This window comes from Bufo bufo, chromosome 10 (assembly GCF_905171765.1).
Source record: "Bufo bufo chromosome 10, aBufBuf1.1, whole genome shotgun sequence".
NCBI classification, from domain to species: domain Eukaryota; kingdom Metazoa; phylum Chordata; class Amphibia; order Anura; family Bufonidae; genus Bufo; species Bufo bufo.
Window position 1 is genome coordinate 149,974,295 of NC_053398.1, and position 288,358 is coordinate 150,262,652.

The 288,358-nt window shown below is 48.3% G+C and overlaps 4 protein-coding genes across 5 annotated transcripts; 3 read left to right on the top strand and 1 right to left on the bottom strand.

Moving 5' to 3' along the window:
- Positions 1–14,581: 14,581 nt before the first annotated feature.
- On the bottom strand, positions 14,582–121,420 carry LOC120980834 (thyrotropin-releasing hormone receptor-like). The gene is given in 7 exon segments (XM_040410156.1): positions 14,582–15,959; positions 15,961–16,082; positions 16,085–16,115; positions 24,244–24,390; positions 24,392–24,668; positions 27,725–28,242; positions 121,323–121,420. Coding segments are annotated over 6 exon segments (1,203 nt in total). The 5' UTR covers positions 28,102–28,242; positions 121,323–121,420; the 3' UTR covers positions 14,582–15,710.
- LOC120980103 (uncharacterized transmembrane protein DDB_G0289901-like) lies at positions 107,934–124,891 on the top strand. Its single transcript, XM_040408975.1, has 5 exons — positions 107,934–108,436; positions 122,966–123,699; positions 123,757–123,876; positions 123,949–124,035; positions 124,842–124,891. The coding sequence occupies exons 1-5, from the start codon at positions 107,934–107,936 to the stop codon at positions 124,889–124,891; spliced, it is 1,494 nt and encodes a 497-aa protein (XP_040264909.1).
- On the top strand, positions 124,873–210,074 carry ZC3H18 (zinc finger CCCH-type containing 18). 2 transcript variants are annotated; one of them, XM_040409044.1, is made up of 20 exons: positions 124,873–124,989; positions 141,708–142,500; positions 148,823–148,907; positions 168,638–168,780; positions 168,890–168,982; positions 169,950–170,107; positions 172,212–172,244; positions 176,150–176,264; positions 178,321–178,577; positions 194,436–194,681; positions 196,336–196,455; positions 197,650–197,751; positions 197,897–198,085; positions 198,172–198,309; positions 200,292–200,300; positions 201,045–201,205; positions 201,454–201,665; positions 208,352–208,448; positions 208,910–209,006; positions 209,365–210,074. In XM_040409044.1, exons 2-20 carry the CDS (start codon positions 141,721–141,723, stop codon positions 209,567–209,569), a joined length of 3,240 nt encoding a protein of 1,079 aa, XP_040264978.1. In that variant the 5' UTR covers positions 124,873–124,989; positions 141,708–141,720; the 3' UTR covers positions 209,570–210,074. The 2 variants fall into 2 exon arrangements, with proteins under 2 accessions (XP_040264978.1, XP_040264979.1); XM_040409045.1 differs by lacking the exon at positions 200,292–200,300.
- A 4,556-nt stretch (positions 210,075–214,630) lies between these two features.
- IL17C (interleukin 17C) lies at positions 214,631–217,058 on the top strand. The gene is made up of 3 exons (XM_040409062.1): positions 214,631–214,890; positions 215,342–215,667; positions 215,990–217,058. The coding sequence occupies exons 1-3, from the start codon at positions 214,879–214,881 to the stop codon at positions 216,222–216,224; spliced, it is 573 nt and encodes a 190-aa protein (XP_040264996.1). The 5' UTR covers positions 214,631–214,878; the 3' UTR covers positions 216,225–217,058.
- The last annotated feature ends 71,300 nt before the right edge of the window (positions 217,059–288,358 follow it).

The window sequence follows — 288,358 nt, forward strand, 5'->3', positions numbered from 1 at the left end:
ATGATACTGTCGGAGGTGTGTATCTAAGCCTATCATGTATGATACTGTCGGAGGTGTGTATCTAAGCCTGTCATGTATGATACTGTCGGAGGTGTGTATCTAAGCCTATCATGTATGATACTGTCGGAGGTGTGTATCTAAGCCTATCATGTGTGATACTGTCGGAGGTGTGTATCTAAGCCTATCATGTATGATACTGTCGGAGGTGTGTATCTAAGCCTATCATGTGTGATACTGTCGGAGGTGTGTATCTAAGCCTATCATGTATGATACTGTCGGAGGTGTGTATCTAAGCCTGTCATGTATGATACTGTCGGAGGTGTGTATCTAAGCCTATCATGTGTGATACTGTCGGAGGTGTGTATCTAAGCCTATCATGTATGATACTGTCGGAGGTGTGTATCTAAGCCTATCATGTGTGATACTGTCGGAGGTGTGTATCTAAGCCTATCATGTGTGATACTGTCGGAGGTGTGTATCTAAGCCTATCATGTGTGATACTGTCGGAGGTGTGTATCTAAGCCTATCATGTGTGATACTGTCGGAGGTGTGTATCTAAGCCTGTCATGTGTGATACTGTCGGAGGTGTGTATCTAAGCCTGTCATGTATGATACTGTCGGAGGTGTGTATCTAAGCCTGTCATGTATGATACTGTCAGAGGTGTGTATCTAAGCCTATCATGTATGATACTGTCGGAGGTGTGTATCTAAGCCTATCATGTATGATACTGTCGGAGGTGTGTATCTAAGCCTATCATGTATGATACTGTCGGAGGTGTGTATCTAAGCCTGTCATGTATGATACTGTCTGCTGAGCTCCAAACACTGTGAAGTTACTTGCTGGTGACCCCTTGACACCCGACATCAGGGTAACATGCCACCCCCTGTATCCCCTTGGTTGAGCTGCTGTATCTAAGCCTATCCAGCACCACAGCCTGGAGGGTCCTGGGCCTCAGTAGCCGTCCCCGCTCCCCCTGTATTCATACATGGTAATATTTCCTCTCCCCGACTCCCTTAATTTGTGTGACTAATGCGATTAAGGGAATTAATGAAGGACGTGTGCGGAGATTCGCCGGCGCCGCTCCGTGTCATCATCGCTCATGTTGTGCCTCTGAATTGTTTCATTAATTACATGTTGTTTTCTGCTCGCCTCTAACGTCACCGAGCAGCTTTCAAAGGGACTTTTTCATTGAGGTTTTTAACCCTGCAGCCACCAGAGGGCACTGTAGTCATCCTTCCAAGGGGTTCCCCGGGATTCTTCAACAGCGCCATCCTGGTCTATGGATCGTGTCTGGTATTGCAGCCAGGACCACTGAAGTCATCGTTACAGGGTCACTATGGTGGCCAATGTTATGGGGGTACTATGTCCACCATTGTTTTGGGGCATTGTGGTTGTTAATGTTTTTGAGCAATATGACTTTTACGGTTATGGGAGAGTTGCAATTTTTAACTTTTATGAGACACTGTGTCTGATACTGTTGTGGGGCTTCATGTCTTACACTACTATCAGGGCCCTGGAGGAATTCATACCCGGTCGAGTCCCATTATTCTGAGCAGCAGCGAATATCCAGAGTATCCGCCATGTGCAGCACCGACTGCAGCTAGACGGGCGAGGAGTGACTCAATAAGGTCCTGGTAGGTTGTCACAGATATCTGGAGTCATTATGACTGCAGTGCATCCCACAGCTGCGGGAGGGGGTCCATAGAGAGAACATGATCATCGAGGTGGTCCCACAGCTGCTGGAGGAGGATCCATAGAGAGAACATGACCATCAAGGTGGTCCCACAGCTGCTAGAGGTGGTGTGGGGGGGGATCCGTAGAGAGAACATGACCATCAACACCCTACCACACCTTATATACGTATCGAGGGATATGTGTGCAGACAGCCTATCACACACCTTATATACGTATCGAGGGATATGTGTGCAGACAGCCTATCACACCTTATATACCCACTGAGGGATATGTGTGCAGACAGCCTATCACACCTTATATACCCACCGAGGGATATGTGTGCAGACAGCCTATCACACACCTTATATACCCACCAAGGGATATGTGTGCAGACAGCCTATCACACCTTATATACCCACCGAGGGATATATGTGCAGACAGCCTATCACACCCCTGATATACTCACCGAGGGATATGTGTGCAGACAGCCTATCACACCTTATATACCCACCGAGGGATATGTGTACAGACAACCTATCACATCTTATATACCCACCGAGGGATATGTGTGCAGACAGCCTATTACACCTTATATACCCACCGAAGGATATGTGTACAGACAGCCTATCACACCTTATATACCCACCGAGGGATATGTGTGCAGACAGCCTATCACACCTTATATACCACCGAGGGATATGTGTGCAGACAGCCTATCACACCTTATATACCCACCGAGGGATATGTGTGCAGACAGCCTATCACACCTTATATACCCACGAGGGATATGTGTGCAGACAGCCTATCACACCTTATTTACCCACCGAGGGATATGTGTGCAGACAGCCTATCACACCTTATATACCCACCGAGGCATGTGTGCAGACAGCCTATCACACCCCTTATATACCCACCGAGAGATATGTGTACAGACAGCCTATCACACACCTTATATACCCACCGAAGGATATGTGTACAGACAGCCTATCACACCTTATATACCCACCGAGGGATATGTGTACAGACAGCCTATCACACACCTTATATACCCACCGAAGGATATGTTTGCAGACAGCCTATCACACCTTATATACACCGAGGGATATGTGTGCAGACAGCCTATCACACACCTTATATACCCACCGAGGGATATGTGTGCAGACAGCCTATCACACCTTATATACCCACTGAGGGATATGTGTGCAGACAGCCTATCACACACCTTATATACCCACCGAAGGATATGTTTGCAGACAGCCTATCACACCTTATATACCACCGAGGGATATGTGTGCAGACAGCCTATCACACACCTTATATACCCACTGAGGGATATGTGTGCAGACAGCCTATCACACCTTATATACCACCGAGGGATGTGTGTGCAGACAGCCTATCACACCTTATATACCCACCGAGGGATATGTGTGCAGACAGCCTATCACACCTTATATACCACCGAGGGATGTGTGTGCAGACAGCCTATCACACCTTATATACCTACCGAGGGATTTGTGTGCAGACAGCATATAAAACCTTATATACCCACCGAGGGATATTTGTGCAGACAGCATATATACCAGCTGAGGGATATACATATAGACATCCGATCGAACCCCGTATATATACCCACTGAGGCAAATGTGTGCAGACAGCCTATCACACACCTTATATACTCACCGAGGGATATGTGTGCAGACAGCCTATCACACCTTTATATACCCACCGAGGGATATGTGTGCAGACAGCCTATCACACCTTATATACCCACCGAGGGATATGTGTGCAGACAGCCTATTACACCTTATATACCCACTGAGGGATATGTGTGCAGACAGCCTATCACACCTTATATACCCACCGAGGGATATGTGTGCAGACAGCCTATCACACCTTATATACCCACCGAGGGATACGTGTGCAGACAGCCTATCACACCTTATATGCCCAACGAGGGATATGTGTGCAGACAGCCTATCACACCTTATATACCCACAGAAGGATGTGTGTGCAGACAACCTATCACACACCTTATATACCCACCGAGGGATATGTTTGCAGACAGCCTATCACACCCCTTATATACCACCGAGGGATATGTTTGCAGACAGCCTATCACACCCCTTATATACCGACCGAGGGATATGTGTGCAGACAGCCTATCACACCTTATATACCTACTGAGGGATATGTTTGCAGACAGCCTATCACACACCTTATATACCCACCTAGGGATATGTGTGCAGACAGCCTATCACACACCTTATATACCCACCGAGGGATATGTGTGCAGACAGCCTATCACATACCTCATATACCCATCGAGGAATATGTGTGCAGACAGCCTATCACACACCTTATATACCCACTGAGGGATATGTGTGCAGACAGCCTATCACACCTTATATACCCACCGAGGGATATGTGTGCAGACAGCCTATCACACCTTATATACCCACTGAGGGATATGGGTGCTCACCGCCTATCACACCTTATACCGGTATACCCACTGAGGGATATGTGTGCAGACAGCCTATCACACCCCTTATATACCACCGAAGGATATGTTTGCAGACAGCCTATCACACCCCTTATATACCCACTGAGGGATATGTGTGCAGACAGCCTATCACACCCCTTATATACCACCGAAGGATATGTTTTCAGACAGCCTATCACACCTTATATACCACTGAGGGATATGTTTTCAGACAGCCTATCACACCTTATATACCACTGAGGGATATGTGTGCAGACAGCCTATCACATCTTATATACCCATCGAGGGATATGTGTGCAGACAGCCTATCACACCTTATATACCCACTGAGGGATATGGGTGCTCACCGCCTATCACACCTTATACCGGTATACCCACTGAGGGATATGTGTGCAGACAGCCTATCACACCCCTTATATACCACCGAGGGATATGTGTGCAGACAGCCTATCACACCTTTATATACCCACCGAGGGATATGTGTGCAGACAGCCTATCACACCTTATATACCCACCGAGGGATATGTGTGCAGACAGCCTATTACACCTTATATACCCACTGAGGGATATGTGTGCAGACAGCCTATCACACCTTATATACCCACCGAGGGATATGTGTGCAGACAGCCTATCACACCTTATATACCCACCGAGGGATACGTGTGCAGACAGCCTATCACACCTTATATACCCACCGAGGGATACGTGTGCAGACAGCCTATCACACCTTATATGCCCAACGAGGGATATGTGTGCAGACAGCCTATCACACCTTATATACCCACAGAAGGATGTGTGTGCAGACAACCTATCACACACCTTATATACCCACCGAGGGATATGTTTGCAGACAGCCTATCACACCCCTTATATACCACCGAGGGATATGTTTGCAGACAGCCTATCACACCCCTTATATACCGACCGAGGGATATGTGTGCAGACAGCCTATCACACCTTATATAACTACTGAGGGATATGTTTGCAGACAGCCTATCACACACCTTATATACCCACCTAGGGATATGTGTGCAGACAGCCTATCACACACCTTATATACCCACCGAGGGATATGTGTGCAGACAGCCTATCACATACCTCATATACCCATCGAGGAATATGTGTGCAGACAGCCTATCACACACCTTATATACCCACTGAGGGATATGTGTGCAGACAGCCTATCACACCTTATATACCCACCGAGGGATATGTGTGCAGACAGCCTATCACACCTTATATACCCACTGAGGGATATGGGTGCTCACCGCCTATCACACCTTATACCGGTATACCCACTGAGGGATATGTGTGCAGACAGCCTATCACACCCCTTATATACCACCGAAGGATATGTTTGCAGACAGCCTATCACACCCCTTATATACCCACTGAGGGATATGTGTGCAGACAGCCTATCACACCCCTTATATACCACCGAAGGATATGTTTTCAGACAGCCTATCACACCTTATATACCACTGAGGGATATGTTTGCAGACAGCCTATCACACACCTTATATACCCACTGAGGGATATGTGTGCAGACAGCCTATCACACCCCTTATATACCCACTGAGGGATATGTGTGCAGACAGCCTATCACACCCCTTATATACCACCGAAGGATATGTTTTCAGACAGCCTATCACACCTTATATACCACTGAGGGATATGTTTGCAGACAGCCTATCACACCCCTTATATACCCACTGAGGGATATGTGTGCAGACAGCCTATCACACCCCTTATATACCACCGAAGGATATGTTTTCAGACAGCCTATCACACCTTATATACCACTGAGGGATATGTTTGCAGACAGCCTATCACACCTTATATACCCACCGAGGGATATGTGTGCAGACAGCCTATCACACCCCTTATATACCCACCGAGGATATGTGTGCAGACAGCCTATCACACCTTATATACCCACCGAGGGATATGTGTGCAGACAGCCTATCACACCTTATATACCACTGAGGGATATGTGTGCAGACAGCCTATCACATCTTATATACCCATCGAGGGATATGTGTGCAGACAGCCTATCACACCCCTTATATACCCACTGAGGGATATGGGTGCTCACCGCCTATCACACCTTATACCGGTATACCCACTGAGGGATATGTGTGCAGACAGCCTATCACACCCCTTATATACCACAAAAGGATATGTTTGCAGACAGCCTATCACACACCTTATATACCACTGAGGGATATGTGTGCAGACAGCCTATCACACACCTTATATACCACTGAGGGATATGTGTGCAGACAGCCTATCACACCCCTTATATACCCACCGAGGATATGTGTGCAGACAGCCTATCACACCTATATACCCACCGAGGGATATGTGTGCAGACAGCCTATCACACCTTATATACCACTGAGGGATATGTGTGCAGACAGCCTATCACATCTTATATACCCATCGAGGGATATGTGTGCAGACAGCCTATCACACCCCTTATATACCCACTGAGGGATATGGGTGCTCACCGCCTATTACACCTTATACCGGTATACCCACTGAGGGATATGTGTGCAGACAGCCTATCACACCCCTTATATACCACAAAAGGATATGTTTTGCAGACAGCCTATCACACACCTTATATACCACTGAGGGATATGTGTGCAGACAGCCTATCACACCTTATATACCCACCAAACCTTCTCATTACACGGGACTTCTTTATGAGCAGGTGCTGCTAGAGTCGAAAGTAGGAAGTGGTCAGAATAATGGGAGTCGACTGTGTACATTTCCACTATACAACTTTCACACTACTATCAGTGGTAACCTATGAGGGGTGCAATGGGGGTAACATGACATAATAAATGGAGGGACCTTTTAAATTAAATAAACACCCACAGAGAGTAACAGGGGAAGCTTTTTATTTTTAAAAACACAAATTCACATATGACAGGGATGCTTAACCTGCGGCCCTCCAGCTGTTGTAAAACTACAACTCCCACCATGCCCTGCTGTAGGTTTATATCTCTAGGCTGTCCGGCCATGCTGGGAGTTGTAGTTTCGCAACAGCTAGAGGGCCGCAAGTTGGACATCCCTGTCATATAATATACACAGAGTCACATGACGTCAGGTTATAATACATATAAAGAGGAGCAGCTACATACAGTCCTCCCTATCGTCCCCCCGGTCTGATCTTCTGTGTACAGGAAAAAAAATAAAGCTATAATTCAGCTCTGAGGACATCGCCTAAGGAGCTCCGCACCAGAAAACTCATTCTTTGGGCCAAGCCACAGCTGTGATGCAAGGCGCTATACTGCGGAGTACTGTGCGGCCATATTAACTGATTAGATCCACATTATTCTGTGTTCATTGTTATTGGCTGCGTCCCACCGCCCATAATCTGCAGGACACCATTATGTACTGTAAGATCCAATGGTGATGCATGAAAAGAGCTCGGGATCCATCAACAGCTGCTGTTTGTTTCCAAGCAGAAAAGATTTATTTTCCTGCTCAAAGTAAAAGAAAATAAAGGAACAATTAGAAGAAAAAGTAAGTGAACCCTGGATTTCTGTATTTATTACTAAACAATTGAGGTCTTACTGCTAAACCAGGCTGAAACCGCGATGCCCCATCCACCAGCCGCAAACTATGAGGCCGCTCCACCAGCCGCAAACTATGAGGCCGCTCCACCAGCCCCAAACTGTGAGGCCCCTCCACCAGCCCCAAACTGTGAGGCCCCTCCATCAGCCCCAAACTATGAGGCCCCTCCACCAGCTCCAAACTATGAGGCCCCTCCATCAGCCCCAAACTATGAGGCCCCTCCATCAGCCCCAAACTATGAGGCCCCTCCACCAGCCCCAAACTATGAGGCCCCTCCACCAGCCCCAAACTATGAGGCCCTCTACCAGCCGCAAACTATGAGGCCGCTCCACCAGCCCCAAACTATGAGGCCCCTCCACCAGCCCCAAACTATGAGGCCCCTCCACCAGCCCCAAACTGTGAGGCCCCTCCATCAGCCCCAAACTATGAGGCCCCTCCACCAGCTCCAAACTATGAGGCCCATCCATCAGCCCCAAACTATGAGGCCCCTCCACCAGCCCCAAACTATGAGGCCCCTCCACCAGCCGCAAACTATGAGGCCCCTCCACCAGCCCCAAACTATGAGGCCCCTCCACCAGCCCTAAACTGTGAGGGCCCATCCACCAGCCGCAAACTATGAGGCCCCTCCACCAGCCGCAAACTATGAGGTCCCTCCACCAGCCCCAAACTATGAGGCCCTTTCCACCAGCCCCAAACTATGATGCCCCTCCACCAGCCCCAAACTATGAGGCCCCTCCACCAGCCCCAAACTATGAGGCCCCTCCACCAGCCGCAAACTATGAGGCCCCTCCACCAGCCGCAAACTATGAGGCCCCATCCACCAGCCCCAAACTGTGATGCCCCTCCACCAGCCCCCAAACTATGAGGGCCCTCCACCAGCCCCAAACTATGAGGGCCCTCCACCAGCCCCAAACTATGAGGGCCCTCCACCAGCCCCAAACTGTGATGCCCCTCCACCAGCCCCAAACTATGAGGGCCCTCCACCAGCCCCCAACTATGAGGGCCCCTCCACCAGCCCCAAACTATGAGGGCCCTCCACCAGCCCCAAACTATGAGGCCCCTCCACCAGCCCCAAACTATGAGGCCCTCCACCAGCCCCAAACTATATGCCCCTCCACCATCCCCAAACTATGATTGCCCCTCCACCAGCCCCAAACTATGAGGCCCCTCCACCAGCCCCAAACTATGAGGCCCCTCCACCAGCCCCAAACTATGAGGCCCCTCCACCAGCCCCAAACTATGAGGCCCCTCCACCAGCCCCAAACTATGAGGCCCCTCCACCAGCCGCAAACTATGAGGCCCCCTCCACCAGCCGCAAACTATGAGGCCCCATCCACCAGCCCCAAACTGTGATGCCCCTCCACCAGCCCCAAACTATGAGGGCCCTCCACCAGCCCCAAACTATGAGGGCCCTCCACCAGCCCCAAACTATGAGGGCCCTCCACCAGCCCAAACTGTGATGCCCCTCCACCAGCCCCAAACTATGAGGGCCCTCCACCAGCCCCAAACTATGAGGGCCCTCCACCAGCCCCAAACTATGAGGCCCCTCCACCAGCCCCAAACTATGAGGCCCCTCCACCAGCCCCAAACTATGAGGCCCTCTACCAGCCCCAAACTATAATGCCCCTCCACCATCCCCAAACTATGATGCCCCTCCACCAGCCCCAAACTATGAGGCCCCTCCACCAGCCCCAAACTATGAGGCCCCTCCACCAGCCCCAAACTATGAGGCCCCTCCACCAGCCCCAAACTATGAGGCCCCTCCACCAGCCCCAAACTATGAGGGCCTCCACCAGCCCCAAACTGTGATGCCCTCACCAGCCCTAAACTATGAGGCCCTCCACCAGCCCCAAACTTTGAGGCCCCTCACCAGCCCCAAACTATGAGGGCCCTCCACCAGCCCCAAACTATGAGGCCCCTCCACCAGCCCCAAACTATGAGGCCCCTCCACCAGCCCCAAACTGTGATGCCCCATACACCAGCCGCAAAACTATGAGGCCCCTCCACCAGCCCCAAACTATGAGGCCCCTCCACCAGCCCCAAACTATGAGGCCCTCTACCAGCCCCAAACTATAATGCCCCTCCACCATCCCCAAACTATGATGCCCCTCCACCCAGCCCCAAACTATGAGGCCCCTCCACCAGCCCCAAACTATGAGGCCCCTCCACCAGCCCCAAACTATGAGGCCCCTCCACCAGCCCCAAACTATGAGGCCCCTCCACCAGCCCCAAACTATGAGGCCCCTCCACCAGCCCCAAACTATGATGCCCCTCCACCAGCCCTAAACTATGAGGCCCCTCCACCAGCCCTAAACTATGAGGCCCCTCCACAGCCCCAAACTATGAGGGCCCTCCACCAGCCCCAAACTATGAGGCCCCTCCACCAGCCCCAAACTATGAGGCCCCTCCACCAGCCCCAAACTGTGATGCCCCATACACCAGCCGCAAACTATGAGGCCCCTCACCAGCCCCAACTATGAGGCCCCTCACCAGCCCCAAACTATGAGGCCCTCTACCAGCCCCAAACTATAATTGCCCCTCCACCATCCCCAAACTATGATGCCCCTCCACCATCCCCAAACTATGATGCCCCTCCACCAGCCCTAAACTATGATGTACCCTCCACCAGCCCCAAACTATGATGCCCCTCCACTAGCCCCAAACTATGAGGCCCCTCCACCAGCCCCAAACTATGATGCCTCTCCACCAGCCCCAAACTATGAGGCCCCTCCACCAGCCCCAAACTATGAGGGCCCTCCACCAGCCCCAAACTATGAGGGCCCTCCACCAGCCCCAAACTATGATGCCCCTCCACCAGCCCCAAACTATGAGGGCCCTCCACCAGCCCAAACTATGAGGGCCCTCCACCAGCCCCAAACTATGAGGCCCCTCCACCAGCCCCAAACTATGATGCCCCTCCACCAGCCCCAAACTATGAGGCCCCTCCACCAGCCCCAAACTATGAGGCCCCTCCACCAGCCCCAAACTGTGAGGCCCCTTCACCAGCCCCAAACTATGAGGCCCCTCCACCAGCCCCAAACTATGATGCCCCTCCACCAGCCCCAAACTATGAGGCCCCTCCACCAGCCCCAAACTATGAGGCCCCTCCACCAGCCCCAAACTGTGAGGCCCCTCCACCAGCCCCAAACTATGAGGCCCCTCCACCAGCCGCAAACTATGAGGGCCCTCCACCAGCCCCAAACTATGAAGCCCCATACACCAGCCCCAAACTATGAGGCCCCTCCACCAGCCCCAAACTATGAGGCCCCTCCACCAGCCCCAAACTGTGAGGCCCCTCCACCAGCCCCAAACTATGATGCCCCACCACCAGCCCCAAACTATGAGGCCCCTCCACCAGCCCCAAACTGTGAGGCCCCTCCACCAGCCCCAAACTATGATGCCTCTCCACCAGCCCCAAACTATGATGCCCCTCCACCAGCCCCAAACTATGAGGCCCCTCCACCAGCCCCAAACTATGAGGCCCCTCCACCAGCCCCAAACTATGAGGCCCCTCCACCAGCCCCAAACTATGAGGCCCCTCCACCAGCCCCAAACTATGAGGCCCCTCCACCAGCCCCAAACTGTGATGCCCCCCCACCAGCCCCAAACTGTGAGGGCCCTCCACCAGCCCCCAACTATGAGGCCCCTCCACCAGCCCAAAACTATGAGGCCCCTCCACCAGCCCCAAACTGTGAGGCCCCTTCACCAGCCCCAAACTATGAGGCCCCTCCACCAGCCCCAAACTATGATGCCCCTCCACCAGCCCCAAACTATGAGGCCCCTCCACCAGCCCCAAACTATGAGGCCCCTCCACCAGCCCCAAACTATGAGGCCCCTCCACCAGCCCCAAACTGTGAGGCCCCTCCACCAGCCCCCAAACTATGATGCCCCATACACCAGCCCCAAACTATGAGGCCCCTCCACCAGCCCCAAACTATGAGGCCCCTCCACCAGCCCCAAACTGTGAGGCCCCTCCACCAGCCCCAAACTATGATGCCCCTCCACCAGCCCCAAACTATGAGGCCCCTCCACCAGCCCCAAACTGTGAGGCCCCTCCACCAGCCCCAAACTATGATGCCTCTCCACCAGCCCCAAACTATGATGCCCCCTCCACCAGCCCCAAACTATGAGGCCCCTCCACCAGCCCCAAACTGTGATGCCCCTCCACCAGCCCCAAACTGTGAGGCCCCTCCACCAGCCCCAAACTATGAGGGCCCTCCACCAGCCCCAAACTATGAGGCCCCTCCACCAGCCCCAAACTATGAGGCCCCTCCACCAGTCCCAAACTATGAGGCCCCTCCACCAGCCCCAAACTATGAGGCCCCTCCACCAGCCCCAAACTATGAGGCCCCTCCACCAGCCCCAAACTATGAGGCCCCTCCACCAGCCGCAAACTATGAGGGCCCTCCACCAGCCCCAAACTATGAGGCCCTCTACCAGCCCCAAACTATGAGGGCCCTCCACCAGCCCCAAACTATGAGGGCCCTCCACCAGCCCCAAACTATGAGGCCCCTCCACCAGCCCCAAACTATGAGGCCCCTCCACCAGCCCCAAACTGTGAGGCCCCTCCACCAGCCCCAAACTATGAGGCCCCTCCACCAGCCCCAAACTATGAGGGCCCTCCACCAGCCCCAAACTATGAGGGCCCTCCACCAGCCCCAAACTATGAGGCCCCTCCACCAGCCGCAAACTATGAGGGCCCTCCACCAGCCCCAAACTATGAGGGCCCTCCACCAGCCCCAAACTATGATGCCCCTATGACCATGTGTCAGAGAAGGAATATTTTGGGTTGGGGTGCAGGTCTCCATCCAGAGCGCTCTGCATTTGTACATATTTGACACAGGACACAAGGATTTCTTTCAGAGCTGCAGCTTCCTTAATGGTGTCCACCTGAGACGCTCTGTTTGATTCCATCACATTGTGTCTGTAATTGTGTCTTAGATACAATCAGTCCACATTAGTAAACAGTGCAGAACTCCAGGTCCTTCCAAAGGGTTCACTAACTTTTCTGTTCATGTCAAGTCCAGTATATGCACCTCTGTTAACTGTCAATGAATAGCTGTGCGACCTGCAATGACATCACATTGACATTTCCTTGCACTAAGGAGGCTTGTGTATAGTGTAACCTGTGTGACCCCGGAGATCTTCATGGGATCGGTCTAATGGGATGTTGCATGAAGGGACAGGGTGCGGTGCGCAGGATATGGACCTATGACTGTCTATGGAAGGGGATGGTGCCGCTTATCTAGGACCCATCCCCCCAAGAACAGAAGGAAGCTGTACAACCATCGCTCATGGACCCCCCGGATTATTGCTATTCACCATGATGAGCGATATCTACAATCTGACATCAATTAGGCTACATGCACACGAACGTTGTTTGTTTCCGTGTCCGTTCCGGTTTTTTTTTTTGGATAGGATGCGGACCTATTCATTTCAGTGGGTCCACAAAAAATGCAGACACCACACCGTGTGCTGTCCGCATCCGTATGTCCGTTCCGTAGCCCAAAAAAAAAATAGAACATGTCCTATTCTTGTCCGTTTGTTACAATGGATCTGCAAGAAAAAAAACGGATGGCATCCTTTTTTTTTTTTGCAGATCAGCAATTTGCGAGGCGCAGAACACATACGGTCGTGTGCATGTAGCCTTAATACGTAAGATTCAGTGTGAAAGGCTCTGAGTGAACCAGACGATGATCGGCTAAGGGGCGTCCGGCCCTCGGCAAATAAATCCTAATCATTGCATAATGGAGACGCCTGCAGTGAACAGGGACATTCCTCTTTACATCCAGGGGCTAGAACTGTGCCTATTAGAAGGCTTACCTGCACTGATACACTGTAACAAACTATCAGTAGACTGGACATCATAAAGTAGCCGAGCTTTTCATTATGCAGTCATTGATGCTTTGTGCTGACGGCAGTGGTGTAACTAGAAATGACTGGGCCCCCCAGAAAATATTTTAATGGGGACCCCACCCTAGCAAATTCTTCGCAACCCCCCACTTCTGTGGCGATTCAAGATCGCTCTCTCTGACGAGGCCCAGAAACCGCTCCGTCTCTGTATATAATGTCATTGCATTATACTGCTGAGGGGGCCTGACAATGAAATCTTTTAGTCCTCCTCCTGGATGGGCCCCTTCTGAGTTCGGGCCCCAAAGCAGTGGCTTCCCCTATAGCTACGCCCCTGGCTGAGGGTGTGGGGACCCCCAATTACTCAGCCTGAACCTGGTGCACGTTGTGCTCTCTGTGCACCCCCGCCCCTCCCTCTCCTGGGTGAGAGGACTATATAGGAACCTGTCAATCAGGAGTGAGAAGGAGGGGCTGGGGGAGGAGCGGGAGTGCACAGAAAGGTCCTGGACCTGCCCTCAGGTGCACTTAACTCTTCATGTGCATATGGATTAGGGCATCTCCATCATTACATTCAGCTGGGCTAGCCCTACAAGGCATGGGAGGCATTTGTCAAGACCAGCTGGCGGAAGCCTCACCGGGCAGTCCAGCGCCTCACCGGGCAGTCCAGCGCCTCACCGGGCAGTCCAGCGCCTCACCGGGCAGTCCAGCGCCTCATCGGGCAGTCCAGCGCCTCACCGGGCAGTCCAGCGCCTCCTCGGGCAGTCCAGCGCCTCACCGGGCAGTCCAGCGCCTCACCGGGCAGTCCAGCGCCTCATTGGGCAGTCCAGCGCCTCATTGGGCAGTCCAGCACCTCATTGGGCAGTCCAGCGCCTCACCGGGCAGTCCAGCGCCTCATTGGGCAGTCCAGCGCCTCCTCGGGCAGTCCAGCGCCTCACCGGGCAGTCCAGCGCCTCATTGGGCAGTCCAGCGCCTCCTCGGGCAGTCCAGCGCCTCACTGCTGGTGCGGATTTCCATCGTCATTTACATCAGAGAACTGAAGCAGCAGCCGCAGAGTCATCGAACCCTTTCAATTGTTCATTTCTCATTTCTTCTCCCACAAACCATAAGAAGAGCAGAGATCCATGTGCTGAGCAGGAAAAATCTATGGATAAAACATCAAGGCTTCTTCCAGGTCTCGGCATCAGCTCCGAGCTCTGATATATTAAGTGGAAATAGCAAAACAATATACCCAGGGGGGCAAAAACCAAGGCATGAAGATAACTCTGCCCACATGAAACTGCCAGACCCGTCGCCAGCATTGGGACTGCCAGTCCTTCATATCTAAAATGGAGGGTGCACCCACTGAAATCCCTCGCAAAGTGCCCCTCAGGGGCTGGAAAAATGACTTGTCCCACAAGCCCCTCCCTCTGTGCACCCTCTTCAGCCAATCAGAAAGGCTGGGAGGGATCACATGTGGCATATAACTACAACAGCTCTTCATAGATGGGGACATGGGCAGACCTCCCCTCTCTCGATCTATGGAGATTTGCACCATTATGTTCTTGAATATAAGGAATATAAGGACTCTCATAGACACTTACACAACCAAACATTTCATATAAAGATCAGACCATAGAAACCAGTCAGAGGATGCAAAATGTTGGTCACCAAGAACATACAGTGAAGAGGTCGGGCCCTATAATAAAATCAGTAAGGGCCCCATCTTCTGCAGGTGTTTGAGGGAGCGTCCGTGGTGGCTCACTCACTGTAATGTACCTACAGAAACACCACTGCCCCATCATGCCACAACTCTCAGAGGCCAAAGAGCTATAGATATGGTAACAGAGGCAGTAGAAGGGACCTGGGGCCACACAGGGCCCATTTTAAGACCTAAATCTACAGCTCTGAAGCAAGGTAATATTGAAGCCATGTTTGTGTCACTATGACAATGTTCTTTCACATGAAGATGGGCTGCACACAATGTCAGGACTCTCAGGGGGCTCTTCTTGTCTGCTCTGAGAGTCCCCGCCCCTGAGGTTCTATAGTCACCAGTGGCTTTTTTGTACCTACAGTAGATCTTCACCTTTGCTGGTAGTAAGGAGCTTAGAGCGAACGGTGAGTTTAGACAACGCTGTAATATAATTCCCCTTCCACCTTCGGCTTGTCGGATTGTTTGGGTACAATGGTTGGGTTCTCTTGTGGTGGCATTTCCTTCTTCTCAGGCCTGGCATTGCTGGGATCCCTAACCATGCTGTAGTTGGTGGTGGCCATGTACGTGTTTCTCCTCTGGGTCTCCACCTGGCCACACTTACACAACCTTTTGAAAGCTGTGCGGAACTTCTGAGACATGAGGTTGTAGATGACAGGGTTTGATGGCACTGTTGGCATAAACACAGATGCGACAGAACAGAAGGAACCAGGGGTCCAAGTATGGATTCTCCACAAAAGAGTTCACTAGAACTAAAGTCCGATAGGGCATCCAGAGAAGAGCAAGAGAACGACCACCACCGCCAACATCTTGGTAACCTACAAAGAAGGTAGAGAAAGACACATCAAAGAAGAAGTGTGGATATTTCATACAGGGCTTGAGAGGCTTATGGAGAAGTTACTAGAAATCCCCATCATCCCGTATAACATATCTGCCTAATGGACTTCTATGATGACATCAGAACCAGTGATGTCATTGTTATGTTTGTATAGTATTTACATGGGGCTATTCATATACAGTATCACCATTAGGTTTGTATTTAGATGGATAGCTAGATATTACAGAGATAAATAGATAGAAGAATGGACACATAGATAGGTAATTGGAGAGACAGACAGACGATAGACAGACAGATAGATAAAGACGGATTCCAATAGAAATGGGTCCTTCGATATTTGGATGAGCTTTGTAGATACAAAATGTTCAGAGGAAGAACAAAGGTTAGGAATTTGTTGAAAAATTAAGGGTCCCCAGGATAGGTCATCAATATCAGATCAGCTGTGTGAGGAGACGGCGCGCAGCGTGCTGGTGCCGTCTCTGTCTCTCTTCCTGCTGCTGCTATGTCTATGGCAAAGCAGCAGTGAACAGGAATCGAGACGGGAAAACGGTGGGGTGGGGTTTTCCCCCCAAACAGAGGAGTGTCAGAACTGCCTGCTGTCGTTTCCCTCTGCCTGTGCTGAAGTTGGTGGGTGCAGGAGTTATGCTGACCGGATGAGGATGCAGTAGAGAAGGATGAGGATGCGGTAGAGGAGGATGAGGATGCGGTAGAGGAGGATGAGGAAGCGGTAGAGGAGGAAGCGGCACCGAGAAACCTCCAGCAATCCTTGGGTGGCGGTAGGACATGCACCAAACCGCTGTCCGCCTCAGGCCCAGCCGCCACTGCATTTACCCAGTATGCAGTTAGGGAGTTATACACCCCTGCCTGTACTTACTGGTCACGTATTGGTGGTTATGTGGACCTTGCCACGACTGGAGTTGCGCAGCGCACACCGGATTTTTTCCGCCACTTGTTCATGTAGGGCCTGGAAAAGTAGTGGCAGCTGGTAACCCACGTACCGTGGGACAGCCACGGCAATAAGGTTTTTAAAACTGTCCGTCTCCACCAGACAAAATGGCAGCATTTCAAAGGCCAGGAATTTCCTTCAGGGCCAGGGATCGCGGGTGGGTAGGGGGGGTACTTCCTCTTTCCTCTCCAGTGTTTGGGGATGGAGAGCTTGAACGCTTCCGTGGTACAGTGGTGGAGATGCTCGGTTGCTGATTACGTACAGTTTTTGCACACAGTAAACCGTACTCGACACATTCCATGTGCACCTTGTGTATATTTTCTGTGCAGAAACAGGCCTGCCCTGTGGATTTAGAAATCTGCAGGATGCCATTGTTTTAGTGCAGATTTTTAGTGCAGATTTGACCCTTTGCAATGCAACAATATCTGCAAATAACACGTGTGGATTTGGTGCAGAAAGCGAGAGAAATCTGCACAGAAATCCACGTGGAAATTCTGCATCCGTGTAGGGTAGTGTAAAAGTCCCACTGGTCCCCGCAACCATCACTCCATCCCCATCATCGGTCATGTGATCTCTGCATCCAATCACTGGCCTCAGAGGTCACAAGTACAACGGATGGCACTTATACAACCCGAAAAGGGGCCAATGTTTATGTCTTCTTTATTAAGGCAGTTTTACATTGGTTTGTATGGAGCGGGGGGAGGTGGGGGGCACCATTTGCCTCTCTCTGCCTAGGGCACCAAAATATCTTGTGAAGGTCCTGCCAGTCCTCCGTAAGATGCTGGTCACATGACACAGCTGAGGATTCAGAAGGGAGGTTATAACTCAGTTCACTACAGAACACATCATGGAGGTCAGAATAGGACATGTTTCTATCATTTTACGGGATGGACATGCAGATGTGGACAGCGCAGGGTAACATCCATGTGATGTCCGTTTATCTGCGGACCTGTCTTTGTGTGGTTTGGAGGCAGATCCAAAATGCGGCAGTGTGCATGAGGCCTGGAGAATGAGAAAATGTGGCCCCAGCAGGAATAGGATCAATCACATGAGGAAGCAGGGAATGCTTGATGCTCTTGGGTCTCAGTGGTCCCCATGTTACAGCGCGTCTGCTGTGTGAACCTAGGACCCTCAGGGGACCACCCCTATAGCCATAGCAGTTATGCAGTGGTGTGAAGCCCATGTGTCGGCTATCCCTCGGGGTCTGCCCAGTTATGAGGCAATGATCAGACGTAAATATTTGTCTCAGGATTTTGGAAGTCGTCCACTGGATGCTTGCAGAATCGACTGTTCTCCTGGCACCCCTGACTGCGAGAGTCTATGGTGGGGGATGTGGGCAGCGGGTACGGTTGCCAGGCATAGAAGAATCGCAGGGCTCCTCTGATGATAGGAGCAGTTACTGACTTTAACTTCATAATCTGTTATCAGAGAATCCATCAGCTCGGGGGGCCCCATATTGTATCTCAGAATGGGGTCCCGACTGTGTGCTGGACCCTCTCCTCACCTACAGCCTGTCACAACTATTACCCCCATCATCACCCCGGGACGGTGGGCCACACACCCTGGCAGCAGTAAGGGGGGCCGCTCGCTCTCCCACACCCACAAGTGACTACATAGCAGACAGTGTTTTCAGAGAGTGGACTGTCCCTTTAAATCATTCTCTTACAAGCTGACATCTGGCTGTGACATTCAGTAACGTGAAATGAACCGCGCCGAGTCCTTGGCTATTACATTGTGTGCTCCTGGAGCCACATTCTTCTAATTCTTATCATAAATGACATGAAGAGTGTGGACACCGCGCAGAAGACACGGCGGGCGCGGCTGACTCACGACTGCCGCCTTTCATAATCCGCTTACCTCCTACCGTCAGAGGATAGGGGTTAAAAGCTCATCCTTTTATATAACAGAAGAGTCTTCATTGTGTAATGAAAAGGTCTGCAGATCTGTGTTCTAGTGCATTCACGATTTCCAAGAACTCTGCTTGCTGTCAATATGGGTGAACAGTTCACAGCTAAACTGCTCACAGCTAAAGGTTTGTGACAATTGTATCCAGACTGATACATTGTAACAAACTATCAGGGCAGGAGGAGCTTTGTGTTTCTATTGTGATCAGTTCACAGAGGACTGGATACAACTGTAGCAAATCTTCAGCTGTGAGAAGTATTGGATGCACATTATAATGGCCCCAAAGCAAGCAGAGGTTGCACTGATATTTTTGAATTACACCCAAGACTCCAGACACATCCAGAGCTGCATTTACAGCTCACCGGCTTTTCAGTTCCCAGAGAGCAGTGCATTGTGGAAGGTGAGTAATCTGGTGATATAACTGGCAGCTAAGGTGCAGCTATGCCGCTTTCTGTTTCCAAGGAAACCAGCAGAATTCCGAGAGCAGCTCTGGATGTGTTTGGAGTCTATGATAAGGACTAACTAAAATCACTTCAAAAACAAAGTATGGCTGCCCCCCCCCCCCCCCCGTTAGATAGAGGATGCCCAGGTACCAGTGTCCACCAGCTGACTGTGGCAGATTCCATATCCTGCAGCGGCCTCTACAGGGGAGGTGCAGTATTACATTCTGACCACTGGACTGATATGTGGGCTGGATGCACTCCATAGAGGGGGGTGCTGTGACCCCCTCCATCACGTCCATATACAATTCAACGCCATATGCTTTGACAACCCCTTTTATTATTACAGGTGGTCTGACGGGGGCAGGGTTGTATTCTCTGTTTCTGTTCAGTTCTTCTTGCCTAAAAATCTATGTTTCTTTCAGTGGAAGTAATGCGGACGACCTTGCTGAGCTAAAACACAAAATGAGAAGCAGAAATCAATGGCGGTTAACTACCCTGTAATGAACCTTGTTAATTAGAGATGAGAACGGGATCTGAACGCGGCCCCTACGAACCATATGCACAATCAGAGGCTTTGTGTCGCGGAGTATAAGCTGCTGCAGGCTTTGTGTCGCGGAGTATAAGCTGCTGCAGGCTGTTGTGTCGCAGAGTATAAGCTGCTGCAGGCTTTGTGTCGCAGAGTATAAGCTGCTGCAGGCTTTGTGTCGCGGAGTATAAGCTGCTGCAGGCTTTGTGTCGCGGAGTATAAGCTGCTGCAGGCTTTGTGTCACGGTGTATAAGCTGCTGCAGGCTTTGTGTCGCGGAGTATAAGCTGCTGCAGGGCTTTGTGTTCACGGTGTATAAGTCTGCTGCATGGCTTTGTTTCGCGGAGTATAAGCTGCTGCAGGCTTTGTGTCGCGGAGTATAAGCTGCTGCAGGCTTAGTGTCGCAGAGTATAGCTGCTGCAGGCTTTGTGTTCACGGTGTATAAGCTGCTGCAGGCTTTGTGTCGCAGAGTATAAGCTGCTGCAGGCTTTGTGTGGCGGAGTATAAGCTGCTGCAGGCTTTGTTTCGCGGAGTATAAGCTGCTGCAGGCTTTGTGTCACGAGTATAAGCTGCTGCAGGCTTTGTGTGGCTGAGTATAAGCTGCTGCAGGCTTAGTGTCGCGGAGTATAAGCTGCTGCAGGCTTTGTGTCACGAGTATAAGCTGCTGCAGGCTTTGTGTCGCGGAGTATAAGCTGCTGCAGGCTTTGTGTCGTGAAGTATAAGCTGCTGCAGGCTTTGTGTCATGGAGTATAAGCTGCTGCAGGCTTTGTGTCGCGGAGTATAAGCTGCTGCAGGCTTTGTGTCATGGAGTAAAAGCTGCTGCAGGCTTTGTGCCGTGGAGTATAAGCTGCTGCAGGCTTTGTGTCTCAGAGTATAAGCTGCTGCAGGCTTTGTGTCATGGAGTATAAGCTGCTGCAGGCTTTGTGTCTCAGAGTATAAGCTGCTGCAGGCTTTGTGTCATGGAGTATAAGCTGCTGCAGCTTTGTGTCACGGAGTATAAGCTGCTGCAGGCTTTGTGTCGCAGAGTATAAGCTGCTGCAGGCTTTGTATCGCGGAGTATAAGCTGCTGCAGGCTTTGTGTCACGGAGTATAAGCTGCTGCAGGCTTTGTGTCGCGGAGTATAAGCTGCTGCAGGCTTTGTGTCGCGGAGTATAAGCTGCTGCAGGCTTTGTGTCGCGGAGTATAAGCTGCTGCAGGCTTTGTGTCATGGGAGTATAAGCTTGCTGCAGGCTTTGTGTCATGGAGTATAAGCTGCTGCAGGCTTTGTGTCGCGGAGTATAAGCTGCTGCAGCTTTGTGTCGCAGAGTATAAGCAGCTGCAGGCTTTGTGTCTCGGAGTATAAGCTGCTGCAGGCTTTGTGTCGCGGAGTATAAGCTGCTGCAGGCTTTGTGTCGCGGAGTATAAGCTGCTACAGGCTTTGTGTCATGGAGTATAAGCTGCTGCAGGCTTTGTGTCGCGGAGTATAAGCTGCTGCAGGCTTTGTGTCATGGAGTATAAGCTGCTGCAGGCTTTGTGCCGTGGAGTAAAGCTGCTGCAGGCTTTGTGTCGCGGAGTATAAGCTGCTGCAGGCTTTGTGTCATGGAGTATAAGCTGCTGCAGGCTTTGTGACATGAGTATAAGCTGCTGCAGGCTTTGTGCCGTGGAGTATAAGCTGCTGCAGGCTTTGTGTCACGGAGTATAAGCTGCTGCAGGCTTTGTGTCGCGGAAGTATAAGCTGCTGCAGGCTTTGTGTCGCGGAGTATAAGCTGCTGCAGGCTTTGTGTCATGGAGTATAAGCTGCTGCAGGCTTTGTGTCGCGGAGTATAAGCTGCTGCAGGCTTTGTGTCATGGAGTATAAGCTGCTGCAGGCTTTGTGTCGCGGAGTATAAGCTGCTGCAGGCTTTGTGTCGCGGAGTATAAGCTGCTGCAGGCTTTGTGTCGCGGAGTATAAGCTGCTGCAGGCTTTGTGTCATGGAGTATAAGCTGCTGCAGGCTTTGTGTCATGGAGTATAAGCTGCTGCAGGCTGTGTGTCGCGGAGTATAAGCTGCTGCAGGCTTTGTGTCGCGGAGTATCAGCTTGTAAGATAAGCTGCTGCAGGCTTTGTGTCGCGGAGTATAAGCTGCTGCCAGGCTTTGTGTCGCGGAGTATAAGCTGCTGCAGGCTTTGTGTCATGGAGTATAAGCTGCTGCAGGCTGTGTGTCGCGGAGTATAAGCTGCTGCAGGCTTTTGTGTCATGGAGTATAAGCTGCTGCTAAGACTTATGTCCGGAGTAAAGGGGCTGAAGACTTATGTCCGGAGTAAAGGGGCTGAAGACTTATGTCCGGAGTAAAGGGGCCGAAGACTTATGTCCGGAGGTAAAGGGGCTGAAGACTTATGTCCGGAGTAAAGGGGATGAAGACTTATGTCCGGAGTAAAGGGGATGAAGACTTATGTCCTGAGTAAAGGGGCTGAAGACTTATGTCCTGAGTAAAGGGGCTGAAGACTTATGTCCTGAGTAAAGGGGATGAAGACTTATGTCCGCAGTAAAGGGGATGAAGACTTATGTCTGGAGTAAAGGGGCTGAAGACTTATGTCCGGAGTAAAGGGGCCGAAGACTTATGTCCGGAGTAAAGGAGCTGAAGACTTATGTCCCGAGTAAAGGGGCTGAAGACTTATGTCCGGAGTAAAGGGGCTGAAGACTTATGTCCGAGTAAAGGGGCCGAAGACTTATGTCCGGAGTAAAGGGGCCGAAGACTTATGTCCGAGTAAAGGGGCTGAAGACTTATGTCCGGAGTAAAGGGGCCGAAGACTTATGTCCCGAGTAAAGGGATGAAGACTTATGTCCGGAGTAAAGAGGCTGAAGACTTATGTCCTGAGTAAAGGGGCTGAAGACTTATGTCCGGAGTAAAGAGGCTGAAGACTTATGTCCGGAGTAAAGAGGCTGAAGACTTATGTCCCGAGTAAAGGGGCCCGAAGACTTCTGTCCGGAGTAAAGGGGCTGAAGACTTATGTCCTGAGTAAAGGGGATGAAGACTTATGTCCTGAGTAAAGGGGCCGAAGACTTATGTCCCGAGTAAAGGGGCTGAAGACTTATGTCCGGAGTAAAGGGGCTGAAGACTTATGTCCGGAGTAAAGGGGCTTGAAGACTTACGTCCTGAGTAAAGGGGCTGAAGACTTATGTCCTGAGTAAAGGGGCTGAAGACTTATGTCCGGAGTAAAGGGGCTGAAGACTTATGTCCGGAGTAAAGGGGCCGAAGACCTATGTCCGGAGTAAAGGGGCCGAAGACTTATGTCCTGAGTAAAGGGGCTGAAGACTTATGTCCGGAGTAAAGGGGCCGAAGACCTATGTCCGGAGTAAAGGGGCTGAAGACATATGTCCGGAGTAAAGGGGCCGAAGACTTATGTCCGGAGTAAAGGGGCTGAAGACTTATGTCCGGAGTAAAGGGGCTGAAGACTTATGTCCCGAGTAAAGGGGATGAAGACTTATGTCCGCAGTAAAGGGGATGAAGACTTATGTCCGCAGTAAAGGGGCCGAAGACTTATGTCCGGAGTAAAAGGGGCCGAAGACCTATGTCCTGAGTAAAGGGGCTGAAGACTTATGTCCGGAGTAAAGGGGGCCGAAGACTTATGTCCCGAGTAAAGGGGCTGAAGACTTATGTCCCGAGTAAAGGGGCTGAAGACTTATGTCCGGAGTAAAGGGGCAGAAGGACTTACGTCCCGAGTAAAGGGGCTGAAGACCTTACGTCCCGAGTAAAGGGGCTGAAGACTTATGTCCCGAGTAAAGGGGCTGAAGACTTATGCTAATGTGGGATTTTAGTGTTTCCTTCTCAGTAAGGATTTCTCACTTTCGATGGGGGCAGAGTTTCCGTGCTGATTGACGTTTATGACATTTTGCTGCTCCTGCACACGCGCTGGCGCCATGTGGACGTACCCGGAGAACGTGCCTCTACAGACGGCTCCGACCGCACCGCTACTGTCAGTTTGTGACTCCCAGCGGCTGAGTGCTCCAACTCCTGGCGGTTTGTGCCGCGATCACGTGCGGTTCTACCATGAATTGGCTTTGGTCTTTATGTGCTTCTCTTATACAAGCCACGTGTCCTGAAAACCGCGGAAGTTCACAGTGAAATCTCCAGTGGATCTCGCTCACGTGGCACAAGCTGCTACCTGTAGGGTCGCCCCTAATCAGCCTTGTCACAGGCTTCTGATTTGATAGTTATTTATAGGGGAACCCCACCCAGCTTTATCTTTTGACATGACACCGAGACCTCACAGCCCTGGACCCCTCATCCGTCACTCAGAACGTTCTGTAATACTCAGGGGTGCGGACCTACCTGTTTCCTGGAGGATAGCGCCCCCTTAGGTCGATTGCGGTTATTCATCCTGCTGCTGTCGGATTCGGCCCCGTTTTTTTCCTTGCTGCTCTTCTCCCTCCATCTCTCCGTGCCGCTCTCAGGGTGACTGGGGATTGGACCGAGGAAACAAGATCCGACCAATCAGCCCATACAAGATGGTGGCCACGAACAGCGGGATCACGTAAAAGATAGCAAAGTCGGTGAAGTAAATGGGCAGGTAGAGGTTGCGGGAGACTTTGTAGCCGCATTCCACATGCTGGTTCCTGTTCACTTGAATGTCCACGAGGAAGAACCACAGCATGCAATAAATGCAGGTAAAGAACCAGACCACGGCGATGATGCGCTTGGCGCGGGACACGGTGCACACTGTCTGCGCCTTCATAGGGTGGCAAATGGCAATGTACCTGGAGAGGAAGGACAGAAAACATGGCGACATCAACTCTGAGCTCCAACTGTAATGAGGTCAAACTCCAACCTCCAGACATTGCACCCAGTGGAGCAACCACCTGCCCGGAGCTAAGGGACCTCCAACCAACGTCTGGGCTGGCGCCATGTCTACAGCGGCTGAGGGAAGGAACCTGGGGGGGACAGACAGACTGTGCGCCCCTGGAGAGAGGGGGTCTCCATGCCTGTACTAGTAATAGTGCAGGACTCTCCAGGGGAACTAGACCAAAGGTCCTGGAGGGAATCAAACATGGCGCCCGTCTGTCCTGGGTCCCAGCGCCATAATATTGGCCCCACTGTCTTTGTTGTAAGCTGTGCCGATGATAACGGGCACCGCCCTCACGTAAGAGGGCAAAAGTGTGCCCAGTCCGCGTCCATATACACCCAATCCCCTTTGGGCTCCTCAGACACAAATAATACCCTTGTACTGCCCGTAGTATAGTGCCCCCTTAGTGCCCGCACACACTACTATGCTCCTTAGTGCTCACAAACACTATGATGTCCCCCTAGTGCCCACACCATGATGCCCCCTTAGTGCCCACACACACTATGATGCCCCCTTTGTGTCTGCACACACTATGGTGCCCACACAAACTATGATGCGCCCTTCATGCCCGCACAAACTATGATGCCCCCTAAGTGTCCACACAAACTATGATTCCCCCTTAGTGCCCGCGCACACCATGATTCCCCCTTAGTGCCCGCACACACCATGATTCCCCCTTCATGCCCGCACACACCATGATTCCCCCTTCATGCCCGCACACACCATGATTCCCCCTTCATGCCCGCACACACCATGATGCCCCCTTAGTGCCCGCACACACCATGATTCCCCCTTAGTGCCCGCACACACCATGATTCCCCCTTCATGCCCCGCACACCCCATGATGCCCCCTTAGTGCCCGCACACACTATGATGCCCCCTTAGTGCCTGCACACACCATGATTCCCCCTTCATGCCCGCACACACCATGATTCCCCCTTAGTGCCCGCACACACCATGATTCCCCCTTCATGCCCGCACACACCATGATTCCCCCTTCATGCCCGCACACACCATGATTCCCCCTTAGTGCCCGCACACACCATGATTCCCCCTTAGTGCCCGCACACACCATGATTCCCCCTTCATGCCCGCACACCCCATGATGCCCCCTTAGTGCCCGCACACACTATGATGCCCCCTTAGTGCCTGCACACACCATGATTCCCCCTTCATGCCCGCACACACCATGATGCCCCCTTAGTGCCCGCACACACCATGATTCCCCCTTCATGCCCGCACACCCCATGATGCCCCCTTAGTGCCCGCACACACCATGATTCCCCCTTCATGCCCGCACACACCATGATTCCCCCTTAGTGCCCGCACACACCATGATTCCCCCTTAGTGCCCGCACACACCATGATGCCCCCTTAGTGCCCCCACACACCATGATTCCCCCTTCATGCCCGCACACACCATGATTCCCCCTTAGTGCCCGCACACACCATGATGCCCCCTTCATGCCCCGCACACACTATGATTCCCCCTTCATGCCCGCACACACCATGATGCCCCCTTCATGCCCGCACACACCATGATTCCCCCTTCATGCCCGCACACACCATGATTCCCCCTTAGTGCCCGCACACACCATGATTCCCCCTTAGTGCCCGCACACACTATGATGCCCCCTTAGTGCCCGCACACACCATGATTCCCCCTTCATGCCCGCACACACCATGATTCCCCCTTCATGCCCGCACACACCATGATTCCCCCTTAGTGCCCGCACACACCATGATTCCCCCTTCATGCCCGCACACACCATGATTCCCCCTTAGTGCCCCGCACACACCATGATGCCCCCTTCATGCCCGCACACACTATGATTCCCCCTTCATGCCCGCACACACCATGATGCCCCCTTCATGCCCGCACACACCATGATTCCCCCTTCATGCCCGCACACCCCATGATGCCCCCTTAGTGCCCGCACACACTACGATTCCCCCTTAGTGCCTGCACACACCATGATTCCCCCTTCATGCCAGCACACCCCATGATGCCCCCTTAGTGCCCGCACACACTATGATGCCCCCTTAGTGCCCGCACACACCATGATTCCCCCTTCATGCCCGCACACACCATGATGCCCCCTTAGTGCCCGCACACACCATGATGCCCCCTTCATGCCCGCACACCCCATGATGCCCCCTTAGTGCCCGCACACACCATGATGCCCCCTTAGTGCCTGCACACACCATGATTCCCCCTTCATGCCAGCACACCCCATGATGCCCCCTTAGTGCCCGCACACACTATTAAGCCCCCTTAGTGCCCGCACACACCATGATGCCCCCTTAGTGCCTGCACACACCATGATGCCCCCTTAGTGCCCGCACACACCATGATTCCCCCTTAGTGCCCCGCACACACTATGATGCCCCCTTAGTGCCTGCACACACCATGATTCCCCCTTAGTGCCCGCACACACCATGATGCCCCCTTAAGTGCCACACCTGGTGATGCCCCCACACAGAGTAACGTATTCTTAGTACCCCATGTTGACATGACTAATGGAGGGGAGCAGGTCCGCTCGGGCTGTCTGTGGCTAGGCGCAGCGGGTGCGATGACATCACTGCCCGAGTCCCTGTTAGCAGGGCCATGATGGAGCTGACGGCTTCATCATTATATTCTTATCAGCGTCCTCTGGATGCAGAGACAGGTGAAGCCGGGACGCTGCAGCCATCCTGGGAGCCACTGGGTCAGGGAAGGATGGGGGGCATGACTTTATCCTGATACAGAGCTCCAGATCCCCTGCATAGCTATAGCAGAGCATTCCCGTGGCCATTGCACTGAATGATAACACAGTATGGAGTTAGCGCCTCCTAGTGGTGGCTGTGGAGTTACGAAGCTGTCTGCCACATTTTGGGGACAATGGTCTCCAACCAGTGTCTCCTAGCTGTCAGGGCATGCTGCGACTTGTAGTTCCGCCACAGTTTCTGTTATGTCAAATGCACACTTACCTTTCAACGGTGAAGGCCGTGATGGAGCAGGAGGAGGCGTTGATCCCTAAATACTGGAAGTAGGTTATCCCGAGACATCCCGCGTGCCCGTATATCCATGTTCCCGCCAGGCTGTCTGATACATTGGGCAGTCCAGCTGCCACCAGGACCATCAGGTCAGCCACCGCCAGGCTGACCAAATAACAGTTGGTGGGGGTTCTCATGTCCCGAGTTATGAAGACCACCAGGACCACCATAATGTTCCCGATTATACCAACGCCACAAATCAACAGGACAAGAAACACAGAGATGGCTTTGTACTCGATCATGGTGGAAACGACGTCCTTGTTGGCCAAGGAGATGTTAGTGGGACTGTCAAGTTTGGTGCCGTTCTCCATGTTGCATCCAGTCGGACCCTCGGGTCCTGCGTCTACAATAATATCTCCATCGCGTTCTCAGGTTCAGTGCTGAAGCAGGTCCTCCTCAGGGTGGGTCCCAAAAGCTGCATGGATGGACATGTTGATCCACCGAGTCAATATCTGGAAGGAAAAGAAGAGTTTAGATCATTTTTGTTTCCAAATTTTAAATACATTTCAGATAACTTGACCCAAAATGCAATAAAAATCCAGAAAATTCAAGAACTTGATGCAATTGAGCAAAGCACCAAATAATGGAGCGAGCATCTGTCCCCGTCTGTCCTGTGAGGGGGCGAAGAATGAACAGCGACTCTGAAAGCCCAAAGTGGGCGCCCAGTACAGTTTGAGGAGGACCAGCCCTGACATGTCTGCTTTGGCAAATACTCGGACTCCGCTGCGTCTGTTCTATAGCTCCGAGTCTTTCCTCTGTTATTCCTCTTGGAAATGTAAGAGGAGAAGTGCGTTACCATTCCCCTTGTCTCTGCACGGTCTGACTGTCCAATAAGTGCTGGTAATTTCAGGCTGTGTAGGGACACACCCCAAATCCACTGTGAGGGGTCCGTGGGGGCGGGTCACCACAGCGTTCGGCCCCCGCGCTGAGCATAACACAGTCTATGGGCTTTCCCTGGAAGGTTCCCTTTAGGATTTCAAAGTTTTGAAAGTAGCTTTGGATGTGACTGGTAGAGATGGCCTTGCGGTTCACCCGGCGGTCGTTTCGCAGTGAACTTTGCTTATTCGCGATCCGCCGAACATGCGAACATATGGCGATATTCGCACGCGCCATTTTTTTTGCATAGCACAGAACTTTGACCCATGACACATCCATCATGTGGTACAGGACAGCCAATGGAGACGTTTCAGCACATGGACACACCCCCTACCTTATAAATAGACGCGATCTGGCCGCCATTTTACATTTAGTGTTTTGCCAGTGTAGGGAGAGGTTGCTGTGTGGAGCAGGGACAGGCTGTTAGGGACACCAAACGCTGGGTAATAGGGCCACAAAAGTCCTTTAAGGACTGGTATAGGTGTGCTATCGATAGGTGTGATATATAGGGGTGTAATATACTTATAATATACTATCTACATAGTGCATGTGTATTGTGCAGCAGTCGTGTGCGGTTCTGCTGAGATGCCGCAGCTACACAGAGGGGAAACACTACTGGAATAACTAATTGCAACAGGTGTGATATACCAGTCCCCATATAAAATGCTTGAGGCAGGGCTGTGATACACCTGCTTCCACTAAATACTGATTAAGGGGTTCTATATACCTGCTTCCACCTAATATTCATTGAGGCCTGCGATATACCTGCTTCCACCAAATACTGCTTGAGGCCTGCGATATATCGGCTTCCACAAATACTGCTCTTCTCTAGGGACTTTTGTCACAGGGTCATTTAGAAAATGACAAGCAGAGGAAGAGGCCGGCTGTTCCGCAGGGGTGGTAGGGGCCGGGCAGGTGCACCAGGCTGGAGCCTAAGTGGGAAGTTGCAGAAGGTGCGTGCGATTACGTCAAAGGACGCACCAGAGTTGGTTGAGTGGCTCACTCAGCCTTCCGCTTCTGCACCCTCCTCATCCTCTGTATCTGCACCCTCCTCATCCTCTCTATCTGCACCCTCCTCACTCTGCTGTGTGCACCCCCAAAGACACCACCACCATCATAGCCCCTCCACTCGAGGCAGAGGAATTATTTTCCCATCCATTCCCAGACCTTACCGATGTGCAGCCATTCTTGGCATCGGATCAGGAAGAGGAGGTAGCACCGGCCGCCACCCAGCGGTCTGACGACAGTACCCAGGTCAGCCCAAGGAGGGAGGTCCCCGCTGTTGCTGCCTACTCCGAGATCTCTAATGTCAGTGGTGGAGAAGGTGACGATGATGACGTGTCAATGGACGTCACGTGGGTGCCCACAAGAGAGGAAGAGGAGGGGAGTTCAGAGGGAGAGACGGAGCAGCAGAGAGGGAGGAGAAGCAGGCAGAACTCGCAGGGCACAGGAGGCAAAAAGCAGACTGCTAATGTATCTGGAGCGAGCCGTCCACCATGCAGGGTTACATCTGGCGCTCCCAGGACGCCGGCACATGGCTCCGCAGTGTGGGCTTTATTTAACGTGTCCGCTGCTGACAATAGTGTTGCCATCTGCAGCCTGTGCTGTCAACGCATAAGTCGCGGTAAGCCCAACACTCACCTAGAGACGACCGCCTTAAGAAGGCACCTGGCCTCCCATCACCGAGCCCAGCGGGAGCAACGCCGTCAGAACCCACAAAGCCACCCTCCCGGCGCTCCACGTCCTGCCTCTTCTCCTTCTCCTCCCAGTTGTCCTCCACTCCATCTTCCACCGTGCCGTCGTCGCGTTCATCTGGCACAAGGCAGGCTTCCGTGGCCCAAATGTTCGAGCGTAAAAAGTTGATGACGCCGGATAACCCTCTTGCCCAACGGCTGACCGCTGGCTTGTTGGAACTGCTGGCCGCCAACTACTGCCATATAAACTGGTGGACTTGGAGGCCTTTAGAAAATTTGTGGCCATTGGCAAACCTCAATGGAAGGTCCCCGGAAGGAAATATTTCTCACAGAAGGGCATCCCGGAGCTATATGGCCACGTTCAGCGGCAAGTGAATGTATCTCTGGCACACAGTGTCGGTGCCAAGATACATCTGACCAGAGACACGTGGTCTAGCAAACACGGCAGGGAAGGTACATAACTTTTACTGCCCAGTGGGTGAACCTTCTCACGGCTGTCAAGCATGTAACCCGTGGCACCCGTGTGGATTTGGTGTTACCACCACGGATTGCATGCAGGCCTGCCTCTTCTCCTCCTCCTCCTAGGCTGACTCCTCTTCTTCCGCTGCGCCCCCCAAAACCTATTCGACGTGCCAGGTGAGACGTTACCATGCTGTGCTGCGTCTGTTGTCCCTGGAAGCCAAGAGCCACATCGGTCCTGCACTGCTTTCAGCTCTGCGGTCACAGGCCGATCAGTGGCTGTGGCTCAATTTGACAGTCGGTAAAGTGGTGTGCGACATCGGTGCCAATCTGCTGAGCGCGCTGAAACAGGGCAAAATGACACACGTGCCGTGCATGGCACATGTCCTGAACTCAGTCGTGCAGAGATTCGTTGCCAAACACCCCGGGGTCCAGGACGTCTTGCGGCAGGACAGGAAATCTCTGGCCATTTTAGAAGATCTTACACGGCCATGGCTCGCCTTGCGGACGTTAAGCGGTGACACCACCTGCCCGTCAGACGTCTGATTTGTGACTGCCCGACACGATGGAACTCCACCTTGTATATGCTTGATAGGCGGCTCCAGCAGAAACGTGCAGTTAACGACTACTTGTACGAACTCTGCGGCAGGACAGGTTCTGGGAGCTTGGCTTCTATTCACAGCGCCAGTGGGTGCTCATGCGCGACGCATGCAGACTTCTGCGGCCATTTGATGAGATCACCAAACTGGTCAGTCGCAGCCAGGACGCCATCAGTGACATCGTACCTTACGCCTTCTTTCTGGAGCATGCATTGCGTCGTGTCATTGATCAAGACGTCGAGGAGCAGGAAGATGAGGAAGTCGCAATGCTGGATGAATTCCCAGGGGGGCGACTCCATCTGAGACAAGTCAGCAGGAGTCTGAAGAGGAGTCAGAGGAGGATGGTGCCGGGGAGAGGAGGAGCAAGAAGAGCAGGCTTTAAACTTTTCGGGGATCCCTGGTGTTGTCCGTGGATGGGGGGGAGGAGACCGAGGACGACATTCTCCTGGAGCAGGAGCCAGGCCGCTCCACCGCTTCCAGTTTAGTGCAAATGGGGGCCTTCATGCTCCAGTGTTTGAAGAGGGACCCCCGTATAAAAAGCATAAAGGGCAAGGACCAGTACTGGGTGGCAATGTACTTAGACCCCCGGTACAAACACAAAATGGCGGACAGGTTACCAGCATCACAGAGGGCTGACAGAATGCAGCATTTCCAGGCCTTGCTGCGAGAGATGTTGCATTCTGCTGTTGCGGGCGCTGGCAGAGGAGTTTACACCCACAGAGAAACAGGTGCAGGTACCAATCCTACCGCGCCTGCAAGAAGAGGGCGGTGTGAAGATGTGTTGGTCACTTCGGATATGAGATCATTCTTGTAGCCAACCCATCGACAGCCGCCCTCCGGATCCAGCCTCAGGGAACGCCTAGACCGACAGGTGTCCGACTACATCGGGTTAACGGCCAATGTGGACGCTCTGAGAAGCGAGGAACCCCTGCACTACTGGGTGGGCAGACTGGACCTGTGGCCAGAGCTGGCACAATTTGCCATGGAGCTGATGGCTTGCCCCTCGTCCAGTGTCCTGTCCGAAAGGCGCAGCATGGGGGATGGTGACCGATAAGCGCACTCGCCTAGCTCACGACAGTGTGGACCTCCTCACATTTCTAAAAAGAATGAGGCATGGATCTCGGAGGAATTCAACACCTGTGATGACCACGTTTAATTGAATTTCCTCATGCCAGCCCACACATATCCGCCACCACCCAGAACAAAGAATGGTCCCTGTAAATACAGCTGCAAAAAAGGCCTTTTCTGTCCGGTGAAGGCCTATTGCCTTATTTTTGGGGCCTGTACTGGCCGACAGTTACATTTTTAATCTCTAGCCACATAATCACACCCCTGTCTCACTCCTCTGCCTCTCATTATGGTATGAACCGCATTCACCATAAGGACCTTCTAATGTCACAGGGTCATGTGACTGTGCCCCCCACCCCGTACTGTGCCCCCTTATACCCTGCATTGTGCCCCCTTATACCCTGCATTGTGCCCCCTTATACCCTGCATTGTGCCCTCTTTCCACACCCTGTGCAGTGCCCCTAGTCATTACCTGTACTGTGCCCTCTTATATCCTTTTATCCGGTCACTGTATGGCGGTGTTATCCGGTCATTGTACAGAGGTGTTATCCGGTCATTGTACAGAGGTGTTATCCGGTCACTGTACAGAGGTGTTATCCGGTCACTGTACAGAGGTGTTATCCGGTCACGGTATGGCGCTGTTATCCGGTCACTGTATGGCAGTGTTATCCGGTCACTGTATGGCGGTGTTATCCGGTCACTGCACAGAGGTGTTATCCGGTCATTGTACAGAGGTGTTATCCGGTCATTGTACAGAGGTGTTATCCGGTCATTGTACAGAGGTGTTATCCGGTCATTGTACAGAGGTGTTATCCGGTCATTGTACAGAGGTGTTATCCGGTCACTGTACAGAGGTGTTATCCGGTCACTGTACAGAGGTGTTATCCGGTCACTGTATGGCGGTGTTATCCGGTCATTGTACAGAGGTGTTATCCGGTCACTGTACAGAGGTGTTATCCGGTCACTGTACAGAGGTGTTATCCGGTCACTGTACAGAGGTGTTATCCGGTCACTGTACAGAGGTGTTATCCGGTCACTGCACAGAGGTGTTATCCGGTCATTGTACAGAGGTGTTATCCGGTCACTGTACAGAGGTGTTATCCGGTCACGGTATGGCGCTGTTATCCGGTCACTGTATGGCGGTGTTATCCGGTCACTGCACAGAGGTGTTATCCGGTCATTGTACAGAGGTGTTATCCGGTCATTGTACAGAGGTGTTATCCGGTCATTGTACAGAGGTGTTATCCGGTCATTGTGTTATCCGGTCACTGCACAGAGGTGTTATCCGGTCATTGTACAGAGGTGTTATCCGGTCACTGTACAGAGGTGTTATCCGGTCACGGTATGGCGCTGTTATCCGGTCACTGTATGGCGGTGTTATCCGGTCATTGTACAGAGGTGTTATCCGGTCACTGTACAGAGGTGTTATCCGGTCACTGTACAGAGGTGTTATCCGGTCACGGTATGGCGCTGTTATCCGGTCACTGTATGGCGGTGTTATCCGGTCATTGTACAGAGGTGTTATCCGGTCACTGTACAGAGGTGTTATCCGGTCACGGTATGGCGCTGTTATCCGGTCACTGTATGGCGGTGTTATCCGGTCATTGTACAGAGGTGTTATCCGGTCACTGTACAGAGGTGTTATCCGGTCACGGTATGGCGCTGTTATCCGGTCACTGTATGGCGGTGGTATCCAATAACTGTATGGCCATAACTGTAACCCTTTCCCTGCCCACGCCATCCTTTTTTAGACCTGGCATGAGCGAGAAAAATATGCAGATTGCTTTGCTAAGGACCTTGGCGCCACAATCTGTGTCAGAAATGCACCTAACAGACATATTTCTATATAATAAATGACCCCCTAATTGTAATATTATTCGGGGGTAGGGCTAATCTCGTTATATTATATAGACTCCAGTGTATTATACTGTGCCCTGTATTTCCCAGTAGATAATGATCCTTGGGAGCACAGTCCTCACCCCCGACCACCAGGACCAGGCAGCGCTCTGTCAGTACATGGCGGCCTCCCCTCTCCGCTGTGTACTGGGGCTTATTCTGACACTGGGTTCACATCCTATTTTTACCATCCATTTAATGCATACTGAAAATGTCTGCGTTACAGATGCCTCAGACTGATGCCGCACAGTGGCGTCCGTTCTCCATACAGTTCCATGGTAGAAAAAAAATGTACGTTAACGTCTGCATTTTTTTACTGGACTCTGCAGGATACAAAAACGTAGAGCGCTGCACATTTGTAGACATCAAACCGATAGGAAATAAAAAATGTCTAGGCTCCAGCAGGGCACATTTTGAGAGTTTCCCTTTAAGACGCATAAAAATGCACATTTTTTTGTGGGAATTTTTGCCATTGACCCCCCTCCGGTATGTCACTGTCCATATTGTGGGACGATTTGTGCACTCGTAGTTTGTATTTGCTGGCTGCAAATATGACCTGAAGGGTTTTCAGGTTCGCCTGCTATTAAAGTCAATGGGCGCGATGCGAACACGCGGTTCATTTGATCGCGAACGCGTGCTCACGAATGGTCCCGGCCGATGTTCGTCCATCACTAGTGACCGGAGTAGGAGCTAAGCTTTACAGCGTGCTTGTTCATATGTGTCTCAGTGGAGGTTTTGTCAGAAGCCGATAGAGCGCTGCCCACGTTCTGCGCAGGGGTCGGTAAGGACATGCATCCTCGGTCACGGCATTATCACTGACTCACTTCAGGACACTGAACCTCAGAGAGATCGTTTAGAAATATATTCTTGCATCTACCGATGTGGCCTCGTAACGGCCGTGGCATTTCAACCCTCCAACGTCAGCAGGGGCGGACTGGGAACTGGCCCTGGAAAAAATACTAAAAGTGGCCCCGTTTTGTAGTCTGGTCCAAATTGATGGAAGGCAGGGCCAGCAATACCATATTGTGGCACATTACACCACCCTAATAGAGCAAAATACCACAGTCCATCACAAAATACATCCCCAAAAACTTCCACTGGCCAGCCGTGAGGAGAGTCCAGGTGGCCCCTGGGCGTCAGCCGCACTGCGGTACAATGGCCTGGCATGTAAGTGATCCATCTCCCCACCATCTCGTTAAGGCAAGCATGAAGTGTATGACAGCCAGGCTGCACGGACAGTGTCTCATCCCCCCTAATGGGGGCCATTCACCATCTGGGGGTCTTCGTTCTCACTGATCACTTCCTGGCGGCAGCGTTCCCCCAGGCGTCCTCCCGTGATGCTATATGCCTGCTGTGTTATCCGCGTCCCCTGGTAAATATTAGGACAAGCTGAGGAATATATTGAGTATCTCCCATTGCATCCATTATAGTGCGCTCCTGCAAGACGTCTCAGATACAGCAGCTGCTTGCCGTCCTCATCCTCCTTCTAACACAGCACGAGGGTGGACGGGTTAGCAGCAGCGGACTTACCTGTAACCACCTACAGATATAGCCATTGTTACCTGTAGTACAAACTGCAGCTGTACAGTTAGTGCTCAGAGCCAGGCAGCTGTGGTAAAGGCCACAATGACGACACTTTGTCCCCTGCACAGTGCTTTCCAGAATGCTCACTATATTGTACATTAGTGTATACAGGGTGTCCTATGGGAGAACATGCACGTATCTCATAGGGCCCCATAGCACATCTTAGTCTGGGCCCCTGCCCCACCTAGCATGCACCGTCCACTCCCAGGCTCTGCAATAAAAAGTCTGAACAACGGCCAGACATACACTGCTAAATCCGCCGCCCTAGAGATCTAAATGACTGCCTCCCTCCACATAAAATATTATAAAACGGTCTGCCTGCAGCCGCCAGCAGGGGGAGCGCGGTGTGTAGGAATTTAGACACTTACCATTGTCTGTAATGGAGGCTGCATTGATGTCTTTGCACTGAGCTCCCCCTAGTGGCGGCCTGCCTCGATGGAGGGTACGCACCTCACGGCAGAGCGATGCAGCCCACGTCCGCTCGCCGTGCCACGTTAGGGAGTTGGCAGGGTTCTGTGGCACAGCGGTTGGTGGCAGGACCCCTGCGCAGAGCTTCCCTCCTCTTTATCTTTCAATCTCATTTTTCTTTTTCTTTGAATCCATATTTTATACAAGGAACTTCCTGCCTCATCCGGGGGTTCGAACCCTGGTCGCCCATATTCCAGTACGTCTCTGTGAGGAGGAGGTAGTGGGAGGACCTTTTAGCTATCCGCACGTCCGAGCTTATTTAACCCTTACTGAACTGTTTGTATGTTAAGCAGATTGCAAAGGGCTAAAGCAGAGACGAAATCTGTCAGAACAGCAGCCAATAATATAAGGACAATATCAATCGTGCCAAGGGCGGCGTCAATGGCATCTCCCCAAGTCAACCGGAACCCCACCGCGTAACAGCGGTCTACAAATGGGGGCCGTGCAAGGCTCTACAAGGAAATGCAGGGTAGCTCCTAAAGGTGGCAGTAGAGAGACATTCTTCTGGGGAGAGCTCACACCTTTTCCCAGTGAGATTCCCTACACCAACAAGGAGAAGCCGTCACCGCCAGTGGGAAGCCGACAACCACTGGACAGAAGTAGGGGCTGTCACCTCTCCTGACATGTCTCTTACCTTCCCCGTGTAATAACCATTCTGACGCATCTACTCTTATCACTCTATGTTGTGCGCTTCCTCTATTATTCCTACTATAAGCTCATTAATTAATTGTCAGCAGTCTGCAATAAAGGTCCGACTGGGTGCTATCAGTTGGGGGTCCCTGCACAGTCGGCACTGATTGGATAGTGGCACTAGTTGGACACCCAGATGGAACTTTACTGCAGACTGATGGCAATTCATTCATAAACCTTTGGCTGGAATAATAGAGGAACAGTACAACAGGTGCTCCAGAATTATTACATGGCGGATGTGTAATACCCCAGGATGGTATTACCATTTCTTCACCCTGCTACTGTTTTTGATTGCTACCAATAATGTTATCTATGTATTTGTTCCAGGTCCTCCTACATTGTGCATTCCGAATATTGTTATACATTGTATCTCATCTAATGTGCCTGGTTGTCCAGCAGATGGCAGCATGTATCTGGCAAAGATTGATCCTTAGATAGAATGGTACTTACCATTCCATTCTCCCCCTTCAGGCAGAAGTGAGCCAGTCCCTTTTCCTACCTCTAGTCTAGACAGTGGGGCTGAAAAGAGCAGCAGTGAGGGGACAGTTCCCCCTCCAGCACTAGGAGTCTCTCCAGAGGGAAGCATCTCATAGAGCACCCTGACTTCTTCTACATATTTACAGACAGAATATTGTGAGGGGGTCAACAGCCGAAGGCGCCCCAACTCCTAAGGTACCAGAACAGTCCCAAAGTCCAGCAGCCAGACTAAAGCTGAGTTTAGTACAGCAGAGAGATAAGTCAGAATACTAAAGTCTGCCTTCCAGTTTATGGCAAAACCTGCTGGAACCAAGAGTAACACCACTTCTTGAAAGGATGCAAGGTGATTCGAGTAAAGCTGTTGAACTTTATAAAGGTCTGGACTTGATTTATTCTCCACCTCCCCCATTACTCTCCCCATTTATTGCTTCAGGGCCTAACCTGGGGGATCGGCTGTATACAGGTAGGAGCACCGTGACACACACAGAGACTGTTGGGGCCGCACCACTCGACATTCCTATAGTCTGGGACACAATAGGTCCTGGGGGGTGGCTTGTTGGGTTGAATTTCCAATGTTATAGGTAATTCTGGGGACTGCTATACACCTAGTTCTTTTTGCAGCGTTATACATCTCTATCACACTTCTTCTGAGGCATCCATGGTTCACACTGACCAATCTTTGGTGAGAAGAACAGGTTTGTTAGTAACCAGGCTTTGTAATGGAAAAAACACCTGTGAAGCCCACAATTCCAAGGTCATGAAGTGTTTTCCAGATCTAAATGCAAACAAGAATGTTACCATTGACTGACAACAAGCAGAGATCTTGCAGAAGGCGAGGAATTAAAACACAAAGGTACATCAAGAAGTTGCAGAACCTTTCGTTATACAATGAAACTCAGAAAACCTCTTGACATTGAAGAGACACGAGGCCCAGCCGAGGTCGTGTTCTCATTGAATGCTTCCCACAAGAATGGAGGTCTTCTGTCGTTGGCAGATGCTGAACAGAAGCGGCAGCAGAAATACTGCAGGAGCAGCGATTCCCAGGCATCTATCCTGGCACTAATACCACCAGTGGTATTGATTTGGGCAGGCGAGGGCATCCATCCCGGCTCATTCTCCAGTCTCTCTGATGACATACGGCTTCATAAATACTTTAACAGGCTTTGACTGGCGGCCTCCTGACAATCCTCCACCTGCTCCGGTGACGGCACCACTTAGCTCCGGCTGATTAAACACCGCCATGCGGCTCATGCATGTCGGAGCAGCGCCTCGCGTGGCTCCTCTGCTGACAGCCCAAATTCGGAAGGCAGAGGAGACGCACTAAATGTCAGGACCATTTGCTTGGTAATTAGCCATCTTTCATCTCATGGTGTCTCAGAAAGTCTTCTCACCTGTGGGCTCCGGTCAGGTCATGTTCTGCCCACGTCCAGGTGGCAGGATCATTAATTAGCCCGTCCGCCTCAGGATATCTCACGCCTCATCAGATTTTCGCTGCAGATTTTCGGACATTTAGGCGCAGCTTATTGCTCACTGAATTAGTGCTGAAAGGTCGCCTTATTTCACCTGTTGTGCGGTTCACGACCACAATAAAAAGGAGAAAAGCTCTGCCACATGGTTTCCACAGACGCTCTCCCCAAATGCAGCCGCCATACTAACGACGTCACCGCCACAGGCCGGGCAGCTGAAGAGCATGAGCCGTTCTTCTCAGAGGCCGCCCTCCATGACACCCCATTAGAAAGCCCTGTGACCTTTATCCAAAAACCGTGCTCACTGCTGCCCCCTGCAAAAGTGGAAAGGCCCCCAAACTACAAAGCTTTCCCATACCCAAAATGGCAGCAGCGCTGGCATTGTGTTCATGAACCAGGTAGGTTCCCCCCAGATCAAGGCACCGGGCACATAGCGCGGGGTTAAACTCCTCCATTACTTGTGGTAAGCAGTCATTCTCAATGGGCTACACATAAAATGAAAGCGGATTGGGACATTGGGATCATAAGGATCTGGTGACCTCCGGGACCCGGGCGCCCTCTAGTAATCTGCCCAGCACACGTCCTGTAGTTTACCGCTATATGATTATATGTACCGTAAACCGCAATACTGGGAGTGAGGGGCCCTGGTCCCGCTCTTGGTGGTCCCTCCCCACTGAAATGAATGAGGGATACGAGCGCAGCGAGCGGACACGTCGGGCATGTACATTACCGGAAAGGCCCATTACCTCTAATGTCCGCCACGGAGCGCTGCCCACCAGATACCTCTCCTGGATACTGACCAGCAATGACTCCTGGTACGAGGTACAGGGGCCACATGGGCCCCACAGACTGCAGGGACCAAAACCCTGACTAGGCTGGATGTTATCCTGTCCGTCTGTTTCACCTGAGATAAGCGGCGTCCACTCATCCCCCTGACCTGACTGAAGTGTCCTTCTAAATGTGCGCGGTAACTGGGGCGATATCTGAGCACCAAATAAACGGTTAGATGACAATTTAAAGGGGAAAAAAAAGGAAAATAAAATAATATCTAAACAAAAAAACAACAGTTTTCTATGAATGTTAAAACCAGCCATTTCTGATGGAAGTAGATGTCCAGGACAATACAACCTTGTCTTCTTTCACCCAGAAACAGTGCCCCCTCTGTCCTCAGGCGGTGTGTGGTAGTGCAGCTCATCCACAGCAATAGATCTGCAATACCAGGTCCGGAGCGGTGCAGTTAGCTTAACCCTTACCGTCTCCATCGTTATCGGTCATATGATATTGTACCAACATGAACAAAACGTCAATCATCAGAGGGGATCAATGTGAGTGACATGAGAAGAGACCACCAGGCTCCCCAGAGCCTTATGCCCGCTCTATGCCAGGGGGCAGGAAGGGCATCAGGGGCTGCCCCCCAATCAGTGGAGACCAATCAACATTCTCATATTAAACCTGAGAACAGGAGGCTCCTTGGATGCCAGTGCGCCCACCCTGTGGTATGGCATGGAGGGACTTGTAGTTCGATGCCCACCCCCCGGGGGCAGACAGCTGGCGATCATCATTTCACCCACTCCTGAAGGGTCTGAGACATAGAAAGTTCACATTGAGGACTGGGGGTGTTAGTGGGAGAAGACCCCCCAGCCGGAGGATGCCCTCACAGTGCTGCCCCTCGGTAACGCCAGATTAACCCCCGGCACCCCCACAGAGCCGAGAACCAGTTCAGCCCAGTAAGCAGCAGCCTCTCCATCCCCTCCGGTGCAGTACGTGGCTGGGGGGGGCTCAAAGAAAGGGTTAAACTACTCAATGGAATTTTCCCCTTGAAAACAAAAGGAGATTTTGCAAAACTCCACAGAATCCAAGCATCAAAGGGAGCCGGATGATGGGGGTGATGAGTCCTGCCGGACGGAAGGAGCCGGATGATGGGGGTGATGAGTCCTGCCGGACGGAAGGAGCCGGATGATGGGGGTGATGAGTCCTGCCGGACGGAAGGAAACTTACCTGTAGGTGGCCGTGCTGGCTGGGGATAGCCCAGGGTCTGAGCTCTTCCCTCCCCGTGCTGGCAGTTATAGGGGCTTCTCTCCTCCTCAGCAGCCTATAGCAGCCCGGCCTCCTCCTCCCCCCGCCGCCAGGTCACCGTTCACACTGCAAGACGGAGAGAGCGCGGGATGTGCGGGGTAGGGGGGCTGCAAGGGGTGAGACCCTCACTCCGGTACTGACCAGCTGCTGGATCACAGGGTCCAGAGGATAGACCCAGTCATCTCCTACCTGAGAACCCCACCTGGTGCATAACCCCCATCATCCGCTGTAATGGATGGAGGATTGACAGATCTACTCCCCTAAGAGATCCAGTGATCTCCTACCTGAGAACCCCACCTGGTGCATAACCCCCATCATCCGCTGTAATGGATGGAGGATTGACAGATCTACTCCCCTAAGAGATCCAGTGATCTCCTACCTGAGAACCCCACCTGGTGCATAACCCCCATCATCCGCTGTAATGGATGGAGGATTGACAGATCTACTCCCCTAAGAGATCCAGTGATCTCCTACCTGAGAACCCCACCTGGTGTATAACCCCCATCATCCGCTGTAATGGATGGAGGATTGACAGATCTACTCCCCTAACAGATCCAGTGATCTCCTACCTGAGAACACCACCTGGTGTATAACCCCTATCATCTACTCCCCTAAGAGATCCAGAAGCAGCTGATAGATCCCAGTGATCTCCTTCCTCTACCTGAGAACACCACCTGGTGTATAACCCCCATCATCCGCTGTAATGGATGGAGGATTGACAGATCTACTCCCCTAAGAGATCCAGTGATCTCCTACCTGAGAACCCCACCTGGTGTATAACCCCGATCATCTACTCCCCTAATAGATCCAGAAGCAGCTGATAGATCCCAGTGATCTACCTGAGAACCCCACCTGGTGTATAACCCCCATCATCTGCTGTAATGGATGGAGGATTGACAGATCTACTCCCCTAACAGATCCAGTGATCTCCTACCTGAGAACCCCGTCTGGTGTATAACCCCCATCATCCGCTGTAATGGATGGAGGATTGACAGATCTACTCCCCTAACAGATCCAGTGATCTCCTACCTGAGAACCCCGTCTGGTGTATAACCCCTATCATCTGCTCCCCTAAGAGATCCAGAAGCAGCTGATAGATCCCAGTGATCTACCTGAGAACCCCACCTGGTGTATAACCCCCATCATCTGCTGTAATGGATGGAGGATTGACAGATCTACTCCCCTAACAGATCAAGTGATCTCCTACCTGAGAACCCCACCTGGTGTATAACCCCCATCATCCGCTGTAATGGATGGAGGATTGACAGATCTACTCCCCTAACAGATCCAGTGATCTCCTACCTGAGAACACCACCTGGTGTATAACCCCTATCATCTACTCCCCTAAGAGATCCAGAAGCAGCTGATAGATCCCAGTGATCTCCTTCCTCTACCTGAGAACACCACCTGGTGTATAACCCCCATCATCCGCTGTAATGGATGGAGGATTGACAGATCTACTCCCCTAACAGATCCAGTGATCTCCTACCTGAGAACCCCACCTGGTGTATAACCCCCATCATCCGCTGTAATGGATGGAGGATTGACAGATCTACTCCCCTAAGAGATCCAGTGATCTACCTGAGAACACCACCTGGTGTATAACCCCTATCATCTACTCCCCTAAGAGATCCAGAAGCAGCTGATAGATCCCAGTGATCTCCTTCCTCTACCTGAGAACACCACCTGGTGTATAACCCCCATCATCCGCTGTAATGGATGGAGGATTGACAGATCTACTCCCCTAACAGATCCAGTGATCTCCTACCTGAGAACCCCACCTGGTGTATAACCCCCATCATCCGCTGTAATGGATGGAGGATTGACAGATCTACTCCCCTAAGACACTGAGGAGCTGCTGATAGATCCAGTGATCTCCTACCTGAGAACCCCACCTGGTGTATAACCCCTATCCTCTGCTGTAGTAGATGGATGATGAATTGACAGATCTCGGGACCCCTTCCTATCTGAAGCCCCCCATATACCTTATCACAGGTCAATGCTGCGCTATCCATGGTGCTGAACCCCCCTCGGACCCCTGTGGGGATCTCTTTGCAGCACATCACATCATTTCTTGCATTTTTCTATATTTCTGATCAATATTCCTGTTTCTAGAGATCGCTGTCTTATACAAATGCAGCTGGTTAACCCCATCCTTACCGTGGATATTATAAAAGTCATCTTCGTGATGATTTCCTTCCCAGGAGCTGTGGACGGCAGACAGGGGGCGCCAGAGAGTGGCCGGCACAATGACCACAGGTCTACAACATGTACCTGGGGAAAGGACAACCAATCTGCCGGGCATTACTGCACCCCAGCGGGGGTCGCTCAGACGTCCCACACTCCTGAATGCCTCCTCGTTACAGGATGCCGATATCTGCCAGCCCATGTACAAGCAGTAATGGCGGCCAGAAGACCAGCTGCCCCCCGATATAGAAACCTAGACTGTGTCGGCAGATAAGAACCATGTGGCCCATCTAGTCTGCCCAATACACTGAGTACTATGGATAGCCCCCGGCCCTATCTTATATGAAGGATGGACTTATGCCTATCCCATGCATGCTTAACCCCTTCACTGTATTTGCAGCTACCACTTCTGCAGGAAGGCTATTCCATGCATCCACTACTCTCTCAGTAAAGTAATACTTCCTGATATTACTGTTAACCCTTTGCCCCTCTAATTTAACACTATGTCCTCTTGTAGCAGTTTTTCTTCTTGGAAATCTTCTCTCCTCTTTTCCCTTGTTGATTCCCTTTATGTATTTAGCAGTTTCTCTCATCTCCCCCTCGGTCTCGTCTTTCTTCCGAGCTCTACATGTTAAAGGGCTTCTGTCAGCCACTAAACCGTTTTTTTCTTTTCTTTACTAATAACCCCCACACTGCGATCTCTGCATAGATAAGTTAAATAATCATTTTTGTTCAGTAGAATTTGATAAAAAGCTATTTTTATAATATGTAAATTACCTGTCTACCAGCAAGTAGGGCGGTTACTTGCTGGTAGCAGCCGCATCCTCCGATCCTAATGACGCCCCCTCCACATTGTGATTGACAGGGCCAGGGAACGGAATCGTTCTCTGCTGGCCCTGCCTGTTAGCATTCAAAATCTGGCGCCTGCGCCGCAGCCGTACCTATCTTCAATCTGCGCAGGCGCACTGAGAGGCCGCTCCATCCTCAATGCGCCTGCACCGATGACGTCACATCTACACCCAGCGCAGGCGTATTGAGAAGCGAGGGGCCGCCTCTCAGTGCGCCTGCGCAGATTGAAGATAGGTACGACCGCGGCACAGGCGCCAGATTTTGAATGCTAACAGGCAGGGCCAGCAGAGAACGATTCCGTTCCCTGGCCCTGTTAATCACAATGCGGAGGGGGCGTCATTAGGATAGGAGGATGCGGCTGCTACCAGCAAGTAACCGCCCTACTTACTGGTAGCAGGGTAATTTACATATTATAAAAATAGCTTTTTATCAAATTCTACTGAACAAAAATGATTATTTAACTTATCTATGCAGAGATCGCAGTGTGGGGGTTATTAGTAAAGAAAAGAAAAAAAACGGTTTAGTGGCTGACAGAAGCCCTTTAAGGTCCTTTAATCTTTCCTGGTAAGTTTTATCCTGCAATCCATGGACCAGTTTAGTGTCTCTTCTCTGAACTCTCTCCAAAGTATCAGTATCCTTCTGGAGATATGGTCTCCAGTACTGAGCACAATACTCCAGATGAGGTCTCACTAGTGCTCTGTAGAGCGGCATGAGCGCCCCCCTCTGTCTACTGGTAATGCCTCTCCCTATACACCCCAGCATTCTGCTAGCATCTCCTGCTGCTCTATGACATGGTCTGCCTACCTTTAAGTCTTCTGAAATAATGACCCCTAAACCCCTTTCCTCAGATACTGAGGTTAGGACTGTATCACTGATTGTATATTCTGCTCTTGGGTTTTACGCCCCAGGTGCATTATCTTGCACTTATCAACATTACATTGTAGTTGCCAGATTTTTGACCGTTCCTCTAGTTTTCCTAAATCCTTTTCCATTCGGTGTATCCCTCCAGGAACATCAACCCTGTTACAAATCTTTGTGTCATCAGCAAAAAGACACACCTTACCATCGAGGCCTTCTGCAATGTCGCTGATAAAGATATTAAACAATATGGGTCCCGGAACAGATCCCTGAGGTGCCCCACTGGTAACAAGACCTTGGTCTGAATATACTCCATTGACTCCAACCCTCTGCTGTCTGTCCCTCAGCCACTGCCTAATCCATTCCACAATATGGGAGTCTAAGCCCAAAGACTGCACTTTATTGATAAGCCTTCTATGTGGGACAGTATCAAAAGCCTTACTAAAGTCCAGATAAGCGATGCCTACTGCACCTCCGCCATCTATTATTTTAGTCACCCAATCAAAAAAATCAATAAGATTAGTTTGACCTGATCTCCCTGAAGTAAACCCAGGCTGTTCTTCATCTTTTTTGTGTAGGTCCCCCTTGTACTGACAAAAAACAGCTCTGACCCATCCAGGCCTGGACTCCTCCAGACCTCGGAGGTGTCCTGTGGTGTGACATCCTGGAAGTTGCCGGCCCCGGCCTCCATGGATCGCACTTGTTTCTCCAGCAGATCCCACCGATGACGATCAGATTCAGATCTGGGAATTTGGAGACAAGTCACCACCTTGATCTCTTTGTCATGTTCCTCATTCTTGGACAGTTTTTTCATGTGTGGCCGGGGCATTATCCTGCGGAAAGAGGGCACTGCCATTAGGAGGTGCTGCTGCCATAAGGGGTACTTGTCTGTACAGTGGTTAGGTGGTACATGTCACATCCACGTGAAGCCAGGACCCAAGATGCCCAGCAGAACATTGCCAAGAGCATCACCTGCCTCCGCTGGCTTGTCTTCTTCCCATAGTGCCCCTTGTCCTCCTAAGTAACATGCAGGCATCCAGCCATCTACATGATGTAACATGATTCCTCAGACCAGGCCGCCTTCTTCCCATAGTGCACCTGGTGCCATCTCCTCTGCAGGTAAATGACGCACACCAGGCTGCCCACATGATGTAAGGTGATTCATCAGACCAGGCCGTCTTCTTTCCATAGTGCACCTGGTGCCATCTCCTCTGCAGGTAAATGATGCACACTCACCTGGCTGTCCACATGATGTAAGGTGATTCCTCAGACCAGGCCGTCTTCTTTCCATAGTGCACCTGGTGCCATCTCCTCTGCAGGTAAATGACGCACACTCACCTGGCTGTCCACATGATGTAAGGTGATTCCTCAGACCAGGCCGTCTTCTTCCCATAGTGCACCTGGTGCCATCTCCTCTGCAGGTAAATGATGCACACTCACCTGGCTGTCCACATGATGTAAGGTGATTCCTCAGACCAGGCCGTCTTCTTCCCATAGTGCACCTGGTGCCATCTCCTCTGCAGGTAAGTGATGCACACTCACCTGGCTGTCCACATGATGTAAGGTGATTCCTCAGACCAGGCCGTCTTCTTCCCATAGTGCACCTGGTGCCATCTCCTCTGCAGGTAAATGACGCTCACCAGGCTGCCCACATGATGTAAGGTGATTCCTCAGACCAGGCCGTCTTCTTTCCATAGTGCACCTGGTGCCATCTCCTCTGCAGGTAAATGACGCACACTCACCTGGCTGTCCACATGATGTAATGTGATTCCTCAGACCAGGCCGCCTTCTTTCCATAGTGCACCTGGTGCCATCTCCTCTGCAGGTAAATGATGCACACTCACCTGGCTGTCCACATGATGTAAGGTGATTCCTCAGACCAGGCCGTCTTCTTCCCATAGTGCACCTGGTGCCATCTCCTCTGCAGGTAAGTGACACTCACCTGGCCGTCCAGATGATGTAAGGTGATTCCTCAGACCAGGCCGTCTTCTTCCCATAGTGCACCTGGTGCCATCTCCTCTGCAGGTAAGTGACACTCACCAGGCTGTCCACATGATGTAAGGTGATTCATCAGACCAGGCCGTCTTCTTCCCATAGTGCACCTGGTGCCATCTCCTCTGCAGGTAAATGACGCACACCAGGCTGTCCACATGATGTAAGGTGATTCCTCAGACCAGGCTGTCTTCTTCCCATAGTGCACCTGGTGCCATCTCCTCTGCAGGTAAATGACGCACACTCACCTGGCTGTCCACATGATGTAAGGTGATTCCTCAGACCAGGCCGTCTTCTTTCCATAGTGCACCTGGTGCCATCTCCTCTGCAGGTAAATGATGCACACCAGGCTGTCCACATGATGTAAGGTGATTCCTCAGACCAGGCCGTCTTCTTTCCATAGTGCACCTCGTGCCATCTCCTCTGCAGGTAAGTGACACTCACCAGGCTGTCCACATGATGTAATGTGATTCCTCAGACCAGGTCGCCTTCTTCCCATAGTGCACCTGGTGCCATCTCCTCTGCAGGTAAGTGACACTCACCTGGCTGTCCACATGATGTAAGGTGATTCCTCAGACCAGGTCGCCTTCTTCCCATAGTGCACCTGGTGCCATCTCCTCTGCAGGTAAGTGACGCACACTCACCAGGCTGTCCACATGATGTAATGTGATTCCTCAGACCAGGTCGCCTTCTTCCCATAGTGCACCTGGTGCCATCTCCTCTGCAGGTAAGTGACACTCACCTGGCTGTCCACATGATGTAAGGTGATTCCTCAGACCAGGCCGTCTTCTTTCCATAGTGCACCTGGTGCCATCTCCTCTGCAGGTAAGTGACGCACACTCACCAGGCTGTCCACATGATGTAAGGTGATTCCTCAGACCAGGCCGTCTTCTTTCCATAGTGCACCTGGTGCCATCTCCTCTGCAGGTAAATGATGCACACTCACCTGGCTGTCCACATGATGTAAGGTGATTCCTCAGACCAGGCCGTCTTCTTTCCATAGTGCACCTGGTGCCATCTCCTCTGCAGGTAAATGACGCACACTCACCTGGCTGTCCACATGATGTAAGGTGATTCATCAGACCAGGCCGTCTTCTTCCCATAGTGCACCTGGTGCCATCTCCTCTGCAGGTAAATGATGCACACTCACCTGGCTGTCCACATGATGTAAGGTGATTCCTCAGACCAGGCCGTCTTCTTCCCATAGTGCACCTGGTGCCATCTCCTCTGCAGGTAAATGACGCACACCAGGCTGTCCACATGATGTAAGGGGATTCCTCAGACCAGGCCGTCTTCTTTCCATAGTGCACCTGGTGCCATCTCCTCTGCAGGTAAGTGATGCACACTCACCTGGCTGTCCACATGATGTAAGGTGATTCCTCAGACCAGGCCGCCTTCTTCCCATAGTGCACCTGGTGCCATCTCCTCTGCAGGTAAGTGATGCACACTCACCTGGCTGTCCACATGATGTAAGGTGATTCCTCAGACCAGGCCGTCTTCTTCCCATAGTGCACCTGGTGCCATCTCCTCTGCAGGTAAATGACGCACACCAGGCTGTCCACATGATGTAATGTGATTCCTCAGACCAGGCCGTCTTCCTTCCATAGTGCACCTGGTGCCATCTCCTCTGCAGGTAAATGACGCACACTCACCTGGCTGTCCACATGATGTAATGTGATTCCTCAGACCAGGCCGCCTTCTTTCCATAGTGCACCTGGTGCCATCTCCTCTGCAGGTAAATGATGCACACTCACCTGGCTGTCCACATGATGTAAGGTGATTCCTCAGACCAGGCCGTCTTCTTCCCATAGTGCACCTGGTGCCATCTCCTCTGCAGGTAAGTGACACTCACCTGGCCGTCCAGATGATGTAAGGTGATTCCTCAGACCAGGCCGTCTTCTTCCCATAGTGCACCTGGTGCCATCTCCTCTGCAGGTAAGTGACACTCACCAGGCTGTCCACATGATGTAAGGTGATTCATCAGACCAGGCCGTCTTCTTCCCATAGTGCACCTGGTGCCATCTCCTCTGCAGGTAAATGACGCACACCAGGCTGTCCACATGATGTAAGGTGATTCCTCAGACCAGGCTGTCTTCTTCCCATAGTGCACCTGGTGCCATCTCCTCTGCAGGTAAATGACGCACACCAGGCTGTCCACATGATGTAAGGTGATTCCTCAGACCAGGCCGTCTTCTTTCCATAGTGCACCTGGTGCCATCTCCTCTGCAGGTAAGTGACGCACACTCACCTGGCTGTCCACATGATGTAAGGTGATTCCTCAGACCAGGCTGTCTTCTTCCCATAGTGCACCTGGTGCCATCTCCTCTGCAGGTAAGTGACGCACACTCACCTGGCTGTCCACATGATGTAAGGTGATTCCTCAGACCAGGCCGTCTTCTTTCCATAGTGCACCTGGTGCCATCTCCTCTGCAGGTAAATGATGCACACCAGGCTGTCCACATGATGTAAGGTGATTCCTCAGACCAGGCCGTCTTCTTTCCATAGTGCACCTGGTGCCATCTCCTCTGCAGGTAAGTGACACTCACCAGGCTGTCCACATGATGTAATGTGATTCCTCAGACCAGGTCGCCTTCTTCCCATAGTGCACCTGGTGCCATCTCCTCTGCAGGTAAGTGACACTCACCTGGCTGTCCACATGATGTAAGGTGATTCCTCAGACCAGGTCGCCTTCTTCCCATAGTGCACCTGGTGCCATCTCCTCTGCAGGTAAGTGACGCACACTCACCAGGCTGTCCACATGATGTAATGTGATTCCTCAGACCAGGTCGCCTTCTTCCCATAGTGCACCTGGTGCCATCTCCTCTGCAGGTAAGTGACACTCACCTGGCTGTCCACATGATGTAAGGTGATTCCTCAGACCAGGCCGTCTTCTTTCCATAGTGCACCTGGTGCCATCTCCTCTGCAGGTAAGTGACGCACACTCACCAGGCTGTCCACATGATGTAAGGTGATTCCTCAGACCAGACACCTTCTTCCCATAGTGCACCTGGTGCCATCTCCTCTGCAGGTAAGTGACATTCACCTGGCTGTCCACATGATGTAAGGTGATTCCTCAGACCAGGCCGCCTTCTTCCCATAGTGCACCTGGTGCCATCTCCTCTGCAGGTAAATGATGCACACCAGGCTGTCCACATGATGTAAGGTGATTCCTCAGACCAGGCCGCCTTCTTCCCATAGTGCACCTGGTGCCATCTCCTCTGCAGGTAAATGATGCACACTCACCAGGCTGTCCACATGATGTAAGGTGATTCCTCAGACCAGGCCGTCTTCTTCCCATAGTGCACCTGGTGCCATCTCCTCTGCAGGTAAATGATGCACACCAGGCTGTCCACATGATGTAAGGTGATTCTGCAGCATACTCAAGTTGTGTGTAATAGAGTTTCTGGGTGTAGTAGTGCAATGACACTAACCTGAGACGGCTGACTCTCTGCATAGGCAGGTGATGGTAGGAAAATGTTCGTGACGCCAGTGCCAATTAAACGGTGGCACGCCGTTTGCTGATAGCAGGAATAAATGAGGAACACCGTGATGTTAAAACAGAACTCCAACTTTAGTAGTTTTCATAGAGACATTCACGGAAGCGCAGTTCCTTTGCATACAGTCGATTTTTCAATACGGTTGATGCAGGCAATACAGATTGAGCAAGGTGACTTCAGAGTGTGAAACACAGGACTTGCAGTACAGGAGCTTGCACTCTATCTCTGACTGATCCTGGAACATAGCAATTCTTCACCAAGGCCCAATACCTTAATTCTGGCGTATATCCTTGGTTCTCTCTTTATAAAGTACCTCCTCTGTTATATTGAGTACCTCTTGCTTTTCTGGATTTTGCCTCTGTCTCTCTCCCTCTTTCCTCAGACTCTAGAAGCTTCTGAACGGTGGTCTTCCTGCTTCTGCATATATATATATTCAGGAGGGGAACCTTCTCCTTGGATTCGGAACCCGGTTACAGGGACTGCAATACCCTCTCCTGGTCCTCAGGCTTCAGGCCTGGACTTGTCTCTGACATAGTCTAAGCTCCAGCTTCAGACTACAGGCTGCAGCTTTAGACAGACACTTAGACTAGACTCCCCTTCACTTCCCTGACTGGGCCTTATATAAACTAGGGCTCCCTAGCTCCCTCTAATGACTAGAAGCTGGAATGACACCCCTAGCAGGCCTGTACATGCAAGTGTCACAGTAACAGGGAAATACATAACATTACATTACATGACAATTTATAAAGATGACATATACCAACTTCCCCATAAATAAGGAGGGACGACAGCACACCAAGTGACACTTTTGTAGTGACGGGCATTACAGTCCCCGTACACTACAATTCCTCAGACTAGGCCGTCTTCTTCCCATAGTGCACCTGGTGCCATCTCCTCTGCAGGTAAGTGACGCACACTCACCAGGCTGTCCACATGATGTAAGGTGATTCCTCAGACCAGGTCGTCTACTTCCCATAGTGCACCTGGTGCCATCTCCTCTGCAGGTAAGTGACACTCACCTGGCTGTCCACATGATGTAAGGTGATTCCTCAGACCAGGCCGTCTTCTTCCCATAGTGCACCTGGTGCCATCTCCTCTGCAGGTAAGTGACACTCACCAGGCTGTCCACATGATGTAATGTGATTCCTCAGACCAGGCCGTCTTCTTCCCATAGTGCACCTGGTGCCATCTCCTCTGCAGGTAAATGATGCACACCAGGCTGTCCACATGATGTAATGTGATTCCTCAGACCAGGTCGTCTACTTCCCATAGTGCACCTGGTGCCATCTCCTCTGCAGGTAAGTGACACTTACCTGGCCGTCCACATGATGTAAGGTGATTCCTCAGACCAGGCCGTCTTCTTCCCATAGTGCACCTGGTGCCATCTCCTCTGCAGGTAAATGATGCACACCAGGCTGTCCACATGATGTAATGTGATTCCTCAGACCAGGTCGTCTACTTCCCATAGTGCACCTGGTGCCATCTCCTCTGCAGGTAAGTGACACTTACCTGGCCGTCCACATGATGTAAGGTGATTCCTCAGACCAGGCCGTCTTCTTCCCATAGTGCACCTGGTGCCATCTCCTCTGCAGGTAAGTGATGCACACTCACCTGGCTGTCCACATGATGTAAGGTGATTCCTCAGACCAGGCCGTCTTCTTCCCATAGTGCACCTGGTGCCATCTCCTCTGCAGGTAAATGATGCACACCAGGCTGTCCACATGATGTAATGTGATTCCTCAGACCAGGTCGTCTACTTCCCATAGTGCACCTGGTGCCATCTCCTCTGCAGGTAAGTGACACTTACCTGGCCGTCCACATGATGTAAGGTGATTCCTCAGACCAGGCCGTCTTCTTCCCATAGTGCACCTGGTGCCATCTCCTCTGCAGGTAAATGATGCACACCAGGCTGTCCACATGATGTAAGGTGATTCCTCAGACCAGGCCGTCTTCTTCCCATAGTGCACCTGGTGCCATCTCCTCTGCAGGTAAGTGACGCACACTCACCAGGCTGTCCACATGATGTAAGGTGATTCCTCAGACCAGGCCGTCTTCTTCCCATAGTGCACCTGGTGCCATCTCTTCTCCAGGTAAATGATGCACACTCACCTGGCTGTCCACATGATGTAAGGTGATTCCTCAGACCAGGCCGTCTTCTTCCCATAGTGCACCTGGTGCCATCTCCTCTGCAGGTAAATGATGCACACTCACCAGGCTGTCCACATGATGTAAGGTGATTCCTCAGACCAGGCCGTCTTCTTCCCATAGTGCACCTGGTGCCATCTCTTCTCCAGGTAAATGATGCACACTCACCTGGCTGTCCACATGATGTAAGGTGATTCCTCAGACCAGGCCGTCTTCTTTCCATAGTGCACCTGGTGCCATCTCCTCTGCAGGTAAATGATGCACACTCACCAGGCTGTCCACATGATGTAAGGTGATTCCTCAGACCAGGCCGTCTTCTTCCCATAGTGCACCTGGTGCCATCTCCTCTGCAGGTAAGTGACGCACACTCACCAGGCTGTCCACATGATGTAAGGTGATTCCTCAGACCAGGTCGCCTTATTCCATTGCTCCATGCTCCAGTTCTGGTGCTCATGTGCCCACTTTAGTCACTTCCTATGGAGAACAGGAGTCAGCACGGGCACTCTGATCGGTCTATGGCTACCCAACCCCATACACAGCAAGATGTGAAGTCCCGACAACATTCTGTCATCACTAGCAGGGATGATGTCAGCAGTTTGCTCTACAGTAGCTGCTCTGTGGCACGGGCTAGCCTTCATTTCCTACGTGGATCAATGAGCCTTCAGTGCCCATGACCCCGATGCCGGGTCACCACCTGTCCTTCTTGGAGCACTAACCACTACCTGCCAGGAACACCCTACAAGACCGGCCGTCCTGGGGACAAGGTGATCGTCGTCTGGACATCGCAGTTTATCTCTTCTCAGAGACACTGCTTCCAAAACATCAACCTCAGGACCTGGCGCTTCACTTGCTGCCGACCCCCCCCTTTCCCCTTCCCGTATACTTTATGGCGGATTGGAAGGATGTACGTTTTATCACAAGCAGATAAAGAAGCCGGCAAAGGCTTATGTGACCCAAAGCTAAATAGTTCACTGCACTGCCCCTAGTGGCCACATCTATGTAATACACTGGAGCACTGCCCCTAGTGGCCGCTCCTATGTAATATACTGGAACACTGCCCCTAGTGGCCACTCCTATGTAATACACTGGAACACTGCCCCTAGTGGCCACTCCTATGTAATACACTGAAGCACTGCCCCTAGTGGCCACATCTATGTAATACACTGGAGCACTGCCCCTAGTGGCCGCTCCTATGTAATATACTGGAACACTGCCCCTAGTGGCCACATCTATGTAATACACTGGAGCACTGCCCCTAGTGGCCGCTCCTATGTAATACACTGAAGCACTGCCCCTAGTGGCCACATCTATGTAATACACTGGAACACTGCCCCTAGTGGCCACATCTATGTAATACACTGGAGCACTGCCCCTAGTGGCCACTCCTATGTAATACACTGGAACACTGCCCCTAGTGGCCACTCCTATGTAATACACTGAAGCACTGCCCCTAGTGGCCACATCTATGTAATACACTGGAGCACTGCCCCTAGTGGCCACTCCTATGTAATACACTGAAGCACTGCCCCTAGTGGCCACATCTATGTAATACACTGGAGCACTGCCCCTAGTGGCCACATCTATGTAATACACTGGAGCACTGCCCCTAGTGGCCACTCCTATGTAATACACTGGAACACTGCCCCTAGTGGCCGCTCCTATGTAATACACTGAAGCACTGCCCCTAGTGGCTGCTCCTATGTAATACACTGGAGCACTGCCCCTAGTGGCCGCCCCTATGTAATACACTGGAGCACTGCCCCTAGTGGCCGCTCCTATGTAATACACTGGTACACTGCCCCTAGTGGCCGCTCCTATGTAATACACTGAAGCACTGCCCCTAGTGGCCACATCTATGTAATACACTGGAGCACTGCCCCTAGTGGCCGCTCCTATGTAATACACTGGAGCACTGCCCCTAGTGGCCACATCTATGTAATACACTGGAGCACTGCCCCTAGTGGCCACTCCTATGTAATACACTGAAGCACTGCCCCTAGTGGCTGCTCCTATGTAATACACTGGAGCACTGCCCCTAGTGGCCGCCCCTATGTAATACACTGGAGCACTGCCCCTAGAGGACGCTCCTATGTAATACACTGGAGCACTGCCCCTAGTGGCCACATCTATGTAATACACTGGAACACTGCCCCTAGTGGCCACTCCTATGTAATACACTGGTACACTGCCCCTAGTGGCCGCTCCTATGTAATACACTGAAGCACTGCCCCTAGTGGCTGCTCCTATGTAATACACTGGAGCACTGCCCCTAGTGGCCGCCCCTATGTAATACACTGGAGCACTGCCCCTAGTGGCCGCTCCTATGTAATACACTGGAGCACTGCCCCTAGTGGCCGCTCCTATGTAATACACTGGAGCACTGCCCCTAGTGGCCGCTCCTATGTAATACACTGGTACACTGCCCCTAGTGGCCGCCCCTATGTAATACACTGGAGCACTGCCCCTAGTGGCCGCCCCTATGTAATACACTGGAGCACTGCCCCTAGTGGCCACTCCTATGTAATACACTGGAGCACTGCCCCTAGTGGCCGCTCCTATGTAATACACTGGAACACTGCCCCTAGTGGCCACATCTATGTAATACACTGGAGCACTGCCCCTAGTGGCCACATCTATGTAATACACTGGAGCACTGCCCCTAGTGGCCGCTTATATGTAATACACTGAAGCACTGCCCCTAGTGGCCACATCTATGTAATACACTGGTACACTGCCCATAGTAGCTGCCCCTATGTAATACACTGGAGCACTGCCCCTAGTGGCCGCTCCTATGTAATACACTGGAGCACTGCCCCTAGTGGCCGCTCCTATGTAATACACTGGTACACTGCCCCTAGTGGCCGCCCCTATGTAATACACTGGAGCACTGCCCCTAGTGGCCGCCCCTATGTAATACACTGGAGCACTGCCCCTAGTGGCCACTCCTATGTAATACACTAGAGCACTGCCCCTAGTGGCCACATCTATGTAATACACTAGAACACTGCCCCTAGTGGCCACATCTATGTAATACACTGGAGCACTGCCCCTAGTGGCCACTCCTATGTAATACACTGGAGCACTGCCCCTAGTGGCCGCCCCTATGTAATACACTGGAACACTGCCCCTAGTGGCCGCTCCTATGTAATACACTGGAACACTGCCCCTAGAGGCCGCCCCTATGTAATACACTGGAGCACTGCCCCTAGTGGCCGCCCCTATGTAATACACTGGAGCACTGCCCCTAGTGGTTACACCTATGTAATACACTGGAACACTGCCCCTAGAGGACGCTCCTATGTAATACACTGGAGCACTGACCCTAGTGGTTACACCTATGTAATACACTGGAACACTGCCCCTAGTGGCCACTCCTATGTAATACACTGGAGCACTGCCCCTAGTGGTTACACCTATGTAATACACTGGAACACTGCCCCTAGAGGACGCTCCTATGTAATACACTGGAGCACTGACCCTAGTGGTTACACCTATGTAATACACTGGAACACTGCCCCTAGTGGCCACTCCTATGTAATACACTGGAGCACTGCCCCTAGTGGTTACACCTATGTAATACACTGGAACACTGCCCCTAGAGGACGCTCCTATGTAATACACTGGAGCACTGCCCTTAGAGGCAGCTCCTATGTAATACACTGGAGCACTGCCCCTAGTGGCCGCTCCTATGTAATACACTGGTACACTGCCCCTAGTGGCCGCCCCTATGTAATACACTGGAGCACTGCCCCTAGAGGACGCTCCTATGTAATACACTGGAGCACTGCCCTTAGAGGCCGCTCCTATGTAATACACTGGAGCACTGCCCCTAGTGGCCGCTCCTATGTAATACACTGGAACACTGCCCCTAGTGGCCACATCTATGTAATACACTGGAGCACTGCCCCTAGTGGCCGCTTATATGTAATACACTGAAGCACTGCCCCTAGTGGCCACATCTATGTAATACACTAGAACACTGCCCATAGTGGCCGCTCCTATGTAATACACTAGAACACTGCCCCTAGTGGCCACTCCTATGTAATACACTGGAGCACTGCCCCTAGTGGCCACATCTATGTAATACACTGGAGCACTGCCCCTAGTGGCCACATCTATGTAATACACTAGAACACTGCCCCTAGTGGCCACTCCTATGTAATACACTAGAACACTGCCCCTAGTGGCCGCTCCTATGTAATACACTGGAGCACTGCCCCTAGTGGCCACATCTATGTAATACACTAGAACACTGCCCCTAGTGGCCACTCCTATGTAATACACTGGAACACTGCCCCTAGTGGCCACATCTATGTAATACACTAGAACACTGCCCCTAGTGGCCACTCCTATGTAATACACTGGAACACTGCCCCTAGTGGCCACATCTATGTAATACACTAGAACACTGCCCCTAGTGGTTACACCTATGTAATATACTGGAGCACTGCCCCTAGTGGCCACATCTATGTAATACACTAGAACACATAGAAACATAGAAACCTAGAATGTGTCGGCAGATAAGAGCCATGTGGCCCATCTAGTCTGCCCAATATACTGAGTACTATGGATAGCCCCCGGCCCTATCTTATATGAAGGATGACCTTATACCTATCCCATGCATGCTTAAACCCCTTCACTGTATTTGCAGCTACCACTTCTGCAGGAAGGCTATTCCATGCATCCACTACTCTCTCAGTAAAGTAATACTTCCTGATATTACTGTTAACCCTTTGCCCCTCTAATTTAACACTATGTCCTCTTGTGGTAGTTTTTCTTCTTGTAAATCTTCTCTCCTCCTTTACCGAGTTGATTCCCTTTATGTATTTAAAAGTTTCTATCATATCCCCTCTGTCTCTTCTTTCTTCCAAGCTATACATATTAAGGTCCTTTTAACCTTTCCTGGTAAGTTTTATCCTGCAATCCATGTACTAGTTTAGTAGCTCTTCTCTGAACTCTCTCTAGAGTATCTATATCCTTCTGGAGATATGGCCTCCAGTACTGCGCACAATACTCCAAGTGAGGTCTCACCAGTGTTCTGTACAGCGGCATGAGCACTTCACTCTTTCTACTGCTTATACCTCTCCCTATACATCCAAGCATTCTGCTGGCATTTCGTGCTGCTCTATTACATTGTCTTCCCACTGCCCCTAGTGGCCACTCCTATGTAATACACTGGTACACTGCCCCTAGTGGCCGCTCCTATGTAATACACTGGAACACTGCCCCTAGTGGCCGTCCCTATGTAATACACCAGATTACTGCCCCTAGTGGCCGCTCCTATGTAATACACCAGAGCACTGCCCCTAGTGGTTACACCTATGTAATAAATTGGAGAACAGCGTGAAACTATGAGAAATCACCCCAGGAAACTGCTGATAAATAAAAGGCCCTGAGCTCCTAGAGGCCGAAAGGTTCACAGAGCAGCAAATTGAATATTTAAGCTTTACTGCTTCTTGTACCGGGCTGAGGAAAGGCAAAATGCAGTACAATATAAATAATGAAACTTTATGCGTCACGGCCCGAAGGGCAGGAGAGGATAGACATGCTAGATAATAAGAGGCTCTCTAGGGGGCGCTTCAGGGGGTTCCATTAAGGAATCTGCAGATGGGGGCCCCTGAGATGCATCAGTCGTCTTCATCACAAATATAATAAGAACCAACTGGAAGCTCCAGGTCAAGTCCTGGAAATGAGCAGAGCAGCAGAAGAGGAACGTGCTGATCTTGGGGGGACAGTGACCAATACAGGGGTGAATGTGGGAGGTCAGAGTCAGAGACTTAGCTCTGTTCACATCTGCATTGTGAGACTATAATGGAGCTTTACATAAAGGGTACCACCGGTGGCTGACGGAGGCTCTGTAGGAGATGACTGTGCCGACTGGCCATTTGCCTCTGCTGCACGGACTTCGCTCTAGTGCAGGGGTCTCCAAACTTTTCAACAGGAGGGCCACATTGAAGATTTTACAAGTATTCGGGGGCCGGAAAAAAAAATCAGTTATGTATTAAATTAAATGTATATATTTTACATGGATCGTTTTTGTAATCAGCATGATATGACTGAGAACAAAAGAGAAAAAACTTTAGCAAAACAACGCAAAGACACCCGTGTCCCTATCAGCGGTGTCCCCATCAGCACAAAAATGTCCCCATCAGCACAGCAATGTCCCCATCAGCACAGCAATGTCCCCATCAGCACAGCAATGTCCCCATCAGCACAGCAATGTCAGCATCAGCACAGCAATGTCAGCATCAGCACAGCAATGTCCCCATCAGCACAGCAATGTCCCCATCAGCACAGCAATGTCAGCATCAGCACAGCAATGTCAGCATCAGCACAGCAATGTCCCCATCAGCACAGCAATGTCCCCATCAGCACAGCAATGTCAGCATCAGCACAGCAATGTCAGCATCAGCACAACAATGTCCCCATCAGCACAGCAATGTCCCCATCAGCACAGCAATGTCAGCATCAGCACAACAATGTCCCCATCAGCACAGCAATGTCCCCATCAGCACAGCAATGTCAGCATCAGCACAGCAATGTCAGCATCAGCACAGCAATGTCAGCATCAGCACAGCAATGTCCCCATCAGCACAGCAATGTCCCCATCAGCACAGCAATGTCCCCATCAGCACAGCAATGTCCCCATCAGCACAGCAATGTCCCCATCAGCACAGCAATGTCCCCATCAGCACAGCAATGTCAGCATCAGCACAGCAATGTCAGCATCAGCACAACAATGTCCCCATCAGCACAGCAATGTCCCCATCAGCACAAAAATGTCCCCATCAGCACAGCAATGTCCCCATCAGCACAGCAATGTCCCCATCAGCACAGCAATGTCCCCATCAGCACAGCAATGTCAGCATCAGCACAGCAATGTCCCCATCAGCACAGCAATGTCCCCATCAGCACAGCAATGTCAGCATCAGCACAGCAATGTCAGCATCAGCACAGCAATGTCAGCATCAGCACAGCAATGTCCCCATCAGCACAGCAATGTCCCCATCAGCACAGCAATGTCCCCATCAGCACAGCAATGTCCCCATCAGCACAGCAATGTCCCCATCAGCACAGCAATGTCCCCATCAGCACAGCAATGTCAGCATCAGCACAGCAATGTCAGCATCAGCACAACAATGTCCCCATCAGCACAGCAATGTCCCCATCAGCACAGCAATGTCCCCATCAGCACAGCAATGTCCCCATCAGCACAGCAATGTCCCCATCAGCACAGCAATGTCCCCATCAGCACAGCAATGTCAGCATCAGCACAGCAATGTCCCCATCAGCACAGCAATGTCCCCATCAGCACAGCAATGTCCCCATCAGCACAGCAATGTCCCCATCAGCACAGCAATGTCCCCATCAGCACAGCAATGTCAGCATCAGCACAGCAATGTCAGCATCAGCACAGCAATGTCAGCATCAGCACAGCAATGTCCCCATCAGCACAGCAATGTCCCCATCAGCACAGCAATGTCAGCATCAGCACAACAATGTCCCCATCAGCACAGCAATGTCCCCATCAGCACAGCAATGTCCCCATCAGCACAGCAATGTCAGCATCAGCACAGCAATGTCCCCATCAGCACAGCAATGTCAGCATCAGCACAGCAATGTCAGCATCAGCACAGCAATGTCCCCATCAGCACAGCAATGTCCCCATCAGCACAGCAATGTCCCCATCAGCACAGCAATGTCCCCATCAGCACAGCAATGTCCCCATCAGCACAGCAATGTCCCCATCAGCACAGCAATGTCCCCATCAGCACATCAATGTCAGCATCAGCACAGCAATGTCAGCATCAGCACAGCAATGTCAGCATCAGCACAACAATGTCCCCATCAGCACAGCAATGTCCCCGTCAGCACAGCAATGTCCCCATCAGCACAGCAATGTCCCCATCAGCACAGCAATGTCCCCATCAGCACAGCAATGTCCCCATCAGCACAGCAATGTCCCCATCAGCACAGCAATGTCCCCATCAGCACAGCAATGTCCCCATCAGCACAGCAATGTCCCCATCAGCACAGCAATGTCCCCATCAGCACAGCAATGTCAGCATCAGCACAACAATGTCCCCATCAGCACAGCAATGTCCCCATCAGCACAGCAATGTCAGCATCAGCACAGCAATGTCCCCATCAGCACAGCAATGTCCCCATCAGCACAGCAATGTCCCCATCAGCACAGCAATGTCCCCATCAGCACAGCAATGTCAGCATCAGCACAACAATGTCCCCATCAGCACAGCAATGTCCCCATCAGCACAGCAATGTCCCCATCAGCACAGCAATGTCCCCATCAGCACAGCAATGTCAGCATCAGCACAGCAATGTCCCCATCAGCACAGCAATGTCCCCATCAGCACAGCAATGTCCCCATCAGCACAGCAATGTCCCCATCAGCACAGCAATGTCAGCATCAGCACAACAATGTCCCCATCAGCACAGCAATGTCCCCATCAGCACAGCAATGTCCCCATCAGCACAGCAATGTCCCCATCAGCACAGCAATGTCAGCATCAGCACAGCAATGTCAGCATCAGCACAGCAATGTCCCCATCAGCACAGCAATGTCCCCATCAGCACAGCAATGTCCCCATCAGCACAGCAATGTCAGCATCAGCACAACAATGTCCCCATCAGCACAGCAATGTCCCCATCAGCACAGCAATGTCCCCATCAGCACAGCAATGTCAGCATCAGCACAGCAATGTCCCCATCAGCACAGCAATGTCCCCATCAGCACAGCAATGTCCCCATCAGCACAGCAATGTCAGCATCAGCACAGCAATGTCCCCATCAGCACAGCAATGTCCCCATCAGCACAGCAATGTCCCCATCAGCACAGCAATGTCCCCATCAGCACAGCAATGTCAGCATCAGCACAACAATGTCCCCATCAGCACAGCAATGTCAGCATCAGCACAGCAATGTCAGCATCAGCACAGCAATGTCCCCATCAGCACAGCAATGTCCCCATCAGCACAGCAATGTCAGCATCAGCACAGCAATGTCAGCATCAGCACAGCAATGTCAGCATCAGCACAGCAATGTCCCCATCAGCACAGCAATGTCAGCATCAGCACAGCAATGTCCCCATCAGCACAGCAATGTCCCCATCAGCACAGCAATGTCCCCATCAGCACAGCAATGTCAGCATCAGCACAGCAATGTCAGCATCAGCACAGCAATGTCCCCATCAGCACAGCAATGTCCCCATCAGCACAGCAATGTCCCCATCAGCACAGCAATGTCAGCATCAGCACAACAATGTCCCCATCAGCACAGCAATGTCCCCATCAGCACAGCAATGTCCCCATCAGCACAGCAATGTCAGCATCAGCACAGCAATGTCCCCATCAGCACAGCAATGTCCCCATCAGCACAGCAATGTCCCCATCAGCACAGCAATGTCCCCATCAGCACAGCAATGTCCCCATCAGCACAGCAATGTCCCCATCAGCACAGCAATGTCCCCATCAGCACAGCAATGTCAGCATCAGCACAACAATGTCCCCATCAGCACAGCAATGTCCCCATCAGCACAGCAATGTCAGCATCAGCACAGCAATGTCAGCATCAACAATGTCCCCATCAGCACAGCAATGTCCCCATCAGCACAGCAATGTCCCCATCAGCACAGCAATGTCAGCATCAGCACAGCAATGTCAGCATCAACGATGTCCCCATCAGAACAGCAATGTCCCCATCAGCGGAGTCCCCATTAGCAGCTGATAGGGGCCACCACTGATGGGGACACTGCTGTTGGGGACGCGGCTGATGGGGACACCATTGATGGGGACACCCGTGTCCCTATCAGCGGTGTCCCCATCAGAACAGCAATGGCCAAATCAGAACAGCAATGTCCCCATCAGAAAAGCAATATTCCCATCAAAAAAAAAATATTCCCATCAAAAAAACAATATTCCCATCAGAAAAACAATATTCCCATCATGGGGACACCCACTGATGGGGACGCTGCTGTTGGGGACATTGCTGTGCTGATGGGGACACCACTGATGGGGACGCTGCTGTTGGGGACATTGCTGTGCTGATGGGGACACCACTGATGGGGACACCATTGATGGGGACACCCGTGTCCCTATCAGCGTTGTCCCCATCAGCACAGCAATGTCCCCATCAGCGGTGTCCCCATCAGCACAGCAATGTCCCCATCAGCGGTGTCCCCATCAGCACAGCAATGTCCCCATCAGAACAGCAATGTCCCCATTAATGATGTCCCCATCAGAACAGCAATGTCCCCATCAGAATGGGGACGCTGATGGGGACATTGCTGTACTGATGGGGACACCATTGATGGGGACACCTTTGTCCCCATCAGCAGTGTGCCAATCAGCGGTGTCCTCAGCAATGTCCCCATCAGCACAGCAATGTTCACATCAGCAGTTTCCACATTAGCAGCGTCCCCATCATTGCTGATGGGGACGCCGCTGTGCTGATGTGGAAACCGATGATGGGTCACCGCTGATGGGGATACCCATGTCCCCATCAGCGGTGTCCCCAGCAATGTCCCATCAGAACAGCAATGTCCCCATCAGCAGTGTCCACCGCAACATCCCCATCAGCACAGCAATGTCCCTGTCAGCGGTGTCCCCAGCAGCATGTGTCCCCATCACCGCTGATGGGGACACCTCTGATGGGGACATTGCTGTGCTGATGGGGACATCGATTATGGGGTTACCGCTGATGGGGACATTGCTATCCTGATGGGGACACCATTGATGTGGACACCCATGTCCCCATCAGCAGTGTGCCAAACAGCGGTGTCCCCAGCAATGTCCCCATCAGAACAGAATTGTCCCCATCAGCAGTGTGCCCATCATCGCTGATGGGGACACCTCTGATGGGGACATTGCTGTGCTGATGGGGACACCATTGATGGGGACACCCGTGTCCTCATCAACGGTGTCCCCATCAGAACATCAATGTCCCCATCAGCACAGCAAAGTCCCCATCAGCAGTGTCCCCAGCAGCACAGCAATATCCCCATCAGTATGTGTCCTCAGCAGCTTGTGTCCCCATCAGCGCAGCACAGCAATGTCAGCGTTCCCCATTGTGTCCCCATCAGCGTTGTGCAACACTTGCCTCCGCTGTAGCCGGCTTCTGCTCCTCTTCTTTTTTTTTTCTTCTTGGACTCCTGAGTCCCGACTCCCACCCGCTGCTACACACGTGGATTTGTTATTTCAAACAGCGGGCGGGAAGAGGGGAGGTGCCGCACCTGTGACGTCACTGGTTGCCGGGACATCGGCGGTCCCAGCAGCCAATCAAAAAGCACAGCGTGACAGCATGGGCAGTTGTGCGGATTTGGTTCCTGCAACCTGCCAGCTGCGGGCGGGCCGGATCGAACGCACAAGCGGGCCGGTTGTGGCCCGCGGGCCGGGGTTTGGAGACCCCTGCTCTAGTGAATACAGCAAGAAATACAAGATCCTAAAAGTGCATTCCCATTTAAAGGGGTTGTCCCACCCGGACATTTATAGCATATAGACAGGATAGAAATGTCTGAGCGGTCCCGGTCCCGTCGGTAGGATTCGCTCTGTCTCAAGAACAAGTCCCATAGCACTGAATGGAGTGTGTGAGGGGTGCGCTCTTCACTGTGGGGCCCGTTCTTGAGATAGGAGCTGGTCCTGGAGGTGCTATAAATTAGTGATGAGCGGCAGGGGCAATATTCGAATTCGCAATATTTTGCAAATATTTAGGTGAATATTCATCATAAATCAGCGAATTCGAGAATTTGTGATTATTTTCTTGATTGTGAAAATCGGCAATGTAATATGCGCGCACAATACCGGCGTGGGTCACTGTTGCTACATTTTTCAAGCTGCTAGAAGTTTCCTGAGACTGAAGACAATGGTCGGCGCGGCAGAACATTACAATAGCTTTATATGCTCCAATATATTCGCGATTGCGAAATTTGGCAATTAATGATGCGCATATTTTTGTGCAATACGTGCAACTTCACATTTTATCAGGTCTGACTTATATTACTGATTGGTGCACTAAGTATTGTTGTGACATCACAGCGCTGTGTCTGCGTGGACAGCAGAGAAACAGTAATCCCTATCACACTACCTAAGGCTACTTTCACACTGGCGTTTTGGTTTCCGTTTGTGAGACCCGTTCAGGGCTCAGCGGTCCAAAACGGATCAGTTTTGCCCTAATGCATTCTGAATGGAAAAGGATCCGCTCAGAATACATCAGTTCGCCTCCGATCCGTCTCCGTTCCGCTCTGGAGGCGGCCTGCAGCGTTTTGGTGTCCGTCTGACGAAACTGAGCCAAACGGATCCGTCCTGGCACACAATGTAAGTCAATGGGGACGGATCCGTTTTCTCTGACAGAATCTAGCACAATAGAAAACGGATCCGTCTCTCATTGACTTTCAATGGTGTTCATTATGAGGGGTCGTTGATCCAGGGAGTTATTCTGATGCCTGATTGGAGTCGGGAAGAAATTTTTTATTCCCCTAAAGTGAGGAAAATTGGCTTCTACTTCACAGTTTTTGCCTTCCTCTGGATCAACTTGCAGGATAACAGGCCGAACTGGATGGACGGAGGGCTTTTTTCAGCCTTATGTACTATGTTACTATGATGGATCCGTCTCCCATTGACTTTCAATGGAGTTCATGATGGATCCGTCTTGGCTATATTACAGATAATACAAATGGATCCGTTCTGAACAGATGTATGCGGTTGCATTATTGTAACGGATCCGTTTTCGCAGATCCATGACGGATCCGCCCAAAACGCAAGTGTGAAAGTAGCCTAACACCCTGCACTGCAACAGCTCCACTGTATCAGGATATAACCTACACTGACTATCTGTATTATATATATCAGGATATAACCTACACTGACTATCTGTATTATATATATCAGGATATAACCTACACTGACTATCTGTATTATATATATCAGGATATAACCTGCACTGACTATCTGTATTATATATCAGGATATAACCTACACTGACTATCTGTATTATATATATCAGGATCTAACCTACACTGACTATCTGTATTATATATATCAGGATATAACCTACACTGACTATCTGTATTATATATATCAGGATATAACCTACACTGACTATCTGTATTATATATATCAGGATATAACCTACACTGACTATCTGTATTATATATCAGGATATAACCTACACTGACTATCTGTATTATATATATCAGGATCTAACCTACACTGACTATCTGTATTATATATATCAGGATATAACCTACGCTGACTATCTGTATTATATATATCAGGATATAACCTACACTGACTATCTGTATTATATATATCAGGATATAACCTACACTGACTATCTGTATTATATATATCAGGATATAACCTGCACTGACTATCTGTATTATATATATCAGGATATAACCTACGCTGACTATCTGTATTATATATATCAGGATATAACCTACACTGACTATCTGTATTATATATATCAGGATATAACCTACACTGACTATCTGTATTATATATATCAGGATATAACCTACACTGACTATCTGTATTATATGTATCAGGATATAACCTACACTGACTATCTGTATTATATATATCAGGATATAACCTACACTGACTATCTGTATTATATATATCAGGATATAACCTACACTGACTATCTGTATTATATATATCAGGATATAACCTGCACTGACTATCTGTATTATATATATCAGGATATAACCTACACTGACTATCTGTATTATATATATCAGGATATAACCTACGCTGACTATCTGTAGTTCCGGCTACTGTGAGCCTTTGTCACAGTAGCCGAAACGCACGCGTCACTTATCATTTGTATGTGACCATTAAATCTATTTGAAATTATTACTGAAGCGAGTGCTGGTCCTTACTATACCATTATCTGTGGATCTTCCTCCCGGGACGCGCGCACCGCACCGCTGAAAGCAGAAGTGCCGCTTGTATCTTCTCTTGTATCTGTATTATATATCAGGATATAACCTACACTGACTATCTGTATTATATATATCAGGATATAACCTACACTGACTATCTGTATTATATGTATCAGGATATAACCTACACTGACTATCTGTATTATATATATCAGGATATAACCTACACTGACTATCTGTATTATATATATCAGGATATAACCTGCACTGACTATCTGTATTATATATATCAGGATATACCCTGCACTGACTATCTGTATTATATATATATCAGGATATAACCTACACTGACTATCTGTATTATATATATCAGGATATAACCTACACTGACTATCTGTATTATATATATCAGGATATAACCTGCACTGACTATCTGTATTATATGTATCAGGATATAACCTGCACTGACTATCTGTATTATATATATCAGGATATAACCTGCACTGACTATCTGTATTAAATATATCAGGATATAACCTGCACTGACTATCTGTATTATATATATCAGGATATACCCTGCACTGACTATCTGTATTATGTATATCAGGATATAACCTACACTGACTATCTGTATTATATATATCAGGATATAACCTGCACTGACTATCTGTATTATATATATCAGGATATAACCTACACTGACTATCTGTATTATATATCAGGATATAACCTACACTGACTATCTGTATTATATATATCAGGATATAACCTACACTGACTATCTGTATTATATATATATCAGGATATAACCTACGCTGACTATCTGTATTATATATATCAGGATATAACCTACACTGACTATCTGTATTATATATATATCAGGATATAACCTACACTGACTATCTGTATTATATGTATCAGGATATAACCTGCACTGACTATCTGTATTATATATCAGGATATAACCTACGCTAACTATCTGTATTATATATATCAGGATATAACCTACACTGACTATCTGTATTATATGTATCAGGATATAACCTACACTGACTATATGTATTATATGTATCAGGATATAACCTACACTGACTATCTGTATTATATATATCAGGATATAACCTACACTGACTATCTGTATTATATATATATCAGGATATAACCTACACGGACTATCTGTATTATATATATATCAGGATATAACCTACACTGACTATCTGTATTATATATATATCAGGATATAACCTACACTGACTATCTGTATTATATATATATCAGGATATAACCTACACTGACTATCTGTATTATATATATCAGGATATAACCTACACTGACTATCTGTATTATATATATATCAGGATATAACCTACACTGACTATCTGTATTATATATATCAGGATATAACCTACGCTGACTATCTGTATTATATGTATCAGGATATAACCTACACTGACTATCTGTATTATATATATCAGGATATAACCTACACTGACTATCTGTATTATATATATCAGGATATAACCTACACTGACTATCTGTATTATATATATCAGGATATAACCTGCACTGACTATCTGTATTATATATATCAGGATATAACCTACACTGACTATCTGTATTATATACATATCAGGATATAACCTACGCTGACTATCTCCCTATCTGTATTATATATATCAGGATATAACCTGCACTGACTATCTGTATTATATACATATCAGGATATAACCTACACTGACTATCTGTATTATATATATATATCAGGATATAACCTACACTGACTATCTGTATTATATATATATCAGGATATAACCTACACTGACTATCTGTATTATATATATCAGGATATAACCTACACTGACTATCTGTATTATATATATATCAGGATATAACCTACACTGACTATCTGTATTATATATATCAGGATATAACCTGCACTGACTATCTGTATTATATATATCAGGATATAACCTACACTGACTATCTGTATTATATATATCAGGATATAACCTACACTGACTATCTGTATTATATATATCAGGATATAACCTACACTGACTATCTGTATTATATATATCAGGATATAACCTGCACTGACTATCTGTATTATATATATCAGGATATAACCTACACTGACTATCTGTATTATATGTATATCAGGATATAACCTACACTGACTATCTGTATTATATATATCAGGATATAACCTACACTGACTATCTGTATTATATATCAGGATATAACCTACGCTAACTATCTGTATTATATATATCAGGATATAACCTACACTGACTATCTGTATTATATATATCAGGATATAACCTGCACTGACTATATGTATTATATGTATCAGGATATAACCTACACTGACTATCTGTATTATATATATCAGGATATAACCTACACTGACTATCTGTATTATATATATATCAGGATATAACCTACACGGACTATCTGTATTATATATATATCAGGATATAACCTACACTGACTATCTGTATTATATATATCAGGATATAACCTACACTGACTATCTGTATTATATATATATCAGGATATAACCTACACTGACTATCTGTATTATATATATCAGGATATAACCTGCACTGACTATCTGTATTATATATATCAGGATATAACCTACACTGACTATCTGTATTATATATATCAGGATATAACCTACACTGACTATCTGTATTATATATATCAGGATATAACCTACACTGACTATCTGTATTATATATATCAGGATATAACCTGCACTGACTATCTGTATTATATATATCAGGATATAACCTACACTGACTATCTGTATTATATATCAGGATATAACCTACGCTGACTATCTCCCTATCTGTATTATATATATCAGGATATAACCTGCACTGACTATCTGTATTATATACATATCAGGATATAACCTACACTGACTATCTGTATTATATATATATATCAGGATATAACCTACACTGACTATCTGTATTATATATATATCAGGATATAACCTACACTGACTATCTGTATTATATATATCAGGATATAACCTGCACTGACTATCTGTATTATATATATATCAGGATATAACCTACACTGACTATCTGTATTATATATATCAGGATATAACCTGCACTGACTATCTGTATTATATATATCAGGATATAACCTACACTGACTATCTGTATTATATATATCAGGATATAACCTACACTGACTATCTGTATTATATATATCAGGATATAACCTACACTGACTATCTGTATTATATATATCAGGATATAACCTGCACTGACTATCTGTATTATATATATCAGGATATAACCTACACTGACTATCTGTATTATATGTATATCAGGATATAACCTACACTGACTATCTGTATTATATATATCAGGATATAACCTACACTGACTATCTGTATTATATATCAGGATATAACCTACGCTAACTATCTGTATTATATATATCAGGATATAACCTACACTGACTATCTGTATTATATATATCAGGATATAACCTGCACTGACTATCTGTATTATATATATCAGGATATAACCTACACTGACTATCTGTATTATATATATCAGGATATAACCTACACTGACTATCTGTATTTTATATATCAGGATATAACCTGCACTGACTATCTGTATTATATATATCAGGATATAACCTACACTGACTATCTGTATTATATGTATCAGGATATAACCTGCACTGACTATCTGTATTATATATCAGGATATAACCTACACTGACTATCTGTATTATATATATCAGGATCTAACCTACACTGACTATCTGTATTATATATATCAGGATATAACCTACGCTGACTATCTGTATTATATATATCAGGATATAACCTACACTGACTATCTGTATTATATATATCAGGATATAACCTGCACTGACTATCTGTATTATATATATCAGGATATAACCTACACTGACTATCTGTATTATATATATCAGGATATAACCTGCACTGACTATCTGTATTATATATCAGGATATAACCTACACTGACTATCTGTATTATATATATCAGGATCTAACCTACACTGACTATCTGTATTATATATATCAGGATATAACCTACGCTGACTATCTGTATTATATATATCAGGATATAACCTACACTGACTATCTGTATTATATATATCAGGATATAACCTACACTGACTATCTGTATTATATATATCAGGATATAACCTGCACTGACTATCTGTATTATATATATCAGGATATAACCTACGCTGACTATCTGTATTATATATATCAGGATATAACCTACACTGACTATCTGTATTATATATATCAGGATATAACCTACACTGACTATCTGTATTATATATATCAGGATATAACCTGCACTGACTATCTGTATTATATATATCAGGATATAACCTACACTGACTATCTGTATTATATATATCAGGATATAACCTACGCTGACTATCTGTAGTTCCGGCTACTGTGAGCCTTTGTCACAGTAGCCGAAACGCACGCGTCACTTATCATTTGTATGTGACCATTAAATCTATTTGAAATTATTACTGAAGCGAGTGCTGGTCCTTACTATACCATTATCTGTGGATCTTCCTCCCGGGACGCGCGCACCGCACCGCTGAAAGCAGAAGTGCCGCTTGTATCTTCTCTTGTATCTGTATTATATATCAGGATATAACCTACACTGACTATCTGTATTATATATATCAGGATATAACCTGCACTGACTATCTGTATTATATGTATCAGGATATAACCTGCACTGACTATCTGTATTATATATATCAGGATATAACCTGCACTGACTATCTGTATTAAATATATCAGGATATAACCTGCACTGACTATCTGTATTATATATATCAGGATATACCCTGCACTGACTATCTGTATTATGTATATCAGGATATAACCTACACTGACTATCTGTATTATATATATCAGGATATAACCTGCACTGACTATCTGTATTATATATATCAGGATATAACCTACACTGACTATCTGTATTATATATCAGGATATAACCTACACTGACTATCTGTATTATATATATCAGGATATAACCTACACTGACTATCTGTATTATATATATATCAGGATATAACCTACGCTGACTATCTGTATTATATATATCAGGATATAACCTACACTGACTATCTGTATTATATATATATCAGTATATAACCTACACTGACTATCTGTATTATATGTATCAGGATATAACCTGCACTGACTATCTGTATTATATATCAGGATATAACCTACGCTAACTATCTGTATTATATATATCAGGATATAACCTACACTGACTATCTGTATTATATGTATCAGGATATAACCTACACTGACTATATGTATTATATGTATCAGGATATAACCTACACTGACTATCTGTATTATATATCAGGATATAACCTACACTGACTATCTGTATTATATATATATCAGGATATAACCTACACAGACTATCTGTATTATATATATATCAGGATATAACCTACACTGACTATCTGTATTATATATATCAGGATATAACCTACGCTGACTATCTGTATTATATGTATCAGGATATAACCTACACTGACTATCTGTATTATATATATCAGGATATAACCTACACTGACTATCTGTATTATATATATATCAGGATATAACCTACACTGACTATCTGTATTATATATATCAGGATATAACCTACACTGACTATCTGTATTATATATATATCAGGATATAACCTACACTGACTATCTGTATTATATATATCAGGATATAACCTACGCTGACTATCTGTATTATATGTATCAGGATATAACCTACACTGACTATCTGTATTATATATATCAGGATATAACCTACACTGACTATCTGTATTATATATATCAGGATATAACCTACACTGACTATCTGTATTATATATATCAGGATATAACCTGCACTGACTATCTGTATTATATATATCAGGATATAACCTACACTGACTATCTGTATTATATACATATCAGGATATAACCTACGCTGACTATCTCCCTATCTGTATTATATATATCAGGATATAACCTGCACTGACTATCTGTATTATATACATATCAGGATATAACCTACACTGACTATCTGTATTATATATATATATCAGGATATAACCTACACTGACTATCTGTATTATATATATATCAGGATATAACCTACACTGACTATCTGTATTATATATATCAGGATATAACCTACACGGACTATCTGTATTATATATATATCAGGATATAACCTACACTGACTATCTGTATTATATATATCAGGATATAACCTGCACTGACTATCTGTATTATGTATATCAGGATATAACCTACACTGACTATCTGTATTATATATATCAGGATATAACCTACACTGACTATCTGTATTATATATATCAGGATATAACCTACACTGACTATCTGTATTATATATATCAGGATATAACCTACACTGACTATCTGTATTATATATATCAGGATATAACCTACACTGACTATCTGTATTATATGTATATCAGGATATAACCTACACTGACTATCTGTATTATATATATCAGGATATAACCTACACTGACTATCTGTATTATATATCAGGATATAACCTACGCTAACTATCTGTATTATATATATCAGGATATAACCTACACTGACTATCTGTATTATATATATCAGGATATAACCTGCACTGACTATATGTATTATATGTATCAGGATATAACCTACACTGACTATCTGTATTATATATATCAGGATATAACCTACACTGACTATCTGTATTATATATATATCAGGATATAACCTACACAGACTATCTGTATTATATATATATCAGGATATAACCTACACTGACTATCTGTATTATATATATCAGGATATAACCTACACTGACTATCTGTATTATATATATATCAGGATATAACCTACACTGACTATCTGTATTATATATATCAGGATATAACCTACGCTGACTATCTGTATTATATGTATCAGGATATAACCTACACTGACTATCTGTATTATATATATCAGGATATAACCTACACTGACTATCTGTATTATATATATCAGGATATAACCTACACTGACTATCTGTATTATATATATCAGGATATAACCTGCACTGACTATCTGTATTATATATATCAGGATATAACCTACACTGACTATCTGTATTATATACATATCAGGATATAACCTACGCTGACTATCTCCCTATCTGTATTATATATATCAGGATATAACCTGCACTGACTATCTGTATTATATACATATCAGGATATAACCTACACTGACTATCTGTATTATATATATATATCAGGATATAACCTACACTGACTATCTGTATTATATATATATCAGGATATAACCTACACTGACTATCTGTATTATATATATCAGGATATAACCTACACGGACTATCTGTATTATATATATATCAGGATATAACCTACACTGACTATCTGTATTATATATATCAGGATATAACCTGCACTGACTATCTGTATTATGTATATCAGGATATAACCTACACTGACTATCTGTATTATATATATCAGGATATAACCTACACTGACTATCTGTATTATATATATCAGGATATAACCTACACTGACTATCTGTATTATATATATCAGGATATAACCTGCACTGACTATCTGTATTATATATATCAGGATATAACCTACACTGACTATCTGTATTATATGTATATCAGGATATAACCTACACTGACTATCTGTATTATATATATCAGGATATAACCTACACTGACTATCTGTATTATATATCAGGATATAACCTACGCTAACTATCTGTATTATATATATCAGGATATAACCTACACTGACTATCTGTATTATATATATCAGGATATAACCTGCACTGACTATATGTATTATATGTATCAGGATATAACCTACACTGACTATCTGTATTATATATATCAGGATATAACCTACACTGACTATCTGTATTATATATATATCAGGATATAACCTACACGGACTATCTGTATTATATATATATCAGGATATAACCTACACTGACTATCTGTATTATATATATCAGGATATAACCTACACTGACTATCTGTATTATATATATATCAGGATATAACCTACACTGACTATCTGTATTATATATATCAGGATATAACCTACGCTGACTATCTGTATTATATGTATCAGGATATAACCTACACTGACTATCTGTATTATATATATCAGGATATAACCTACACTGACTATCTGTATTATATATATCAGGATATAACCTACACTGACTATCTGTATTATATATATCAGGATATAACCTGCACTGACTATCTGTATTATATATATCAGGATATAACCTACACTGACTATCTGTATTATATACATATCAGGATATAACCTACGCTGACTATCTCCCTATCTGTATTATATATATCAGGATATAACCTGCACTGACTATCTGTATTATATACATATCAGGATATAACCTACACTGACTATCTGTATTATATATATATATCAGGATATAACCTACACTGACTATCTGTATTATATATATATCAGGATATAACCTACACTGACTATCTGTATTATATATATCAGGATATAACCTACACGGACTATCTGTATTATATATATATCAGGATATAACCTACACTGACTATCTGTATTATATATATCAGGATATAACCTGCACTGACTATCTGTATTATGTATATCAGGATATAACCTACACTGACTATCTGTATTATATATATCAGGATATAACCTACACTGACTATCTGTATTATATATATCAGGATATAACCTACACTGACTATCTGTATTATATATATCAGGATATAACCTGCACTGACTATCTGTATTATATATATCAGGATATAACCTACACTGACTATCTGTATTATATGTATATCAGGATATAACCTACACTGACTATCTGTATTATATATATCAGGATATAACCTACACTGACTATCTGTATTATATATCAGGATATAACCTACGCTAACTATCTGTATTATATATATCAGGATATAACCTACACTGACTATCTGTATTATATATATCAGGATATAACCTGCACTGACTATCTGTATTATATATATCAGGATATAACCTACACTGACTATCTGTATTATATATATCAGGATATAACCTACACTGACTATCTGTATTATATATATCAGGATATAACCTGCACTGACTATCTGTATTATATATATCAGGATATAACCTACACTGACTATCTGTATTATATGTATCAGGATATAACCTGCACTGACTATCTGTATTATATATCAGGATATAACCTACACTGACTATCTGTATTATATATATCAGGATCTAACCTACACTGACTATCTGTATTATATATATCAGGATATAACCTACGCTGACTATCTGTATTATATATATCAGGATATAACCTACACTGACTATCTGTATTATATATATCAGGATATAACCTGCACTGACTATCTGTATTATATATATCAGGATATAACCTACACTGACTATCTGTATTATATATATCAGGATATAACCTACACTGACTATCTGTATTATATATATATCAGGATATAACCTACACTGACTATCTGTATTATATATATATCAGGATATAACCTACACTGACTATCTGTATTATATATATCAGGATATAACCTACACTGACTATCTGTATTATATATATATCAGGATATAACCTACACTGACTATCTGTATTATATATATCAGGATATAACCTACGCTGACTATCTGTATTATATGTATCAGGATATAACCTGCACTGACTATCTGTATTATATGTATCAGGATATAACCTACACTGACTATCTGTATTATATATATCAGGATATAACCTACACTGACTATCTGTATTATATATATCAGGATATAACCTGCACTGACTATCTGTATTATATGTATCAGGATATAACCTGCACTGACTATCTGTATTATATATCAGGATATAACCTACACTGACTATCTGTATTATATATATCAGGATATAACCTACACTGACTATCTGTATTATATATATCAGGATATAACCTGCACTGACTATCTGTATTATATGTATCAGGATATAACCTACACTGACTATCTGTATTATATATATCAGGATATAACCTACACTGACTATCTGTATTATATATATCAGGATATAACCTACACTGACTATCTGTATTATATATATCAGGATATAACCTACACTGACTATCTGTATTATATGTATATCAGGATATAACCTACACTGACTATCTGTATTATATATATCAGGATATAACCTACACTGACTATCTGTATTATATATCAGGATATAACCTACGCTAACTATCTGTATTATATATATCAGGATATAACCTACACTGACTATCTGTATTATATATATCAGGATATAACCTGCACTGACTATCTGTATTATATATATCAGGATATAACCTACACTGACTATCTGTATTATATATATCAGGATATAACCTACACTGACTATCTGTATTATATATATCAGGATATAACCTGCACTGACTATCTGTATTATATATATCAGGATATAACCTACACTGACTATCTGTATTATATGTATCAGGATATAACCTGCACTGACTATCTGTATTATATATATCAGGATATAACCTACACTGACTATCTGTATTATATATATCAGGATATAACCTGCACTGACTATCTGTATTATATGTATCAGGATATAACCTACGCTGACTATCTGTATTATATATATCAGGATATAACCTACGCTGACTATCTCCCTATCTGTATTATATATATCAGGATATAACCTGCACTGACTATCTGTATTATATATATATCAGGATATAACCTACACTGACTATCTGTATTATATATATATCAGGATATAACCTACACTGACTATCTGTATTATATATATCAGGATATAACCTGCACTGACTATCTGTATTATATATATCAGGATCTAACCTACACTGACTATCTGTATTATATATATCAGGATATAACCTACGCTGACTATCTGTATTATATATATCAGGATATAACCTGCACTGACTATCTGTATTATATGTATCAGGATATAACCTACACTGACTATCTGTATTATATATATCAGGATATAACCTGCACTGACTATCTGTATTATATATATCAGGATATAACCTGCACTGACTATCTGTATTATATGTATCAGGATATAACCTGCACTGACTATCTGTATTATATATCAGGATATAACCTACACTGACTATCTGTATTATATATATCAGGATATAACCTACACTGACTATCTGTATTATATATATCAGGATATAACCTACACTGACTATCTGTATTATATATATCAGGATATAACCTGCACTGACTATCTGTATTATATGTATCAGGATATAACCTACACTGACTATCTGTATTATATATATCAGGATATAACCTACACTGACTATCTGTATTATATATATCAGGATATAACCTGCACTGACTATCTGTATTATATATATCAGGATATAACCTACACTGACTATCTGTATTATATGTATATCAGGATATAACCTACACTGACTATCTGTATTATATATATCAGGATATAACCTACACTGACTATCTGTATTATATATCAGGATATAACCTACGCTAACTATCTGTATTATATATATCAGGATATAACCTACACTGACTATCTGTATTATATATATCAGGATATAACCTGCACTGACTATCTGTATTATATATATCAGGATATAACCTACACTGACTATCTGTATTATATATATCAGGATATAACCTACACTGACTATCTGTATTATATATATCAGGATATAACCTGCACTGACTATCTGTATTATATATATCAGGATATAACCTACACTGACTATCTGTATTATATGTATCAGGATATAACCTGCACTGACTATCTGTATTATATATCAGGATATAACCTACACTGACTATCTCCCTATCTGTATTATATATATCAGGATATAACCTGCACTGACTATCTGTATTATATATATATCAGGATATAACCTACACTGACTATCTGTATTATATATATATCAGGATATAACCTACACTGACTATCTGTATTATATATATCAGGATATAACCTGCACTGACTATCTGTATTATATATATCAGGATCTAACCTACACTGACTATCTGTATTATATATATCAGGATATAACCTACGCTGACTATCTGTATTATATATATCAGGATATAACCTGCACTGACTATCTGTATTATATGTATCAGGATATAACCTACACTGACTATCTGTATTATATATATCAGGATATAACCTGCACTGACTATCTGTATTATATATATCAGGATATAACCTGCACTGACTATCTGTATTATATGTATCAGGATATAACCTGCACTGACTATCTGTATTATATATCAGGATATAACCTACACTGACTATCTGTATTATATATATCAGGATATAACCTACACTGACTATCTGTATTATATATATCAGGATATAACCTGCACTGACTATCTGTATTATATATATCAGGATATAACCTACACTGACTATCTGTATTATATGTATCAGGATATAACCTACACTGACTATCTGTATTATATATATCAGGATATAACCTACACTGACTATCTGTATTATATATATCAGGATATAACCTGCACTGACTATCTGTATTATATATATCAGGATATACCCTGCACTGACTATCTGTATTATATATATCAGGATATAACCTACACTGACTATCTGTATTATATATATCAGGATATAACCTGCACTGACTATCTGTATTATATGTATATAATTATAGTTAGGGGGCGGGGTAGCTTTCCTATTGGTTGCTAGGGATGTTGCTAAGCTCAGACAAAGACATTGCAGCCTTCTCATTGGCCCACAAGCAAGAAGCAGGGAGGGATCATGGGTTCAGATGAAACAAATCTAGAATATTCGCGAATACGAATATATAGCACAATATTCAAAATCTTCACGAATTCTCAAAGTGGCGATATTTGCGATTAAAATTTGCTATTTGAATATTCGCGCCCAACACTACTATAAATGTCCAGACGGGACAACCACTTTAAAGTTAATTTCATGATCAATATAAGAACTGGTGTTCGGACATGTCATCTCACAACTGAACCTAATAAAGTGTGAACGCCACTCCGCTGAGACCAGACTTATTTCTAGCCTCCATCGCTGCAGATAATGGACGGTGGATATAATACTTCACGTCGAGTCCATCGCTGCAGATGACAGCTTTATAACGTGTGGAAAGTCGCGGATCACCGGGTCAAGCGCACACTGGAACGCTGTAAATGATGGCTTCTATATGATTCATAAACGAGTCGATAGAAGGTCAATACAATGAGGGTCCCGCTATCAGGGGTGTAATTAACCTCCTGTCTGCAGAGATTCTCATATACACCGTGTCACTGACTCAAGAGCGGACCCCCCGGCTCTGCCGTTACTAGTAATTGGCAGCTTACAGAAGCACCTCTCTGATCCCTGAGGACCCTCTGTGGTCTGGAAGACTCGGTCCTCATACCCCTGCCATTTATCACACTATAAACCCATCTTTGAGATGACATCTCTGTCACCGGCAATATCCTGATAAGGGAATTGTAATTTAAGCAAAGTGTAGGGCCACTGCATGCAGGGGCGCAGCTATAGGGGTGGCCTCGGGCAGCACGAAGGCCTTGTGCTCCCTGCCCCCGGCCACAAAGCACTGAGGGAAGGGGGGCCCCAAGCTGAACTCTTGCACCAGGGCCCATGAGCCATTAGCTACGCCCCTGGCCACATACTTATTGTTGGTGCGGTTTTCTCTACCCATTTTCTTACCATACATCTCCTAACCTGAAATAACCATTTAGTTATTATTGAGAATTTCCTGGAGTCCCCTATGTCCTCCACCAAACCCAGAACACGTACCCTAAAGGTTGTATTATACATATTTGATATTCTCCTCCTACCATGAATCATTTTTGAAATGACCTTGACTGGTGAAGGGCGGGAGGTGGCTATTCTTCTCCCAGCAAGGCTTGTTTAAGAGCTGTTCAGAGTTGAAAATAATGGAACCAATCTTTATCTACGAGACTATTTTTCCATTTAAGATCTTCAAACCCCATTATTTCCCCATATCTGGCCAAGAGTACTGATTCCACGTGTCTGCCAGAACCTCTCATCAATACCTAATAGTTCTTTTAAGTGATCATTTCCCCAAAGCAGCGTATGGTCGTGATAGTCTGTCTTTTCCCATAGTTGGCTAATAGCTTGCCATGTTTCATACATTTCATGGTAGGGGATTTATTAAACTGGGGATGCAGATGTATACCAGCTTCTAATATCTGGGATATTCCAGTGGAAGTAGCATTTTTATATATGCAGCTCAAAACAGAATGATAAAGTTGGGCTTTACTCCAGTCCAAGCAGTTTTTAAACTGCCCTGCCACAGCATAGGCTTGGAGGTCAGGGATTGCCAGACCACCCTCTCCCGTCGCCAGTTGTAGCAGTTATAATCTCATTCTTGGCCTTCTACCTCTCCAAATTCGATCACTCAGGAGACTCTGTATTATCTTATAATATTTACTAGGGATTTTGATTGGGGAGTTCCATAAAATATGGTTTATCATTGGAAGTAGACACATCCGAATCAACGATATTCTACCAGACATAGACAGGGGTCGTTTTTTCCAAATGCGTATCTTATTTCTAATTTTCGCTATTGTTGGGACTAAATTAAATTTTATGTAGTCTGGAGGGGTCTAACGGTATACAGGCTGATTTATTCCAATTTATGGACAGACCGGCAACCTTCCCGTAACTCTCAAATGTCGCAATTGATCGAAGCAGGGAGTCATGGGACCCTACAAACAACATCAAGTCGTCCGCACACAAAGACATTTTTTCCTCATCTTATCCGAGCGGCGAGAGGTTCCACTACAATAGCAAAAAGAAGCGGGGATGAGCTTCCGGTTCCGGCGCTGGTATGTGAGGACGCGGTAACCGCAGCTCCTCACCGTCGGTTATAGCAGACCCGCTCCACCGGCTTCCCCGATCAGCGGAGGCATAAGTTTGCTGATCGCAGCCTCTACGAAGCGCATGGAGAGATATCTGCTCCGGAGCGGGCACAGAACAACTCTCCCCAACCGCATTGCTCCCGAGGCAGACAGGGAGCTTCTCAAGATGGCGCCGACCCCATCACCAGCGGTGCCGGACGCAGATCAGAAAGCGGTGGGTGAGGAAAACACCCAAGTGGATATGTTTGAAGGGGCAGGGGGATCTACAGACTTAAAACAGCTGGCGATAGAAGTAGCCAAACAGCTTGCCCCAGACCTCATAGCCTCGCTGTCCTCTACCATACAGTCAGCATTAAATAAGCTGCAAGAAGAAGTGGCACTGCATGACCACAGATTTCAAGAACTGGAACAGCGGGTGGAATGCATTGAGGAGGATGCTGCAGATACAGCAAGGCAGCACAAAGACATGGCACAATTAGTAGTCAAGTTACAGGAAAAAGTAGAGGACCTTGAGAACAGGTCCAGAAGAAGTAATTTACGACTAGTAGGGATCCCGGAATTAATACCGCCACAAGACCTACGTCGCTTATTTGAATCGGACCTGCCGCAAGCATTAGGCCTACAAGGGAGGCGAAAAGTAGAGAGGGCACATCGAGTGGGACCCCTAAGAGAGCCACCCTCATCTCCATCTGATAGACAAAGACCCCGCCAAGTCATCTGCAAATACCTGGATTACTCGGACAAGGAGGACATTCTGAAGGCCTACAGGGTGAGAAGGGAGCCTTTGATTATCCGTGGCCATAAAGCATTGCTATTTGCTGATTACTCAGTAGAAACTACGAAAAAGCGCAGGGCTTTCAGCGCAATATGCACGGAACTTTACAGAAAAGGAATCAAGTTCCAATTGTTGTACCCGGCAGTGCTGAAAATTAATAAGGGAGACGGCACATTCTGTCATTTCACTGAACCCCAAGAAGCAGAAAACTTCTTGAATCAAGATGAAGACGAAGAAGGTCCGGCGAAAAGACAGAGGCAAAAGACACCTGAGGATCCCAACATGAACAACAGCTGGAGTCGAATTCCGGCTTCTTCTAAATCCTCGAACCGTGGATCGCCGAAGGAACAGCGGTCCTACGCCAGACAGCACGTCACTCACCGGGTGGACTGACCTCTCCTCTCATGGACGGTAAAACAGAAAAGGGGACTTTAACAAGAATATTACACTGACGGTGAGATACAGTTGCGCACTAGTTAACCGTGTATACCAGAAAAAAGGAAGGTCTATACTACTGGAGTGGTGATCCAGATAGAGTATATATGTTGTTGCTATCTATGCCTGTTATATTTTTACAGTTTATGTTGTTTCTTCAAGTTACAGGGATACCTGTTACAGGTAAATTAGAAATGTGCAAAGAGATCATGTGGCGAGGGAGGGATTGCTCTGCTGGGAGGTGGTCTCTCCGTTGGAGATGGGCATTGCTCTTCTCCCTATATATTATACCGAATAACAAAAGTCACAATACAACTAGTAGGGGAATTACATGAAAGTCATTTCATGGAACGTAAAGGGGTTGAGGTCTCCAAATAAGCGTATGAAAGTTCTCAGGCAACTTAAAAGGCTGAAAGCCGATATAGCGTTACTGCAAGAAACACATCTTGCTGGAGACGATTTTTCCAGAATGAAAAAGCTCTGGGTGGGTACGGTTTATGGATCAGCGGCAGTAGGAAGGAAGGGAGGAGTACTGACGTTGATAGGACGCCATATTCCACATACACTGAATGCCACTGACTCGGACTCAGAAGGCAGATTATTGCACACTCATATCTCAGGTCCATTTGGAGATTATAGCATATATAATATATACGCACCTAACCGAGATCAAAAAAGCTTTCTAGAAAAAGTAAGCAGCAAATTAGCGAGAGATACTCATCCGCATAAGATAGTAGGTGGAGATTTTAATCTAGTGATGCATACCCTTGAAGACAGGAGAAATGACGGAAATAAAAAACAGGTGCACACACTACAGGACTTTGCAGCATTCACAGGTTTGAAGGACTGCTGGAGGCTGCGACACCCGCAGGGCAGAGAATATACACACTACTCACATGTCCATGATAGCTGGTCACGGATAGATTACCTGTTTTTGTCCCCGAGCATTTTAGGTAAGGTGAACAAAATTACCATAGGCGATCTGATTATATCAGATCACGCCCCGCTCTTACTCGAACTTACAGATCTTTTCCCCAGGGGACAAGATTATATCTGGAGATTTCCTAGCTTTCTCCTGCCAGATGATAACTTTCAACAGATGTTGCAGGGTTGGTGGATGGAGTATTTTGGGGACAATCAGGAACACGTCCATACGCCTGCACTGTTTTGGGAAACAGGGAAGGCTGTCCTACGGGGCCGTCTAATAGCCTATGTATCCTCCATTAAAAAGTTAGCGAGAGCACGATATCAAGCTGCTAGTGAAAAACTGAGGAACGCATACAATACTTATCTAGCAGATAAAACCTTGATACATAAAGAGCAATGGTCCACAGCCCAGAGAGAATTTGAGGACTGGGTAGAAAAAATAGAACATTGTAAAAAAACTAAACTAGATAGAGATTTACATAAATTTGGACATAAGTCTGGCAAACTTTTGGCGTCACTGGCGAAGGGGAGGAGACAGAAGACACATATTCACAGCATTCGTACGGGCGACAATACTAGGATACACAATCCCCAACAAATAACCAAGGTTATGGGGGAATACTTTGCCAGGTTTTATGAAGAGAAGGAAAATAATAGGGAGTTGGGAAGGCAGTTTTTGGAAACTCTGTCATTGCCTACACTTACAGAAGATCATTTGTTAGTACTAAATGCCCCAATCACAGCGGCGGAAATACAAGCTACCATAAAATCGTTCCCCACGGGGAAAGCTCCAGGCCCAGACGGCTATACATCTGATTTTTACAAAGCACTAACCCAGCAAATAACTCCTACCTTAACTACACTATACTCCTCTGTCCTGGAAGGACAGAGTATCCCTGATCAGATGAATACAGCGTTGATATCCCTTATTTATAAAAAAGGTAAAGATGCTGAAGATCCGGCATCTTATAGGCCAATCTCCCTTATCAACCAAGACATGAAAATACTCTCTAAAATTCTGGCAAATAGAATGGCAGAAATTCTCCCTTCCCTAGTGTCACCATTGCAGGTGGGATTTGTTAAGGGGAGATCTGCGGTAACGAATATACGAAAAGTGTTGCTGGCTCTTTCGGTGGCGAAATCCCCTAGATACAAAGACCTAACCCCAGCGGTGGTCACACTGGATACCGAAAAAGCCTGGTCGTGGCTCAACCAAATATTAGACGTGTTGGGTTTTCGAGGTAGTTTTCGTACCTATTTGACGGCGATTTATTCCAATCCCACAGCTAGGATTTCTATGACTGGGTTTCTGTCCCCGGAGTTTGCGTTAGGAAGAGGAACGCGGCAGGGGTGTCCCCTGTCCCCCCTCCTATTTGACTTAGCAATTGAACCATTGGCCAGATATCTTGACTCCCCAGAACTCTATAAAGGGCTAGAGATTGGTTCCCGTAGCATGAAGGTAGCCCTATTTGCGGATGACATAGTGCTATTTATGGAAGACCCGGTGAGACATCTTCCTAAGGTGCTTCAAACAATATCCAGCTTTGGATCATTTTCGGGACTGAAAATCAACAATGACAAAAGTGAAATACTATTTCTGAATGATAGGACGGAGGTGAACGGGATAATAGCAATAGAAGGAATACCTATAGCCCGAACCTTTATCACGTACCTTGGTATCAAAATAGGAAGAAATATGGAATCTATATATAGGTTGAACTTTACCCCCTTAATAGAAAAGATTCTCAGGGAATTAAAACAGTGGCACGACCTTCCCCTTTCACTGATGGGCAGAAATCACCTGTTAAAAATGATGTCAATGGCAAAACTTCTCTACCCTTTGCAGACAATCCCCCTACTATTGAAGCATAATGACATTAATAAAATCCGCTCTGCTTTTGTTAGATTCTTATGGCACGGCAAACGCCCCAGGATTAATATACAAAAGTTAATAGCTCCCAAGGAATTAGGTGGCATTGCCTTTCCTGATGTTAGGCGATATAACCTTGCCTGTATGGCTAGGCATATAGCGGACTGGGTTAATAACACTAGTTATTACTCTGCGTTATCACTAGAAAGGGCATATTGCGCTCCTTGGTCGTTGAGTGCCCTACTACATGCTAGGCTACCCAATTTACCAACCTATATTAAGTCTTCAATCCTATTTAAAGACACAATAGCAACATGGCGCATACTACGTAGGGCGTACTGGCTACCGTTTAGGATTTCAAAGCACCTTCCGCTATGGGGGAACCCAGAGTTTCTGTTGGGTCGTACTAATAGCTTGTTTAAGGAGTGGAGAGATAAGGGGATCTGGTTGGTCAAACACCTACTACACGCCTCAGAACCCCGTTGGTTGAGCCGTGAGGAATTAATAGAAACATACTCCTTAACCAGATTTCAAACGATCCAGTTTGCACAAATTAAAATGGCTATACATTCCAATTTGGTTATGGTACACAAAGAAATAGGACAGAATGCTATAGACAAACTACTAGGTTTGGGGGGTGGGAAAACGTCAGTCTCTCATCTTTATTATGGTCTAAGGCTGGAAGACTCACGATACAATAAAATGGGCGACTTTAGCCAGTGGGAGGAGCAATTAGACACTGAAAATGTATCTCAATGTATAATAAAAGGATGGCTGAAGGTGCGTAAGTTCATTATTAATGAGGTGTGGAGAGACACCCAGCTACGTATCATGCACAAAGCGATCTACGGTTTTAACATTCCACCTCATCCACTTAGGCCTGATCGCGTAACAAACTGCCCCAAGTGTGGACTGGGATATACAGACCTTTTCCATGGATTATGGTCCTGTACACAATGTACTCAGCTATGGTCTGCTGTTAGTGATGTGGCATTTGAGATATGGGGACTAAGATTTACACTGAATCCTTTATTGTACATATTCCACTACGATGCAGAGGAGGAAAGAGGAAAACACCCCCCCCAGTTGTTCCATTCACTTTGTATTATTACTAAACGAATGATACTACAAAGGTGGCTGCAACCAGAATTACCCACTATTGCAGAAATACTCCACCAGTTAAAAACTTTGTTCTATATGGAAAGATCAATGATTTTTCAAACAAAAGAAAAACATACGCAGAAATTGTTTCAGAAATGGAAAAGATACTTGGTAAAGTACATGTCCATTGCGGAATTGCACTCCATCATGGAACCGTTTACACTAACGGAATGGTACTTGACGGAGCAGCTGAGGGGGAGCTTAGGCAGGTTGCAGGTAACGATGACTTGAGGAGAATCAACCTAACTCTTGGTTTAGCTACTGACCTCAATTTAAATGTCATGATCTCTTCTATGCACATTATACTATCTGTACCACTTACCAAATCACATTTAATTGATAAGATGCTGATAATTTCCCTGTGATTGGATCCCGTTGTTGTTTTAAAATACTTGAACCTGGGGTCTGTGTACCCCGCTAACTGATTATGAACACGAATATATCTATTATGTTACATGTTTGTAATATGTGGGGCGTATTGCCCAATGTTATGTTGTCCTTTATACTAAGAAAAATGAATAAAGAAATTTATATAAAAAAAAAAAAAGAAGCGGGGATCATGGACACCCCTGTCGTACCCCCCTCTGGATGTTAATTGGGTTCGATATCTCTCCATTAATTGTAATTCTTGCTGTTATGTCTGTATACAGAAGCTAAACCCAAGCTACAAAGTTATTCCCAAAGCCCATTTTCCTCAGAGTGGCTACTATAAAGGGCCACTCTACTCTGTCAAAAGCCTTACTCGCATCCAGTGAGACACTAGTCGTTGACCGGTATTGGCACCTTTTATTTGCAGATTTATGTAGCATCTTCTGATATTCTCCGATATAGATTTATCTGGCATAAAGCCTGTTTGATCGCCATGAATTACCGTGGATATCACCTCTTTTAATCTACTAGCTAGACTCTTCGCCTAGAGTCTATTATCAGTATTTATTAGGGATATCGGACGATACGAGTCAAGTTTCTTTGGACCTTTCCCTGTTTTCAGGATCAGCGTTATCAGCGCCTCTCGTAAAGAATCAGGTGTGTCCCACACTCCCCCGAAACCTCCCACATTTCCAGGAGCCTGTGGGACAGCACCCCGCTGAAAGTTTTATAGACCTCGAAAGGGATTCCATCTAAGCCTCGAGACGTGTTCTTCGGTGTGGAACTAAGGGCCTTATTGATTTCCTCCAGAGAGATACCTGCTTCCAATAGTCCTCTCTGCGGCTCCGACGACTGTTTCAGTGATATATTCCCCAAGAACCTGTTTATATCCACTATATTTCCATTTCCTTTATTCGAGTATATATCCGCAAAATATTCTCCAAAGAGCTGCATTATATCCTCTTGTTCCGAGACTACCTGTTCCTTGTCATTCTCCAAATGGGAGATATAATTATTACTTCTCTGTGTTTTTATTAATGATGCAAGCAATTTCCCTGGTATATGTCCCTGAGTGTAGTATTTTTTAACATAGCTTAATTTTTGGTGTTCTAACAGATATAGTTCATTATTATACTTAGTCAAGTTTTCCTCCCACCTTTGTAAATTCATTTCGGTGGGATAGTCGGTAGAATACTTGATTACTAAAATAATCGGTAGCTTTAGCCCTATACGATGGCATGCAAAATTTGGGCCCCCCTGGTCAAAAGTACTGTTACTGAGAACAATTAAGCAAGTTGAAAATGAAATGTTCTCCAAAAGGCATAAAGTTAAAGAGGACCTTTCACCGATTCTTACCCTATGAACTAAGTATACAGACATGTGGAGCGGCGCCCGGGGATCTCACTGCACTTACTATTATCCCCGGGCGCCGCTCCGTTCTCCTGCTATGCCCTCCGGTATCTCCGTTCCCTAAGTTATGGTAGGCGGAGTCTGCCCTAGCGCTGGCCAATCGCATTGCAGAGCTCACAGCCTGGGAGAAAATAACCTCCCAGGCTGTGAGCTCTGCGCTGCGATTGGCAAGCGCTAGGGCAGACTCCGCCTACCATAACTTAGGGACTGGTATCTCCGCCTACTATAACTTAGTGAGCGGAGATACCGGAGGGCATAACGGCAGAACGGAGCGGCGCCCGGGGATAATAGTAAGTGCAGTGAGTTCCCCGGGCGCCGCTCTACATGTCTGTATAGTTAGTTCATAGGGTAAGAATCGGTGAAAGGTCCTCTTTAAAGATGAAACGCACTTTTCTACATGTTAAGCAATTTCAGCGGATTATTTTGATTTTGTACTATTATAGAGAGAAAAAAGGAAAGGAGCACCTTGCAAAAGTATGTGAACCCCAGGAGATGTCAGCGCTCAGATAACTGTGACCGAGGTCTCAGACCTTGAATATCCTGTTCGGGTTAACACTTGTTCACAATCATCATTAGAAGGGACCCAGTGATGCAAATTTCTAAACTTGTCCAAAAAAACAGCAGCCATAGGTTCTTCTAAGCAGCTGCCTGACACTCTGAAAATGAAATGGTTGAGGCCCACAAAGCAGGAGAAGACTAGAAGAAGATAGCAAAGCCTTTTCAGGTTGCTGTTTCCTCAGTTCAAAATGTAATTAAGAAATGTCAGTTACCAGGAACAGTGGAGGTAAAGAGAAGGTCTAGAAGACCAAGAAGAAAAGGGAGACAACTGCTCGTAGGATTGCTAGCAAGGCAAATCAGAAACCCTGCTTGACTGCAAAATACTTTCAGGAAGACTCTAAAGTTGTGGTACATTGTTCAGCAATGCCTGCACAAATATGGCCTTCAAGGAACAGTCATTGGAAGAAAACCTCTCCTGTGTCATAACCACAAATTTCAGTGGGAGAAGTTTGCAAAAAAGCATCTAAAGCCTGATGCATTTTGGAATCAAGTCCTGTGGACCGATGAGGTTAAAATAGAAGTCTTTGGCCACAATGAGCAAAGGTATGTTTGGGGCCCAGAAATTAATGGAAAGGACACCTCTCCAACCATTAGGCATGCTGGTGGGTCAATCAAGCTATGCAGTTGTGCTGCAGCCAATGACACTGAGAACATTTCGCGGGTAGGAAGAAGAAGAATGGATTCTATGAAATTCCAGCAAATTCTGGAAGCAAACATAACACCAACTGTAAAAAATCTAAAGCTGAAAAGAGGACGGCTTCTACAAACGGATAACGATAGTAAACACACCTCAAAATCCACAATCTACGACCTCAAAAGAAGCAAGACACGGCCCTCACAGTCCCCTGATCTGAACATCATTGAAAATCTGTAGCCCTCAAAAGAGCAGAGCATGCAAGACAGCCCAGGAATCTCACAGAACTAGAAGAAGTCTGCAAGGAAGAATGGAGGAAAATCTCTCAAACAAGAACTGAAAGACTCTTGGCTGCTAAAAAAAAACATGCTGTGATACTTGCTAAAGAGAGTGGTACTAGGTACTAGGTACTAACCATGCAGGGGGCCCAAAGTTTTGCTTCGACCCTTTTCCTTTTCTGTAAAAGATCAAAAATTGTTCTTGGTTAAAATACAAAGGGAATGTTTTATCTTGCTTAAAGGTGTTGTCTCACCTCAGACATATCGCTGGCAATGGGTGCTGCCTTTAGAACAGAGGCCACAAAGTGAAGGAGGGCGCAACTCGCATGCACGGCTGCCCACCATTCATTCCTATGGGAGCACCGAGAATAGCCATCAGTCCCATAGAAGTGAATGGAGCTGTGGCTACTCTTGAGCGGTACACTTCCCATTCATTTCAGTTAGACTGCTGAAAATAGGTGAGTGTGTTGCTCGGCTATTTTCGGTACTCCTATAGGAATGAATGGAGAGCGGCTGGGCACGTGCGGAGCGCCTTCTTTCACTTTGCGTGCTCCGTTCTAAAGATAGGAGTGGGTCACACAGGTGCCGATATGCCCCCAATGTCTGAGGTGAGACAACCCCTTTAACTGTTTACAGTAACAGTCATTTTAACCAGGGTTGCCCAAACTTTTGCATGCCACTGTATGTATGGCACTAAGTGGGTACTCTATGTAATATCCGTACACTGTGCAATAAATGGGTGCAGCATGGCACTCTGGTCACCCCTGAGGAGGCATATAGTGGTGCAGACAGCTTGTCTAGTTACATGGGTAAGTTACCATAGTTGATTCGCTGGATTTGTACTTCAGTAATTGGCACTTAATATTGTGTTTAATGGTCCGGTTGTTTCGTAATTTAAGGATTATACTTTTGACCTAGTGGTGACCTGAGACCAGTTGTGGCTAATACTATATGAACAGTTTGCCCTCATTCTTTGGGTATTTGTGAAACCTCTGGTTTAATGCCTCATGCCAATTATTGTTTTTATTGAAAGCGCTTTTGATAGTAGGTTAAACATATGGTTACTTGTGGGGAGACGGTGACGGTATTGTTGCAAATATATCGACCGGTTGATGTATGTATAATGCACAGCATTATCTGGACACTGCACTGAGCTATTTACCTGGACCCTGTGCAGCACTGTTTACCTGCGTACTGTGCAGAATTTACCTGGGCACGGCACATCACTATTTATCTGGGCACTGCATATCACTATTCATCTGGGCACTGAATAGCATTATTTATCTGGACACAGTAGAGCATTATTTATCTGGACACTATAGAGCATTATTTACCTGGACACTGTAGAGCATTATCTGGGCACTGTACAGTATTATTTATCTGGACACTAAATAGCATTATTTATCTGGACACTGTAGAGCATTATTGCACTGGGCACTGTACAGAATTATTTATCTGGGCACTGCACAGCATTATTTATCTGGGCACTGTACAGCATTATTTATCCGGGCACTGTACAGCATTATTTATCTGGGCACTGTACAGCATTATCTGGGCACTGTACAGCATTATTTATCTGGGCACTGTACAGCATTATTTATCTGGGCACTGTACAGCATTATTTATCTGGGCACTGTACAGCATTATTTATCTGGGCACTGTACAGCATTATTTATCTGGGCACTGTACAGCATTATTTATCTGGGCACTGTACAGCATTATTTATCTGGGCACTGTACAGCATTATTTATCTGGGCACTGTACAGCATTATTTATCTGGGCACTGTACAGCATTATTTATCTGGGCACTGTACAGTATTACCCGAGCACTGTACAGCATTATTTATCTGGGAACTGTACAGCATTATTTATCTGGGCACTGTACAGCATTATCTGGGCACTGTACAGCATTATTTATCTGGGCACTGTACAGCATTACCCGGGCACTGTACAGCATTATTTATCTGGGCACTGTACAGCATTATTTATCTGGGCACTGTACAGCATTATTTATCTGGGCACTGTACAGCATTATTTATCTGGGCACTGTACAGCATTATTTATCTAGGCACTGTACAGCATTATTTATCTGGGCACTGTACAGCATTACCCGGGCACTGTACAGCATTATCTGGGCACTGTACAGCATTATTTATCTGGGCACTGTACAGCATTATTTATCTGGGCACTGTACAGCATTATTTATCTGGGCACTGTACAGCATTACCCGGGCACTGTACAGCATTATCTGGGCACTGTACAGCATTATTTATCTGGGCACTGTACAGCATTATTTATCTGGGCACTGTACAGCATTACCCGGGCACTGTACAGCATTATTTATCTGGGCACTGTACAGCATTATTTATCTGGGCACTGTACAGCATTACCTGGGCACTGTACAGCATTATTTATCTGGGCACTGTACAGCATTATTTATCTGGGCACTGTACAGTATTACCCGGGCACTGTACAGCATTATTTATCTGGGCACTGTACAGCATTATTTATCTGGGCACTGTACAACATTATTTATCTGGGCACTGTACAACATTATTTATCTGGGCACTGTACAGCATTACCCGGGCACTGTACAGTATTACCCGAGCACTGTACAGCATTATTTATCTGGGCACTGTACAGCATTATTTATCTGGGCACTGTACAGCATTATCTGGGCACTGTACAGCATTATCTGGGCACTGTACAGCATTATTTATCTGGGCACTGTATAGCATTATTTATCTGGGCACTGTATAGCATTATTTATCTGGGCACTGTACAGCATTATTTATCTGGGCACTGTACAGCATTATCTGGGCACTGTACAGCATTATTTATCTGGGCACTGTACAGCATTATCTGGGCACTGTACAGCATTATTTATCTGGGCACTGTACAGCATTATTTATCTGGGCACTGTACAGCATTATTTATCTGGGCACTGTACAGCATTATTTATCTGGGCACTGTACAGCATTATTTATCTGGGCACTGTACAGCATTATCTGGGCACTGTACAGCATTATTTATCTGGGCACTGTACGGCATTATTTATCTGGGCACTGTACAGCATTATTTATCTGGGCACTGTACGGCATTATTTATCTGGGCACTGTACAGCATTATTTATCTGGGCACTGTACAGCATTATTTATCTGGGCACTGTACAGCATTATCTGGGCACTGTACAGCATTATCTGGGCACTGTACAGCATTATTTATCTGGGCACTGTATAGCATTATTTATCTGGGCACTGTACAGCATTATCTGGGCACTGTACAGCATTATTTATCTGGGCACTGTACAGCATTATCTGGGCACTGTACAGCATTATTTATCTGGGCACTGTACGGCATTATTTATCTGGGCACTGTACAGCATTATTTATCTGGGCACTGTACAGCATTATTTATCTGGGCACTGTACAGCATTATTTATCTGGGCACTGTACAGCATTATTTATCTGGGCACTGTACAGTATTACCCGAGCACTGTACAGCATTATTTATCTGGGAACTGTACAGCATTATTTATCTGGGCACTGTACAGCATTATCTGGGCACTGTACAGCATTATTTATCTGGGCACTGTACAGCATTACCCGGGCACTGTACAGCATTATTTATCTGGGCACTGTACAGCATTATTTATCTGGGCACTGTACAGCATTATTTATCTGGGCACTGTACAGCATTATTTATCTGGGCACTGTACAGCATTATCTGGGCACTGTACAGCATTATTTATCTGGGCACTGTACAGCATTATCTGGGCACTGTACAGCATTATTTATCTGGGCACTGTACGGCATTATTTATCTGGGCACTGTACAGCATTATTTATCTGGGCACTGTACAGCATTATTTATCTGGGCACTGTACAGCATTATTTATCTGGGCACTGTACAGCATTATTTATCTGGGCACTGTACAGTATTACCCGAGCACTGTACAGCATTATTTATCTGGGAACTGTACAGCATTATTTATCTGGGCACTGTACAGCATTATCTGGGCACTGTACAGCATTATTTATCTGGGCACTGTACAGCATTACCCGGGCACTGTATAGCATTATTTATCTGGGCACTGTACAGCATTATTTATCTGGGCACTGTACAGCATTATTTATCTGGGCACTGTACAGCATTATTTATCTGGGCACTGTACAGCATTATTTATCTAGGCACTGTACAGCATTATTTATCTGGGCACTGTACAGCATTACCTGGGCACTGTACAGCATTATCTGGGCACTGTACAGCATTATTTATCTGGGCACTGTACAGCATTATTTATCTGGGCACTGTACAGCATTACCCGGGCACTGTACAGCATTATCTGGGCACTGTACAGCATTATTTATCTGGGCACTGTACAGCATTATTTATCTGTGCACTGTACAGCATTACCCGGGCACTGTACAGCATTATTTATCTGGGCACTGTACAGCATTATTTATCTGGGCACTGTACAGCATTACCTGGGCACTGTACAGCATTATTTATCTGGGCACTGTACAGCATTATTTATCTGGGCACTGTACAGTATTACCCGGGCACTGTACAGCATTATTTATCTGGGCACTGTACAGCATTATTTATCTGGGCACTGTACAGCATTATTTATCTGGGCACTGTACAACATTATTTATCTGGGCACTGTACAGCATTACCCGGGCACTGTACAGTATTACCCGAGCACTGTACAGCATTATTTATCTGGGCACTGTACAGCATTATTTATCTGGGCACTGTACAGCATTATCTGGGCACTGTACAGCATTATCTGGGCACTGTACAGCATTATTTATCTGGGCACTGTATAGCATTATTTATCTGGGCACTGTACAGCATTATTTATCTGGGCACTGTACAGCATTATCTGGGCACTGTACAGCATTATTTATCTGGGCACTGTACAGCATTATCTGGGCACTGTACAGCATTATTTATCTGGGCACTGTACGGCATTATTTATCTGGGCACTGTACAGCATTATTTATCTGGGCACTGTACAGCATTATTTATCTGGGCACTGTACAGCATTATTTATCTGGGCACTGTACAGCATTATTTATCTGGGCACTGTACAGTATTACCCGAGCACTGTACAGCATTATTTATCTGGGAACTGTACAGCATTATTTATCTGGGCACTGTACAGCATTATCTGGGCACTGTACAGCATTATTTATCTGGGCACTGTACAGCATTACCCGGGCACTGTACAGCATTATTTATCTGGGCACTGTACAGCATTATTTATCTGGGCACTGTACAGCATTATTTATCTGGGCACTGTACAGCATTATTTATCTGGGCACTGTACAGCATTATTTATCTAGGCACTGTACAGCATTATTTATCTGGGCACTGTACAGCATTACCTGGGCACTGTACAGCATTATCTGGGCACTGTACAGCATTATTTATCTGGGCACTGTACAGCATTATTTATCTGGGCACTGTACAGCATTACCCGGGCACTGTACAGCATTATCTGGGCACTGTACAGCATTATTTATCTGGGCACTGTACAGCATTATTTATCTGTGCACTGTACAGCATTACCCGGGCACTGTACAGCATTATTTATCTGGGCACTGTACAGCATTATTTATCTGGGCACTGTACAGCATTATTTATCTGGGCACTGTACAGCATTACCTGGGCACTGTACAGCATTATTTATCTGGGCACTGTACAGCATTATTTATCTGGGCACTGTACAGTATTACCCGGGCACTGTACAGCATTATTTATCTGGGCACTGTACAGCATTATTTATCTGGGCACTGTACAGCATTATTTATCTGGGCACTGTACAACATTATTTATCTGGGCACTGTACAGCATTACCCGGGCACTGTACAGTATTACCCGAGCACTGTACAGCATTATTTATCTGGGCACTGTACAGCATTATTTATCTGGGCACTGTACAGCATTATCTGGGCACTGTACAGCATTATCTGGGCACTGTACAGCATTATTTATCTGGGCACTGTATAGCATTATTTATCTGGGCACTGTACAGCATTATTTATCTGGGCACTGTACAGCATTATCTGGGCACTGTACAGCATTATTTATCTGGGCACTGTACAGCATTATCTGGGCACTGTACAGCATTATTTATCTGGGCACTGTACAGCATTATTTATCTGGGCACTGTACAGCATTATTTATCTGGGCACTGTACAGCATTATTTATCTGGGCACTGTACAGCATTATTTATCTGGGCACTGTACGGCATTATTTATCTGGGCACTGTACGGCATTATTTATCTGGGCACTGTACGGCATTATTTATCTGGGCACTGTACGGCATTATTTATCTGGGCACTGTACAGCATTATTTATCTGGGCACTGTACAGCATTATTTATCTGGGCACTGTACAGCATTATCTGGGCACTGTACAGCATTATCTGGGCACTGTACAGCATTATTTATCTGGGCACTGTATAGCATTATTTATCTGGGCACTGTACAGCATTATTTATCTGGGCACTGTACAGCATTATCTGGGCACTGTACAGCATTATTTATCTGGGCACTGTACAGCATTATCTGGGCACTGTACAGCATTATTTATCTGGGCACTGTACGGCATTATTTATCTGGGCACTGTACAGCATTATTTATCTGGGCACTGTACAGCATTATTTATCTGGGCACTGTACAGCATTATTTATCTGGGCACTGTACAGTATTACCCGGGCACTGTACAGCATTATTTATCTGGGCACTGTACAACATTATTTATCTGGGCACTGTACAGCATTATTTATCTGGGCACTGTACAGCATTATCTGGGCACTGTATGGCATTATTTATCTGGGCACTGTACGGCATTATTTATCTGGGCACTGTACAGCATTATTTATCTGGGCACTGTACGGCATTATTTATCTGGGCACTGTACAGCATTATTTATCTGGGCACTGTACAGCATTATTTATCTGGGCACTGTACAGCATTATCTGGGCACTGTACAGCATTATTTATCTGGGCACTGTACAGCATTATTTATCTGGGCACTGTATAGCATTATTTATCTGGGCACTGTACAGCATTATTTATCTGGGCACTGTACAGCATTATCTGGGCACTGTACAGCATTATTTATCTGGGCACTGTACAGCATTATCTGGGCACTGTACAGCATTATTTATCTGGGCACTGTACGGCATTATTTATCTGGGCACTGTACAGCATTATTTATCTGGGCACTGTACAGCATTATTTATCTGGGCACTGTACAGCATTATTTATCTGGGCACTGTACGGCATTATTTATCTGGGCACTGTACAGCATTATTTATCTGGGCACTGTACAGCATTATTTATCTGGGCACTGTACAGCATTATTTATCTGGGCACTGTACAGCATTATTTATCTGGGCACTGTACAACATTATTTATCTGGGCACTGTACAGCATTATTTATCTGGGCACTGTACAACATTATTTATCTGGGCACTGTACAGCATTACCCGGGCACTGTACAGTATTACCCGAGCACTGTACAGCATTATTTATCTGGGCACTGTACAGCATTATTTATCTGGGCACTGTACAGCATTATCTGGGCACTGTACAGCATTATCTGGGCACTGTACAGCATTATTTATCTGGGCACTGTACGACATTATTTATCTGGGCACTGTACGACATTATTTATCTGGGCACTGTACAGCATTATTTATCTGGGCACTGTACAGCATTATCTGGGCACTGTACAGCATTATTTATCTGGGCACTGTACAGCATTATTTATCTGGGCACTGTACGACATTATTTATCTGGGCACTGTACAGCATTATCTGGGCACTGTACAGCATTATCTGGGCACTGTACAGCATTATTTATCTGGGCACTGTACGGCATTATTTATCTGGGCACTGTACGGCATTATTTATCTGGGCACTGTACGGCATTATTTATCTGGGCACTGTACGGCATTATTTATCTGGGCACTGTACGGCATTATTTATCTGGGCACTGTACGGCATTATTTATCTGGGCACTGTACAGCATTATCTGGGCACTGTACAGCATTATTTATCTGGGCACTGTACGGCATTATTTATCTGGGCACTGTACAGCATTATTTATCTGGGCACTGTACGGCATTATTTATCTGGGCACTGTACAGCATTATTTATCTGGGCACTGTACGGCATTATTTATCTGGGCACTGTACAGCATTATTTATCTGGGCACTGTACAGCATTATTTATCTGGGCACTGTACAGCATTATCTGGGCACTGTACAGCATTATTTATCTGGGCACTGTATGGCATTATTTATCTGGGCACTGTACAGCATTATTTATCTGGGCACTGTACGGCATTATTTATCTGGGCACTGTACGGCATTATTTATCTGGGCACTGTACGGCATTATTTATCTGGGCACTGTACGGCATTATTTATCTGGGCACTGTACAGCATTATTTATCTGGGCACTGTACAGCATTATTTATCTGGGCACTGTACAGCATTATCTGGGCACTGTACAGCATTATTTATCTGGGCACTGTACAGCATTATTTATCTGGGCACCATGCATTGTCTTTTTATGGCTTTCTTCAGATACTCTGGAGGTTTTATGTTCAGCTACAAAGTGGCAGATTTTGTTTAGTGTCATTGGAGCCACCAGGAGAATGCTGATCAGAATACATATGTTGTTGACTGTCGCCTTTGGATTGCTGATTACGCTCTGATTACTGAATGTTATAAACTCCACTCTCTGTGACTCATAATGAACCCAAATACTGAATAGTCGCGCCAGTCATCTGCCATATGTCACAGCACAAACACCCGGTAAATATAAGTTGATTCTGTCATTTTTTTAAATAATTTTATCTGTGTCCTGGAAAAGCTGGGTGTCAACCAATATAACTGTCATCATAGCTCCCATGGGGGTTGTCACCCAACTTTCCCAGGCTCCTGAGGAGTCAATATACTTGTCTGACAACCCACGTAGAAGCTGCATTGGCGGCCATGTTAGCTGTTACTAAGCTTCCCTGAGGTCCTGAATGGCGACTCTTCCCAGGTATGCACTGATGATCCCCTTCTTACCATATCATGGGGTGACACTCCTTCTGCCATCACCCAGCTTTCCCAGAATTACGGATGGCAGGTAATTGGGAGGTGGATAGCGGCAAATACACTGCTGCATTTCCGGCGCTAATCTTTTTTCTGACCAGTAATGAGCAATAATGAAGCCGCTTCTTCAGTCACAAAAATCTGTTCAACTGGTCAGAAAAATGGACCAGTGCGTTCGAAAAATTCTACTATTCAAGAGCCTCGGGATGCAAATTGTGCATGGAAATGTCTTTCAGGGGAGATGCTGTGAGGATTCGTCCACTGCGCGGGGAAACTAAGTAAATCCGCAGCAACGTGTAGAGAAAATCTGGATTTATTTTTTTAAATAAAATCTTTAAAGAAAAAAAAAAAAGAGGAATTGGACGAATCAGAAGATAAAAGGCGGCAGAAACGAGATCCGGTTCTTAGGAGCCAAGATTTTACTGTAATACGCAAGTGGGAAAAAAAAGCTGATGCGGATTACAGCTCTGAAGCTTGATCACTGTATAATCAAACAGCCAGCAATTTACTGCAATATGGTTTCAGTTCCTTACCAGTTATAAGATCTCTGCTTCCTGTCACAGAGTCGTCAATCTCCTGGGTTTTTTACAAATAAAACGTAATTATAGTTTGCAAACAAATAAATGTTATCAAACAATTCCTCACCATTGGCAGAATCTCTGCTTGCTGCAAGGGCTTGTAAATAGCGGACGTGTGCAGGCCCCGAACAGGACAGTCTATTCTTGTCCGTAATACAGACAATAATAGGACACGTTTTTTTGCTGGCCAAGCGGACACGGAATGCACACAGAGTAATTGACATTTTTTGCAGCCTCATTGAAGTGAAGGCTTCCGCATACAAGCAGCAAAAACAATGGAACGGACACAATGGACACAACTAAGGCTACTTTCACACTTGTGGCAGAGTGATCCGGCAAGCAGTTCCGTTGCCAGCAAAACGTATGCCAACTGATGGCATTAGTAAGACTGATCAGTCAGAAAAATGCATTGAAATGCCGGATCCGTCTTTCTGGTGTCATCCGGTAAAACGGATTCCGCATTTATTTTTTTTACCTTTTTTTTGGTCTGCGAAGGACGGATCCGGCACTAATACATTCCTATGGAAAAAAATGCCGGATCCGGCATTCAGGCAAGTCTTCAGTTTTTTTCGCCGGAGATAAAACCGTAGCATGCTGCGGTTTTATCTTTTGCCTGATCAGTCAAAACGACTGAACTGAAGACATCCTGAACGGATCGCTCTCCATTCAGAATGCATGGGGATAAAACTGATCAGTTCTTTTCCGGTATTGAGCCCCTAGGATGGAACTCTATGCCGGAAAAGAAAAACCGCTAGTGTGAACGTGCCCTAAGGGAGAACATTCGTGTGAATTCACATGTGGCAGATTTGTTGCAGGAGTTTCCAAGACACAGAAACAACTTTCTGCAGTGTGTGAGCAAAGTCTTAGGACTGTAAGGGGGGGGGGGGGGGGGGGGGGTATTTAAAGAGTTCCCATTCACAGGCAACACGCAGAACCCTTGAAGATGGTTATGAATTGAAACAAAAAGTGGGACATGTATTACCCGACTTACGCTGGTTTGATGCACAACTAACCATGTTTTGCTGATGTTGAACTGATTTCGCTGGCGCCCAGATTGCCAGAATTTCTGCCCCTCTTAAAGGGAGCCTGTCACCACTCTAGTTCTCGCACTCCCTTTCCCAAACATACGTGCTGTTCCTTCTTGTTTTTGACCCAGAAAAACAATTTTTAATCACTATGCAAAGTAGTATAAAAGAGTCCAAGGGGCTGTTCTTATGGGCAGCGGAGCCCAGCCGCTCCTCCCCTCTGCGCCTTTACTCCCTCCGTTCTTTATGTCATTGGATCACCACTGGAAATCCTGTGCAGGCGCGCATCAAGGCTCTGTCTGCGCTTCTTTGAACAGAGCTGTGCATCCTTCCTGCGCATGTGCAGTTCAGTTGCCGCCACCCAAAGGACACAGATGCAGAAAGAGTCGAGATGTGCGCCTGATGATGGGAGTGGAGGGAGGAGCCGGGATCGGTTTGAATGGGTGTGGCTTGGCTCTGCAGCCAATAGCATGCCTCTGTCACGGCTGAGGATGGGGAAAACCCTCAGCCGTGCGATGACTGAAGATGGTGGTCGATGCAAGGCCAGGACAGGAATCAGGTCACCTCCTATCAATCCCTAATTCTGACCCTGTCTCCTAGCCGTATGAGCCGACCCTGATGGTGGGAGGGCTCATACTCCGAAACCTAATTTTCCTACTCGCCCTCAGGGTGGCCCTGGACTAGGAGAAGGGTAAGACGACCTGTTCCTCCAGGATACGGACGAACAAGAGTCTCACTGGCCAAGCTATAAAGAAAGGGGAAACATAAACAGACATATGGCAATGGCAGGTAAGTGAAACAAGAACCACACCTACCTGACACACAGCCTGGAACCCATGTGCAAGTGCTGCTGTCCACAACAACACAAGGGACACAGGACACACACCACACGGGAACCCAGGAAACCATAAGCTGCAATAAATAAAGAGACCAAACACACACCTTCATAACACCATGAAACATAGGCTATGACCACAAGGGTGGCCCCCACTGGCAGATGGGATATAAACCAGGAGGATGACTCCAGCTAGCCATGGCTGAAGTACCCCTCAGACTACTGAGCTAAACTGAGGCTTTATAGCCCATGTAGCCACACCCACACACAGACACACCCACTGCACACATACTAGGAAGGAAGTTAACCCTTCCAACACAAGGGAAGACGGCCACTTAAAGGGGAAGTACACACATAAACACAGACTTCACCTGTTGCCGCGGGCAACGGCATGCGTGGCAACCATGTCCTGGGGATCAGCCGGAAGGCCGAGACACTGCCACCACATGCATACAACACCAAATGTAGTCACGGGCAACCAAGTGAAGGAAAATGTCACTAAGCACACCATAGGCCGTGACAGCCTCCCAAGTGTCCCTTTTTTGGAGGGACAGTCCCTCTTTTTGATCCAAGTCCCTCTTTGATCCTTTTATGTCGCTCTTTTTGACCTGGGGAATTAATGCTTAAATGTGGATTAGTAAATGACTAAGTTGCTCCTTCCTGAACTTTCTGGTTTCTTCCTGTAGATTCGACCAGAACTTCATTATTTGGTGCCATTCGGACCTGAGGGTATCCGGAATCCGGTGATTTATCTGCTAATGTTTAAATGGATATTGAAGATGCAAGGAACTTACACCCTCCTCAGTGATCCCCGGCGGCTGCAGTCCTGCCCAGTAATGATGCTTCTGGCGGAGTTAGAGGCGTGGCCTAGTATGGAAAAAAACTGCCGCGATGCGTTCCGGCATATAGTTGGGAGGTATGGGATTCGGAGTAGGAGAACTGCTAAAAACGCGCCGCAGTGGTGAAAGGCTCCCTTTAATCTTACCACACCGCGCGTCTGATTAAGGCGGGCGCAGGAAACACCAGTCTTAATAAACCCCTCAAAGTCTATTAGAAAGTCGCAAACCGTTTACAGACAACCGGACCCGCTCCACAAGTAGATTCTGCTTATCCGCGACCTCCTGGCGATTACCGACGACATAATCCCTTACTCTGCGTCTACGTTCCCTTTAATTCACAACTGAACTTGTAAAGGTCAATAGTTAACGCTGAAAATGAGCGCGGCGCCTGAGCAGAGTAATCAGATCTTAATTAGGCGGTTCTGAATGTCACATCTTCTTGCAGACCTCGCCTACCAGAGCGGGCGGCTACGGCTTGTTCTAATGAACTGTGTTTCCTTCATTATGAGTCATCGTTCCGGATGATAGCGCTCGCTTTGTAAACCCGCCACACATCAGGTTGTCACTTTTTTTCCTTTTGCGTCTATAGAGACGAGAACCCTTGGCTTCTATTGTAGGATTTTGGGCACTGTTACCATTCGAGATGACTGAATGATCCGCCTTCCTTTCCGAGTGACGACAGGCGAGGAGTCAAGAGGAGCCATTGAAAAGCTGTGCGCCTCGGTAACGCGGGGGCGCAGACCCCTTCAGAATAGATGTCTACATTCAACATTTCAGAATCTAGGAATAAGAGACAAAGTGAGGAAGGAATTCTTCCACTGTATTTGGAGAGGCTGGGCGACGTCCACTCCTACAGTACTGCCCAATATGGCTGCCACACACTGCCCACAGGAGAGGCTGGGCGACGTCCACTCCTACAGTACTGCCCAATATGGCTGCCACACACTGCCCACAGGAGAGGCTGGGCGACATCCACTCCTACAGTACTGCCCAATATGGCTGCCACACACTGCCCACAGGAGAGGCTGGGCGACGTCCACTCCTACAGTACTGCCCAATATGGCTGCCACACACTGCCCACAGGAGAGGCTGGGCGACGTCCACTCCTACAGTACTGCCCAATATGGCTGCCACACACTGCCCACAGGAGAGGCTGGGCGACGTTTACTCCTACAGTACTGCCCAATATGGCTGCCACACACTGCCCACAGGAGAGGCTGAGGGACGTCCACTCCTACAGTACTGCCCAATATGGCTGCCACACACTGCCCACAGGAGAGGCTGGGCGACATCCACTCCTACAGTACTGCCCAATATGGCTGCCACACACTGCCCACAGGAGAGGCTGGGCGACATCCACTCCTACAGTACTGCCCAATATGGCTGCCACACACTGCCCACAGGAGAGGCTGGGCGACATCCACTCCTACAGTACTGCCCAATATGGCTGCCACACACTGCCCACAGGAGAGGCTGGGCGACGTCCACTCCTACAGTACTGCCCAATATGGCTGCCACACACTGCCCACAGGAGAGGCTGGGCGACGTCCACTCCTACAGTACTGCCCAATATGGCTGCCACACACTGCCCACAGGAGAGGCTGGGCGACGTCCACTCCTACAGTACTGCCCAATATGGCTGCCACACACTGCCCACAGGAGAGGCTGGGCGACGTCCACTCCTACAGTACTGCCCAATATGGCTGCCACACACTGCCCACAGGAGAGGCTGGGCGACGTTTACTCCTACAGTACTGCCCAATATGGCTGCCACACACTGCCCACAGGAGAGGCTGAGGGACGTCCACTCCTACAGTACTGCCCAATATGGCTGCCACACACTGCCCACAGGAGAGGCTGGGCGACATCCACTCCTACAGTACTGCCCAATATGGCTGCCACACACTGCCCACAGGAGAGGCTGGGCGACATCCACTCCTACAGTACTGCCCAATATGGCTGCCACACACTGCCCACAGGAGAGGCTGGGCGACATCCACTCCTACAGTACTGCCCAATATGGCTGCCACACACTGCCCACAGGAGAGGCTGGGCGACATCCACTCCTACAGTACTGCCCAATATGGCTGCCACACACTGCCCACAGGAGAGGCTGGGCGACGTCCACTCCTACAGTACTGCCCAATATGGCTGCCACACACTGCCCACAGGAGAGGCTGGGCGACGTCCACTCCTACAGTACTGCCCAATATGGCTGCCACACACTGCCCACAGGAGAGGCTGAGGGACGTCCACTCCTACAGTACTGCTCAATATGGCTGCCACACACTGCCCACAGGAGGCTGGGCGACGTCCACTCCTACAGTACTGCCCAATATGGCTGCCACACACTGCCCACAGGAGGCTGGGCGACGTCCACTCCTACAGTACTGCCCAATATGGCTGCCACACACTGCCCACAGGAGGCTGGGCGACGTCCACTCCTACAGTACTGCCCAATATGGCTGCCACACACTGCCCACAGGAGGCTGGGCGACGTCCACTCCTACAGTACTGCCCAATATGGCTGCCACACACTGCCCACAGGAGGCTGGGCGACGTCCACTCCTACAGTACTGCCCAATATGGCTGCCACACACTGCCCACAGGAGAGGCTGGGCGACATCCACTCCTACAGTACTGCCCAATATGGCTGCCACACACTGCCCCAAGGAGAGGCTGGGCGACGTCCACTCCTACAGTACTGCCCAATATGGCTGCCACACACTGCCCACAGGAGAGGCTGAGGGACGTCCACTCCTACAGTACTGCCCAATATGGCTGCCACACACTGCCCACAGGAGAGGCTGGACGACATCCACTCCTACAGTACTGCCCAATATGGCTGCCACACACTGCCCACAGGAGAGGCTGGGCGACGTCCACTCCTACAGTACTGCCCAATATGGCTGCCACACACTGCCCACAGGAGAGGCTGGGCGACATCCACTCCTACAGTACTGCCCAATATGGCTGCCACACACTGCCCACAGGAGAGGCTGGGCGACGTCCACTCCTACAGTACTGCCCAATATGGCTGCCACACACTGCCCACAGGAGAGGCTGGGCGACGTCCACTCCTACAGTACTGCCCAATATGGCTGCCACACACTGCCCACAGGAGAGGCTGAGGGACGTCCACTCCTACAGTACTGCCCAATATGGCTGCCACACACTGCCCACAGGAGAGGCTGAGGGACGTCCACTCCTACAGTACTGCCCAATATGGCTGCCACACACTGCCCACAGGAGAGGCTGGGCGACGTCCACTCCTACAGTACTGCCCAATATGGCTGCCACACACTGCCCACAGGAGAGGCTGGGCGACGTCCACTCCTACAGTACTGCCCAATATGGCTGCCACACACTGCCCACAGGAGAGGCTGGGCGACATCCACTCCTACAGTACTGCTCAATATGGCTGCCACACACTGCCCACAGGAGAGGCTGAGGGACGTCCACTCCTACAGTACTGCCCAATATGGCTGCCACACACTGCCCACAGGAGAGGCTGAGGGACGTCCACTCCTACAGTACTGCCCAATATGGCTGCCACACACTGCCCACAGGAGAGGCTGGGCGACGTCCACTCCTACAGTACTGCCCAATATGGCTGCCACACACTGCCCACAGGAGAGGCTGGGCGACGTCCACTCCTACAGTACTGCCCAATATGGCTGCCACACACTGCCCACAGGAGAGGCTGAGGGACGTCCACTCCTACAGTACTGCCCAATATGGCTGCCACACACTGCCCACAGGAGAGGCTGGGCGACGTCCACTCCTACAGTACTGCCCAATATGGCTGCCACACACTGCCCACAGGAGAGGCTGGGCGACGTCCACTCCTACAGTACTGCTCAATATGGCTGCCACACACTGCCCACAGGAGAGGCTGGGCGACGTCCACTCCTACAGTACTGCCCAATATGGCTGCCACACACTGCCCACAGGAGGCTGGGCGACGTCCACTCCTACAGTACTGCCCAATATGGCTGCCACACACTGCCCACAGGAGAGGCTGGGCGACGTCCACTCCTACAGTACTGCCCAATATGGCTGCCACACACTGCCCACAGGAGAGGCTGAGGGACGTCCACTCCTACAGTACTGCCCAATATGGCTGCCACACACTGCCCACAGGAGAGGCTGGGCGACGTCCACTCCTACAGTACTGCCCAATATGGCTGCCACACACTGCCCACAGGAGGCTGGGCGACGTCCACTCCTACAGTACTGCCCAATATGGCTGCCACACACTGCCCACAGGAGAGGCTGGGCGACGTCCACTCCTACAGTACTGCCCAATATGGCTGCCACACACTGCCCACAGGAGGCTGGGCGACGTCCACTCCTACAGTACTGCCCAATATGGCTGCCACACACTGCCCACAGGAGAGGCTGGGCGACGTCCACTCCTACAGTACTGCTCAATATGGCTGCCACACACTGCCCACAGGAGAGGCTGGGCGACGTCCACTCCTACAGTACTGCCCAATATGGCTGCCACACACTGCCCACAGGAGAGGCTGGGCGACGTCCACTCCTACAGTACTGCCCAATATGGCTGCCACACACCGCCCACAGGAGGCTGGGCGACGTCCACTCCTACAGTACTGCCCAATATGGCTGCCACACACTGCCCACAGGAGAGGCTGGGCGACGTCCACTCCTACAGTACTGCCCAATATGGCTGCCACACACTGCCCACAGGAGGCTGGGCGACGTCCACTCCTACAGTACTGCTCAATATGGCTGCCACACACTGCCCACAGGAGAGGCTGAGGGACGTCCACTCCTACAGTACTGCCCAATATGGCTGCCAGACACTGCCCACAGGAGAGGCTGAGGGATGTCCACTCCTACAGTACTGCCCAATATGGCTGCCACACACTGCCCACAGGAGAGGCTGGGCGACGTCCACTCCTACAGTACTGCCCAATATGGCTGCCACACACTGCCCACAGGAGAGGCTGGGCGACGTCCACTCCTACAGTACTGCCCAATATGGCTGCCACACACTGCCCACAGGAGAGGCTGGGCGACGTCCACTCCTACAGTACTGCCCAATATGGCTGCCACACACTGCCCACAGGAGAGGCTGGGCGACGTCCACTCCTACAGTACTGCCCAATATGGCTGCCACACACTGCCCACAGGAGAGGCTGGGCGACATCCACTCCTACAGTACTGCCCAATATGGCTGCCACACACTGCCCACAGGAGAGGCTGAGGGACGTCCACTCCTACAGTACTGCCCAATATGGCTGCCACACACTGCCCACAGGAGAGGCTGAGGGACGTCCACTCCTACAGTACTGCCCAATATGGCTGCCACACACTGCCCACAGGAGAGGCTGAGGGACGTCCACTCCTACAGTACTGCCCAATATGGCTGCCACACACTGCCCACAGGAGAGGCTACTCCGTTTTCTCAGAGCTTTATGATCTAATCAAGAATTAGAAGAAATGATTAAAAATGCAGTTAAATATAACAAAAAACAACAAATGTGTGCTCATGACCACCACAGGAGGCGGGGGCGGCCACATCACGGGAGGCGGCCACACCACGGGAGGCAGGAAGCGGGGGCTGCCACACCACGGGAGGTGGGAAGTGGGGGCAGCCACACCACGGGAGGCGGCCACCACGAAAGGCGGGGGCGGCCACAACTTGGGAGGCGTGGGCAGCCATACCACGGAAGGCGGGTCGGCCACACCAGGGGAGGCGGGGGTGGCCACACCACGGAAGGCGTGGGCGGCCACACCACTGGCGGCGGGGGAGGCCACACCACGGGAGGCGGACACACCACGGGAGGCAGCCACCACGGAAGGCGGGGCGGCCACAACTCGGGAGGCGTGGGCGGCCACACCACGGAAGGTGGGGGCGGCCACAACACGGGAGGTGGAGGCGGCCACAGCACGGGAGGCGTGGGCGGCCACACCACGGAAGGCGGGGGAGGCCACACCACGGGAGGTGGGGGTGGCCACACCACAGGAGGCGGGGCGGCCACACCACGGAAGGCGGGGGAGGCCACACCACGGGAGGCGGGGGTGGCCACACCACAGGCGGTGGGGTCGGCCACACCACGGGAGGTGTGGGCGGCCACACGACGGAAGGTGGGGGCGGCCACAGCACAGGAGGTGGGAGGCGTGGGCGGCCACACCACCTTTTATTTGTTATGCAAATGAGGGCTTCAGTGCACCGAGGGGCGGGGCCTGGCCACACCTCTTGGTGCAATGAAGCCCTAATTTTCATGAAGAATACAATTTCTTGGGAACACTGCAGTCGATTTTCACAAAACGGGTATCATTTTAACCAGCAGGATCAACCCTTTCACTGTGTGCTGGGTTTATCCTGCTGACATTTACCTTTAAAATGTGCCACTAAGGGACCTCCATCGCATCGCTGCTGCTCCTCTAAGCCCCACTCTCAGCTTGGCAGTGCAGTCCGGGAACTCTTCTAGGGCTCTACATCTGGGAAGGGCCCTCCTTACTGGGCCCCTGTCTAGCTGAATTGGTTGCACAGGCGGTATGCCCACCCCTGGTTCAGTCAGTTTTTTGCCCTCTTGTGGCCAGCAGGGGCCCCCCTGATCTATGGGGCCCTAAGTTTTTGTTTGATTTGCATTGTGGTAAAGTCTGCACCTGCAAGAAAGTTCCCATTCACTGACAAAATGCAGAGATCTTTAAGATGTTGATCACATAATGGTGCACCTGTAAGATGTAACGAGCGCCATTCTGCACATATGGAATAATATTTCAGCTCTCTCTAGGATAGTTAAAGACGTCATTTTCCGTCCCCCGCCCCTCGGGGACGCACCATCGTCTGCGGCTCTGAGGAGACAAGTGATTTCAGATGGAAATGTTAATTGCCGGGCTCTGTAATTGTCACATTGAGGCGCCGCGCGATCTGATTAGCGGTGATATTCCCCGTTAGCAGCATGGCACAGCTGTAAAGGGCATCCTCACTCACTAGTAATCTTACCACCATGGGCGCAGGAATCGCCTCTCGGTCACATGGTAACGGCATTTTAGGGAATAGGGTTTGCTAAGCTGCGGTATTTCATTAGGAGGTTTCCTGCCATCCTGCCTCAGTAGTGCAGCCTTTCTCCTGTGCTCTTGGTCGCCCTCTGCTGGGCACTGCGCTAACAGACATATCAGATTTGTATAGAAATGCTTGCTGATAACAGAGAATAGCAGACTGCTCACCCAGAAGGAGGTGGTCTGCAGACTCACTGTCTCTTTAATATCTGGTACGTGGAGAATTCGCCGCGCCATTCATACACTTGTTACCGCTCTGTCTCTTAGCAACAGCAATGTGGCTTTTTAGGGTAAAGCGTGCAATCAAATCCCCGGCTGATGGAGATGGGTGGCGAGCACAAGTGGGAGGCTGAGAGCCTTTGAAGAAGCAAAGTAAAAAACGTCCCTTTAATGGAGCCTTTGTTGTGGCAGGAAATCATCTACATGACCATATGGTGCACGTCTGCAGCGGAGCGGCGCCCAAAGAGTTAAGGCTGACACACACACACACTGGGATTCTCCAAAAGCGGAAGTTCTGTGTGCGCAGCCTAAGGCCTCTTTCACACGACCGTTTGGCTTTTTCAGTGTTTTGCGGTCCATTTTTCACAGATCCTTTGTTCCGTTTTCTTGTTTCCGTTTCGGTTCCGTTTTTCCGTATGGCATATACAGTATACAGTAATAACATAGAAAAAATTGGGCTGGGCATAACATTTTCAATAGATGGTTCCTCAAAAACGGAACTGATACGGAAGACATACGGATGCATTTCCGTATGTGTTCCGTTTTTTTGCGGACCCATTGACTTGAATGGAGCCATGGAACGTGATTTGCGGGCAATAATAGGACATGTTCTATCTTTCAACAGAACGGAAAAAACGGAAATGGAATGCATACGGAGTACATTCCGTTTTTTTTTTTTGCAAAACCATTGAAATGAATGGTTCTGTATACGGAACGCAAAAAACGGCCTGTAAACCGGAAAAAATAAAATGGTCATGTGAAAGAAGCCTAAAGATAAAGGGTACTTAAAGGGCTGGCCTGGGACGTCTATTAGATCGGAGGGGGTCCGACACCCCGCTGAGGATAGCTCTGGCGCCAGAACAGCTCCTCTCACTGCGCAGAAGACGGAGCTGGTTCCCATGCGGCGCTGCAGTAACCTCCTCCGCCCACTGCAGAGCGGATGGAGCTGAATGGGGGGATGCGCAGGGGCCGATCCGGAAGAAGACTCCTTCAATCATTCCAATGACTTTCTTATAGACTATGGGGGGGGCTGTAATGATTTGCTTCAAATTTATGAAATGTCGCCCGCTGTTTGACAAATTTGGCGCATGTTTACACATAACGCTGTTGTCTAGAGATGCGACGCCCCTGAGCAGGAGGAAGATTTGGGCCTTTTTTCAGACTTGTAATAAAGTTGCAGCTGATAAAGCGCTCACCTAATTAACATAGACGACCACGCCCACACAGACGACCACGCCCACTTATCAGAAGTGCGCAGTCGGGTAAAATCACAGAACGGTAAAAATTGTGCAGAAACACAAGATGTGGGAAAATCTGCAAGAATTCTGGTGCCCATGGAAGGATAAATCCCCCCTGGTGTGATGATCTCTCACTGTTTCCAAGTTTTCTGCTTGTTGTCAGTGAATGGAAATATTCTTGCCAAGAGGCTGGAATTCCTGTAAAGACCTCATAGCTCTCACTGCTGAGGGTTTGTTACAACTGTATCTAGTCTAGACAATGCTCTGTGACCTAAACCCGTCAGCAGGAGAAATCTCTCCCTCCCGCTGATGGTTTGTTACAATGTGTCAGTCTGGAGCTCAGGCTCTTCAGCTCACAGAGGATTGTCTAGACTGGATGTCTTCTGTACCTGCAGCATGGATATTAGACAAATGCTTAAAAAACAATCGCCAAATCCAAGTGCTGGAGGAGAGCTCGTGTAACGGAGCGGGGCAGTGGCATCTCGCTGTCACCGGGATATTGCAGGGCTGAGTCCGCAGAATAGGATGATACCTTTCACTTGGCGATCAGTTGCTTCATCCATATGCAAATGAGCAGTTAAGTGCACTGAGGGCGTGGCCAAGGCACTCTGTGCACCCTTGCTCCTCTCTCCTTCCTGATTGACAGGGCCAGGTTCCTGCATAGTCTTTTTGCCTGGCCCTGTCAATCAGGAAGGGGAGAGGAGCAAGGGTGCACAGAGTGCCTTGGCCACGCCCTCAGTGCACTTAACTTCTGAACTGCATATGGATTAAAAGTACTTTTCCATCAGAATGGAGCAGCGGATACCTAAGTGAAAGGCGTCATTACATTCAGCTCAGCTAGTCCTACAAGGCAGCGTGCCCGGTGTAACAGATCCCTTTAAAAGGGTTATCCAAGACCTAGAATGCCCACAGAGACTGTGCTTACCTCGCTCCCCGGCACGGCCGCCACTACATCGTGTTTTCATCTGCGCGACCAGGAGATGCAGCGGCGGCAGTGCCACCATCAGAGGTGACGTGGGTGACGGGCAGCGAGGTAATGGGGGGCATTATAGGGGCTGGATAATCATAGTGTATATCAGGAATTGCACTGACACACAGAGATCTACACGTCTCAGACCTTGCAGAAGGGCAGCAGATGTCCGGCGTCCTCCATCAACACAAAATACTTGGCTAATCTGATTACCCGACTGCGTGACCTCCATAACATTGTTTATCCAGTGTCATCACCGCCGTAAGGTAAATCCCGCAGATAATCAGTAAAGATGTCAAAGAGGATCAAACCTCTTGCAAAGGTAAAATTACCATGAAAGCTCTGCCCCAACGGCCGCGGTAAGGACGCCTTCACACGCGGCAGAAAATCGGTTCCATGGACTCGCTGCCCTATTCAAATAAATGGAACTCATTTTCAGTCGCAGAATTTTCTGCCACAAAATTTGCAGCATATGAAGGCGCCCTAAGCAGCGAGCATACCCATGAATATGAAATCATCCGCTAACTGCAAAAGAAGGCACGAGCTTCTCTCACACCACACGTGTGCAAAGCCTGCCCTCTGCTGTGCAAACCATGGCCTGCACCTTCACCCAAAAATCTATATACAGGTAAGGGCGGGTTCACATCAGCGTTATGGACTCTGTTATGGCTTTCCGTTATAACATGGTCATAAGGGAATCCAGAAGATGGAAGTAAAAAAACAGGACGGATCCGTTATGCTGCCCATAGACTTGTATTATGACGGAAAGCAAAACGGAATGCTTTTTAAAGGTTTCCGTTTTGACTTCCATCATAATACAAGTAACAGGAGCCAGACAGCAACCAAGCTGAACTGAACATCTTAAATATATAATACTGCTCCTATGTACGAGAATATAACTACTATAATACTGCTCCTATGTACGAGAATATAACTACTATAATACTGCTCCTATGTACAAGAATCTAACTACTATAATACTGCTCCTATGTACAAGAATATAACTACTATAATACTGCTCCTATGTACAAGAATATAACTACTATAATACTGCCTCCTATGTACAAGAATATAACTACTATAATACTGCCTCCTATGTACAAGAATATAACTACTATAATACTGCTCCTATATACAAGAATATAACTACTATAATACTGCTCCTATGTACAGGAATATAACTACTATAATACTGCTCCTATGTACAAGAATATAACTACTATAATACTGCTCCTATGTACAAGAATATAACTACTATAATACTGCTCCTATGTACAAGAATATAGCTACTATAATACTACTCCTATGTACATATAACTACTATAATACTGCTCCTATGTACAAGAATATAACTACTATAATACTGCTCCTATGTACGAGAATATATCTACTATAATACTGCTCCTATGTACGAGAATATATCTACTATAATACTGCTCCTATGTACAAGAATATATCTACTATAATACTGCTCCTATGTACAATAATATAACTACTATAATACTGCTCCTATGTACAAGAATATAACTACTATAATACTGCTCCTATGTACAAGAATATAACTACTATAATACTGCCTCCTATGTACAAGAATATAACTACTATAATACTGCTCCTATGTACAGGAATATAACTACTATAATACTGCTCCTATGTACGAGAATATATCTACTATAATACTGCTCCTATGTACAAGAATATAACTACTATAATACTGCTCCTATGTACAAGAATATAACTACTATAATACTGCTCCTATGTACAGGAATATAACTACTATAATACTGCTCCTATGTACGAGAATATATCTACTATAATACTGCTCCTATGTACAATAATATAACTACTATAATACTGCTCCTATGTACAATAATATAACTACTATAATACTGCTCCTATGTACGAGAATATATCTACTATAATACTGCTCCTATGTACAAGAATATAACTACTATAATACTGCTCCTATGTACAAGAATATAACTACTATAATACTGCCTCCTATGTACAAGAATATAACTACTATAATACTGCTCCTATGTACAGGAATATAACTACTATAATACCGCTCCTATGTACAAGAATATAACTACTATAATACTGCCTCCTATGTACAAGAATATAACTGCTATAATACTGCTCCTATGTACAGGAATATAACTACTATAATACTGCTCCTATGTACAGGAATATAACTACTATAATACTGCTCCTATGTACAAGAATATAACTACTATAATACTGCTCCTATGTACAAGAATATAACTACTATAATACTGCTCCTATGTACAAGAATATAACTACTATAATACTGCTCCTATGTACAAGAATATTACTACTATAATACTGCTCCTATGTACAGGAATATAACTACTATAATACTGCTCCTATGTACAAGAATATAACTACTATAATACTGCTCCTATGTACAAGAATATAACTGCTATAATACTGCCTCGTATGTACAAGAATATAACTACTATAATACTGCCTCCTATGTACAAGAATATAACTACTATAATACTGCTCCTATGTACAAGAATATAACTACTATAATACTGCTCCTATGTACAAGAATATAACTACTATAATACTGCTCCTATGTACAAGAATATAACTACTATAATACTGCTCCTATGTACAAGAATATAACTACTATAATACTGCCTCCTATGTACAGGAATATAAATACTATAATACTGCCTCCTATGTACAAGAATATAACTACTATAATACTGCCTCCTATGTACAAGAATATAACTACTATAATACTGCTCCTATGTACAAGAATATAACTACTATAATACTACTCCTATGTATAAGAATATAACTACTATAATACTGCTCCTATGTACAAGAATATAACTACTATAATACTGCCTCCTATGTACAAGAATATAACTACTATAATACTGCCTCCTATATACAAGAATATAACTACTATAATACTGCTCCTATGTACAAGAATATAACTACTATAATACTGCTCCTATGTACAAGAATATAACTACTATAATACTGCTCCTATGTACAAGAATATAACTACTATAATACTGCTCCTATGTACAGGAATATAACTACTATAATACTGCCTCCTATGTACGAGAATATACCTACTATAATACTGCTCCTATGTACAAGAATATAACTACTATAATACTGCTCCTATGTACGAGAATATACCTACTATAATACTGCTCCTATGTACAAGAATATAACTACTATAATACTGCTCCTATGTACAAGAATATAACTACTATAATACTGCTCCTATGTACAGGAATATAACTACTATAATACTGCTCCTATGTACAAGAATATAACTACTATAATACTGCTCCTATGTACAAGAATATAACTACTATAATACTGCTCCTATGTACAGGAATATAACTACTATAATACTGCTCCTATGTACAAGAATATAACTACTATAATACTGCTCCTATGTACGAGAATATAACTACTATAATACTGCTCCTATGTACGAGAATATAACTACTATAATACTGCTCCTATGTACAAGAATATAACTACTATAATACTGCCTCCTATGTGCAAGAATATTACTACTATAATACTGCCTCCTATGTACAAGAATATAACTACTATAATACTGCTCCTATGTACAAGAATATAACTACTATAATACTGCTCCTATGTACAAGAATATAACTACTATAATACTGCTCCTATGTACAAGAATATAACTACTATAATACTGCTCCTATGTACAAGAATCTAACTACTATAATACTGCTCCTATGTACAAGAATATAACTACTATAATACTGCTCCTATGTACAGGAATATAACTACTATAATACTGCTCCTATGTACAAGAATATAACTGCTATAATACTGCTCCTATGTACAAGAATATGACTGCTATAATACTGCCTCCTATGTACAAGAATATAACTACTATAATACTGCCTCCTATGTACAAGAATATAACTACTATAATACTGCCTCGTATGTACAAGAATATAACTACTATAATACTGCCTCCTATGTACAAGAATATAACTACTATAATACTGCCTCCTATGTACAAGAATATAACTACTATAATACTGCTCCTATGTACAAGAATATAACTACTATAATACTGTTCCTATGTGCAAGAATATTACTACTATAATACTGCCTCCTATGTACAAGAATATAACTACTATAATACTGCTCCTATGTACAGGAATATAACTACTATAATACTGCCTCCTATGTACAAGAATATAACTACTATAATACTGCCTCCTATGTACAAGAATATAACTACTATAATACTGCTCCTATGTACAAGAATATAACTACTATAATACTGCTCCTATGTACAGGAATATAACTACTATAATACTGCTCCTATGTACAAGAATATAACTACTATAATACTGCCTCCTATGTACAAGAATATAACTACTATAATACTGCCTCCTATGTAAAAGAATATTACTACTATAATACTGCTCCTATGTACAAGAATATAACTACTATAATACTGCTCCTATGTACAAGAATATAACTACTATAATACTGCTCCTATGTACAAGAATATAACTACTATAATACTGCTCCTATGTACAAGAATATAACTACTATAATACTGCTCCTATGTACAAGAATATAACTACTATAATACTGCTCCTATGTACAAGAATATAACTACTATAATACTGCTCCTATGTACAAGAATATAACTACTATAATACTGCTCCAATGTACAAGACTATAACTACTATAAAACTGCTCCTATGTACAAGAATATAACTACTATAATACTGCCTCCTATGTATAAGAATATAACTACTATAATACTGCTCCTATGTACAAGAATATAACTACTATAATACTGCTCCTATGTACAAGAATATAACTACTATAATACTGCTCCTATGTACAAGAATATAACTACTATAATACTGCTCCAATGTACAAGACTATAACTACTATAATACTGCTCCTATGTACAAGAATATAACTACTATAATACTGCTCCTATGTACGAGAATATAACTACTATAATACTGCTCCTATGTACAAGAATATAACTACTATAATACTGCTCCTATGTACAAGAATATAACTACTATAATACTGCCTCCTATGTGCAAGAATATTACTACTATAATACTGCCTCCTATGTACAAGAATATAACTACTATAATACTGCTCCTATGTACAAGAATATAACTACTATAATACTGCCCCTATGTACAAGAATATAACTACTATAATACTGCTCCTATGTACAAGAATATAACTACTATAATACTGCTCCTATGTACAAGAATATAACTACTATAATACTGCTCCTATGTACAAGAATATAACTACTATAATACTGCTCCTATGTACAAGAATATAACTACTATAATACTGCTCCTATGTACAAGAATATAACTACTATAATACTGCTCCTATGTACAAGAATATAACTACTATAATACTGCTCCTATGTACAAGAATATAACTACTATAATACTGCTCCTATGTACAAGAATATAACTACTATAATACTGCCTCCTATGTACAGGAATATAAATACTATAATACTGCCTCCTATGTACAAGAATATAACTACTATAATACTGCCTCCTATGTACAAGAATATAACTACTATAATACTGCTCCTATGTACAAGAATATAACTACTATAATACTGCTCCTATGTACAAGAATATAACTACTATAATACTGCCTCCTATGTACAAGAATATAACTACTATAATACTGCTCCTATGTACAAGAATATAACTACTATAATACTGCTCCTATATACAGGAATATAACTACTATAATACTACTCCTATGTATAAGAATATAACTACTATAATACTGCTCCTATGTACAAGAATATAACTACTATAATACTGCCTCCTATGTACAAGAATATAACTACTATAATACTGCCTCCTATGTAAAAGAATATTACTACTATAATACTGCTCCTATGTACAAGAATATAACTACTATAATACTGCTCCTATGTACAAGAATATAACTACTATAATACTGCTCCTATGTACAATAATATAACTACTATAATACTGCTCCTATGTACAAGAATATAACTACTATAATACTGCTCCTATGTACAAGAATATAACTACTATAATACTGCTCCTATGTACAGGAATATAACTACTATAATACTGCTCCAATGTACAAGACTATAACTACTATAAAACTGCTCCTATGTACAAGAATATAACTACTATAATACTGCTCCTATGTACAAGAATATAACTACTATAATACTGCTCCTATGTACAAGAATATAACTACTATAATACTGCTCCTATGTACAGGAATATAACTACTATAATACTGCTCCTATGTACAAGACTATAACTACTATAATACTGCCTCCTATGTACAAGTATATAACTACTATAATACTGCTCCTATGTACAAGAATATAACTACTATAATACTGCTCCTATGTACAAGAATATAACTACTATAAAACTGCTCCTATGTACAAGAATATAACTACTATAATACTGCTCCTATGTACAAGAATATAACTACTATAATACTGCTCCTATGTACAAGAATATAACTACTATAATACTACTCCTATGTACAAGAATATAACTACTATAATACTGCTCCTATGTACAAGAATATAACTACTATAATACCGCCTCCTATGTACAAGAATTTAACTACTATAATACTGCCTTCTATGTACAAGAATATAACTACTATAATACTGCTCCTATGTACAGGAATATAACTACTATAATACTGCTCCTATGTACAAGAATATAACTACTATAATACTGCCTCCTATGTACAAGAATATAACTACTATAATACTGCTCCTATGTACAAGAATATAACTACTATAATACTGCCTCCTGTGTACAAGAATATAACTACTATAATACTGCTCCTATGTACAAGAATATAACTACTATAATACTGCTCCTATGTAGAAGAATATAACTACTATAATACTGCCTCCTATGTACAAGAATATAACTACTATAATACTGCTCCTATGCACAGGAATATAACTACTATAATACTGCTCCTATGTACAGGAATATAACTACTATAATACTGCCTCCTATGTACAGGAATATAACTACTATAATACTGCTCCTATGCACAGGAATATAACTACTATAATACTGCCTCCTATGTACAGGAATATAACTACTATAATACTGCTCCTATGTACAAGAAAATAACTACTATAATACTGCTCCTATGTACAAGGATATAACTACTATAATACTGCTCCTATGTACAAGAATATAACTACTATAATACTGCTCCTATGTACAGGAATATAACTACTATAATACTGCATCCTATGTACAAGAATATAACTACTATAATACTGCTCCTATGTACAAGAATATAACTACTATAATACTGCCTCCTATGTACAAGAATATAACTACTATAATACTGCCTCCTATGTACAAGAATATAACTACTATAATACTGCTCCTATGTACAAGAATATAACTACTATAATACTGCTCCTATGTACAAGAATATAACTACTATAATACTGCCTCCTATGTACAAGAATATAACTACTATAATACTGCTCCTATGTACAAGAATATAACTACTATAATACTGCCTCCTATGTAGAAGAATATACCCGCCATAGTACTGGGTATTAGGTAATGGGGGTCACAGGGTCTGGACATCGCCTGCTCAGCTCGGCGGTAGTTTCTGGTGAGTCGCGGTATGAGGCCATCAGTGTGGAGGTGACTTCTGGTCCCCTGCATTATTTCGGCTTCTGGAGGGATACGCGATGAAGAGCGGTGAGTCACACGTGGAGCGGGGATGTGTGGGTTGGCCGGGTGTGGAGGTGAGCGCTGCTGTGGAGACCACACACATTTCTCTCTTGGAGTGAATGCTTTGTGGAAAGGACAGAGATTAAATCATAAAAAAGACATCAAGAGGGTGAACGCACGAGGGGTTCTTCAGAGCAGGGGCCCGACTGCGGAGAAAACCATGATGACGGTACTTACCGCTCACCGCTAACTGCCTGGAACGAGCGGCTGCATTTACTTAAGGTTTTCCCCTGAAATTAAAAATGTGACTTTGTTGATTCTGCTGAGACATTTCTATAAATGCCGCCTGACGGCGCACTCACGAGGCCCCCGCGTCTCTTGCTGAAAGCCGCAGTTCACGCAGGGATGTATTAAGGCGTGTTCACATAATGCAGCCATGCTGAATTTTTCAGCAGAGACCGCAATACGCTGACGCTATCCGTATGACCGCGCTGTGTGAATAGAGGCAAAGGGCTGCAGCAAGGTGTGGCGGCAACGGCACGTGGATTCCTACTGGAAACAATTGGACACGGATTTGCTGCAGTTTTCACGTGGATTTCGGCACAGAATACGTACGGAAATCTGGATGAAATTTAGTCTGTAGGAACATAAAATACGGATGACGTCTGTGTTGCAGCCGTTTTTTTGGGTCTCACTGTAACAATGCCTATCGTTCCATCTTTCTTTCCCGAGTCGCGAAATGGACCTTCGGATGCGGAGAACACGTGGTGTGCCGTCTGCATTTTTTGCGGCCCTATTGAAATGAAAGTGTCCGCATCCGATCCGCATGGTCGTGTGGATGGAGTCTAAGGGTCAATTTGGAAATGGCGGATAAAATCCACGGATCTCACTACCGGGCAGGTTTAATAAATCTCATCCAGATTTTCCATACATGAAAACGGACACGCTGCGCCATTACCAATTCACATTCAGATTTGACCACTTTCAACGAGGCAGAGATCCGCGTCACAATCCGCCATCAGATTACTGGAGGCGTCCGTCGTGCAGCTCCCGATACTACCTAAATGGCGCTCAGTCAGGCGTCGCCGGTTTATTGGACGGACTCCATATTTGGCTTCTTGTAGGTCGTTGACGGATTGTACAGAAAGCGCAGCTGACCGGCCTGATCTGCGGAGGATCGCTGAGACGCCCCGGGGAGCGAGCAGCCCGGGCCTCATTGTCATCAAGGAGATGAATAATTGGCAGGAGGAAGCGGTAATTACACAGGAGGAAAGAGTAAGCGACCTGCCCTAATTAAAGCGATTCCCCGAGGAGAGACATGTTTACCGTCAGACCTGCACATGAACACGGGGGAGGAAGGGGGGGGCGCACAGCTCGCTGCAGGCACAGGAGGCGCCGCTCGTCTCCTGCCGTATCCTCCATAGAAGATCTCACAGGCGGCCTCATATATGAAATGAAGAGCTGGCCCATCGCGACCAATCAGAGCGCAGCTTTCATCTCTCCACCTGCTCTAGTAGGATGAAAGCCTTGCTGTGATTGGTTGCTAGGGATATTATCAGACCCAGTGCAAAGGGAAACACAAGGCCATAGCAACCAATCAGATTTCAGCTCTCATTTTTTAGAGGCATATAAAAAACTGAAAACAGCAACATGATTGGTCAACTAAAGGTGACTACCTCTCTCCATGGTGTTACTTATCGGAGCCGCAATGCCGGACGCCACTCGCTCTTCCTGGAGATTTATTTTACATGCTCCCACTTCCCGACTTTCTTTTCTGGGGAATACACAAGATTAGAAGATGTCTCCAGGTCGTACAGGATTATTCACACACAGCAGCAGAGGCGCCATTAAAACCGTATCTGAAACCCCGCTCCGTTACGGTTATTGGCTGCGCAGTTTTTACAGGTAAGTATAGCGCCTGGAAGAGGGGCAATTCCTGCTTATAATTTAAGATTAACCCTTTCAAGATCAAGCCATTTTCACCTTCGTGTCCACGTCTAATTTTGCAAATCTGACATGGGTCACTTTATGTGCTATTAAGGCCCCTGCACACGAACGTGGGCTTCCCAGTGCCGTATTGCGGACCGCATTTCACTTGAATGGGTCTGCAAATCCGGAGATGCGGAATGGTGCAGAACGGAACCCTACAGAAGGACTACGGAGTGCTTCCGTGGGGTTTCGTCCCGTACTTCCGTTCTGCAAAAAGATAGAACATGTCCTAACTTTTTGCGGAACGGCCAGGTCGCGGACCCATTCAAGTGAAAGGGTCCGCGATCCGCTGCCCCACGGACTGTGTTCGCAGCACGACCACGGGGGGGACTAGTAGTGCAGGGAGTGCTGGGACTAGTAGTGCAGGGAGTGCTGGGACTAGTAGTGCAGGGAGTGCTGGGGCTAGTATTATAGGGAGTGCTGGGACTAGTAGTGCAGGGAGTGCTGGGACTAGTAGTGCTGGGACTAGTATTATAGGGAGTGCTGGGACTAGTAGTGCAGGGAGTGCTGGGGCTAGTAGTGCAGGGAGTGCTGGGGCTAGTAGTTCTGGGACTAGTAGTGCAGGGAGTGCTGGGACTAGTAGTGCAGGCAGTGCTGGGACTAGTAGTGCAGGCAGTGCTGGGACTAGTAGTGCAGGCAGTGCTGGGACTAGTAGTGCAGGGAGTGCTGGGGCTAGTAGTGCAGGGAGTGCTGGGACTAGTAGTGCAGGGAGTGCTGGGACTAGTAGTGCAGGGAGTGCTGGGGCTAGTATTATAGGGAGTGCTGGGACTAGTAGTGCAGGGAGTGCTGGGACTAGTAGTGCTGGGACTAGTATTATAGGGAGTGCTGGGACTAGTAGTGCAGGGAGTGCTGGGGCTAGTAGTGCAGGGAGTGCTGGGTCTAGTAGTTCTGGGACTAGTAGTGCAGGGAGTGCTGGGACTAGTAGTGCAGGCAGTGCTGGGACTAGTAGTGCAGGCAGTGCTGGGACTAGTAGTGCAGGCAGTGCTGGGACTAGTAGTGCAGGGAGTGCTGGGGCTAGTAGTGCAGGCAGTGCTGGGACTAGTAGTGCAGGCAGTGCTGGGACTAGTAGTGCAGGGAGTGCTGGGACTAGTAGTGCAGGGAGTGCTGGGGCTAGTAGTGCAGGGAGTGCTGGGGCTAGTAGTGCAGGGAGTGCTGGGACTAGTAGTGCAGGGAGTGCTGGGGCTAGTAGTGCAGGGAGTGCTGGGGCTAGTAGTGCAGGCAGTGCTGGGGCCAGTAGTGCAGGGAGTGCTGGGGCTAGTAGTGCAGGGAGTGCTGGGGCTAGTAGTGCAGGCAGTGCTGGGACTAGTAGTGCAGGCAGTGCTGGGGCTAGTAGTGCAGGCAGTGCTGGGGCTAGTAGTGCAGGCAGTGCTGGGACTAGTAGTGCAGGGAGTGCTGGGGCTAGTAGTGCAGGGAGTGCTGGGGCTAGTAGTGCAGGGAGTGCTGGGACTAGTAGTGCAGGGAGTGCTGGGACTAGTAGTGCAGGGAGTGCTGGGACTAGTAGTGCAGGGAGTGCTGGGGCTAGTAGTGCAGGCAGTGCTGGGGCCAGTAGTGCAGGGAGTGCTGGGGCTAGTAGTGCAGGGAGTGCTGGGGCTAGTAGTGCAGGCAGTGCTGGGGCTAGTAGTGCAGGGAGTGCTGGGCCTAGTAGTGCAGGGAGTGCTGGGGCTAGTAGTGCAGGCAGTGCTGGGGCCAGTAGTGCAGGGAGTGCTGGGACTAGTAGTGCAGGGAGTGCTGGGGCTAGTAGTGCAGGGAGTGCTGGGGCTAGTAGTGCAGGGAGTGCTGGGCCTAGTAGTGCAGGGAGTGCTGGGACTAGTAGTGCAGGGAGTGCTGGGACTAGTAGTGCAGGGAGTGCTGGGACTAGTAGTACATGGAGTGCTGGGACTAGTAGTGCAGGGAGTGCTGGGGATAGTAGTACATGGAGTGCTGGGACTAGTAGTGCAGGGAGTGCTGGGGCTAGTAGTGCAGGGAGTGCTGGGCCTAGTAGTGCAGGGAGTGCTGGGGCTAGTAGTTGCGGGACTAGTAGTGCAGGGAGTGCTGGGACTAGTAGTGCAGGGAGTGCTGGGACTAGTAGTGCAGGCAGTGCTGGGGCTTGTAGCGCAGGGAGTGCTGGGGCTTGTAGTGCAGGCAGTGCTGGGCCTAGTAGTGCAGGGAGTGCTGGGGCTAGTAGTGCAGGGAGTGCTGGGACTAGTAGTGCAGGGAGTGCTGGGACTAGTAGTGCAGGGAGTGCTGGGACTAGTAGTCCAGGCAGTGCTGGGACTAGTAGTGCAGGGAGTGCTGGGACTAGTAGTGCAGGCAGTTCTGGGGCTTGTAGTGCAGGGAGTGCTGGGACTAGTAGTGCAGGGAGTGCTGGGACTAGTAGTGCAGGGAGTGCTGGAACTAGTAGTGCAGGCAGTGCTGGGGCTTGTAGTGCAGGCAGTGCTGGGGCTTGTAGTGCAGGCAGTGCTGGGGCTTGTAGTGCAGGCAGTGCTGGGGCTTGTAGTGCAGGCAGTGCTGGGGCTAGTAGTGCTGGGACTAGTAGTTCAGGGAGTGCTGGGACTAGTAGTGCAGGGAGTGCTGGGGCTAGTAGTTGCGGGACTAGTAGTGCAGGGAGTGCTGGGACTAGTAGTGCAGGCAGTGCTGGGGCTTGTAGTGCAGGGAGTGCTGGGGCTTGTAGTGCAGGCAGTGCTGGGCCTAGTAGTGCAGGGAGTGCTGGGGCTAGTAGTGCAGGGAGTGCTGGGACTAGTAGTGCAGGGAGTGCTGGGACTAGTAGTGCAGGCAGTGCTGGGGCTTGTAGTGCAGGCAGTGCTGGGGCTTGTAGTGCAGGCAGGACTAGTAGTGCAGGGAGTGCTGGGACTAGTAGTGCAGGGAGTGCTGGGACTAGTAGTGCAGGCAGTTCTGGGGCTTGTAGTGCAGGGAGTGCTGGGACTAGTAGTGCAGGGAGTGCTGGGACTAGTAGTGCAGGGAGTGCTGGGACTAGTAGTGCAGGCAGTGCTGGGGCTTGTAGTGCAGGCAGTGCTGGGGCTTGTAGTGCAGGCAGTGCTGGGGCTTGTAGTGCAGGCAGTGCTGGGGCTAGTAGTGCAGGGAGTGCTGGGACTAGTAGTGCAGGGAGTGCTGGGACTAGTAGTGCAGGGAGTGCTGGGACTAGTAGTGCAGGGAGCTCTGCTCCGGGGCGCCCTCCATGCTGGGGACACAGCGCGGTGATGTGATGTGACGCCTCGGCCTGAGTGCAGTGACTGGAAGTCGCCGGTTGGTGGCGTCGGTCGGCGGCGTCGCTCGGTGATGACGTTGTGGAGCCGCCTGCAGGAGCGGAATCCCGTCACTCGCTGTCGCCCGTGGATGAGAGAGGAGCCCGGTCTACTCCCGGCCCTCCTGCCTCAGGTGAGTGAGGGGCAGCGGCTCCCAGCTGGTCCCGGGACCCTGTCCGGTCGTTGTCACAGTCCCGCGGAGCTGAGGGCCCCTCTTAGTTGGGGCCCCTTCCTCTTGCAGGGTGGACATGATGGCGGCCACTTCTGTTCTCTGATGCTGATTGTCGGGGCCGCGGGTCAGTACGGAGCCGGTAACTTTACCGCAGATGTTGGGGGGCGGAGCGCGCTCCCTGGGGGTCATCATGGCCGCACTGTGTGTGGCCCCCAGTCCTGCCCGGTGTCCCCTCCATACCCCCAGGACAGCTGCCTCTGTTTTAGGGTCCCCTTAGGGTCATCATGGCCGCACTGTGTGGGGCCCCCAGTCCTGCCCGGTGTCCCCTCCATACCCCCAGGACAGCTGCCTCTGTTTTATGGTTCCCTGGGGTCATCATGGCTGCACTGTGTGGGGCCCCCAGTACTGCCCGGTGTCCCCTCCATACCCCCAGGACAGCTGCCTCTGTTTTAGGGCTCCCTGGGGGTCATCATGGCCGCACTGTGTGGGGCCCCCAGTCCTGCCCGGTGTCCCCTCCATACCCTCAGGACAGCTGCCTCTGTTTTAGGGTCCCCTTAGGGTCATCATGGCCGCACTGTGTGGGGCCCCCAGTCCTGCCCGGTGTCCCCTCCATACCCCCAGAACAGCTGCCTCTGTTTTAGGGTCCCCTTAGGGTCATCATGGCCGCACTGTGTGGGGCCCCCAGTCCTGCCCGGTGTCCCCTCCATACCCCCAGGACAGCTGCCTCTGTTTTAGGGTCCCCTTAGGGTCATCATGGCCGCACTGTGTGGGGCCCCCAGTCCTGCTGGTGTCCCCTCCATACCCCCAGGACAGCTGCCTCTGTTTTAGGGTCCCCTTAGGGTCATCATGGCCGCACTGTGTGGGGCCCCCAGTACTGCCCGGTGTCCCCTCCATTCCCCCAGGACAGCTGCCTCTGTTTTAGGGCTCCCTGGGGTCATCATGGCCGCACTGTGTGGGGCCCCCAGTCCTGCCCGGTGTCCCCTCCATACCCCCAGGACAGCTGCCTCTGTTTTAGGGTCCCCTTGGGGTCATCATGGCCGCACTGTGTGGGGCCCCCAGTACTGCCCGGTGTCCCCTCCATACCCTCAGGACAGCTGCCTCTGTTTTAGGGTCCCCTTAGGGTCATCATGGCCGCACTGTGTGGGGCCCCCAGTCCTGCCCGGTGTCCCCTCCATACCCCCAGGACAGCTGCCTCTGTTTTAGGGCTCCCCTGGGGGTCATCATGGCCGCACTGTGTGGGGCCCCCAGTCCTGCCCGGTGTCCCCTCCATACCCCCAGGACAGCTGCCTCTGTTTTAGGGCTCCCTGGGGTCATCATGGCCGCACTGTGTGGGGCCCCCAGTACTGCCCGGTGTCCCCTCCATACCCCCAGGACAGCTGCCTCTGTTTTAGGGTCCCCTTAGGGTCATCATGGCCGCACTGTGTGGGGCCCCCAGTACTGCCCGGTGTCCCCTCCATACCCCCAGGACAGCTGCCTCTGTTTTAGGGCTCCCCTGGGGTCATCATGGCTGCACTGTGTGGGGCCCCCAGTCCTGCCCGGTGTCCCCTCCATACCCCCAGGACAGCTGCCTCTGTTTTAGGGCTCCCTGGGGTCATCATGGCCGCACTATGTGGGGCCCCCAGTCCTGCCCGGTGTCCCCTCCATACCCCCAGGACAGCTGCCTCTGTTTTAGGGCTCCCTGGGGTCATCATGGCCGCACTATGTGGGGCCCCCAGTACTGCCCGGTGTCCCCTCCATACCCCCAGGACAGCTGCCTCTGTTTTAGGGTTCCCCTTGGGGTCATCATGGCCGCACTGTGTGGGGCCCCCAGTCCTGCCCGGTGTCCCCTCCATACCCTCAGGACAGCTGCCTCTGTTTTAGGGTCCCCTTGGGGTCATCATGGCCGCACTGTGTGGGGCCCCCAGTCCTGCCCGGTGTCCCCTCCATACCCTCAGGACAGCTGCCTCTGTTTTATGGTTCCCTGGGGTCATCATGGCCGCACTGTGTGGGGCCCCCAGTACTGCCCGGTGTCCCCTCCATACCCCCAGGACAGCTGCCTCTGTTTTAGGGCTCCCCTGGGGTCATCATGGCTGCACTGTGTGGGGCCCCCAGTCCTGCCCGGTGTCCCCTCCATACCCCCAGGACAGCTGCCTCTGTTTTAGGGCTCCCTGGGGTCATCATGGCCGCACTATGTGGGGCCCCCAGTCCTGCCCGGTGTCCCCTCCATACCCCCAGGACAGCTGCCTCTGTTTTAGGGCTCCCTGGGGTCATCATGGCCGCACTATGTGGGGCCCCCAGTACTGCCCGGTGTCCCCTCCATACCCCCAGGACAGCTGCCTCTGTTTTAGGGTTCCCCTTGGGGTCATCATGGCCGCACTGTGTGGGGCCCCCAGTACTGCCCGGTGTCCCCTCCATACCCCCAGGACAGCTGCCTCTGTTTTAGGGTTCCCTGGGGTCATCATGGCCGCACTGTGTGGGGCCCCCAGTTCTGCCCTGTGTCCCCTCCATACCCCCAGGACAGCTGCCTCTGTTTTAGGGCTACCTGGGGTCATCATGGCCGCACTGTGTGGGGCCCCCAGTACTGCCCGGTGTCCCCTCCATACCCCCAGGACAGCTGCCTCTGTTTTAGGGTTCCCTTTGGGGTCATCATGGCCGCACTGTGTGGGGCCCCCAGTACTGCCCGGTGTCCCCTCCATACCCCCAGGACAGCTGCCTCTGTTTTAGGGTCCCCTTGGGGTCATCATGGCCGCACTATGTGGGGCCCCCAGTACTGCCCGGTGTCCCCTCCATACCCCCAGGACAGCTGCCTCTGTTTTAGGGCACCCTTTGGGGTCATCATGGCCGCACTATGTGGGGCCCCCAGTACTGCGCGGTGTCCCCTCCATACCCCCAGGACAGCTGCCTCTGTTTTAGGGCTCCCCTGGGGTCATCATGGCCGCACTATGTGGGGCCCCCAGTACTGCCCGGTGTCCCCTCCATACCCCCAGGACAGCTGCCTCTGTTTTAGGGTTCCCTGGGGTCATCATGGCCGCACTATGTGGGGCCCCCAGTACTGCCCATGTGTCCCCTCCATACCCCCAGGACAGCTGCCTCTGTTTTAGGGTTCCCTGGGGTCATCATGGCCGCACTATGTGGGGCCCCCAGTCCTGCCCGGTGTCCCCTCCATACCCCCAGGACAGCTGCCTCTGTTTTAGGGTCCCCTTGGGGTCATCATGGCCGCACTGTGTGGGGCCCCCAGTACTGCCCGGTGTCCCCTCCATACCCCCAGGACAGCTGCCTCTGTTTTAGGGCTCCCCTGGGGTCATCATGGCCGCACTATGTGGGGCCCCCAGTACAGCCCGTGTGTCCCCTCCATACCCCCAGGACAGCTGCCTCTGTTTTAGGGTTCCCCTTGGGGTCATCATGGCCGCACTGTGTGGGGCCCCCAGTACTGCCCGGTGTCCCCTCCATACCCCCAGGACAGCTGCCTCTGTTTTAGGGTTCCCTGGGGTCATCATGGCCGCACTGTGTGGGGCCCCCAGTTCTGCCCTGTGTCCCCTCCATACCCCCAGGACAGCTGCCTCTGTTTTAGGGCTACCTGGGGTCATCATGGCCGCACTGTGTGGGGCCCCCAGTACTGCCCGGTGTCCCCTCCATACCCCCAGGACAGCTGCCTCTGTTTTAGGGTTCCCTTTGGGGTCATCATGGCCGCACTGTGTGGGGCCCCCAGTACTGCCCGGTGTCCCCTCCATACCCCCAGGACAGCTGCCTCTGTTTTAGGGTCCCCTTGGGGTCATCATGGCCGCACTGTGTGGGGCCCCCAGTACTGCCCGGTGTCCCCTCCATACCCCCAGGACAGCTGCCTCTGTTTTAGGGCACCCTTTGGGGTCATCATGGCCGCACTATGTGGGGCCCCCAGTACTGCGCGGTGTCCCCTCCATACCCCCAGGACAGCTGCCTCTGTTTTAGGGCTCCCCTGGGGTCATCATGGCCGCACTATGTGGGGCCCCCAGTACTGCCCGGTGTCCCCTCCATACCCCCAGGACAGCTGCCTCTGTTTTAGGGTTCCCTGGGGTCATCATGGCCGCACTATGTGGGGCCCCCAGTACTGCCCATGTGTCCCCTCCATACCCCCAGGACAGCTGCCTCTGTTTTAGGGTTCCCTGGGGTCATCATGGCCGCACTATGTGGGGCCCCCAGTCCTGCCCGGTGTCCCCTCCATACCCCCAGGACAGCTGCCTCTGTTTTAGGGTCCCCTTGGGGTCATCATGGCCGCACTGTGTGGGGCCCCCCAGTACTGCCCGGTGTCCCCTCCATACCCCCAGGACAGCTGCCTCTGTTTTAGGGCTCCCCTGGGGTCATCATGGCCGCACTATGTGGGGCCCCCAGTACAGCCCGTGTGTCCCCTCCATACCCCCAGGACAGCTGCCTCTGTTTTAGGGTTCCCTGGGGGTCATCATGGCCGCAATGTGTGGGGCCCCCAGTACTGCGCGGTGTCCCCTCCATACCCCCAGGACAGCTGCCTCTGTTTTAGGGCTCCCCTGGGGTCATCATGGCCGCACTGTGTGGGGCCCCCAGTACTGCGCAGTGTCCTCTCCATACCCCCAGGACAGCTGCCTCTGTTTTAGGGTTCCTTTTGTTGGAGCCTCCCTGTGAAGCTGACTTCATGTTGGGGCCCCCAGTATCCCCGGCTTTCACTGGGTCAGGGCCCCCACAGTGTCCCCCCTCATCGGGATCCTGTTTAGTCCCAGTTCAGGGGGGCTACCCCTTACGTCACCCCCGCACCTGCACCCTGTTAACATGCATCAGGCGCCGCTGATCCCAAAGCAATCCCAAGTTTGATCCGTGTCCCCCACCAGCGGATGTTGGGCGTTGTCTTCCAGACCCTGTAGACATTAGATTATGTACCAGGGGTTGTCAGAGAACGCCGGGATGATTGATGTAGGACCCCCCCCCCCCCAATACACCCCTGTACCCCAAAATATGAACGTCCATCAAGTCCCATCGCCGGCCATAAATGTAGATGCCGTCTTCAATCGATCATTAGGTTTACGGAAATAAAGCGAATGCTTTTCTAAATCTCAGGTCACTGTAATTCCGCTATTTACGCAGCAACCTGTGGATTGTCCGTGTGCTCCGTCACATGACCCTCGGTACGGGAAGGTTGCGCTAAACCTGTGTAGAAGAGAATCGCCTAAGTAACAATGACCTAATATCCGAAGATTGGAGCGGTTCCTTCAGCTCCCCCATAACCCCCGGCCGATCCTGCTCCCCACTTCCCCTGTGATCAGTCGCAGCCAGGATCTGCCCCTCCATGGCGTCCATGGACAAGGGTTGTCAGCTGAGGTCACCCCTTTAAGATCTGGGCTCTCCGGAGCCGTTGCTATATATGCGGTTTAGGGCGAGTTCACACCTCCGTTATTCCTCAGGGTCAGAATAACGGAAGAATCGCGGTGGTGTGAACGGTTCCTTACTGAAATGTAAATATCCACCAAAACCCTTTCATGTGAATGCGCCCCACCAGGCGAGCTGAGGCTCGGGCTCCTTAGGGGAGGTCACACTGGGTTTTTGGAGGAGGTTTTGAGGCCGTTTTTACTGCAGGTTTTTCTGCCAAAGCGAGGAATGGATTCGAGAGGAGCCGGAAATATAAAGGGAGGGCGAGTTCTCCTCCGTCCTGCCGGATCCACTGAAAACCTGCCCCAAGACGCCTCCAAAAACCTGTGTGAACCGACCCTTAGGGCTCATGCACACGGACGTATTTTTTGTCAGTTCAGTTTTTTTTTTTGTGGCCCATAATTAGAACCATTCATTACAATGGGGCCACAACAAAATGACTGTGCATTCCGTATCCGTGTCCGGAAGTCTGTTCCACAAAAACGCAAAACGTGTCCTATTGTCTGTTTTGCGGACAGGCACTGTTACAATGGATCCGCCCAAAAAATGGACGTCACACGGATGTCATCCATTTTTTTATATTTTTTTGCACACTGCCAAATACATATGGTCGTGTGCATGATCCCTTAAAGGGATTGTCCAGCATTTTTTAACCAGCCCATGTAATGAAAACAATCGCTCCCGCCGCTCCGTTCCCCGGACGATGGTCCCGCTGACAGGCCGCAGCAGTGACGCCGCCACCTCACGCAGCACATCTCTGCTGGGCATCCTTGTTCCTCTAGGCTCAGCATACCGCATGGGTCATCGCGCTACAACAACTTACCCTTTATCCACGGGATGGGACAACTGTCTGATCGCTGGGGCCCCTGCTGGTCCTGAGATCTGGGGCCCATGTTCCCCCTGGTAGATAGAGGACACACGTGCGTCATCACTCCAGTCAGGTCTATGGGGCTTGTACGCGGTTATTTCCAGCAGGCCCATAGGGCTGAATAGAGAGGCGGACATGCATTTAAACGGGGGACAGCTGTGGCCCCAGCCCCCTCAGATCAGACTTGTAGCCCCCTATCCTATGTATGGGGTATACGTTTCTGTAAGAGAACAACCCCTTTAAGATAAATGTGAGTCCTGCCGAGCTCGAGCCCCTTCTTCAGGAGAAGCCTCCATTAACAGATTCTCCCTCATGGATGCGTCCAGAGAAGGCCTTGGGCCTCCTGCACACGACAGTGGAAAAAAACGTCCGTTAAAAACGGACACACAGTCAGTTTTTCATGGCCATTTGGCATCAGTGTGTGCATCTATTTTCTGGCCGTGTGTCCGTTTTTAATGTCCGTTTTGCATCAGTTTTTCATGTCCGTTAAAAACGGACATGAAAAATGGATGAATTTGACCCACCCTTCTGAGAACGCCTCCAGCTAAAATAATGTCGCCCATACTGTAGGAATTATTTTTTGCTGCCCCCAGTTTTAATAATGCCCCCATGTAGGCCCCCAGCTAAATAAATGTCCCCCACAGTGTATATCATTTTTTTTAACCGCCCCTAGCTTTAATAATGCAGCCAATGTAGGGCCCCATCTTAAATGTCCCCCATAGTGTATCTTTTTTTTTTTTTTTTTTTAGGGCCCCCAGCTTTATAATGTCCCCCATGGGTTATATAATGCCCCCATAGTGTCCCGCAGCCGAAACCGCCCCAACAAGCCTTCCCCTTATCCACGTGCTCTCGCGGCAGCAGTCTCTTCTCTCTTCACAGAACAGGACCTGCCGAAGGAGCGCAATGACGTCACATCACCACGCAGACCGCAGGTCCTGCTCAATGAAGAGAGAAGAGACTGCCGCTCCACGAGCAAGTGGATGAGGTGAGTTTTTTTTAACCCCTAAATGGCCATATAGAGTCTTCCTGTTTTTAACGGCCGATAGACGGGTGCACTCCTGTCAATCAGCCGTTAAAAACTGTCGCATTGATTTTAATAGGGTCCGTCCAGCCGTGAAAACGGCCCAAAATAGGACATGTCCTATTTTTGGACGGACGCTATTCACTGGCGGTTGTGAATAGCCCCATAGTCGGTGCAGAATCCATGCATGTTTTTCCATTTCATCCACCATGACGGCTACGGATGAGATTGACCCCTTGACCTCTGTAGGGGCAGGAAATCCACGGAGTTTAAGAAGCCCCCAGCCACTCTGTCCCTATGGGGCACTGCACAGAGGGGACTCCTCAGGGAGTTGCAGAGTTACATTGCTTTCTCCATGCCATGTGTTCTACCAATCTCCTCCTCAGTTCTCCCGCAGCGTATGCCAAAGCTGGACTGGGCAGGTTGGCGTGAATCTCGTGCCTGACATCGGGGGCCCTGATTTTCACCACTGCTGTATGGTCTTCCTTCCCGGCGGTTGTGGAAGCAGACCACCGGGAGCGGGACGCCGCATGGGGGCCTTGCCCAGAATACCGCTGTCATCCCGGCTAGATCCGGAAGGGGGCGCGTCATCACGCTGGGAAAGCGGAGATGACGTCAGAGGCTGCAGCTCATAGACAGGGTCTCGCCTGTCTCCAGCAATGATGTCGGCTCCCGGGCCCCGTATGGACCGCGCAGACCCACCTTCGGCAACTCCATCCGTCACTCTCCCTGTGGGAAACCTCCATTTCTCCTCTAATGTTTGTTTACTTGAATTAGTACATGGCTGATTCTGAGTTGCTCTTCTTTTACCAGAGTGTTAAGGAAATGAAACCAAAATATAACAAATGTGTCAATTGTTTGAAAAAATTACCTGAGGGATAGAAGAAGGAACTTTGCAAAACTTGCATTAATGACCTTTTGAAAGAAGAGCGACGTCTATCCTGATGGAAGTTAGATCCACGATTCAGGATGAAACCAGATCCTCATTGGCCTCTTACTCCCCCTAAAAACGCACCCCTACTAAAAAGCAGAGGTTATCCGATGCTGAGGACATGGAGGAAGGGGCATCCGCTTTAAAACACGATTTTGAAGACGATCAATTGTTGAGGGGGGGAGATAGTAGAGGATGATGAAAAAAAGTACTTTTTGTTTCCTCTGAATAAATGGATGAACTTCTTAAGGCTGTAAGAGAGACTATGGGCATCGAAAACGTCCAAAAGACGAGATCCGTACAGGACGAAGTTACACACAAAAAAGCGACTGTTTTCCCCATTAATGAAAATACAAAAGAGATGATGATTGATGAATGGACGGATCCTGAAAGAAGACTGGGGGTCTCTAGAGAATTCGGGAGAGGCTTCTCTTTGACCCTGCCGAATCTGAAATATTTATCGATAGACGTTCAAGTGGCAAAAGTTGTAAAAAAGACTTCTCTGCCATTTGAGGACGTATCCCAGTTACGTGACCCAGTGGAACGGAAAGGAAATATTGGAAGGCGTCTATGTTCGGGGTGAAAACTAATATCGCAGCCACCTCGGTGGCCAGAGCCATGTATTTGTGGCTTAATGAGCTGGATAGTCATATAAAGAAGCAATCCTTCAGTCTATTCCCCTCTTAAAACCCGCCACGGCATTTCTAGCAGATGCGTCTGCGGAATCGGTTAGATTTCTCAAACTCTGCCAGGCGCGCACTTTGGATGAAATCCTGGGGGGAGGTGATGAAATCTCCAAATCCAAACTTTGCTCCATAGCATTCCCTGGGGAATACGTCTTTGGGCCGGTACTCGATAAGAGTTTAGAAAAGGCCGCGCACAAAAAGAAGGGTTTCCCTGAAGAACAAAAAAAGGACGTTTTTTCGCCCCTTCAGTCAGCAATTGAGACCATCTAGGGGTAAAGGAAAGACTGGTCGCTGGAGTTACCAGAAGGGGGGCAAAGGAAGAGGTCTCCCCCTCAACCCCCAAAACAAACCAAGTGAAAAGCAATGACGCCAGGGTAGGGGGGAGGTTAAGATTTCTTGACCCAGTGGGAAGCCACAACATCAGACCCTTGGGCTCTAGAAATGGATACAAGATATAGTTTACCTCTACCCCACCATAACGTCTCACGATCCCAATACCCTTTCAAAAATCTGGCAGGGTATACTAGAATTAAACACATCAGCAGTAATAAAGCAGGTCCCTGCGTCAGAGGAAAAACAGGGCTTCTACTCGAGACTCTTCTTAGTACAAAAACCGGATGGCTCCTCCAGAACCATCGTAAATCTATAGTGTACAAGAAACGTACACGACGTCCGTGGATCTCAAGGACGCATACTATCACGTTCCCATTCATCAAAATTCACAAAAATATCTTCAGTTTGCATTACAAAGCCCAGATCACATAATACATCATTTTCAGTTCTGCACCCTCCCCTTTGGCATTTCATCCGCACCAAGGACCTTAACGAAACTGGTAGTGGAGATGTCGTCCTCCCTCAGGAAAGAAGGACTAGTATGTTTTCCATACCTAGACGATTTCCTTCTACTGGGAAATTTGGAAGCAGAAACACAAACCTTCCTACAGCAAATTTCCAGCTGGAGTTGGCTGATAAATATAAAAAAATCTTCCCTAATTCCGTCATCCAACAGAAGATTCCTCGGGGTGATCACTACCTCAGGAAAAAATAAGACATCGTAGGGAAAATAGAAAAACTCCAAACTCAAGACAGCACCTGGATCAGGAACAGCATCTTGGGTCTCATGACCTCCTGGAGCCAAGACCACACCAGTACCATCCAATCCTGGGTATCAAACAATTGGGACAAAGATCAGTCCTCCTGGGACATGATAATAAAAATCACACTAAATCATATTGGAAACCAACCTAGCCGAAGGGGTAATCTGGCAAAAAGAACCAGGAGTACGAATTGTTACAGACGCCAGCACAACGGGATGGGGGGGAGCAGCGATGGCCTCCTCGAGCTGGCAAGGGAAGTGGCCGGAAGAAATGAAGAACGAGTCTTCAAATTACAAAGAATTAAGGGCGGTCTGGGAAACTCTAAAATCAAATCGGAGTTTATTAAAAAATACACCTAAAAATACTCTCGGACAATACAACAGCAGTCGCTTACCTGAAGCATCAAGGAGGCACAAGGTCCCAAAACTTAAGATCCCTAATGAAAAAAATCTTCTCCTGGGCAGAATTTTTTTTTCTATCTATCACAGCCATTCATCTGAAGGGATCAGAAAATACAGAGGCAGATTTTCTAAGCAGACAGACTCTAGACCCAGGGGAATGGTCCTTAAATCCAGACATATTTCGGAAATTAATGACCAGATGGGGCCAACCAGAAATAGACCTATTTGCCTCAAAATGAAATTCACAGATCAGCCGGTTTTGCTCCCTGAACCCCAGGGAAAATCCGTGGGCGGTGGACGCCTTCTCAGTAAAATGGAACCTAGCATATGCGTCGTCGTCCCCCCCCCCCCCCCCCATGGGCAATAATCCCCAGGGTTCTGCAGAAAGTCCTCACCCAGTGACAGTATTACTAATTACCCCCTATTGGCCCAAGAGAACCTGGTTCTGCATCCTGAAAACCTTCTCTCTGGAAGATCCATGGCAGATACCTTTTCAGAAGGATATTCTCTCACCGGGGCCAATCCTACATCAGAACCCGGGTCTCCTCAAACTATCGGCCTGGGTCCTGAAAGCGAGATCCTAAGGAGTAAGGGCCTCTCAAATATAGTAATCAGGACGCCATTTATCTGGAAAAAGTACTGCTCGTGGCCAGGAAAGTCTCTCCCAATATATCATCTCCTTCCATACAAAGAGGCCTAGACTTAGGCCTTAGACCTAGTACTTTGAAGGTGCAAATATCAGCCCTGGGGCTTTCTACGGTACTAACCTAGCGAACCGCAGATGGATTAGATGATTTATAGACTCGGACCTTCCTGAAAGCTTGACACTCCGCTATGGGACCTAAATCTAGTCCTTAACGGGTTGACAAATTCTCCTTTTGCCCAGTAACAGACATTTCCTTAACATCTCTCTTTTAAGACGACCTTTGTAATAGCAATCCCATCCGCTAGACGCCTAGGAGACATCCAGCCCTCGTCATGTGGGGAACCATATCTACCAGTTTTTCCTGATAGAATTGTATTGCGACTAGATCCGGGTTTCCTCCCGAAGGTCGTTTAAAATTTCCATAGGGACCAGGAAACTATTTTACCTTCCTTCTGCAGTGATCCAAAGGATCCCATGGAAATATGCATTGAAATACCGGATCCGTCTCTCTGGTGTCATCCAGAAAAAACGAATCCGGTATTAATTTTTTTCACAGATTTAACGGTCTGCACATGCGCGGACCGGAAGAACGGATCTGTCAATGCAGCAACTTTAATGCCACATCCGACACTAAGGCCTCTTTCACACGGACATTGCGGGAAAAGGTGCGGGTGCGTTGCGGGAACATGCGTGATTTTTCCGCGCGAGTGCAAAACATTGTAATGCGTTTTGCACTCGTGTGAGAAAAATCGCGCATGTTTGGTACAGAAGTTCGGGTTTGGGATCGGTGTTCTGTAGATTGTATTATTTTCCCTTATAAAATAATACATTCTGCATACAGAACGCATAGTAAAATAAGGCTGGAGGGGTTAAAAAAAATAATAATAATTTAACTCACCTTAGTCCACTTACTCGCGCAGCCGGCATCTCTTCTGTCTTCTTTTTTGCTGTGTACAGGAAAAGGACCTGTGGTGATGTCACTCCGGTCATCACATGGTCCGTCACATGGTCCTTCACCATGGTAAAAGATCATGTGATGACCGGAGTGACGTCACCACAGGTCCTTTTCCTGTACACAGCAAAAAAGAAGACAGAAGAGATGCCGGCTGCGCGAGTAAGTGGACTAAGGTGAGTTAAATTATTATTATTATTTTTTTAACCCCTCCAGCCCTATTGTACTATGCATTCTGTATTCAGAATGTTATTATTTTCCCTTATAACCATGTTATAAGGGGAAATAATAATGATCGGGTCCCCATCCCGATCGTCACCTAGCAACCGTGCGTGAAAATCGCACCGCATCCACACTTGCTTGCAGATGCTTGCGATTTTCACGCAACCCCATTCATTTCTATGGAGCCTGCGTTACGTGAAAAACGCACAAAGAGGAGCATGCTGCGATTTTCACGCAACGCACAAGTGATGCGTGAAAATCACTGCTCGTGTGCACAGCCCCATAGAAATGAATGGGTCCGGATTAAGTGCAGGTGCAATGCGTTCAACTCACGCATCGCATCCGCGCGGAATACTCGCCCGTGTGAAAGGGGCCTAATACACTTCAATGGAAATGAATGCCGGATCCAGCAAGTGATCAGGATTTTTGGCCGGAGAGAAAACTGCAGCATGCTGTGGTATTAGGGACTGAACTGATGCATCCTGGACGGATTGCTCTCCATTCAGAATGCAGTAAGGTAACACTGATCAGTTCTTTTCCGGTATTGAGCCCCTAGGACGGAACTCCATACTGGAAAACAAAAACGCTGGTGTGAAAGTGCCCTTAGTCGCCCATAGCAACCAATCAGACGCCTCCTTTCATTTTTCACAGCTCCTTTTGGAAACTGAAAGGTGGAATCTGATTGGTTGCTGTGGGTAAATGAGCCAGTTCTTTACACCAGTTTGATAAATCTCCTCCTTAGGCCTCATGCACACGACTGTATGTATTTTGCAGTCCGCAAAAAACGGACCAGCAAAAAATATGGATGACATCCGTGTGCATTCCATATTTTGCGGCATGAACAGCTGGCCCTTCATAGAACTGTATTATCCTTGTGCATAATGTGGACAGTAATAGGACATGTTCTATTTTTTTGCGGAACGGAAATACGGACATATGGAAACGGAATGCACACGGAGGAACATCCGTTTATTTTTTTTTGCAGACCCATTGAAGTGAATGCAAAAAAATGGAACGGAGATGGAAAGAAAATGTTTGTGTGCATGAGCCCTTAGGCTACTTTCACACTGGCGTTTTAGTTTCCGTTTGTGAGATGCGTTCAGGGCTCAGCGGTCCAAAACGGATCAGTTTTGCCCTAATGCATTCTGAATGGAAAAGGATCCGCTCAGAATACATCAGTTCGCCTCCGATCCGTCTCCGCTCTGGAGGCGAACACCAAAACGCTGCTTGCAGATGAAACTGAGCCAAACGGATGGCGTACGTCTCTTCAGCTGAGTGCACTCCTCGGGACATCTTTATTTTATTGGGGTGAAACGTGTAAACCCTGTATTTAGTGTGTGTCGGGGGTGTATGTAGTGTTTTCACACGTGAAGGGGCTTGTAATTAATTTGAAATTCAATTTAGAAGAAAAGTTATATAAAAAAAAAATAAAAAATCTGCAAAAAAACCCCAAAAAACTTGCATTGTGTGCCAGGACGGATCCGCCTCAGACGGAGCCATTACAGACGGATCCGTCCCCATTGACTTACGTTGTGTGTCAGGACGGATCCGTTTGGCTCAGTTTCGTCAGACGGACACCAAAACGCTGCAGGCGGCCTCCAGAGCAGAACGGAGACGGAACGGAGGCGAACTGATGTACTCTGAGCGGATCCTTTTCCATTCAGAATGCATTAGGGCAAAACTGATCCGTTTTGGACCGCTGAGCCCTGAACGGATCTCACAAACGGAAACTAAAACGCCAGTGTGAGAGTAGCCTGACTTACTACCACTAACTGCAGCTCTTTTTTCACACCAAAAACCCCCAAAAGACTCAAAAAAGTGCAGATGCTACGGAGCACACAGATCGTGCGTGCAGAAACTGTAGTATAAAATCTCACTACAACTCTGGCTAAAAATGTCACTTCTATCTAAATACAGAACAAAAGATTCTGCACAAATAATCGGCAGGTGCGCACTGAACAGCACTTGGCGGTCACAGCTCGCAGGGCTGGTAAATGGTAAAAAGAAAAAAAGTACACGGACTAAAATGGCATCCGTAAAAAAAGGACGTGGGGGGGGGGGGTGGTTTAGGGATCTGGAACAGCTGAAAATGAAGAAAAAAACCTGTGCAGCTATCCCAGATCTTTTTTCTTCTTTCTTCTTTTCAGCAGGAAAGGGGTTAAATCGCTGTGGTGTGCACCACAAGTCCCAGCAAACCAACAAGCAGCACAGAGAAGCGCAGAACCTCTCTGGCCGCAGTCACCCTCTAGAATGGCCTCAGGCAGGGAGGTTCTGCCTCTTCCTGCGCAGCTCTAGCGTTGTTCCAGCCAATCGCAGCGCTGGAAGGAGACCCCAAACACTGGTGACCGCTGCCGACTTGTTCAGCACCTGCCCCCTCCCCGATACCTCTGACGGCTTCCTGCGCAGTGATGTGCCGGTCCCATTGATCTGCAGGGGGGCGATGCAGAGCAGACATGGTGCCGCGACTCCCCCCGCGGTCCTTGCACCGTACATGTACAGCGCTGGGCGTTAGGGGTTAATATCATTTTCGCATCCCATTCCTTTCAATGGGAGATGCAACATGGATTCCGCCCCAAGAAGGGGCGCGCTGCTTCTCTTTACCACGTGGAGAAAACCAAGTGCTGCTCTCCATTGCGATGAATGGGCGGCTGTTTTGAGGCGTATTTTGGAGATGATTTTGAGTCTGAAATGCACCAAAACCGGTGGTAGTGATGGAGACCACATTAAAGGGAAGCCGTCCGGTCGCCGTGTCCCTTTTAGTTGTCGTGCCTGGAAGCGCGGTGTCCCCGACGCCTCTTCTGTGCGTTGGTTTCTGAATGATCTTTATATTGCGTTCTCGCCATTATGTAAACGATCTCTTTGAAGTCGAGGGGCTGCAGCTTCCGCCCTGTTCCAGCCTCCTGCACCGTGACTGATGCTGCCCCCCGTGCCCACGTCATCGCTGCCAAGCGCAGGCGCACCAGAGGAGCGGGACGAGGATGATGTGGGCGCAGGAGGCGGGAACACCGAAGGAAGATTATTCAGAAACCAACGCACAGAAGGAAAGCAGCATCGGGGACACCATGCTTCCAGGCGTGAGAACGACCGGACAGGTTCCCTTTGGGGAGATGTATAGGGGAAAGGAAAAATCCCTTATTCCCCGCGCTCTGGTCCTGCAGCCATGATGTCAGGCTCATGCGACGACTGAAGCCGGTGATTGGCAGCAGCGGGCGGCCACGGCACCTGGTTTTCTCAGTTGTTAAAAAGCTTGGAAAACACAGGCCTGTAAATAGATGCATTGTGGGTAGAGGAGCTGCTAGGAATTACTTGTGTCCCCCTAATATTTCCATGAACCCTTTATGCCATTCCTCTGTTATTCCTGCTAGAAGTTTATTAATGAATTGCCAACATTTTGCAATAAAGGTTCAACTGGGTGTTACCAGCTGGGGGGGTATCTCTTCACAGTCTGACATGGGCAGCACTGATCAGTCACACCCCAACTAGTAACACCCAGTTGGACCTTTATTATAGACTGCTGGCAAATTATTTATAATCTTCTAGCAGGAATAATGGAGGGATGGCACAACACAGAGTGATGAGAACAGCTACTCCAGAATGCAAGTAGTTAATAAAACGGACATGTCGGGAGAGGTGAGAGTGCTTCTTTAACTATTCTGCTGGTGACATGGAAACCGCAGGAATTATTAAGCATCATGGGGTGCCCTCTATCGGCAGGAGGCGACATTCACAGCCATTTCCAGGGGCCACTGACCTCTAGAAAAGGGGCCCGGAGCCGCCGATCCACAGAGTCTGACTGGAGTGGTCGTCACACTTTCTATGGAACTGATGGAGAGTACGGAGCTCAGCTGTCACCAGCAGTCTCTTAGAGTGCAGAGACGGTGTGCCTGTGTGACCGCCACTCCATTCAAATGGGGGGAACGTGGAGGCCCAGCCGTCCGACCCCCACAGATGGGGGACAAGTGATGGATTCCGTATCTTTGTATTACATTTGGTTTCATCGTTTTAAAGATCTCTGCTTGCTGTCGGTCAGTGGAAACGTTCACTGTGTGCCTGCTGTTCTGAGAATGTGCTGCGCCTCCAGGTGCAGAGCTCATATGACTATTACAGCGCTGAGCTGTGCGTATGTCGGGCGGTGACCCCCAATCCCGCCTCGTCCTCCATGAGATCTGTTCTCCAGCACGGAGCTCTGCAACGTCCTGATATGCTTCAATTTCCAGTTTCTTGCTGTCTTTAAAATTATCTACTTGCTTTCAGTGAATTGAAACATTCAGGACCTAACCTAATACTTATTATCTGTATCCAAGCTAGAAAATCCCCCAAATAAGTTTTGCCTGCATTGATACATTGTAACAAACTACTTTTCAGTTTCTGGATGTAAACAAGAATGTTTTTCATTCACTGGCAGCAAGCAAAGGTCTGGAGAAAGGATGTTTTAGCTCAGTTATGTGTCCGGCTGCTTTACGGCCTCCTGTGGTTTCTGACGTTTGGCTTGTTGTTTTCCAGGTACCCTTGACAGATGGCCTCAGCAGATAGTCCTGAACGGGACCCTCTGTCTCCTGAAGAAATCTTACCTGAGCTGACAGATGAAGAGGAAGATGACGACAGGGATCGGTCTTCAGATCATGAGCTGGATAGAGAGGAGGAGGAGGAGGGGGGCTTCAACGATCTGTTAGAAGATAAGAGTCCGCCCGGTGACTCGGCTGGACCCCTCCTGAGCTCAGGAGAACACTCCCCCCAAGTCTCAAACAATAAGCATTCCCCAAAATCTTTCCCGGAGGATCAAGCCGTGTCTGGGTCCAACTTTGTACCCCCCCTCCAAGATTCCCCTGATTCCCCTCCAGCGGAGAAAGGTAACTTGGACATTGTTGAAAGGAACCAAGATGATTGTGAAGAACACGAGGGACCTTCTGAAAGGTCGCCTCATCCCTCTGATGACGAGGATCACTTGAGTGAGATCCGATCTCCGGGCTCTGAGAGCGAACCCAACCAAGAGGTTCGGCGTTCTCCCAACGTGGATGACGATGACCACAAACGAGCCAACGACCTTCACGACGAAGCTTCTTCTGTGACACGAGAACTGGATGAGCATGAACTGGACTACGACGAGGAGGTCCCTGAAGAACCCATGGGACCCAACCAGGAAGATGACCAAGAGAAACTCATGGGTGATGATGAAGACGAGAAAGACAAGGAAGGCTCCCCACTCAATGAGAAGACCGAGAGTCCGAAGGATGAGGAGCCGAAGGACAAGAAGAAGGAGGACGATGATGGAGAGATCGACGAAGGGGAGATAGATGTGAGTGACTGGGGTTGTCTTTGATTTCACCCCTCGTCGCATTTCCTGGTAACTTTATACTATTACCAAAAAAATGTGCTGGCAATATTAACCCTTCCCAGTCAGAGGCGACGTTCTTGCAAGTAGGTAGTTAATACCTGAGTTCCAGCTCCTTTGGTCCACCACTGACGCTGCGATCCTGCGTATCAGCGTCTGGCTTGATGGGGTTCATATGTGCCGCCGCTGCTAGTGACTGGCCAGAGTGGTGATCCCCCCCCCCCCCCAATTGTCACGTGATGCATGGGGGACACGTCACCGCTGACACGCATGAATCCTGTCAAACCAGATGTCGACACGCAGGACCAGACCAAGGGAGCTGGAACCCAGTGGCAAATAGAGGGCAAGTGTGATTCTCTCCACAGGTCCAGTGATGGTGGTCAGGTCAAAAGGTCCCCAAACGGGGAGAACCCATTTAAAGGGGTTATCCGTGTAAAGGTTATGATGACCTATTCTGAGGATAGGTCATCATTATCACATTGGGGGGGGGGGGGGGCGACGACTTGACATCAGCAGTTTTGGGGAGCCACCGTGCAAGGGAGTGGCTGTCCTTGGTATTGCAGCTCAGCAATATTGACTTGAATGGGGCTGAGCTGCAGCTAGGCCATGTGACCAATGTACATCACATGACCTAGGAAAAAGCTGCGGCGCTCACGTAGCATTGGACCTCTGCTAACAGCTGATCAGGCCTATCTGATATTGATGACCTATCCAGAGGACACGTCATCAATATAAATTACTAGATAAACCCTTCAAGGTGAGAGAGCTCCATTAGAAGCACCGATCGCTAACAGGCTGTGACGGAGCATAACCCTGTCATATGTGTCCTGTACCCTAGCAAGGGGGGGAACTAACTCTCCTTAGGGAGAGAGCACCTTAATCAGTGTGAGGAGACTTATGGGCCAGGCAATGCTCCTCTGGAATTCTGGGAGGGCAGCGATGCAAATGAGCTCTTAACAAGCTCCGCCTCTAATGCCACCAGATGTAAGGCAGCTGTCCTATAAGTCAATGTTCAGCTCTTAAAATAAGCCTTGAGACATGACTTGGATATTAAATAAGCCAACACCTCATCTGCAGACAGCTGTTTCAGGGTGATTGCCCCTCATCAGTGCAGAGCAGAGAGGACCCTTTCTCTCAAGGGAACGAATGTCCTCGGTGAACAGTTCAAAGTATTTGCTAAGGAGCATTTAAACTAGGAAAGGGGGGCAAAAAATGATAGTCCAGCAGTCCGACTGCCCCCCGAAACAATGCCAGAAGATGCCAGTAGCACAAAGGTTAAGAAATGACAAGCTCAGATTCTTATCTACAAATGCTCGCAGTTTAGGGAATAAGATCAATGAACTTGAAGCTATAATGGCATCTGAGAATATAGATGTAGTGGCTGTTACTGAGACTTGGTTCAATGGGAGTAATGACTGGGATATATCAATACCAGGGTTCTCTCTATATAGGAAAGACAGAGAAGGCAAGAAAGGGGGAGGGGGGTGGCCCTGTATGTGAAAGATAGCATAAAATCTAATTTGATACAAGTTAGCGAGAACAATTTAGTCAGTTTGGGTTACCTTGCAGCTTGATAATCATAAGGTAACTCGTGTAGGTGTGATATATAGACCACCTAGCCAAGTCAAAGAATTAGTTTTAAATTAGAGGGGCATAGGTTTAAAAGTAATATCAGGAAGTATTACTTTACTGAGAGAGTAGTGGATGCATGGAATAGCCTTCCTGCAGAAGTGGTAGCTGCAAATACAGTGAAGGGGTTTAAGCATGCATGGGATAGGCATAAGGCCATCCTTCATATAAGATAGGGCCGGGGGCTATCCATAGTACTCAGTATATTGGGCAGACTAGATGGGCCAAATGGTTCTTATCTGCCGACACATTCTATGGTTCTATTAGTTGAGGAAATAGCTAAAATGACATTGAAGGGGGAAGTTATCATTATGGGAGACTTCAATCTTCCTGATGTAAACTGGAAAACCAAAATAGCTAGTTCTACCAGGAGTACAGATATTCTAAATTCCCTACTGGGATTAGCTCTACAGCAAGTAGTGGAGGAGCCAACCCGGAAGGAGGCCATTCTAGATTTAGTATTCACAAATGGGAATTTGGTATCTGATATTACTGTAGGGGAAAGCTTGGGATCTAGTGATCACCAGTCAGTGTGGTTTACTATAAGTACAGTGACTGAGTCACACCACACAAAAACAAAAGTTTTAGAAAAACTGACTTTTCTAAAATTAGATTAGTGGTATACGAGTCCCTATCAGATTGGAACAGTTTGATTGGAGTCCAGGAGAAATGGGACTACTTAAAAGAGGCACTATTGAAGGCAACAGAAAATTGCATTAGGCTTGTCAGTAAAAGGAAGAGACCACTGTGGTACTCAGCAGAAGTGGCCAAAATCATTAATCACAAAAAGATAGCATTTAGGAATTATAAAAAAAAAAAAGATAGCATTTAGTAATTATAAAAAAAGGAAAACCGAGGATGACAGGCAAATTTATAAGATTCGGCAGAGAGGCCAAGCAAGTTATAAGAGCTTCTAAAGCACAGGCAGAAGAGAAATGAGCTCAGTCAGGGAAAAAGGTGATAAGGCATTCTTCAGATACATAAATGAAAAAAGGAAACTAAAACAAGGAATTACCAAATTAAGAACAAAAGAAGGAAGGTATATGGAAGAAGATAAAGAACTAGCTGACTGCCTCCATGAATACTTCTGTTCAGTCTTTAGGCTACTTTCACACTAGCGTTCGGGGCTCCGCTTGTGAGTTCCGTTTGAAGGGTCTCACAAGCGGCCCCGAACGGATCCGTCCAGCCCTAATGCATTCTGAATGGATGCGGATCCGCTCAGAATGCATCAGTCTGGCAGCGTTCAGCCTCCGCTCAGCAGACGGACACCTGAACGCAGCTTGCAGCGTTCGGGTGTCCGCCTGGCCGTGCGGAGGCAAACTGATCCGTCCAGACTTACAATGTAAGTCAATGGGGACGGATCCGTTTGAAGTTGACACAGTATGGCTCAATTTTCAAACGGATCCGTCTCCCATTGACTTTCAATGTAAAGTCAAAACGGATCCGTTTGCATTATCATGAACAAAAAAAAAAAAATTTTTTTTTTTTTTTTTTTTTTGTTCATGGTAATGCAAACGGATCCGTTCTGAACGGATCTAAACGTTTGCATTATAGGTGCGGATCCGTCTGGGCACATACCAGACGGATCCGACCTAAACGCCGGTGTGAAAGTAGCCTTAGGAAAATGAAGGAAAGGACCTCAGTTAGGAAAGAAGACTAATGAATCTTTTGATGCATGTGTCTTTACAGAGGAAGAGGTTCTGAGTCAGCTGTCTAAAATTACTACAAATAAGTCACAGGGGCCTGATGGGATACACCCAAAGCTATTAAAAGAGCTCAGCGGTGAACTAGCAAAACCATTAACAGATTTATTTAACCAATCACTGGCAACAGGAGTCGTCCCAGGAGATTGGAAATTGGCAAATGTTGTGCCCATTCACAAGAAAGGTAGTAGGGAGGAATCGGGCAACTATAGGCCAGTAAGCCTGACATCAATAGTGGGGAAATTAATGGAAACCAGACTTAAGGAGAGGATTGTGGAACATCTAAAATCCCATGGATTGAAAGAGGAAAAACAGCCTGGGTTTACTTCAGGGAGATCAGGTCAAACTAATCTTATAGATTTTTTTGATTGGGTGACTAAAACAATAGATGGCGGAGGTGCAGTAGACATCGCTTATCTAGACTTCAGTAAGGCTTTTGATACTGTCCCACATAGAAGTCTTATCAATAAATTGCAGTCTTTGGGCTTGGCTATAGAAGACATAATACAACCGGATCCATTCATGAAGGATGCAGGCGGTTTTATTATGGTCTTTATTTGAGCTTGGACTCCCATATTGTGGAATGGATTAGGCAGTGGCTGAGGGACAGACAACAGAGGGTTGGAGTCCATGGAGTATATTCAGACCAAGGTCGTGTTACCAGTGGGGCACCTCAGGGGTCTGTTCTGGGACCCATATTGTTTAATATCTTCATAAGTGATATTGCAGAAGGCCTCGATGGTAAGGTTTGTCTTTTTGCTGATGACACAAAGATTTGTAACAGGGTTGATGTTCCTGGAGGGATACACCGAATGGAAAAGGATTTAGGAAAACTAGAGGAACGGTCAAAAATCTGGCAACTAAAATGTAATGTTGATAAGTGCAAGATAATGCACCTGGGGCGTAAAAACCCAAGAGCAGAATATACAATCAGTGATACAGTCCTAACCTCAGTATCTGAGGAAAGGGGTTTAGGGGTCATTATTTCAGAAGACTTAAAGGTAGGCAGACAATGTCATAGAGCAGCAGGAGATGCTAGCAGAATGCTGGGGTGTATAGGGAGAGGCATTACCAGTAGACAGAGGGGGCGCTCATGCCGCTCTACAGAGCACTAGTGAGACCTCATCTGGAGTATTGTGCGCAGTACTGGAGACCATATCTCCAGAAGGATACTGATACTTTGGAGAGAAGAGCTACTAAACTGGTCCATGGATTGCAGGATAAAACTTACCAGGAAAGATTAAAGGACCTTAACATGTAGAGCTTGGAAGAAAGACGAGACAGAGGGGAGATGAGAGAAACTGCTAAATACATAAAGGGAATCAACAAGGGAAAAGAGGAGAGAAGATTTACAGGAAGAAAAACTGCTACAAGAGGACATAGGGTTAAATTAGAGGGGCAAAGGGTTAAAAGTAATATCAGGAAGTATTACTTTACTGAGAGAGTAGTGGATGCATGGAATAGCCTTCCTGCAGAAGTGGTAGCTGCAAATACAGTGGAGGAGGTTAAGCATGCATGGGATAGGCATAAGGCCATCCTTCATATAAGATAGGGCCGGGGGCTATCCATAGTACTCAGTATATTGGGCAGACTAGATGGGTCTGTGCAGTATAACAGGAATCTGCTGGCCATGCGGCTGTGAGCACCAGTGCAGCGTCTGGCTCTTGTGGACTGTGCGGTTTTGCAATGTTTTCCTGTAAGAGGGAATCTAGAGTGAGCCTGCTACCCTAGGAGTCCAGACTGTAATATCTGCAGGACTCAGGACCGTTATACAGCCTTGTAGATATGAAGTTATCCAGCATGGGAAGCACCGCTCTGTGTGTTTTATAGAGTCACGGTACACGTTAAATACATACAAAATGCAGTACTCCATGTCAACACTAGGGGTCATGCAGCACCAGGTAATATCTGCAGATAAAGGCTTACGGCGTTAGTTCTTTATTTCTGCCACTAGGTGTCAGCGTTGCCGCTAAGGAAAGAGCAGCAGCGGCTTCTAGAGGTGGGAGGGATGCGGAAACATCGCTCTATTGCTGCATATTATCACATTGTTTCACATCTGGTCACTAGCTAGGCATATTGAAAGTACACAGCAGCACAGAGTATTTTAAAAGGTGAATGTGCTAATCTTGTAGGAATTCACAGACTGAGAGTTAGACAGCAGAAGGAGCAGGGTCCTCAGCAGCACAGAGTATTTCAGAAGAGGTGCATGCAGCTTTTATGGGACCTCATTAACATTGCCACATGCAGATAGTAAAAGGGGTTATCCCACGAAAAGCACCAGATGGGTGCCAAACATCGGGTTGGGTTGGGGTGGTCTCTTCTGGTGTACCCCTGTCCTGAGAAGGCGGGGGTCCTCAAGCCCCTTCTCTCAGTGGAGTGGTAGTGTCGTCCAGTGCTGCAGTCACTTCTATGGACTGACGCAGACTGTGCTTCATCAGTCACATAGAAGTCAATGGAGCCGTGGGTTGACATGCACGCTACCACTGCATTCAGCGGGGTACCCTCTCTTCTTGAGGTCGCTGGGGTCCCAGTGGTCATACGCCCCCCCATGATTTCATATCGCCTCTCCTGTCGATCAGGGATAAATCTTTTTCATAGGAGAACACCTTTCATTAATGGAAGGTGCAGAATACCAAGCAGCACAGAGTATTTCAGGAGAGACGTGTCATGGCCTTGTGGGAGGTTACAGACTTGGAGATGGACAGTGGAAGTTGTAGGATCCCCAGTGGCACAGAGTATTTTCAGGAGAGACATGTCATGGGAGGTCACAGGCTTGGAGATTCACAGTGTAAGGAGTAGGGTCCCCAGCAGCACAGAGTATTTCAGTACAGGACTATACTAATCCGTGGTGCTCGTGTTTTCTTACTTTCTGCTGTGTTTGCCTGGCTTGTACGTGTGCAGCTTGTGGCGCTGTCCTGTGTCTGGAGGGTTTCATCTCTGTTTTCTTACTGCAGGATGACGACCTCGAGGAGGGCGAAGTGAAGGATCCAAACGACAGGAAGACCCGACCCCGGCTAACCTGCCGCTTCTTCATGAAAGGTAAGGATCTGGTCAGCACCTTCCTCCTGAGTCACCCCTAAGGTACAATGGTGGGATCCTGCCGCCAGGATGGCGATCAATACCGCTCCGAATTTGTGCCACACCCCATCCCCAGCAATTACCAAACCTCCCCCGGACACCAGGGTCTGATTGTGAGACCCTCACTGATATCATCTTTATGGGACTGCCGCAAATAGGTGAGAGTGCAGGGGGGACACGTCTGTGGGGGTCTCTGCAGTCGGACCCTCACCTCATCCTTATGGGACTGCCGCAGATAGGTGAGGCCTGGACTGGGCTTCTGTTCACGTCTGTGGGGGTCTCTGCAGTCGGACCCTCACCTCATCCTTATGGGACTGCCGCAGATAGGTGAGCGCTGGACTGGGCTTCTGTTCACGTCTGTGGGGGTCTCTGCAGTCGGACCCTCACCTCATCCTTATGGGACTGCCGCAGATAGGTGAGCGCTGGACTGGGCTTCTGTTCAGCAGTCTCGTAGAGTGCAGGGGGGACACGTCTGTGGGGGTCTCTGCAGTCGGACCCTCACCTCATCTTTATGGGACTGCCGCAGATAGGTGAGCGCTGGACTGGGCTTCTGTTCAGCAGTCTCGTAGAGTGCAGGGGGGACACGTCTGTGGGGGTCTCTGCAGTCGGACCCTCACCTCATCCTTATGGGACTGCCGCAGATAGGTGAGCGCTGGACTGGGCTTCTGTTCACGTCTGTGGGGGTCTCTGCAGTCGGACCCTCACCTCATCCTTATGGGACTGCCGCAGATAGGTGAGCGCTGGACTGGGCTTCTGTTTACGTCTGTGGGGGTCTCTGCAGTCGGACCATCACCTCATCCTTATGGGACTGCCGCAGATAGGTGAGAGTGCAGGGGGGACACGTCTGTGGGGGTCTCTGCAGTCGGACCCTCACCTCGCCTTTATGGGACTGCCACAGATAGGTGAGCGCTGGACTGGGCTTCTGTTCACGTCTGTGGGGGTCTCTGCAGTCGGACCCTCACCTCATCCTTATGGGACTGCCGCAGATAGGTGAGCGCTGGACTGGGCTTCTGTTCACGTCTGTGGGGGTCTCTGCAGTCGGACCCTCACCTCATCCTTATGGGACTGCCGCAGATAGGTGAGCGCTGGACTGGGCTTCTGTTCACGTCTGTGGGGGTCTCTGCAGTCGGACCCTCACCTCATCCTTATGGGTCTGCCGCAGATAGGTGAGCGCTGGACTGGGCTTCTGTTCAGCAGTCTCGTAGAGTGCAGGGGGGACACGTCTGTGGGGGTCTCTGCAGTCGGACCATCACCTCATCCTTATGGGACTGCCGCAGATAGGTGAGAGTGCAGGGGGGACACGTCTGTGGGGGTCTCTGCAGTCGGACCCTCACCTCATCCTTATGGGACTGCCGCAGATAGGTGAGAGTGCAGGGGGGACACGTCTGTGGGGGTCTCTGCAGTCGGACCCTCACCTCATCCTTATGGGACTGCCGCAGATAGGTGAGCGCTGGACTGGGCTTCTGTTTACGTCTGTGGGGGTCTCTGCAGTCGGACCATCACCTCATCCTTATGGGACTGCCGCAGATAGGTGAGAGTGCAGGGGGGACACCTCTGTGGGGGTCTCTGCAGTCGGACCCTCACCTCATCCTTATGGGACTGCCGCAGATAGGTGAGAGTGCAGGGGGGACACCTCTGTGGGGGTCTCTGCAGTCGGACCCTCACCTCATCCTTATGGGACTGCCGCAGATAGGTGAGAGTGCAGGGGGGACACGTCTGTGGGGGTCTCTGCAGTCGGACCCTCACCGATCAGATACTTGTGGATAGGTGGTAAGGTCTCATGGTGGGACTACCCTATTAACCCCATAATGACCGGGAAATCTGAGCGGTGTCCCTTTGTGGTGGTAACTTTTGGACGCTTTCACTTGTTTTCTCGTCACATATTGTACTTCATGACGGTGGCGAATTTGAATCAATATCCACCACCTTTTATTTATGGAAAAAAACATCCTAAATTTACAGAAATCTTGGAAAAAATGTATAATTTTCTAAATTTAGATTTCTCTGCTTTGAAGACCGACAGTGACAGTTATTACTTCCCGTTCCCCGCACGTCTGCTTCATGTTTGGGTCATTTTGTAAATGACATTGTATTTTTAGGCATTTCCAAAACCCACTTTTTCCTGACGGCGCTGTCGGGCTGCAGCCCCCCCCCCCATATATTTATGTTGTGTTCGTGCCTCTTGGAAAGGCTCCTGAAAAGGGGAACGCTTCCCAGTAGTACCCCATATCTAAACGAGGGTGCAGAAGACCCCACTATTTACCTGCCACATTGAGGGGGGGCTTTCAGGAGGGCAGAACTCGTACACATACCTTTACAGGTGCAGCCAGATTCTCGCAGAGCTTGTACATTTTTAGCCCAAATTGTGCTGAAAGCCTGACTTTAAAAAGGACAAGTGACCCGTCCACGGCAATAGTTTTTTTCTGGGGTTGAGGCCTCTTTAAATTTTTTATTTAAAGGGAACCCGTCACCTCAAAATCTCATATAAAACCGCCAGCATTACCTTATAGTGGCCCCCAGTCTGTTACTAATGAGGTGTTTGATCCGGTAATCTGATGCTCCATACATGACAAAAACGATGTTTTAATCGCCATCAGCGCTATCTCGCCAGTCAGTCTGAAGTCAAGGTGGCAGCGGCCCCCTAACCGTCCCATCTTCTGTGTGATTGACATCCTGCACGGCGGCCTGGGATCGCGTTAGTCTCACGCATGCGCGGTGTCCAAACAATATGTATTATAATATCATCATTTTTGTCTATTTATTTATTTATTGTTTTTTGCATATTTTTTTTTAATTTTTTTTTCAAACCCCTTACCTACCACTACTCCGAACTATTTCTATCTAACGGCCGGTATCGGTGATTTATAGATTTATAAGTTCTCTGAGAAGAAAGAGAATGTGGGGTCAGAGGAGCAGAGTGTGTTGGGGGCCCCGTGGGGGTGTTTATACAGTTGGGGGCCCTTTGACAGGAGATCAGAGCTGCACTGGAGGATTCTTGGTCAGTCAAATCTGACTGGCCAATCACAGCAATTGAAAAGCAGGGAGGGCTGTGATTGGTCGCCTGCTGTCCATGACGCCCGTTTCGATGCCGCTGTTACTCGCGGTGACGCTTTCATCTCATGACGTACTGTGTAACTAACACCCCATCATGAAATACACAGTACGTCAATGGTCACTAAGGGCTTAAAGGGGTTATTCAATACCTGTAATGACCCCCAGAATTCTCAGGTCCCTCACACCGCATACGGCCGCCGCCGCGTCTCCCCGTCTTCCTGAAGTATCTCTGCACTCACAAATCCAGCACGTGAAAGAGCTGCCATTATAAAGCTGTGAAGATGGAGAGTTTCTGGGAGGCTGAATACTGCGCCTGGCATCTAGCTGGAAAGGACTTTCTGTAGGAGCAATGTCACCTGCTGTCATTTACAGCAGCAGGCGTCTGACCGGTCGCTTGCCCCAGCAGGCGTCTGACCGGTCGCTTGCCCCAGCAGGCGTCTGACCGGTCGCTTGCCCCAGCAGGCGTCTGACCGGTCGCTTGCCCCAGCAGGCGTCTGACCGGTCGCTCGCCCCAGCAGGCGTCTGACCGGTCGCTTGCCCCAGCAGGCGTCTGACCGGTCGCTTGCCCCAGCAGGCGTCTGACCGGTCGCTTGCCCCAGCAGGCGTCTGACCGGTCGCTTGCCCCAGCAGGCGTCTGACCGGTCGCTTGCCCCAGCAGGCGTCTGACCGGTCGCTTGCCCCAGCAGGCGTCTGACCGGTCGCTTGCCCCAGCAGGCGTCTGACCGGTCGCTTGCCCCAGCAGGCGTCTGACCGGTCTCTTCTACACACCAACTAGCGTCTGATTGGTCAGATAATCTGCTGGTGTAAATGCGCCCTTAGTTGCTGTGTAATAGGGGATAATGCATTGGTGACATCAGTGCCGACCACCATCACGGCTCTGCGGAGCGGTCACCCATCTTTCCCAGAGTTCCTTTGATGTCACATTATACCCTCCTGCAGACAATTGTATGGTGAGCACCTCCTCTTGTCACCTGTCCATCCCCTGCACATGGTGTCATTTTATGGGATCGCGCTCCCATAGTAGAAAGAGCACAGCAGCCGGCCTTGGGAAATGTTACAGATAGAATATTACATCAGAAAAGTAGCAGGGTCCTCCCAGCAGCACAAAGGATTTCAGGAGAGCAGTGTGCTGATCCTGTGGAGGTCACAGGATGAGAGTTACATAGTGGAAGGAGCAGGGTCCTCCCAGCAGCACAGAGGATTTCAGGAGAGCAGTGTGCTGATCTTGTGGGGGTCACAGGATGAGAGTTACATAGTGGAAGGAGCAGGGTCCTCCCAGCAGCACAGAGGATTTCAGGAGAGCAGTGTGCTGATCCTGTGGAGGTCACAGGATGAGAGTTACATAGTGGAAGGAGCAGGGTCCTCCCAGCAGCACAGAGGATTTCAGGAGAGCAGTGTGCTGATCCTGTGGAGGTCACAGGATGAGAGTTACATAGTGGAAGGAGCAGGGTCCTCCCAGCAGCACAGAGGATTTCAGGAGAGCAGTGTGCTGATCTTGTGGAGGTCACAGGATGAGAGTTACATAGTGGAAGGAGCAGGGTCCCAGCAGCACAAAGGATTTCAGGAGAGGAGTGTGCTGATCTTGTGGAGGTCACAGGATGAGAGTTACATAGTGGAAGGAGCAGGGTCCTCCCAGCAGCACAGAGGATTTCAGAGGAGAGGAGTGTGCTGATCCTGTGGAGGTCACAGGATGAGAGTTACATAGTGGAAGGAGCAGGGTCCCAGCAGCACAAAGGATTTCAGGAGAGCAGTGTGCTGATCTTATGGAGGACACAGGATGAGAGTTACATAGTGGAAGGAGCAGGGTCCCAGCAGCACAAAGGATTTCAGGAGAGCAGTGTGCTGATCTTGTGGAGGACACAGGATGAGAGTTATAGTGGAAGGAGCAGGGTCCTCCCAGCAGCACAAAGGATTTCAGGAGAGCAGTGTGCTGATCTTGTGGAGATCACGGAATGAGAGTTACATAGTGGTAAGAGCAGGGTCCCAGCAGCACAGAGGATTTCAGGAGAGGAGTATGCTGATCCTGTGGAGGTCACGGGATGAGAGGTACATAGTGGAAGGAGCAGGGCCCCCAGCAGCACAGAGGATTTCAGGAGAGGAGTATGCTGTTCCTGTGGAGATCACGGGATGAGAGTTACATAGTGGTAAGAGCCGGGTCCCAGCAGCACAGAGGATTTCAGGAGAGGAGTGTGCTGATCCTGTGGAGGGTCACTTATCTGTCATGATGAGGACAGAGCTGTGTGTTTTGCAGCAGAAAGCACTTGTTCCCACAGCAGCACAGAGTATTAGCAAGCATCCCCATAGATGAAGGCTGTTGTGAGATTGGTCCTCGTAGGTTTCCGTAGCTCTGAGCCGTGCGTTTCTGATGTTTACAATGAACTTTAATGAATAGAATGTGAAGAATGAAGCGAGCGATGACGTCACACCCGGGGATTTTAGTTGCCGCGTTATTTCATCACTGCGGGAAAAACCAGGTGCTGATGGCACACCGCCAGCCATTGCATGAAGGGCAGATGTAGCTGCAGCCAATCAGGAGCCTGTCCGAGTGTGAACTCTCAATCTGATTGGTCAGTCGGTTAAAGGAGATGGTTGGAGTGATTTGCCGCATGTTTATTAAAAGGGTCGCTTCTGCCCACGGCTGCAGCATGCGGATCCACGTGGATGGCCGCGCGTCAACTCTGCTCTCTGCTAGAAGTCCTGTTCTTGTACGTTTTGTCCGCATCCAATCCACAAAACCACGGTCATGTGCTTGACCCCTAAATCAAATCCATCGCTATTTGCAGCTGTAGATTCGCGCAGAGGTTACAGCGATGCTTTTGAAACATATTCTCCCCGCAACAGTCCCAAAAAGGGCGTGGCTAAAATGCGTCCGGTTTATGATCGGCCTGTCTTACATGTCGGTGTAAAGCCGGACGGCCGCGTGGGCATCAAATGTCTCACTTATCATTGCGTTTTTCGTGCACCCTATTGTTGTGGTGTATAGAGGTGGGGGTCAGTGCGGCACTTTACACTGTATCCACGCAGAGCTGAAGAATATCCCGTCTATTGCGACCTGCAGGCGGCCAGAGATGGGAAGCGTTGCCAGCGCCATGGTGTGTGCTGCAGACTGCACCTCCGTGTATTTTTAGATGTTTTCCGGCTGTGTCTTTCTGTGACCGCTCGTCTCTACCTGTTTGACACAACATCCTGCCCATCCCCCGGCCTAGGAGTCACTCTCCGGGCTGATGACGGGAGCCGCTTTATTCCCACTTTAGGAAACGTCCACTTTTGAACCTTTTATTTTATAGTTTAGTAGAAAATGGACATAAAAGGTTGTGGGTAAAGGCGGGGCCTATTTGGCTTGTTCTGGCGGTTTCTTTACACCCTATGCAGTCATCTGAGTCGCCCCGAGGCATCGGTCTCGCCGACTGTTTCCAATGACGAGCAGAACTGTGATTACCAAATTCAGGATTTCAGGCGCTGCCTTTTCCTCTGTCCGGATCAGGGATGTCCATGAAGAAGGTTCCTCAATGTAACCTAGACAGGACATTAGGACAGAGGTCGCACTACGTTTTTTCCGAAAGAGTAAAAATACTCCTCTTACAGTTTTTGCGGAGTATTTTCAGCCGAAGAGAAGTACGAAAGTTGAAGTAATCAATACATATAATAGATGGGTCTAATATTAGGGTTAGGAGGCTGCTATTCATGCAGGAAGCCCTTCCCAGTCTACTCTACAATTGTCTTTTATACATAAATAGCAAATTTAGACATTTTACAACTTTTTTGTGCAATTTAACCACTTAAGGACCACAGGTTTATACCCCCCTAAAGACCAGGCCCTTTTTTACAAATCGGCACTCCACAACTTTAGCGGTTTATTGCTCGGTCATGCAACTTACCACCCAAATGAATTTTACCTCCTTTTCTTCTCACTAATAGAGCTTTCATTTGGTGGTATTTCATTGCTGCTGACATTTTTACTTTTTTTGTTATTAATTGAAATTTAACGTTTTTTTTTGCAAAAAAATGACATTTTTCACTTTCAGTTGTAAAATTTTGCAAAAAAAACGACATCCATATATAAATTTTTCTCTAAATTTATTGTTCTACATGTCTTTGATAAAAAAAAAATGTTTGGGTAAAAGTTATAGCGTTTACAAACTATGGTACAAAAATGTGAATTTCCGCTTTTTGAAGCAGCTCTGACTTTCTGAGCACCTGTCATGTTTCCTGAGGTTCTACAATGCCAGACAGTACAAACACCCCACAAATGACCCCATTTCGGAAAGTACACACCCTAAGGTATTCGCTGATGGGCATAGTGAGTTCATAGAACTTTTTATTTTTTGTCACAAGTTAGTGGAAAATGATGATTTTTGTTTTAATTTTTTTTTTCCTTACAAAGTCTCATATTCCACTAACTTGTGACAAAAAATAAAAACTTCCATGAACTCACTATGCCCATCACGAAATACCTTAGGGTTCTTTCCAAAATGGGGTCACTTGTGGGGTAGTTATACTGCCCTGGCATTCTAGGGGCCCAAATGTGTGGTAAGGAGTTTGAAATCAAATTCTGTAAAAAATGACCGGTGAAATCCGAAAGGTGCTCTTTGGAATATGGGCCCCTTTGCCCACCTAGGCTGCAAAAAAGTGTCTCACATCTGGTATCTCCGTATTCAGGAGAAGTTGGGCAATGTGTTTTGGGGTGTCATTTTACATATACCCTTGCTGGGTGAGAGAAATATCTTGGCAAAAGACAACTTTGTATAAAAAAATTGGAAAAGTTGTCTTTTGCCAAGATATTTCTCTCACCCAGCATGGGTATATGTAAAATGACACCCCAAAACACATTCCCCAACTTCTCCTGAATACGGAGATACCAGATGTGTGACACTTTTTTGCAGCCTAGGTGGGCAAAGGGGCCCATATTCCAAAGAGCACCTTTCGGATTTCACCGGTCATTTTTTACACATTTTGATTTCAAACTCCTTACCACACATTTGGGCCCCTAGAATGCCAGGGCAGTATAACTACCCCACAAGTGACCCCATTTTGGAAAGAAGAGACCCCAAGGTATTCGCTGATGGGCATAGTGAGTTCATGGAAGTTTTTATTTTTTGTCACAAGTTAGTGGAATATAAGACTTTGTAAGGGGAAAAAAAATAAATAAAAAAATCATCATTTTCCGCTAACTTGTGACAAAAAATATAAAACTCTAGGAACTCGCCATGCCCCTCACGGAATACCTTGGGGTGTCTTCTTTCCAAAATGGGGTCACTTGTGGGGTAGTTATACTGCCCTGGCATTTTCCAGGGGCTCTAATGTGTGGTAAGTAGGTAAATGACCTGTGAAATCCTAAAGGTGCTCTTTGGAATGTGGGCCCCTTTGCCCACCTAGGCTGCCAAAAAGTGTCACACATCTGGTATCGCCGTATTCAGGAGAAGTTGGGCAATGTGTTTTGGGGTGTCTTTTTACATATACCCATGCTGGGTGAGAGAAATATCTCGGCAAAAGACAACTTTTCCCATTTTTTTATACAAAGTTGGCATTTGACCAAGATATTTATTTCACCCAGCATGGGTATATGTAAAATGACACCCCAAAACACATTGCCCAACTTCTCCTGAGTACGGCGATACCAGATGTGTGACACTTTTTTGCAGCCTAGATGCGCAAAGGGGCCCACATTCCTTTTGAGGGCATTTTTAGACATTTGGATCCAGACTTCTTCTCACGCTATAGGGCCCCTAAAATGCCAGGGCAGTATAAATACCCCACATGTGACCCCATTTTGGAAAGAAGACACCCCAAGGTATTCAATGAGGGGCATGGCGAGTTCATCGAATTTTTTTTTTTGGCACAAGTTAGCGGAAATTGATTTTATTTATTTTTTTCTCACAAAGTCTCCCTTTCCGCTAACTTGGGACAAAAATTTCAATCTTTCATGGACTCAATATGCCCCTCACGGAATACCTGGGGGTGTCTTCTTTCCGAAATGGGGTCACATGTGGGGTATTTATACTGCCCTGGCATTCTAGGGGCCCTAAAGCGTGAGAAGAAGTCTGGAATATAAATGTCTAAAAATTTTTACGCATTATGATTCCGTGAGGGGTATGGTGAGTTCATGTGAGATTTTATTTTTTGACACAAGTTAGTGGAATATGAGACTTTGTAAGAAAAAAATAATAATTTCCGCTAACTTGGGCTAAAAAAAATGTCTGAATGGAGCCTTACAGGGGGGTGATCAATGACAGGGGGGTGATCAATGACAGGGGGGTGATCAATGACAGGGGGGTTGATCAATGACAGGGGGGTGATCAATGACAGGGGGGTGATCAATGACAGGGGGGGTGATCAATGACAGGGGGGGTGATCAATGACAGGGGGGTTGATCAATGACAGGGGGGGTGATCAGGGAGTCTATATGGGGTGATCACCCCCCTGTAAGGCTCCATTCAGATGTCCGTATGTGTTTTGCGGATCCGATCCATGTATCCGTGGATCCGTAAAAATCATACGGACATCTGAATGCAGCCTGACAGGGGGGGGTGATCGATGACAGGGGGGGGTGATCGATGACAGGGGGGGTGATCAATGACAGGGGGGGGTGATCAATGACAGGGGGGGGTGATCAATGACAGGGGGGGGTGATCAATGACAGGGGGGGTGATCAGGGAATCTATATGGGGTGATCACCTTCCCTGGAAGGCTCCAGGGAGACGCCTGTATGCGTTTTGCGGATCCGATCCATCTATCACTGGATCCGTAAAAATCATGCGGACGTCTGAATGGAGCTTTACAGGGGGGTGATCAATGACAGGGGGGTGATCAGGGAGTCTATATGGGGTGATCAAGGGTGAATAAGGGGTTAATAAGTGATGGGGGGGGGGGGGGGTGTAGTGTAGTGTGGTGTTTGGTGCTACATATTGCTGAGGTACCTGTGTCCTCTGGTGGTCGATCCAAACAAAGGGGACCACCAGAGGACCAGGTAGCAGGTATATTAGACGCTGTTCTCAAAACAGCGTCTAATATACCTGTTAGGGGTTAAAAAAATCGCATCTCCAGCCTGCCAGCGAACGATCGCCGCTGGCAGGCTGGAGATCCACTCTCTTACCTTCCGTTCCTGTGAACGCGCGCGCCTGTGTGCGCGCGTTCACAGGAAATCTCGGCTCACGCGAGATGACGCCAATCGGCGTTAGCGTAGCCTGGGGGAGCCACCGCGATGACTCCTTTCGGCGTTACAGTTGCGGCAACTGGGTAAAAACTCGTGTTTTCTCCATCATATTTAAAATACAACGCAGCCAAAAAGGCAAATTCTCAGCGCTCTGCATCTCCAGTATCACATTGGCCCAGCACCATGATGGTGCCCACAATGTCCAGCTGTGTAGACCCAGTGCCCGAATACAGGATACACAGAGCACTGCATTAACAGGATATAGACTGATAGGAGGCAAATACACTCACTGATTACTGCACCAGCAGGCCCTGGCTGAGCAACTGAGCCAGAGCTTGCACTAGCAGGCCCTTGCACTCAGCCAGAACATGCTGGTGCAGTGATCAGTTGATCCACAGGCTCTTGCTGAGCACCTGAGCTGGAGCCTGCTGGTGCAGTGATCCGTGAGTCCTCTGACTCAGATGCTCAGTGCTCAGACTCACTGATTACTGCACCAGCAGGCTCTGACTGAGCACCTAACACAGGAGAGTTAAGCGTCGTACTCTACATTCCGGGTGTCAAGATTCCTAGAGGTATGATGACCTCTTGTCTTCAGTCACCTCCTCACCTCTGATGGAGGCCACGCCGCACTCTAAGTGATCCCATTACCCCGGTGCAGAGCAAAGATCAGAGCTCTGCTGTCCGTCCACCGCTCCTTCTCACGGGCTGCTCTTCAGTCTTCACGGATCTGTCCTCGGCCAGCCACTAGTTGGCCTGCGCAGTCAGGGACTCTGGAGAAGCAGCGCGCTGAAATTGGCCAATGAGCAGCCTCCCTTCCTAATAACAAGCTCCTTACTTGCTGCCGTCCCTACACCTGCCAGTAAGGAGCTCAGCTATTGGATGTTGTGGGTAACGGCAGTATTGTTGTGCTGCCCATGAGATTCACAGCCTGCAGTGTGAAAAGCCTTAATGCGTACAGGCGTTATTGCGACCTCTGCATTAGGACATGTGTTTTTTTTTTTTTGTTTTTTTTTTTAAGGGGTTCTCCAAGCGTAACCCCCCCCGGACTTGGAGAGATGATTTTGCATGCTGACATCAGCAGGTGTTGTGCATGGGTCCCATTAATTGGAATAAGCCCCCGCCATGATGCATACTGGATGCCAGAGTGAGAGGAGCTGTGGTTTGCAGGGTGCCATCTCTATGGGACCGCCGGGGGGACACAGGGGCTCCAGCTCCTCATTCTTGTCCCAGCGCTCATACCCCTCATCCTGTGGGACAACGTTCCAAAGAAAAGGGTTTTTCCACAAGCAGCGCCACTCTTCTCCGTGGCCCTGCCTGGTATTGCAGCTCAGTCCTATACCCTTGAATATTGGACTCCGTTCGTTCACATGAACACGTTCCCTGTGGTGTGTGCTCCCCCAGTACATCACCCGTGGACACAAGGCCTCCTTCCAGCAATGGACATGTTCCATTCTCTGGGTTAGAGAGGGTTAATAAGTGCGGTCCCACCCCCTGCATGCCTATTAGCGTGTGAGCACCTTCTTCAGGCTGCCGGCCTGGGCGCCTCGTTACTGGGCGTGCTGCTCAATTGCTCTATTCTGGTTTTCCCCCGATGTCCTGTTGTTTTTCTTCTTTTTTTGTCCTACCTTTGTACACAGACCCGGGTCATGTGACTGGAATTTTTATTTTTTTGCACACCGTTGGCAGTAAACTATTTTCACGTTCTAAACTAAAGTCCATACCAATCATGTGCGCGGCGTCCCGCGAGCATTGTGTGAAGGCTTCGCTCAGGCTCTGGGTTTTTTCCACATTCACTCACCTCTTGTGATGTTTCTCTGATGTCTGCGCTGCTGGAAATGAGATGCCCTCCGAGGGTCCCTCCAGGGGCGCAGCTGGGGCCCCCTTCACTCTGCGCTGGTGCACCTCCTCAGATCGGCGGGGTCCCCCAGCTGTTTGAAGAGAGGGCAGCGCTCATATGACCATCATTGAATGGAAGGTGTCGGTGGCCATTGCAGTACCTGTTAATGTGGCCTCCAGTAATTCAGGAAGTTTGAATCCGGACAGTCCTTTCTAGGCCGTATCTGTAGAATATTGATGAGCTGTCCTCCTCCTCCCTGCACCCACCATGATCAGCTCTTTGTGAGCACTGCATACCCAGCACAGCGCCGTCCATTGGCTGTGCTCGGATGAAGGTGACATCACGCGGCCTAGGAAGAGCCTGCACCCTCCAGCGCAGCGCTGTGATTCAGATATGGATGACCTGGACATTAATATTTCTCGTTCATTCCATTGGGGGACACAGACCATGGGTATAGCTTAGAGATATTACTAGGAGGGACACTATGCAAAAAAAGAAGCTCCTCCTCCTCGGGCTATACCCCCAGGCACCTCCAGGAGAACTTCAGTCTTTGCTTAGTGTCCGTTCAAGGAGGTTGACATTTATTCTTCTCCTGTTTGTTATTTTTTTCTGGTTTCAGATGGGGACGCAGGTCAGCATTGCGCTTTCCTGGCCCCTGTGGAGGGTCTGCCACGGTCTTCTGAAGGTTCCTGGCTACCTCCCATTCCCCCACAGAAGAAAAGTGGATCCAGGCTCGACATGTTAGCTCTGGCATCCCACCAGCTGCTGGGACACCTGCTGCCTACCCTCCACCAGAGCACTGCTCTCCTTGATTGGAGTCAGACGTCTGAAGAGGTGAATCCCTGCTGGTCTGGACATCGAGGGAGCATGCTGTGCAGATAAGTATTGCCTGCTTCAATCTCCCTCCTTTCCCCCCCCTCCCCCCACCCCTTCATGTCGTCTGTCTGGCGCTCTGTGACCTGAGGTGAGCTAGAGAAGGACCGGCTGGGGGCATTTTTTCCCGTTGGGAGGGGGCCCTTCTGGGGAGGGCTGGTGATTCCACTGATACCTGCCTGCAGCTCAGACTATGGCCGCACCGGCGGCAATCTTGGCACTGAAGGAGTGTATTTTATCTTATGGCCGCTGCGCTCTCTGCAGCTCCCGCCGGCCTGCTCCTCCCGATATTAACCCCCGCTGCGCCGTTTCTGGCGAAGGGGTGTATTTGAAGTGCGCGCGCGCGCGCGCTTATTTCGCGCGCTTATTTCGCGCCGCAATGACGCGTCCAAGGGGGCGGAGCCTCGGCGTCCAGCTCTGTCTCTCCCTACGCCGGAGACTCTGCTGGATTGCGGCCGTGCAGCTCCTCAGTTCTCGGTGACCGGAGACTTCTGCTGTTGCCTGGGTGGTAGGAATTGCAGCAACCTGGTAGGAAATCTTTTTTGGAATACCATCATGCCTAAACCTGGGGCCCCTAAGCCTTCCAAGGCTTCCTCTCAGGCTCCACTGGAGTCATGTAAAATATGCCTTAGGCCTTTTTCTGTCACTGGTTCCTGTGACTCATGCCCTGCTCCCGGACAGGATCAGCCTCCTTCTCTTGCTCAGCCCGGTCCTCCCTCTGCCCCTGCGGATCCAGCGGTACCCGCCTGGGCCTCCGCCATGTCTAATGCGGCAGCTGATCTGGCCTTAGTTGCCAAGGCAGCCATGTCCTTCATGGAGCGCATGGCGGCTACTACTCCAGTGGCATCCACCACTCCATCCCCTCTCAGCGACTCTCACAGAGGGCGTCTGACTTCTAAAAGGCAGCGTGAGCGGCAGCATTCCTCCTCGGATGACTCCGCTTCTCCCCCTCGCCTTGAGGCATGCCCGGTTGACTCTCCCCCTCGCAGGGAGCGCAAATCCGATGGGGAATTGTCCGGATCGGACGAAGTCACGGAGCGGGAACCCCTGCCTAAGCTTTCCACCATGGTAACCGAGTTGGTGGCAGCTGTCCGTGACACTTTTAATATACAAGGGGATTCTCCTCCCTCCACTAGTCGGGAGTTCTCCCTTTTTCCACCCAAGAAACAGGAGTCCGCCGTGTTCCCTATTCACGAGGAATTCACTGCGGTCCTATCAAAAGCTTGGGATCGACCTAATCAAAAATTTTCGGCCACCAAGCGTATGGATACGCTTTATCCTTTTCCAGCTGACACAGTGGAAAAGTGGACTTCTTCCCCTAAGGTAGATCCTCCGGTGGCCAGGTTAGCCAAGAACACGGCCCTTCCCGTCCTAGACGGTTCCTCTCTGCAGGATGCGGTGGACAGACGTTTGGATTCACTTTCCAAGTCCATCTTCTCGCTGGCGGGCGCTTCCCTGCGACCGGCCTTTGCGTCGGCTTGGGTCGCCAGAGCCCTTACAACGTGGTTGCAGCGCCACCACCAGGATCTGTCAGAGCAGGACGCCTCTGCAGATACTCTGGATTTTATCATCCAGATGTCTCAAGCGTCTAAATATCTCTGTGAGGCTTCAATGGACATCGGCTCCCTCTTTGCCCGTATTTCGGCCCTCTCTGTCATTCAGCGCAGGGAGGTCTGGCTGAAGGTGTGGGATGCTGATGCCTCATCCAAGCGATCCCTCGCTAACCTTCCCTTTGAAGGGTCCAGGCTCTTTGGGGCTCAACTAGATGAATTCCTCTGCCGCAACAGGGGGCAAGAGCACTCATCTACCCCAGCCCAGGACCAAGCGTCCCTTTCGGTCTCGGCCTTCAGGTTTCCGGGGCCAGTCCTTTCGTCGCTTCTCCACTGCCAGGACGCCGTCATCCTCATCGGCAGGGGGGTCCCAGGACTCCCGCAAGAAGCCTTTCTTCAAGCCCCAGCCTTCTTGGCGGCCTCGGGCGCAGTCAGCCCGTCCTCCTGCTCCCAAGCAACCCTCCGCATGAAGGGGTGCCCCCACCCCTCGTGGTGGGGGGCCGTCTGCTCTCCTTTCAACAGGTCTGGAGGGCTCACGTTCAGGACGCCTGGGCTCTGGAAGTGGTGACGTCCGGCTACAAGTTGGAGTTCGCGTCCAGCCCGCCGGAACGTTTTTTCCCTTCTCGCGTTCCGGGGGATCCAGCCAGGGCCTCGGACCTCTTTTTTGCGGTCTCCTCTCTTCTGGACCGTGGTGTCATTTCCCCCGTTCCCCCAGAAGAGCAAGGGACAGGTTTTTACTCAAACCTGTTCGTTGTTCCAAAGAAAGAGGGGTCAGTGCGTCCAATCTTGGATCTAAAACTTCTCAACAAGTTTCTACGGGTGCGGAAGTTTCGCATGGAGTCCCTTCGCTCCGTTATTGCTTCTCTGAGTCCAGGAGAATTTCTCGCGTCTGTGGACATTCAAGACGCCTACTTGCACGTCCCTATTGCAGAGTCCCACCATCGCTTTCTGCGCTTTGCCATAGGGGGGCGTCATTACCAGTTCGTCGCCCTACCTTTTGGGTTGGCAACCGCCCCTCGAGTTTTTACGAAGATTCTGGCGCCTCTCATGGCGCTTCTTCGCACCAGGGGCATCTCTTTGTTACCATACCTAGACGACATCTTGATAAAAGCTCCGTCTCTTCCACAGGCCGAGGACAGCATCCGAATCACGGTTCAATCCCTGGAACGGTTCGGATGGCTGATCAATCTCCCCAAGTCCTCTCTGCACCCCTCCCAGAGACTTTCGTTCCTGGGGATGATCTTGGACACCTCGATTTCTCGGGTGTTTCTTCCAGATTCCAAGGCTTCCCAGATTCGTCTGGCAATGGTGCTCCTTCTACGCTCTCCACGTCCCACCATTCGGGAGTGCATGCGGGTGCTGGGCCTTATGGTCTCCTCTTTCGAGGCGATTCCGTACGCCCAATTTCACACTCGTCCGCTACAACAGATGATCCTTGCCCTCTGGAACAAGAACCCTCGGGGTCTAGACACTCCTGTTCGTCTGTCCCGGCAAGTTCGAGCGTCTCTCCCTTGGTGGCAGTCTCCCCTGAACCTATCGTCAGGAAAGTCCTTCCTTCCGTTCTCCTGGACGATAGTCACCACCGACGCCAGCCTCATCGGTTGGGGAGGTGTTCTCCGGAACCTCACAGTTCAGGGTGTCTGGTCGACGGAGGAATCCCGTCTCCCGATAAACGTTTTGGAATTGAGGGCGATTTTCCACTCCCTCTCCCATTGGACTCCTCTCCTGGCGACTCGCCCGGTGCGGGTTCAGTCGGACAATGCCACGGCTGTGGCTTATGTCAACCATCAGGGCGGGACTCGCAGTCGGGCAGTAATGCGGGAAGTAGCGAGGATCCTCTTATGGGCGGAGTCTCATGTTCCAGTATTGTCGGCAGTGTACATCCCGGGAGTCGACAATTGGACGGCGGATTTTCTGAGCCGCACCAAGGTGGATCCGGGAGAGTGGTCTCTCCATCCGGAGGTGTTCGAGGACATCTGCCACCGATGGGGCCGTCCGGACGTAGATTTGATGGCTTCCCGGCTCAACCACAAGGTGCCGGTGTATCTTGCCCGCGCTCGAGACCCACGGGCGGACGGGGTGGACGCGCTGGTATTTCCATGGCAGCGGTTCAGCCTCCTTTACGTCTTCCCTCCGATTCCTCTGTTGCCGAAGGTGCTGCGCAAGATCGAGGCGGAGGGGATACCAACCATTCTCGTCGCTCCGGATTGGCCTCGTCGCGCCTGGTTCTCCAGCGTCGCTCGTATGTTGGCGGACGTCCCGTGGCCTCTGCCCGACAGAGAGGATCTCTTGTCTCAGGGGCCGCTCTTCCACCAGAATTCACGGCAGCTGCGTTTAACGGCGTGGCTGTTGAGACCGCCATCCTGAGGAAGAGAGGCTTCTCTGATGCGGTGGTAAGAACCATGATCAGGGCTCGAAAGCCGGCTTCTTCACGAATCTATTATCGCACCTGGAAGGCCTTCCTGGTGTTTTGTGAGAAATCGGGCTACTCGCCCCTACGTTTCTCTGTCCCAGTGGTGCTGTCTTTTCTCCAGTCCGGCCTCGACATGGGTCTGTCGCTCAGTTCTTTAAAGGGTCAGGTTTCTGCTTTGGCTATCTTTTTTCAGAGGTCCATTGCCTTTTTGAGACCTGTAAAAACCTTCCTGCAGGGGGTGGCGCATTCGGTTCCTCCGTATGTGCCTCCCTTGCCCCCCTGGGATCTCAACTTGGTTCTGCGCGTCCTTCAGGCGGCGCCTTTTGAACCTCTGAGGGAGATCTCTCTGGTTTTACTCACCTGGAAGGTAGTTTTTCTGGTGGCCATAACCTCCATCAGGCGAGTTTCGGAGCTGGCCGCACTTTCCTGCCGGGAACCTTTTCTGGTCTTTCACCAGGATAAGGTGGTGCTCAGGCCGGTGCCTTCTTTTTTGCCCAAGGTGGTTTCTCCCTTCCACCTTAACGAGGATCTTGTCCTGCCCTCTTTTTGTCCTTCTCCGGTGAACCCCAAGGAATGTGCTCTCCACTCCCTGGACGTCGTCAGGGCCCTGAAGGTGTACCTGGGGGCTACCGCTTCCTTCCGGCGTTCAGACTCTCTCTTTGTGATTCCTGAAGGGTCCCGTAAGGGCCTGGCGGCTTCCAAGGTCACCGTGGCGCGGTGGATCCGTTCCGCTATTGCTGCGGCATATCGCGCTCGCGGCCACGTTCCGCCGTCGCGGATTACCGCTCACTCCACAAGGGCAGTGGGTGCTTCCTGGGCTAGACGCAATCGCGCATCCGTTTCCCAGTTGTGTAAGGCGGCCACTTGGTCGTCCTTACATACTTTCACAAAGTTTTATCAGTTACACTCTCTGGCCTCGGCTGATGCTGCTCTTGGGCGCAGGGTATTGCAGGCTGTGGTTCCGGTTTGACTACTGGACGTTTATTCCTGGCGGTGTTGGATTTGTTCTTTTTTCCCACCCCATGGACTGCTTTGGGACGTCCCATGGTCTGTGTCCCCCAATGGAATGAACGAGAAAAGGAGATTTTTGTGAAACTCACCTGTAAAATCTTTTTCTCGTAATTTCCATTGGGGGACACAGCTCCCGCCCCCTTTTTTTGGTTTACGCCTTAGGGTGTGCTGTGTGATGGTTTCCATAATGTTTTGTTTCCGTTCTCCTTCTCCTACTGCTTTTGCAACGACTGAAGTTCTCCTGGAGGTGCCTGGGGGTATAGCCCGAGGAGGAGGAGCTTCTTTTTTTGCATAGTGTCCCTCCTAGTAATATCTCTAAGCTATACCCATGGTCTGTGTCCCCCAATGGAAATTACGAGAAAAAGATTTTACAGGTGAGTTTCACAAAAATCTCCTTTTTACTCCTGGAGAACCCATTTAATGCCACTTCCCTTTCTGCTACTTAAAGGGGTTGTCCCACGAAAAATGTTCTACAGTTCACCTGGATCTGAATTCTTTTATAATTACATGGAATTAAAAATGTTGTATAACTACGGAGTTATTTAATAACCTGTATCTGTATTGTGCCACTTAATGTCTTATTTTTTTGACCGGCTGATTGAGAAGGCCGCACATGCTCAGTTTCATCTTTCAACTGCCTCCTGAGCTGTGATAGGGAAAGCTGAGACACGCCCCCCTGAGCTGCAGCGCAGAGAAGACACGCCCCCTGAGCTGCAGCGCAGAGAAGACACGCCTCCCTGAGCTGCAGCGCAGAGAAGACACGCCCCCCTGAGCTGCAGCGCAGAGAAGACACGCCCCCCTGAGCTGCAGCGCAGAGAAGACACGCCCCCCTGAGCTGCAGCGCAGAGAAGACACGCCCCCCTGAGCTGCAGCGCAGAGAAGACACGCCCCCCTGAGCTGCAGCGCAGAGAAGACACGCCCCCCTGAGCTGCAGCGCAGAGAAGACACGCCCCCCTGAGCTGCAGCGCAGAGAAGACACGCCCCCCTGAGCTGCAGCGCAGAGAAGACACGCCCCCCTGAGCTGCAGCGCAGAGAAGACACGCCCCCCGAGCTGCAGCGCAGAGAAGACACGCCCCCCGAGCTGCAGAGAAGACACGCCCCCTGAGCTGCAGCGCAGAGAAGACACGCCCCCTGAGCTGCAGCGCAGAGAAGACACGCCCCCTGAGCTGCAGCGCAGAGAAGACACGCCCCCCTGAGCTGCAGCGCAGAGAAGACACGCCCCCCTGAGCTGCAGCGCAGAGAAGACACGCCCCCTGAGCTGCAGCGCAGAGAAGACACGCCCCCCTGAGCTGCAGCGCAGAGAAGACACGCCCCCCTGAGCTGCAGCGCAGAGAAGACACGCCCCCTGAGCTGCAGCGCAGAGAAGACACGCCCCCCTGAGCTGCAGCGCAGAGAAGACACGCCCCCCTGAGCTGCAGCGCAGAGAAGACACGCCCCCCTGAGCTGCAGCGCAGAGAAGACACGCCCCCCTGAGCTGCAGCGCAGAGAAGACACGCCCCCCTGAGCTGCAGCGCAGAGAAGACACGCCCCCTGAGCTGCAGCGCAGAGAAGACACGCCCCCTGAGCTGCAGCAGAGCAGTGAATGGGGAGATCTCTGGATCCATGTGAGGTCCAGGGCTGGTTCTGGATCTGTTATAAGGAGGTTGTCATGTACTAGATGATGTCCGATTCTCATTGATTTACATTAGTCATGGGATAATCCGGAATATTCTGTAATCTGGCCCTTCCCAGGCCCCGTTGATGCGGCAGGCGGTGGGCTTCACCGTATACATTGTATGTAACCACCATTGTCTCTTCTAGGGAACTGCACCTGGGGAATGAGCTGCCGCTTCATACATCCTGGAATGAACGATAAGGGGAACTATTCACTCATAACCAAGCCCGACCCGTTTTCCCCAAACGGGACCCCTGCAGGAGTGGCCCCTCTGGCACAGAACATCTGGGTAAGCCCTGCGGTGTTGTGTCCGATCCCCTGGGGTCCGTGAAGGTCTTTGCTGGTTCTGTGCTGCCTTATTCCACAGCTTCATACAAATCTATATTTCTGTCCTACAGGGGGCTCCAGCCACTGAAGAGCTCCTGCTCCCCCCAGTCCAGGACCCCCCTACAGAGAGCGCCTGGGAAAGAGGCCTCCGGCACGCCAAAGAGGTAATGTACATTGGCTATTAGTAGCCGCTGCCGTCACTATACCGTCATAGAGCTGCTCCCCTCGCCTGGTTTGCAGATTAGATTTCTATCGATCTCTCCGACTTTGCAGCCATTATTTTGAAAATAAGAAGCAATTTGGAAGCTCTTTTCTACAAATCTCCTGCCGTCTTCTGCCTGCAGCTCCAATGCTTACTTATGTGTGTTCATGGTCACAAACCCTATGTGGTCTGATCCTGCAGTCACAGCCCCCCCCCCCCCCCCATCGGCGGCCGCGGCCCCTCCCTTTGTCTGCAAGCTACTAAGGCTCTGCCGCGACCACCCAGCACCCCCCACTCTGCTTGCATCGTCGGGGTCACATGCTCAGCAGCGCTCGCTGACGATGGAGGCAGGGGCAGTACTTCAGAGCCAGGAGCCATGATGCCGGGGACGTTTTTGGGTGTTTTTTTGGTGAGAATTTGATACAAATGACATTTAGCCCAAAAATGTTCGGCCTGGAATATTGTAGTTGTTTCATGGATGCAATGTATTTAGAGGCTTTTCACCTCTTTCGCCTGTGGGGGCTTTTAACACAGTCTCTAGTAAATGACCCCCATTGTGCGTAGTTGGGGAACAAGCGGTTTTCCTGACCTCCGTACACTTGCATGCCCAGCGGGGGGGGGGGGGGGGGCTATCTGCCTGAGAACAAAGGGATATAGCTTGTTGAAATCCAACATGCCCAATCTTTCCCTGTCCCCATGCACATTTGATGGGTTCTGTGCCCAGGCTTAGATCCAGAAGGGTCAGTCCGCAGGATTAGGGTGATGGATCAGCTGAGCGGCCATATTACAGAGCCCCCGAAGGCTGCCTCTGTACCCCGAGGGGCTTCTGATGGGACTAATGGAGAGAATTATTTTTTATTTTTTTGTAGGATTATGATTTCCTCAGAATTTTTTTCCTGAGCGTTTTTTTCTTTTTCTTTCTTATTCAGGTGCTGAAAAAAGCCACCATAAGAAAAGAGCAGGAGCCGGACTTTGAAGAGAAGCGTCTGACGGTCACCATTGGAGAGGACGAGAGGGACTTTGATAAGGAGAATGACTATTTACACGACTGGAATTATCGCATCACCAGAGAAGTTCGTGAAACTGGGTGCGTGTGTCGGCCTGAGATGCGTCTCCTACGTCCGGCTGGGATACACCACAGAAGATGACGACTTCTCCTGGTCCCAGCCGAGGACAGACCCTGGCAATAATTATAATGCTTCTCAAGGTCTTGTAGTGGGGGACGCCAGTATGGGGTCGTTAGATTGTTTTGTCCCACGTTCCTCTCATCCAGAATATCTGGGCTTTTCGCCTCAATCGGGTCCAGGTTATAAGAGGAATGTTACCGGTAATGGAGCCTCCTAGAAATGGGTCGGATTTGGTTGCCATGGAAACATCTGCCCCAAATTAGGTCTAGAAGGTCCAGGAATTCTGTGACCATCGTCTGGGTATCTACCCTGTGTTTATAGACGGTTTCCATGGTAACCGTAGTTCCTAATATTCCTGTTGTTTTTATTTTCTGGTTAATGGGGTTGTCCCACCATAAGAGCTTCTCCCTCCGTCCACAGCATAGGGGGGTAATTATCTGTTCAGTGGGGGTGGCCACTGTGACTCCCACCCATCACAAGAATGAGGTGTCGGGGTCCCCAGAGTAAACCGAGCTGCGGTCCCACGTGTCCTGCTCCATTCAACTCCGTGGGACTGTGAAGAGAAGCTAAAGGGGCTGTGTCCCTTCAGCAAATGGCATTGATCATGTAGGGAAACGGGTGAAAAGCTCGGCTTCCTGCAGTCAGAGTTGAATGTAGCGGCAGCGGACATGTGTGACCGCCACACCGCTCACTTCAGCGACTGTTTCACACGAGCGAGTCCATTGCGGGAATCGCGCTCCGTGTGTGAGATCCTCCGCCCTGGACTTGCAGGGGCGCACAGCATTATCATGATTTATAATGCTGTGCGTCTCTGCTTCACCTTATTTCTGCAGAATCATACTGACAGCTTTATGTCACTATGATTCTGTGGAAAAAAAGGCCACGCAGAGACACACAGCATTATAAGTCCAGAGCGGAGGATCTCGCACACGGAGCGCGATGCCCGCAATGGACAGCCCAAATTAAGAAACATGCCTCCTATTTTGTGGGTAGAGAATAAGCGCTTATGGTGGCAGTTCTTAGCTTAAAGGGGTCCTCTCACTTCACCAAATAGCATTTATTATGTAGAGAAAGTTATTACAAGCCATTTATTAATATACTGTTCTTATCCATGTTGCCTCCTTTGCTGGCTAGTCTAAATTTCCCATCACATTATACACTTCTCGTTTCCATGGTTACGACCACCCTGCAATCCATCAGCGGTGGTCGTGCTTACACACTATAGAAACGAGCACCACCCTATGTGCGCTCCTCTGGTCCCGGCCAACACAGATGCTGCCATTATTTCCTACAGTGTGCAAGCACGGCCACCACTGCCGTGGTCGTAACCATGGAAACGAGCGGTGTATAATGTGATAGAAAAATGAATCCAGCCAGCGAAGGAAGCAATATGGAGGATCACAGTACATTAGGAAGGGCCTTGTATTCACTTTGTCTATGTAATAAATGCCACCTTGCTGAAGTGAGACGACCCCTTTAAAGTGCTAGTCCCATCTGAGACACTGATGGCATATAGCTAGGATAGTCTCGCGTCTAGGATCTGCTCCCATCTCCGGAACGGAACCCCTGAAGTAAGCGGAGAGCAGCTGCACATGCACGGCCACCCTCCGTTAACGGGTCCGAAAATAGGCGAGCTCTTGCTCAGCAATATCCGGCAGTAAATGGAGAAGTGGCAGCACTTGGATGGTGCGTTCTCCATTTACTGCTATGGGACTTCCGAAAATAGCCAAACGCGCTCCCTCGGCGATGAATGGAGAGCCTGCTGTGCACGTGCTCTGAGGTGGGACCTATTGGACCCTGATGGCCTATACTAGCAATATGCGCTGAGGGGGAACCTAATATTACCTAGCAGCCATTCAGCCCCGGGCGAGGTTCTCAGACCGATCACATTTTCTCTCATACTTTTCCTTCCCTTTTGAATTCTCTCCTGGCTTTTATTAAAAACAAATCTGCATGTGTGAATCTGGCCTGAGGATTGCATGTTGTGCCTGCGTGTAGAAATGTATCACTCGACAGAATATTAATAATTGCATTTAATCCTGTCTTCATTGTTCTTTCTTTCAGAGAAGTGGAATTTCGAGAAACCGTGACCCACGGGTGAGTAGCATTTCATTGCATTGGCTGCTTCAGTATAACCAGAGTCTTTGCAGGACACCCTTGAAAATCAGTGGCCGGCAAGGATTCCACTGCCCACATATTGGCTCTGCCCTAATAGAAGTGGAGTGGCCTCTAGCCAAAAATCTCTTAACCATTTGCTTACTGCCACACCACTATACGCCGAGGCGGTAAGCGGTACCCCACAGTATAAAAGCAGCGGGTTACACCCATGGCGCTGCAGATCTTTGTGACCGTGGTCTCAGTGAAGATCCCAGGCACCAGCCAAAGTGGTCTCCGGGCATGAGACCGCAGTGACAGGCTCTCGCTGCAAAGAAAACCTGGCAAGGCGCTGATGGGAGTGCGACCCCTGCTGTCTGTGTATCAACCCCTTCCTTCTCTAGCTGTGGCAGAAATGGGGTTAATTAGCTTTCCCCCCCCCCCCCAAAAAAAAGTCATAAAAAAGTTATGGCTATAGTTATTAGTTTTAGCAATGGCACAGCAGACGGAGCGCTCACAAACCATTTTTCTTTCATAAAATAAGATATATTAGTTTTAGCGATATCACAGTGTTCTGTGTGTGTAAGATATACGAGCGTACACAAAGAAGTTTCTAATGTATTGGCAGTGGAGAAGATCTGTTCTGGCAGTGCCACAGAACCTGTGCACTCTGGTCCTTGCCCAGTAGATAAATTACACAAGTAGCATCCATTTTCACAGTACAAACTTATGGTAATGGTTTTAGTAATGTTTGGTCTTGAAGTCTCTCCTAACAGAAAGAAAAATACAATTTTTATATTTCATAATTTTCAGTTTTTTCTTCAAATTTATTTATGTATTTGGGCAGCACAGTGGCTCAGTGGTTAGCCGCGGTGGGCAGTGCGGTGGCTCAGTGGTGGGCAGTGCTGTGGCTCAGTGGTTAGCCGTGGTGGGCAGTGCGGTGGCTCAGTGGTTAGCCGTGGTGGGCAGTGCGGTGGCTCAGTGGTTAGCCGTGGTGGGCAGTGCGGTGGCTCAGTGGTTAGCCGCGGTGGGCAGTGCGGTGGCTCAGTGGTGGGCAGTGCGGTGGCTCAGTGGTTAGCCGTGGTGGGCAGTGCGGTGGCTCAGTGGTGAGCACTGCGGTGGCTAAGTGGTTAGCCGTGGTGAGCACTGCGGTGGCTCAGTGGTTAGCCGTGGTGGGCAGTGCGGTGGCTCAGTGGTTAGCCGTGGTGGGCAGTGCAGTGGCTCAGTGGTTAGCCGCGGTGGGCAGTGCGGTGGCTCAGTGGTTAGCCGTGGTGGGCAGTGCGGTGGCTCAGTGGTTAGCCGCGGTGGGCAGTGCGGTGGCTCAGTGGTGGGCAGTGCGGTGGCTCAGTGGTTAGCCGTGGTGGGCAGTGCGGTGGCTCAGTGGTGAGCACTGCGGTGGCTAAGTGGTTAGCCGTGGTGAGCACTGCGGTGGCTCAGTGGTTAGCCGTGGTGGGCAGTGCGGTGGCTCAGTGGTTAGCCGTGGTGGGCAGTGCAGTGGCTCAGTGGTTAGCCGCGGTGGGCAGTGCGGTGGCTCAGTGGTTAGCCGTGGTGGGCAGTGCGGTGGCTCAGTGGTTAGCCGTGGTGGGCAGTGCGGTGGCTCAGTGGTTAGCCGTGGTGGGCAGTGCGGTGGCTCAGTGGTTAGCCGTGGTGGGCAGTGCGGTGGCTCAGTGGTTAGCCGCGGTGGGCAGTACGGTGGCTCAGTGGTTAGCAGTGGTGGGCAGTGCGGTGGCTCAGTGGTTAGGATTGGTGCCTTGCAGCGCTGGGGTCCTGGGTTCGGATCTGACCAAAGACAACATCTGCATGGAGTTTGTATGTTCTCCCCGTGTTTGTGGGGGTTTCCTCCGGGTTCTCCGGTTTCCTCCCACACTCCAAAGACAGGGCATCTATAGCGGCCCCACTAAAGAGAACGGGTCTGCATCCAACCTGCAAAAAACGCGGATTGGATACAAAAATAAATAAATAAATTTAAAGTCCTTCCATTGTTTAAAATGTGATGGGCGTCACTTACTGTCAAAGGGCATCTGTCAGCAGTTCTGTCCCTATGACACCGGCTGACCTGTTCCATGTGCGCTCGGCGGCTGAAGGCCTCTGTGTGTCCGCACTACTGAGAAAAATTAGGTTTTAATATATGCAAATGAGTCTCTAGGAGCAATGGGGGCGTTGCTGTTACTCCTAGAGGCTCAGCTCTCTCTGCCACTGGCACGCCCCCTGCACTGTGATTGACAGGGCCAGAAAATGTAAATGTCATCACGTCTGGCCCTGTCAAAATGCAGAGGGAGCTGAGCCTCTTGGTGTAATGGCAACGCCCCCATTGCTCCTAGAGGTACAAATCTGCTAGATGCCCTTTAATGTGAGGTTCGGGAGAGGTACAGAGGTACAGTGAGCCGCCGGCTGCAGTATCACGGCTCCTTATAATTCGGAGCTTGTACTTATGACTCTGCATCAAGCCTTAGATATAGGAGTGCGGCTGCACAGCAGTATACACCAAGCTAGCCACGTGTGTTTACTTGTGGGCACCGCCGCGCCTACCACAGCCACGCGCTGCGCCGTAAAATGCTTTATAGCTCTTTACTACGGTAGTTTTCCATGATAAACTCTGCGCGGCGCGTGAGGAGGCTGCAGACGGTCTGGAAAGCCTTTTATAGCGGCTTCTGTATTTATGTTGTTGTGTCTTTAATCCGGTTACGGTTTTATGAACCTGAGCATGTCGGTGAATAAATACTGAAGAGCGGGAAACTTTCCATAGGCCGGCGGGTTCCATCAGCGCATTATCACTTAGTAGTGCTCCCATTCTGGCGCATGCGCCATCTTCCTCGCATTTCATATAGACGCCTGCATATAGAAAGGAAAATGTTTCTGTGCTCGATCAGAAGCCGTATATAAGGCATAATGAAGCTTAGAGGAGGATAGCCCGATACGTAGTGTATGAGGTCAAACCTTTCAGGCTGACCCTTGTCATTGGGTCCCATTTACCTTATACTATTGATGACCTATCAGTATCAGAATGGGGGGGGGTCCGACACCCACCTCAGCTGTTTGAAGAGAGAGCAGCGCTCCGTCTCTGCTCGGTTTACCTCTCGTCGGAGCAGTGTAATTACAAGTATGGCGTCCCCATTCACTTCTATGGGACGGCACCGTCTGTTGAAGTGATTACTATAGAGCCATCCATAGAAGTGAATAGGGACGCCATACTTTCTGCAGCGAGCAGGTAAACAGAGCAGATAAAGCAGCGCTGATCGGCGGGGTGCCAGGAGTCTGACCCCACCGACAAGTGATTTCTTACAGGGCTCTCCAGGATATTAATATTGATGGTCCATCCCCATGGTAGGCTATCAATATCTGATCAGCGGGGGTTCAGCGCCCTTCACCCCCGCCAGCCAACTGGCTCCGCATTCCCCTAATTGTCTAGTGGATGAGTCTAACAGTCTCAGTACTGGACACCGGGGTGCGGGGATCTGCCCCTGACGGACTATTCCGAGTCTAGACCATCAGTGTAGATCCTGGGATGTCACTTTAAGGGCTCATGCACATGGCCGTTGCCTGTTTTGCTGTCCACAACTTGTGGATCCGGCCACGTGCCTACCACATTTTGCAGAACGGAACGTCCGTCCTATCCTCATCCGTAATATGGACAAGAGTAGGACATGTTCTATATACTTGCAGTTGCCACGGAATAGACATACGGACTCGGCCAGCCCACGGAGTGCTGTCCACATCTTTTGTGGCCCCATTGAAGTGAATGGGTCCACATTTGACCTGCAAAAAATGCGGATCGGATGCAGACAAAAAATGTTTGTGTGCATGAGCCCTAAGAGACACCAACCTGATGCTGATTTGATGTGTATGACGTGACGCACTAAGACGTTGGTTTCCATGCTCTCACTGTATACGTTTTTTCTATTTCTCAGGCCCGATCCATTTGCTGATCCTTACCATGACCTTGAAATGGAGAGATACTGGCGTGGAGGGCAGTATGAAAACTTCCGTGTACAGTACACCGAGACGGAGCCATACCGCTATAGAGTATGTACCCACCACCGCTTCATCCTCTCTGCCCACTACTCGCCTTCAAATCTAAGGCTACTTTCACACTAGCGGATCCGGCAAACAGTATGCAAACTGATATCCTTTTTTTCCGGATCCGTTAGACGGATCGGGTGAATCGCCGTATCTGTCTCATCCGGTATCATCTGGAATAACTGATCCGGTATTTAAATTTTTTCAAAGATCAAAAGAGAAACCCACTCCTCCTATATCCCGATGCAGACCGTAAAATCCGGATCCAGCGAAGCGGCAATTTCCAGAACACTTAACCCTAACCCTTTTTATTCCCCTTAAGTGGGGAAAATCGGCTTCTACCTCACAGATTTTATTTTTTTGCCTTCCTCTGGATCAACTTGCAGGATAACAGGCCGAACTGGATGGACAAAGGGCTTTTTTCGCCTTTATGTACTCTGTTACTAGGTTACTTAGTACCGGATCCAGCATTAATACATCTCTATGGAAATAAATGCCGTATCCAACAAGTGTGGTATTATTCCAGGATTTTGTCCGGAAAAAATACTGCAGTATTCCAGTCAAATACCGTACAAGGGACGGAATGGAAGACATCCTGATGCATCCTGAACGGATTGCTTTCCATTGAGAATGCATTCAGACAAAACGGAAGCATTTTTTTCTGGTATTGAGACCCTTTATCGAATTTCAATACTGGAGAAGAATAACGCTAGTGTGAAAGTGCCCTTAGTCCACCTTGTACACATCATTATATATACAGTGATTAGCCATAGGAATGGTACAGCATGGATTTACTCCAGAGCTGCACTCACTATTCTGCTGGTGGAGTCACTGTGTACATACATTACTGATCCTGTACTGATCCTGAGTTACATCCTGTATTATACTCCAGAGCTGCACTCACTATTCTGCTGGTGCAGTCACTGTGTACATACATTACTTATCCTGTACTGATCCTGAGTTACATCCTGTATTATACTCCAGAGCTGCACTCACTATTCTGCTGGTGCAGTCACTGTGTACATACATTACTTATCCTGTATTGATCCTGAGTTACATCCTGTATTATACTCCAGAGCTGCACTCACTATTCTGCTGGTGCAGTCACTGTGTACATACATTACTTATCCTGTACTGATCCTGAGTTACATCCTGTATTATACTCCAGAGCTGCACTCACTATTCTGCTGGTGCAGTCACTGTGTACATACATTACTTATCCTGTACTGATCCTGAGTTACATCCTGTATTATACCCCAGAGCTGCACTCACTATTCTGCTGGTGCAGTCACTGTGTACATACATTACTTATCCTGTACTGATCCTGAGTTACATCCTGTACATCCTTTCTACTCTTGACACGCCCCCCTTTCTACCCTCGCCACGCCCCCCTTTCTACCCTCGCCACGCCCCCTTTCTACCCTCGCCACGCCCCCTGTCTACCCTCGCCACGCCCCCTTTCTACCCTCGCCACGCCCCCTTTCTACCCTCGCCACGCCCCCCTGTCTACCCTCGCCACGCCCCCCTGTCTACCCTCGCCACGCCCCCCTTTCTACCCTCGCCACGCCCCCCTTTCTACCCTCGCCACGCCCCCCTTTCTACCCTCGCCACGCCCCCTTTCTACCCTCGCCACGCCCCCTTTCTACCCTCGCCACGCCCCCTTTCTTCCCTCGCCACGCCCCCTTTCTTCCCTCGCCACGCCCCCTTTCTTCCCTCGCCACGCCCCCCCTTTCTTCCCTCGCCACGCCCCCCCTTTCTTCCCTCGCCACGCCCCCCCTTTCTTCCCTCGCCACGCCCCCCCTTTCTTCCCTCGCCACGCCCCCCCTTTCTTCCCTCGCCACGCCCCCCCTTTCTTCCCTCGCCACGCCCCCCCTTTCTACCCTCGCCACGCCCCCCCTTTCTACCCTCGCCACGCCCCCCCTTTCTACCCTCGCCACGCCCCCCCTTTCTACCCTCGCCACGCCCCCCTTTCTACCCTCGCCACGCCCCCCTTTCGAATAGTTGCTCTTTCCATTGTGTGCGGTTTTGTACTTATTATTATTATTATTTTCTTTTTTCATAGGACAGAGAACGGGAGCGTGACCGCGATAGGGACAGAGACAGACAGCGAGACAAAGAAAGGGACCGTGAGAGGGACAGAGACAGAGAGCGTCGTCAACGAGAAAGAGAGCGCGACAGAGAGCGGGAGCGAGAGAAGGACCGACAGAAACGGAAGGATGAATGGGAGAGAGATCGAAGCAAAAGGGACGAAAAAGAGCGGCAGAAAGAAAAAGACAAGGAGAAGGAGAAAACCAGGGCAAAGTCTCCGCTTCTACCGAGGTGAGTGACCGCTGCCGAATTCAGAATTCATGGGGGCCACGTCTGTGCAGGAGCGGAGCCGCCGCGCTCCACCAACTAGTGCGCCATGTGCAGACGCTGAAACAGCAGGGAGTGGCATGGGAGTGTGCGGTGGTCCTGTCTGAGACAATGATGGAGGACGTGTGACTGACGGCTCATCCCGTTCATATCTAGTTGTAAATGTGGCTCCAGAGCTGTATTCACAATACTGTTGGTTGTCAGACAGCTGACCCCTATAATTCAGGGGAGTCCGTGTTTCCCGTCTCGCATGATTGTACGCAGCGCGGTGTAAAGATGACGTATCCCACACTGGAAGTGCAGAGAATCTGGAGCAATGTAGAGCAACACTGGATATACATCAGGACGAGTGAACGCTGCCCGCCATACGCAGGCCACGGGAGCAGCCGTGTGCACGAGTCCTTATATCTCCGTCATTCCTGGCTCTCATGCCAGTCTCTTCCGTGTCCCACCTCGCTTGCCCTCTCCCCGCACGTCGTTTCCGTTTGCCCGCTCTCAGCCGGTGGCAGGGCGTGTTGCACTCTGGCAGGTCCCGTCTTGCTCGCTCTGCATTCCATCCCTGCAGATCACACAGGATCCGTCCTGCAGGCCGTTCAGCAGCGCGGCTATTAATAGAACAAGCTAATAATAGCTCCGTCAGAGTCTAAATATAGCCGTGCTCGTCTAAATATAGCTCGTGGAGCGTGCCGTTTGCCTTCGAGGACTCCAGGAACACTTAGACAAGATTGTGAATAGCAGACGACGGCGTTGTCACCGCTGGATGAAAGGTCCTGGAGGTCTCCAGAGCGCTGCTGCATAACGCTGGGACCTGCCTGCCTCTACATCCTTGATACTGAAGGATGACCTGGAATTGTGTAGTGAGGGGGTCCTCGTTCCCGTCTACTCGGTTGTCAGACGTTTTATCCGCAAACGTTCCGTAATCTCCTGTAATAATACACGGGCGCTTCAGTGTTATATCGCCAGCGTAGTGCCGTCATCTCACAACTCATTAAATAAAGTGCTGATACCATGCAGGTATGCTCCGGCAACACGAGAAGGGAATAGTGAGTGCAGCTCTGGAGTATAATACAGGATGTAACTCAGGACCAGTACAGTAATGTATGTACACAGCGACTGCACCAGCAGAATAGTGAGTGCAGCTCTGGAGTATAATACAGGATGTAACTCAGGATCAGTACAGGATAAGTATTGTATGTACACAGTGACTGCACCAGCAGAATAGTGAGTGCAGCTCTGGAGTATAATACAGGATGTAACTCAGGATCAGTACAGGATAAGTAATGTATGTACACAGTCACTGCACCAGCATAATAGTGAGTGCAGCTCTGGGGTATAATACAGGATGTAACTCAGGATCAGTACAGGATAAGTAATGTATGTACACAGTGACTCCACCAGCAGAATAGTGAGTGCAGCTCTGGAGTATAATACAGGATGTAACTCAGGATCAGTACAGGATAAGTAATGTATGTACACAGTGACTGCACCAGCAGAATAGTGAGTGCAGCTCTGGAGTATAATACAGGATGTAACTCAGGATCAGTACAGGATAAGTAATGTATGTACACAGTGACTGCACCAGCAGAATAGTGAGTGCAGCTCTGGATTATAATACAGGATGTAACTCAGGATCAGTACAGGATAAGTAATGTATGTACACAGTGACTGCACCAGCAGAATAGTGAGTGCAGCTCTGGAGTATAATACAGGATGTAACTCAGGATCAGTAATGTATGTACACAGTGACTGCACCAGCAGAATAGTGAGTGCAGCTCTGGAGTATAATACAGGATGTAACTCAGGATCAGTACAGGATAAGTAATGTATGTACACAGTGACTCCACCAGCAGAATAGTGAGTGCAGCTCTGGAGTATAATACAGGATGTAACTCAGGATCAGTACAGGATAAGTATTGTATGTACACAGTGACTGCACCAGCAGAATAGTGAGTGCAGCTCTGGAGTATAATACAGGATGTAACTCAGGATCAGTACAGGATAAGTAATGTATGTACACAGTGACTGCACCAGCAGAATAGTGAGTGCAGCTCTGGGGTATAATACAGGATGTAACTCAGGATCAGTACAGGATAAGTAATGTATGTACACAGTGACTGCACCAGCAGAATAGTGAGCGCAGCTCTGGAGTACAATACAGGATGTAACTCAGGATCAGTACAGGATAAGTAATGTATGTACACAGTGACTCCACCAGCAGAATAGTGAGTGCAGCTCTGGAGTATAATACAGGATGTAACTCAGGATCAGTACAGGATAAGTAATGTATGTACACAGTGACTGCACCAGCAGAATAGTGAGTGCAGCTCTGGAGTATAATACAGGATGTAAGTCAGGATCAGTACTGGATAAGTAATGTATGTGCACAGTGACTGCACCAGCAGAATAGTGAGTGCAGCTCTGGAGTATAATACAGGATGTAACTCAGGATCAGTACAGGATAAGTAATGTATGTACACAGTGACTGCACCAGCAGAATAGTGAGTGCAGCTCTGGAGTATAATACAGGATGTAACTCAGGATCAGTAATGTATGTACACAGTGACTGCACCAGCAGAATAGTGAGTGCAGCTCTGGAGTATAATACAGGATGTAACTCAGGATCAGTACAGGATAAGTAATGTATGTACACAGTGACTCCACCAGCAGAATAGTGAGTGCAGCTCTGGAGTATAATACAGGATGTAACTCAGGATCAGTACAGGATAAGTAATGTATGTACACAGTGACTGCACCAGCAGAATAGTGAGTGCAGCTCTGGAGTATAATACAGGATGTAACTCAGGATCAGTACAGGATCAGTAATGTATGTACACAGTCACTGCACCAGCAGTATAGTGAGTGCAGCTCTGGAGTATAATACAGGATGTAACTCAGGATCAGTACAGGATAAGTAATGTATGTACACAGTGACTGCACCAGCAGAATAGTGAGTGCAGCTCTGGAGTATAATACAGGATGTAACTCAGGATCAGTACAGGATAAGTATTGTATGTACACAGTGACTGCACCAGCAGAATAGTGAGTGCAGCTCTGGAGTATAATACAGGATGTAACTCAGGATCAGTACAGGATAAGTAATGTATGTACACAGTGACTGCACCAGCAGAATAGTGAGTGCAGCTCTGGAGTATAATACAGGATGTAAGTCAGGATCAGTACTGGATAAGTAATGTATGTGCACAGTGACTGCACCAGCAGAATAGTGAGTGCAGCTCTGGAGTATAATACAGGATGTAACTCAGGATCAGTACAGGATAAGTAATGTATGTACACAGTGACTGCACCAGCAGAATAGTGAGTGCAGCTCTGGAGTATAATACAGGATGTAACTCAGGATCAGTACAGGATGAGTAATGTATGTACACAGTGACTGCACCAGCAGAATAGTGAGTGCAGCTCTGGAGTATAATACAGGATGTAACTCAGGATCAGTACAGGATAAGTAATGTATGTACACAGTGACTGCACCAGCAGTATAGTGAGTGCAGCTCTGGAGTATAATACAGGATGTAACTCAGGATCAGTACAGGATAAGTAATGTATGTACATAGTGACTGCACCAGCAGAATAGTGAGTGCAGCTCTGCAGTATAATACAGGATCAGTGATGTGTACATATATGCAGAGTCTCCCTGTATATTAGCTGTGATAGAAGTGTGTCTTGCACGCAGTAGGTCTCTGTCGGTTCTCTGCCGGCTGCTGTTTGGGGTCTGTGGGTCCCTTGTTCCTTCATTAGAGGGTTGCCTGAAAGCTTTTCCTTACTTTGCTCTGATTAGTCTCTCAGTTCTGACTACTCGCCTGTCAGACGGCTTCATACAGAAAATAGGTGTAAAAGGTACAATATTATCACAGACCACCATTAAAACTTGGGCATTATTAAAAATTGCATATAAAAGGCTATTACTCGGTCCAGTACTATCTATATGTATCTAGACCGTTCAGTCAGTTTGTATTTGGGCGGCACCTTTACAAAGTAAATGGAGGTTGTGAGGTTTGTCTGACCAGAGACTCGGCAGTAGTCGGCAGTATTCGGCGGTGTGACATCAGAAAAGAGCTCGTAGTTTGTTTCTTGGCAATAGGTTTGATGATTATCAGGGTGAACATGTTCTCCGTGTTTGCCCTGATGAACCAGGCCGAATGTGTTGGGACATTTGTAAAGGAATAAGGGCCCTTATATTTGGAGTTGGTATGCCTTATTATAGACCAGGGATGCTCAACCTGCGGCCCTCCAGCTGTTGTAAAACTACAACTCCCACAATGCCCTGCTGTAAGCTGTTCAGGTATGCTGGGAGTTGTAGTTTTGCAACAGCTGGAGGGCCGCAGATTGAGCATGCCTGCTATAGACCTATTGATCCTTGACATGTATATTGATTTATTTTAGCATCAATTACTTTTGTAACATCACAAAAATATACTCCCCCTAATCCATTACTGTCGGAGAGGACTTTGTGGTCCGCAGCTTTTATTATTCTGTGTGATAGCGGTGGTGGCGTCTCTGCGAGGGACTGTAGTTGGGGCGATCCCGTGTCAGGAACCTATCAGGGCGGCCATTCCCCTCTGGGCAGCGTGGGGGTCAGATCTTCCCAGTCCCGCGTGCCGTTAGACTGCCGAGAACACGATTCACGGCTCCTCAGTGATATTCTTTTAGATGCACTTTTAATAAGGTGTCTGTGATGATCCATCCGGTGTTCCTCCTGGGTGCAGTGTATGCTGGGAGTATTAACCATTTGGATAGCAGTCTCCTCTCCTCCAGGTAAGGCTTCATTCACACGTCCGCAAAATGTGTCTGCATCCGTTCCGCAATTCTCTATGGGGACGGAATGGATGCGGACAGCACACAGTGTGCTGTCTGCAGCCGCAATTGCGGAGCGCAGCCCCGATTTTGGGTCCGCAGCTCCGCAAAAAGATAGAGCATGTCCTAATCTTGTCCGCAGCTTGCGGACAAGAATAGGCATTTCTATGGGGGTGACGGGCTGGTGTGAATGTAGCCTTATGCCGCTCTTCCTGGTCAGTGACCCGGGGACTGAGGCATATGAGGTGATTGGCAGTGCTTTATTGCTGCTGGCACGGCTCGCCCTGTGTGTGACGGCTCCATTAGCAGGGGGGGGGGGGGCTTGCCAACTATCAAGTCCGCAGCGTGTTCTTTGCCCACAGTTGACCAACCTGGGGTTTCACGGGCTTTTCTCATTGAGGCTGTCGGGAGGAGGCCGGGCCTCTCCTCTGATGTCATCGCGTGGACAGAAGGGAAATCCTGTTCCTCCCACTTCCTGTTTTCTCTATGAAATAATTATTTGCAGAGTTTAAATCCAGCGACTTGTTTCCTTTTGTGTGAAATCTAGACGGTATGTTCCAGGACTGGGTGACTCCTCAGCGCCGGTGCGGCCGCTCACCCAGACATCCCTCTGCGTGCCCAGTGGGCGCAACTTCTATCGTTTTTTCTTCTTTACGGTTCAACAGCTGCTCTCCTCGTCAGTTCTGGCAGAGGCTGGCCCCTCCACGTGATAGGCTCTACACCGTCAGACGGATTGGTGTAAATCCCGTATAACCCTTTGTTTCCCCAGACATATAAGACATCCCTAAATTCCGCTAATCTGTAATGCAGAAAGTGTAATAATCCACTGCTTTCCAGCTCGTCCGAAAGTCTTGAACGGCGCAAGCAGAAAAAGATCTCGTTGCAGCCAGTTCTTCAAACTTTCTATATTTTACCATTTTAATACAGGTCGTTATGGATGTCCAATAATCCAGAATTTAAAGGGGTTTTATACATTACTTAAAGGGGTATTCCAGTTGTCAGGTTATCCCCTATCCACAGGACCCGCACGGATCTAATAAGTAACCCCTGTGCTGTGGATAGAATACCCATGTCGGACTGGTGGGGGTCCTACCTCCAGGACACCTGGACCCTTTACAAGACCTGTGACATCACGTCCGTCAGGTGTTGCAGTACCACACACAACCACTGTGCGGCGCTGTGCCTCGTGTACATTAGAGAGGCTGCAGCAGCTGATCAGCCAATGAGCCCCATTATGGTGTGTTACAGGACGCTGACCTCGGGGGCACTGTGCCTCGTGTACATTAGAGAGGCTGCAGCAGCTGATCAGCCAATGAGCCCCATTGTGGTGTGTTACAGGACGCTGACCTCGGGGGCACTGTGCCTCGTGTACATTAGAGAGGCTGCAGCAGCTGATCAGCAGGGGGTGCTGGCAGTCAATGAGCCCCGTTGTGGTGTGTTACAGGACGCACGCTGACCTCGGGGGCAGCAGACATTTGGACCATATCTGGCTCATCCAGGATGCAAATTCTCCACTGATTGATATAGACACCTAAAAATAGCAGCCGGGCAGAAGGTAATATTTAAGGGTGACGTCAGCAGGCGTGGAGCGGCAGTGTTTCTGGGTCAGGTAAGAACGCTGCGAATCCTGTGCCAAGCGACGTCCACGCAGCTTGTTTACTTAAAGGGACAGTACGTTCATTGATGTGTACTCTGCGGAATGGCCAGCAGATTGTCGGACCTATCGGCGTCTCTATGTATACTCGGCGGATATTTCCCCTTGAGGAACAAACTTTAAAAAATCTTATCTTTTTAATATGAAGCGTGACGCCATTGATACTATCAGAGAAAACACGGATCTCGCCCTTAGGCCTCATGCACACGACCGTTTTTTTTTTTGCGGTCCACAAAAACGGGTTCCGTGAGCCGTGACCGTTTTTTCATCCGTGGATTTTTGGAGGATCCACGGACATGAAAAAAAAGTCGTTTTGGTGTCCGCCTGGCCGTGCGGAGCCAAACGGATCCGTCCTGAATTACAATGTAAGTTAATGGGGACGGATCCGTTTGACGTTGACACAATATGGTGCCATTTCAAACTGATCCGTCCCCCATTGACTTTCAATGTAAAGTCTGGAGTCCCTTTATACCATCGGATCGGAGTTTTCTCCAATCCGATGGTATATTTTAACTTGAAGCGTCTCCATCACCATGTGAACGCCTCTATGTTAGAATATACCATCGGATTTGAGTTATATCGTGAAAACTCATATCCGACAGTATATCCGACAGAGGCGTTCCCATGGTGATGGGGACGCTTCAAGTTAGAATATACTACGAACTGTGTACATGACTGCCCCCTGCTGCCTGGCAGCACCTGATCTCTTACAGGGGGCCGTGATCCGCACAATTAACCCCTCAGGTTATTTGTGCGTATCATAGCCCCCTGTAAGAGATCAGTGGCTGCCAGGCAGCAGGGGGCAGACCCCCTCCCTCCCCAGTTTTAAATTCATTGGTGGCCAGTGTGCGGCCCCCCCTCCCTTAGATCTAAAAAAGCTTTTATGCAGACGGATCTGCGGCTCCGTCTGTGTGAAACTAGCCAACGGACACGGATCACGGACGCAGATGACAATCTTGTGTGCCTCCGTGTTTTTTCACGGACCCATTGACTTGAAGAATGGGTCCGTGAACCGTTGTCCGGCAAAAAAATAGGACAGGTCATATTTTTTTAATGGACAGGAAACACGGATCACAGATGCGGATGAAAAACGGTGCATTTTCTGAGTTTTCAACGGACCCATTAAAAGTCAATGGGTCCACAGAAAATCACGGAAAACGGAACAACGGACACGGATGCACACAACGGTCATGTGCATGAGGCCTTAGTAGGAGAATACTGGACTGTGCATTCATTCAGGCGGTGGCGGGCTCTCCGGATCCTATAACGTATCTAGGTTCTATTTCTAGAGGGTTATGGATGCCATTGTAACAAACCTTCAGCTGTGACGGCTATCAGGCTGCGTTCACACTGTGATTTGTGGGGCAGTAACCTCATTCAGTCGGGTGTTTCTGCAGTAATTCACATGTTCTGGATGTCACGGTGGTTTCTGCGCCCCGGGATTGGCTGGTTTAGACGCCATTCACATGCTGCAGAGAAGCATTGCTGGCCAGCCCCACCGACGGCTGCAGAGCTTTTTATTCTGCCATGGCTTGGCGTTATCCGGGACATTGGATGGCCGTTATTAGATCGGCCGCAGCGCTCCAGTGAGCGCCATATTCCGGAGTCTAAGCCTCGTGCAAACGACCGCAACGGTTTTGTGATCCGCAAACAATGGATTCAGAAAAGACAGATGTGGTCTGGGGGCCGCCCACGTTTGTTTTTTGTGGACCCTTTGACGTCTGTGGTCCTCATTTTGCGGACATGTTTTATCAGCGCAATGAACAAAAAGATAAAGGGGGTCATCTACTAAGCCGAGCTATGCCTCGTGTTATTCAGGCACATATGGCGGCACAACGGTTAGTTGCGCCACTATCGGTGACTTCTCCCCACTGACGCCAGGTGTAACATTGCAGGGGGGGGGGCGTCTGATGCACCATCTTCTGCGCCTTTTTTTAGGTGTAGAAAAAAGTGTAAATGTAAGACAGCGAGGAAGCTCTTACGTTTAGAACTGGCGATCCGCCAAAGTTATGAAGAGTCCGGCGCTTGCAAAATGCAGATGGTAGTTTACAGACCGCACAATACATACGGTGGTGTGAATGAGGCCCTAATACCGCTGACGGATCGTCCACGCTGCCCGCTTTGCGCACGGAATACTCCTCCCACTGCTGGCAGCGGACACGTCCCTTCTCGGCTCCAGTGCGTATCCACATGGAACGGGCTCATCGGTGGCGTTCAGTCTGCACAACCACAGGGTCGGCCATTGGATTTCGTGGCATGTGAAGGTCCCCTGAGAGTTCCTGGGCCTAGTGGTGCTGCTCAGGTGATTGTCGGGCCCCGTCCATAGTCTCTGACCAGTTACCTGCCTGAAAGAGGTGCGCACTAAGCGCCTTCCTATATTAGTGGGGGGGGGGGGGTTGTCTTGTGTCCGTTTCGCGACCTTCACTGCAGCCGTAAGTTCCCTATAAACGCCAGATAGCGGAGAAGTTCCCGCGACATGACCCGCCGTCCAGATAGAGAACATTTCTTAACATTAAGGCCTCATGCACACGACCATTGTGTGTTTTGCGGAACGGCACGGGCAGCCATTGATATAACTGCCTATTCTCCACAAAGCGCGGACAAGAATAGGACAGGTTATATATGTTTTGCGGACCACGGAACAGAGCAACGGATGCGGACAGCATCTTTTGCAGCCCCATTGAAGTGAATGGGTCCGCATCCGAGCCGCCAAAACTGCGCCTTGGATGCGGACCATAACAACGTCTGTGTGCATGAGGCCTAAGGGTCCATTCACACGTCCGTGTGTGTTTTGCGGTTCCACGGATTCGTGGATCCGCAAAACACGGACATCGGCGATGTGCGTTCCACATTTTGCAGACCGCACATCGCTCGCACTTAATAGAAAATGCCTATTGTCCACAATTGCGGACAAGAATAGGACATGTTCTATTTTTTTCGGGAACAGAATTGCGGACCATAGTAATGAATGGGTCCGCAATTCCGATTCACAAAATGCCGAACTAAATTGGGGTCGTGTGCATGAGGCCTAAAGCAAAGGTTTTATGACCCCAGAGGTGGAGAGGGCAAGAAGATCTTATCACATCCAAGGAATTCTGTGATTGTGGGAACGGCGGCGACTATTCCGGTCATCGTCCCCGATATCCGGACCACAATGCTGCTCTTCACTTATCTGCAGCTACTGCCCGTTCTCCTCCTGACACATTTTCTCCCCACCCCCGCAGAGTTGTCGGACTACCCCCCCCCCCCCCCCCCCCCCACTTTCCTGTTACATTGTCTCAGAAAAGCTGGGTGCAATCAGTATGGTGGTCAACCTGTCCAAGAGGAGCGGTGCCCGACAGCTGCTGCTCTCCCTCCTTAGCCATAGGAGGAAGCCGTTGCATGTTTACGGGGTGGTCTTTGTCAGCCCCCCTCTAGGTGATGTCCTCTCTCCGCGCAGGCTCCGAGGGCAGCTCATCTGCAAGAGTGGAAATTCTCAGTTCACAGAGTGATGTCACTGCCATGCTGGGACTGACCACTGGGAGCGCTGTGGGAGCACACTGTGCAGACACCCAGCTCCGAGCACTATCCCAGTCCTGCTGTGCACCGTCTAATTCTATGCAAATCCTGCAGGTTTCATGGTGTGATGTCATTTCCTGTCTGCCCGTTGCATCATCATGTGTGTGTAGGATGACGGGTCAGATGGTCATAGATGATACAACCGGTGAAGAGGATCACTACTCCCAGTATGCGCAATCCTTTGGTTTCTGACTGCATGTGCTGCTCCGAGTCATTCTCATCATTACATCTCATTATATCCGTTATTGGGAAAGCTGGGCGCCAACTGTTCTGGCCACCATTGCAGCTCCCATTTGACTTGTTATGCAGCTTTTGTCGCGTGCTGCCAAGCGGGGGTCATCCACTGTGAGGGCAGCCATATTTTCCCGCTTGTGATTCTGATAATAAGTAGGTTTTTTTGATTTGCTATATAAGCCTCAAGGTCGTGGCGTTAAAGGTTTTTCTGACCTCAGCAAATAAAGAGGATTTTTCTTTTGTTACATCATAAAAAGAAATGTAGTTTTCAATGTACTCATTATCTGTCTCTAAAGGTTTTCAAAATCTCTGCTTGCTGTCATTCAGCAGGAACCTTCTTGGTTTACCTCTGTGAGTAAAACACAGGTCAGTTTGTGGCGCCCCCGCCTGGTTCTTTACATTAACACGTTTCGCCTATAAATACTGTGAAAACCCGCACCGCTCCGGTGTCCGTCACACCACCAGGGTGGGTTGTTTCCACTGAGTGATGGCAAGCAGAGATCCTGAAAACCTTAAAGGGCTGTCCAGGACTTTAAGAAACTTGCAGTGATGACATCACATGTACCAGTCATTGGCCTCAGCAGTCAAGTGGCATGTGTGACATCATCGCTGCAGGATCGGCTTTGATGGCTGGTAATGGTCATGTTTTTTATGTCATTTCCTTTAAAGGGTTTGTCTCTTCTCAGCGAATGGCCTGTATAGTGTAGAGGGAGTGAACCCCAGGCCCTTACTAATGTGCTGGGATTGTCCATGTTGCTTCCTTTGCTGGCTGGATTCATTCTTCCATCACATTATACCCTGCTCGTTTCTATGGTTACGACCACCCTACAATCCAGCAGTGGTGGTCACGTCTGCACACTATAGGAAAAGCCAGGACCATGGGAGTGCACATAGGCACACAGCTTCTGTCCCGACCACCTCGTGTCGGCTCTCTAGTGGTGGTCGTAACCATGGAAACAAGCAGTGTATAATGTGATGGAAAGGAGGCATCGCAGCACATTAGTAACGGCCTGGTATTAACTGCATCTACATGACGAATGCCATTTGCTGAAGTGACACAACCCCTTTAAGGTCGTTTTGTACAAGCAGTTTATAATTTGCCATTGCTGGCCGGAAACGCCCCTCGAGGTCCCAGCAGATGCAGGGGGCGCCTGCCTGTCTGCGGCCTGCGGGGGGCGCCTGTCTGCGGCCTGCGGGGGGCGCCTGTCTGCGGCCTGCGGGGGGCGCCTGTCTGCGGCCTGCGGGGGGCGCCTGTCTGCGGCCTGCGGGGGGCGCCTGTCTGCGGCCTGCGGGGGGCGCCTGTCTGCGGCCTGCGGGGGGCGCCTGTCTGCGGCCTGCGGGGGGCGCCTGTCTGCGGCCTGCGGGGGGCGCCTGTCTGGGGCCTGCGGGGGGCGCCTGTCTGGGGCCTGCGGGGGGCGCCTGTCTGGGGCCTGCGGGGGGCGCCTGTCTGGGGCCTGCGGGGGGCGCCTGTCTGGGGCCTGCGGGGGGCGCCTGTCTGGGGCCTGCGGGGGGCGCCTGTCTGGGGCCTGCGGGGGGCGCCTGTCTGGGGCCTGCGGGGGGCGCCTGTCTGGGGCCTGCGGGGGGCGCCTGTCTGGGGCCTGCGGGGGGCGCCTGTCTGGGGCCTGCGGGGGGCGCCTGTCTGGGGCCTGCGGGGGGCGCCTGTCTGGGGCCTGCGGGGGGCGCCTGTCTGGGGCCTGCGGGGGGCGCCTGTCTGGGGCCTGCGGGGGGCGCCTGTCTGGGGCCTGCGGGGGGCGCCTGTCTGGGGCCTGCGGGGGGCGCCTGTCTGGGGCCTGCGGGGGGCGCCTGTCTGCGGCCTGCGGGGGGCGCCTGTTCTGCGGGGACAGGTTGTAGTGGGGGGTGCTGACAGTTTCCTCTCACCTGGGTTTCTCCGGCCCAGGAGTTGACCGCAGTGATGTCCACGTCTGAGGACTCGTTACTCTGCATCGGTCGTGCACACGTGAGATTCCTATAATCTGCCATTAACCAGGATTACTAAATACAGGGTCATGGAACGTTCTGGATTATCGGAACATCACAGAACCGGAGGGAAGTGCAGACCAGCACAGTGTGGCCGGCCTTGTGGAGACGCGCTCAGCGCTCTGTAGATGGCACCTGCATCCTCCGCTTGGCCGAGCATGCAGGTGTTATGAATAGGAAGAGGTGATGACATCTCCAGGGGTCTTATCTCCCCAAGAAACTGCCAATCCATGCCGCCCCCAGGAAGGTCTGGTCGGTGGCCCCCGCAAGCATTAAACAGTCGGGCAGTGGGAGTCTAAGGCGTATGTTCACACACCGCAGATTGCGCATAGACCCCGACTGGGAGCTCGGCCTCTTCAGTCGCCGTCTAAGGCGACTTTCCCACTTGCGGCAGAGGATTCCGGGAGGCAGTTCTGTCGCCGTAACTGCCTCCCGGATCCGTCATAACGTATGCAGACGGATCGGGATCTTGATCCATCTGACAAATGCATTGAAATGCCAAATCCGTCTCTCCAGTGTCATCCAGAAAAACGGATCCGGCCTTTTTATTTTTCTTTTTTTACCTTTTTTGCGGACTGAGCATGCGCAGACCGCAATGCCGGATCCGTTTTGCCGGAACACTCGGGGCCGGATTCAGCATTTAATGCATTTCAATGAGAAAAACGCCGGATCCGGCATTCCGGCAAGTGTTCCGTTTTTTGGGCCGGAGATAAAACCGTAGCATGCTGCGGTATTGTCTCCATCCTGGACGGATCGCTCTCCATTCAGAATCCATAGGGATGAAACCGATCCGTTCTTTTCCGGTATTGAGCGCCTAGAACGGAACTCAGCGCCGGAAAAGAAAACCGCTAGTGTAAAGGTAGCCTAATGCCATGTTATCGGTGTGGCGGCAGCTGGACGCCAGTATTATCGTACCAGTGTGCGATTGCTGTTTAGGACGTTGTGATTTTAACGTTTTGGGGCTTCCTGGATTCATCAGCTTTTCCTATATAGGAATATTTCCCCAACGTCGGAGATCGCTGCTCGGTGTGCGATTGCTATTTTAGCAATTCCAATAACACCTGGGGGTATTTAAGCTGTTGATAGGTAATTACTTGTTAAGCAATTGTTATAAGAACATGGAACAGCAGAATGCTTTCAACGCCAAGTTTATGCAACTGCTAGCTAAGCAATTGTAAGTCTGTGACTAGTTTATATAAACCTCCAGTATGCGATTGCCTTGTAAGCAGTTGGGGGGGGGGTCTCTGCAATTCTGATATTAACATGCAAGTTAGGGATTTGTTATTTAAGCTATTACAGTTCTGACACCTCCCAGCCTGCTCCTTTCACTTTCTTTGTGTGCCTGCTGGGAGTTGTAGTGCAGCTACATTCCGCCATGTTTCCCAGCAGATGGTGATTTGTTGTCTCCCGCCTGGTAATTACGGTCACGGAGTTGCTCCTCTGCACTGACGCGCGTGTGTCTGTGTGATGCTGGCGGATGCGGCAGATGGACGTCAACACCTCCTGTTTATGGAGGCTCTTGTGAGATCTGGGTGCATTTTGTGCAGATCTCCTGGAGATAAGGGGCCGCCAGCTCTGTGCTGACGCAGACGGTCAATGATTGACGGCCGCCTCTTCCGCTGATTGCAACTTCACTTTTGTTTTTGTGGGTGATCTTTTCCTTAAGGAAGGCGATTGTTTGTTCCTCCACCGTCATTGCTATCAGGGGCCCATATAATCCTGGCAGCAGCGGCCACTAATCTCCGTGTCGCCACGTGGATCTGATAGACCTTAAAGGGGCGGTCAGACTGGAAGCAAAGTGTGAAATCCACAAACATCCTGCAGATGCGTTCACCTGTCACAGGATACTGCTTGAATAGCAATTCCCCTGGTGTAGTAGCGGTAATGCTGACTGGAGCCGCTCCACAGTAACCCCCTGAGGGAGTTGCCATTTATGCAGTTTTAGTAGCTTGTGGGGTCGCCGTCAGAAGCTGCGTCCCCCGGAGGCGGTATCTGTCAGCCAGCCGCGCACACGGCGTACAGGTCTGATGAATGGACGTGTTATCCGGGTGACTGCGGATCCGCTGTGCGTGTCGGTACAGGCGGCGGCGTGTGATGTCTCCATACTGTCCTCCCGGTGGTGCGTTTCCTGCATCCACGGATACCTGACATAAGAACTTTCCGTGACGCTTCTCCTCCTCAGGGATTGCTGGCATCACCCCACGAAACCGCCATCCTACAGGTCATGCTGCGTCACCGCTTATCTGGGAATTCACTAATATCTGGGTGCACCTGTAATCTACTGACACCCCTCCTGGTCCTTATAACCTGGGGTGGGATTACAACCATACCTGATGATGAGATGTATAGGCGGCATTCTCAGTGATGTCACCGCTGATCTCTAGTGATGGATAGATGCTGATCTCAGTGATGGCACCGCTGATCTCTAGTGATGGATAGATGCTGATCTCAGTGATGTCACCGCTGATCTCTAGTGATGGATAGGCGGCATTCTCAGTGATGTCACCGCTGATCTCTAGTGATGGATAGATGCTGATCTCAGTGATGGCACCGCTGATCTCTAGTGATGGATAGATGCTGATCTCAGTGATGTCACCGCTGATCTCTAGTGATGGATAGGCGGCATTCTCAGTGATGGCACCGCTGATCTCTAGTGATGGATAGATGCTGATCTCAGTGATGTCACCGCTGATCTCTAGTGATGGATAGATGCTGATCTCAGTGATGGCACCGCTGATCTCTAGTGATGGATAGATGCTGATCTCAGTGATGGCACCGCTGATCTCTAGTGATGGATAGATGCTGATCTCAGTGATGGCACCGCTGATCTCTAGTGATGGATAGGCGGCATTCTCAGTGATGGCACCGCTGATCTCTAGTGATGGATAGATGCTGATCTCAGTGATGGCACCGCTGATCTCTAGTGAATGGATAGGCGGCATTCTCAGTGATGGCACCGCTGATCTCTAGTGATGGATAGATGCTGATCTCAGTAATGTCACCGCTGATCTCTAGTGATGGATAGATGCTGATCTCAGTGATGGCACCGCTGATCTCTAGTGTTGGATAGGCGGCATTATCAGTGATGTCACCGCTGATCTCTAGTGATGGATAGATGCTGATCTCAGTAATGTCACCGCTGATCTCTAGTGATGGATAGATGCTGATCTCAGTGATGGCACCGCTGATCTCTAGTGATGGATAGATGCTGATCTCAGTGATGGCACCGCTGATCTCTAGTGATGGATAGGCGGCATTGTCAGTGATGGCACCGCTGATCTCTAGTGATGGATAGGCGGCATTGTCAGTGATGGCACCGCTGATCTCTAGTGATGGATAGGCGGCATTGTCAGTGATGGCACCGCTGATCTCTAGTGATGGATAGATGCTGATCTCAGCGATGGCACCGCTGATCTCTAGTGATGGATAGATGCTGATCTCAGTGATGGCACCGCTGATCTCTAGTGATGGATAGATGCTGATCTCAGTGATGGCACCGCTGATCTCTAGTGATGGATAGATGCTGATCAGTCATGTGTCCTTTGTTTTTGTCTAATTTTCGTGAATTCTCCTCTTCCTTCCCTCAGTCGCCCTAATGATGCCCCGAAGAAAGATTCTCCTGCTGCAGCTTTACCCGCTGTTAACCCCTCTGCGTCCGCTGTCCCCCCGACTTTATCTGGACCACCAACAGTTAAAAGAGCTGATGAATGGAAGGACCCCTGGCGTCGGTCAAAGTCCCCAAAAAAGAAACTCGGAAACTCTGGCTCTCCCAGCCGTGGACGCAGAAGACGCCGCCCCTCGGGCTCATCCGATTCTGGATCCAACTCATCCAGGTACATTTGTGCCCTTAAAGGGATTCTCCCAAGATATAAACTTATCCTCTATTGTGTGAAGAAGAGATACGTCTGATAGTGGGGGTCCGACCTCCGGGACCCCCACTAACCATGAGAACCCCCGTGTAAATGGAGTGTCAGTCAGGTGGGTGCACACAGTGCTGCTCCCTTCATGTCTGTGGTACTGCCAGTGATGTCAGAGCGCTGTACCCCACGGTCTCCGGCAGTCGGACCCCCACTGATCAGACACGTCTCCTATCAGACTGGGGGAGGCACAGGAGCCTTGTCCTCGGGATTGGAGGGGATTCCTTAGGTCGGACCCCCACTGATCAGACACGTCTCCTATCAGACTGGGGGGGGGCACAGGAGCCTTGTCCTTGGGATTGGAGGGGATTCCTTTGGTCGGACCCCCACTGATCAGACACGTCTCCTATCAGACTGGGGGGGGGGGGGGGGGGCACAGGAGCCTTGTCCTCAGGATTGGAGGGGATTCCTTAGGTCGGACCCCCACTGATCAGACACGTCTCCTATCAGACTGGGGGGGGGCACAGGAGCCTTGTCCTCGGGATTGGAGGGGATTCCTTTGGTCGGACCCCCACTGATCAGACACGTCTCCTATCAGACTGGGGGGGGGGCACAGGAGCCTTGTCCTCGGGATTGGAGGGGATTCCTTTGGTCGGACCCCCACTGATCAGACACGTCTCCTATCAGACTGGGGGGGGCACAGGAGCCTTGTCCTTGGGATTGGAGGGGATTCCTTTGGTCAGGCCCCCACTGATCAGACACGTCTCCTATCATACTGGGTGGGGGCACAGGAGCCTTGTCCTCAGGATTGGAGGGGATTCCTTTGGTCGGACCCCCACTGATCAGACACGTCTCCTATCAGACTGGGGGGGGGGGCACAGGAGCCTTGTCCTCAGGATTGGAGGGGATTCCTTTGGTCGGACCCCCACTGATCAGACACGTCTCCTATAAGGGCTATTATTGGGGTTTATTAGCGCACATTGTGTATTGTTACGTTCACCACTGAATACCTTTACAGGTCCCTAACATTGTGTCACCCTTGTACTTCAGAGACTCACTCACTGTTCCCGGTATCCCACCATTTGCTGCTGGTTTTCTGCGTTCTTCACACCAGTTGTCAGATGTAGGGCAGACTAACCGGCCTTCAGCCTTATGGATGCTTCTCGGGGTCTAAATGACCGCACTCGACTGCATTGTAAGGTGTGCGGCCGCCTTTAAGAGTGGGCAGATTGGCGTAAGAACGCACGTTCCCGATTATTGCCCCATTGCGATCGTCCAGAAGACGCTTGTTTGGTGGTGATCGTGCCTTTTCCGTGGTCTCCCTGTGTTCAGAGGGGATGTGCTGCCAACATAACAAACTGCATGGAGGATGAATGATCGTATTACCAATCATTCAACCCCCGTGCACAGATCAGAGGTGATTGAGGGTTAGGGTCCCCTCATCAAGCCATCTAGAAGGACCCTAAGGGCCCCTATACACATTAGATTGTCTGCAGGACTTATGACAATAATAATGTTTCCGTTCACTGACAGCAAGTCAAGAACCTGAATCACAAAGTGCATTAGAAATGTGCGGACCGTTCCCTGACGCCCGCTGTCCCGCTAATGATTTGTGATGGTTGTCTTTCAGATCCTCTTCACGTTCCTCTTCATACTCCGGTTCTGGATCCTCACATTCTAGATCTTCGTCCTATAGTTCTTACTCCAGCCGCTCGTCTCAGCACAGCTCATTTTCTGGCAGCCATTCCAGGTAATTTCAGGTTTATGCCCCCCTCCCCCCCCCTCAGACACTGAAGGGTAAATGCTCCGCTGTGAAAGTGGAAATAATTCCGGTCAGACTGGTCTTGCTGGTTTCCCGGAACTGACACTTCAGGTGTGGAGATCTATTACGGCGAGGAGCAAGATCAAGCAATACAAGATTGTGTCATGAGCAACGCGGCGCTCTCCGGGGACCGCTACTCGCCAAGGACTGCGGCACTGAAATCCGGCAGAGAATGGCGGCAATCGGCCGGACACAAACCGCTGCATGCGGCCGCACGTCCGTTATACTTTAAGGGGCTAGTGGGCATTCCCTTTGGGGATCTGGACAATTCCAGCATGCTGAGGTATCCTCATACAAACCCGCAATCCTAGAACAGCAGGGTTTATCCCGCGAGCGGTATAGTACCTGAGGGTAAGCAGGCGGTAGTATGACGGCACACGGATAGGAGCTGCTATGTTGTTGCAGGGCGATGGGTTATTAGGGAGTTTCAGGGCCTAGCAATGGCCGCCAGGTCGGACATGACCATAAGCCTGAGGCACTGGCACTAATACTTCTAGGCACAAGGTAGACTAAAGTACTGAAGTGATCAGAGGGCCAGATGAGGGATATGGAGGGGTTAATGGCCGCTTTCTACCGCGACAACCCCATTGAAGTACATCACGCACTGTAAAGCATGGGGTAGCGGATATCTGAGGACAGTAGCACTCGGCAGCAGAGCGTAGACTCCATTTGATTACTTAAAGATACTCCGGTTATGCACTGGATAGTGGGTAACGATCAGATTGGGACTCCCACTGATCACGGGAATGGGGCCCCGTACCCTGTGGCGGCCCCCTGAAATGGATGGAGAGGCTGGTCTGAGAAGCACGCGGCCGCTCCATTCATTTCTATGGAAGTGCTGGTCGAGTGCAGTGCGCGGCCATCACCGGCGCTCCCACAGAAATGAATGGCGCAGTGGCGCGCATTACCGACCTGCTGCTCCGTCCATTTCAGGGACGGGGTTTTCATGATCGGTAGAACCCCCGCCTATCCTGTGGATAGGGGGTAACTTGTTATAATGGGCAGGTCCCCCGCTGTGACCTCCTGCAGACAGCAGCCCCCCCCCACTTTATAATGTATGGCCGCTGATATTGCTACCGAAAGTTACTGCCTTCACTTTGACTCTCGCTTCTCTGTCTTTAGGTCAAGATCTTTCTCTTCATCACAGTCTCCTTCTCCGACACGCTCTTCGCAAAAAGCTGCCACTAAGAGCAAAGGAGAACCTGCCCCGGCTACCGCTAAAGGGTGAGTGACAACTAAGGGAAAACGCTACGGCCGCCATATTGGTGCGGAGTAGAGAAGAGCCGTGCATTATGGCTGCATCCAGTGTGTGCGTCCTGTAGCAGCACATCTCACCAGAGAATGTAACATGGTGTCTTACTGCTTTTAGAGAGAAATTAAATGTGAAGAAGGTTCCAGCCCCCGCGCCGGCTGCCCCCACAGCAGCAGCACCACCACCCGCCGCCGCCGCTGCCGCCACAACAGTAAAACCTCCAAAAGTCGGGCCAGAGGTGGTTAAAACTGGCGACAAAAAAATCAGCCAAGCGAAGGAGACCAAGAGGAAAGCACCGCCAAGAAGGTACAGCACCCTACCATCAGCAGGTTGAATAATCACCCCCTATAGCTGCCATCCATATAAACCGCCTGCTATGTCGTCTGCTACAGGAGAACCCTCAGCGGCAGCATCAGCGGCAGCAGCTACAGCGGATCAAGTTCCCGCTCTGGATCTCGTTCGCTGTCCAGATCCTCACGCTCCTCGTCTGCTTCTCTGTCACCATCCCCTTCCGCATCTCGGAAATCCAGGTATAATGGCAGTACCCGGCATCTCACGATGGTTGTACCAATGTTTATATCCCCACCCTCTTAGTCCGGGAAACATGCGCTGTGTGGGAGCAACGGACACTGCGCGTCTGAAGTGGATTCTCCGCATCATGATAACTTGTGATGCTGTGAGTCCACTGAACTGTAGTCGTGGCATTATGTGACTAGAGTTCAGAAGACATTCAAAACGTCCTACAGAGGCACATAACGGAAAATAACGAGAGCGCTAGACCCGATCTCCTATATATAACATTACACAGAACAAGACCTCAAATAATCCATCCTTTATCTACTAATAGTGCGGCGTGTATCACGGACTCGTGGACACACCGCTCCACCCCCACAACTGCAGTAACATCCCAAATGAAATACTCCATACATTCCAGAACAAAGGAAAACACATCATTTCTTTAGATGAAACTCACAAAATAGAAAATCTGACGACTCCGTTCCAACACACAGAATGTAGAAAACTAAAAAACACTCCCTGGGGAAACGGCATAGAGATGTGTGCGTGTATGATACACCTGTGTCTTAAAGGGGTTCTGCGGTTCTTTTAAACTGATGATCTATCCTCTGATCGGCGGGGGTCCCGGGTGTGAGACCCCCGCCGATCAGCTGTTTGAGAAGGCAGCGGCGCTGGCAGTAGCGCCGCGGCCATCTCGCTGTTCACCGCAGGCCCATTGACGTCACGACTAGTAGCACTGGCCTCCATTCAAGTGAACAGAGCTTAGCCGCGCCCAGGCCACTGATACTGGTCGTGACGTCACTGGGCCGGCGGTAAACAGCGAGAAGTCCACAGCGCTCCTGGAGCGCCGCTGCCTTCTCAAACTGCTGATCGGCGGGGGTCTGACACCCAGGACCCCCACCAATCAGATGTCCAGAGGATAGATCATCCGTTTAAGGGTCCATTCACACGTCCGCAACTTGGGTCAGGATCCGTTTTGCAATTTTGTGGACCCATTCATTTTCAGTGGGACCGGAACGGATATACTATGTGCTGTCCGCATTTCCAGATCCGCAATTCCATTCCCGAAAAAAATAGAACATGTCCTATTCTTGTCGGCAACTGTGGACAGGAAAAGGGATTTTCTACTGTAGTGCCGGCGATGTGCAGTCCGTGAAATGCAGAACACACATTGCCGGTGTCCGTGTTTTGCAGATCCGCAATTTGTGGACCACAAAACACCTACGGATGTCTGAATGGACCCTAAAAGAACTGCAGGACCCCTTTAATATTTTATTGATATATATCTATGGTTTTCTGACTTTGTTGTGCCTTTTATTTAGATGTTCTGTAGTTAAAAATTGCAATAAAAAGATTAGAAATAAAAAATAATTCCGACTCGCTCCCAGGAAGGAATGATGCTGACAAACCAGTTCAGATGAGCAGCGATGGTTCCAGGAAACGCTGCTCCCGCGTCGAGGTCGTTTCCCGTCTGAAATTGGACTTATATTGATTGTCACTTGAACAATTCCATGATTTCCTATACATCATTAATCTGCGATGTTCCATTTGATACAGTGTAACAATGTATGATACATTTAAGGGGTTGGTCCATCTGAGACATGGTTGTGCCATCAGTGCCAGATAGGGGTGGTCCTGACTTTGGGACCCCCGAAGTGAAGGATGCACCATGCACTCTCCATTCTTCGCGCTTGGCTATTTTCGGAAGTCCCATAGCGGTGGATGTAGTGCGGTCCCCTCTCCATTCACCCCTATGGGACGGCCGGTGCTCGGCTCTTTTTGGAACTCCAATACCAGTGACTGGAGAGTGGACCCGCATGCAGGTCTGCGTCTGCTCGCTTTGGGGGCCCCGTTCTGGAGTCAGGAGTGGGAATACCCCTTCAGTATGCGCTCATCCTACACTAGATCCCGCTGTTTTTGCTGTCACCGTTCTCGCTCTAATCGCTTCTCTTATGTTTTTTGTCTTTTTCTCTCTACAATTTGGAAACCCGACCAGGAAATCCAGGTGAGTTCAGCACATGGCGGGGGCGGCGCCGGCCCCAGAGAAAGGCCGCTTCCTTCTCCACTTTAATCGGTCACTGTTTTTGGAGTCACTTTCTATCTTGGGAGTTTACCTGGAAACGGTTTCTCTCGTGGGTGTTTTATGCTATTTTAATGGTGCTGTAAATCTGGCTTTGGTTATTTTTTCCTCTTCATTCTGTTGCATTCAAATCGGGGCGTGCAAGCTGGAGCCGAGACTACAACTCTCAGCATCCTGGGCGGCCAAAGGTTACACACCCTCATTTTAAAGGGAACCTTTTAAGAATTGGGGAAATATATGAAAAGTAATTCCCTAAGATGAGAGGTTTGGGATTGTAGGGTTACATTAGGGGAACTATTGAAAAGGTCACGCTGGGTAATACTGATACTGTGGTATTGCTGGGGGTGGGGCATGACAAAACAGGGTCTTGTGTCATGCTCCACCCACTTCAGCCTTCCACTAGCAGAACACAATGTATGCATGTTTCCCCAGGTCTTGCCTTAAAAATATATTGAGGAAAGCAATTCCATAATCTAGGATGGCATCTTTACCTTGTCACCATTATGAAGATCGCTGCTTGTTGTGACCGGAGAATGAAAACCCATTCACAACTGATGGAGTTTTCCTATTCACTGACAGCAAGCAGATATTTTGATAATGGTGAGGAAGTAAAAGACAAAGTATATTCAATGTAATGAGAAGCTAATGCAGCGGCTGGTCTCCCTGCAGGTCCCTGAGCGTCAGCAGCGTCTCCTCCGTCTCCAGCGTCTCCTCCTCCAGCAGTTCTGTGCGCAGCGCAGACTCGGAGGACATGTACGCCGATCTCGCCAGCCCCATCTCCTCCGCCAGCTCCCGATCTCCAACTCCTTCACAGATGAAGAAAGACAAAGGTAAGTCACAGGAGAGACCCGATCCTGTCTGATTACAGTAATCCATTAATATCAGCAACCAGTCTCTCTACCTCCACACCAGCATGGGTTAAAGATTTATCAATACTGGTTGAAGGCAGAAGTGGGGCAGTTGCTGTGGGCTTTGCTGCAGTATTGATAGATCTCTTCCTCGCAGATCCACACCGACCCGCAGGCCGCCTCCTGCAGACTTATTCTCCATGCAATATTCTTATTTTATTTATTTGTAGCCTCTGAAAAATCTAAAAAGGATGACCAGCGACCGAAAGAGGACAAACGACCCCGAGATCCCACCACGGCGCCACCGCCACCAAAACCTGCTCCAGCCAAACTGGCAAAACCCATCAGTAGCAGCAAACCGGCGCCTCTGCCCCCAGCACCGCCCCAGGCCCCAAGCGGCTTCAGCGCACACAAGGAAATCAAGCTAACGCTCCTTAGCAAGGTGATGTAATGAACCCCTCACATCCATTAGTCACACATCTGCCACCCGGAGCCAACAACATTCCTGCAGTTCTTCTCCTTCCACGGGGTTAAGTTCCCTAATATACATTACATCATTCATTCATCATTAACCAGAGCAGAAGCTCAGTGGCTGCTGCCAGGCAGAAGGAAACCCCACTGGGCCGCCAGGCAGAAGGAAGTGCAGGAAACCCCACTGGGCTGCCAGGCAGTAGGAAACCCCACTGGGGCGCCAGGCAGAAGGAAGCGCAGGAAACCCCACTGGGCCGCCAGGCAGAAGGAAGCGCAGGAAACCTCACTGGGCTGCCAGGCAGTAGGAAACCCCACTGGGGCGCCAGGCAGAAGGAAGCGCAGGAAACCCCACTGGGCCGCCAGGCAGAAGGAAGTGCAGGAAACCCCACTGGGCTGCCAGGCAGTAGGAAACCCCACTGGGGCGCCAGGCAGAAGGAAGCGCAGGAAACCCCACTGGGCCGCCAGGCAGAAGGAAGTGCAGGAAACCCCACTGGTGCGCCAGGCAGAAGGAAGCGCAGGAAACCCCACTGGGCCGCCAGGCAGAAGGAAGCGCAGGAAACCCCACTGGGCTGCTAGGCAGTAGGAAACCCCACTGGGCCGCCAGGCAGAAGGAAGCGCAGGAAACCCCACTGGGCTGTCAGGCAGAAGGAAGCGCAGGAAGCCCCACTGGGCCGTCAGGCAGTAGGAAGCGCAGGAAACCCCACTGGGCCGTCAGGCAGCAGGAAGCGCAGGAAACCCCACTGGGCCGTCAGGCAGTAGGAAGCGCAGGAAACCCCACTGGGCCGTCAGGCAGCAGGAAGCGCAGGAAACCCCACTGGGCCGTCAGGCAGTAGGAAGCGCAGGAAACCCCACTGTGCCGCCAGGCAGTAGGAAGCGCAGGAAACCCTACTGGGCCGCCAGGCAGTAGGAAGCGCAGGAAACCCCACTGGGCCGCCAGGCAGTAGGAAGCGCAGGAAACCCCACTGGGCCGCCAGGCAGTAGGAAGCGCAGGAAACCCCACTGGGCCGCCAGGCAGAAGGAAGCGCAGGAAACCCCATTGGGCCGCCAGGCAGAAGGAAGTGCAGGAAACCCCACTGGGCTGCCAGGCAGTAGGAAACCCCACTGGGGCGCCAGGCAGAAGGAAGCGCAGGAAACCCCACTGGGCCGCCAGGCAGAAGGAAGCGCAGGAAACCCCACTGGGCTGCCAGGCAGTAGGAAACCCCACTGGGCCGCCAGGCAGAAGGAAGCGCAGGAAACCCCACTGGGCCGTCAGGCAGTCGGAAGCACAGGAAACCCCACTGGGCCGTCAGGCAGCAGGAAGCACAGGAAACCCCACTGGGCCGTCAGGCAGCAGGAAGCGCAGGAAACCCCACTGGGCCGCCAGGCAGTAGGAAGCGCAGGAAGCCCCACTGGGCCGCCAGGCATTAGGAAGCGCAGGAAACCCCACTGGGCCGCCAGGCAAAAGGAAGCGCAGGAAACCCCACTGGGCCGCCAGGCAGAAGGAAGTGCAGGAAACCCCACTGGGCCGCCAGGCAGTAGGAAACCCCACTGGGGCGCCAGGCAGAAGGAAGCGCAGGAAACCCCACTGGGCCGTCAGGCAGAAGGAAGCGCAGGAAACCCCACTGGGCCGCCAGGCAGAAGGAAGCGCAGGAAACCCCACTGGGCCGCCAGGCAGAAGGAAGTGCAGGAAACCCCACTGGGCTGCCAGGCAGTAGGAAACCCCACTGGGGCGCCAGGCAGAAGGAAGCGCAGGAAACCCCACTGGGCCGCCAGGCAGAAGGAAGCGCAGGAAACCCCACTGGGCTGCCAGGCAGTAGGAAACCCCACTGGGGCGCCAGGCAGAAGGAAGCGCAGGAAACCCCACTGGGCCGCCAGGCAGAAGGAAGTGCAGGAAACCCCACTGGGCTGCCAGGCAGTAGGAAACCCCACTGGGGCGCCAGGCAGAAGGAAGCGCAGGAAACCCCACTGGGCTGCTAGGCAGTAGGAAACCCCACTGGGCCGTCAGGCAGTAGGAAGCGCAGGAAACCCCACTGGGCCGTCAGGCAGCAGGAAGCGCAGGAAACCCCACTGGGCCGTCAGGCAGCAGGAAGCGCAGGAAACCCCACTGGGCCGTCAGGCAGTAGGAAGCGCAGGAAACCCCACTGGGCCGTCAGGCAGCAGGAAGCGCAGGAAACCCCACTGGGCCGTCAGGCAGTAGGAAGCGCAGGAAACCCCACTGTGCCGCCAGGCAGAAGGAAGCGCAGGAAACCCCACTGGGCCGTCAGGCAGTAGGAAGCGCAGGAAACCCCACTGTGCCGCCAGGCAGTAGGAAGCGCAGGAAACCCTACTGGGCCGCCAGGCAGTAGGAAGCGCAGGAAACCCCACTGGGCCGCCAGGCAGAAGGAAGCGCAGCAAACCCCACTGGGCCGCCAGGCAGAAGGAAGCGCAGGAAACCCCACTGGGCCGCCAGGCAGAAGGAAGCGCAGGAAACCCCACTGGGCCGTCAGGCAGAAGGAAGCGCAGGAAACCCTACTGGGCCGTCAGGCAGAAGGAAGCGCAGGAAACCCCACTGGGCTGTCAGGCAGAAGGAAGCGCAGGAAACCCCACTGGGCCGTCAGGCAGCAGGAAGCGCAGGAAACCCTACTGGGCCGTCAGGCAGAAGGAAGCGCAGGAAACCCCACTGGGCTGTCAGGCAGAAGGAAGCGCAGGAAACCCCACTGGGCCGTCAGGCAGTAGGAAGCGCAGGAAACCCCATTGGGCCGTCAGGCAGTAGGAAGCGCAGGAATCCCTACTGGGCCGTCAGGCAGAAGGAAGCGCAGGAAACCCCACTGGGCTGTCAGGCAGTAGGAAGCGCAGGAAACCCCACTGGGCCGTCAGGCAGTAGGAAGCGCAGGAAACCAAGGAAGCGCAGGAAACCCCACTGGGCCGCCAGGCAGAAGGAAGCGCAGCAAACCCCACTGGGCCGCCAGGCAGAAGGAAGCGCAGGAAACCCCACTGGGCTGCTAGGCAGTAGGAAACCCCACTGGGCCGCCAGGCAGAAGGAAGCGCAGGAAACCCCACTGGGCCGTCAGGCAGCAGGAAGCGCAGGAAACCCCACTGGGCCGTCAGGCAGCAGGAAGCGCAGGAAACCCCACTGGGCCGTCAGGCAGTAGGAAGCGCAGGAAACCCCACTGGGCCGTCAGGCAGCAGGAAGCGCAGGAAACCCCACTGGGCCGTCAGGCAGTAGGAAGCGCAGGAAACCCCACTGTGCCGCCAGGCAGAAGGAAGCGCAGGAAACCCCACTGGGCCGTCAGGCAGTAGGAAGCGCAGGAAACCCCACTGTGCCGCCAGGCAGTAGGAAGCGCAGGAAACCCCACTGGGCCGCCAGGCAGTAGGAAGCGCAGGAAACCCCACTGGGCCGCCAGGCAGTAGGAAGCGCAGGAAACCCCACTGGGCCGCCAGGCAGAAGGAAGCGCAGCAAACCCCACTGGGCCGCCAGGCAGAAGGAAGCGCAGGAAACCCCACTGGGCCGCCAGGCAGAAGGAAGCGCAGGAAACCCCACTGGGCCGTCAGGCAGAAGGAAGCGCAGGAAACCCTACTGGGCCGTCAGGCAGAAGGAAGCGCAGGAAACCCCACTGGGCTGTCAGGCAGAAGGAAGCGCAGGAAACCCCACTGGGCCGTCAGGCAGCAGGAAGCGCAGGAAACCCTACTGGGCCGTCAGGCAGAAGGAAGCGCAGGAAACCCCACTGGGCTGCCAGGCAGTAGGAAACCCCACTGGGGCGCCAGGCAGAAGGAAGCGCAGGAAACCCCACTGGGCCGCCAGGCAGAAGGAAGTGCAGGAAACCCCACTGGGCTGCCAGGCAGTAGGAAACCCCACTGGGGCGCCAGGCAGAAGGAAGCGCAGGAAACCCCACTGGGCCGCCAGGCAGAAGGAAGCGCAGGAAACCCCACTGGGCTGCTAGGCAGTAGGAAACCCCACTGGGCCGCCAGGCAGAAGGAAGCGCAGGAAACCCCACTGGGCCGTCAGGCAGCAGGAAGCGCAGGAAACCCCACTGGGCCGTCAGGCAGCAGGAAGCGCAGGAAACCCCACTGGGCCGTCAGGCAGTAGGAAGCGCAGGAAACCCCACTGGGCCGTCAGGCAGCAGGAAGCGCAGGAAACCCCACTGGGCCGTCAGGCAGCAGGAAGCGCAGGAAACCCCACTGGGCCGTCAGGCAGTAGGAAGCGCAGGAAACCCCACTGTGCCGCCAGGCAGAAGGAAGCGCAGGAAACCCCACTGGGCCGTCAGGCAGTAGGAAGCGCAGGAAACCCCACTGTGCCGCCAGGCAGTAGGAAGCGCAGGAAACCCTACTGGGCCGCCAGGCAGTAGGAAGCGCAGGAAACCCCACTGGGCCGCCAGGCAGTAGGAAGCGCAGGAAACCCCACTGGGCCGCCAGGCAGAAGGAAGCGCAGCAAACCCCACTGGGCCGCCAGGCAGAAGGAAGCGCAGGAAACCCCACTGGGCCGCCAGGCAGAAGGAAGCGCAGGAAACCCCACTGGGCCGTCAGGCAGAAGGAAGCGCAGGAAACCCTACTGGGCCGTCAGGCAGAAGGAAGCGCAGGAAACCCCACTGGGCTGTCTGGCAGAAGGAAGCGCAGGAAACCCCACTGGGCCGTCAGGCAGCAGGAAGCGCAGGAAACCCCACTGGGCTGTCAGGCAGAAGGAAGCGCAGGAAACCCCACTGGGCCGTCAGGCAGTAGGAAGCGCAGGAAACCCCACTGGGCCGTCAGGCAGTAGGAAGCGCAGGAATCCCTACTGGGCCGTCAGGCAGAAGGAAGCGCAGGAAACCCCACTGGGCCGTCAGGCAGTAGGAAGCGCAGGAAACCCCACTGGGCCGTCAGGCAGTAGGAAGCGCAGGAAACCCCACTGGGCCGTCAGGCAGTAGGAAGCGCAGGAAACCCCACTGGGCCGCCAGGCAGTAGGAAGCGCAGGAAACCCCACTGGGCCGCCAGGCAGTAGGAAGCGCAGGAAACCCCACTGGGCCGCCAGGCAGTAGGAAGCGCAGGAAACCCCACTGGGCCGTCAGGCAGAAGGAAGCGCAGCAAACCCCACTGGGCCGCCAGGCAGAAGGAAGCGCAGCAAACCCCACTGGGCCGCCAGGCAGAAGGAAGCGCAGGAAACCCCACTGGGCCGTCAGGCAGCAGGAAGCGCAGGAAACCCCACTGGGCCGTCAGGCAGCAGGAAGCGCAGGAAACCCCACTGGGCCGCCAGGCAGCAGGAAGCCCCACTGGGCCGCCAGGCAGAAGGAAGCGCAGGAAGCCCCACTGGGCCGCCAGGCAGAAGGAAGCGCAGGAAACCCCACTGGGCCGCCAGGCAGAAGGAAGCGCAGGAAACCCCACTGGGCCGTCAGGCAGTAGGAAGCGCAGGAAACCCCACTGGGCCGTCAGGCAGTAGGAAGCGCAGGAAACCCCACTGGGCCGCCAGGCAGAAGGAAGCGCAGCAAACCCCACTGGGCCGCCAGGCAGAAGGAAGCGCAGGAAACCCCACTGGGCCGTCAGGCAGCAGGAAGCGCAGGAAACCCCACTGGGCCGCCAGGCAGTAGGAAGCGCAGGAAGCCCCACTGGGCCTCCAGGCAGAAGGAAGCGCAGGAAACCCCACTGGGCCGTCAGGCAGCAGGAAGCGCAGGAAACCCCACTGGGCCGCCAGGCAGTAGGAAGCGCAGGAAGCCCCACTGGGCCTCCAGGCAGAAGGAAGCGCAGGAAACCCCACTGGGCCGCCAGGCAGAAGGAAGCGCAGGAAACCCCACTGGGCCGCCAGGCAGTAGGAAGCGCAGGAAACCCCACTGGGCCGCCAGGCAGTAGGAAGCGCAGGAAACCCCACTGGGCCGCCAGGCAGAAGGAAGCGCAGGAAACCCCACTGGGCCGCCAGGCAGCAGGAAGCCCCACTGGGCCGCCAGGCAGTGGCCGGACTTTCCTGCTTCCATCCTCATGCTGCTTTGGAAAGTTTGGGAGTAGCTCCGGTTACCATCGGAGCCCAGGGAAAGCCTAGTGACCATCAATGCAGCCGCTGCATTAAGCTCAAAACCGCTTGGTAAGGTGGCAGCAGGACCTCCGACCATTCCAGAGCCTGGGAAAGCTGGGTGGCATCTCCTTGCAGGACGTGTCATGGAAACCATATTACTACTCGCCCAGCTTTCCCAGGATAACGGTTGTAACAGGTCATTCATGTCAAGATAATTTTTGTATCCTTTTTTCCTCTTTCCATTATTGTCCAGCGGCTTATCAGACCGTGTTCTAGAATCGGCCGTATTCTGCTATCCTTAAAGGGACATGCTGCCTGATATCTGCAATGATGAGGATGGTTTTCCTTGTGGATGATCACCCTTATTGTTGCTTATATTGTTAAGTGTTTTCTGACATTTTTAAACACCGGTCCCCACCGATCAACGCTTTGAGAAGGCGCCCGCGGTAGCGCTGTACCTTTCTCACAGCTTAGCCTAGGCCAGTGCCGTCACGTTCATTGCTGAAGTGAATGGGGTTGAGCGCCATATCATCAGCGGGGGTCCCAGATAGGTCATCAGTTTGGAAAACCCCTTTAATATCCACTTACACACATCAACAGCCCACAGTTAAAGGCAAGGCACAGATCTGTCGGTCAGGACACCGGATCCCATCCTCTGGTTCAGTGGTGACCACGTCCGTGGATCCTAACTCTCATCATTGTATCCCTTTGTATCCTTACAGAGCACTGATAAGGGAAGCAGGAAACGGTACGAGCCGTCAGATAAGGACAGGCCGGGCTCTCCCCCTGCCAAAAAATCCAACGTCTCCCCTGAGCGAGGTGAGTACTGAACCATATAAGATGGGGGCGCAGGGACAGGCTGTGTGGTATGAGGTGGGGACAGGGGACTGTACACGTCTAGGCAGCCGCTGTGCGCTCTATTCTGCACGTTCTCGACGGCTGCGCTCATTGCTCTGAATTCCTCAGGAGCGACCGCTGATTGTTTAGCGCTTTTTGTGATTTTTGTGCTGTTTACACAGCGGGTTCCATGGTGAACTTTCTAACGTGGGCTCCTGTCACTTCGCTGGTAAAAGTTCACCTACTATTTCCAGAAAAACGAACTAAATTTAGAAAACGGAACTTTTCTATTTCTGTCTTATTTCTGCAGTGTAGATACGTGTCCTCATAGGGGGGTGGCTGCTCTCAGTGGTCCCCTCAGCCAAAGTGCTTTTAACCATTTGTCACGAGCCGCCATTAAGAGTGTTAATAATACTTTGCTTGTATTGTTTTCTCTATTGCAGCAGTGCGGGACCGCAAGCCACCTGGAAAACCGCCATCCCCAAAAGTAGATCGCCAGCGGCTGCCCAACCCTAGGCCTTCCCCTATTCAGCCAGACAGGTATTGGCGTTGTGTAGGATTAAGAAATAACAGGACTGACTTTCTAAAACCGCACTGCACCTGTCCGCAGGTTGAGCTCAACCCTATTCATCTCCGTGGGGTTGAGCTGCAATACCGGACTCAACCTGTAGACAGGCGTGGTGCTGTTTCTGGAAGGAAGCAGCTGGGACCCTAAAAACCTGTACCTGCATAATACTGATCACGACTGAAGGTTTGTTACAGAGGGTTTCTCCAACCAATGTGTAGACTGATATAGCAGAGAATTATCTACCCTGGATACAACTGTAACAACCCTGCAGCTGAGAAGGTTCAGCCGCTCTGTATGGCTTTACTGGAATGTTCATCTTTTCTCCCTCAGGAAACGTCCGGCTTCTCCTCCAACCAAGAGTTCGAGCAAAGTCACCAGCATCCCAGGGAAAGCCCCGGAGGCGCCCCCCTCCGCCGCCGCCGCCAAGAGCGGCAAAGCGAGCACCCTATCCCGCCGAGAGGAGCTTCTCAAACAGCTCAAAGCCGTGGAAGACGCCATTGCTCGCAAAAGAGCCAAAATACCTGGGAAGGTATAGCAACGGGGTCCTGAGCCCCCAAGGAGCTTCTACAGAGACAGATACCAGCGGAGCCAGTGAGGAAGTCTGGCCACAGGTAAAGGAGGAATTCTGCTGTAGAGAAGTGAAGAGGATGCGCGGAGGAGGGGCTGACCGGAAACCGCCGTGCGAGCAGAGATCCCATGCCGCCCTTTCAGAGGATTCGCTATGGCTTGTTTTTATTTGTTTCTGGGTGATTTCTTTTGTTGTTTTTGGTGATCAGCCCCAATCCCAAAACTGCTGCAAGTCTCCTCAGACTCTGATCCCCTCTAGGAGGACGCGGTCTCGATCGTCTTATCGCCCCCTTTATTTGATGACAATGTAACGTTTTATTTGTATGAATTTGCCCGTTTTAGTCGGTAAAGACCGGGGGGAAGGGCAGTGAGTGGGGCGTCATAAAGGCGGATTCTTTGCTTGGGATGGTCTACCTGTTCATATTTTGGGGCGGGAGAAGAGGGACCCTGAAATAAAGTATTTTGATAAAACATTTCCGTCTGTTCAGTCTCATGGCGCCAAATAATATGTATGAAAATGCTGGAACGGCAAATCGTCCGCGTTATGCAATCGCTGTACACAAGCGCTTAGGCTGGGTTCACACTTGAGCGTTTTACAGCGCGTTCAAACGCGCTGTAAAACGCTCAACACATGAAAACCAATGCTTCCCTATGGCCCTGGTTCTCACTTGAGCGTTTTACAGCGCGTTTGAACGCGCTGAAAAACGCCCTACGCTCAAACAAGTTCTTGAGCTTCTTTGGGGCGTTTTGTCGCGCGTTTGCAGCCATAGGACACTGCAGTCAATCACACAAACGCGCGTAATAGGCGCGTTCACCATGGACAAAAACGTGCGACAAAAACGCGCGTTAAACGCGCATATCAAATTCGCTCAAGTGTGAACCCAGCTTTAGAAGAGATGGTTAAAATGATCAACTCCATGAGCTTTTAGGGAAAATCTAGTATTAGAAAAACATGGCTGCCTTTTTTTTGTGGTATTGCGGCTCGGCTCCAAGACCAGACCTGACCCACGGAACCAAAGCCGACAGATCTTTTACGTTATTGTGGCGGTTTGTTCGCACATGGCGTCTTTTCTCAGGCTATACACACAGGTTTTAGTCTTGGGCGTCTGTGAATCTGCAGTGATCTCTCCCTGGTCCGGTGTCGAGGTGGACGGATCACCAGTGGATCTCATTAGACTCGGGGATCTGGCAAAGCCGGACCAGCCTGCCAGCAGATCTCCTAACACCGATGTGAACGTGGCCTGTGCTCAGGATAGGACCGAGATCTCTTCAGATCCATGCTGCGCTGTGCAGCCTCTACCTCGGTCACGTAGCCTAGGCACTGAAGTGAATGGGCCTCAGCTACAATACCAGCACAGCCGCCGTGCCCTCCTCCAACAGCTGATCGGCAGGGGGTTCCAGGAGTCGGACCCCCACCCATCACATACTCATGGCCTCAGTATTACACCTACAGACAACCCCTTTAAGGCCCGTCTCCAGCCAGTATTAGGGGCTGTTGCGTGCACTCGTGCAGAGGATTTGCCACCTTCTTGTACAGTGAATGAAAGATGTTGCTTTTCCTTGTATCACAGCTTCTTCTGACATCAGATGTGACACCTTGTTTCCGCTGGCGGGTGTGACCGTGTTCTCCAAGTGTGTAAATGCCTAAGCAGGTGCCAGTTTCCGCACTGGTTTGGCCATCGCCCAGCTGGATGCAAAGAACGCTGGAGCCGGTATCTCCTGCGCGGGTTACGCTGTCCTCCCTCCTACTGCTGTATTTATATGTCGTATATGTAGACACCGCAGCACTCGCTTGTCTTCAATTCTGTGGAATTTATTTCACCAGCAAAAAATGCAACGTTTCGACCGTAATGGTCTTTCTCAAGCAACCTTGCTGGTGAAACAAGTTCCACAGAATTGAAGACAAGCGAGTGCTGCGGTGTCTACATATACGACGACGCATCCAAGGGGGAACCCCAGACGGGCACCACCACAAGATGAGGCTTTCGTATTCTGCTGTGCCGCTATACGCATTTTTTCCTTATGCTGTATTTATATGGCGTCGGGGAAACTGTACTGCCTGTAAAAAATAATCTCCTCCGCCGTGGTTCTGACCATGGAAGTCAATAGAGAACTGGAGCCCCCGGCAAAGTTTGAGTCATTCACGTAAAAGGCCTTTCCAGTTATCTGATCGGTGGGGTCGGACTCCCGTCAGCTGCTGGAAGGGCCCGTGACTACGGATGAGCGAACTTCTGTTTCAAGTTCATCGTACAAGCTTCGGGATATCTAAGAATTCCGTTAGATTGCACTAACGTGGACTATAAATTATGGTCCGTGGTAGCGGAATCCGTAATGGAATTCTTAGATAACCTGAAACACAAGTTCCCTCAACGCTACCCGCCACGTCTGGTCCATCCGTCACATTCCTGCAGCTCAGTCCCTTTTAAGCGAATGAGCGTGGGCTGCAATACCAAGCACAGCCACTATACAGAGTGCGGCGCTATGCTGCGAGGAGGTCACAACAGGAGGCTTCTGTGTCCAAAATGTCATTGGCCTGGTTGGACTATTGTTTGCCTCTTTACACTTGCTGCCCTGTTCACGGCCGGATTTTCCCTATAATAAACCACTGATAATTTATTGTGATAAGTACAACATGTAATGACAACCTCAGCTCTGCTACCTCTGTACAGAAACGATCCAGCTGTAGCTGCAGAACTGCCGTGGTCCTCTCCATTACAGTGGACTATGTGAGAGCTCCCCCAGGAGGCCACAGACGGAACTGATCCCATCTTGATATGGATGCAGTTCTATAATGGGCCCTATTACCAGGGAAATGTTGCTGCCCAAATATCGCCTACGATCGGCTACATCAGTCTGCACGAGGAACAAAGAATAGGTAGGGTGGGTACATCCGCCCAGGAATTTAGATTGCAAAATCCAAAAATTGTTTTCTATTTATAGCTGAGGCCAGGACCTCATTACACCGATTACTCTGCCCCCAGAAGTGTTATCATGTGGCCGAGGAGGCCTGGCTCTGGGTATCTGGAAATACCACGTTACTAGGTCACAGCTATTCCATTGTTACCCAATGACAAACCCTAACCGGCGGCCTCCATCAGCGCAGCACATGGCACCAGGACTGGCAGGAATGACGGACAGGGAGTGTTGACAGAGTACTTGACATGAGCCATTGTCCCATGATTGCACTGACCTCATCAAATGACCTTGGCACAATTAGGGCTCCGACACCCCGTCATTAGGCCTCTGTCCGATCCTTCATGTCTTGTCGTAGGGACAAACCTCTCCATCCATGTGCAAAACTGCTTTTAAGACTCGATTCCCGTTTTTTGTTTGTTTGTTTTATTTTATATAATTTGTAGCAAATTATTGTAAACACCAGCGAGGCTGAGCAACCAGCAGACGGGGCCAGGAGTGTTGTCATAGGGCCACTGAAGCCCCTCTGCGCTAGTGTGCCTAAGGTTTTCCTTTTGTCCTGTGGTCGTAGCCCTATGACAAGCCTGACGAATATCAGAAAAACCGCTGCCTCGCCCATAGCCGCCAATCCCAGGGAAAAAATAGAAGCGGAAATCGGGATAATTGCTCTGCACGGAGGCCGGATTGAATGCATCCACATCAATGTCCAGGCGCCATCGGATAAGCCTAAGCTGCCAGAAGTGTTGTCATAGGGACACTTGCTGCTTATAGCTGTCATGGCCGCTCACTTGAAATAAAAAGGGGGAAAATGGCACAAACAGAGAAAAACACAAAACCTACAAATATTAGCCGCTGCGAGAAACTCCCCAAAAACTCCCCAATGCTCGGTTCCTCCCCCGTGGACCCCTCATTGTTAGCCCGCCCCTGCTTATCCGTCTTCTCCCACCAACCCCCTGTTTTTACAACTATTCAGTTATCGCACAGGATAGGAGCTGAATATTAGATCGTGGGGGGCTGTGATCCGCAGAACAAGGGGTCCCTCTAGTGCGCCATTCACACCAGCCCCAATACCGCCTCATTCAGAGAGGGGTGCCTCCATTCAGCAGAATTGTTCTGTTCTTTGGGTGACAAATACTTTTGTACGTCAAGTCCTTAAGGTGCTTTACCCAAAAAAATCCCCATAAATATATTTTAAAAAATAAATTAAAAAAATATACAAATAAAAGAGCCCATAGAATAGTCCATTTTTGGAGTGAATTCTCTATAAAATACGATTTTAAAATAAAACAAAAAAAAAAGACTATTTACCTCTTTTTTTTTTAAAGCAGTTTCTAGAGTTAGTAAAACAAAATATAGCGCCACCCTGGTCCACAGGTCGTGCACGGTATTGCAGCTCTTAACCTTTCACTTCAATGGGGCTGAGCTGCAGTTCAGGACACAAACCAAGGACCAAGGTCGTGGCGCTACTTCCAGAGGAAGGCAATCCCAGGATCCCCTTCACCTAAAAGCTGGGTGATCATCTACATGACCACAGCACCCACCGGGGTTGTCACCCAGCTTTCCTAGAGCCCAGCATGGCCATAACACATAAACCACAAAGACAGCTAATTGTCTCCGGGACCTGCAACCTCAGACATATAGGTCACCCAGCTTTCCTGGGAACAAAAATGGCTGAAAAATAAGTTTTCAAAAACTTGACATGAGTGTCACTCAGGAATTTATTTTTTTATGGATTGTTTTTTTTTCTTTTAGTTTTTATATTGATATTACTTTTATAATTTTTTGTATTTTTGTTTGTTAAGGTTTTTCTATTTGTATAGCTTTTATTTGCTTTTGTAGATGTTTTTTAAGTTTTTTTCTCATTTTTGTTTTGCTTCTGTAGAATTTCAGGGTTTTTTTTTAGTTTTTTTTGTATTCATTTTTATAAAACGAAAATGTCCTAATGTTTTGTCATTTGATTGGAAACTGTGAGGAGCCCAGGGTTCCCCGGGTCATTGCATGAGGCTCCTCTGGGGGACAGCGCAGCTTGCAGGCACCAGGGATCTTTGCAAATTGCTTATTGAGGAAAGTAAAAAAAAAAAAAAAAGTAGAATTATAAATAGACGAGATGGTTGCAGGCAGTGAATGGAATGCAGCGAGTTCTCTTATCCAATGCTTTACCTGCAAGTGACAAGGAAGTAGGATGAGTGTAAATCAAACTTCCCTTTACGTAAGGAGGTGGAGACCTGCCCTCACCTGGATTTTCCAAGGGAGGATTCAGGTTTGTATATAAAATGAAAGAGTGGAAGGACCAAAGCAGAACTCAGCTGAGCATCACATATCAGGCAACATCCTTCCACCTGTACCAGCAAGACCAAGACCAGCATGTCCACTCTGGTAAGCAGATCACTGCCCTGCTCCTGTATCAGCACCCCAGCAGGACCCCACAGCCTGGCAGAGGGTCCTGGCACCCAGATGGTGCATGTGCAGGAACGCTGCTGCTGCTGCTGCCAATCCTCTGCCTTAATCAGGCGCTATCTGACATCTAGAGGCTGCAAGTGGAACTGCACCATAGAAACCTTAGCAAAATGCTTATAGTTCATGCCTTATATTTTGAAGGCTGCACATTTTTGGATTCTAGTGACCGGCGACAGTACTGCAGCACAATATTTCACTCAAATCTCTAATGTTTATGTAACTTAACATAGAAATAGTACAAATTGTAAGTTTTTGGGGTTGTCTTGTGCATAGGATCCACTAGGAGAACTTTCCAGCAAAAGAAATGAATGTATTTAAGGAAGTAAAAGAAAATGTATAATAATTGTATTCTTTCTGCCTCTTCTTCCAGTGGGTCGTCTTATTACTTGCCGTTTGGTCCATCAATATCTGCTGTGCGAAGCATGCTAAGCACAGGAACCAAAATCATAACCAGGACAGCGTCTACTGCTTCAGTGAAGAAGAGCTGGAAAATACCCCCTCCAAGGTTCTGCATCATTTTGTGAGCAGCAAGATGCATTGGGAGAGATACTCTGCAGTGAACCTGGTGAGCACGCTGGAGGAAAACGAGAGCAGAAGGAAAAGACGCAGGAGAACCCCACAACCCACCTGCCACATGAGCACATTGAAAAAGGGGCACGCCCTGAACGAACGCTCCATCTCCCCGTGGACCTACCGGTAAGTCCCCTCCGTCACGTCACAATGAACCATCTTCAAATACGGTGAAGACTTTAGCGGGTTGTAGCCTGGCATGGGGTAGTAGAATATATAGCCATATATAGCGCCAATGTTTCTTCAGAGCGAAACACGGTCTTGGGTTTGAGGAGTAAATAACAATCTGTTGTCAGATCATGCTGGGAGTTGTAGTTTTGCAATATTTAAAGAGCCGCAGGTTGGAGCCTTCTAGAGTAGATCAGTCTGGGTCCATTTCTGCCATAGAAGGCTCAGTTGGCCGGTCATTGGGTCACTCTCCTCTGACCTTTACCTTTTATGTTCACAGAATTGACACCGATGAGAGTCGTTATCCGCAAAAGTTGGCGTTTGCGCACTGTCTCTGCGAGCACTGCATCAGCTCCGAATCTGGGAAGGAGACCTCATCCTTGAATTCCGTGCAGGTCAAGCAGACGATGCTGGTGCTGCGGAAGAAGAGATGCCTGGACACAGCCAAGTTCACCTTTGAATTGGAATACATAAGCGTCCCGGTGGCGTGCACCTGCTCCGTGCCCCGCTACTAGGACTAATCTGCTCCTATGGAGACGTGATCCTTCAGGCTATCCAAACACCCGGTCGTGACCATGTCACACTCAGTTTGTTTGTTTTAGAACATTTCTTGTCTTATTTTCACTTTGCAGAATGTGTCCGGGGAAACTGCTTAAACAACAGTTCCCCATTTTATAGAAGTTGCTCCCTGCAACCATGATGATCTCATTTACCAATGTATAGCCCTTGAGGTGTTTTTCAATTACCTGCTACATAATAATTCCAGTAGGGAAGAGCTAGTTAAGCAATTTCCTACTACAGATGTAGATTTAAAATGAACCCAACACTTTAAATATCCTAAGACCTTATTGTTCTGCCTCCATGGTAGATTTACATTATTACATCCCAGATGATTCGCTGGTCGAATCCTTTCTACGTTGATACTTTGTTTGTAAATGTTTCTTCACTATATTATGTATCATGTTTATTAACCCTCAGTGGTTTGCAGCTGTTGTGGAACTACAACTCCCAGCATGTGCTCCTACCCTGAGGCCCACAGTGTGATCTCCATTTTAGGAAACACCAGAAAAGGTTATTGCTATAATATAGCGCATTTCCATCATAATCTTTGTCTTCCCGCTCGTCTCAGGATGAATATCAGGGGGAGGGGTCAGAGAGTTTGTGATTATTTTTTACTATGAACCAGATGAATATTTATTTAATTAATATTTAACAATATTTAATATTTGCAGCTGTGATAAAGTTTTTATTATTTATTGTTGTTTGTTGTGTTATAAATGGCGAAGTGCTGTACGCTGCCGCTGCTTTCATGTTCATTTCATCTTATTACCACTGAATTTTGCATTTAAAGTTTGTCTACATTACAGCAAATAAAAAAATTGTGAAAAAGAAACTGATTGTGGAGTGGTACTGTGCAGTGTGTATATATATATATATATATATATATATATATATATATATATATATACAGAATAAGAGCAGATACTGAGGATTACACCCGGTATACAGGACAGGAGAAGTGGTACTGTGCAGTGTATGTGTATATATATATACAGAATAAGAGCAGATACTGAGGATTACACCCAGTATACAGGACAGGAGAAGTGGTACTGTGCAGTGTATATATATACAGAATAAGAGCAGATACTGAGGATTACACCGGTATACAGGACAGGAGAAGTGGTACTGTGCAGTGTATGTGTATATATATATACAGAATAAGAGCAGATACTGAGGATTACACCCGGTATACAGGACAGGAGAAGTGGTACTGTGCAGTGTATATATATACAGAATAAGAGCAGATACTGAGGATTACACCCAGTATACAGGACAGGAGAAGTGGTACTGTGCAGTGTATGTGTATATATATATACAGAATAAGAGCAGATACTGAGGATTACACCCAGTATACAGGACAGGAGAAGTGGTACTGTGCAGTGTATATATATACAGAATAAGAGCAGATACTGAGGATTACACCGGTATACAGGACAGGAGAAGTGGTACTGTGCAGTGTGTATATATATATACAGGATAAGAGCAGATACTGAGGATTACACCCGGTATACAGGACAGGAGAAGTGGTACTGTGCAGTGTATATATATACAGAATAAGAGCAGATACTGAGGATTACACCCAGTATACAGGACAGGAGAAGTGGTACTGTGCAGTGTATGTGTATATATATATACAGAATAAGAGCAGATACTGAGGATTACACCCAGTATACAGGACAGGAGAAGTGGTACTGTGCAGTGTATATATATACAGAATAAGAGCAGATACTGAGGATTACACCGGTATACAGGACAGGAGAAGTGGTACTGTGCAGTGTATGTGTATATATATATACAGAATAAGAGCAGATACTGAGGATTACACCCGGTATACAGGACAGGAGAAGTGGTACTGTGCAGTGTATATATATACAGAATAAGAGCAGATACTGAGGATTACACCCAGTATACAGGACAGGAGAAGTGGTACTGTGCAGTGTATGTGTATATATATATACAGAATAAGAGCAGATACTGAGGATTACACCCAGTATACAGGACAGGAGAAGTGGTACTGTGCAGTGTATATATATACAGAATAAGAGCAGATACTGAGGATTACAACCGGTATAACAGGACAGGAGAAGTGGTACTGTGCAGTGTGTATATATATATACAGGATAAGAGCAGATACTGAGGATTACACCCGGTATACAGGACAGGAGAAGTGGTACTGTGCAGTGTATATATATACAGAATAAGAGCAGATACTGAGGATTACACCCAGCATACAGGACAGGAGAAGTGGTACTGTGCAGTGTGTATATATATATATACAGAATAAGAGCAGATACTGAGGATTACACCCAGTATACAGGACAGGAGAAGTGGTACTGTGCAGTGTATATATATACAGAATAAGGGCAGATACTGAGGATTACACCCAGTATACAGGACAGGAGAAGTGGTACTGTGCAGTGTATATATATACAGAATAAGAGCAGATACTGAGGATTACACCCAGTATACAGGACAGGAGAAGTGGTACTGTGCAGTGTGTATATATACAGAATAAGAGCAGATACTGAGGATTACACCCAGCATACAGGAGAAGTGGTACTGTGCAGTGTATATATATATATACAGAATAAGAGCAAATACTGAGGATTACACTCGGTATACAGCACAGGAGAAGTGGTACTGTGCAGTGTATATATATACAGAATAAGGGCAGATACTGAGGATTACACCCAGTATACAGGACAGGAGAAGTGGTACTGTGCAGTGTATATATATACAGAATAAGAGCAGATACTGAGGATTACACCCAGCATACAGGAGAAGTGGTACTGTGCAGTGTATATATATATACAGAATAAGAGCAAATACTGAGGATTACACTCGGTATACAGGACAGGAGAAGTGGTACTGTGCAGTGTATATATATACAGAATAAGAGCAGATACTGAGGATTACACCCGGTATACAGGACAGGAGAAGTGGTACTGTACAGTGTATATATATACAGAATAAGAGCAGATACTGAGGATTACACCCAGTATACAGGACAGGAGAAGTGGTACTGTGCAGTGTGTATATATATATACAGAATAAGAGCAGATACTGAGGATTACACCCAGTATACAGGACAGGAGAAGTGGTACTGTGCAGTGTCCATATATACAGAATAAGAGCAGATACTGAGGATTACACCCGGTATACAGGACAGGAGAAGTGGTACTGTGCAGTGTATATATATATATACAGAAGAAGAGCAGATACTGAGGATTACACCCAGTATACAGGACAGGAGAAGTGGTACTGTGCAGTGTATATATATATACAGAATAAGAGCAGATACTGAGGATTACACCCAGCATACAGGAGAAGTGGTACTGTGCAGTGTATATATATATATATACAGAATAAGAGCAAATACTGAGGATTACACTCGGTATACAGCACAGGAGAAGTGGTACTGTGCAGTGTATATATATATATATACAGAATAAGAGCAGATACTGAGGATTACACCCGGTATACAGGACAGGAGAAGTGGTACTGTGCAGTGTGTGTGTATATATACAGAATAAGAGCAGATACTGAGGATTACACCCAGTATACAGGACAGGAGAAGTGGTACTGTGCAGTGTGTATATATACAGAATAAGAGCAGATACTGAGGATTACACCCAGTATACAGGACAGGAGAAGTGGTACTGTGCAGTGTGTATATATATATACAGAATAAGAGCAGATACTGAGGATTACACCCAGTATACAGGACAGGAGAAGTGGTACTGTGCAGTGTCCATATATACAGAATAAGAGCAGATACTGAGGATTACACCCGGTATACAGGACAGGAGAAGTGGTACTGTGCAGTGTATATATATATATACAGAAGAAGAGCAGATACTGAGGATTACACCCAGTATACAGGACAGGAGAAGTGGTACTGTGCAGTGTATATATATATACAGAATAAGAGCAGATACTGAGGATTACACCCAGCATACAGGAGAAGTGGTACTGTGCAGTGTATATATATATATATACAGAATAAGAGCAAATACTGAGGATTACACTCGGTATACAGCACAGGAGAAGTGGTACTGTGCAGTGTATATATATATATATACAGAATAAGAGCAGATACTGAGGATTACACCCGGTATACAGGACAGGAGAAGTGGTACTGTGCAGTGTGTGTGTATATATACAGAATAAGAGCAGATACTGAGGATTACACCCAGTATACAGGACAGGAGAAGTGGTACTGTGCAGTGTCCATATATACAGAATAAGAGCAGATACTGAGGATTACACCCGGTATACAGGACAGGAGAAGTGGTACTGTGCAGTGTATATATATATATACAGAAGAAGAGCAGATACTGAGGATTACACCCAGTATACAGGACAGGAGAAGTGGTACTGTGCAGTGTATATATATATACAGAATAAGAGCAGATACTGAGGATTACACCCAGCATACAGGAGAAGTGGTACTGTGCAGTGTATATATATATACAGAATAAGAGCAAATACTGAGGATTACACTCGGTATACAGCACAGGAGAAGTGGTACTGTGCAGTGTATATATATATATATACAGAATAAGAGCAGATACTGAGGATTACACCCGGTATACAGGACAGGAGAAGTGGTACTGTGCAGTGTGTGTGTATATATACAGAATAAGAGCAGATACTGAGGATTACACTCGGTATACAGCACAGGAGAAGTGGTACTGTGCAGTGTATGTGTATATATATATACAGAATAAGAGCAGATACTGAGGATTGCACCTGGTATACAGGACAGGAGAAGTGGTACTGTGCAGTGTATATATATACAGAATAAGAGCAGATACTGAGGATTACACCCAGTATACAGGACAGGAGAAGTGGTACTGTGCAGTGTATATATATATACAGAATAAGAGCAGATACTGAGGATTACACCTGGTATACAGGACAGGAGAAGTGGTACTGTGCAGTGTATATATATATATATACAGAATAAGAGCAGATACTGAGGATTACACTCGGTATACAGGACAGGAGAAGTGGTACTGTGCAGAGTCCATATATACAGAATAAGAGCAGATACTGAGGATTACACCCGGTATACAGGACAGGAGAAGTGGTACTGTGCAGAGTCCATATATACAGAATAAGAGCAGATACTGAGGATTACACCCAGTATACAGGACAGGAGAAGTGGTACTGTGCAGTGTGTATATATATATATATATATATATATATATACAGAATAAGAGCAGATACTGAGGATTACACCCGGTATACAGGACAGGAGAAGTGGTACTGTGCAGTGTATATATATACAGAATAAGAGCAGATACTGAGGATTACACCCGGTATACAGGACAGGAGAAGTGGTACTGTGCAGTGTATATATATACAGAATAAGAGCAGATACTGAGGATTACACCCAGTATACAGGACAGGAGAAGTGGTACTGTGCAGTGTATATATATACAGAATAAGAGCAGATACTGAGGATTACACCCAGTATACAGGACAGGAGAAGTGGTACTGTGCAGTGTGTGTATATATATATACAGAATAAGAGCAGATACTGAGGATTACACCCAGTATACAGGACAGGAGAAGTGGTACTGTGCAGTATATATATATATACAGAATAAGAGCAGATACTGAGGATTACACCGGTATACAGGACAGGAGAAGTGGTACTGTGCAGTGTATATATATATATATATACAGAATAAGAGCAGATACTGAGGATTACACCCGGTATACAGGACAGGAGAAGTGGTACTGTGCAGTGTATATATATACAGAATAAGAGCAGATACTGAGGATTACACCCAGTATACAGGACAGGAGAAGTGGTACTGTGCAGTGTATATATATACAGAATAAGAGCAGATGCTGAGGATTTTATTAAAGACACGGAGGCTTCGTATTGCTATTCTCCTTCTTTACTTCTGACCAATAGCAGCAAAGAAAATAGAAAAATATTGAAACATGTCATCAGCCCCTCCCCATAGTCTCTCTATAACAGGCCACACCGCCTGCAAAACCTCCTCTTTCTTTGCTGCTGACCGCAGAGATAAGTAGTGGGATTTTACTGTTCATTTCATTGTGATTTTCAGTATATATAGATATATAGATTTGTTTGGTCATTTATCTGTACTTTGCTGTTTTTCCCCCTTTTGGGGCAGGTTGGGGGTATTTATACATATATATATATATTCTCATGATTTTGCTTTTGCTTAGGGTTACTTGTTACCTCCTCGCCTGCTTTGGCATTTAGGAGGTTAATTTTGCGCCCCCTTTATCGGTATTCCGTTTCCCCCGTTTGCGCTTATCACCACTTTCCTGTACCTTTTTCCTGCTCCCCCTCCCTTATCGGGCGGCTCTTTCTGCCCGCCGCTTACCTCAGTGCGGCTGCGGCGGCTCTCCCTATCTTCCTTGCAAGCGCGCCCGAGATCTCGCGAGATCTCGGGCACTTCCGCTTCCGCTCTGACGTCATCGCAGATCGGAGCTCCTGCCGCATCGGTCAGTCTCAGCTTTTCCTTTACAGGTTTTTTCTCTGCGATTTTTCTTCTTTTACTGGCCTGGGGCAAATCCCCTTGCCAGCTAATCACCCCACAGTGTATTTAGTGTCCCACATTATAGATAATATTTACAACAGCCACCTACTATTAAATATTTGCCAGCATGCCTAAAAAGGTACACAGTGGCCAGGGCCCTGCAGAGGAGGACATTCCTCTAGTGGAATTAACCCCTTCGGGGGAAGATGGCCATGCCCCGATCCCTGGGGATAATGGATCTGATTTGCAGGCGTCAATATCTAGCGCCATAGCTGCAGCCATGGGATCTATGACTTCGGTCATATCCCAGACGATTGCGCAGGCCCTTGCAGCCCATCCGGCTACCTCACAAACCCCGCAGCCCGCCATGGTGTCCTCACCCACCGGGCCAGGGATTTCTGCCTCCAGAAAAAGAGTTAATAAAGGTGATGATGTTTCCACCAATGTTGGCGCGCTTGGTCCGTGCAAGAGAGCCTGTACGCGTCAGGCAGAACGCACGCGCAATTGGAAAAGTGCTAGAGCACTACAAGATTTGGATTCCGACTCTGAAGTCGGATCCGAGGAGGAGGCTATGGATGACGCCTTTGAGGAGGCAGAGGAGGACCCATCAGGGGTCATGGATGATAACCCCCTACCCGGGTGTAGCTCCCTAACGTCCGTTGCAGAAGGTATGCCTGCATCATTAACGGACCCCTCTGGGGAACCCTTGTTCGACCCAGACTCGCTCCACCACCCCCGCTCGGCTGAGTGGTTACCGTTGGAGCACGTCTCCAAATATTTGGAGGCTAGAGTGCGCTGTCCTCTTTCCAAAGAGGCTCGCAATAAACTTAGGGCGGAATGCCCCAGACCTGTCATCCCTAATAGGGTATGCGAGACTCCTACTGTCGATCCCAAAATGACGCAGTTCCTCGCAAAATCCGGCTGGAACCCGCGTAGGGGTCTGGAGTCGGCGTTAAGGTCCTGTCAGGATAAACTCCTGGACATCTTTGGGCCGTTAGCTAAAATCTTTGACTTAGCGGAGGTAGCAAATGCAGACAATAAACAGGTTGACCCTGTTGAATTGCGCGAATGGGTACAACGTGCCATTTGCATAGCAGGAAACGTAAATACGTCCCTGGCTATAGAAAGGCGGAAAGCCATACTTTTCAAAATTGAACCTAAGCTATCCAACTTAGCTCTTACGGAGGCCGGTAAAGAGGCCCAGGGCCTATTATTTGGAGAACCTTTTATTAAGGACCTTGGGAGATTTGTGGGGGCTTTCACTGCCCTAGACAAGGCCCAAAGCTCTATGAAAAGAGTCTTTCACGGTAGGGTCTCTACCAGGGCCGGCAGCTTTAGGGGCCGCCTGTCCGGCCGTGCCCAGTTTCAGTCCCGCGGTTCGGGCCGAGGCTCCTTTTCTCAGAGGGCTACCTTCCAGGAGCATAGACGGGACTCGTCATCCTTCTTCCCTTCACGAGGAAGTTCCTGGCGTCCAAGAGGATATAGAGGAAATCCTAATTCCAGACGTCCCTACGGTGAGTCTACCAACTCATTCCAATTCTTTGTTTGTGTAGGGGGCAGATTACGTATTTTTTCTCCAGCTTGGTCCCGTATCACCTCAGACCAATGGGTCCTATCCACGGTCAGGGGTTTCCACATCGAGCTGACGTCCTCCCCGCTGTCCATCCCACATCCACATCCTGTGGTGCTGTCAGCGGAAAGCCGCATACTGGTCGACTCAGAACTGTCGGATCTTGTCCGCAAAGGAGCCATAGAACCGGCTCCTGTATCCCCTTACGTGGTAATCAGCAATATATTTCTGGTGGCAAAGAAGGGGGGCCAACTTCGGCCCGTTATCAATTTACGCGCCCTCAACGCGTTTGTCAGATACCGCCATTTCAAGATGGAGGGCATACATCTCCTTCGGGACCTTCTACAGATGGGCGATTGGATGGTCAAGTTGGACTTGAAGGACGCTTACCTTACTGTCCCGGTGGAGGACGCGTCCAGAAATCTTCTCTGTTTCTCTTGGCAGGACAGAATTTGGCGGTTCACGTGCCTCCCATTCGGCCTCTCTTCAGCTCCCTGGTGCTTCACCAAGCTGATGCGCCCGGCTATGGCATGGTTACGCAGTCGAGGAGTTCGTCTCATCGTATATCTGGACGACATTCTGATCATGGCCCAGGATCGATCGGTACTGCTGAATCATCTGCATTGGACCATGGATCTTCTGGCGGATCTGGGTTTCCTCATCAATCAGGAGAAATCTTGCCTCATCCCGTCTCGCGAGATGGAGTTCTTGGGTTTTTCTGGTGGATTCCACGGCGGGAACACTCAGCCTACCTCCGGCCAAGGTTCGATCAATTCGGAAGGAATTGTGCAAAGCCAGGTCATCTGTCCAGATTCCTTTACGCCAACTAGCCAGGATCATAGGTCTGCTGGACTCTTCTATCCAGGCGGTTTTTCCAGCTCCGCTTCACTATCGGGCCCTGCAGCGCCTGAAGATTTCCCACCTACGGGCGGGAGTTTCCTACGCGGATTGGATCTCTCTGGACGAGGAGACCAAGGAGGAGCTTTCCTGGTGGATTCACAATCTGCAAGCTTGGAATGGCAAGGCTATCTTCGGCCATCGTCCAGATTTCGTGGTGGATTCGGATGCCAGCCTGTCAGGCTGGGGAGCTCATTGCGAAGGGATCACAACTGGAGGCGGTTGGTCAGAGGCCGAAGCAGGTTTCCATATCAACGCGCTGGAACTGTTGGCTGGATCTTTCGCGATCAAGAGCTTCACGAGGGACACGGCCAGATCCTGCATACAACTACGCATGTGTCAGCGGTGAGGTACATCAACGGCATGGGCGGAACCCGTTCCACCATCTTGTCTCGTTTGGCGAAGGATTTCTGGGACTACTGCCTAGACAAGGAGTTGGTTGTTTTGGCCGAATATCTTCCAGGGGTCCAGAACATTCATGTGGATTGGAGTTCTCGATATCTTGCCGATTCCAGCGACTGGCAGTTAGATCCGACGGTTTTCCGTTCCTTAATGTCAGTTTGGGGCCCTTTCTGCATCGACCTCTTTGCTTCCCGTCTGAACTCGCAACTAGACCGCTTTTACAGCTGGCGCCCGGACCCGGAAGCCGAAGCGGTGGACGCGTTCCTGCAGGATTGGTCCAGAGATCTGCTCTACGCATTTCCTCCATTCCAGCTGATTCCCAGGACCCTGATTCAAGTACGACGATATTCGGCGGATTTGGTGATCCTGGTTCCGTTTTGGAACTCCCAGTCGTGGTTTCCCCACCTTCTGGAGATGTTGATAGAGATCCCGTACCTGCTCCCGACATCTCAGACTCTCCTCCGAGGCCCGAATCACCAGCTACATCCTCTTCTTCTGGACGGATCCCTGCGCCTGTTGGCGTGTCGGATTTCAGGGGACCCTGGGAGGTCCCAGGAGTTTCGGGAACAGCTAGAGTCCTTTTGGAAAATGCATGGGCCCCAGGCACCAGAAGATCTTACAGATCAGCCTGGGGATCTTGGGCTCGCTGGTGCGTGGCTAGGGACTTGGATCCCGTATCGGCACCTGTAACGGAGATCTTACATTTCCTATCTTCTTTGTTTGACCAGGGCAAGGCTTATCGCACAATCAGCCTGTTCAGGTCGGCTATTTCTGCCTCCCATCAAGGTTTTGATGGTACTCCTGCGGGGCAACATCCTTTGGTATGTCGTCTTCTGCGCGGTTCTCGGATGTCCCGGCCTCCTAGGCCTAGATTTTCTGCCACTTGGGATGTGTCTTGTGTCCTTTCCTTTTTATCTTCTTGGCCTCAGAATGCGGACCTTTCCCTACGGCAACTGTCGGCGAAGTTAGTCACTCTTTTTTGTCTTATTTCCTGCAAGCGGGTTTCAGACGTCCGGGCTTTGGACTATGATGCACGCTCGTACACCCCGGATGGGGTCTCCTTTGATATCTCTAGGAGGACTAAGACCCACATACGATCGGTCGCTTATCCTGCTTTCCCGGCCTCGCCTTCTCTTTGTCCCGTAGCGTGCCTCAAAGAATATGAAGCGCGTACTTCTCTTCATCGGTCACGAGAGTTTCCGCAGCTTTTCCTGTCTACCATTCGTCCTTTTGCCCCAGTGACCACTCCCACGCTGGCTAGGTGGATGAAGTGGATCATGGAACTTGCGGGCGTGGACACTTCTATATTTTCGGCGCATTCCGCTAGGGGGGCATCTGCTACCTCTTTGGCAGTTTCTGGCGCCAGACTGGAAGACATTCTGAAATTGGCGGACTGGTCCAGAGTATCCACGTTTAGGGAATTTTATTTTCGGCCAGGTCCTCATGTTTTCTCAGCAATTATTGGGAATTTGTCTTAACTTTGAACTTGCAATACGAGCCTCCGGGTCTTGTAATAAAATCAGATGATTTTCCTATTTCATGACGTAAAGTCATGATTTTTTTAAAGACACGGAGGCGAGTATTGCCCACCCTAGGTTTTTCCCTCCCTATATGGGATTTTTAAAATAGGAATGATTTTGACTGTATATCATTTGCATATTGCTTTAACTCTATGAGTTTTTTCCTGAGTAGGTTTGTCGCAACCATTTGTCTTGTGAATACAATGTCACAATTTGCTTCTATCATGGTTCTGTTTTTCACCTTTTTTCAGGTTGAGAACGGCCTATTAGGCGGTATCCTGTGGTCTACGTCTTGGTTCGGAGGGTCGGCAGTTTGGTTCCAGCCGATCGTGTGATGTGGACAGCTGCAGGAGATGCTTCAGAGTGGTTCCTGTTGTTCCAGTTCGCTTCCGGATGGATGGCGCTTTTGTTTCCAGGCTGTTCTGGTTCCTGGTTGGCGGTTCTGTTGGACTTTTTGGTTTGAACTTACAAAGAAAGAGGAGGTTTTGCAGGCGGTGTGGCCTGTTATAGAGAGACTATGGGGAGGGGCTGATGACATGTTTCAATATTTTTCTATTTTCTTTGCTGCTATTGGTCAGAAGTAAAGAAGGAGAATAGCAATACGAAGCCTCCGTGTCTTTAATAAAATCATGACTTTACGTCATGAAATAGGAAAATCATCTGATTACACCCGGTATACAGGACAGGAGAAGTGGTACTGTGCAGTGTATATATATACAGAATAAGAGCAGATACTGAGGATTACACCCAGTATACAGGACAGGAGAAGTGGTACTGTGCAGTATATATATATACAGAATAGGAGCAGATACTGAGGATTACACCCAGTATACAGGACAGGAGAAGTGGTACTGTGCAGTGTATATATATACAGAATAAGAGCAGATACTGAGGATTACACCCAGTATACAGGAGAAGTGGTACTGTGCAGTGTATATATACAGAATAAGAGCAGATACTGAGGATTACACCCAGTATACAGGACAGGAGAAGTGGTACTGTGCAGTGTATATATATACAGAATAAGAGCAGATACTGAGGATTACACTCAGTATACAGGACAGGAGAAGTGGTACTGTGCAGTGTATATATATACAGAATAAGAGCAGATACTGAGGATTACACCCAGTATACAGGACAGGAGAAGTGGTACTGTGCAGTGTATATATATACAGAATAAGAGCAGACACTGAGGATTACACCCAGTATACAGGACAGGAGAAGTGGTACTGTGCAGTGTATATATATATATATACAGGACAGGAGAAGTGGTACTGTGCAGTGTATATATATATATACAGAATAAGAGCAGACACTGAGGATTACACCCAGTATACAGGACAGGAGAAGTGGTACTGTGCAGTGTATATATATACAGAATAAGAGCAGACACTGAGGATTACACCCGGTATACAGGACAGGAGAAGTGGTACTGTGCAGTGTATATATATATATACAGGACAGGAGAAGTGGTACTGTGCAGTGTATATATATACAGAATAAGAGCAGATACTGAGGATTACACTCAGTATACAGGACAGGAGAAGTGGTACTGTGCAGTGTATATATATACAGAATAAGAGCAGATACTGAGGATTACACCCAGTATACAGTACAGGAGAAGTGGTACTGTGCAGTGTATATATATACAGAATAAGAGCAGATACTGAGGATTACACCCAGTATACAGGACAGGAGAAGTGGTACTGTGCAGTGTATATATATACAGAATAAGAGCAGACACTGAGGATTACACCCGGTATACAGGACAGGAGAAGTGGTACTGTGCAGTGTATATATATATATACAGGACAGGAGAAGTGGTACTGTGCAGTGTATATATATACAGAATAAGAGCAGATACTGAGGATTACACTCAGTATACAGGACAGGAGAAGTGGTACTGTGCAGTGTATATATATATACAGAATAAGAACAGATACTGAGGATTACACCCAGTATACAGGACAGGAGAAGTGGTACTGTGCAGTGTATATATATACAGAATAAGAGCAGACACTGAGGATTACACCCGGTATACAGGACAGGAGAAGTGGTACTGTGCAGTGTATATATATATATATACAGGACAGGAGAAGTGGTACTGTGCAGTGTATATATATACAGAATAAGAGCAGATACTGAGGATTACACCCGGTATACAGGACAGGAGAAGTGGTACTGTGCAGTGTATATATATATATACAGAATAAGAACAGATACTGAGGATTACACCCAGTATACAGGACAGGAGAAGTGGTACTGTGCAGTGTGTATATATACAGAATAAGGGCAGATACTGAGGATTACACCCGGTATACAGGACAGGAGAAGTGGTACTGTGCAGTATATATATATATATATATATATATATATATATATATATATACAGGACAGGAGAAGTGTTACTGTGCAGTGTATATATATACAGAATAGGAGCAGATACTGATGATTACACCCAGTATACAGGAGAAGTGGTACTGTGCAGTGTGTATATATATACAGAATAAGAGCAGATACTGAGGATTACACCCGGTATACAGGACAGGAGAAGTGGTACTGTGCAGTGTATATATATACAGAATAAGAGCAGACACTGAGGATTACACCCGGTATACAGGACAGGAGAAGTGGTACTGTGCAGTGTATATATATATATACAGGACAGGAGAAGTGGTACTGTGCAGTGCCCACATATTTTGTGGTAAATTCGCCGTTAGACGTTCCTAAGCCCAGGAGTGAATGCAGTTTTAGGGCTCATGCACATGAGTGTCTCACGTATCTGTCTGCAATCCACAGTTATGAGAAATACAGATCTTATTTGTGTGTATTCAGCAATTTTCTCATTACTATTAGTAAAAATGTATTTTTTTGTCTACAAAATGGAGAATATTAGGACGTGTTCTATAATTTCTGGAAAGGCCACATGGATGCTGACAGCACAGGGATGACATGTCTGCTGTTCTTTTTGCGGGCCCCATAGAAAAAAAAGGGATGAGCGTCCGACTCGAAAACAATGCGGTCGTGTACTTGAAACCTTATGCAGAACAGCACTGGGCAGGCTAAGCACTCGTTATAGTGACCCGTATTCATGGCTACCCTCTGTCCTCATGGTCAGCGACCGCTCTGCAGATTAGTCTCGCACATTTCTGGATAGAGAAGTGATCTGTGTTGGCGTCTACATTTTACAGGAATAGAAACAATAAATACTTCAATTACCAAACCACAGGTTCCTCAGACCTTCCAGGGACTGAAAACTCAAACTACTGCAAACACCAAACCCCAACCCTGACCCCAACCATAACCCAAACCCTAATCCTGACCCCAACCCTAATCCTGACCCCAACCATAACCCAAACCCTAATCCTGACCCAAACCCTAATCCTGACCCTAACCATAACCCAAACCCTAATCCTGACCCAAACCCTAATCCTGACCCCTATCATAACCCAAACCCTAATCCTGACCCCAACCATAACCCAAACCCTAATCCTGACCCCAACCCTAATCCTGACCCCCTCTATCATAACCCAAACCGTAATACTGACCCCTATCATAACCCAAACCCTAATCCTGACCCCAACCATAACCCAAACCTTAATCCTGACCCCAACCATAACCCAAACCCTAATCCTGACCCCAACCATAACCCAAAACCTAATCCTGACCCCAACCATAACCCAAACCCTAATCCCGACCCAAACCCTAATCCTGACCCCTATCATAACCCAAACCCTAATCCTGACCCCAACCATAACCCAAACCCTAATCCTGACCCCCTCTATCATAACCCAAACCGTAATACTGACCACAATCATAACCCAAACCGTAATCCTGACCCCAACCATAACCCAAACCCTAATCCTGACCCCAACCATAACCCAAACCCTAATCCTGACCCCAACCATAACCCAAACCCTAATCCTGACCCCTATCATAACCCAAACCCTAATCCTGACCCCAACCATAACCCAAACCTTAATCCTGACCCCAACCATAACCCAAACCCTAATCCTGACCCCAACCATAACCCAAACCCTAATCCTGACCCCAACCATAACCCAAACCCTAATCCTGACCCAAACCCTAATCCTGACCCCTATCATAACCCAAACCCTAATCCTAACCCCAACCATAACCCAAACCCTAATCCTGACCCCAACCCTAATCCTGACCCCCTCTATCATAACCCAAACCGTAATACTGACCACAATCATAACCCAAACCTTAATCCTGACCCCAACCATAACCCAAACCCTAATCCTGACCCCAACCATAACCCAAAACCTAATCCTGACCCCAACCATAACCCAAACCCTAATCCTGACCCAAACCCTAATCCTGACCCCTATCATAACCCAAACCCTAATCCTGACCCCAACCATAACCCAAACCCTAATCCTGACCCCCTCTATCATAACCCAAACCGTAATACTGACCACAATCATAACCCAAACCGTAATCCTGACCCCAACCATAACCCAAACCCTAATCCTGACCCCAACCATAACCCAAACCCTAATCCTGACCCCAACCATAACCCAAACCCTAATCCTGACCCCTATCATAACCCAAACCCTAATCCTGACCCCAACCATAACCCAAACCTTAATCCTGACCCCAACCATAACCCAAACCCTAATCCTGACCCCAACCATAACCCAAACCCTAATCCTGACCCCAACCATAACCCAAACCCTAATCCTGACCCAAACCCTAATCCTGACCCCTATCATAACCCAAACCCTAATCCTGACCCCAACCATAACCCAAACCCTAATCCTGACCCCAACCCTAATCCTGACCCCCTCTATCATAACCCAAACCGTAATACTGACCACAATCATAACCCAAACCGTAATCCTGACCCCAACCATAACCCAAACCCTAATCCTGACCCCAACCATAACCCAAACCCTAATCCTGACCCCAACCCTAATCCTGACCCCCTCTATCATAACCCAAACCGTAATACTGACCACAATCATAACCCAAACCCTAATCCTGACCCCAACCATAACCCAAACCTTAATCCTGACCCCAACCATAACCCAAACCCTAATCCTGACCCCAACCATAACCCAAACCCTAATCCTGACCCCAACCATAACCCAAACCCTAATCCTGACCTAAACCCTAATCCTGACCCCTATCATAACCCAAACCCTAATCCTGACCCCAACCATAACCCAAACCCTAATCCTGACCCCAACCCTAATCCTGACCCCCTCTATCATAACCCAAACCGTAATACTGACCACAATCATAACCCAAACCCTAATCCTGACCCCAACCATAACCCAAACCCTAATCCTGACCCCAACCATAACCCAAACCCTAATCCTGACCCCAACCATAACCCAAACCCTACTCCTGACCCTAACCATAACCCAAACCCTAATCCTGACCCCAATCCTAATCCTGACCCCCTCTATCATAACCCAAACCGTAATCCTGACCCCAACCATAACCCAAACCCTAATCCTGACCCCAACCATAACCCAAACCCTAATCCTGACCCCAACCCTAATCCTGACCCCCTCTATCATAACCCAAACCGTAATACTGACCACAATCATAACCCAAACCATAATCCTGACCCCAACCATAACCCAAACCCTAATCCTGACCCCAACCATAACCCAAACCCTAATCCTGACCCCAACCCTAATCCTGACCCCCTCTATCATAACCCAAACCGTAATACTGACCACAATCATAACCCAAACCATAATCCTGACCCCAACCATAACCCAAACCCTAATCCTGACCCCAACCATAACCCAAACCCTAATCCTGACCCCAACCATAACCCAAACCCTAATCCTGACCCAAACCCTAATCCTGACCCCTATCATAACCCAAACCCTAATCCTGACCCCAACCATAACCCAAACCCTAATACTGACCGCTATCATAACCCAAACTGTAATACTGACCCCAACCATAACCCAAACCCTAATCCTGACCCCTATCATAACCCAAACCGTAATAAGAATCTGCATGACAGGTTATTTTTTGCACGGAAGAAATAAGCAAAGTGGACATTTGTCAGGCCTTGCTTTTACTGTATTACGCCTCCTGCACACGAACGTGTGCGCCCCGTTGCCGTATTACAGACTGCATTTGCGGATCCGCAATACACGGGTGCCGTTCCATGGGCATTCCGCATCACAGATGCGGACCCATTCACTTTAATGGATCCACAAATCCGGAGATGCGGAATAGTGCGGGACGGAAGCACGGAACGGAACCCTAGGGAAGCACTTCGGGGTGCTTCTGTGGGGTTTCGTCCTGTACTTACGTTCCACAAAAAGATAGAACATGTCCTATCTTTTTGCTGAACGGCCGGATTGCGAACCCATTATAGTCAATGGGTCCACGATCTGCTGTGTTTGTGCATTGCGGGCCGCAGTACGACCACGGGGCGCACACGTTCGTGTGCAAGAGGCCTTAGGCTGCAGTTTTTCTGCACTGAAAAGTCCTGTGTAATCTGCATCACGTGCGGGCAGCGTGTTCTAACCCAACCACATCCCGGACCCGAGTCCTCACTATAATGCAGCAATACCCCCCCCCCCCCCCCCCCCCCGATTCCATACAACCGGCCCGGTCTACTGTTCAGTACAATTGTGCGACACCTTCTGTGGTGGCCATGTTTGTTGTCACCCTTCTCCGATGGTGATGACTCCATGACTGATATTAACTGGGATTGTTGGATTTTTAGGGGGGGCATGATGAAGGAATGGGGGCGAGACCCCATGTAATAATAGGATTGGGGTAAATCTGTAAAAACACGGTTCAGCGATTCAAGACGATGCCTTAGGCCTCTTTTTCCATTTTCGTTCCGTTTTTTGCGTTCCGTATACGGACAGTATATGGAACCATTCATTTCAATAGATCTGCAAGAAAAACGGAAGGTAGTACTGTTCTATTGGGGGCCAGCTGCTCAGTTCTGCAAAAAACGGAATGCACACGGACGTCACCCGTATTTTTTGCAGACCGCAAGATACTGAAAAAGCCATACGGTCATGTGCAAGAGGCCTTAAGGTGAAATTAAAATGTGAAAACAGAAAGTTCCTCACGCAGCGGGGATACCCTCTGAAAATCACCCAAAGTCAATCACAAGCTAAAGCAGCAAATTAACCCTTCCCTGTCACGTTTCTCACGTTGGGACATCTATTGAAATCCACTGTATTAAGTAATCATTGGGGAAACCAGTGGCTGTGTGTGACTGTGACGTCCAATGACTATGCAGGGTTAATGGTTTCACATCCATATCCCCCCCTACGGTATAATGTGCACATCATATGGAATCCAGGTCATGTGACATCTAGAGAGTAATAACCACCATCATCATCATCATCATTTACCTTCCTCTTTTTCAATACGGAGACAAACTGAAATTAATGATTCTCTAAAAGACAGAGAAGACCCCAAAACTGATCTGCTGCTACCTGGCCGTATAATGGCTCCCCCTATATAATAGTGCCCATCAAAGTAACACAGAAACATGGTTTATAGGGCTGAAGAAAGTCCTTCGTCCATCCAGTTTGGCCTGTTATCCTGCAAGTGGATCCAGAGGAAGGAAAAAACCCTGTGAGGTAGAAGCCAATTTTCCTTCCGGACTCCGATCAGGCATCAGAATATCTCCCTGGATCAACGACCCCTCTCTAGTAGCCATAGCCTGTAATATTATTACACTCCAGAAATACATCCAGGCCCCTCCTGTACTCTTTTAGTGAACTCACCATCACCACCTCCTCAGGGAGAGAGTCCATAGTCTCACCGCTCTTACAGTAAAGAGTCCATAGTCTCACTGCTCTTACTGTATAGAGTCCATAGTCTCACTGCTCTTACAGTATAGAGTCCATAGTCTCACTGCTCTTACAGTAAAGAGTCCATAGTCTCACTGCTCTTACAGTATAGAGTCCATAGTCTCACTGCTCTTACAGTAAATAGTCCATAATCTCACTGCTCTTACAGTAAAGAGTCCATAGTCTCACTGCTCTTACAGTAAAGAGTATATAGTCTCACTGCTCTTACAGTAAAGAGCCCATAGTCTCACTGCTCTTACAGTATAGAGTCCATAGTCTCACTGCTCTTACAGTAAAGAGTCCATAGTCTCACTGCTCTTACAGTAAAGAGTCCACAGTCTCACCGCTCTTACAGTAAAGAGTCCATAGTCTCACTGCTCTTACAGTATAGAGTCCATGGTCTCACTGCTCTTACAGTATAGAGTCCATAGTCTCACTGCTCTTACAGTAAAGAGTCCATAGTCTCACTGCTCTTACAGTAAAGAGTCCATAGTCTCACTGCTCTTACAGTATAGAGTCCATAGTCTCACTGCTCTTACAGTAAAGAGTCCATAGTCTCACTGCTCTTACAGTAAAGAGTCCATAGTCTTACTGCTCTTACAGTACAGTCCATGGTCTCACTGCTCTTACAGTAAAGAGTCCATAGTCTCACCGCTCTTACAGTAAAGAGTCCATAGTCTCACTGCTCTTACAGTAAAGAGTCCATAGTCTCACTGCTCTTACAGTATAGAGTCCATAGTCTCACTGCTCTTACAGTAAAGAGTCCATAGTCTCACTGCTCTTACCGTAAAGAGTCCATAGTCTCACTGCTCTTACAGTAAAGAGTCCATAGTCTCACTGCTCTTACAGTAAAGAGTCCATAGTCTCACTGCTCTTACAGTATAGAGTCCATAGTCTCAATGTTCTTACAGTAAAGAGTCCATAGTCTCACTGCTCTTACAGTAAAGAGTCCATAGTCTCACTGCCCTTACAGTAAAGAGTCCATAGTCTCACTGCTCTTACAGTATAGAGTCCACAGTCTCACTGCCCTTACAGTATAGAGTCCATAGTCTCACTGCCCTTACAGTAAAGAGTCCATAGTCTCACTGCTCTTACAGTAAAGAGTCCATAGTCTCACTGCTCTTACAGTATAGAGTCCATAGTCTCACTGCTCTTACAGTAAAGAGTCCATAGTCTCACTGCTCTTACAGTAAAGAGTCCATAGTCTCACTGCTCTTACAGTAAAGAGTCCATAGTCTCACTGCTCTTACAGTATAGAGTCCATAGTCTCACTGCTCTTACAGTAAAGAGTCCATAGTCTCACTGCTCTTACAGTAAAGAGTCCATAGTCTCACTGCTCTTACAGTACAGAGTCCATAGTCTCACTGCTCTTACAGTAAAGAGTCCATAGTCTCACTGCTCTTACAGTAAAGAGTCCATAGTCTCGCTGCTCTTACAGTAAAGAGTCCATAGTCTCACTGCTCTTACAGTATAGAGCCCATAGTCTCACCGCTCTTACAGTATATAGTCCATAGTCTCACTGCTCTTACAGTAAAGAGTCCATAGTCTCACTGCTCTTACAGTATATAGTCCATAGTCTCACTGCTCTTACAGTAAAGAGTCCATAGTCTCACTGCTCTTACAGTATATAGTCCATAGTCTCACTGCTCTTACAGTAAAGAGTCCATAGTCTCACTGCTCTTACAGTATAGAGTCCATAGTCTCACTGCTCTTACAGTAAAGAGTCCATAGTCTCACTGCTCTTACAGTAAAGAGTCCATAGTCTCACTGCTCTTACAGTAAAGAGTCCATAGTCTCACTGCTCTTACAGTATAGAGTCCATAGTCTCACTGCTCTTACAGTAAAGAGTCCATAGTCTCACTGCTCTTACAGTAAAGAGTCCATAGTCTCACTGCTCTTACAGTAAAGAATCCATAGTCTCACTGCTCTTACAGTAAAGAGTCCATAGTCTCACTGCTCTTACAGTAAAGACTCCATAGTCTCACTGCTCTTACAGTAAAGAGTCCATAGTCTCACTGCTCTTACAGTAAAGAGTCCATAGTCTCACTGCTCTTACAGTAAAGAGTCCATAGTCTCACTGCTCTTACAGTAAAGAGTCCATAGTCTCACTGCTCTTACAGTATAGAGTCCATAGTCTCACTGCTCTTACAGTAAAGAGTCCATAGTCTCACTGCTCTTACAGTAAAGACTCCATAGTCTCACTGCTCTTACAGTATAGAGTCCATAGTCTCACTGCTCTTACAGTAAAGAGTCCATAGTCTCACTGCTCTTACAGTATAGAGTCCATAGTCTCACTGCTCTTACAGTAAAGAGTCCATAGTCTCACTGCTCTTACAGTACAGAGTCCATAGTCTCACTGCTCTTACAGTAAAGAGTCCATAGTCTCACTGCTCTTACAGTAGAGTCCATAGTCTCACTGCTCTTACAGTAAAGAGTCCATAGTCTCACTGCTCTTACAGTACAGAGTCCATAGTCTCACTGCTTTTACCATAAAGAGTCCATAGTCTCACTGCTCTTACAGTAAAGAGTCCACAGTCCCCATCTAAGAAACTACACCCCTCAAGGTATTCAAAACTGATTTTACATACGTCGTTAACCCTTTAGGTGTTGCACAAGAGTTATTTGCAAATGGGGATGAAATTTGAGATTTTCATTTTTTTGCCTAATTTTCAATTTTAACCCATTTTTTCCACTAACAAAGCAAGGGTTAACAGCCAAACAAGATTGTATCTTTATTACCCTGACTCTGCCGTTTACAGAAACACCCCATATGTGGTCGTAAACTACTGTACGGGCACACAGTAGGGCGTAGAGTGAAAGGTGCGCGGTTTGGTTTTTGGAAGCCAGATTTTGCTCGAATGGTTTTTTGACACCATGTCCCATTTGAAGACCCCCTGATGCACCCCTAGATTATAAACTCCATAAAAGTGACCCCATCTAAGAAACTACACCCCTCAAGGTATTCAAAACTGATTTTACAAACTTTGTTAACCCTTTAGGTGTTGCACAAGAATTAATGGAAAATAGAGACACAATTTCAAAATTTCACATTTTTGGCAGATTTTCCATTTTAATATTTTTTTCCAGCTACAAAGCAAGGGTTAACAGCCAAACAAAACTCATTATTTATGGCCCTAATTCTGTAGTTTACAGAAACACCCCATATGTGGTTGTAAACAGCTGTACGGGCACACGGCAGGGCGCAGAAGGAAAGGAATGCCATACGGTTTTTGGAAGGCAGGTTTTGCTGGACTGTTTTTTTTGACACCATGTCCCATTTGAAGCCCCCCTGATGCACCCCTAGAGTAGAAACTCCAAAAAAGTGACTCCATTTTAGAAACTACGGGATAGGGTGGCAGTTTTGTTGGTACTAGTTTAGGGTACATATGATTTTTGGTTGCTCTATATTACACTTTTTGTGCAGCAAGGTAACAAGAAATAGCTTTTTTGCCACATTTTTTTTTTTGTTATTTACAACATTCATCTGAAAGGTTAGATCATGTGGTAATTTTATAGAGCAGGTTGTCACGGACGCGGCGATACCTAATATGTATACAATTTTTTTTATTTATGTAAGTTTTATACAATAACTTCATTTTTAAAACCAAAAAAATGTTTTAGTGTCTCCATAGTCTAAGAGCCATAGTTTTTTCAGTTTTTGGGCGATTATCTTGAGTAGGGTCTCATTTTTTGTGGGAGGAGATGATGGTTTGATTGGCACTATTTTGGGGTGCATATAACTTTTTGATCGCTCGCTATTACACTTTTTGTGACGTAAGATGGCAAAAAATGGCTTTTTTTACACCGTTTTTGTTTTTATTTTTTTACGGTGGTCACCTGAGGGGTTAGGTCATGTGATATTTTTATAGAGCCGGTCGATACGGACGCGGCGATACCTAATATGTATACTTTTTATTTTATTTATGTAAGTTTTACACAATGATTTCATTTTTGAAACAAAAAAAATCATGTTTTAGTGTTTCCATAGTCTAAGAGCCATAGTTTTTTCAGTTTTTGGGTGATTATCTTGAGTAGGGTATGATTTTTTGCGGGATGAGATGACGGTTTGATTGGTACTATTTTGGCGCACATGCAACTTTTTTGATCACTTTTATTACCTTTTTTGGGAAGTAAGGTGGGCAAAATTTCAATTTTCTCATAGTTTTTATTTTTTTATTTTTATGGCGTTCACCGTGCGGGGAAAGTAACATGACCATTTTATAGATCAGGTCGTTACGGACGCGGCGATACCTAATATGTGTAGTGCATTTTATTTTTTTAATTTTTATTCAGTGATAAATGTTTTTTTTTTTATCTTAACTTTTTTCACTTTTTTTTTCATTTTTGTGACCCAGACTCGCTTGTTTCTTGAAGATCCAGTGGGTCTGATGTCTGTATAATACAGTACAGTACAATATATATTGTTCTGTACTGTATTTTACTTACACTGAACAGATCTATGCTTTTAGCACAGATCTGTTCAGCACCATGGACAGCAGGACGCCTGAGCAGGCGTCCTGTTGCCATGGGAACCTTCCCCGTCTGCTCAGAACTTCGCAGACGGGGAAGGGTAAGCACGGGGCTGAGGGGGGCTCTCTGGGGGCTCTCTCCCTCTCCATCGGGGGGCTGCAAAGGCACAGCAGCCCCCCGATGGAGAGGGAGGGAGCTCCCTGACCGATGACAGTTAACTTTTTCCATACAGCGGTCCGTACGGACCGCGGTATGGAAAGGGTTAAACGGCTGACATCTTCACAGATGTCAGCCGTTTATACCAGGGTGCCAGCAATGTGCTGGCACCCTGGTATAACCACTAGAAGCCAATGATCATTCATGGGGAGGCGGGCGGGGGATCGCGATCCCGCCTGCCGCACCGCCCGCCTCCCGCAACGCCCCCACCGCATGCGACACCCCCCCCCGCACCACGCCGGCATCAAATCGTGCAGGGGTGCATGGGGGGGGGGTGAAAAATATTTATTTTAGCCACTCTAAAGTTTCTGATCCCCGCGGTCAGGGACCGCGGCGATCAGAAACTGCAAAAAGCGCAGCAAACCGCAGGTCTGAATTGACCTGCGGTTTGCTGCGATCGCCGATACGGGGGGGTCAAATGACCCCCCCCTGCATTGTTACGGGATGCCGGCTGAATGATTTCAGCCGAAATCCCGTTCCAATTAACCCCTGGGGCGCCGGAATACAGATTTTAAGTCAGGACGTACCGGTACGTCCTGGGTCCTTAAGGACTCGGGAAATAGGGCGTACCGGTACGTCCTGGGTCCTTAAGGGGTTAAGTTAATTGTGTTTGGTAATTGTGTCACAGGCAGAGCCCATTGTATTTTGTTGATTGTGTCACAGACAATGCCCATTGTATTTGTTGATTGTGTCACAGACAATGCCCATTGTATTTGTTGATTGTGTCACAGACAATGCCCATTGTATTTGTTAATTGCGTCACAGGCAGAGGGGGGTTGTGTACGTTAGCTGGAAGTGTCTAACTGCATAATACTGTGTGGATTGGCTGTTGTGACAAAGGAGAAGTGCTCACTACCACAGATTTACACAGATTTGTGAACAGTATCTGAGAGTAATGGGTCTTCTGTGTCTGTAGAAAATGTTTCAGATCTTTGAGTTCAGCTCATGCAAAGTGGGAGCAAAACCGGAAGTGTTGTGTTTATATTTTTGCTCAGTGTGTTTTATACATTACATTTTCTGCCTTCATTCATCTATATATCTATTTATTCATATCCTTCTACATGCTTTTATAACTGTACCAATATACGTTTCCCATAGAGCATTAACTTATTGTGCATTGTTTAACTCTTTCTAAATCTAATTTGGAGTGGCGCTAAAAAAGTGGACCAACACAGTCAATTCAAGTCTTTTGGAAGGCACCAGTATCCTGGGCCCCCTTAACTTGAATAAGGACCTCCAGTTACTTTGCTTCAAGGCGACTGACATCTGCGCCTTGATACATCCCTATGGGGCCCCGAGTTCGATGTCAGCTTTGTTCAGCCGGAGGGGCTTGAGCTCTTCTGGTCCAACTATGAGGTGGCGAGACTTTGCCGTCCAGGTAATGTCTCGTCAGAACAACGTCAAGAGCAGGGGCGTAACTGTAGGGGAAGCAGGGGGAGCTGCTGCTTTGGGGCCCTGACCCAGAAGGGGGCCCATCCAGAAAGAGGAGGCCCCCTCAATAGTATTACACAATGACATTATATACAGTGACAGTATAGACAGAGTAGAAAACGGATGGAACCGCTGCCGGGCCTGGTCTGTGAGAGCGATCTTCACTAGCACCAGGAATGGGGCGGCATGAAAGGTAGGGGTTCGAAAAAATTACTGGGGGAGGGGGCCCCATTTAAAAAATTTGCTGTGGGGCCCAGTCATTTCTAGCTACGCCACTGGTCAAGACCGCTTTAACCCGTAACAAGTCACTCTCGTGTATTTGACATCATGACGTGGCTTGGCTGATATGAGGAGGTGATGGAGGTCCCCAAGAAGATCAGGGATGAATATGGCATCTGGTTTGGGGCCTGGACATTAATGGTAAAGCGTAAGCTTTCAGGAAACACGGTTACTCACATACCAAAAATCCCTTTAGGGGTCCTAACACAATTACTCATATAAAACGACATCTTTATTTATTGCTTTTTTTAAAACACAGAGAACAAAAAGACCATCTACGTTTAGAACGGTCAGGGACGGGCGGAGGACTAATATCAACTGATCCACATACATGTAGGTGGGGGCCGAGGTTGTGCTTCATTACACTGTTACCAATGAACACTGTTTTACAGTAAACTGTGCAGTGTCTTTTTTGTATCTCACCTCTCACAGTTTGTGTATAGAAATTTTACACTTAAGGCTACTCTCACACGGGCGTTTTGGCTTTCCGTTTGTGAGATCCGTTCAGGGCTCAGCGGTCCAAAACAGATCAGTTTTGCTCTAATGCATTCTGAATGTAAAAGGATCCGCTCCGAATGCGTCAGTTTGTCTCCGATCCGTCTCCGCTCTGGAGGTGAACACCAAAACGCTGCTTGTAGATGAAACTGAGCCAAACGGATCCGTCCTGGCACACAATGTAAGTCAATGGGGACGGATCCGTTTTCTCTGGCACAATCTGGCACAATAGAAAACGGATCCGTCCTCCTCTGACTTTCAATGGAGTTCATGACGGATCCGTTTTGGCTGTGTTACAGATAATACAAACTGATCCGTTCTGAACGGATGCAGGCGGTTGTATTATCCGAACGGATCCATCCATGACGGATCCGCACCAAACGCGAGTGTGAAAGTAGCCTAATAGCTTTTGTACTGTTGATTTAACAGTGTATTGTTTGGACAATCAAACGTCCATTTATTTATATACACAGTGTCTGTTGGGGAAGGAGGAGAAAATATAATAAGCCCCTTAGTGCTGGATTGCTGGTGTTGGCGTCTATATATTGCGCTTCATCCTTTATAACTGGCCACAGACTCTAGACCATGTAGCAGCGCTTCTGTCCAGTCTTCTCTGCTCATGTTGCTGCATTGATACAATGTGGCAGTGATCTTGCACCAAACAGGGAGCTGTCTCCTTCCACTCGCACCCCTCCCCCCCCCAGGTCTTATACACACTGTCCCTCATACTTTCACATTAGCGGCAGGGGAGTCCGGCAGGCTGTTCCTGCGGGTGAACAGCCTGTCGGATACGTCCTGCCGCTAGTTCACGTGTGCCCCCGGACTGCCGCGCTGTCCCCATTGACTATAATGGGGGCGGGGATGGAGTTCCGGCGGCAGCACGGCAGCGCACGGTGAGAGGCAGCCGGACTAATAGTACTACATGAGGCCAATTCTACTGGGGGAGAGGCTGTCAGAAGGGAAGCAACGGAGGGGCCAGGGAGGAAAAGTAAGCAAAAGACGCCTGCCCAACTCAGGCGTCAGGAAAATGCCAAAGGGAGAGGGAGACGGGCGAGTCTTGGGAACCTCAGGCAACTGGGGAAACAGGGACAACCTCTGATCTCGCCCCTGAGGCTGTTGCTGTAATGCCCCAGAGTGGCATTACCACTTCTTCACCCCGTTACTCTCTTTAATGGGCTAATATGATGTCATCTATGCATTTTATTCTAGGTCCACTACACTATGCATTTCTAATGTTTGTAACTGTTATGGTCAAATATAATGTGCCTGGTTCACCAGCAGGTGGCAGCAAACATGGCAGAGCTGCAGTAAGGTAGAATGGAGCTTTCCATTTCATTCTAACCCCCCCCCCCCCCCCTGGAGAGAAGTGGGCGAGTCCTGCTGCCTGCAGAAAGGGTGGGTCCCAGTTTTTTTAGTTAGTTCTAGAATACTTCCTCATTGCTTGGAAGAAAGACGAGACAGAGGGGATATGATAGAAACTTTTAAATACATAAAGGGAATCAACAAGGGAAAAGAGGAGAGAATATTTAAAAGAAGAAAAACTGCTACAAGAGGACATAGTTTTAAATTAGAGGGGCAAAGGGTTAACAGTAATATCAGGAAGGATTACTTTACTGAGAGTAGTGGATGCATGGAATAGCCTTCCTGCAGAAGTGGTAGCTGCAAATACAGTGGAGGAGGTTAAGCATGCATGGGATAGGCATAAGGCCATCCTTCATATAAGATAGGGCCAAGGGCTATCCATAGTATTTAGTATATTGGGCAGACTAGATGGGCCAAATGGTTCTTATCTGCCGACACATTCTATGGTTCTATGTTTCTATTGGGGAAGGTATGCAGGGCATATCTCTGCTGGACGTGCCCAAGCCAGCCAGAGCACCCTCAGCTCTGATGGCCAAAGCTTAAAGCCTCAGGAGCCAGGACAAAAGTTCCCTGGCCTAATCTACAGACAGACTACAAAGAGAAGTGCAGCATACAGCAAAAGCAAAGTTATACAGCCAGCCTGTCAGTACAGCAGAGCCAGAGAGAAACAGATGTAGCAGAGTCGAGTTTGCCTGCCAGTTCTAATGCTAAAGCCTGCTGGAACCAAGACAAAGCTTGAAGATTGTTTATGATGAACGTTTATTCAAGTAAAGCTGCTGCTCAACTTCATGCAAGGTCTGGACTCAAATTATTTCCTTCAAATCCCTCAATGATTCCCCCTATTTATTGCTTCGGAGCCAAAGCCTGGGGTCCAGACGTGTCCAGGTAGGAGCAACGTGACACATATAAAGGGACATTTTAGGCCGCACTATACTACTCGGCATTCCTACACCTGGGATGTGCGTTCCATATATAGAAGGCCCTAGCGGGAGGCGCCTGTTGCATTGCTACTACTGAGGCCCAAAGGGACAGTGAACTGGATGAGGAAATTAGGAGGACCCAGGAAGAGGAAGGTGCCATCTCCTCAATATCCCCCTATGATAAAAGTATGGACGAGAAAAGTGGGGGATGGCAAGAGAAAAAGCAGGGTAAAAAACGTATAGGGAAAAATGGAGATTTAAGGTCTTCTCCCACCTGCCAGATGCCAAAGGAAGGTACAACCAACCTCCCTCTGATTAGTCTCTCAAACCGGTTCCAAGCCATCGGTGACACCTCCCCCTCTTTGGGGGAGAAGTTCCGGGAGTTGCAGTAACATTGGGGCCTGCGGGGGACGCCAAGCCTCCTTCTCCTGGGGAAGATATGTCCTCAGGGGCGGGGGCTGGCCTGGAGTCAGAGGACGGAGGTGAGATGGACACATCTGTTTCTTTGAAAAGAGGTAAGCCATCATCTGATGGAAAGGATGGCATGGGCAGTGGGAAAAAGAAAGCCGTCTAATTCAATCACCCATGATGGCGGCACCCACTCCGTTGACGCTGGCATCCATTAATGTCGCCAGCATTAAGTCATATACGGCTAGATTTGTGGCCTTTGATTTTGTCAGCCGGGTTGAAGCGGACATTTTATTTTTGCAGGACACCAGGCTGCCAGATGTGGCGGCCGTATTTAAAGCTAAAAGGGAGTGAAGGCGCGGAGCCTCCTACTGGTCTCTTGCGGCCGAGCCGTATATCGGGGTTAAGGTCCTTTTTACCGCACTGGTAGAATGCTAACGGATTATTGAATTAGAAATGGGGAGGTGTCTGATTTTGGATGTCCTCATGAAGGGACAAGAACTTTGTCTAATTAACATCTATGGTCCCCAGTCAAAGTGGGACCGGAAGTGTCTCTTTATGAGGATCAAGCCCTATCTTTTTACAAGTTAGCAGGTGGTCTTTGGGGGGGACTTTAATACTGTCACGACGCCCAGGGACAAGCTGACTTATGACAGCGTCGTGCTCAATAGTATCACTAGTGAGGCTCGCCTGGTGGATGTCCACATCCGGCACGCCCCAGGCCACCCGGTGTTCACCTTTTCATAGGGGTAGTTGTAGGTCTAGAATAGATAGGTTTTATTTAAAGGAGAAAGCTGCCTCTTCAGCCGTGTCTGCTGTGGAGGTGGAGTTCTCCGACCAATGTTTGATTTTGTTTTCTCTGAATGTTACCAAGACCCCCTGGCTGGGAAAAGGCTATTGGAGGCTCAATTCATCTCTCTTGGAAGAAGCGGAGATAAGACAGTCCTTTGAGGACTTTGTTCAGAGCCAGGTACCATTGCTGGATGTCTGCAGCCCTAAGTCTGAGTGGTGGGAGATGTTCAAGGAAAGGGTGGGAGATTCTTCCGCCAGCTCTCGAGCCTCAGGAGCCTGAGTAGGTACCGCCTGTATCAGGTCTTGAGGAGGAAACTCGAACATCTTGTCTTGATTGGGGGTAGCCGTGAGGAGATCTCCAGAGTGAAGTCTTTGCCTATGAGATGTCAGTACGATAGGCACGCATCTTTGGTTTTTGAGAGGGATTACGGGAAATACCACCCGCCCGACCCTTACAGAAACTGCAGGATGTCAGTGAGTAGTAAGATTGTGTCAGGACTGATTGATAGTACGGGGTCCCTGAGAAGGTCCAGGTCAGGGATGGTGGAGGTTGTCAGATCCTTTTACTCATATCTCATTGCGAAGAGAGATCTTGATCGTGATAAGATATCGGCTTTCCTGGCTGAAACTGTTCCTGAACCAGGGGCAGACCCTCTCTTGACGTTTTGACTGAAATGATCCAGAAAGAGGAAGTCCAGGTCTGGATGGCTTAACATCTGAGTTTTATAAGACCTTTAAGGACACCTTAGTTCCCCTCTTGACTGAGGAATTCAGTGAGTGTCTCTCCTCGGGCACTCTACTAAAGTCAATGAGGAGGTCGGCCCTGATCATTCTGTCAAAGGGTAAAGATCCATTCCACATTGAGAATTGGCATCCCATAGCGCTCCTCGGTGTGGACAGAAAGTTTCTGGCGAAGGTGCTATTTAATCAGTTGGTGAAGTTTGCGCCCCAGCTCCTTTCTGGGGCCCAGCATTGCTCTGTTCCAGGCCGCAGTACTTTTAGTGCTGTGCTCAGTGTCCGGGAGGCCGTGGAGCAGGGCAGGTCACTGGAAGGGGTACATGCTGTCCTTGGATCAGGCAAAAACGTTTGATTGCGTTGACCACGAGTACCTCTGGTCTGTCCTTCTGAGATATGGGGGGTTTGTTAATTGGCTTAATACCTTGTATGCAGGAGGAGAGAGTTTCCCACTTGTGAACGGTTGGATTGGCCGCCCTTTTGAGGTGGGATCTGGGGTTCGCCAGGGTTGTCCTTTGAGCCTACTATTGTACGTCTTCGCGATTGACCCCTTTCCTTTGGGTTGATCGTGGGCCATTGGCGGGTGTCGGTATGGACCAGGTAGCTCTGGAGACCACACTGAGGGTGGTGGCGTATGCTGATGACGTAACTATCTTTGTATCTTCGAGAGGCAGAGTGGGTGCTGTCGGAGGCAGAACGTTACTCAGAGTCATCTGGGTCCAATATCAACTGGGATAAGTGTGAGAGTCTCTGGCTGAGAGGTGGAGATTTTGGTTTTGATCTCCCGGATACCCTTCAAGAGCCCCAGGAGTCTACAAAAGTCCTCAGCATTGAATTTGGCCAGGGGGATTACCACCATCAAAATTGGGATAGCAGGCTTAAGATTACAGCTCAAAGGATGGACCAGTGTAAGGGTTGGTCCTTGACCTTCAGGGAAAGGGTGAACATTATCAAAACCTACCTGATCCCTTTGCTGTTATATCTGGGCAGTGTGTGGGTCTTGCCAGAACCTTTCTGGACTCGGGTCTACAGTCTGATCTTCCAGATGTTATAGGGAAATAGACTGACCCTTGTCAGGATGGGGGGTTACTTACCGTACGAGGAGACTAGGAGGGTTGGGTATGGTCAACCCTGTGGTGTTCCTGGTAAACACATTTATTAAGATTAATCTCGCAAGCCTCTGGAAAGAGAGGGCTCCTCCATGGGTAGTCTCCTGTCGGGGATGGTTTCGGCCTTTCTTCCAGGAATGGGAGACAGGGGGGCAAGTGAAGGATCTCCACACACCACATGGGCAGTGTCCCACTCAGTGATATTTGTGGGCACTTTAACCTCTTACGGACACAGGGCGTACCTGTACGCCCTGATGTCCGAGTCCTTAAGGACACAGGGCATACAGGTATTTCTATCACAGCCCCACGGCGGGCGGTGATCAGAACGGGGTGCCTGCTGAAATCATTCAGCAGGCACCCTGTGACAATGCAGAGGGGGGTCCTGTGACCCCCCCGTATCTGCAATCGCAACGGATTAACACCATCTATACTGCAGTCCGCGCTGACCTTGACATAGAAGTTGTTTGTGGTTGAGTGAGTGCATCGAGTCCACGCACTGCTGTGGCGGGGTCCTGATACGTGACAAGGCAGCCTGATACGGTGCAGAGGCTGCCCAGTGCCTTGCATGGCATCGGGACCTGCCTTCTACGGGAGCCGAGGAGATCCAGCCTCAGGCCCGTCTCCCAGGCAACCTGTCCAGCCTCAGGCCTGTATCCTAGGGAACCTGTCCAGCCTCAGGCCTGTATCCTAGGGAACCTGTCCAGCCTCAGGCCCGTCTCCCAGGCAACCTGTCCAGCCTCAGGCCTGTATCCTAGGGAACCTGTCCAGCCTCAGGCCCGTCTCCCAGGCAACCTGTCCAGCCTCAGGCCTGTATCCTAGGGAACCTGTCCATCCTCAGGCCTGTATCCTAGGAAACCTGTCCAGCCTCAGGCCTGTATCCTACGGAACCTGTCCAGCCTCAGGCCTGTATCCTAGGGAACCTGTCCAGCCTCAGGCCCGTCTCCCAGGCAACCTGTCCAGCCTCAGGCCCGTCTCCCAGGCAACCTGTCCAGCCTCAGGCCTGTATCCTAGGGAACCTGTCCAGCCTCAGGCCTGTATCCTAGGGAACCTGTCCAGCCTCAGGCCCGTCTCCCAGGCAACCTGTCCAGCCTCAGGCCTGTATCCTAGGGAACCTGTCCAGCCTCAGGCTGGGTCTCCTAGGCAACCTCTTTGTGTACTACTCACTGTAGTACACTAACAGGCAATGTATTGAATGCATTGCAGAGGAGATCAGACCCCCAAAAGTTGAAGTCCCAGAGTAGGACAGAAATAAAGTAAAAAAAAAAAAGTAAAAAAAAGTGTTTTCAATAAAAAAAAAAGAAAGTTTCAAGTTAAAAAAAGAAAAAACGCCCCTTTCCCCTAATTTTATAATAAAAAAAAAGAAAAAACACACATATTAGATCTCTCTTGGCTCTATAAATATATCACATGATCCACCCCGTCCGAAAATATATATATATAAACAGTGTCAAAAAAGCCTTTTTGTCACCTTACATCACTAAAAGTGTAACACTAAGCGATCAAAAAGGCATATGCCCCCCAAAATAGTACCAATCTAATCGTCACCTCATCCTGCAAAAAATGAGCCCCCCCAGGACAATTACCCAAAAAATAAAAAAACTATGGCTCTCAGACTATTGAGACACTAAAACATGATTTTTTTTTGTTTCAAAAATGATATTAGTGTAAATTAAAAAAGTAGACATATTAAGTATCTCCGCGTCCATAAAATCCTTCTCTATAAAAATATCACATGACCTAATTCCTCAGGTGAACACCGTCAAAAAATAAAATAAAGATGGTGTCAAAAAAGCTATTTTTTTTGTTTCCTTACAACCTTACATCACAAAAAGTGTAATAGCAAGCAATCAAAAAGTCATATGCCAACAGTACCAATCAAATACCAAAAAAATGAGCCCCTACATAAGGCAGTCGCCCAAAAAATACAAAAAACTATGGCTTTCAGAATATGGAGACAATAAAAAATATTTTTTTTCAAAAATGCTTTATTATATAAAACTGAAACAAACAACAACAGAAAAGTAGTCATATTTGATATTGTCGTGTCCGTAACAACCTGCTCTATAAAAATACCACATAATCTAACCTGTCAGATGAATGTTGTAAATAACAAAAAATAAAAACGTGCCAAAACAGCTATTTTTTTGTTACCTTGCCTCACAAAAAGTGTAATATAGAGCAACCAAAAATCATCTGTACCCTAAACTAGTACCAACAGAACTGCAACCTTATCCCATAGTTTTCAAAATGGGGTCACTTTTTGGAGTTTCTACTCTAGGGGTGCATCAGGGGGGCTTCAAAAGGGACATGGCAAGTTAAAATTATCCCAGTGAAATCTGCCCTCCAAAAACCGTATGGCGTTCCTTTCCTTCTGCGCCCTGCCGTGTGCCCGTACAGCAGTTTACGACCACATATGGGGTGTTTCTGTAAACTACAGAATCAGGGCAATAAATATTGAGTTTAGTTTGGCTGTTAACCCTTGATTTGTTAGCAGAAAAAAATGATTAAAATGGAAAATCTGCTAAAAAAGTAAAATTCAGAAATTTCATCTCCATTTTCCATTAATTCTTGTGGAACACCTAAAGGGTTAACAACGTTTGTAAAATCAGTTTTTAATACCTTGAGGGGTGTAATTTCTAGAATGGGGTCATTTTTGGGTGGTTTCTATTATGTAAGCCTCACAAAGTAACTTCAGATCTGAACTGGTCCTTAAAAATTCAATATTTGCTTCTAAACTTCTAAGCCTTGTAACGTCCCCAAAAAATAAAAGGGCATTCCCAAAATGATCCTAACATGAAGTACACATATGGGGAATGTAAATTAATAACAATTTTTTGGAGGTATTACTATGTATTATAGAAGTAGAGAAATTGAAACTTGGAAATTTGCTAATTTTTCCAAATTTTTGGTAAATTTTGTATTTTTTTATAAATAAAAATGAATATTTTTTTTACTCCATTTTACCAGTGTCATGAAGTACAATATGTGGTGAAAAAAAACCACTCTCAGAATGGCCTGGATAAGTAAAAGCGTTTTAAAGTTATTCACACATAAACTGACACTGGTCAGATTTGCAAAAAATGGCCTGGTCCTTAAGGTGAAAATGAGCCCGGTCCTGAAGGGGTTAAACTTTGGTATACGCTATTGTAATGTATTGCTGTATGTAAGCTGTATATTCCTGATAACAGGCTGTTAGGGTGTCATTTCAGCCATTCACCCCTAGGTGGTGCTGGCATCACTCAGCTATATCAGAGAGTCGAGGAGAAGGAAGTGGATGGAGGTGAGGGGCAGCACTTGGCTAGGATGTAGCTGCCATTGTAGCCCCTTGGCTGTGGCCAGGCTGAGGGAGCATAGAGAACAGTATTAGGGCTACCTAGCACGGACCAAGGAGTCTCTACTCGGATATAGAGAGAGTCTAGTGGAGATAGAAGCAGCCTTAGCTCATGGGCTCCACAACCACCAGTGGCCGGGAGAAGCCTAAAAGCGCCTGGACGCAGCCGGACGACTGGACGCGTGGTTGTCTATTACCACATTGTGGAGCAGAGTAAAGCATCCAGCACAAAGAATGGAGCAGAGGATCTTCCTGCCATTAGAGGGACCGCCCTGGGGATTGCTGATTACAAGTAAGGCTACTTTACACTGGCGTTTTGGTTTTCCGTTTGTGAGATGCGTTCAGGGCTCAGCGGTCCAAAACGGATCAGTTTTGCCCTAATACATTCTGAATGGAAAAGGATCCGCTCAGAGTACATCAGTTCGCCTCCGATCCGTCTCCGTTCCGCTCTGGAGGCGGCCTGCAGCGTTTTGGTGTCTGTCTGACGAAACCGAGCCAAACGGATCCGTCCTGGCACACAATGTAAGTCAATGGGGACGGATCCGTTTTCTCGGACACAATCTGGCACAATAGAAAACGGATCCGTCTCCATTGACTCTTAATGGTGTTCATGACGGATCAGTTTTGCCTTAATGCGTTCTGAATGGATAAGGATCCACTCAGAATCCATCAGTTCGCCTCCGATCCGTCTCCTTTCCGTTCTGGAGGTGGACACCAATATGCAGGACACCATACAACCGGATCCGTTCTTGACGGATGCATGCAGTTGTATTATTGTAACGGATCCTGACACACAATGTAAGTCAATGGGGACGGATCCGTTTTCTCTGACACAATCTGGCACAATAGAAAACGGATCCGTCCTCCATTGACTTTCAGGGTCTTGGCTATGTTACAGATAATATAAACGGATCCGTTCATGATGGATGCATGCGGTTCTATTATCTGAACGGATCCGTCTGTGCAGATCCATGACGGATCCGCACCAAACGTGAGTGTGAAAGTAGCCTTATTGTGTATTCTATCCAGGACCTGGGTGCGGACAGAGATAAGAAGGAATCTCTGCCACCTGTTACAGAGGAGACTCTGCAGCTTCATCTGCCGAGCCTGTTATAGGGATTACCGCTGATATTTGGATTATTACTTTTACTATATAAATGACCTGCACTGACGACGACTCTGAGACAATAGATCAGGTAAAAGTTCCATTGTTATCAACCATTGACTCCTCATCCTTTCTACCACCTTCCTCTGCACCTAACGGTGCTGGCGTCACGAACACCAGGGACCCTGCCCATTCCACCAAGGGACAACAGAGTGTGCCCCGAAGGAACTGGTGCTGACCTTCCCTTCACTGCACGCTGGCCCAGGGAGGCTCTGCTCACCATGAGTAAAACTACTACTACCCCCATCGGCCCACCGTGCCTCACGTGTTGCCCCTGTGGACCCGGTCGCTGCACGTGGGCATCTCCCGGCTTATGCTGCCCCAGTTCTGAGGGTATTACGGTGGGGTCTGGGGATGTGGGCCTTTGAATTCCATTTCAGATCCCTTTGAAGTTTTTTGACTTGACGCGGCTTCCATGGGAAACAGTGTGTGAGGGACAATGTGAAGTGCAGGAGCTCTGAGGACAGGGGGGGTCCCTGGGAGGACTGTGGTGGTCCGCTGGAGAGCATGGACCACTTCCTGCTTCATTGTCCCTTTAACACAGAGGTTTACACCCGGGGGGACCTCCATCGGCTGGCCCAGGCTGGTCACTCTTTCCTATGCGGAATGGGCCTATGGAGCATTCAGACACCTGGGTGGTGGGGACCGCTGCACTTTATTCCTAGTCAGTGGTCAGGTACTACACGTGGCATGCACCATGTTTAGTCTCGACGCAGCGCAAAATCCTCCCCGTGGATGAGGTGGTTAGGAACATTCTTGGAGACCTGGTGAAGGTGCGCTCTCTGGAGTATGAGAGGTTGGGGGCGGGGAGAGCCGCTCTCCTCTGGAGGGGTTTTGCCTTTAGGGCACCCTAGCCTGTTGTCTCCCTTCCTGGCGGTGGGCTGATGCTGACCCGCTGTTTTGTTTTGGTGGCTGTAAGAGGACATAGGGCTTGCAGGCGCCGAACGTGGGCTTTAATGGTTGTGTGTGGCTGAAAAGCGTCACTGTGGGTGGTCTGCCATGTACTTTACTTCATATCTCTATATGTATATATGGGTATGTAGTGTGTATATATATGTTGTATATTTGTATAGTGATGTATAGATTTTATCATTTGAGTTGTTGGGTGTAGTGTTAGGTTGGGTGGAAGGGTAAAGGGGGGGAGGGTTCTAGGGTTCCATGGGACATTGGGGACTTTGGGGTATATGCAAAAATCCTAGGCTGGTTCATGGACGTCTGTTATCATGTACTGGGGGCATGAGATGCGGGACCAGCTCAGGGGCAACAGATAAAAGAAAACGTGTGTGTTTAATTGGGGTGTTGGGGTGGGGGATTTTTGTACATTTTTTCAGTATTTTGCTGTGTGTAGGTAGGTGCAGCCGGATCAGGAAGGTTAGTACATTGATATTGAAATATATTGACGGTGTATATAGTGGGTGTTCTGGGGGGGGGGGGGAGCAAGTGTTGGGCTGGACCGCGCTGAGGAGCATTCTGTCCTGGATTTTTGGTTTGGGTTTTGTGTTATGTTCTGGTGTGATTTCTGTATTTATTTATTTATTTATTTATTGTAACTCAGGATCAGTACAGGATAAGTAATGTATGTACACAGTGACTGCACCAGCAGAATAGTGAGTGCAGCTCTGGGGTATAATACAGGATGTAACTCAGGATCAGTACAGGATAAGTAATGTATGTACACAGTGACTGCACCAGCAGAATAGTGAGTGCAGCTCTGGAGTATAATACAGGATGTAACTCAGGATCAGTACAGGATAAGTAATGTATGTACACAGTGACTGCACCAGCAGAATAGTGAGTGCAGCTCTGGAGTATAATACAGGATGTAACTCAGGATCAGTACAGGATAAGTAATGTATGTACACAGTGACTGCACCAGCAGAATAGTGAGTGCAGCTCTGGAGGATAATACAGGATGTAACTCAGGATCAGTACAGGATAAGTAATGTATGTACACAGTGACTGCACCAGCAGAATAGTGAGTACAGCTCTGGAGTATAATACAGGATGTAACTCAGGATCAGTACAGGATAAGTAATGTATGTACACAGTGACTGCACCAGCAGAATAGTGAGTGCAGCTCTGGAGTATAATACAGGATGTAACTCAGGATCAGTACAGGATAAGTAATGTATGTACACAGTGACTGCACCAGCAGAATAGTGAGTACAGCTCTGGAGTATAATACAGGATGTAACTCAGGATCAGTACAGGATAAGTAATGTATGTACACAGTGACTGCACCAGCAGAATAGTGAGTACAGCTCTGGAGTATAATACAGGATGTAACTCAGGATCAGTACAGGATAAGTAATGTATGTACACAGTGACTGCACCAGCAGAATAGTGAGTACAGCTCTGGAGTATAATACAGGATGTAACTCAGGATCAGTACAGGATAAGTAATGTATGTACACAGTGACTGCACCAGCAGAATAGTGAGTGCAGCTCTGGAGTATAATACAGGATGTAACTCAGGATCAGTACAGGATAAGTAATGTATGTACACAGTGACTGCACCAGCAGAATAGTGAGTGCTGCTCTGGAGTATAATACAGGATGTAACTCAGGACAAGTAATGTATGTACACAGTGACTGCACCAGCAGAATAGTGAGTGCAGCTCTGGAGTATAATACAGGATGTAATACAGGATCAGTACAGGATAAGTACTGTATGTACACAGTGACTGTACCAGCAGAATAGTGAGTGCAGCTCTGGAGTATAATACAGGATGTAACTCAGGATCAGTACAGGATAAGTAATGTATGTACACAGTGACTGCACCAGCAGAATAGTGAGTGCAACTCTGGAGTATAATACATGATGTAACTCAGGATCAGTACAGGATAAGTAATGTATGTACACAGTGACTGCACCAGCAGAATAGTGAGTGCAGCTCTGGAGTATAATACAGGATGTAACTCAGGATCAGTACAGGATAAGTAATGTATGTACACAGTGACTGCACCAGTAGAATAGTGAGTGCAACTCTGGAGTATAATACAGGATGTAACTCAGGATCAGTACAGGATAAGTAATGTATGTACACAGTGACTGCACCAGCAGAACAGTGAGTGCAGCTCTGGAGTATAATACAGGATGTAACTCAGGATCAGTACAGGATAAGTAATGTATGTACACAGTGACTGCACCAGCAGAATAGTGAGTGCAGCTCTGGAGTATAATACAGGATGTAATACAGGATCAGTACAGGATAAGTAATGTATGTACACAGTGACTGCACCAGCAGAATAGTGAGTGCAGCTCTGGAGTATAATACAGGATAAGTAATGTATGTACACAGTGACTGCACCAGCAGAACAGTGAGTGCAGCTCTGGAGTATAATACAGGATGTAACTCAGGATCAGTACAGGATAAGTAATGTATGTACACAGTGACTGCACCAGCAGAATAGTGAGTGCTGCTCTGGAGTATAATACAGGATGTAACTCAGGATCAGTACAGGATAAGTAATGTATGTACACAGTGACTGCACCAGCAGAATAGTGAGTGCAGCTCTGGAGTATAATACAGGATGTAACTCAGGATCAGTACAGGAGAAGTAATGTATGTACACAGTGACTGCACCAGCAGAATAGTGAGTGCAGCTCTGGAGTATAATACAGGATGTAACTCAGGATCAGTACAGGATAAGTAATGTATGTACACAGTGACTGCACCAGCAGAATAGTGAGCGCAGCTCTGGAGTATAATACAGGATGTAACTCAGGATCAGTACCGGATAAGTAATGTATGTACACAGTGACTGCACCAGCAGAATAGTGAGTGCAGCTCTGGAGTATAACACAGGATGTAAGTCAGGATCAGTACAGGATAAGTAATGTATGTACACAATGACTGCACCAGCAGAATAGTGAGTGCAGCTCTGGAGTATAATACAGGATGTAACTCAGGATTAGTACAGGATCAGTAATGTATGTACACAGTGACTGCACCAGCAGAATAGTGAGTGCAGCTCTGGAGTATAATACAGGATGTAACTCAGGATCAGTACAGGATAAGTAATGTATGTACACAGTGACTGCACCAGCAGAATAGTGAGTGCAGCTCTGGGGTATAATACAGGATGTAACTCAGGATCAGTACGGGATAAGTACTGTATGTACACAGTGACTGCACCAGCAGAATAGTGAGTACAGCTCTGGAGTATAATACAGGATGTAACTCAGGATCAGTACAGGATAAGTAATGTATGTACACAGTGACTGCACCAGCAGAATAGTGAGTGCAGCTCTGGAGTATAATACAGGATGTAACTCAGGATCAGTACAGGATAAGTAATGTATGTACACAGTGACTGCACCAGCAGAATAGTGAGTGCAGCTCTGCAGTATAATACAGGATGTAACTCAGGATCAGTACAGGATAAGTAATGTATGTACACAGTGACTGCACCAGCAGAATAGTGAGTGCAGCTCTAGGGACTGGGGGGGAGGGTAATTACACTATAGAAGGGGAAGATAGTGCAGATAGAGACCGGGGGCAAGGTACTGGGGGAGAAATGGAAGGAGGGACAAGAACAGTTCAGAAGGAAAGGTGTAGGGTAAAAAATATACATAAACCTCTCATATGTATGTATACTAATGCCAGAAGCCTGACTAATAAAACTGGTGAACTGGAATTAGTGATGTGTGAGGAGGACTATGACATAGTGGGAATAACTGAGACATGGCTGGATGATAGCTATGACAGTGGGAATAACTGAGACACGGCTGGATGATAGCTATGACAGTGGGAATAACTGAGACACGGCTGGATGATAGCTATGACAGTGGGAATAACTGAGACACGGCTGGGTGATAGCTATGACTGGGCAGTTAATGTACAAGGTTACAGTCTGTTCAGAAAGGATCGTCAAAACCGGAGAGGGGGAGGGGTCTGCCTTTATGTAAAATCTTGTCTAAAGCCCACAGTCCGGGAATATATAAGTGAGGGACATGAACATGTGGAGTCTCTGTGGGGAGAGATACATGGAGCTAAAAACAACAATAAATTACTAATAGGAGTTTACTATAAACCACCTAATATACCAGAGTCCACAGAAAATCTACTACTAAACGAGATAGACAAGGCGGCAAATCATAATGAGGTGGTTATTATGGGGGACTTCAACTACCCAGATATAGACTGGGAAACTGAAACCTGTATATCTCATAAAGGAAACAGATTCTTGGCAATAACCAAAGATAATTACCTCTCCCTACTGGTTCAGGACCCGACTAGAGGGACGGCCATACTGGACTTAGTATTAACCAATAGACCTGACAGAACAACAGACGTGCAGGTTGGGGGACACCTGGGAAATAGTGACCATAAAGTAATAACCTTCCAATTATCATTCAAAAGAGAGTTTCTACAGGGAGGAACAAAAATACCAAACTTCAAAAAAGCTAAATTTAGCCAACTAAGAGAGGCCATAGGCCTAACTAACTGGGACAAAGTCCTCAAAAATAAAAATACAGCCAAAAAATGGGATATCTTTAAAAACATCCTAAAATCTCATTGTGAGAGGTACATACCGTATGGGAATAAAAGGTTAAGGAACAAAAAGAAACCAATGTGGATAAACAGAACTGTAAAGAAAGCAATAAATGACAAAAAGAAAGCATATAAAACCCTAAAACAGGAGGGTAGCACGGAAGCACTGAAAAACTATAAGGAAAAAAACAGAACATGTAAAAAACAAATAAAAGCGGCCAAACTAGAGACCGAGAGATTAATTGCCAAACAGAGTAAAACTAACCCTAAAATGTTCTTCAATTATATAAATGTTAAAAAGTATAAATCTGAAGGTGTCGGCCCTTTAAAGAGTAATGAGGGGGGAGTCGCAGAGAGCGACGAGGAGAAAGCAAAGCTGTTAAATATTTTTTTCTCCAATGTATTCACTGAGGAAAATAAACTGTCAGATGAAATGCTGAATGCTGAAATAAATTCGCCATTAAAAGTGTCCTGTCTGACCCAGGAAGAAGTACAACAGCGACTTAAAAATATCAAAATAGACAAATCGCCAGGACCGGATGGCATACACCCCCGTATCCTAAGGGAATTAAGTAATGTCATAGCCAGACCCTTATTTCTGTTATTTGCGGACTCTATACTGACAGGGAATGTCCCACAGGATTGGCGCATGGCAAATGTGGTGCCAATATTCAAAAAGGGTCCAAAAACAGAGCCTGGAAACTATAGGCCGGTAAGTTTAACATCTGTTGTGGGTAAACTGTTTGAAGGTTTTCTGAGAGATGCTATGTTAGAGCATCTTATGGGAAATAAGCAAATAACGCCATATCAGCATGGCTTCGTGAGGGATCGGTCATGTCAAACTAATTTAATCAGTTTCTATGAGGAGGTAAGTTCTAGACTTGACAGCGGCGAATCAATGGATGTCGTATATCTGGACTTCTCCAAAGCATCTGACACTGTACAACATAAAGGTTAGTATATAAAATGAGAATGCTCGGACTGGGAGAAAACGTCTGTATGTGGGTAAGTAACTGGCTCAATGATAGAAAACAGAGGGTGGGTATTAACGGTACACACTCAGATTGGGTCACTGTCACTAGTGGGGTACCTCAGGGGTCAGTATTGGGCCCTATTCTCTTCAATATATTTATTAATGATCTTGTAGAAGGCTTGCATAGTAAAATATCAATTTTCGCAGATGACACTAAACTGTGTAAAGTAATTAACACTGAAGAGGACAGTATACTGTATATATACTACAGAGGACAGTATACTGTATATATACTACAGAGGACAGTATACTGTATATATACTACAGAGGACAGTATACTGTATATATATACTACAGAGGACAGTATACTGTATATACTACAGAGGACCGTATACTGTATATATACTACAGAGGACAGTATACTGTATATATACTACAGAGGACAGTATACTGTATATATATACTACAGAGGACAGTGTACTGTATATATACTACAGAGGACAGTATACTGTATATATACTACAGAGGACAGTATACTGTGTATATACTACAGAGGACAGTATACTGTATATATACTACAGAGGACAGTATACTGTATATATACTACAGAGGACAGTATACTGTATATATACTACAGTGGACAGTATACTGTATATATATACTACAGAGGACAGTGTACTGTATATATACTACAGAGGACAGTATACTGTATATATACTACAGTGGACAGTATACTGTATATATATACTACAGAGGACAGTGTACTGTATATATACTACAGAGGACAGTATACTGTATATATACTACAGAGGACAGTATACAGTATATATACTACAGAGGACAGTATACTGTATATATATACTACAGAGGACAGTATACTGTATATACTACAGAGGACCGTATACTGTATATATACTACAGAGGACAGTATACTGTATATATACTACAGAGGACAGTATACTGTATATATACTACAGAGGACAGTATACTGTATATATACTACAGTGGACAGTATACTGTATATATACTACAGAGGACAGTATACTGTATATATACTACAGAGGACCGTATACTGTATATATACTACAGAGGACTGTATACTGTATATATACTACAGAGGACCGTATACTGTATATATACTACAGAGGACAGCATACTGTATATATACTACAGAGGACAGTATACTGTATACATACTACAGAGGACTGTATACTGTATATATACTACAGAGGACAGTATATTGTATACATACTACAGAGGACTGTATACTGTATATATACTACAGAGGACAGTATACTGTATATATACTACAGAGGACAGTATACTGTATATATACTACAGAGGACAGTATACTGTATACATACTACAGAGGACTGTATACTGTATATATACTACAGAGGACAGTATACTGTATATATACTACAGAGGACAGTATACTGTATATATACTACAGAGGACAGTATACTGTATACATACTACAGAGGACAGTATACTGTGTATACACTACAGAGGACTGTATACTGTATATATACTACAGAGGACAGTATACTGTATATATACTACAGAGGACAGTATACTGTATATATACTACAGTGGACAGTATACTGTATATATATACTACAGAGGACAGTATACTGTATCTATACTACAGAGGACAGTATACTGTGTATATATACTACAGAGGACAGTATACTGTATATATACTACAGAGGACAGTATACTGTATATATACTACAGTGGACAGTATACTGTATATATATACTACAGAGGACAGTATACTACTACAGAGGGATCTGGATAGATTGGAGGCTTGGGCAGATAAGTGGCAGATGAGGTTTAACACTGAGAAATGTAAAGTTATGCACATGGGAAGGAATAATGCAAGTCACCCGTACATACTAAATGGTAAAACACTCGGTAACACTGACAAGGAAAAGGATCTAGGAATTTTAATAAACAGCAAACTAAGCTGCAAAAAACAGTGTCAGGCAGCGGCTGCCAAGGCCAATAAGATAATGGGTTGCATCAAAAGGGGCATAGATGGCGGTGATGAGAACATATTCCTACTACTTTACACATCACTAGTCAGACCACACATGGAGTACTGTGTACAGTTCTGGGCTCCTGTAAACAAGGCAGACATAGCAGAGCTGGAGAGGGTCCAGAGGAGGGCAACTAAAGTAATAACTGGAATGGGGCAACTACAGTACCCTGAAAGATTATCAAAATTAGGGTTATTCACGTTAGAAAAAAGACGACTGAGGGGAGATCTAATTACTATGTATAAATATATCAGGGGGCAGTACAGAGATCTATCCCATCATCTATTTATCCCCAGGACTGTGACGAGGGGACATCCGCTGCGTCTGGAGGAAAGGAGGTTTGTACACAAACATAGAAAAGGGTTCTTTACGGTAAGAGCAGTGAGACTATGGACTCTATACTGTAAGAGCAGTGAGACTATGGACTCTATACTGTAAGAGCAGTGAGACTATGGACTCTTTACTGTAAGAGCAGTGAGACTATGGACTCTTTACTGTAAGAGCAGTGAGACTATGGACTCTTTACTGTAAGAGCAGTGAGACTATGGACTCTATACTGTAAGAGCAGTGAGACTATGGACTCTTTACTGTAAGAGCAGTGAGACTATGGACTCTGTACTGTAAGAGCAGTGAGACTATGGACTATATACTGTAAGAGCAGTGAGACTATGGACTCTATACTGTAAGAGCAGTGAGACTATGGACTCTTTACTGTAAGAGCAGTGAGACTATGGACTCTTTACTGTAAGAGCAGTGAGACTATGGACTCTATACTGTAAGAGCAGTGAGACTATGGAACTCTCTGCCTGAGGAGGTGGTGATGGTGAGTACAATAAAGGAATTCAAGAGGGGCCTGGATGTATTTCTGGAGTGTAATAATATTACAGGCTATAGCTACTAGAGAGGGGTCGTTGATCCAGGGAGTTATTCTGATTGCCTGATTGGAGTCGGGAAGGAATTTTTTATTCCCCTAAAGTGAGGAAAATTGGCTTCTACCTCACAGGGTTTTTTTGCCTTCCTCTGGATCAACTTGTAGGATGACAGGCCGAACTGGATGGACAAATGTCTTTTTTCGGCCTTATGTACTATGTTACTATGTTACAGTGACTGCACCAGCAGAATAGAGAGTGCAGCTCTGGAGTATAATACAGGATGTAACTCAGGATCAGTACAGGATAAGTAATGTATGTACACAGTGACTGCACCAGCAGAATAGTGAGTGCAGCTCTGGAGTATAATACAGGATGTAACTCAGGATCAGTACAGGATAAGTAATGTATGTACACAGTGACTGCACCAGCAGAATAGTGAGTGCAGCTCTGGAGTATAATACAGGATGTAACACAGGATCAGTACAGGATAAGTAATGTATGTACACAGTGACTGCACCAGCAGAATAGTGAGTGCAGCTCTGGAGTATAATACAGGATGTAACTCAGGATCAGTACAGGATAAGTAATGTATGTACACAGTGACTGCACCAGCAGAATAGTGAGTGCAGCTCTAGGGACTGGGGGGGAGGGTAATTACACTATAGAAGGGGAAGATAGTGCAGATAGAGACCGGGGGCAAGGTACTGGGGGAGAAATGGAAGGAGGGACAAGAACAGTTCAGAAGGAAAGGTGTAGGGTAAAAAATATACATAAACCTCTCATATGTATGTATACTAATGCCAGAAGCCTGACTAATAAAACTGGTGAACTGGAATTAGTGATGTGTGAGGAGGACTATGACATAGTGGGAATAACTGAGACATGGCTGGATGATAGCTATGACAGTGGGAATAACTGAGACACGGCTGGATGATAGCTATGACAGTGGGAATAACTGAGACACGGCTGGATGATAGCTATGACAGTGGGAATAACTGAGACACGGCTGGGTGATAGCTATGACTGGGCAGTTAATGTACAAGGTTACAGTCTGTTCAGAAAGGATCGTCAAAACCGGAGAGGGGGAGGGGTCTGCCTTTATGTAAAATCTTGTCTAAAGCCCACAGTCCGGGAATATATAAGTGAGGGACATGAACATGTGGAGTCTCTGTGGGGAGAGATACATGGAGCTAAAAACAACAATAAATTACTAATAGGAGTTTACTATAAACCACCTAATATACCAGAGTCCACAGAAAATCTACTACTAAACGAGATAGACAAGGCGGCAAATCATAATGAGGTGGTTATTATGGGGGACTTCAACTACCCAGATATAGACTGGGAAACTGAAACCTGTATATCTCATAAAGGAAACAGATTCTTGGCAATAACCAAAGATAATTACCTCTCCCTACTGGTTCAGGACCCGACTAGAGGGACGGCCATACTGGACTTAGTATTAACCAATAGACCTGACAGAACAACAGACGTGCAGGTTGGGGGACACCTGGGAAATAGTGACCATAAAGTAATAACCTTCCAATTATCATTCAAAAGAGAGTTTCTACAGGGAGGAACAAAAATACCAAACTTCAAAAAAGCTAAATTTAGCCAACTAAGAGAGGCCATAGGCCTAACTAACTGGGACAAAGTCCTCAAAAATAAAAATACAGCCAAAAAATGGGATATCTTTAAAAACATCCTAAAATCTCATTGTGAGAGGTACATACCGTATGGGAATAAAAGGTTAAGGAACAAAAAGAAACCAATGTGGATAAACAGAACTGTAAAGAAAGCAATAAATGACAAAAAGAAAGCATATAAAACCCTAAAACAGGAGGGTAGCACGGAAGCACTGAAAAACTATAAGGAAAAAAACAGAACATGTAAAAAACAAATAAAAGCGGCCAAACTAGAGACCGAGAGATTAATTGCCAAACAGAGTAAAACTAACCCTAAAATGTTCTTCAATTATATAAATGTTAAAAAGTATAAATCTGAAGGTGTCGGCCCTTTAAAGAGTAATGAGGGGGGAGTCGCAGAGAGCGACGAGGAGAAAGCAAAGCTGTTAAATATTTTTTTCTCCAATGTATTCACTGAGGAAAATAAACTGTCAGATGAAATGCTGAATGCTGAAATAAATTCGCCATTAAAAGTGTCCTGTCTGACCCAGGAAGAAGTACAACAGCGACTTAAAAATATCAAAATAGACAAATCGCCAGGACCGGATGGCATACACCCCCGTATCCTAAGGGAATTAAGTAATGTCATAGCCAGACCCTTATTTCTGTTATTTGCGGACTCTATACTGACAGGGAATGTCCCACAGGATTGGCGCATGGCAAATGTGGTGCCAATATTCAAAAAGGGTCCAAAAACAGAGCCTGGAAACTATAGGCCGGTAAGTTTAACATCTGTTGTGGGTAAACTGTTTGAAGGTTTTCTGAGAGATGCTATGTTAGAGCATCTTATGGGAAATAAGCAAATAACGCCATATCAGCATGGCTTCGTGAGGGATCGGTCATGTCAAACTAATTTAATCAGTTTCTATGAGGAGGTAAGTTCTAGACTTGACAGCGGCGAATCAATGGATGTCGTATATCTGGACTTCTCCAAAGCATCTGACACTGTACAACATAAAGGTTAGTATATAAAATGAGAATGCTCGGACTGGGAGAAAACGTCTGTATGTGGGTAAGTAACTGGCTCAATGATAGAAAACAGAGGGTGGGTATTAACGGTACACACTCAGATTGGGTCACTGTCACTAGTGGGGTACCTCAGGGGTCAGTATTGGGCCCTATTCTCTTCAATATATTTATTAATGATCTTGTAGAAGGCTTGCATAGTAAAATATCAATTTTCGCAGATGACACTAAACTGTGTAAAGTAATTAACACTGAAGAGGACAGTATACTGTATATATACTACAGAGGACAGTATACTGTATATATACTACAGAGGACAGTATACTGTATATATACTACAGAGGACAGTATACTGTATATATATACTACAGAGGACAGTATACTGTATATACTACAGAGGACCGTATACTGTATATATACTACAGAGGACAGTATACTGTATATATACTACAGAGGACAGTATACTGTATATATATACTACAGAGGACAGTGTACTGTATATATACTACAGAGGACAGTATACTGTATATATACTACAGAGGACAGTATACTGTGTATATACTACAGAGGACAGTATACTGTATATATACTACAGAGGACAGTATACTGTATATATACTACAGAGGACAGTATACTGTATATATACTACAGTGGACAGTATACTGTATATATATACTACAGAGGACAGTGTACTGTATATATACTACAGAGGACAGTATACTGTATATATACTACAGTGGACAGTATACTGTATATATATACTACAGAGGACAGTGTACTGTATATATACTACAGAGGACAGTATACTGTATATATACTACAGAGGACAGTATACAGTATATATACTACAGAGGACAGTATACTGTATATATATACTACAGAGGACAGTATACTGTATATACTACAGAGGACCGTATACTGTATATATACTACAGAGGACAGTATACTGTATATATACTACAGAGGACAGTATACTGTATATATACTACAGAGGACAGTATACTGTATATATACTACAGTGGACAGTATACTGTATATATACTACAGAGGACAGTATACTGTATATATACTACAGAGGACCGTATACTGTATATATACTACAGAGGACTGTATACTGTATATATACTACAGAGGACCGTATACTGTATATATACTACAGAGGACAGCATACTGTATATATACTACAGAGGACAGTATACTGTATACATACTACAGAGGACTGTATACTGTATATATACTACAGAGGACAGTATATTGTATACATACTACAGAGGACTGTATACTGTATATATACTACAGAGGACAGTATACTGTATATATACTACAGAGGACAGTATACTGTATATATACTACAGAGGACAGTATACTGTATACATACTACAGAGGACTGTATACTGTATATATACTACAGAGGACAGTATACTGTATATATACTACAGAGGACAGTATACTGTATATATACTACAGAGGACAGTATACTGTATACATACTACAGAGGACAGTATACTGTGTATACACTACAGAGGACTGTATACTGTATATATACTACAGAGGACAGTATACTGTATATATACTACAGAGGACAGTATACTGTATATATACTACAGTGGACAGTATACTGTATATATATACTACAGAGGACAGTATACTGTATCTATACTACAGAGGACAGTATACTGTGTATATATACTACAGAGGACAGTATACTGTATATATACTACAGAGGACAGTATACTGTATATATACTACAGTGGACAGTATACTGTATATATATACTACAGAGGACAGTATACTACTACAGAGGGATCTGGATAGATTGGAGGCTTGGGCAGATAAGTGGCAGATGAGGTTTAACACTGAGAAATGTAAAGTTATGCACATGGGAAGGAATAATGCAAGTCACCCGTACATACTAAATGGTAAAACACTCGGTAACACTGACAAGGAAAAGGATCTAGGAATTTTAATAAACAGCAAACTAAGCTGCAAAAAACAGTGTCAGGCAGCGGCTGCCAAGGCCAATAAGATAATGGGTTGCATCAAAAGGGGCATAGATGGCGGTGATGAGAACATATTCCTACTACTTTACACATCACTAGTCAGACCACACATGGAGTACTGTGTACAGTTCTGGGCTCCTGTAAACAAGGCAGACATAGCAGAGCTGGAGAGGGTCCAGAGGAGGGCAACTAAAGTAATAACTGGAATGGGGCAACTACAGTACCCTGAAAGATTATCAAAATTAGGGTTATTCACGTTAGAAAAAAGACGACTGAGGGGAGATCTAATTACTATGTATAAATATATCAGGGGGCAGTACAGAGATCTATCCCATCATCTATTTATCCCCAGGACTGTGACGAGGGGACATCCGCTGCGTCTGGAGGAAAGGAGGTTTGTACACAAACATAGAAAAGGGTTCTTTACGGTAAGAGCAGTGAGACTATGGACTCTATACTGTAAGAGCAGTGAGACTATGGACTCTATACTGTAAGAGCAGTGAGACTATGGACTCTTTACTGTAAGAGCAGTGAGACTATGGACTCTGTACTGTAAGAGCAGTGAGACTATGGACTATATACTGTAAGAGCAGTGAGACTATGGACTCTATACTGTAAGAGCAGTGAGACTATGGAACTCTCTGCCTGAGGAGGTGGTGATGGTGAGTACAATAAAGGAATTCAAGAGGGGCCTGGATGTATTTCTGGAGTGTAATAATATTACAGGCTATAGCTACTAGAGAGGGGTCGTTGATCCAGGGAGTTATTCTGATTGCCTGATTGGAGTCGGGAAGGAATTTTTTATTCCCCTAAAGTGAGGAAAATTGGCTTCTACCTCACAGGGTTTTTTTGCCTTCCTCTGGATCAACTTGTAGGATGACAGGCCGAACTGGATGGACAAATGTCTTTTTTCGGCCTTATGTACTATGTTACTATGTTACAGTGACTGCACCAGCAGAATAGAGAGTGCAGCTCTGGAGTATAATACAGGATGTAACTCAGGATCAGTACAGGATAAGTAATGTATGTACACAGTGACTGCACCAGCAGAATAGTGAGTGCAGCTCTGGAGTATAATACAGGATGTAACTCAGGATCAGTACAGGATAAGTAATGTATGTACACAGTGACTGCACCAGCAGAATAGTGAGTGCAGCTCTGGAGTATAATACAGGATGTAACACAGGATCAGTACAGGATAAGTAATGTATGTACACAGTGACTGCACCAGCAGAATAGTGAGTGCAGCTCTGGAGTATAATACAGGATGTAACTCAGGATCAGTACAGGATAAGTAATGTATGTACACAGTGACAGCACCAGCAGAATAGTGAGTGCAGCTCTGGAGTATAATACAGGATGTAACTCAGGATCAGTACAGGATAAGTAATGTATGTACACAGTGACTGCACCAGCAGAATAGTGAGTGCAGCTCTGGAGTATAATACAGGATGTAACTCAGGATCAGTACAGGATAAGTAATGGTATGTACACAGTGACTGCACCAGCAGAATAGTGAGTGCAGCTCTGGAATATAATACAGGATGTAACTGAGGATCAGTACAGGATAAGTAATGTATGTACACAGTGACTGCACGAGCAGAATAGTGAGCGCAGCTCTGGAGTATAATACAGGATGTAACTCAGGATCAGTACAGGAAAAGTAATGTATGTACACAGTGACTGCACCAGCAGAATAGTGAGTGCAGCTCTGGAGTATAATACAGGATGTAACTCAGGATCAGTACAGGATAAGTAATGTATGTACACAGTGACTGCTCCAGCAGAATAGTGAGTGCAGCTCTGGAGTATAATACAGGATGTAACTCAGGATCAGTACAGGATAAGTAATGTATGTACACAGTGACTGCACCAGCAGAATAGTGAGTGCAGCTCTGGAGTATAATACAGGATGTAACTCAGGATCAGTACAGGATAAGTAATGTATGTACACAGTGACTCCACCAGCAGAATAGTGAGTGCAGCTCTGGAGTATAATACAGGATGTAACTCAGGATCAGTACAGGATAAGTAATGTATGTACACAGTGACTCCACCAGCAGAATAGTGAGTGCAGCTCTGGAGTATAATACAGGATGTAACTCAGGATCAGTACAGGATAAGTAATGTATGTACACAGTGACTGCACCAGCAGAATAGTGAGTGCAGCTCTGGAGTATAATACAGGATGTAACTCAGGATCAGTACAGGATAAGTAATGTATGTACACAGTGACTGCACCAGCAGAATAGTGAGTGCAGCTCTGGAGTATAATACAGGATGTAACTCAGGATCAGTACAGGATAAGTAATGTATGTACACAGTGACTGCACCAGCAGAATAGAGAGTGCAGCTCTGGAGTATAATACAGGATGTAACTCAGGATCAGTACAGGATAAGTAATGTATGTACACAGTGACTGCACCAGCAGAATAGTGAGTGCAGCTCTGGAATATAATACAGGATGTAACTGAGGATCAGTACCGGATAAGTAATGTATGTACACAGTGACTGCACCAGCAGAATAGTGAGTGCAGCTCTGGGGTATAATACAGGATGTAACTGAGGATCAGTACAGGATAAGTAATGTATGTACACAGTGACTTCACCAGCAGAATAGTGAGTGCAGCTCTGGGGTATAATACTGGATCTAACTCAGGATCAGTACAGGATAAGTAATGTATGTACACAGTGACTGCACCAGCAGAATAGTGAGTGCAGCTCTGGAGTATAATACAGGATGTAACTCAGGATCAGTACAGGATAAGTAATGTATGTACACAGTGACTGCACCAGCAGAATAGTGAGTGCAGCTCTGGAGTATAATACAGGATGTAACTCACATCAGTACAGGATAAGTAATGTATGTACACAGTGACTTCACCAGCAGAATAGTGAGTGCAGCTCTGGAGTATAATACAGGATGTAACTCAGGATCAGTACAGGATAAGTAATGTATGTACACAGTGACTGCACCAGCAGAATAGTGAGTGCAGCTCTGGAGTATAATACAGGATGTAACTCAGGATCAGTACAGGATAAGTAATGTATGTACACAGTGACTGCACCAGCAGAATAGTGAGTGCAGCTCTGGAGTATAATACAGGATGTAACTCAGGATCAGTACAGGATAAGTTATGTATGTACACAGTGACTGCACCAGCAGAATAGTGAGTGCAGCTCTGGAGTATAATACAGGATGTAACTCAGGATCAGTACAGGATAAGTAATGTATGTACACAGTGACTGCACCAGCAGAATAGTGAGTGCAGCTCTGGAGTATAATACAGGATGTAACTCAGGATCAGTACAGGATAAGTTATGTGCACGCTTCTTCTGCTGGTTCTGGAGATCATTCTTCCTGTTATTTGTGGGGATATGAGGAGATGTTATTTTAGAGTTTGATACTTGTATTTGGCTCTTTGAGGGACAGTTATAAGTTGATGTTCTGATAACCCCAGGCCCTATTTGAGAGTTGGGGTCCATCCTTGTATCACATGGGGGCCATACATTTGAAATGCTGCCATATAATGCCACTTATCACCCACAGGACGGCAGCTTCTCAGTATCACCCAAACAGATTTCCAGAGCAGGTGACATCTTCATCATTCGTTTCACACAATTGCTTAAAAAGGAAAAAATAAATCATTCTATAAAATGTGTATTGTTAGAGCCATGAGATGTCTTTATGATGCAACTGGTATCAACGTGAAGCAACGAAACTGCCATTGTGGGGGCGTAGTTATTGTGTCAGACCTGCTTCCTGCTCTCATCCATTACATGATGAAATGCTTTATTACAGTCAACGTCCAGTTTGTTTTAGGTGTAACATTCTGCACGGGTTAAGGGGTCAAAGCTCCAATTTCTGGTTCAGAGCTGCAAGTCCCTGGGAGACGCATAGCGAATAGAAGTCAGAGAGGCGCTCGTACGGTACGTGTGCCATAGTGGTCTGTCTCCAAGGGGGTCTGTAGTGCTCTCACCCAGGGGAGAACCCAGACATTTTGCTTAGGGGGACCCGAGGAGAATAAAGCCGGTGCGCGTAGTGAGCCGTGCAAAATTGTAGGCTCTACCCATTATTATTACCACTCTCTAACCCTAACCCTATAACTATACCGGCATGAGGTCTAAAGGAGGACACTTAGAGCTGGATTAAGAACAACACATTTCGTGTTTTATGGCTAGACACTCATCCGGTTCAGATTACAATCTTGCTGCCTGTATAGGGTTAAAATAAACGGTAAGACGCATTGTTCTAATAATAAGCTTGAAGTCCTCCTTTTATGGGTCGAATAATAACCAGTCTGCATGTACAATAATGCACTAAGTGCGGATACATGGATCATCAAGAGCAAAGGTAAAAAGAATTCCAATCTATACAGACAATTATGGTTATAAACCAGAACGAATAGACATCACAAGGACATAAACAATAGGAAAGTACAAGGGAGAAGGTCCGGGGAATAGAACATAACCAGCAGCCTCTTAGATCCACTGATTGGGAAAGAAAGACACTCAGCCGCCCGTGACTCCCTCGAAGGTATTAAGCTCAGAGATCCTGATGGTGGGTTACCCGTCACCCAACCGGCATAACCAGGAGGGGCCCTAAAATCAGACCATGGCCTCCTGTGTTTAATAAAAATCTCCTGAGACTGATTTTCTTCAGCTCTAAGTTCCTCTATTCTCATGATCTGATTAAGGGCCTTGACCCATTCCAGCCTGGTCGGAGGGGTGGTGGATTTCCAAAGTCTAGGGATTAACCTACGTTTTGCAATAAGAAGATCCTTGCAAATCCTCACAAGTTGTCCAGGGAGTATAGACAAAAGGGGCCATAGAAGGTGTGAGAGCCAAATATAGGTGGTCATAGAGAGAGGAAACATCATTCCATAAGGGGTCAGGACTAGGCATGACCACCATATATGTAGCATGCAGCCTGGTGGCACTCCACATTTCCAGCAAATATTGGAGGTTTGTGGAAAAATCCGTTGAAGTCGTACGGGTGTCATGTACCAGCGGGAGAGGATCTTATAATTAGTTTCTTGGATTCTACATGGACATTTTGTGAGTAAAATCAAAGGCCATATTTAATTGGTCCTCTGTGAAAGAGGTCTGCAACTCATGCTTTTGAGAAAGCCGGAGTACTCCTCTCTCTCTGTCTATCCCTCAAGATTCCATATAACACTCAAGTCCCGTGAGCCGGGGTGGTAGATGAGAAGTAAGTGTGGAGTGTGTGAGGGACTGAGAAGGAAGAGAGAAAACACAGATCCTTAATTGTATTCTGGGGTGCACCACCGATGAGGCCAGGTGAGGTGATTGCCTCAGGCAGCACCAAGTAGGGGCAAGAGAGGGCAGCAGAAAGGCTATGGGCAATGAGAGCTTTCATTGTGGCAAAGGGGTTAGGTTAAGAAATTGGCATTGGGGGGAGCTGTTTCAGTTTTCACCTCAGGCAGCAGAAAGGCTATGTGCACCCCTGATCGTAGACGTGCCGGTGAAGGGTTCCGGTCTGGTAGGCGGTCAGATAAAGGGCGAAGGGTACCATCCTTCACTACATCTCGCAGTCTGGCAATAGAATCAGGAGGGGAGTAATTTCTCCAATGATGTGGCGGTGAAAAGTGGAAGAAGTGAGCCTAGTGTGGCGATAAGTCCAGATCCCAGGGCAAAACGTCTACATGAAGACATCATCATTTCCAAAAGAGGGGATAAAAGAAGAGTATTTAAATAGACCTCATCCGACACCCAGAAGATCCCTTGAGTTTGGACTGTGTCGCTTGAATGTTTCATCTGGACCCAGAATTTGTTAGTTCTGTGAGGCAATAAGTCCAGAATATATTTTCTCATACTGGCTCTATAACAAAGGGTAAAGTTGGGAACCCAACTCCCCATTAGGAGCTGTGCCTTGTAAGAACCTCATGTCTCAGTCTAGGCCTACAACTCTTTCACAAAAACTTAGAAGTCAGGTGCTTAAGTCATCTCAGAAAGGAGCTGGGGAGAGCAAAGGGGTAGCATTTGGAAAAGATAATCTAATCCCTGGATAGAAGAGTTATGTTTACAGCGTTGGCCAGAGACTCCATCACCAGAATATACAAGAAAGGAGAGAGAGAGGGTAACCTCCCTAGACACATTCACTATGGGGATGGAGGCAGACAAGGACCCATTGACTCTAATTTAAGCCGAGGTGTTATGATAAAGTGACATGATCCACTCCTGCATCCTAAGCCCCAAACCCAATTGACATAAAGTAGTTTCCAAGAACCTCCAGCTTACTCTATCAAATGCCTTTTCAGCGTCTACTGTTAACCGGCAAAGTGGCGAGTTGGAACCCTTTGCCGTCTAGATGAGGGACATAGTTTTAATGCTATTATCTCTAGCCTCGTGACCTGGAACAAACCTCACCTGTTCCAAATTAAGCCAGGGATGAGTGGCTGGAGGAGAAGGGCTATCATCTTAGCACACAATTTAACATCGACGTTGATTAATGAAATAGGGCGATAATTCCCACAGAAGGAGGGGTCCTTCTCCTGGTTTAGGAATCACCGTTATGTGAGCTCCCAAAGACTGGGACAGAAAAGGACACCCTTTAGAGATGTCATTAAAAGCCTCAACTAATAATGGAGAAAGTGAAGTCCTCAGCAACTTAAAAAATCTTGGTGTGTAGCCATGTGGGCCAGGGCTTCTACCTACTTTCAGACCTTTAATGACCGCCTCCAAATCTGCCAGAGAAAAGTCGCCTTCTAAAGTGGCCGTGGTGGAGTCTGGACTCCTTAAAGGACCATGCTCTTCAAGATAACAATGTATTCATGCGGAGGGTCATGTGTTCGGCTAGGATTACTGTTTATAGAGTAAAGGTCAGAATAAAACTCTTCTAATATGTCCTAAGGGGAGTGGACCAAGCCTCCCGCTGAGGAATTAAGGGTAAACACCTGAGTCTGGGGGAGCCTAGGATGGAGTCTGGGGGAGCCGCGTATTCATAATATCCCTTGCATATCTTATCTCTAATACAGAGCGATCTTTGGTCTAAAATGGCTAGTTATTGATTTCTAATAGAAGAAAGTACAGCACCGAAGGAGGAGGAAGGAGAGGATTTATTTAAGGATTCTTTCCGTCCCAACGTAAAGAATAAATCCCTAAGCCTAGCCAAGCGCCCTTTTTTCAGTCTGCAGCCATGGAAGATGAAGACACATTTGAGAGCTTCCTATTTCACCGAGGTGCTGGAGGGTCCCCCGTATGTTTAGCGGTATCTTCCCTTATAGTTGTTTCCAACTCCACCATGCAGAGTGGGTCCTTCAGCAAGTTCATTTAGATGCCAGATGAAAGAATGGGAGAAGAAAGAGAAAGCACCCATTACTGGCGCATGACCCGATTATACAAACTGGCCTCTAGAGCTCCTTGTGGAAGAGTCCAGCAGAGCGCACCTGATCCTGGTTATGGAAGTAAACAGAATTAATTGTGTATATGACATTGGCAATAGACGCTTTAAAAAATAAAAAGAAGAGGCTTTAAAATGAGTCTCCTGCATCACGGCCACCATAACCCCCCTCCTATGCAGATGATATAAGACTTGGCTCAGTTTTCAGGTTTGTTAAGACCAAGGACATTAAAAGAGCAGAATGTCAGGGTGGCCATGATGCCAGAAAGTCACCAGAGAAGACTAAGATAACATTGAGCTGCCAAAGGGGGTTACACGAGGAGAACACAAGAGGAAGGACAAGAACACAAAAGACAAGACACTAATATCCATATCATGGAAATCCCAGAGAGGCATAAGCCCAACTACAGTCAGCAGCTACACCAAGGACGGAGGTGGCATCCCACACCACCTCAAGGAATGAAGACCAAAGGGTCTAATATTAGTAACTAGGCTACTAGAAGAAAAAAAAAGACAGATAAACTCTAAACCGAAAGAAGGAAGACAAGTCAGCAGCGAGTCCCGTGTATTGGATTTACATGGGGGGGGGGGCACTGTAGATGATGAGTACGGAGACCGTCAATTTGTGAAGTCTCTTGATTCCGCTGAAGGGATGTATAGATTGGCGTTGCTTCCTCATAGCTCTCTGGGGTTTAGGTCCCACTGTCTGCCACCGCTCTCTGGGTAGAGCTTGGGAATCTGGGTGCTGGTTAGGCCACTCCGGTAGAGACACTGGGGAAAGGTCAAAAGTTCCTAATATTTTTGGGAGGTCCTCAATGGATCTGAAGACGCAGATTTTCCATCTTTACATGCTATGAGTTGAAAGGGGAACCGCCATCTATACAAAATGTTATGTTCCTGAGGACCATGAGAAGCGGTTTTAGAGCTTACTAGATCTGGGAGGATCAATAAAGGTTTGTCCTGATAAGAAAAAGGATCAGACCCTTGAACCTTGTTCAGGATAGCGTCTTTCTTCTCTGAGAAGTGGATCCTACATATGACATCTCTGGGCCTTGTCGAGTCAGAGGACTTTGGACCCAAGGCTCTATGTATGTGATCAATCTCGATATTTTGCACAGAAGGGAATTAAAGCAGATTACCAAAGAAATATTGGGCCCAGTCCTCAAACTGCGACCCCTCAACCTCTTCACTCAGGCCTCTGATACGGAGATTATTATTTGTGTTGTCAATATCGTCCAAAAAATCTGGAGTTCAGAAATTTACAAAGAACGAGCATGTAGCATGAGAAGCCAGCATGTCTGGTCCACACCAGGAACTGTTCTGGTCTTTCGCTGTGCATCTTCTCAGGGGAGCAAAAAGGTGCCTGGACAGGCCATCTGGAGTTCTGTGGTGCAGGAGCTCTAAGGTACGGCGTCTTACTCCGCCATTAGCAAGCCTCGTCCCCACTCTCTGACAGCACTACCAACCACCAGCTTTTCTGAGGTCCCAAGTGGTCATAGACTATACACTCTTCCATCTCATATACACTATAGAATACAGGATGTAAGTCAGGATACGTAATGTATATACACAGTGACTGCACCAGCAGAATAGTGAGTGCAGCTCTGGAGTATAATACAGGATGTAACTCAGGATCTGTACAGGATAAGTAATGTATGTACACAGTGACTGCACCAGCAGAATAGTGAGTGCAGCTCTGGAGTATAATACAGGATGTAACTCAGGATCTGTACAGGATAAGTAATGTATGTACACAGTGACTGCACCAGCAGAATAGTGAGTGCAGCTCTGGAGTATAATACAGGATGTAACTCAGGATCAGTACAGGATAAGTAATGTATGCACACAGTGACTTCACCAGCAGAATAGTGAGTGCAGCTCTGGAGTATAATACAGGATGTAACTCAGGATCAATACAGGATAAGTAATGTATGTACACAGTGACTGCACCAGCAGAATAGTGAGTGCAGCTCTGGAGTATAATACAGGATGTAACTCAGGATCAGTACAGGATAAGTAATGTATGTACACAGTGACTGCACCAGCAGAATAGTGAGTGCAGCTATGGGGTATAATACAGGATGTAACTCAGGATCAGTACAGGATAAGTAATGTATGTACACAGTGACTGCACCAGCAGAATAGTGAGTGCAGCTCTGGAGTATAATACTGGATGTAACTCAGGATCAGTACAGGATAAGTAATGTATGCACACAGTGACTGCACCAGCAGAATAGAGAGTACAGCTCTGGAGGATAATACAGGATGTAACTCAGGATCAGTACAGGATAAGTAATGTATGTACGCAGTGACTGCACCAGCAGAATAGTGAGTGCAGCTCTGGAGTATAATACAGGATGTAACTCAGGATCAGTACAGGATAAGTAATGTATGTACACAGTGACTGCACCAGCAGAATAGTGAGTTCAGCTCTGGAGTACAATACAGGATGTAACTCAGGATCAGTACAGGATAAGTAATGTATGTACACAGTGACTGCACCAGCAGAATAGTGAGTGCAGCTCTGGAGTACAATACAGGATGTAACTCAGGATCAGTACAGGATAAGTAATGTATGTACACAGTGACTGCACCAGCAGAATAGTGAGTGCAGCTCTGGAGTACAATACAGGATGTAACTCAGGATCAGTAATGTATGTACACAGTGACTGCACCAGCAGAATAGTGAGTGCAGCTCTGGAGTATAATACAGGATGTAACTCAGGATCAGTACAGGATAAGTAATGTATGTACACAGTGACTGCACCAGCAGAATAGTGAGCGCAGCTCTGGAGTACAATACAGGATGTAACTCAGGATCAGTACAGGATAAGTAATGTATGTACACAGTGACTGCACCAGCAGAATAGTGAGTGCAGCTCTGGAGTATAATACAGGATGTAACTCAGGATCAGTACAGGATAAGTAATGTATGTACACAGTGACTGCACCAGCAGAATAGTGAGCACAGCTCTGGAGTATAATACAGGATGTAACTCAGGATCAGTACAGGATAAGTAATGTATGTACACAGTGACTGCACCAGCAGAATAGTGAGTGCAGCTCTGGAGTATAATACAGGATGTAACTCAGGATCAGTACAGGATAAGTAATGTATGTACACAGTGACTGCACAGCAGAATAGTGAGTGCAGCTCTGGAGTATAATACAGGATGTAACTCAGGATCAGTACAGGATAAGTAATGTATGTACACAGTGACTGCACCAGCAGAATAGTGAGTGCAGCTCTGGAGTATAATACAGGATGTAACTCAGGATCAGTCCAGGATAAGTAATGTACGTACACAGTGACTCCACCAGCAGAATAGGGAGTGCAGCTCTGGAGTATAATACAGGATGTAACACAGGATCAGTACAGGATAAGTAATGTATGTACACAGTGACTGCACCAGGAGAATAGTGAGTGCAGCTCTGGAGTATAATACAGGATGTAACTCAGGATCAGTACAGGATAAGTAATGTATGTACACAGTGACTGCACCAGCAGAATAGTTCATATGCGCACATTTCACTTTGTCAACCTTTCCGCCTACCCAATGCATCGTAACCTGCACCTGATCAGATGTCACCCCACAGAACACATGAAATAATAAAGAAAGACCCAAATCCAAAAATGAGGCTCCCAGCCCCCGCCCAGGGACAACTGCAAAATAATGGGGTATTTTATGACAGAACGGCGTTTCACACCAGTCTTTGATACCCCCTGCACCTAACTGAAGACAAGATGCCTCCTCTGCCCGCCCGTGCGCCTGACTGGATTAGATTTTAGTTGTAATTTTCACCAGTTTTCAGCCATATCAGTGAGGCACATTCAGTGTCTGTGCCCCTTTTTTTTTGTCATATTCTCTCCCTGATTCCCTTGTTTTTTTGTGTCCAACATTGTTGCGCCTGTTTGGTTGTGTTTTGTAATGCCTGCGGCATTTTCTCATTTTACGGAAAAAAATGTAGGCATTCTTGGGTACGCATTTAATATTTGCCCCTATTTGCTGGTCCTTATTTGGCCTACAGTACTGCAGCCATACAGGGATGGGGGGATGGGAGCTGGCTGGCATCTGACCTCACCACCTCCTCATACACTACTGCGGCTATACAGTGATGGGGGTGCTGGGAGCTGGCGGACGTCTGCCCTCACCACCCCCTCATACACTTCTGCGGCCATACAGTTATAGTATGGGAGAGGCTGGGAGCTGGCCGACATCTGCCCTCACAGTCCCCTCATAAGGTACTGCAGCCATACAGTGATGGGGGTGCTGGGAGTTGGCGAGCGTCTGCCCTCACCGTCCCCTCATACAGTACTGCAGCCATACAGTGATAGGGGGAGGGGCTGAGAGATGGCGAGCGTCTGCCCTCACCGTCCCCTCATACAGTACTGCGGCCATACAGTGATAGGGGGAGGGGGCTGGGAGATGGCGAGCGTCTTCCCTCACTGTCCCCTCATACAGTACTGCGGCCATACAGTGATAGGGGGAGGGGCTGAGAGATGGCGAGCGTCTGCCCTCACCGTCCCCTCATACAGTACTGCGGCCATACAGTGATAGGGGGAGGGGCTGAGAGATGGCGAGCGTCTTCCCTCACTGTCCCCTCATACAGTACTGCGGCCATACAGTGATAGGGGGAGGGGCTGGTAGCTGGCAGGCATCTACCCTCACCGTCCCCTCATACAGTACTGTGGCCATACAGTGATAGGGGGAGGGGGCTAGGAGATGGCGGGCATCTGCCCTCACCGTCCCCTCATACAGTACTGCGGCCATACAGTGATAGGGGGAGGGGCTGGGAGATGGCGAGCGTCTGCCCTCACCGTCCCCTCATACAGTACTGCGGCCATACAGTGATAGGGGGAGGGGCTGGGAGATGGCGAGCGTCTGCCCTCACCGTCCCCTCATACAGTACTGCGGCCATACAGTGATAAGGGGAGTGGCTGGGAGCTGGCGAGCGTCTGCCTCAACGTCCCCTCATACAGTACTGCGGCCATACAGTGAAAGGCGGAGGGGCTGGGAGCTGGCAAGCGTCTGCCTCACCGTCCCCTCATACAGTACTGCGGCCATACAGTGAGAGGGGGAGGGGCTGGGAGATGGCGAGCGTCTGCCTCACCGTCCCCTCATACAGTATTGCGGCCATACAGTGATAAGGGGAAGGGGCTGGGAGCTGAAGAGCGTCTGCCTCACCGTCCCCTCATACAGTACTGCGGCCATACAGTAATAGGGGGAGGGGCTGGGAGCTGAAGAGCGTCTGCCTCACCGTCCCCTCATACAGTATTGCGGCCATACAGTGATAGGGGAAGGGGCTGGGAGCTGAAGAGTGTCTGCCTCACCGTCCCCTCATACAGTATTGCGGCCATACAGTGATAGGGGGAGGGGCTAGGAGCTGAAGAGCGTCTGCCTCACCGTCCCCTCATACAGTACTGCGGCCATACAGTAATAGGGAGAGGGGCTGGGAGCTGGCAAGCGTCTGCCCTCACCGTCCCCTCATACAGTATTGCGGCCATACAGTGATAGGCGGAGGGGCTGGGAGCTGGCGGGCATCTGCCTCACCGTCCCCTCATACAGTACTGCAGCCATAAAGTGATAAGGGTAGGGGCTGGGATCTGGCGAGCGACTGCCTCACCGTCCCCTCATACAGTACTGCGGCCATAAAGTGATAAGGGGAGGGGCTGGGAGCTGGCGGACGTCTGCCCTCACTGTCCACTCATACAGTACTGCGGCCATACAGTGATACGGATAGGGGCTGGGAGCTGGTGAGCGTCTGCCCTCAACGCCCCCTCATACAGTATTGCGGCCATACAGTGATAGGGAGAGGGGCTGGGAGCTGGCGGACGTCTGCCCTCACTGTCCCCTCATACAGTACTGCGGCCATACAGTGATAGGGGGAGGGGCTGGGAGCTGGCGGGAATCTGCCTCACCATCCCCTCATACAGTACTGCGGCCATACAGTGATAGGGGGAGGGGCTGGGAGCTGGCGGGAATCTGCCTCACCGTCCCCTCATACAGTACTGCGGCCATACAGTGATAGGGAGAGGGGCTGGGAGCTGGCGGGCATCTGCCTCACCGTCCCCTCATACAGTACTGCGGCCATACAGTGATAGGGAGAGGGGCTGGGAGCTGGCGGGCATCTGCCTCACCGTCCCCTCATACAGTACTGCGGCCATACAGTGATAGGGGGAGGGGCTGGTAGCTGGCGAGCGTCTGCCTCACCGTCCCCTCATACAGTACTGCGGCCATACAGTGATAGAAGAAGTCGCTGGGAGCTGGCGGGCATCTCCCTCACCGTCCCCTCATACAGTACTGAGGCCATACGGTGATAGGGAGAGGGGCTGGGAGCTGGCGGACGTCTTCTCTCACTGTCCCCTCATACAGTACTGCGGCCATACAGTGATAGAAGAAGTCGCTGGGAGCTGGCGGGCATCTGCCTCACCGTCCCCTCATACAGTACTGCGGCCATACAGTGATAGGGGGAGGGGCTGGTAGCTGGCAGGCATCTACCCTCACCGTCCCCTCATACAGTACTGCGGCCATACAGTGATAGGGGGAGGGGGCTGGGAGATGGCGGGCATCTGCCTTCACCGTCCCCTCATACAGTACTGCGGCCATACAGTGATAGAAGGAGGGGGCTGGGAGATGGCGGGCATCTGCCTCACCGTCCCCTCATACAGTACTGCGGCCATACAGTGATAGGGGGAGGGGGCTGGGAGATGGCGGGCATCTGCCCTCAACGTCCCCTCATACAGTACTGAGGCCATACAGTGATAGAGGGAGGGGCTGGGAGCTGGCGAGCGTCTGCCCTCACTGTCCCCTCATACAGTACTGCGGCCATACAGTGATAGAAGAAGTCGCTGGGAGCTGGCAGGCATCTGCCTCACCGTCCCCTCATACAGTACTGCGGCCATACAGTGATAGGGGGAGGGGCTGGTAGCTGGCAGGCATCTGCCCTCACAGTCCCCTCATACAGTACTGTGGCCATACAGTGATAGGGGGAGGGGCTGGTAGCTGGCGGGCGTCTGCCCTCACCATCCCCTCTTGCAGTTCTGTGGCCATACAGTGATAGGGGAAGGGGCTGGGAGCTGGCCGGCGTCTGCCCTCACTGTCCCCTCATACAGTACTGCGGCCATACAGTGATAGGGGAAGGGGCTGGGAGCTGGCGGGCGTCTTCCCTCACTGTCCCCTTATACAGTACTGCGGCCATACAGTAATAGAGGGAGGGGCTGGGAGCAGGTGGGCGTCTGCCCTCACCACCCTTTCATACAGTACTGCAGCCATACAGTGATAGGGAGAGGGGCTGGGAGCTGGCGGGCGTCTGCCTCACTGTCCCCTCATACAGTACTGAGGCCATACAGTGATAGGAGGAGGGGCTGGGAGCTGGCGAGCGTCTGCCCTCACCGTCCCATCATACAGTACTGCGGCCATACAGTGATGGGGGTGCTGGGAGCTGGCGGGCGTCTGCCTCACTGTCCCCTCATACAGTACTGCGGCCATACAGTGATAAGGGGAGGGGCTGGGAGCTGGCGAGCGTCTGCCCTCACCGTCCCCTCATACAGTACTGCGGCCATACAGTGATGGGGGTGCTGGGAGCTGGCAGGCGTCTGCCCTCACTGTCCCCTCATACAGTACTGCGGCCATACAGTTATAGTAGGGGAGAGGCTGGGAGCTGGCGGGCATCTGCCTCACCATCCCCTCATACAGTACTGCGGCCATACAATGATAGGGAGAGGGGCTGGGAGCTGGCGGACATCTGCCCTCACCGTCCCCTCATACAGTACTGCGGCCATACATTGATAGGGGAAGGGGCTGGGAGCTGGCAGATGTCTGCCCTCACCATCCCTCATACAGTACTGCAGCCATACAGTGATAGGGGGAGGGGCTGGGAGCTTGTGGGGGGCGTCTGCCTCACCGTCCCCTCATACAGTACTGTGGCCATACAGTGATAGGGGAAGGGGCTGGGAGCTGGCGGACGTCTGCCCTCACTGTCCCCTCATACAGTACTGCAGCCATACAGTGATAGAAGAAGTCGCTGGGAGCTGGCGGTCATCTGCCTCACCGTCCCCTCATACAGTACTGCGGACATACAGTGATAGGAGGAGGGGCTGGGAGATGGAGGGCATCTGCCCTCACTGTCCCCTCATTCAGTACTGCGGCCATACAGTGATAGGGGGAGGGGCTGGGAGATGGAGGGCATCTGCCTCACCGTCCCCTCATACAGTACTGCGGCCATACAATGATAGGGAGAGGGGCTGGGAGCTGGAGGGCATCTGCCCTCACCGTCCCCTCATACAGTACTGCGGCCATACAGTGATAGGGGGAGGGGCTGGGAGCTGGCGGATGTCTGCCCTCACCATCCCTCATACAGTACTGCAGCCATACAGTGATAGGGGGAGGGGCTGGGAGCTTGTGGGGGGCGTCTGCCTCACCGTCCCCTCATACAGTACTGTGGCCATACAGTGATAGGGGAAGGGGCTGGGAACTGGCGGACGTCTGCCCTCACTGTCCCTTCATACAGTACTGCGGCCATACAGTGATAGAAGAAGTCGCTGGGAGCTGGCGGTCATCTGCCTCACCGTCCCCTCATACAGTACTGCGGACATACAGTGATAGGGGGAGGGGCTGGGAGATGGAGGGCATCTGCCCTCACTGTCCCCTCATTCAGTACTGCGGCCATACAGTGATAGGGGGAGGGGCTGGGAGATGGAGGGCATCTGCCCTCACTGTCCCCTCATTCAGTACTGTGGCCATACAGTGATAGGGGGAGGGGCTGGGAGATGGAGGGCATCTGCCCTCACCGTCCCCTCATTCAGTACTGCGGCCATACAGTGATAGGGGGAGGGGCTGGGAGATGGAGGGCATCTGCCCTCACTGTCCCCTCATTCAGTACTGCGGCCATACAATGATAGGGAGAGGGGCTGGGAGCTCGCAGGCTGTCACCGCCAGCTCTCTGAGAAGCTGTGGCAGATGTTCTTCTGTACCTCTTGCATGATGTTCTTTGTTTTGGTTTCACTTTGTCATCTCCTTTCCTTCTCCCAGCTGTCGCCTATTTACACTAATTGCCTCCCTTTATATTCCCTCCCATACTGCCTCACTTTGCGGTTTATATTACTTCCTGGTTTGAAGTGTTCACTGCTGGAGACTTCTGTTACTGCTTGTTCAGATAAGTCCTTTCATGTATTGTGTTTCCTTGCTGGCTTGATCCTAGGTGACCCTGACTCTCTCCGTATTAAGTGCAGGGAGTCGGTGGTCGTCTCCCCGGTTTTCAGGTGTCACACAGTCTAGGTACGAGGGCATGCAATCGTCTACCTCTGAGACCTTTGTATGAGCTTAGCAGTCAGGGTGAGCTCTTAGGGTTTTATAGGGGTCACCTTTATGCTCCTTAGTTTGAGATCAAGCCAGTCGGATGTTTATCCATAACTTCCAGCTATCTGCAACATCATCCGTGACACAGGCGTCTGCCCTCACCGCCCCCCTCATACAATACTGCGGCCATACAGTGATGGGGGGGGGCTGGTAGCTGGCGGTCATCTGCCTCACCGTCCCCTCATACAGTACTGCGGCCATACAGTGATAGGAGGAGGGGCTGGGAGCTGGCGGGCATCTGCCCTCAACGTCCCCTAATAGAGTACTGCGGCCATACAGTGATAGGGGAAGGGGCTGGGAGCTGGCGGGCGTCTGCCTTCACCGTACCCTTATGCAGTTCTGGGGCCATACAGTGATAGGGAGAGAAGCTGGGGGCTGGAGGGCATCTGTCCTCACCGTCCCCTCATACAGTACTGCTTCCATACAGTGATAGGAGGAGGGGCTGGGAGCTGGCCAGCGTCTGCCCTCACCATCCCCTTATGCAGTTCTGCGGCCATACAGTGATAGGGGAAGGGGCTGGGAGCTGGCGGGCGTCTTCCCTCACTGTCCCCTTATACAGTACTGCGGCCATACAGTAATAGGGGGAGGGGCTAGGAGCTGGCGGGCATCTGCCCTCACCGTACCCTTTCATACAGTACTGCAGCCATACAGTGATAGGGAGAGGGGCTGGGAGCTGGCGGGCATCTACCCTCACTGTCCCCTCATACAGTACTGCAGCCATACAGTGATAGGGAGAGGGGCTGGGAGCTGGCGGGCATCTACCCTCACTGTCCCCTCATACAATACTGCGGCCATACAGTGATAGAAGAAGTCGCTGGGAGCTGGCGGGCATCTACCCTCACTGTCCCCTCATACAATACTGCGGCCATACAGTGATAGAAGAAGTCGCTGAGAGCTGGCGGGCATCTACCCTCACTGTCCCCTCATACAATACTGCGGCCATACAGTGATAGAAGAAGTCGCTGAGAGCTGGCGGGCATCTACCCTCACTGTCCCCTCATACAATACTGCGGCCATACAGTGATAGAAGAAGTCGCTGGGAGCTGGCGGGCATCTGCCTCACCGTCCCCTCATACTGTACTGAGGCCATACAGTGATAGAAGGAGGGGCTGGTAGCTGGCGGACGTCTGCCCTCACTGTCCCCTCATACAGTAGTGGGGAAATACAATTATTATAAGAAGGAGCACATTTATTAAGATTGGCCTTTTAGCCCCCGCCAGTTCTAATTGTAAGAATATTCATCGCTGTCATTTAAACCATTTTCTACACCTAAAAAAGGCGTAGCAGGGAAAAAGATGCAGTTTCTGCCGAAACATGGTGTGTGACAGACTCGCACATATTACACACATTGCAGACAAAAAGCTTGCAGGAAAGATGGGACTAAATATTTATCACACATATATGGGTAATGGATGCGCCAAAAACAACCTGGATCACACAGACCCCGGCAGCGTGCTTCACAATAATACATTTAGGCGCAATAGTCTCGCACCACAATCACTTAGTACTATCGGGAGTAAAACCCCAGCACCGCAGACAGAATACGGCTCATGTAAGAACAGCTGTGCGCCAAATAATAAATCAAATCCTAAATGCATGCATGTGATGGGGGAAAAAATGGCATAAAATTATGGAGAAAAATGCGAGCTTAGTAAATATATCCCAGTTACTTTGCTGGGCAGCTATTCCGCGAACCACACACCAGCAAGGAGGACGGCGTAAAAACGTTGAGGCACATTTACTAAAGTGTCGTCTCCCCTGAAATGGCGGCTAACAGGGGGCAATAGATTGTATTCTCCTGTCCTACAGTCATCCTCTCCCCTGAAATGGCTGATAACAGGGGGCAATAGACTGTATTCTCCTGTCCTACAGTCATCCTCTCCCCTGAAATGGCTGATAACAGGGAGCAATAGACTGTATTCTCCTGTCCTACAGTCATCCTCCCCCCTGAAATGGCTGATAACAGGGGGCAATAGACTGTATTCTCCTGTCCTACAGTCATCCTCTCCCCTGAAATGGCTGATAACAGGGAGCAATAGACTGTATTCTCCTGTCCTACCGTCATCCTCTCCCCTGAAATGGCTGATAACAGGGGGCAATAGACTGTATTCTCCTGTCCTACAGTCATCCTCTCCCCTGAAATGGGTGATAACAGGGGCAATAGACTGTATTCTCCTGTCCTACAGTCATCCTCTCCCCTGAAATGGCTGATAACAGGGGGCAATAGACTGTATTCTCCTGTCCTACAGTCATCCTCTCCTCTGAAATGGCTGATAACAGGGGGCAATAGACTGTATTCTCCTGTCCTACAGTCATCCTCTCCCCTGAAATGGGTGATAACAGGGGCAATAGACTGTATTCTCCTGTCCTACAGTCATCCTCCCCCCTGAAATGGCTGATAACAGGGGGCAATAGACTGTATTCTCCTGTCCTACAGTCATCCTCTCCCCTGAAATGGGTGATAACAGGGGCAATAGACTGTATTCTCCTGTCCTACAGTCATCCTCCCCCCTGAAATGGCTGATAACAGGGGGCAATAGACTGTATTCTCCTGTCCTACAGTCATCCTCTCCCCTGAAATGGCTGATAACAGGGGGCAATAGACTGTATTCTCCTGTCCTACAGTCATCCTCTCCCCTGAAATGGCTGATAACAGGGGCAATAGACTGTATTCTCCTGTCCTACAGTCATCCTCCCCCCTGAAATGGCTGATAACAGGGGGCAATAGATTGTATTCTCCTGTCCTACAGTCATCCTCTCCCCTGAAATGGCTGATAACAGGGGGCAATAGACTGTATTCTCCTGTCCTACAGTCATCCTCTCCCCTGAAATGGCTGATAACAGGGGGCAATAGACTGTATTCTCCTGTCCTACAGTCATCCTCTCCCCTGAAATGGCTGACAACAGGGGGCAATAGACTGTATTCTCCTGTCCTACAGTCATCCTCTCCCCTGAAATGGCTGATAACAGGGGGTAATAGACTGTATTCTCCTGTCCTACAGTCATCCTCTCCCCTGAAATGGCTGATAACAGGGGGCAATAGACTGTATTCTCCTGTCCTACAGTCATCCTCTCCTCTGAAATGGCTGATAACAGGGAGCAATAGACTGTATTCTCCTGTCCTACAGTCATCCTCTCCCCTGAAATGGCTGATAACAGGGGGCAATAGACTGTATTCTCCTGTCCTACAGTCATCCTCTCCCCTGAAATGGGTGATAACAGGGGCAATAGACTGTATTCTCCTGTCCTACAGTCATCCTCCCCCCTGAAATGGCTGATAACAGGGGGCAATAGATTGTATTCTCCTGTCCTACAGTCATCCTCTCCCCTGAAATGGCTGATAACAGGGGGCAATAGACTGTATTCTCCTGTCCTACAGTCATCCTCTCCCCTGAAATGGCTGATAACAGGGGGCAATAGACTGTATTCTCCTGTCCTACAGTCATCCTCTCCCCTGAAATGGCTGACAACAGGGGGCAATAGACTGTATTCTCCTGTCCTACAGTCATCCTCTCCCCTGAAATGGCTGATAACAGGGGGTAATAGACTGTATTCTCCTGTCCTACAGTCATCCTCTCCCCTGAAATGGCTGATAACAGGGGCAATAGACTGTATTCTCCTGTCCTACAGTCATCCTCTCCCCTGAAATGGCTGATAACAGAGAGCAATAGTCTGTATTCTCCTGTCCTACAGTCATCCTCTCCCCTGAAATGGCTGATAACAGGGGGCAATAGACTGTATTCTCCTGTCCTACAGTCATCCTCTCCTCTGAAATGGCTGATAACAGGGGCAATAGATTGTATTCTCCTGTCCTACAGTCATTCTCCCCCTGAAATGGCTGATAACAGGGAGCAATAGACTGTATTCTCCTGTCCTACAGTCATCCTCTCCTCTGAAATGGCTGATAACAGGGAGCAGTAGACTGTATTCTCCTGTCCTACAGTCATCCTCTCCCCTGAAATGGCTGATAACAGGGGGCAATAGACTGTATTCTCCTGTCCTACAGTCATCCTCTCCCCTGAAATGGCTGATAACAGGGGGCAATAGACTGTATTCTCCTGTCCTACAGTCATCCTCTCCCCTGAAATGGCTGATAACAGGAGGCAATAGACTGTATTCTCCTGTCCTACAGTCATCCTCTCCCCTGAAATGGCTGATAACAGGGAGCAATAGACTGTATTCTCCTGTCCTACAGTCATCCTCCCCCCTGAAATGGCTGATAACAGGGGCAATAGACTGTATTCTCCTGTCCTACAGTCATCCTCTCCCCTGAAATGTCTGATAACAGGAGGCAATAGACTGTATTCTCCTGTCCTACAGTCATCCTCTCCCCTGAAATGGCTGATAACAGGGAGCAATAGACTGTATTCTCCTGTCCTACAGTCATCCTCTCCCCTGAAATGGCTGATAACAGGGGGCAATAGATTGTATTCTCCTGTCCTACAGTCATCCTCTCCCCTGAAATGGCTGATAACAGGGAGCAATAGACTGTATTCTCCTGTCCTACAGTCATCCTCCCCCATGAAATGGCTGATAACAGGGGCAATAGACTGTATTCTCCTGTCCTACAGTCATCCTCTCCTCTGAAATGGCTGATAACAGGAAGCAATAGACTGTATTCTCCTGTCCTGCAGTCATCCTCTCCTCTGAAATGGCTGATAACAGGGGGCAATAGACTGTATTCTCCTGTCCTACAGTCATCCTCTCCCCTGGAATGGCTGATAACAGGGAGCAATAGACTGTATTTCCCTGTCCTACAGTCATCCTCTCCCCTGAAATGGCTAATAACAGGAGCAATAGACTGTATTCTCCTGTCCTACAGTCATCCTCCCCCCTGAAATGGCTGATAACAGGGGCAATAGACTGTATTCTCCTGTCCTACAGTCATCCTCTCCCCTGAAATGTCTGATAACAGGAGGCAATAGACTGTATTCTCCTGTCCTACAGTCATCCTCTCCCCTGAAATGGCTGATAACAGGGAGCAATAGACTGTATTCTCCTGTCCTACAGTCATCCTCTCCCCTGAAATGGCTGATAACAGGGGGCAATAGATTGTATTCTCCTGTCCTACAGTCATCCTCTCCCCTGAAATGGCTGATAACAGGGAGCAATAGACTGTATTCTCCTGTCCTACAGTCATCCTCCCCCATGAAATGGCTGATAACAGGGGCAATAGACTGTATTCTCCTGTCCTACAGTCATCCTCTCCTCTGAAATGGCTGATAACAGGAAGCAATAGACTGTATTCTCCTGTCCTACAGTCATCCTCTCCCCTGAAATGGCTGATAACAGGGGGCAATAGACTGTATTCTCCTGTCCTACAGTCATCCTCTCCCCTGAAATGGCTGATAACAGGGAGCAATAGACTGTATTCTCCTGTCATACAGTCATCCTCTCCCCTGAAATGGCTGATAACAGGGGGCAATAGACTGTATTCTCCTGTCCTACAGTCATCCTCTCCCCCCCTGAAATGGCTGATAACAGGGGGCAATAGACTGTATTCTCCTGTCCTACAGTCATCCTCTCCCCTGAAATGGCTGATAACAGGGAGCAATAGACTGTATTCTCCTGTCATACAGTCATCCTCTCCCCTGAAATGGCTGATAACAGGGGGCAATAGACTGTATTCTCCTGTCCTACAGTCATCCTCTCCCCTGAAATGGCTGATAACAGGGGGCAATAGACTGTATTCTCCTGTCCTACAGTCATCCTCTCCCCTGAAATGGCTGATAACAGGGGGCAATAGACTGTATTCTCCTGTCCTACAGTCATCCTCTCCCCTGAAATGGCTGATAACAGGGGGCAATAGACTGTATTCTCCTGTCCTACAGTCATCCTCTCCCCTGACATGGCTGATAACAGGGAGCAATAGATTGTATTCTCCTGT

Coding starts and splice junctions, on each gene's coding strand:
- IL17C (XM_040409062.1), top strand. Junction 215,668..215,989: donor ATCTCCCCGTGGACCTACCG/GTAAGTCCCCTC, acceptor TTATGTTCACAG/AATTGACACCGATGAGAGTC.
- LOC120980103 (XM_040408975.1), top strand. CDS start 107,934: ATGACCACCACAGGAGGCGGGGGCGGCCACATCACGGGAGGCGGCCAC. Junction 108,437..122,965: donor GGGCGGCCACACCACGGAAG/GCGGGGGAGGCC, acceptor TGCTGGGGCTAG/TAGTGCAGGCAGTGCTGGGG. Junction 123,700..123,756: donor TGCAGGGAGTGCTGGGACTA/GTAGTGCAGGCA, acceptor CTTGTAGTGCAG/GCAGTGCTGGGCCTAGTAGT.
- ZC3H18 (XM_040409044.1), top strand. CDS start 141,721: ATGGCCTCAGCAGATAGTCCTGAACGGGACCCTCTGTCTCCTGAAGAA. Junction 178,578..194,435: donor AAGTCTCCGCTTCTACCGAG/GTGAGTGACCGC, acceptor TCCTTCCCTCAG/TCGCCCTAATGATGCCCCGA. Junction 209,007..209,364: donor TCCCCTATTCAGCCAGACAG/GTATTGGCGTTG, acceptor TTTCTCCCTCAG/GAAACGTCCGGCTTCTCCTC.